Below are 288,358 nucleotides of genomic sequence, written 5' to 3' on the forward strand. Positions count from 1 at the left end.
TATAAACGATACGTAGCCTACACAAAAAAACAACATGCATACGCCAATTCAAACACATACACAACTGGTATTTATAAAAGAAGAATGTGCGGTGAGAATGGGCGCACCTCACACAGACTTCAGACCGGCGTACACTCAGTTTTCTAGAGACAGCAGCAGGTGATATGATAAGTTGGACATGAAAAGTAAGGTGAGAGATGTAACCTTTTTTGTTGAGGTGGTTTGCCAGTTTCACTGATTCTGTTATTATTTTTGCAGTCGACACAGCGTTCTGTAAAATGTCAATGAAAGGCGCATTTAGAAACGACATTTCAAATGATTTATGAGTGATGATTTTTAAATTTACATGAAAGTTGCATCCTGGCCGGTAAAGTATACCCCCGCAGCCCCCGTCTGTCTTCATAAAGCCCCACACCATATTACCAAGTGTGTGTGATGAAGCCACGGCTATCAGAACTATTTCTTACTTTACCTGTGACTGTCGCAAAACTGAAATTAATTAAAACATATCTGAGAAGCACCATGGCACAGGAGAGACTGTTGGGGCTATCCACCCTGAGTATTGAAAATAAACGCATTGCAGAGGAGAATTTAAAGAGGGTGGTATGGGATTTTGCTCATCGATACGCCAAAAGATGTGCGCATGTATACTCGCCTGTCAGAAAACAGATACTGTAGTCTTGTTGCTAAGATGAATGTGTATTCACAATTTATGGAATCTTTGTTGCACTGTTTGAGAAACCGATTTAAAATAAAATAATTTGGCCTTAAATCAAAAGCTTGTTCTATCTATCTTCACAGTACAGTTGTGTAACAATATGAGTTGAGTGGGCAGATGGGCATTTTCCAATAACTTTGATAATGGTCCTCCTGTGTTTGCCTTACGGTGCTGGCTGCATCAGAGAGGAGAGACAGAGAGGAGGAAAGACCCAGCCTGCAGATGAGAGCGGGAGAGGCTAGCTGCGCCGCAAAGGACATGGAGAGATATAATACACAAAACACACCTTTGTAATAAACATGCCTTTAGTCAGTAGATGTTCATTAAGAATGATGTTGCTGAGGTCTCAGCAACATCACAAGGCACAAAGTCTTTCTAAACTGTCAACGAAAAATGAGGGTGATACAACTCTTGACAACAGGCAAGGAATGAACTTGAACATGAACATGATACTTGTCAGGTTAAGTATTGGTCAATCCATGTTGAAGTTGCATGTGTTATAGTTTAGAGTATGTTTATCTATAATATATCAATTGGACTGGGGCCACATCTGTTAGGAACACAATGGGGGTCCAGGGTCTGGAATGGGTCAACAATGACACGATATGAGGTAACATAAAGGACAGGGCCCCAAATGAAAGAGTTTCCAGAAGTGTCTTGGGGGTCCAGGAAAGTAAGATAAACATGTTTTGATGGTAACCAAGAAGGGTGGCCCCAACTAAGGTTAAAGGTCAATGTCTAGAATGGTATATTTACACACATTAAACTTTTGTTGGTTCTTTGAGTGTTCTTGTAATGCTCCTCAGCTGATATTAAATCCTGCCTGATTGAAGATCGACTCGTGGTCTTGTGTATTTGTCTTGTTTTGTCATCTCTGGGCAAAGAATCTTACCCATCAGTATTGATGGTGCTTCTCGGTTAACGGAGAGAGAATCATATTTAAACTGATGGTAGTAAGATGATAGGTTAACAATGAAGGTGTGTTGCTGTGCTATTGGATGGATGAGACCAGCTGATGGAACTGGACTGATTTCCCGATTTGACAGCCCCGGATAATGACAGCAGGAAATATGAGTGAGCATGCGTGAGAGTGAATGGCAGGATGGTATGAGAATTAACTACAACCTAAGCATGCAGAAGTATAGTCTTCCTGATTGAACTTTCACTAGAGCTTCATTTGTCTGTCTACACTGCTTTGAGACAGTAGAAACGAGTCATGGGTTAAGCCTGGCCAGTTAGCCACTACATTTGGCTAACACCATTGGCGCATCAGGAATGATTTGGACACTGACAGAATGAAAGTGCTTTCTGTTTACAAATACAAATTGACCCTCCCAAGGTGCCCTTATTGCAACATGTGTGCAGTCAGTTGCTCCGATTATGTTTGGAAAACTGGACATTGGTGCAAATTGCATTTTGATCTGATTCTGATGTACCTCCAGCTTAGATTAATAACACAGTCCCACATGATGGGCATGACATGGCTTAATGTTGACTGAGATATTCCAGACATGTCCGCCAGCTCCCTCTTAAATGTCCCCGTTGTAAGGAACCCAAGAGTTGTCAAAACATGAAGATTGACAGGAACTGCATGGTTTCTGGGTCTGGCACTATAAAACTGGACCCAGTCAATGAGAACAGCCCCTGGAAGCCTAAAGCAGTGCATAAGCCAACTGCCATCATGAGTCAGAAAATCAGAACGATCTCTAAATACTCGTTCTCGTCTTATAGTCGCATCTGCAGTCATCAGACAACGCCAGAGCAGCCATCCTTATTGTGGGTGCTATTTATAGTCTCAATTCTCATCAGGTCTGAAAATATCAATTATTTTGTTAATAACACTAATATCACAGTTATATATATATATATATATATATATATATATATATATATATATATATATATATATATATATATATAACAGTTTACAGAATGTCTCATAATAGAGAATAAAAATAAAAACAAATGGGAAATTAAATGTAAAAAGCAAACAAAATAATAAGAGGCCTGATGAAATTTTGTATACAAACGCAGTTATTTACAATACAGTTTGTGAATGGTATGTTGTACATATTAAAGGTCCAGCGTGTAGGATTTAGTGGCATCTAGCGTTGAAATTGCAGTTTGCAACCATTTGAATACTGCTTGTCTCAACCTCCCGTTCCGAGCGCGTGGGAGAAACTACGGTGTCCGCGAAACACGCGAAAAACGCGAAAGGCCCTCGAGAGCCAGTGTTTGGTTTGCCCGTTCTGGGCTGCTGTACAAACATGGCGGTGCATCATGGTGACCTCCCTATGTAGATATAAACGGCTTATTCTAAGATGATGAAAACACAACAATTTTCAGGTGATTATACACTAATAGAAAACAACCTTATATATTATATTCCATTTCTGCCAGTAGCTCCTTCTAAATGTTACATGCTGAACCTTTAATATAGGTTGTGGGGGAGGGTATGGTTAGCTGTAGCTGCAGAGGGAGAGGAGGGAGAGTAGCTGAGGTGAGCAGCATCAGGGAGAAATAATTGGCACAGCCGTGCCTTGTTCACTAATTATGCTCTCCCCTTTATATGCAGTAGCATGCTGGACCTGACTCTCTCTCTGACACACACACACACACGGACACACGGACGGACGGACGGACGGACGGAGCGTTGGCACGGAGCAGAGACGGGAGACTGATCACCTCGAGCAACGCCGGCAAGTAAAACGGCATGCTGGAGCGCCCGGATGAACCTTGTAATTATTGTGTGTGTGAGCGATCGTGACAATAAAAAGTCGATACCTGGGGACTGTGTGTTGGCGTCTGCATTGTGCCAAGCAACTCACGGTAGCCGAATCGGCTACATAGGTGTATGTGTGTGTGTGTGTGTGTGTGTGTGTGTGTGTGTGTGTGTGTGTGTAAACAACAAAAATTATAATGATAATAAGAAATAACCACAATGGTCTGGGTTCAAATCCAGCTGGCGGCCCTTCGCTGCATGTCATCCTCTCCCCCTCCCTTTACCATGTCTCTCCAGTACAAATAAAGGCGAAAAAGCCCAAGAAAATAGTTCTGTGAAATTGGCTATTTTGTTTTATGTACAAATTCTGTCTGCCTTATTTTTCATTTCTACTTAACACTTTGCTTGCTCTTAAAAAAAGGCAGTCTGAGGTATGCATGAGATTTTCACTGCACATTCTTCCTTTATAAATACCAGTTTATGTGTGGGAAAAGGCTTACGTATGGTTTTTGTGCATGTATATCGTTTATACATCTGGCCCCTGGCTGATGTGGCTGATTACAATCAGTTTATATAGAGTAGTAGACAGTCAGTCCAGGGGCCTCATTTCTAAAATTGCATAGAATTCACATCAAAAGGTTGACGGAAAGTGCATACGGCCAAAAATATTCAGATTTTTGACCCCATGCCGATTTTCCTTTATAAATCCCAGTCAACTTGAAATTTGGTGCATGGGAGCGAGCTTCTTGCCCCACCCTCTTAATGCCTATAGTTGCCTATAAATAGTCAGTGAAACGCCCCTAATTAATATTGATCGATACTGAGTACACGCAGAGAATGATGGCAAATTCAGAGATAAAGGGAAGGGAAATTTCACCCAGTGTGAGATTGAAGTACTTGTTGGGGAGGAAGAGGCAAGGAAGAATATATTGTTTGGTGGACACAGTGTGGGCATTGCACATGTCAAAAAGTCTATAGAGTGGCAGCATGGGACAGAGGCAGTGACTGCTGCCAGCTCAGAAGGTTGGACCCTCTCTGACATAAAAGTCGACGCCAAAAGAGTGTTTGTGCCACGGGCGGGGGCAAGGGGACACCACAGCACAACCCCCTTGATGAGCAACTTGCTGCAATAATTGGAGAATCCCTCCTAAGTGGGTTCGTGATGGATGTGGCGGGGGACACGGATATGCAAGAAGCACTGGATGACCCAGGTACGTAACTTGTAGGCCCTCGTTTGAAAAGTGAGTAAACTCAATGCATTTATAATCAAGTTGTGTTAAAACATTTATTTGCACAAGAAACATATGAGACATTTTGTATTTTTGTAGTTGCTGCGTGTTCCAGCATTAAGGAGGTTGCCAAAGAATTCAATGAAATAAGTGAAGACCTGTTTTGTGTGAAATAAGCTGTACATTTATAAAGCTAGTTAATAAATAGCGTAGTGTAGAAGGCAGCCATCACACACAGCTAAGGCCTCAAGTCTGCGCCCAACAATGCTATTTCTCCATATGAATGAGTCGTGGGTTGATCCAGGCCACCAAGCCACTACATTTATTAATACCATGTTAACATCACATATAATTTGGACATTCATTGAATGAAAATACTTATGATTAACAAAAGAAAATTCATTCTCACTGGGTGCCCTTATTGCAACATGAGTGCAGTCAATAGCACCGATTACATTTGGGAAACCGGACATTGAAATCTATCAATTTCAAAAAGTTTCTCAAGTTTCATCCTTCTGCCACCGGAGTCGCAGTTTCTCATTTCTCCAGTTTATGTGCGTACACATCGGACAGAGTTACACTGGAGGTAGGCACATTCTTGATTACAATGTTCTGGTTGTGGGCAACATTTGACCTGCCATAGCACCACAGCGGAACTTCTCCTCAATCAGTGCTTTGGTCCAAGACAAGGTATTTCAACTATGGTCATATTAACATAAATGAAACAGAAACTTCTCTGCTAAAGGTTTCTTTTAAACATCTCTCATCTTCTTACCTCTTTTGACCCAGTGTACTCTTCATCCACTGTATTTGACATTTTTGAATAGTGCTTTGACACGTGGTTGATTGCTTTCCAGGGTTGGTGCCTCTAAGAAGGCATTAACAAACAAAGAAGCAGGTAAAAACACATTTATTTCACAGACTGATTTCCGTTCACAGATAGCTGGCTTTAATTTACTGAAATGCCAAAGCCCCAATACATTTCGACTGCTCTGAGTTGATTTTCAGTCCCTTCAACAAGGAAACAAAGATTTACTTTTAAAACTAATGCAGTATCGTAGAGGTCAGCGATGATATGTAGAATACTACAGAAAGAGGATCCATTGCCCAATCCATTGTCGTGGTGTTGCATCACACAGATGAGCCAATCTGATTTAGGTCTACAAAGACTGCACTGCATATTATATACACCTTTTTTAGTTTATTTATTCATCTTTAAAACTGTAATGTTTATGTTATATGTCAAATGTCTTCTTTATTGGTATTACACATTACTATGTCCACAAAGAGAGGTGACATTATAAATACGTTTTTCTGTATTATAGGCTCATAATTTAGAAAATAAATTAATGGATGCCCCTTACAACATAAGGACATGTTGTAGGGGCAGGGAAAATAGGCATTCTATAGGCATTAGGCGTTCACCCAGCCTTTTTGCACCTACGTGAGCCAAAATAGCGGTCTGTGCACCCAAAACCTAAAGCTTTGCACTGGCCATTGTGCTTAGTGTCCATGATAAATTCAATTGAATTCAATTTCAATAAAATTTTATTTATATAGCGCCAATTCATAACAGAAGTTATCTCATTGCACTTTTCATATAAAGCAGGTCTAGACCGTACTCTTTATAATATTATTTACAGAGACCCAACAATTCCTACCATGAGCAAGCACTAGGCAGCGAAGGCAAGGAAAACTTCCCTTTAACAGGCAGAAATCTCGAACACAACCTTTAGGCTCAAGGTGGGTGGCCATTTGATGTGACTCGGTCAGAGGCGGGCGGCAGGAGGAAAGAGAACATACAGTAGAACAATGCAAATTCCACATTAAGATTTAAAATAGTAGTAATGGTAGTGGTAGTAACATTAATATTAATAATAGCAATAATAATGATAGGAATAATAATGATAATAATAGTAATAAGACTAATAATAATAGGCCCAATTGTAGTAGGGGTGTCAAGCAGGAATCATAGATCCAGACTCTACAGCTCCGGAGGCAGAAGTACCTGCTGAAAGTAACAGAATGAGAGAGGAGAGAGATGAGAAAACTGTGGGAGAGAGAAGATGTTGAGTTGGTAATAGGCATTAATGGGATGAGAATGCGTACAGATGGAGAGGGAGAGGAGGAGAGAGGTACACCATAGGAAGTCTCCTGGCAGTCTAGGCCTGTAGCAGCATAACCATGGATGTATAAAGAGAACTGGATATGGCGCCGCCACTCAGCCTTGTATCCTCCGCCACCACTCGAAAACAAGGTCAATTATGACTCTTTCTTTTATGAATTTTTGATCCATGGAGGTTTTATATTTAAAACTTTCTCTAGAGCTGAGAAAAGCTATTTAGTAATCTTTAACGTCATCACAATGTAAAGTCTATGGGCCAGTGAGCGAAACACTACTGTGCATATTTAGTGGGCCGCATACCCCGGAAGTAAACCCGGAAGCTAGAAAACGTTTTTGGCATATGCGCCAGGTGAGCAATTCTCATTGGAATGAATAGGTGCCATTTTGGGGTTCGGTATCCAGTTCTAATAATACATCCATGAGCATAACTAAGGGATGGATTAGGACTCACCTAAACTAGCCCTAACTATAAGCTTTATCAAAGAGGAAAGTCTTAAGCCTACTCTTAAATGTGGAGATCAAGGACGTGCACAAGTGCGGGCTAAAGCAACAGCCCATTTGCCCTCTTTGGCTGAGCTGCTCCTCTGGAGGGAAAAAAAGCGTTTTATTTATGCTGTTGTGGCTGCATAAATAAGAGTAGCCCATAATTGCTAAAGTTAGACTAAATTAAACCGTCATCCAATTATTACTTTTTGATAGGCATGCCTCCACGGGACACCGAGATGGGGCGGCCCTGTGCGTCATGTGACACTGTAGCATCCAAACTTGATATTGTTGCCGTTGTGTGAGGGCTCCAGCAGCTCCGATGAGTCTTTTGAAGTTGTGGTAATGATTAACAATGAATGGTATAACCAAAGGGATGCCCTGTGAATAAAAATCTCCACATATGCTTCCAAACAATACGCAGCTCATTACGTTTGCATCACGTTGCGCAATGTTGCCTTATATTATGCTATCACATTAACCAATGTTAGCTAGCTGGCTGGCTAACATATAGGCAGTCTGCTGAGGAGCTAACTTTGCAGAGCTGGATTCAGTCCAGCAGGTGAAGCATTGTGATAGAAATGTCAAGTAACCATTTCCTACATAATTAATTTAATGTGAAGTAGGCCTATTTTCTCAAAAGCATTTTTTTAAAGTTGGAAGTAGGCTAATAACTAAACATGAATATTTCAGTCAATGATAAATACACAGTATATTATATCTGTGTATAGTATTGTGAATGATTTTTATCTTTAACATTATGTTAAAGAGAATGCTTTTCTAACCCCAAAAGCTCCAGTTTAGAGAGCATTGGAGAGCTTGGTGATCAAGTAAAATACTTCTAATAGCTATAGTGAAATATGTGATGGTAAGGCCAGAAAATATGTTCATGAAATCCTATATGACATTTTATAATTGTTCTATATTCTAGTACATATTTTTACATACAAAACTAGATATGGCCTACTCTAGTCTAATTCCTGGGCTTCACCAGGAAGCATTGAGTCATTGTCAGTCCATGAAAATTCAACTGGCTACATTAAAGTGTTCAGTTGTCTCAGTGCATTTTTTTGCAGTGAGAGATGAAAGCTGACGATTCAGTTGGATGCTATTTTAAATAGTTGTGGGATGAATGCCATCTCTTCTAATCAGACCAGGTCTTCCCCAAAAAGTCTGCCAATTATTTACAAAGCCCACATCATTAGCTGGACACCACATGGACAGCCAGCGGCAGGATGAAGACATGTCATCACTGGTCAGATTTGGCTGGGGCCCAGAGAAAACTATGGAGTCCAACATTGTCTTTGCATATGTACACACACAACATTAATTTTAGTGACCTCCGATTGGCGTAATCAGGTGTTGTTACCGCCGACGTGAATAACAATCTTAATACATATATGCTTATCCTTAGCCAGCAGTTTAAAATAGGATACATATTTCTCTGTCATCATTGTATTTATGACTTGTTAACGCACCCAACTTTATCTTAGTTTGAGTTCATATAGTATGTTCAACTTTGAGATTGTAAAAGCCCAGCAGCTCTGCAGTCTTGGTGATGCTCAAATCATCCTCCTGGCACACATGATCACAATGTCGTTTAGATCACGCTTTGAGCTCCATCTCTTTAATCTGTTCACATGCAAAGCAAGTGGAGTTGATACATGCACCTGTTTATGAAGTGACACACATTCAAATGAAAAGAGAGAGCTCACACCTGCAGGGGCAGAATTTCTTCTCTGGTCACTGAATCATCTTTTTACAAGTGAAACTTACATGCAAGTTTTCCTGTTCACTGTGTCATTTCTGCTTCCAAGGGCGAAGCTGCTGGCTGCTGTAGCTGAGTCACTGGATGATTCAGGCAAACATGTTTCAACAATAGTGGTGGTAATTCCTGGGCACCCAGATGTGTTCCTCTGATGAGTAGGTTGCATTTCATCTTCAGGACACAGAAACTCAGTGATTTCACTGTTATATATTGTATGTAAAAAATACCAAAGCACTGAAAAGAGAAGAACAAAGTCATCTAAGAACTTTGACAAACTATTAATAGTTTAGTAATAGTAGGGACCACATAATTATCAAATGCAAGTCATAACCACAATACTGTACAGCAACAAAAGCCTGATAACCTGTGCGCATGCGCCAATGTGCATGCTGCCTGTTGCCGTAACTCCGTCTCGTTGTCTTAGTAAAGTACTTTAAGAGTAGTAAAAAAAGTATTTCTGATTCTGAACACAAGTTCATTCCATATCTCATTTTTTTTAGCCACACTAGCAATGTGGCTCTAGGGATGGCAATGTCTGTCCACCACTTTGGTCCAAAATGAAATATCCCAATGTTAAATGGATTGCCATGACATTTTGTGCAGAAATGTATGATCCCCTGATGATGAATCCTGACTTTGGTGATCCCTTGACATTTTATTTAGGCGCCACTAGGAGGTTTAAATATTAATTGGTCCAATACTTTGGTTTATGACCAAATACCTAAAAAATTAATGTCATTCCCATCAGCCTTAGCTGTACTGTGTTACATATGTTTGGTGCCAATTAGCTAATGTTAGCATGCCAACATACTAAACTAAGATGGCAAACATGTTAAACATTAAACCTGCTAAACTTCAGCATGTTAGCATTGTTATTGTGAGCATGTTGAAGTGATCTGAAGCTGGCTGCATGCCACAGAGCCCTTTTGTTCTAATCAAAGTAATATAATTATTGGTAATACCATGTAAATATTTATGTTAAGAGTTAGGCTGCTCCTCACACCACCTGGTGCAATGAAGGTGAACTGCAGCCTGTATGTAAGGTGAATGAGAGGGGATCACATAGCACCAAGCAAGGAGAATACTAACACTATAGGACTTAAGTTTATAACTGAAGGGCAAAGAATATGTTTCAGATAAGATCAAGGTCAAGGCTATTTTAATTTTTTTTTATCTTGGTAGGATTGTTGATTTAAAAGGATTCATGAAAATGAAGGAGACAGCCAGTGCAATGTAAAGCAACTTTACTATAACTATATGTATATGTATGTACCAGGGTTGGTTAGCACTGAAATTGAAATGAGGTATATCAGACCACTCCCTGGGTAAAAGTTAAAAGAAATAAAAACTTATCAATAATCATGTTCCAGTAGTGCAGGGATCCGATCATTTGGAGCAGACACTGCAGCTGCGAGCCTGCTTCTGAGGGTGTTCCCTGCTCTTTGGCTTCGTTACAGTCATCCCCATCATCACCATCACCACCTTCGTCAGGCTCTAAAATGTCCCCATTCCCGATGCAGAGGTTGTGGAGGAAAAGGCAGTCAATAATGACCTCCAACACAAACTCCACCTTCACCTCTAGCACATTCAAAAAGATAGAGCGCCACCTGGTCTTCAGCAGCCCAAATGCAGCACCCCAAATTCTGCAGGTTCACTGAATGGGGTCATCATGCAAATGGTTTGAGCTAAGCAGGGATACCCTCTGTCACCTATGAGGCACCATCCTGGAAGTGGGTACAGCTAGTGCACATAGAAGGGGTCTGTAGGATGTCCCACTAGCCAACCAGTACACAAACACAAGAAAATCAAATGCCTTCCCCCATCCACAGTCTCTATTGTTGGCCTTGACAGACAGAAGTGCTTCCTAAGGTCACCTTCCCCAAAGTAGAGGCGCAACAGGAGAAGATGAGGATTTACCCTGCAGTATGGCCCTCTTGCACCAACCTGTAAAAGATATTTATGAAATTATGTAAATTGACTATTTAGTTATTTGTTTATTTATACATCTGTATTGATAACCAAATACATGTATCAATTTCTATGATCATGTAATGAGGCCTTTTTCACTTTTTAAAATGTTTGATGAAGATTATATGGTCACTTTAAATATTAATTTATTCATGAGTCTGTCAGGAGAGGGTGAAAACTGATTTTGTTTTGTGGTAGTGTTGTGATGCTATAAGAGATTGTAATATAAGAGGGTAAGATTCTCTGTCCGTCCTGGTGTGTGGGTGTGTCTGTGTTCTGGTCTGGCTTCCCGGTCTCCTGTCTGCTGCTGATCACCGGCACACCTGTCTCCAATCATCGCTGATCTACACGGTTTATATACCAGGCACCTCCACACTTCCGACGCCAGATTGTACTCCCCGTACATGTGTATGCAACCTTCGTAACGGCCGCAAGTAAAATAACATTAAAAGTGTTCTTTGTTTGCCAATCTAGTAATCTCGGTTTTCTCTGTCTTAGACACGCTCACTGACGGTGATCACCACCTCAGTCTGCTCTTCGGATCATCCGGACACCGGTACCACACTAACCACCAAGACGCCTCCGCCATCCGGCCAACCTTGCCCCCCTCTGAGACAGCCGTCTCTCCGAACTACACGCCCGGCCTCACCGGTTCCTCGCCTGATCAGCTCAGACCATCTGACCGCGCTCTCCAGCCCAGAACCAGCCCACCTCGTCCCCGACCCGGCCCCGGTCGAGTCCCCGAGGCGGCCACAAACTACGCCGAATACTTTGCTTCACTGCTACTATCTGCCCAATAAAGACTGTTTCCAACTTACCGTGCTCAGTCTTGTGTGTCCTGCATTTGGGTCCTAAAAGCGGTCACACGACATGTAAAAGGAGACAGGCAACTTGGACCTGGACTACCTCATGGTGAATAGTCTGAAGAGGAAGGTTCTCTGGTGTTCCCACGAAGCTTGAGGGAGTCAACAGCAGGAGGGGGGATTATGGTTCGTTTAGAACCATCAGCAAGGACTGCATGTCTTCAAGGTCTGTCTGTTATTCTGCAGAGTGACGATATCATTTTCACCATAACTGGTCAAGCAGTTTTTGACGATCCAGGAAGCAGGCATCTGGTGAACTGGTATGCACCATAAGGACTTTATGGGGATTGAGGCTTTCTTTGGGGCAATGTCATGAAAGACGTTGAGATGCAGCTGTTTGCAAGTATTGCAAGCCATCTTTATGTGCATGTATTGGAAGGATGACAGCGGGCACACTTGTAGCTTCAATTATTAGCCACAATACATTCCTTAAGTTGGGAAGTGGTGAATTTCTTTACTTGTGGACCGGTTCCCAAGAATTGTTCTCAGTTATTACAATAAGGAAAATATGGCTGGAAACTTGTCTTACTCTTAGCCTGTTTTTTCTTCATCTCTTGATGTTTGACATCTGATTGATTAGCAGGACAGCAAGTGAAATGCATGGCTGTAGAAGTTTCTCTTTTCCAAGGGTCCTTCCCCATAGCACCTTGCCCCAGCGGATGCAAGACCTGGTTGGAGATGCTTCTCGCTTGTGCTTTGATGTTCAGCCAGGAGAAGAAGTCCTACAAAGAGTAGGTCTTCCGAGTGTCATTCTGCAGAATATTATGTGTAAGATAGTATTCAATGAAGCTATATCGATAATTAGCAGGCAGCTTACCAAGAAACCTGTTCACATAGTAGCCACATTGAAGTTAGTTACCCTCAGGGCCCTCCACAGACTGAAGCATCCCTATTAGGGAATGAACAGACAAGGTGAACTCTTGGAATGGGAGGTTAATGCCCAGTCTAATAGGCAGGGCATTAAGTATACTGGCAGTTTCACTCTGAACTAATTGGTGAGGCTGGCCATACTTCGCCTTTAACACAGTCAAGGCAGAGGTATGTTACGTAGTCAAATGCAGGTTGGATTTATGCAGAATTCCATGCAGTAGTGATATTGCGATCGAAAATTTCCCTGTGCTCATCTTAAATCTCAGTCTAATTAACCTCTTGGCCGCCTTCTGCATTGTCTGCCATAGCAGCATCCTTGCCCATATGACCGAGTACCTTGGCCACTTTCCTGGTTCTGGTCTTATCTTGCTGATAATAATCAATTTGTTAAAATCGGGGAATCGGTTATTATTGCTATGCCAATGACACACAACTGTACCTTAAAGGTGCAATGTGTAAGAATATTAGTTTTCAAAAATGAACTAAAATTGCCAACAGATTGTGAAGAAACAACAGTTTTGACGTTATGTCAAAGACGTCTATTTACTGCTTAAGTTAGCATGCTAACCAGCCAGCCACGGCACGTCCTGTCTCATAATACTACTTTGTACCTCAAGAGGCGATAGTCCGATTGTATTGCTCAGGCCTCCCCTGTTGTAGTTTCAGCTGGGAGATGTGTGAGAGCAGCCAGTTCGCTACGTTACGCTTGACGCCTCCCCTGTCCCAGCCTGAACCCGCCATGTCTTTGTCGTCCCTGAAGTCAGACTTGTGGCCAGAGCCACTGTAAACCACCTCGTTACTGTCATCAAACTGGCCTCCGTCAGTCTGGGTGGCTGTGTCAGTCCCGGTCCGGCAGTGTTCACTGGAAGGCTGCTGAGCCCAGTTCCGTTGCCTGTTCGCCCGGCTCCAGTTCTGGTGCCCATTTTGGCGCAGCTCCCCGCTGGCATTCCCCGCTGGGTCCCCCCCCGCCCTGAGCCTGAAAACCTCCTCCCTGCGGTTCAAAGCTCCTGTGCTAAAGGTGTAAATACCAACACTCCCCCAGTGCGCTGAGCTCCCAGTCCAGGCAGAGTCAAGTAATAGGACCGCTACTAGCTGCACGGCAGCTACAGTTAGCAGCGGTTACTCTGGTGATGTGCTATGGCCAAAATCTTCCACCCACCTCCCTGCCTCCTCTCCCACTCATCAACTGGCTCCATGCCATAAAAAATCCTAGATGACATAAAACTCAACAACAGAACAGAATTGTTGCAATTTCTAAGACTTTGCTCCAGAGGGCTGGTATTGTCTACTGACGGCTGTTCCATGATCTGCCCAAGGGTCAGGTGGCCTTGGGTTACATGAAAGGCACTTCGAATCAAATTTGTAACTATTATTGTTATTATTATTATTATCATCATTACATTATATATCCAGAAATACCCAGAAGGACATTTAATAATTCTTACCACTGACTTTTGATGGTATCATCAGAACCCTCAAAGACTCTAGTTATCCTAATCAAAAATATTCATCTACCACACAATAAAACCATTGAAACCTTTTTTCTCAGAAGGTAGCAGAAAATGATATAGATTTCTTGTTTTGTACAACATAAGAAAAATATAGGTTTTTGTGTATGAAAATATTCAATAATGGAAAGTAACATTATTTAGACAAACATAGCTGAAAGAAAACTATTTCATTTTGATGCATGTTCTACAATTCAGGCAAGTGTTGGGACTCCACAAATGAATTAATTCATTTGGGTGATTGTTAACTGAATTTTTGTTAGGAGACTGCATTATCTTTTGTCCCACAATCCTGAGAGCCATTGAACAGTTGGCCAGTCTGACCACTATGTCACTAGGTCAATAAAGAGATCAGCGATCATTTGTTCTCTCTCTCTTACTCCTGGAATCTTTCACTGCGGCAGACTGACGTGGTCGGATCCCTCTCAGTGTGGCCTTGCTTTGTTTATTAAATAAATGCTTGTGTATAATTATGCTGGCTTCTTTAATGTTTCACAAGAGTGAGTAATTTGCCAACCTCTTCTATGTTGAACTCCAAATCCTTCAACCTACTAGCTATTGGTGGTAATTCTGGTTATAGTTATTGATTTAATTATTAATCTGAGTTCCAAATTGATAGTTTAGTGTATTTTATGAGACTCCCCCGAGGACTTAATTAATGAAAAGTTATGAAAGTTATTTATGATTATCTTGATATAATTCTGATTGCCTAATTCTGGGTGCCCCCCTTTAACCATTGTAAATCCCAACACAAGTTAATATGTAATTTTCAGCTACCTTCTTTGTTTGGTTTAGGGAATAGAATTTCAACTGAGGGAAGTGGGTTAAAAAATTTTTACAGTGTAGCAGACAATGGTTTTTCTTCCAGATGTTTAGAAGAGTCCTTCAGACTACTGTAAATAAATTCAAAACAGCACACACAAGTATTGTTAATCGACCCTCTGTTTTCAAAGATTGGCAACAACAAGTAGCCAGGATTTTAGAAATACTGTGCAAGTGCAAGAGACTAGAATCACCTTAAAATATTTGTAAGTTTTCCCATCGGAGTGCTTGTAACATACTGACTCACTGTCACAGCCTCTCATGTCCTCACCAGCCCATAATCACCCACACCTGCTCCTAATTACACTCCTGCCCTTAATCAGCCCCAATCACACCCAGGATAAATTCACTCCACTCTCCACCCTCAGTTTCCAACCTCGTTTGTAGATAGGACTCCATGCACTAGACTATTCCTGTGTCTCTCCAGTTCCCCGTGGTCTCTCCAGTTTCCCGAGTGTTCTCCAGTCCTCCGTGTCATCGCCAGTCCTCTGTGGTTTTTCCATTCCTCCTTGGTCTCTCCGGTTTCCTGTGGCTTCCCTCCGGTAAACTTCCCCAGATCCACTCTACACTCTCCATTGCTGGCCGTCATCTCTAATAAAGACATTCCAATCCATCTTGGTGTCCTCTGCCTGTTAGTGCGTGACACTCACAAACATGGACACAAATTGGATTTAATTATATCATGTGGTATGAACATAAATATATTTTCTGTCACTGATCAGGCTCTGTCTGACCACCACTGTATGTTTTTTAACAGTTTTGATCTTTCTCTGCCAAGTACCACATAACATATTGTCTTAGTAATCTGTCATTGTTCTTAGGTAGCGTTTCTGCTCTGTAGCCATTTTTGAATGCCGTGTAGCCTTGATCCAGAGTGTTTATTCCCTTTGTGGTGATTGACTGCCACAAGGGGAATAAACACTCTGGATCACAGCTACACGCTTGTTGGTGGAAGTTAGCATAACCTTCTTAAGGTTAGCCAGATTGAAGTCTCCAGCAACAATGAGTGCAGCATCAGGATTACTGGTCTGTCAGCAGTCTTTGCAAAGATCAAACAGGGCAGCTTCTGTACTTGCCTGTGGTGGTATGTAGACCACTGTGATAATGACCGATGTAAATTCCCTTGGTAGAAATTAAGTTTTATAACTAGATTCGGGAACAAAGACCACGCCTTGAACACATCCCATTTCCACGGCAAGTATTTAAGCACATCCTATCCGTTCACTTTCAACTCAGTTTTCACAACCATTCGTCTACTCCGTCCATTATCACATCCACTCCTACGCAGCCAGCCACCTAGCCATCGTGACCGCACTCCGTTATCCACGTCCCTCGGCCCCGCATCGCCGTTACTTTCCATCCAGCAGCTCCGGCCAGACACCACCGAACACAGAGGCCGTAGCCAACATCAGCAGTGGTCAGTGGCTGTGGGTCAGGGCTGGCAGACGACTTAACAGTGAAGACGGCTGAGTGGCGGTCAGGCGGAGCATCAGCAGGGACGGCCAACTAGAGTTCCATGGCGCTGGGCAGCTGAGACAGCCAATGGTTCGGGAGCCATGGAGACCATGCCTTTTTTCTGGGGACTCCATGATACCCCCTAAAAAATGGCCAGATGAGTCCCTTTGAAAGGTGACTGCTGGATGTCAGGATGGCTCAAAGAGCAGAAGGCAAGTGGCAGGCTAGCAGGTCAAGTTGCAGGCTGGTTACTAGCGGACCGAGGTGTAGGCCGAGCTGGAGGCTATCGGGCCGGAGGCTAGCAGGCCGAGGTGAAAGCTGGAGGTTAGCTGGCTGGATGCTAGCAGGCCGGAGGCTAGCCGGCCAAGATGAAGGCTGGAGGCTAGCAGGCCGGAGTCTAGCAGGCTGGATGCTAGCAGGCCATAGGCTAGCAGGCCTAGGTGACGGCTGGAAGCTAGCAGGCCAGAGGCTAGCAGGCTGCGGTGAAAGCTGGAGGCTAGCAGACTGGATGCTAGCAGGCCAAGGTGAAGGCTGGAGGCTAGCTGGCAGGGATGCAGGCTGGAGGCTAGCTGGCCAATGTGAAGGCTGGAGGCTAGCAGGTTGGAGGCTAGCAGGTGGAGGTGAAGGCTGGACGCTACCAGGGTGGAGGCTAGCTGACTGGGATGCAGAGACTGGAGTGACGGGCTTAAGAAAAACAGGATATGGAGTAGAGCTAGCGTGGAACTTCCACCTGTAGAAAGCAACCCACTGGGCCAACTCTGGGTCCCATTTCTAGAAGACTGTGAGGCACTCCAGGAAGCCTGGCTCTTCATTGAGAAAAATCTCCTGCGTCACTCCAAAGTCATGCCACGAAAAAAGGCAGGCAGGACTGGTTACTGTCTGCTGAGTCCATCTTTGGTCAGTTGGTTCTGTCACAACAGTGAGGGAGCGTGGCAACAGGGGAAGAACCCAAATGCAGACAGTCAAGAAGGCAGGATGATTTCAGTGTTTTCATGACAAAAATTAGCTTACAGGCAGGTACAGGTAGGCAGACAGGCACGCAAGTGGACAGGTAACAGGTAGATGGGTAACAGGTAGGCAGGTCCAGGTTAAGGTTTGGGTTCGGGTGACAGAAGCTCAAAAGCAAAAACACAAGGCAAGATAGCAACTAGGACGAATTGACAAGAGAACAAAAGAAGGGGACCGGAATATGCAGTGAGTGACTGATGAGGGAATGAGATGGGCGGGGAAGATGAGGGAAGTGGGAACAGGTGTGAAGATGGGTGGGTGAAGATGAAGGGGCCTGGGGAATTAGGAGTGTGGCTAGAAAGGAGAGACAAGACTGTGACAGTAGCCAGGCTGAACTAGTGGAGCAGAACCACACTCTGCTGACGTTTCACTCATCTGACCACCAGTACTGAACCTCCTGCCAACATTGGTCTGGATGAAACTGAGGAGCAGCAGCCAGCACCTCGCCCAGAGACAGACTGCTGTGGACCTCCTCTGACCCCTCCAACTATACCTGCAGTCACTGTTTTAGTTCTAATCTAATCTAATCTTTCAGGAGAAAAAGAGATGTCCTTCTCTGTTGTCTGTCTGGTGCAGAGTGAGGTGTGAATGAATTGGAAGAATGTGGGAGGGTAGGCGGAGCTTGCATCAACCAATGGGAGCGGGGTTAGGGTTAGCCAATGGGAAAATAGGTTAGGAGGAGCTTGCGTGAGGCAGTGATTTTGTGAAAATGTGAACTAAAAAATAAATGATTAAAGTTTTGAAGCTGAATAAATGTCCGGATATCCGTTGATGAATGTCTACGTGTGACATCTCTTACAGCTCCTGTGCAGACTGTGATCTGTGGCTAGCATTAGCCTGCATGAGCAGCATCTCTTGCAGCTCCTGTGCAGACTGTGTGAAGGCAGACTGAGGAATGAGGGTATCAGATTTCCCCCGTAATACCATCACCCTTAAAGGTCAGCCATCTGTGAAGGCAGTTTGAAATTGGCGGGTGAAACTCCTCACAAAGGGTAAATAAAACCATATGGGGTGCCCATGCTGTTTCTCAATCATTAGTACAGCCCGTGCCCTAAAAGGTCAAAGTTTGTTGCTCTTTATGAAGGCAGACTGTGTGAAGAGAGACAGTGTGAAGACAGTGAACACAGAATGTCTCTTTTATGGCTTTATGGTATGCTGAATGCATGTCAGCTGGACAACACTTTCATACACACTTAGTACAAAATAAGGGTAAGTTCTGGATTCTGGGGACCTTTACTCACTCTTATGTTATACTTTAAAGTTTCACAATATTATAAGGAGAAATTACAATTTCTGTCTTTAACACAGAGCCAGATGTCAAATGTACTTGAAGTTTCTGTGTGAAGCTCCGTGTGTGAGATCTGTATAATAAACATCACAAATGATGAGAAAAAGAAGTAAAAGAAAGAAGAAGCTAAATCTCAGATGTTAATCTCTGCACCGAATACACACACACATGCGCACACACACACACACACACACACACACACACACACAGAAGAGCCAGAGAAGGTCAAGAGGTTAACCCCTGTTTTCACACAGGAACCCTATAAAGACAGGGGGACACCCAGTGACGTAGGCAGATATCAAACTGACACAGAGCAGGAAGACATCTGACATCTGACAACAAGAAATGGCTCAAGCAACCGGTAAATTACTAATATCTTTAAAACTATATTTCATGTGTTTAAACCTTTAGGTAAAAACAGTTTTTCATTCTTTGCAGTGACTCTAAACAGAGGGCTGAACCTTCAAGCAGAAGAGTCTGGTAAGTACAGCTTTAAGTACAGACTTGTGTATGTGTTTCAGAGTCATCAACTGACACCTCAACATCTAAGACCTCATCAGATACAGACAGATACATACTCCTCATCTGTGCTTTCTAGGATGTGGTATTACCCAGTGAGTTGCTGCATTTTTAACCAGTTTTTACCTAAAACGTAGACAGAATATTTATGAAAAACTTTTTCTCATGCTGGACCTGTGGGGCGGTTTAGACCAATATTTCCAATAAAGGCTATCGCCATCATCTTAGCCACAGGATGACATGATTATGCTTGCCTCAGGCAATCAAAACATTAGTCGTTCTCTAGAGGCTGTCCAGTTGACCAGAGGAGATCCTGGGCATGTGATACCGCATCAATATTTTGAAGAACAATCGCCATCTCACCAGGAGCTTGCCTCAACCACTAATCAACCGCTCAGAGCTGTCGAGAGGTCTAGTGCTCAAGCAGCGGACAGCGATCCAGGATTCTCACCGGGTTGCAACCACAGGAGAACCAGTTCCAGTTCTGAGAATCCACATCTAATTACCCAGCTGGGAACACATGTACCCTTCCTTTTCTCTCCTTTTCTCTCATTTTACATCATAAGCAAACACGGAAGGTTCTGCGCATGTGAAACTGAAGGCTGTGTTGTAAAATGTCATTTTTGTATAAGGAATTTTTGACTCTCTGGTTGTTATGAGCTATTATTGCTGTTGGTCTGAGTTATTTCTCTTCAGTGTTTCTCATAAGTATTATCTTGATGTTTATATATATATATAGATAAGCTGTTATAAAGGTGAATTTCTAGGGTTTTTGCATTTCTTATTCTCGTCAGTCTCTCTTAAAGTAAAAACTGCTGTTTCCGGGTCCTTGCTGTCAGGGAGCCAACACAGACACCACCAGCTCCACCCACCACAGTCAGCAGGTCACAATCACCTGAATACTGATTACACACACCTGCCACCAATCAAGCCACTGCACTATAAAGCAACACTTCCCCGGTTCACTCATTGTCTGGTCTCAACTCTACCATGAGGTACTACCCGACTCACTTCTCTACTGAAGACCTCTGCGTATTCTGGCTTCCCCTCAACCTGTGTGTGTCCTCATCTCCTGGCTCTCCTGCTCCCCGTCACTATGAGTGAATGGCACGACATCTACGACAGATAAGACTCTCATAGACAATTCTAGTCTTGGCATATTTGGTTACTGCTTTGCTCCTCCTGTGTAACCTACTACTGTGGCAATAAACCTTCCTTGTATCTGCACTTACCTCCGTGTCCTGTGTTCGTCTGCTGACACTTACCCTTTGTCTTCACAACAAGTTGTGACACACTCAGTCACTCAATTTGTAAATGTGATTTGTAAATGTGTTTTGTAAACTGTTTCAGATGGTGATTTTTATCATGTGGATAAATTGCAATGATGTTGATTTAAGGTTTTTAATAATATTTGATTTTTATTAGGTCATGATAAAAGCACACTAGTAGTTACTGACTGTTAGAGTTTAGCAGATTCAGTAACACAATCTTCTGAATGAGTCAGGTTTTCAAAACGATTTAACTGAAAATGATCTGAATGAAAACAACACAGCCACTACATCTAACAGCTCCAAACAGCCTGTAGATCCTCTCCTTGTTTTAACTCAGCACCTGCAGCACCATCTCCGCCCTTGTCATAAGATCTGGAGAGAGACCCGAGCAGCACTGTGTCGATCGGGGGACTGGAACCGGCGGATCGCGGATCGGCGGAGGATTCCAGCCCCGATGTATGAGCCAGGTCAACAGGTCTGGTTATCTTCCAGAAACATTCCACTGCATACAGAATCCAGGAAGCTAGCCCCCCGTTACATCGGTCCGTTCACCATTGAGCGTATCATCAACCCCGCCGCTGTGAGGCTAAGGTTACCCCGGTCAATGAAAGTTCACCCCACTCCTCCCACTCTTCCTCCTGAAAGAAAAAGACACAATTTTACAGATGGTAAGTTTGTAAATTATTTTTTATACTTTTGATACTATAGATTTCACTTAAATGACTGAATTATTTAATCATATTATTTAATTTACATGTTTGTTTTCATTCCCACCCCTACTTCACTCCCATTGACTCCTGCTAGCCATGCCTGCTTCACGCTCATCGGTCCATGCATAGCGCCACAGGGAGGGAGGGTTAAGAGGTCAATAGGGTGGGGTTTAATTCATGTTTAATCAAAGGTCAAAGGTCACAATCTATCACCCAAAGTGACAAAGTGCTGCATATCACTTTCTAACATCCTGTCATCACCACAGTGCAGAATGACCCAAACCTCAGCCAGGGCAAAGTCAAAATGAAGGAGGGTATAATCTGGGGATTATTCTGTTGGCTGAGAAAAACCCTCTGCTGCTGCCTGCCTGACGACAGAGTGAGACTGATCCTCATTTTGATTATTCCTTTGTACATATTGTTCACATTACTGTTAAAAAAAAGTTTAATTGCAGACAGTCCACACCAGTAAGTTTAATTTTTTTTTTTTTATTGTGAATGTATGAAACTTAAACCAAATACATTGTCTAAGTATTCTCTGGGTTTTCAGTAACATCAACATTGATGTTCTGCTTGTCGCCCACAACTATGTGGCATTCTTTCCTTTAACTTCAATTAATACCTGTCGTCATCACACAGCAGCAAGAACAATATACAGTGGTGTGAAAAAGTGATTGCCCCCCCTGTTAAAACATAACTGTGGTTTATCACACCTGAGCTCAATTTCTCTAGCCACACCCAGGCCTGATTACTGCCAGGCCTGATTACTGCCACACCTGTTCTTAATCAAGAAATCCCTTAAATAGGACCTGCCTGACAAAGTGAAGTAGACCAAAAGATCTTCAAAAGCTAGACATCATGCCGAGATCCAAAGAAATTCAGGAACAAATGAGAAAGAAAGTAATTGAGATCTATCAGTCTGGAAAAGGTTATAAAGCAATTTCCAAAGCTTTGGGACTCCAGGGAACCACAGTGAGAGCCATTAGCCACAAATGGCGAAAACATGCAACAGTGGTGAACCTTCCCAGGTGTGGCTGGCCAACCAAAATTACCCCAAGAGCGCAGCAACGACTCATCCAAGAGGTCACAAAAGACCCCACAACAACATCCAAAGAACTGCAGGCCTCAGTTAAGGTCAGTGTTCATGGCTCCACCATAAGAAAGAGACTGGGCAAAAATGGCCTGAAAACCACTGCTGAGCAAAAAGAACATTAAGGCTCGTCTCATTTTTGCCAGAAAACATCTTGATGATCCCCAAGACTTTTGGGAAAATACTCTGTGGACTGATGAGACAAAAGTTGAACTTTTTGGAAGGTGTGTGTCCCATTACATCTGGCATAAAAGTAACACCGCTTTTCAGAAAAAGAACATCATACCAACAGTAAAATATGGTGGTGGTAGTGTGATGGTCTGGGGCTGTTTTGCTGCTTCAGGACCTGGAAGACTTGCTGTGTTAAATGGAACCATGAATTCTGCTGTCTACCAAAAACTCCTGAAGGAGAATGTCCGGCCATCTGTTCGTGACCTCAAGCTGAAGCAAACTTGGGTTCTGCAGCAGGACAATGATCCAAAACACACCAGCAAGTCCACCTCTGAATGGCTGAAGAACAAAATGACAAGTCCTGACCTGAATTCTATTGAGATGCTGTGGCATGACCTTTAAAAAGGCAGTTCATGCTCGAAAACCCTCCAATGTCGCTTAATTACAACAATTCTGCAAAGATGAGTGGGCCAAAATTCCTCCACAGTGCAGTAAAAGACTCATTGCAAGTTATCGCAAACACTTCATTGCAGTTGTTGCTGCTAAGGGTGGCCCAACCAGTTATTAGGGTTAGGGGGCAATCACTATTTCACACAGGACCATGTAGGTTTTGGATTTTTCCCTTAATAACAACCTTCATTTAAAAACTGTATTTTGCATTAACTTGTATTATCATTGACTAATATTTAAATTTGTTTGATGATCTGAAATATTTAAGTGTGACAAACATGCAAAAAAAATCAGGAAGGGGGCACACTTTTTCACACCACTGTATGCTTCCCCAGTTTGAGAGAAGTGCTGTGTGCATTTATGCATGGAAAGCACAACAGTGGTAATTTCATAAATTATTTTTAACTTTATTTAGATAAAGAAGCCCTGGATAATCCTGGCTCACTTCTTTTCAAATCCTACAAACACCTGTGGTCAGAAGACACTGGTAAAGAGATTTTAGTGAGGACATCAAACTCAAACTACCTTTTTAGAATGTGGGGAAAAAATGACAACTCAATGTGTAATAATCTGTCTGAGTTCAAAGTGCAACTGGCTGTGCGTTGTACTCTGGGCATTCAGAGGTACAAACTGGAGCTGGGTTCTAGTCTCAGTCTTAACCCAGTGCAGAACTCTATGATGAACCCTGCAGCTCTGCAGAGATCGTCCTCTAAGATTCAGGGTGCTTCTAAATTATTTTATGGAGCTCACTGTGATCCTGCTAACTTTTATCAAAACTTTATTATAAACCCTTCCCTGGTTGTATGTCTCATTACAATTCTATCTCTCTGCTTTTTGCTCTGACATGCAGTGTGAACTGTAGGCTCTTATTCAGAGCTCTCTAAATCAGTTAAACCCAGTCAACTGAATTTCCACAGTGCAGATTCGAATCAAATTCTACAGATATCTGAGGGATGGTAACAGAAAACAAGAGGCACACATACAGAGGGTAGACACAATGCAGTGAACACCAGTGGAGTCAAATCTAATACAATATCCATGCAACAAGTACTACCTTTGTAAAGTTGATCTGTTTTTTCTTTGACAATGTGTGAGGGGGTTGATTCAAGTTTGCTGAACTTACAGGAGTAATCTATTATAGGATTAAAACCCTGTTCCCCACTGGCAGCATTTTGAATAGACAACAATGCAAAGCAGCCACAAGGCTGGTTGTATTTGCTGTAATTGAACATTATAGTTCAGTTTCACCTAACATACAGGTGTTATATTTGTGAATTAATACAAACACTGTAAATACCATTAAATAGAAAATGTAAATATTCTTTGACAAAACAATCCCAACGTAAGGTCCACTTAGTAGCTTTGCTATTTGAGTCTGTATCACACAGTTTTTATCCACAGACGGTTTGCTCAGTTGTCATGTAGATGGATCTGTTGGACCTTACTGTAAGTTGTGATTGTTTTATCAAACAACTTCCAAGGTCAAGAATGCACTTTGATGCTTATAAATATGATTGTATTACCTGTAGCAGGTAATACATTAGTTTGCCAATTGTGCAGTGGTGGAAGGAAATATAATATAAAAATAATCTCAAGTAAAAGCATTCAAAATCTTATAGTAAAAATACATATATTTAGTACCTAAAGTATCAAAAGTAATACCTTTTATGCAGAATCAACCTTATCAGTGATATTTTGTATTTTATTTGATAATTCTTTTAAATGCCTTACTGTGTAAGCAGTACTTACATTGTAACTGAGCTAATGTTACCTATTTTATATACTGTAGGGTAGTTTAATCTACTGTATAACAATGCATCATATTTTATATGCTCATATGTTTTGTATGTAAAATCTTAATCTGCAAAGTAGCCATGCTGTCAGATAAATGTAGTAGGGTAGTTAGTACAATATTTCCCACTGAAAGGTAGTGAAATTTTAAGTATGAAGTAGTATTAAATTGAACCATTCATGTAAATTCCTCAGGTACACATCTTAGTTACATTCACCAGTACAATGGTGCTGTCAAATTACAAAATGTGTGTCAGACAGGACCACTTCCACAGTTCTTTCCAGTTTAGATGTCTTCTGAAATGGTTCTGTAACTTTTAATCATAGGAGATACATTTTTGGTGTAGGCATCACTGTTTTTCCACTTTGGCAGCTCAAATTCACAGAAAACAGCAATACTTGAGTCCTGTCTCAATTTTTTTTCTATTATCACAGACTAGTCTTGGTCTCAGCCACTAGTCTCGTTTATTAGTTATTGGTTTCAACCAAGTCCAGTTGGCTTCTTCTTTTAGCCATGCTAGCAGCATTGCTCTATGGATGGCAATGTTGGTTTGTCCACCACTTTGAAACACACTGAAATTTAATACAGACATTCACAGGATCATTCCTGACTTTTCCTCTAATGCCATCAAGTCAAAATCTTCACTTATCTCAACATCTACTGGATGGATTGGCACCCCAGACAGTATACAGATATTCATAGTTCTCAGATGATGAATAAACTGACCTTTCCTCTAGCACCACCATGGTTGACGTGTTTTTTATTTAAATATCTCAACTCTTGGATGGCTTGCCATGAAACTTGGTACATTCCTGTCCCCCTCAGGATCAGGTTTGTTTAACATTTTGGCTTGTGACTAAATACCGGCAAAACTAATGACATTCACATCAGCCTCAGCTGTACTTTGTCCTAATCAGCAAATGTTAGCATGCTACCATGCGAAACTGAGATGGTGAACATGGTAACATGCTGTGGTACTGCCTCACAGAGCTGCTAGCATGGCCTATGTTGTTTGATTTAGTCATGAATATTTGATGTTATAGAGAAATACTTTAAAATTAACAGTTGAATTTTAGAAGTTTAGGCATGTTTTGTGGGGTTGTCAAAAGGCATGCTGAAAATAAAATTCTTACTAAAATAGCAGAAAATGCAGATAAATACACCCAAAAAATGAATCCCAGTACTTTCATAAAAAAACAGAATGCACTGAAAATGTTCCTTCAACCTCTTGACCAACAATCAAAGTATTCACTGTCGCATTCCCTATTTAACGACACTGACAAGTCATCATTATTGCACCAAATTGTTTTCTAACTGAAATCTTTGCTCAGGTGTTCAGTGTCATTGTCTCTTCAGGACTTCCTCTCTCTCTTTCTCAATGAGGTGACAGGACTGATGTCCTGTTAAATGCAGAAAAAAAGCATTCGCACAATCAATCCATACTTTCAAGCTCCATTTAATGTCCTAGGAAAAGGAGTATGTGACTGTTCTAAGGAGTGAGTAAAATAGAAAGTGCATTTTTTGTTCACTGGAGTTCAACATAATAAAAAAGATCAAAGCAGTTTTTATGTCAGACGGAGCAGAATTATTAATTTTGTAGAAATAGCAAAGAAATCAGTAAAGGTACTGTGTTGGAGTATTTGGTGGTATGGTGTAGATCAAAGGCACATCACAGCTTTGTATCTCACTGGGGATTGTTGCACACGCACAGAAAACACACATACACATGCACAAGCCTTCAAAATACATTTCCCATGTTGCTCTGACACAGTCTTACGATCTACAGTCATGTCAATGGAAAACGGTCATGGAGAAGTTCTGAGAGGCAACAAATGTTTATCCAGAGCATGGTGCTTTTTTAATTTGAAGCCTGTAAAAGGGATAACATAACATTTAAGAATGTCCATCTCAGCCTTTATTGAAGTGGATATGATCCTAGAGAAATCAAATGAAGCAACGGATGACCAGAGGGGCTTTATCTCAGATTCTGTTATTTGTGTGTTTTCTTTTTCTCTCATTTTTTAAATAGTATCCTTAAAGAATTACCAATATATCCTTGGTTACAACTGTTTTCTCTTTAACAGTCCAAAAAAAAAAAAAAAAAAAACATTCAGTAAACATTTTTGTCTAAACGTAGTTTCCCTTATATAATCTGTAATTTTCCTCTGCCATTATGTATACATAAACAAGTTTAATAACATACCAATCAGTGGTTATTTCACAATTGGAAAAAAGCACAAAATGTTTACACTCTTTTACAGGTAAATAAAAGTTTTTGTCGACTGTTTTCAATAAGGGTGTAGCATAGTTCAGAGTTCATCTCATCGCATTCTGAATCCCCACGTCCCATTGTTCTCTGCTATTCTGCTATTAGATCTTTACATACAAATATTGACAAAGAGGAGGCTTGTGCTCTGAAGCCATTGAGTCTTTTCGAGAGTAATTATCATAAGGAGGAGGGGGGAGGGTTGGAGATGCTGGGACGGGAGGGGGGCAAGGGGCGGGGACTCATAGTTGTCCCTCACTGCAGTGGCTGTCCTGGCTGCCACCCGGCTTTTCTGCGTCCTGACTGGGCAGCTCTTTGAGGATGAGGGCGGCGCTCCTCTCTGAGAACTCGACGCCGTCAGGCTCCAGACCGTCGGGGCAGGGCAGCTTCAGAAGTTCCTCTCTGAGCTGAGCTGTATGTCTCTGCAGGGACACACACACACACACACACACGGTCAAAGATTAAAGGAATAGATCATGTTTTTAAAATATTAACGTGGCCAATTTAGCTGTTAAGTGATAAATCTTGTGTTAATCCATATTTTCAACGAATCCCATGAAAAGACCAAAACCAACACTGTGTTAGTCCGTCTCTAAATACTTTGAGTATTAACACACACATTTGGTGCTCTAGTGAATATTTCCAGCAGTCCCATGGTGTATGTGGGATGTAGTCAAAATAAACTACATTGTGTGTGTTCACCCAGTGTAAGGGTGTGGTCAAGGCTGGATTAACCAGTTATGGGGTCAAGGACCATGAATGGTCTGTGAGCCCCTATTTACCTATTGATTGACAGTCATGGTCCCCAGAGGATAAAGTCTACTGATTTTGGTGATCCCCTGACTTTTCATCTTGTGCCACCATGAGGTGAAAATGTTTATTTGTCCAATACTCTGCTGCCACACAGCATAGATTGAAGAAAACGAAGCATAATGGGGACAAAGAAACATTCTTTTAGAATCCAGAGTATTGTGTTCAGTGGCCTACAGCTGTGGGACAACATGGCTGTGCTCAGGCCTCTTATCATTGGAGCTGGATTATTTACAGTAGGGATTAATTGTGTTTATTTACTGCCAGAGAGACTGGAGACACTCACAGTTTGTAGGTGTTGGTTATTGTGTTTGAGTGTGTTATGAGGTCCTGTGTGTGGCAGAGGGAAGTCGCCTGGGGCCGCCTGTCCTCTGTTTATTAGCAGGACACGAGGGGTCAAACAAACTGTTTACATGCACTGAAGAAACCTGCTACGGTCAGCTTTCTGTATTAACCTCATTTCTTAAACGGCATGGAAACAGGAAACCTGGATGAATTTAGCAGAATAAAGTTTGATTTTACGTGTAATATATTCACACAAAAGCAGACAAGTGGAAATGCAGTCTAAGAGCCCATAATACTGACTGTTGTGCACTTTCAATACATTGAGCACATTTAACGACATTACCTTTAGTGCAGCAGCATGATGGGACATGGTGCGGCCGACTCTCTTGTCGCTGCTGTACTGCTGGATGTCAGCAATCCACTCCTCACACTGAGACATGATCTCTGTTCGCTTTAGGTAGAAGTGTTTGTGGATCACCTGCAAACACATGACACAACAGTGTTAAACCATACGTGAAATCCTTCTATCCTGTATATCATTCCTGCCAGTGTCCATCAAACCTTTTAACATCAGTGGACTGGGAGGCTGCTGAGGTCCTACTGGACTAACTGGACTTACAATTACATTCTCTGTAACTTCTGGCAAAGTGCAATACATCTGTTTAACTTATAATTACATCTATTCTGCACACTTTACAGCAATTTGCACACTGTATGCATGTACTTTTTACACCTATATTAGTACTTGTGTTTTGATATATATGTATATTTTTTGCAGTATTCTTGTGTGGTTTGTTCGTGTACTGCTGCTGCAACATGAGAATTTCCCCCTGGGGATAAATTAAGAGTCTCTCTCTCTAACGTATAGTTTATTTACTTACAGCTTATTTTATTCTCATTTTATTATTATCCATTATGGATGGAAGTTATAGCAAAAGACATAAGACAGAACCTGTGTATCAAGCTATGTGAGTGAATGTAAACAGAGCAAAAAAAGTTTCTTACAGAAATAGATGCAAATTTAGTTTCTGGTAAGTTTTGAGATTAGTCAGAGTCCGAGTTTTCACACTAACACACAATGTCGGTTCCGTCTGTACATTGGTTGTTTGTGGCAGAAGAACACAGACTGTAGACTGTGGTCACATTTGCATAGGTGACCATTCCCTTTGTGGTCAATCTGAATGCACCACAAGCTCAATTGTTGATAATTCTTCATATTATTAGCCAGGCTAGCAGTGTGGCTCCAGGGATGTCTGTCAGTTGGTCCACAACTTCTCTATCTCAACAACAATTAGATAGATTGCAATTAAATTTGGTACAGATATCCATGGCGCTCAGAGAATGAATTCTACTGACTTTGCTGATGCTCTGGCATTTCTTCTAGCACTACCAGCAGATCAAAATTTTCAGTAATTCATTGAAATATCTCAACATCTACTTGATGGATTGGCACAAAATTTGGTTCAGGTTTTCATGTTCCTAGACGATAAATGCTAATGACTTTGATGATCTCCTGACTATTGGATGGATTGTTATGAAATTTGGTTCAGACATTCATGGTTTCCTGATGAATTGTAATAACTTTTCATCTAGCGCCATCATCAGGCCAAAATCTGAAGTTGTTCAATATTTTGGCTTATGACCAAATATCTGCACAACTGATATTCCCATCAGCCTCAGCTGTGCTTTGTGTTAAGTGCTAATTAGCAAATGTTAGCATGCTAACAATATACCTGCATGCAAACAATATACCTGCTAAACATCAGCATATAAGCATTGGCTAGCTTGGATGAAGACTCTTAAGAGTCGTACACGTAAGACACGTCAGAACACCCGCATCCATTGTTTTCTTTCGAAGTCTGTACACACGGCAACTCACAGGATATGCCTGCCAACTCTTTCGAAAGCAGTAATTTTAGAATCTGCATATCTGGCTACTGTACCTTTACAACTTTTTCTGTCTGTATGATGTGTTTGATGTTAAGGGTGTCAAATGATGTAATGCCAAATGATGCAACGCCACTGCAGTCTTGTTCCTCCACGTGATGCACTTTCACCAATCTTGAGTTGTATGTAAGGGATATTGTAGGTTAAGGGTAATTCAGGGTGATGGGGGTCCTTCATCGGGATTCCTGCCTCTCGGTTAATTTTGCAATAATGACCGGCCCGCTGTACATTATCCTGCTTATTACACGGATACTTACTAAAGAAATCAATAATTTGACACCAAATATTGATTTAATTGATTTAAAAATGATTTAAAAAAGTTTTTTGCCACAGGTCTTCTTTCTGCGGATTGATATGAATGGACTCCAGAGTCTATGATCAGAACTGTGTCCATAGCAACGGTCTGTTATTCATAGCAGTAGTCTGCTCTTCAGAAATAACAGATCGTAGAACGCCGTAATTGACCAATCAGAATTAAGTTTTCAACAAAGCTGTGTAATAATATTGTATAAAATGGAACCCCACCAAACCTCCAAGTTATCAGTTATTTTAGTTTCAAAATGCTGACATTTTGGCAGTTGATAATGCAAATTTTTTCCATTTAACATAAATTTAAAAACAACTTGAGATCATTTTTCACGAGCTGTGTAGGAACCTTACTGTTTATTGGGCCAGCGTCTGACAGAAAAGACGTAAGGCCAACTGTTGTCTCTCTGATGAGTGTATTCACTCCCTATACTATGTGTCTAATGACGCACATGCCATACACAGCATACAATCAACAAGATCAACCTCTCTCTTCATCTCTCCATTACTGAGGAGCTGTTTATTATCATCTTATCTCTTAAGTCACTCTCTGACATCGTATGTACGACACTCTGTTCAATGACTGATGTCAATAATCTACACCCAAGTCCCCTGCTTTCCTGCCCCTCCAGCCGACTTCCTAGCAACAGTCGCCAGGGCTGAGCCATTAGTATGCAGTGAGTGCTGAAGTGGATGTGTCTGTGCTGCTCTGCTGGTAGAGGGAGTGGATTAGTTATCATGGTGGCTGCTGATTTGCGGTTTACCAGGAGAGAAGAGGCAAAGTGGCAGCGACAAGGGTTTGGGTACTTTATTCTCTCTTCTTTCTACATCTCCCTCTGCTCTCTTAGTCTTCATTCCATCTTTGTCTCTACCTCCCATCTCTTCCTCTTTTGTTCCTCCAACCCAACCCCCTCGGATGCTTAAGTTACACTCAGTGAGGTGGGCGACGGTCCCCAGCTGAGGGGGAATGTTTCAAGGTCACAGAAGTGTGGCAAACATGGGGAGATCAGCTGCTGCTCAGGCTTTCTTGAGAACGAGACAAGGTACAGGAATCGAGACACAGAGTCCGTATACAACTCATGATAATAAACATAAAGACAGAAGCATATGCATGGACATGTTCAGACATGTGGTGGGTTAAAGGGGGTGTTTTCCCTGGGGCTCCATGTGGCAAGGCTGGCAGCTCTTTTAACCTTTGGTATTTGGACATGGCCATTGATCACAGCATGGAAGGAAGCTCTCTACATGCAAACTATCTCTGATCATGAAGCAAACATTGGATTAGGGCATCTTGACAAATGACCTTTCAAGAAATACATGTCTTTACACACACACACACACACACACACACACACACGGGTACATGGAGAAATGTACACACGAGTACATTCAGCTCATATGTGCAGTCAGAGTACTCTGATGGAGAGCGCCGGCTGCCAGATAAACTCAGTGACCTGCTGTCCACTCATTATTCAGCAGGGCAATCAAGGTACGGCGAAGGAATGGATGAGTGAAAACGCTCGACACATGAAGGTCAAGGGTGAGAGAGAATCACACATCCATTAAAAATTTCCTTATTCTTTTTCTAGTTTTCTGTGTTCCATCAGTAGTGTGCTGAGGCCTCAGGTACCTGCTCTAGTATCCCTGACTACAGCCCTGACCCACTCTGATACTGGTGCATAAATATTTCCAACTCCAACGTCCACAGCACAAGCTCCCATGATCCAAAGCTGCAACACCAGCAAAGTAAAACAGGTTTATACCACAAATTCAAACATGGCTTATTATCAACAAACTGTCATCTACTTGGTACAATATTACATTCTCATTGATGATTCAGATGATTCAACTTTATTTTCATTACACATGTACAAGTACAAGGCAACGAAATGCAGTTTAGGTCTAACCAGAAGTGCAATAAGCAAGTGCAGGATATAAAGTGTGTGCATAAATGCAGGATAGATAGAGCAGTATTATGAAAATATTTTACAAGTGGTACTATGGACATTATATACAGATGGCATTACTATAAACAGAAGTATACTGATGGATATGTACAACAATGAATTGGACTGGGCAGAACAGTAGTGCAATGAATATAAAGTAGTGCAATTTATGGAAATAGTTAACAGTGCAGTAAATGAGTTATTGCAGTATTCAGTACGTAGTACTCAAGTGCAAATTATGCAATATATGTATAAATAAACAGTCCGGTAGTGCAAATGAACATGTGGTGCATGTGCGACCAAGATGGCAGCGCGTGTACATCGCGAGGCTCTGTGTCTCTCCAGTTTTTGCATCTTGCTACGCACCCTACACGGCCAGGTGGAAGTGCTTGCAGGTGGCGTCGAGATCGTAAACAAAGGCAGGGGAAGCACGGAGGGCTAAGAGTGCAAGAGTTGCTAATGCAACCTTACAAACATAATTCTTTAAACCTCTTTAGGAACATGGCGTCCATTCCAAACACATCTGAGGCTTTTGAGTTTTTAGATTTATTAATTAATTTTTTAAATAAAAAAGAGCCTACCATTTTCTGTACGGCTATTTAAGTGACATTTGTCAAATTAAGGACTGATTGCGTGGCATCCACTGATGTCGGGATTGTATCCTCAGCAGGAGCATTCTGGACAACAGATTTTACTGAATCAGAGATTGAGAGTACTCAATGGAACAATCCAATTCCCTGTCAGGACAGCTGCCACTTTGCGCTGTGTGTGACAGTGTTATTTTGTGATACTGTACACAATGAATGGGAAGGATTTTGTGTGAGACTCCAAGTGTTTCTGCACACATTTACTTGAGAGATAAACGTCAGCGTGTTAGGCAGCAATATCCTCTGTGCAGCCGTGGAAGGTTCATCGAGTGCAGCTCTCAAACCAAATAAGTATGGCCTCCAGATGTCAGCCAAAGAATATATGGAAGTGGATTCAACCTCCAATGCTACTTCCTCCAATTCCTTACAGCTATGAATCAGATGATCTAGTCCATGATATTGACCCTCACCCTATGGTAAAGAACCACAAGGGGGGACAGTGTTGGTGCTATTTGCCTAAGATGATGTGGAGCTAATTAAAGGTGCCACCAGTCAGTGGCTCCCATTGCCCTTTTACACTTCAGTGCAGATGTGAATATGACGACGCCCCCTTCGCTCTCAAATACACAGCTTGCTAACACCATATACACAGTGAGGTTCTTCTTACCACAAAAAGGCACATTTCCAAGTGTAGTCGTTCTTTCTTTCTCTCACAAACACACACAAAATGATCCATATTTCAACATGCGACCCATTGTCCTTAATTCCAATCTGCTGCTGCATAATTCAAGCCTGTAAACTATTCTCTAGCTCTCTCTCTATAAATAGCATGTGGTAACATTGGATTCTCTCTCTCACACACACACCAAAAATTAAATCTTGTCTATGCAATTGGATCCCACTAATCCTTACTGGAAGTTTGTCCTAAGGGTGGCACTAGAGGAAAAGCCATGGGTCACTGAAATATCAAGAGTTTATCATCTGGAGGGCATAATTGTACTAAGCAAATTTGGGTAACGCAAGGGGAGCAGGGGTGGTAAACAATGTGCCCTGGAGAGCCAACAGTCTGTAGGTTTTCATTCCAACCAAAGACTTCACCCACTGATCAGTACTTCTCTATGTAGAGGAGTATCAGTGAATTCATCTGCTGAGGTGATCAGATGTAATGACAGCGTGCAGACTATCGTCTCTTCACGGCACATGGTTGGCTATTTCTGTGCTAGAGGAGCTACACGACCCTTGCTGACTAGGGTCAGTGAAGACAACATCTTAAGGAATCATCCTCTGGGGAGCATTACCATCTTCACTGCATTTCATGGCAATCTAGCCAACAGTTGCTATGGCATCTTGTTCTGGACCAAAGTCACAGATGCACTAATGGAACAACAGACCAATAACTGACCAACTAACATTGCCACCCTATGGCCCTGTGCTAGTAGGGTCAAAATGGGAATGATTAACTTCAGAGCAAAGTGTGGTCTAGAACAGCAAAGACCATGATCGGCTCATAAAATTAATTTGATAAGGAAACAAAGTTGAACATTTCCCCATAATTAGTCCTGCTATGGCATGTATATTTTTTAGTTGTCATGACAAAGACATTTTGGTTTTGATTAACGTCAAGTTGTTATAACAAAGACATCTCAAACAATGTCAACTTTGCATTAAAAGTGACAATTGACCAAATGACACTTAATGACAACAGTGATAAACCTTCATAACGACTCCTTCATGTTCATGACAGGTGTCATGTCATGGTTATGACAGTGTCATATGAACCCACCTTCAAATAAAGTGTTACCAACATTTGTCACAAAAAAACTACACAACTTTGCTTTTTAAGGATTAGAAAAATGTGTGAACATAGGAACACAGGTACTACTTTTTCAATAACAAAACTTAATAAGAATGTGTGTTTGTGTGTGGGTGTGTGATTAAGAGTTCATATGTCAGTCCATGACAAACACAACATACTCAGTCCAATTGGGAAAAAAAGAAATACAACCAACAGTTATTCAGTCAGTTAATTTTCTTGCCAAACAGTTCGTTTCCTCAATTCAGTTGATTAGCAGTTAAAAACCCCCCAAAACAGTTCATCAGGTATATACGCTCATACTACCACTGAGCAAAAAAAATAACATTACTCACAGTGCCAAACCAATACCATGATGAACGTCAGGCAACACACACACAGTCAATGAGTCACGTCAGTCGGACCAACAGCAACCTGCCAGCTCTCTGGAAACTGTCCACTCCAGGATTTTAACGTTCTTTGTGGTCTCCATTTTTTCTTGGATTGAGTTGAGTTGTCTGAGGGATTAAGCTGCCTCGACTTAACGCACTCTACTGAGGACAAACTGTATCTTCTGACAGACTGTTTACAAGGAAGGACGCTCTCTTTTTGTCTTCGCATGACGTAATTTTAAAGGGGCAATATGTTAGAACTGAGACTACTCTCCAGCTGTTGAATTCATATTCCAAATCAATAGGGGGCAGCGTGTCACATATCAGGTCATAACTGCTGCAAGCTGCCATTAGCTAGTTAGCTCAGTTAGCCGTGCAGCTAACTTAGTTACGGTGCTATTAGCTGACTGATCACCAGAACAGGAGTCCGGAGAGCGGGCAACAGACAGCAGTCTCTCAGTGAACACGACCAGACTGGGACCGAACACAGCCTCAGAGACCGACGGAGGACAGTTTGATCACAGGGAATACAGTACCAAGGTGATTTACAGCGGCTCTGACCAGGACTCCGGGTATGATGAAGACATGACGCATTCAGGCGGGATCAGGAAAGCTGTCAAGCAAAGAGGAGCGAGAGGGAGGTCGGGCATCAGAGAGGCAGCGACAGCATGTAGACCCAGATTATGTTTCTCATCTAACGTGGTGGATTAAGGATTTATTTCGACCAAACCAGAGTTGGTGTTTGTTGGAACAGTTGAAAGACTCAACCAAGAAGTTTTTATTTTGTTTATTTATTAGATTAAAATGAGCTTGTGTAACATAGCGAACTCATCCCTTGCACACATCTCCCAGCTGGAACTATCTGAGCTATACTATCGAAATATCCCCTCTCGAGGCACAAGTAGTATTACAACATAGGATGGGCCAGAACGAGACCGAAGCCAGCTGGTTAGCACGCTAATTTCAGCAGATAGCTCTGCGACACAATACTTAGACGTCTTTGACATAACACAGAACTGTTACATCTCCACATTATATTGATAATGTTAATTCAAAGGTATGCTGAACTTCTGGCCAAATCTTACATATTGCCCCTTTAAAGCGACACAGTGGCTGACAGCAGCAGACAATGGACCAATTGAAAACAAGAGCAGGGTGAGCAGGGTGATTGTGGCCATTTACATGTACGTAAAGTTGGTTTGTCACAAACTGCTGGCTTTGGAATTGTATTATTGCTACACTGGAAATTTACAGCAGATTGGAGAAAACAGGCAATTTTCACAACAAACCAAATAAAGTGTTAGTAGAAGATGGACTCCAAGTTGAGTTTTTTGGAGGGAACCTGGCTCTAACATGAAGCCTGCACTACTACTGAATCATCATCAAGCGTGAGAGACCAGCTAGAACAGCAAAGGTTGATATGGAGGCTTCTGATGAAGCTGTACAGCAAAATCAGACAGCTATAAGAAGACAGAGGCCAACTGGTTCATTTGGAGGGCATCTACTAGGACAGGTTGTGCAACTCTTGATATTCAGTCATTTGGGAAGACAGACTCAAAAGACCTGGAGGGACAGTAGAAGGGAACCATGATGTACTGAGTTTTCAAACAGAAACAACGCAGTGAGCCTAAGAATCGAGACCTGCAGATGTGGTACATATCCGTGCTCAACCATTAAGACAGTTCATAGAGACGACTACCACTCATAAAACTGTCACATTTATCAGTCAAGACTCAAAGTGCTTAAGATGCTACCTCATGAAGAGTGACAGGATGTGCTTAGGCAAGTGAGAGACTTGTCAGACATTTCTGCATGTTCAGCACCAAGGACAGCAGATGTAAGCCAAAATACTGTATGTTCAATAAGCCATTCATGCTGTTTTCATGAACAGTCTACTGTCTACTTTGGAAAACACCCATCGCTGTGGGAGGACATGAGAGCAGTCTACGAGCAAAAAAAAGTTGACTTCACATTTCTGTGTTTCTGGTGAATGACTGACACACTGCTGGTATATTTTTGATTTGATATTTTCTGGCATAAAGTACGCTATTTGCAGTCTGTTTCTGACCTCTGAATCACAGCCCACATCTCTAAATGTTCAACAATGCAAATAGGTCTGGTGTAGTGCTCACTGATGGCTGTTTCTGCTGGTTGAAGAAACAAGCGTCAAGGCTACGCCCCCTTTGGGGGGAAAGAATCATGCTTTCACATAACGTGAAAAACTACTGAGTTGAGATTAGTCGCAGATTTTCTGATTAGCCAATTCAACAAGGTCGCAAAATAATTAGACATGTCTATAAAACAAAGGTTTGTTTAATACAAAAGGAATGCATACAAACTTGTCAAAATAGTAATCCAAACACCTCAATCTATTGACATCTATAGAATCTTCGGTTTTCTATCCAACAAAAAGAGGCGCGGCCATGACATTTTGTGAAGTACCTGTATGTGCCAATGTGGTCAAACCTATACATCACTCTCTACTGATTGGTTATGGCAAAACAACCTTGCGGTTTCATTCCTATAAACATCAAGCAAAAGCATTTGAGAAAATGTCCACAAACGTGGACTATATACTATATATTAAATAGCAGAATTGTGTATGTTTAAATGATTATCAGCAAGACGCCGATGACTACAAAATCCATTCTGTTCATGGCTGGTTGCTTTCCTCTCTGTGTCGATGTTTGTCTCAGCTAAGGACTTAAAGGTGCTAAAAGGCCAGTGGTGAGAAAAGCACATGGGAGTATCTCACCAAGCTTAATTGAATTTATGTGTGCGTATGTGTGAGATTGCTCAGCCGGGTGGCATTGCCAAGTCCTACTATGTCCCCTCAATATCTCTCGGTCCACCGGTCCACTTCACCGACTGGTTGGGTGATGTCATGGACCCAGTTTTTTTTTCTTTAATCCCAGCTTCGCCTGCTGTGCAATGGTCAGATGAATTTATAATATTTCACCTTCAAATAGGAATACAAGCAGCACTGGCTGTGGATACAAGGAGAGAATAATGTACTTCATACAAATAATCCAACTCAGAACATTTTACACATATCCTGAACAAAATCTTAGAAACTACAATGTATCTGAAAACCTGTGGTTCTGCTTAATTCCTTGACAAATGTGATTAATTCAACACAGTGAACATCACGTATTTGCTTTTATTTTTGTCAAAGTGACTTCATTGCTTTATGGTTATGCACTGCAGATTACTAAACTCAAACTGTACTAAGAAATGTATTACCAGCCATGATGTTCACACTGTGATGATCACCAAACTCAATCAAGTTTCAAGTCAAAATAAAAAAATATAGCATACTAAAGCATGCTTTAAACATGCTAAGAAGTAATAGAAATCACATGTAAATGGAATAAAACATAAAACAGTGGTATTTTTTGTAATTCACAAAAATAGGGCCCAGTAAGATTTTCACTCAATACAATATGCCCGTCTGTTCTCATATCTATGGTTGTACTAGCTGTAATCTATGTAATGCAATGTATCCAAGATTAGGGCTGAATGATTGTTTTCATGTTAAAATCGCAATTTTAAAGAGTGCACATCATAAGAGCCATGATTATCATTTTAATTTACATTATAATCAATGTCTTAATAAGCTGTAAAAAAGTTTGATGAAAGTTTAGTAGGCGCTGTCAACTTCGCTGGCTCAGTTGTAGCTGATTTAACATTAATTCAGTGAGCTGGCCAAATTACAAAATTAATACTCTTTGCTGTTGTCTGGTCATGCCCATGACTGTAATATTTGCTCTCAACCAATAATAGTTTTCTCAAGCAAGACAGAGCAATTTGTATCATTATATCAATAGTGTATGGACTGCGGTTTTGTTGTTCAAAAATACCAACTGAGTGGTGAGTCTGTCTCTACATTATTGATCTAACTGTTGCATCACAAGCTAGTTAGCTGTTAGCTTGATGGTTGTCCAGCATGACAGACTGCTCTCAGAATCTCCCATTTGAACTTCATATTATATGCACATCATATTGTTGTTTTGGGTGTATCCCCTTAAAGGCTATGAATCAGTACCTTCTGGATTCAACCCAGTGAAAAAGCTTGTCCAGTAATGGTTGTGAAGTTAACATTAGCTCAACCACCTAAAGTGCAGAGCTGTCAACAGTACCATTACACTTACAAGCAATTTATCACTATTACCATAGGTGGGCAACCATTCAGCTGTTATCAATAAATAAATCACCACTTTTGAATTTTATGATTTGTAAAGATAAATGAGTAATGTTCAATAGTTACACCATTGATGTTTTTTCCCCCTCAATGTTAACCTAATGGTCATTTCATATTTTTTTTTATAGAAAACTAAATTAGCTGAGGTAACTTAACTCCAGCTGACTGGTTTGAAGAAAAGCACCACTTTCCCTCAGGCAGGAGAGGTTGCTTTTCTTTTCTCTTTTAGTTTCTGGACTGAAATAGGTAGAAAAATGTCAAGAAGGGCAGAGGGATGCAGCTAATATATCATGGGCATGATTCTGTATTATATTGGAACTTTTTATTGAGTGTGGAAGTGAAAAGAAAAACCTTGTAAAAACAAAAATCAAAAAATATAAATGACTGCCTCTGCAAAGGACCAAAAGCAGTGAATTAAACAGAATTGTAGTTAGCTTGTAGTGAAGACAGGGGTTCATACTTGAGATCTGCAACTCAGCCCAAGCCCAAGAGGGTTATGGGTAATGACATATTCTGGCTGGGTCCAGGTTATTTTTGCACGTGTAATGCAGGTTCAGATAAGGTATGAGCCCTAAATTTTCATAGCATCATTAAGTGTTACTATTACTCCTTTTCACTATTAAAATTACAATGATACATTGTATCCATACTGATAATTTTGTCCTTGTCTTGCTTCATCTTAAACATATACACCACTCATTCCACCCTCCATCCTCCTCTAATCAACAAATACCACATTTATATTGTAAAAATGAGTATGATAAGTTTTTGGGTGCATTTTAAGAGGGGTGTCCAAAGATAGATAGCCTGCACTGAGTTTAATTTGTTCCAGAAATTACATGACAATGATGAGTATCAGCCACACTGGATTTCAAAGGTTATTAACATTCTTGATGAATGTGTGTTATTTATATATTATATATTTATGGTATGCTTTCAGTCCACAATACATAACAGTTCTGGTTAACCTCAGACTCAAGGATATGGATGTTGAAGACTGGCATGATGTGGTTTGTAATAACCCAGTATACAAAACACATCTGTCTAAATTTAGGTGCATTTGTCATAATCTGGGCTCATTGTGGAATAAAGAAAAGTATAAAGTATAACACATCCAGCAGAGGGACTTGCCAGCTACTTCTTGCTAACTGTTTTGGTTGTGTTTTGCTTGGTAATTCATGGTAAAAAGTTTTAAAAAATGGGATTTTTAAGTTTCCGGTTTCCTCATCAAGTTCTGGAGGTTCTTTAGCGAGTATATGTAGATTTGGAAAGAATTTGTGAACTTGCTTTTTGTATTAATGTTCTGATCACATCAAGGAGTGGTGGTGAGCCAGTTTTTGTGAAGACAGGTTAAAGCCCACAACTTTCGTTAGTTATTAGACCTGGGCTGGGCTTGTGCGTCAGTGAATCTGGCTGAATAGGTTTTGCATGCCAGTGCAGCACTTTAGTTCACACAAACAGCGTCATATGAAAGGTGCTGAGTATCAGAGCATCCTTTTAAACAATAGAAAACACTTTGTAATACAGTGGTTCCTACCTCTTTGAAGCATGGCGAGGGGTTGCGCATCTGTTCAAGCATAGCCCATTTGACAGAGGCCTGCCGTATGTTGCCATCGTATTCCCGTGAACTCTGGGTGCCACTGGGGGTCCCGCGGGAGCGTTCATACCCTGGCTCATTGAAGTAGGGCTCAGCCACCAGAATGAGGGACTGCACTGACACTAGCACCTACAGCAGATTGACAAATTAAAAAAGAGGCAGGGACTCCTCCCACTGTCCAAATTGAATTGCATTGTAAACTCTAAGCACTTAAATTATATAAAAGGTAACTTGGTCTGTTTTCCACAAGAGCTGGGATGAAAACCACATTTTAATACAATTAATGTGTGAAACTATTTAGGTATAATCCTGATCTATTGTTAAATTACCCCGACATCCCCTCTGAGTCCTCAACACCCAAAGCCTCTTAAATTATCTTGGCAGCGGTGGCCACTTAGAAGAGTCTGACAAAAGCAAGGAATATTTTGGCCTCATAAAGACATATCCTTCAATATATCTTTATTAACAGCTCGATTAATGCCTTGTCCTGTCTCAAGGAGACTAAGGACGTCCTCCTGTATCATTCTGTCCATTCCAAGCCACTATATTACCAACAATGACGATCTTGGGCTTGGAGGCCTGCCTGCTGGCCCCAGCTATACTACAGCTGGATGATGCGCACTTGAAAATGCTCCATCAAGTGGATACCAATGACCTTCAATTGATGAGATCTGTCTGTCCTAAACTGGGTTGCCAGATTTCAGAGCCGATATCCAACCCGGTTGATGACCACTTGATGCAAGCCCACTCCCCTGTCTCCTATTCACCAACCCCCTCATTTTCCATTATTGATCTGTAGCACACTAACTGGAATGATAATCAATGGAGACATCTCTATGCACTCTCCAACCCTGCAAATGAGGGAATTATAAAAAAAGGAGGAGGGATACATTTTTAAGGGCTCTGGCTCGCTTGTTATTATCAATATATATGGAAAATTAATGCAGGTGTGTGCATGGCAAACAACCAACATGTTGTGTTCAAGAACTTTTGTGTTTATCCAATAAGCCTGTGCACCACTTTGGATACTCAACAGTCCCTTAATACTATAAATTATATATTGCATACACTATAAGTCCAAACTTTTGAGGCTTTAGATGATGAAAACCTAGATAAACTACTCTCTTTACAAAAATCTTGATAAGCAAACATGTTTCCTTACTGATAAATAACATTTGAAACATTTGTAACATTTAAAATTAAAACTGTAGCTCTACAACAACTCAGCTTATACACAGCAGAAATGCAGCTGATGGAGTGGGCAGAAATATTTGCTTCTGATGTAAAAAAACAAAAACAATTCAGACTACCAGACAGCAAGTTCACAATGGTAAACAGGTTTTTCAGAACATACGGAGCATAAGTGTAATCGAGATTTACTGAAATGCCCCTTAAAATTTCCTCTTTCATTTTATTGGTTGATAGTTTAGCTACAATGGATCTCAGTGATCTCAGTGAGCATCTTTTTAACTGTGTATCCTAAGATAAGTTAAAATAAAATAAATGTTCAGTGTGTCAGGCTTGTCTTAAAAATGCACATTTCAAAGAAAAGGAATTAAAATAAACATAAATTAAGTTTACAGAAATTTTATCAGGGACAAGACTACAAACTGATGATTTTCAGAATAAAAAGTTCTAACAGTCTACTAAATCAAGGCTAAAAACAGATGGCATCTGGGCTAAATGTGCAATTGAAGCCAACTGATTCTGGATTCAAGATGAGTGATGTGTGTAAGCAGGCTTAACCTGGAGGTTCAAATGATACTGGTGTGTGTTTGGTTTGATTAACACCCACACACTGTCACCAAAGCAAAGTAATAACTTGACTTTAAAAAGGATCCTTCATGTCAGCTGTCAAAACACTAAGCCCATTAATACAGAGCCTCGGGCAGTGTAATGACAGTGATAAACTATAGCCTGTGACACAAAGACTCACAACAGCCCTGCTGATCCATTAAGATAGCTGACTCTGTCATAATGGATCTTCACCTCACCTGTAAAAAGCTTGAGGTCTGTGGGTTCCATTTCTCCTCTGGTCTACCATGCCATGTGTTGAGGATACTTAAACATACCTGATTAACACACACACACAAAAAAAAAAAACAAACAAAAAAAAAAACAATTAAGATATAAATTTCAGCAAAATGAGATTGAGCCTAACAAAGCCCTAGGACATATGTCTAGGACATCCAGGGCAAAACACCTTTGGGCATCTTATCTTCAGGTGTGGCCTATATAATCAGCTTTACTACATCCATAAACCCCTCTGTGTTAGCAAAGTGAAACATACCATATGTAGTTGCAATAGAAAGTCCACATTCATTTAACCCTTTAATGTATACACTCTGTTGCCAGTTTATTAGGACCACCTAGCTAAAACTAATGCAGTCTAATACAACAGTCCTGCAATAAATCCCTCCCTTCTAATGTTCAGTTTTTGTTAAAACTGTTTTAGAGAGGTGTTGATTCAACTGTATGATCATTCTGGAGGATGTAGTTTGTGGTGCTGTTGAATTGTACTACTACAATCTACTGCAACGTGTTTCTATTATTTGTACACCCAATTTATATCAATGAGGGTAGGATAAATAACAGAAACACCTCTCCGTATAATGCAATACAGTTCAACAGCACCACATTTGCCTACAAACACCTCTAAAGCTTACTTATTCTCATGTGTATTTATTGATGAATTTATCCATCTGGCCAGCACTTGATGCAGTGTCTTCACTGGTTGCCTGGCAACCTCACAGTGATGACAAGACTCTGGGAAATCACTGCGTCTAGCTGTTATTTGCAAAAGAAATACTTCCAGCATGTATCACAATGTAAAAAACACAAAATATGCTTTTTACATTTTGTTAAACAAACAAGATACGTGTTAATATAGTGAGCTTTGGAGGTGTTGGTACATGTATTTTTTTTAAACTTTGTTCTTTATGGTAAGCAAAGCTAATGGGCTCCTGGCTCCAGCTCCACTACTATCTAGTGTAGTGGCAATTCCTTCGGAATAAAGAAACACTCAAGGCAATCACTTGTATTTCTGTAGGTTTACTTCAAGCGTCTGCAGACGGACTCACAGCAACAAAAACATACATCAGTATAATCTGCTCTGAATGAGTACAGAGGAAAAAGAGCATCTGTTATTGATCCAGTCTTCAGGGTCAGACTCCTCAACCCAGGGAGAAGAGTGTCCCTGAAGTCTATAGGATAATTTGTAGTTCCATGTCATCATTATCAGTGTACTGTTCTCATCTCGCAGTCCAAACAATCATACACAAATGAAGTATTGACGCCAAACAATTATAATAATACCTGTATGTTATTATATCAGAGAGTCTGTCTGTTCTTGCCATTACACTAGTTAGTAGAAGTCTTCACCACAGAAGTGAGCAACTTGAGAAAAGTTGGCTACAACACAACGATTTGTAAAACATTATCACGCATCACCTAGCATGTACAAAATGAATGAGAAGTTGATTTTTTTTTTTTTTTTTAAGAGTTCAACAATGAGTATCTAAAAAATTAAGCTTGGGGAATGGCTTCATTGTGGACTCGATAGCAAGCTTTGAAGCAATTAAGCAATTTCTTTTTGCTTCTATTTAACTTCAATTAATACTCCTATGTTTGCTAATAAGAACTGTTCCAAGCACTGATTTGCTTGTTTAAAACTTTGCAGCTGCTTCAAATCACTGTACTAATGCAATTAGAACCCATTGCATGGCTCACGGCTGGGCAAGATAAGTCGACTTCAAGTTGAATTTTAACACCCCTCTGCAACAAGCTTGTTATGATGCATCTACCTTCTCTTTCCTCCATTTATCCATCCATTCATCACTCATTAGTGTGCTGAATGGTGGTTTGCTTCCCCCTAGCTATACCATTGATGTGGGAAGCCCCAGTTATTTCTTATAGCAGCTGTCTGGGCCCATTATGGAAATGCATGTGGACTGTCAGTGACACCCTAATGACTCTATGTGTATAACATAGGGTGAGCTTGGGCACCTTTACCCCAACTCCTCAATGGAAGGAAGCCAGGGCCACACTGGGAGAGCGATACATATTCTAACATGTCTGGAGAAAGGCTCGAGGGACTCCCACTTCCAAATGTAAAGTTTAAATAAAAACTGCAGATTTGACAGACCTGGGTTAATTTGACACTTCAACACCATATTGTTCTTGATGGACAACCAGGCAGGTTATTTTTCCTATCCTAATCACTATACAGTCACAGTGATGTTGATAGGTTTGTAGTGAGTCCCCGGGACCCACGGGTGGTCATTTGAGTGGGTCCCAGGGAAAATTTCAGTTTTTTGACAAATTGTAGTGTTAAACTCGTGCTTGATGTTATATTCACAGTTCGTTATGTACCTCGGTTTTAGGGTTTTAAATAAACTTTGTGTCATTTATTTTGAAAAAATGTAAACATTCAACAGTGACTCATTGGCCATAATTCTTACTGTAACAGATAAGGCACTCAAATAATGGCATATTGTTAATAAGAAAACATAAATAACACAAATAAATAATAAATAAGTCATGCTCCATCGTAAGACTCTGACCTGTTGATAATTCCTGAACTTGTGCTAGTTTATAAAGAGCTGCACAACGGATTAGTTATTACTTTGGCACAGTCTGAATCTGCAGTGAGAGGCTGCCTGAACGCTGTTGGGAGAAGGACTCGCCTTTTAGTCTGTTTTTGTCTCGTTGACACATTTGACATATTCGGGTGATGCGGTAAATTACGTGTTTGAAGTGTTTCCAAAGACAAACCTGACTTCAGTTGAACAATGTTGGCATACAGTTTGACACTAATCTGTGTCCATGTTCACTGTAACTAGCCAGGAAACCTTAATGCTCCCATACAATTGAGCAGCGATACTACATGAGCTTGACTAACCGGGCTAAGTTGTCTAGCATGCTACAGTTAACACACAACAACAGGTGCGCTGCCAAAACGTTCCGGGTAAAACTTGTATTCTAAAAGTGACGTTTCTTTTGTTTATTGCTATGATATCAACACAGATTTTTTGTTCACAATGCAGCATTATCAGGGGAAAAAATTGTTTGTGCCCTGGATGCGTCAATAGTGAGTTTACTGCGTCCTTCTGGAGTTTAATGCGTCAGAGATGCATGACGCGTACCTAGCAACATCTCATGGAGTCAGTGGAGATGTTTGAGTTGGACTGCAAGTCAACCCTCTCAACCCTAGGCTGTTTTAGTGTTCAAGATCGGTCTTGGTCTAGGCAACTTTTTGAAGGTCTTGTCTTGGAATTTACCGCATTTTTATTTCGTCTTGTCTCGGTCTCAGACAAAGAGAAACCGTCAAAGAAAGTGAGCGAAGTGTAAGTGACGCTAGCAAAACTAATTTTAGCAATCTGCCTCTGTACCCAAGCTCTTCATAAATCTCTTCACCCCTTACCTAAAGAGACTTCGCGAATCGATTAGATCCGCCACAATTTAATCGTTAATTTTACAAAAACCATGAGCACCAAAGTGTAATTCATTCAGATTTACCAGCATGGTAAACGAGAGATGGAAAAATAAGTGGTGACTCCATACCTTTGAAGCGTCATAAAGTCCAAATATATGTCCATTCCTCGATTATTTATATTCCTATTAGAATCAAAACGTTTTTTTTTTTTTATCCAAGTTGAAGTAACTACGGTAACCTTCGGCTTTCATACTTTCTAAGGTAGGCTACCGGTATTTTGATACTGGGCTCTCTCTCTCACTCTCTCTCTGTGGATTGGAGCTAGATTAAATGAATGATTCGTAATTGATATGTTATTCGATAGCCTAATTTATTAAACCATACTAGTTTAAATTAACAATTTTATAGTATTCCCCATCTTTGCTGAGCAAGAGTTTTGTGCAAAAGGAATTAAAGGCCAGTCCCATATAGACGCCTGTCCCAAATACAGGCAGGTTGAGATCAGTGATTGAAGCAAATAAAAGCCTGGGCTATTGAAGTTGTACATATGTATATACTGTATATTTCAGGTGCTAGTTTCAGTTGCTTGCCAGCTATTTGCCACCTAGCTAGGTGTACAAGCTACCTAATTTAGTTAACATACATTGAGGGATGCATTGCTAGCTAATGTAGTGTTAACTTTGTGAGAAATTGAAGGGACAGGGCACATGGTGACAAACTGTTGTTCCTAAGTTACGTTTTTGCTTGGTCTTGTCTTGGTGTCGCCATGCCTTGGTCTTGACTTGATCTCAATCCCTCAAAGTCTTGGTCTTGGTCATGACTTGGTATCAGATTAGGTGGTCTTGACTACAACACTGCTTTATAGTCACTACATGTCTTGGCTATGCATGCCATATTGTTATTTTTAGAATATGTTAGGCTACACAGAAATGCCATCAATTGGAATTATACAATACATGTTCTAAGACATTTTTGTATGATGCAATTTGAAATTGTTTGTGTTTTTTGTCTCTTGCTTCCACAGGTTTTCAACACACCACAAATCTTATATACAAATCTGTATATGAATGGACATAGGAGAGGGTTTGTGTCCAGGAATATGAGAACTATGTTGATGAGACATTGTGAGCCTCTGTACTTAAAAAAAATTTAGCAATTAAATAATTTAATCAAATTGAAATTCCATTTTCCATGATGTATGACAACATTAAAACTAAGCCCAAGTTTGCTAATACAAGCCAGACAGGGCAACCTTGGCCAGAAACCTCAGCAGCGGAATAGTGTCCTCTGATTGGTGTTTTTCAGCCATTCAGATCTCCTGCCCTGTGGTTTGACATTTAAGTTTGATATTGATCATTTAAAATTAATATTAAAGCAATATTAAAAAGTTGCCAAAAGGAAATCATTTTAATATTGGCAGCTGTAGACATACAGAGATACTGCTATCACTAGAAAGAGTAAGTGGCGCTGATGTACTGTATGCATATGCACAGTATGTATGCATTCTCCATGTATGCATTTTGTCGATGACAAAATGGTCAATAATAGTACCCCTTATTAACAGAATCATAATGTAGTTAAATACCAAGTTATGAGAAGAAGGGGTGTGATTTTTGACTCAAATTGTGTCAATCAGGTTTCAAGGGTTAAAAAAAGAAAAATCCTTCACTAAATTTATATTTACTTAATTGAAGACTAACATTAACAGACTTTGAGCCCTTTTCAACTTACTTTGCCATCATTGTAGAGGTTAGGGTTAAAGCGCACACTGTGTCCGCCAGTGGTCTCCAGGTTGACCAGTGGAGGCGAGTTGGGATAGTCCTGTGGAAAATACACATCAAACTCAAAGCAGCCATTGGCGTATGGGGTGTCGGCTGGACCTGTTATGAGAACCTGTAAACAAAAAGAGGGGAAAGGCCTTAATTCAAACAGCCCGAGAAAGGGTAGTTGTTAATCACACACTGAAAGAGGGTTAATTAAAGAAAGGTAGATGCACTGATAATAAGTAAATATGGATTAAACAAAGGGAAAATGGCAAAATGGTGCTGACTCTCTTTCAGGCTTTTCCACAGCCACAACAATGTAATTAAGGGGTTTGCCACGGTCATGCAACAGGTTCCTCTAAGCAGTAGATATTATATATGTTAATTGATCCACATAAACACAGCAACAGTGAAGTTGAACTAATCAGCTGGAATGTACAGGGGATGAATAGTCCACTGAAAAGAGGAAAAGTGTATGCACATCTATGTGTGCTCAAAGCTGATCGGTTTTCTCCAGGAAACACACATTAAGAAAACAGCAGCGAAATACTTTGCCCTTCATGGGCATCTCAGGTCCACCAGTCGAACTTTAGCACAAAAACAAGAGGTGTTGTAATCTTGATAAGGAAAAATATACCATTCATTTATCCACACTCAAACTATCTCTGACCAGAGGGGCAGATATTTAATAGTTAGTGGAACATTAAACTCCATACCAATAACATTAATGGATGTGGATATGCCCAACTTTGATGATAGCATCTTCTTTTAGAATCTTTTCAACACCATGCCAAATCTGTCAGATTCTAACATATTAACATGGGTGGAGATTTCAATTGCGCTTTAGATTCTGTCCTAGACAGGCAGCGCCTCCCAGGTAAGCACATTTAAGAACAGTGCAACACTCAATAATCTTATGCAATCTTATAATTTAGTGAATATTTGGAGGCTTCTCTACCCCCATGAAAAAGGATTTTTCTTATTTTTCCCACAGTACACAAATCCTTCTCGAGGACTGATTATTTCTTGCTAGACTCCAAGTTGTTAACGTCAGTAGTCGACTGCACTTACCATAATATACTTAAATCACATCACGCCCCTGTTTCTCTAAATCTTAAATTGAATCACAAAAGGGGTGAATACAGCTGCAGCTTAAATAATGCCTTGTTAAAGGATAAGGAATTTTGCTCCCATCTTTCAGGTAAAAAAGATCTATACCTAAACACCAATGATATGGGCGATGTTGATGATTCCACTCTTTGGGAGGCCATGAAGGGTGTTCTTAGAGGCCACATAATATATGAGGTAGCAGAAAAGAAAAGGTCCAAGAAAAGGCTAACGGAAACTGAAATTATCAAACTGATAATCAGTTAGCTAATCTGGAAGCTTCGTACAGTACAAAGCATAAACCATAATTACTTAATAAGATTATGGCTTTACGGTATAATTTTATAATGTCCAAAAATATTTTAAAATTACTTACAGGTCAGACAGAGATACTTTGAGCTTGTTAAACAAACAAGATACAATGTGTTAATATAGTGAGCTTTGGAGGTGTTGGTAGGTGTATTTCTTTTTTTTTTACTTTGGTCTTTATGTTAAGCCAAGCTAATGGGCTCCTGGCTCCAGCTCCATACTTAGCGCACATTCTGACTCTAATTAATCATTTTGGCGGTCTATCAGGATTTTCTATCAACTGGGACAAGAGTGAATTAATGCCAGTTTCTACAATGATTAATATGACTTATTTACAGTCCATTCCTTTCAAAAAAGCCTATAATGAGTTTTCATATCTTGCCGTGATTGTAACAAAAAATCCAGATGATCTCCTACGATTGAATTGGCAAAACAAAATTAAGCAAAGTAAATTTACTTTTGGAAAACCCTTCCAATCTCTCTGGTCAAGAAGATTAAAGTAATCAAGGCAGAACTGCTGCTTTCTCCATCTCTTCCAGTCAATTCCATGTTTTATCACTCAGGCTTACTTTAAGCAATTGGATTAAATTATTATACCCTTCATTTGTAACTATAAAGCCATCAGAACTTCTAAAAAACCCTTATTAAAACCAAAGGATGCAGGGGTTTTTACCCCATCAAATTTTACAAAGTATTATTGGGCTGCTCACTTATCAATTCTTGCATGGTGACAAAAAGGCCCCCTTTCTACCACAGACACCTCCCGCCCAGCATGGTTACTCATAGAACGATTGCTTGCAAGAAGACTTCCTTTCCCGCTCTCCTAAATAGTCCCACTACAGTTAATAAGTCATATTTTAGTAACAGCTTTGTAGTTGGCAGTACTATAACAATCTGGAAGCAGATAAAACTATACATTAAGGCTCTATGTGGACACTCCAATTTGTGAAAATCATTCATTTGTACCTGGCCTGAATGAGATATTTTTTTCCACTTGGAAACAGAGAGGTATCTGTAATATAGATGACCTATATATTAATGGGAATGTTGCCTCATTTGCACAAATGAGCTGTTTACAATATCCCTGCAACAAGATTCGATACTATGTCAGAAAGCATGTCTAACTTTGAAATCTTGGATGAGCATGACTCCCTGGAGGCAATAAATAAATTTGATCCTGTTACTCGCAGGGCAGTTTCCCTTTTTTATCAGATCCTACATAACAGAGGTCTGTTGAACACAGCAGGAGTTAAACAGGCATGGGCAGTCGAGCTGAATGTAGAGCTAAAAGATGAGGTCTGGGATGAATGTTTAAAGAGTATATGTAGGAGACAGAACATGGGTGCACTGTGTGCTTGCTGCATGTGGGTGTTGGTCTGGTGCTGAGGGGGGGAGCTCACGGGATCAGGTGCGTGTGCACATGTGTCTGTAAAGCTGCGCACTAACCTGAGGCCAGGTTGTTGAGAGTCAGGGACAGGTAGCCGTAATTTTTGTTGACCGTCTGATTTTCCTGTTTTTGTCCATCTACGTTACCTGTTTTTGCATCTGCCATGCATCTGGTTTTCATGTCCATCCTCTGTCTGCCGTGCTTTGATCGCTCATGTGCAATAAACCTCCAAAACGCATGTTGGATCTCAGCGTATTTGTAAAGTATAGACTTCAAGCGCGTCGCAATTGTTTGAACCCAGGACCCACCTCTGACCCTCACTGCGGCTGCAAGGTTTGTTAAGAAAGCCGCTACAGTATACATGATTGTTCAGTCAATGTCAGACATAGTCTTATACAGTTTAAAACGTTACGCAGATTATTACTCCAGGGAAAAGTTGCACAGCTTTTTTACTGATGTTTCACCTGTTTGTAATCGATGTAAGTCTATCATGAGTAATTTAACACATTCTTTCTGGTCATTCAGTAAACTTTACACATATTGAAAAAGCATCTTTCATTGTTTCGCGGAGGCTTTTGGGAACCGTTGGGAACCTGATCCGCTCATAGCTATTCTTAGAGCAACTGGCTACTTATCTTTTCCCAATAAGTATGAAAAAATGGCTGTTTTGTTTGGAATGATGACTGCAAAGAAGTTAATCTTGCGAGTGTGGCAAATGGACTCTGTGCCCACGTATGATTTGTAGTTGAGAGAAATGGCAAACACATTACATCTGGAGAGACTGTGATTTTACAATGAAGATAGAGGTGGTGTGTTCGATTAAGATCTGGGAACTTGTACTGAAATCTTTTCAGGGTAAGGACTAATGTGTTGTGTCCAATGTAAAGCACCTTGCTGGGTATATTCCTTTTATAATTTTTACTATGTATATATACACTTTTGTACTTTTTCAAGAAAAACTGCTTTGCATTTAATTTAATTACGACTGTGGTTATTATTACCTAGGATGTACTGTGTTTTTTCCCCTCTTCTTCTGTTTGTATTCCTGCTATCTCAAAAAATAATACACATTAAAAAAAACTGTTATAAGAACCTGAATATATATATATATACACACATACACAGTGGTGTGAAAAAGTGTTTGACCCCTTTTTGATTTCTTTGCATGTTTGTCACACTTAAATGTTTCAGATCATCAAACTAATTTAAATATTAGTCAAAGATAACACAAGTAAACACAAAATGCAGTTTTTAAATGAAGGTTGTTATTATTAAGGGAAAACAAAATCCAAACCTACATGGCCCTGTGTGAAACAGTGATTGCCTCCTAAACCTAATAACTGGTTGGGCCACCCTTAGCAGCAATAACTGGAATCAAGCGTTTGCGATAACTTGCAATGAGTCTTTTACAGCGCTGTGGAGGAATTTTGGCCCACTCATCTTTGCAGAATTGTTATAATTCAGCCACATTGGAGGGTTTTCGAGCATGAACTGCCTTTTTAAGGTCATGTCACAGCATCTCAATAGGATTCAGGTCAGGACTTTGACTAGGCCACTCCAAAGTCTTCATTTTGTTCTTCTTCAGCCATTCAAAGACCCCACAACAACATCCAAAGAACTGCAGGCCTCACTTGCCTCAGTTAAGGTCAGTGTTCATGCCTCCACCATAAGAAAGAGACTGGGCAAAAATGGCCTGCATGGCAGAGTTCCAAGACGAAAACCGCTGCTGAGCAAAAAGAACATTAAGGCTTGTCTCATTTTTGGCAGAAAACATCTTGATGATCCCCAAGACTTTTGGGAAAATACTCTGTGGACTGACGAGACAAAAGTTGAACTTTTTGGAAGGTGTGTGTCCCATTACATCTGGCGTAAAAGTAACAATGAATGAATGAATTACAACAATTCTGCAAAGATGAGTGGGCCAAAATTCCTCCACAGCGCTGTAAAAGACTCATTGCAAGTTATCGCAACCGCTTGATTGCAGTTGTTGCTGCTAAGGGTAGCCCAACCGGTTATTAGGTTTAGGGAGCAATCACTATTTCACACAGGGCCATGTAGGTTTGGATTTTGTTTACCCTTAATAATAACAACCTTCATTTAAAAACTGCATTTTGTGCTTACTTGTGTGTTATCTTTGACTAATATTTAAATTAGTCTGATGATCTGAAACATTTAAGTGTGTAACAGTAATATCTCTAATAGCAGGCAGTGTCAGCTTAAAACCATAATAGGAATAGGCTTCAAGGATTTAAGATTTAAGAATGGGCTGCAGAAAAGCATTTTATTCATGGGCTATGCTGTTGGGAAATAAAACCGCTCTTACTGAGAACAAACAGTAAGCAAACATGGATATTCTGTTTAATGCAAATTTGCTTTCATGCTTTGATAATGTATCTTTCAAAGATTCTGAAGCGGACTACATGCTAACTGTGGTTAATTACAAATCTCAAGCAGAGAGTCTGACAGAGCTCTGCTAACCTTGCCAGACTTATAAGACTTTAGGTAGTCAGGCAGGCTGAGCAACAATGAAAGAGAGAAGGTATTGAATATATAGTATGTAGGAAATACAAGGTTCCTTTAGAAGGCGGATTGTAAAATGGCTGCCTAATCCGTGAAGCAGCCCAGGCCAATTTGTGGCTGATCCTCACTGGGCCTGTGGCACTAGGGAGAATCAGCCAAGAATTGCCAACCAATGTGCACTTCTGTATTAGCTCTAGTCTGGTACATGAGCTTCCTTGATTATTTAGGTGAATGCAGTGCTGCCTCAAAATGCTAAGCCATCTGTAGTAAGCAGTTGCAATGTTTCATCTATTCATCAGAAGGAGCACTGCTTTTGGAAGCTGAAACAGTCTAAGTTGCAGCAGGCTCTCAACCATTTTTGCAATTGCATGTTTTCCCACAGCAAATAAACACTTTTATTAATGTCTAGTCATCTAAGTCAAAGGCAACTGGACTTGCTGTAGATTTCTTGAAGACGTTGTGTCTCTCATCCAATGAGCTTCTTAAGTTCTTTAGACAAAGCAACCACTGAACATGTGCAAGGCTGAAAACAGGTCAGCCAACACCATAGTTCAAGACTCAGCAAGAACCAACATCTAAAGAACATAGGACACCCTGAGGACAGCAATGTACACTACTGGACAGACAAGATCAGTGGTTTGAAAGAGAAATGAAGGAGGCCATCTATGTCAGAATGAAACAGCCATTATTCAAAATAAGAGAGGGGGCCTATAGACGCGTTTCAACCAAGCAGTCCAGTTCAGTTTGTTACACATTAGAATGGTTATTTTCACCTTTCCATTGGCAAAAGTTGTGGATGGTTACCCTCTGTTGAGGTTCCAAGCGAGCTGAACCAATACTAAAAGGTGGAGTAAAAACACTGCAGACCACAGATTGGTCAGAGAGGATCGGAGCAACCAGTCGTCTTGTCGTCTGTGCTCTGATGCAGGATTTCCCACACTGTTTTTTCCAGCAGTCTTGCTGCGTTCAGCCTTTTCTCAAACAAAGCTTGTCTCCTTGTTGTAGGCTAAAACAACCATATACGTGCGTAGCGAGTGTGTGGTTGAGCAAGTGAGAGAGAGCGAGGAGCAAGTAAGAGAAAGCGAGTGGCAGAAAACTGATGGTGAACGGAGCAGAGGAAAAGGTTAGCAGTTGCCATTCTGGCAGTAAATGTACAGTGTAGTTTACAGTGTGTCAGTTAATAAATGCTGCAGCTTCTCAAGACCAAGAAAAGTCTCGTCTGTTTCCCAGCAGCTGGAAAAGTGAAGGGGGTTAGCCCAGTAGCCCAAGTAACAACCCCGCCTACATGTTAAGAGTACTGTCTGCGGTGGAAACGCAAAACAGAAATAGGGTTTAGGTACGTGTAGGTACGAGTTAGGTACAGGTTTTAAGGGTACTATACCTAAAGTGTGGAAACTCTGGAAAGTTATCATGGCAGCAATTATTTTATCTTTCCTTGTGACGAACAAAGAAAGGTAAAGAATAGAAATACAACGCTAGTACTCTTCCTGGAATGTGGGTCCAGCAAAAGTTGAATCAGGTTCAACTGGACCACCCTGCATTTTTTGTCAGAGCCCCCTGCGTTTGCACCCCTGCTGCGCCGCCGGAATGGCCTCATTCAAAAGAATTAGGGGGCTCTGTGTGGAAGATTACCCTTTCCACACTTGAAGGTGGGCAAAACTATACTGGGGTGTACGTGAGGTCATTGGATTCCTTTACTTAGAATGATAAAGGTGTAATTTGTCCCACCCTTACAAGTGCAACAAAGCTAACAAGAGAATCAGGGAGATGTCAAACAGTCTGTACACACTCACACTGACCTGAAAAGATGTTTAATCTGCCATACTAAGTGAAATCACCTATGTGGGTCTACCTTAGGTGTGCAGGCCTCATGTGACTAACAACTCTCACATGCAAGTGTGGATGTGTTCTTCTTTCAGATAAATACAAACATCCTGACCCTTGTCTAAACTACCACTTTGGTCTGGAGTAGTGCTGTCAGGGTTTGTAACACTCGATGACTCGGCAACTATACTTGCAATATTTCTTGAGGGTGTTGAGCGCCGTTCATGCATTAAGTTTATTTTGACATGAACATTCAGACCCAACACTTTTATTGCACTTCTAAGCAAAGTCAGATAAATCTGGTGTGGAAGCATTTCAAGAGGGAAACCAACTGTGCCATTGTAAAGGGGTTGATTAAATGCAATGGGATGTTTTGGTACTAATGTAAGGATGCAGGGGTGAGGTACAAGGATGTACTGAACCCACACAGATCATGAGATTTCCACTTCACCAGCCACTGTCCCTTTCTGCTGATGCTCCTTAAGCCATGCTATTCTTGGGGAAAAAGTTAATTTTGGTAGGTTTGCATCAACATATCTGCTTAACGAAACAAAAGTGCAATGCTGTGACAGGACTGTTGGCTGTGGGCAAATATCTTTCCTTTTATACCCCACTTTGTGATCTTAGTCTAAAATATATTATGGTTGTTCTGCTTTGTGGTAAAATTATAACCTTTTTGATACTTCAAAATGCATGATTTGGTGACTTGGCCTGCACATTTTGTTTAAGGGTTTCTACATTTTATAGCCAATTAAACAGCAGAACAGCATTCCTTCAGCTGCTTTAATTTTTTGTCATATGTATTTCCTTTTTTTCCTACGTTAGTTACTTCCATTTTTTAATGCACCTTTTGTGCAACACTAGCTACATAATTAATACCAATAAAAAATTCTTTCATTACACTGATATTTGTATGCAGTGATGTGTTCATGTGTTTCCATTTTGCTTCTGACTTTGTATGCTGCTGCCTTTCTTTAGAGAATTCCTTTGCCGAAATCGAGCTAAAAAGATGAGGATTTTGACATTTAGCAAAGGAGACTTGGCCATTAATAAACTTGTGGGGCGAGAGCCATTAATTAAATGTCACTGGGGGAATGAGTAAGAGCTGTCAATGACAAGTCGTATGGTAGATACACCAGACGCAGTAACACAGTACACAACATCCTTTACGGAAGACACAAGTGTTCCATCAGTCTTACTCAGTTCTTAAACTAGTGGTTTCTATTAACCACAGAGTACAACCCCATACAAACCAAACAGTACTTTGACACTTTCATGATATCATAACACTGACACATTTTACTACAATGAACACAACAGTTATCAAAACTAATTATGAGTTGTATGGTTTTACACCATCTCAACCATTTGTACTTTAGTGCCAAGCCTAACATAGTTGATACAAGTTGAAGTAGTACTTCACCTTCATGATGTCCAGTCTCTCCTCATCACAGCAGACAAAGACACTGGAAGAGGATGACAGGGGCAAAGAGGTGGACAGGGTGACGGCCTCCTGGGCGAGGCGGCGGGATCGGGCTGCACTGTTTGTATCGCTAGCATTCTTCACCTGAGACATGTAGTGATAGTTGACCTTGAACATCACTTTTCCATCCTCATCCTCTGAGACCATTTCAAAGGTGTCTGGAAAGAGAGGAGACCAGAGTGAGGAAGCAGTCAGAGTGAGAGTATCACTGTCCTGTACAGGAAAGTACCCATTCTCATATCCAACTACACCAACCATATGGTCTGTAAACACTCAAAATAACAACTTAAAGTGTATTAATTTCTCTATGTTCAAATGGATACCAAATCCAATTACAATTCAATAAAGGTAATAATGCAAGAGAGAAAGGGCACATGAAACTATCAAGCACTGCCTGGGTGTTCATGTGGTCAAGTATTTTATTTTCAGATTTTAAGAAGGGTAAACAAATCCAACACAGACGAGACAGACAAGTGAACAAAAATTAAAATTAAAACCAAAAAACACATCATTACAGTTATACTTTCTATGAATGGACGCCATATTTTAGTAAACTTATTGGCTGACTTATACCTATGAAAGCGTATTCTCTCCATCTGTATTAAATTCAATTCAATTTTATTCAGTTTTTATTTATATAGCACCAATTCATAACAGAAGTTCTCATTATTACAATCATTTTCCTCGAGCCATTTCTGAAAGCATATTTTTTTTAATAGAAAACCTTTATTTGAAATCTAGTAGTATCTAGAAGTCAAGTTGAAAAGTGTTTTAATGTGTTTGTTAAAGTTAAGTGCAATGTTGCTTCTACTTAATTTAAGATCACACATTGGACATGTTCTTCAGTAACAATGATGGAAGAACATGTAGCATGATGGTGCTAGCTAGTCATCTAGCTACATCCAGTCAGGTGGCTAAAAACATTGTCATACTTCTGCAATATTGTTTAAGGCTAAAAAAGCATTTCGGCTTTTATTTAAGCAAAAAACACTTCAAGTGTACCATAAAACTTAAATTAATAGCCCAGGCTTTTATTTGCTTCAATCACTGAACTCAACTTGCCTGTAGGCCTTTATTTCCTTTCCTACAAAACTCTTGCTCAGCAAAGATGGGAAATACTATCAAATTGTTTATTTAAACTGGTATGAATATTACTTGTAAAAATTAGGCTATCGAATAACATATCAATTACAAATCGTTCATTGATCTAGCTCCGAGACACACACACACACACACACAGAGAGGGAGAGAAAGAGAGAAATGAAAGCCAAAGGTTACCGTAGTTATTTTAACTTGGATTAATTTCTATGAAAAACCGTTTTGATTCTTTTGATCGGTGGACCCTTATGGACTAAAGAAATATAAATATTCAAGGAATGGACATATATTCGGACCGCTTCAAAAGGTAGAGAGTCACCACTTTTTTCCACCTCTCTTGTTTATCGTGCCGGTAAATCTGAACGAATTATACTTTGGTGCACAAAATTAACTGAGTTGTGAAGAATCTAACTGATCTAATGATGTGTAGCATGTCCATATTGACAAAAGTTTTTGTCATTTACATTTACTTGTATTAACTCAAGCAGACGACCCGGTGAGCTTTAAGGGCGGGCTCATACATAAAGGTACGGTCCCTGAATCGAACCAATGCAATGCAGGATGACACATTGTTTACATTTTATAACTGGTCCGGTTTGTGTTCACAAAGGCAAAATTGTGAACAAAAGCCATGTGGTGGAAATGTCGTTCGATTATTTGTCATATAGTCTGCAGGTAAAAAGACAACCCCTCCAAATTTCTACCTGGATATCGTACATCATGGAGCACTGTAAGGTTCTGTTGGTGTTGATCTGGAGCCCATATCAGCAGATTTTAGAGGACTGTGCATATGAACGTCTTGTAAGTCAGCAGGTTTTAAATAATTTAATAATGCAGGCATTTTGAGGAAGATGCTCTGCCATCAGTTGGTCTTATCACAGAAGACGGTTCTGATGAGATCCTACCAAGACTTGTTTGCATTTGCCATGCAAAGTGGATGTTTGCAGTTGTGGCGGCGTAGCTCAGTGAGCTACGCCGGCCACAACTGCAAACATGCAAAAATCACAAAGTGTTGTCATTTTGGTAGCAAACACTACTAGTTCACCAGTCACCAAAACTGGAAGAGAAAACGTGTTTTTAACCAATAAAATTAGTTTACTTGATAACAGTCCCAGTCCACCCCTTTGAGGTGGACCAGAGAGCAGTTGTTTGGTCCACATCAGAGTTCGAGTCCGGCGTTCACACCGACCCAAACGAACCACAACAAGGGGGTCAATGCTCCAGGGTTCTGTTTGACTGAACTAAACAAGACTTGTGTGAACCCGGCCTATGAGGTTTTAGACATCTAAAGAACTTCTATAAAAACCAAACCCGGCGTCTAATTGAGACCTGCGTTTTTTTGTCAAAACGTGTAGCCACACCTGGCCGGTAAAAGGGATCGGCATCTAACTGGGACTCAGCTTTTAACTGAAGTTTTATGGTAATTTTATTGAGCTTTAAGCTAAAAAACAAAACAAAACTTTCTTAAAGCATTTTTTAAGCTAAAAGCAAAATCACACTGACAGTGTGAATACAACTTCAGTCAAAAAGTGAGGAACCAACTCATCAGTTAACATTCAACTGAGCATGCTGCCTCTAACATGCCCAACGACATCTTTATCATCTTCACAAAAAAAACAACACTCATATTCCCTGTACTGTAAAGGCAATGCTACAATACAATGTCTTGTTATAATCTAGCCCTCAATCTGTCTTGGGTTTTCTCTTTCTATTCTGTCTGCACACTAAAACAACAGTGTTTACAGTCAAGTCACTTGCAGTTACTTCAGACATCAAGTTGCTTACAAAACCAATTACAACACAGCAAAACCAGTGTAATTAATCATGACATGGCTGAATGGAGAGTGATGGACAAGACAAAAGGGATGAGCAGGATAGGAACATAGCCTGAGTCTGCTTCCCTTTCAGAGGCATCAGAGCATTATGGATCATATCAGACAGGATATGGAGAGAGAAGAGTTTGTGTATTTGGGAAAAGGAGGAAGTCTATAGAGGAATGGTGAATTATGGTGTAGCACATGTGTGCAAAACCAACAGGCATTGTCGCTCCAAAACATTAGCAGCAGCCATACGTAATATGTAAAGGAAAACAAGAAAAAGAAAATGTACATATATAAATGTGTACATGTACACTTCCCAGAGCAAACCTGGAAACTCACCGAACTGCAACTTCTTCATGGCAGCTACATATTTTTCCTCTAGAGAGCGTAGAATGGACAGGGGCTTGGGCCGACTTGACGCCTTCCTTGAAGACTCCACCAGCTTCCTCTCTGGTAAGGAGGTAGGGTTTGGGGTGGGAGCAAAAATCATGAAGATGAGAGTGAAAAAAGAGCAGGTGGAGGCATTCAGAGAGTAACCATGGCAGAGAAGCATCAGCTTCAAAATGTCTTCCCTTGTGTAAATCCTGCAAGGCCAGCCTGCCACAGGGCTATGATCTTTGTCAAAGACACACAGATACAGGCATGCACATGAAGAACCACTACAGAAAGGCTGGTGGAAACAACTATGACAAAACTTAACTCTTAACTACACCTGTGAAAGTGATGTAAAAAATTGCTTTTTCTCAAGAACATATCTGCATTAGGCTTTTTCAAAAGATAACTACAGTTTATTACACCTTGGGTTTTATTTTTGTAGCTCTGGTCATCGGTTCTATTAGTTACAATAACATTGTACTCACCGCAGTAACTGCTGAAATCTCAGAATGCATCGACAATAAGTCAGATGGAGCAACAAGATCAAGTGGTCAGATGATCAGACAGGTTGTACACAAGCTCCTGGATTAGCCAAATTTATTTGAATGAAAACATTGATGAACTACAAATTCAAAGCCAAACTACGCATTGTAAACATCCATCACATTTTACAGATTGACTTCTTGTCTTAACTTTACCGTAGTTGTGCTGCACGTGTCGGTGTGATCCCAGATATCAACAATTACTTTGGTGAATACAATGTTATAAGCTATAGAAATGATGGCCAAAGCTACGAAATTAAAGGTACTTTCAGACAGCAGGTGGTTACCGCTGCGTCTGCCACCTGACAACATTGGTGTTCTGTGTTTTGAGAGGGCAGCAGAAGGGAACTCTGCCAGCGCAGCTACCACCTTAATCTGAACCTACCTACAACCTGTACCATATGACATAGGCTGCTGCTATCCACCTACTCTACTCTCATCACATAGCCAAATACAGTGGGTTGTAACTTATAGTAGAGGAAATGGTTAGCAATTTGGCATGACTGATAGAGCAAATTCAGCAAAGCAATATAAATATTGTTTATTTCCTCCAACTGGATAATCAAACTGTGAAGCTGATATTGCTAGTTCTTTTAATCGATAGCTTCGATCCTGCTCCGCTCTGATCATGGCTTCTCACATTATCATTATACATCTGTCAAGGCCCTCGTGTTGCAAGCTCCACACCGCACAAGTGTGTGTGATGTGTGGTTCCCGAGGCCTTTATCATATGGATTTCTTTATGTGAAGTGACATGACATTGATCTTTACCCCCTACCCCACATGCACACTACCACCACATATAATGGCCTTCACCCACCTAAGTGATCAGTTAGACTGCTGTTTATATGGACCGAGAGTAAAAATTCCATGGAGGGAGTTGGAAGAAATGGGCAGGTGGGGGGTAATTAATATTGTGTACTGTGTAGCAACAAGGTAATGGGGGAGGTTATTGTGGAAAATAATCTATACATACAGTGGTGTGAAAAAGTGTTTGTCCCCTTCCTGATTTCTTATTTTTTTGCATGTTTGTCACACTTAAATGTTTCAGATCATCAAACAAATTTAAATATTAGTCAAAGATAACAAGTAAACACAAAATGCAGTTTTAAAATGCATCAAAATTAAAATTTACATTATATATATATATATATATATATTATATATACACATACATACATACATACATACATACATACATACATACATATACATATATATACATACATACATACATACATACATACATACATACATACATACATACACACATATATACATATACACCAGAGATTGGGTACGAAGCCCCAAGTTCACGCAGAACGAGGCAGCGACTGATACATATAAAGATAAGATCATGGCGAGGATGAATGCAAGGCAACCCCAACGCCAATTAGAACGGCTAAGTGAAGTACCATCAGAAAGTCACCTAGAAGATGTGAATGCAGCATTGAGGGCGATCCCTACCACAACCATCACTGAAACCAATGAGCTGATATACGCCTCAGCAGCAGTGATGCTTGGCTATAAGAGCAACCGTGGGAGCCATGAGAAACAATACCCACCATGGAAACGAAGGCAAAAATCAAGGAGGCCCGGAGAGAAGTGAGCCAACTGACAGAGGCCGAGAGAGGTGCAATGAGAAAGCAAGTACCCAAGAAGTACAACCAGATGCCCATACCTGAAGCACTAGAAACTGCCAAACAAAGGCCAAACAAAGGCTCCAAGCCTTGGCCCTTGTACACGAGAGATAATGAAGCCAGAAGAATAAACCGGCTGTTCGCAACTCAACCTGCGAAAGTGTACGCTCAATGGCAGGGTAATAACAGCAGAGCAGACCCACCAAGGCTGGAAACTGAACAATACTGGAAAAGTATATGGGAGAGGGAGGCATCACACAACAGCAATGCACAGTGGCTGGTGGCTCTGAGAAAATACCACAGCAACCTCCCCGAACAGCATCCAGTCACCATCACAGCTACAGACATCCAAGAGAGAATCTCAGGTATGAAGAACTGGACAGCACCGGGCCCTGACAGGATCCACACCTACTGGCTAAAGAAGCTCACTGCACTCCACGAGCGCCTAGCAGCACAAATGAACCAGCTGCTAAGAGATAGGACACACCCTGAATGGCTTACCGAAGGGCGCACAATCCTGATCCTGAAGGATCCCGCAAAGGATACAGTCCCATCCAACTATCGGCCAATAACCTGTCTCTCCACAACATGGAAGCTCATGTCAGGCATCATCGCGGCTAAGATAAGTGGACACATGGATCAATACATGAGCAATGCACAGAAGGGCATTGGCAGAGGAACCAGAGGAGCCAAACACCAACTCCTGGTTGACAGAACAGTCTCCCAAGACTGCAGAACCCAACACACCAACCTGTGCACTGCCTGGATTGATTACAAATAAGCATATGGCTCAATGCCATACACATGGATCACTGAATGCTTGGAGATGTACAACATCAATAGGACTTTAAGAGACTTCATTGCAAACTCGATGAGGCTGTGGAAAACCACCCTTGAGGCCAATGGCAAGCCACTTGCACAAGTATCCATCAAATGTGGCATATACCAAGGAGATGCTCTGTCCCCACTGCTGTTCTGCATAGGTCTGAACCCCCTCAGCCAAATAATCAACAAGACTGGCTATGGATACCGACTCAGGAACGGGGCCACCATCAGTCACCTCCTCTACATGGATGACATCAAGCTATACGCTAAGAGCGAGCGGGACATCGACTCACTGATCCACACCACCAGGATCTACAGCTCTGACATTGGGGCTTGAGAAGTGCAGTCGAATGGTGACAAAGAGAGGGAAGGTAGTCCACACAGAAGGGGTCTCACTCCCAGAAGGAACAATAGCAGACATTGAGGATGGTTACAAATACCTTGGAATACCACAGGCAAATGGCAACCTCGAAGAGGTAACAAGGAAGACAGCAACGGCCAAATACCTCCAACGAGTAAGGCAAGTCCTAAGAAGTCAGCTCAATGGCAAGAACAAGGCCCAGGCAATAAACAGCTACGCCCTGCCAGTGATCAGATACCCTGCGGGAATAATAAGGTGGCCAAAGGAAGAGATAGAGACCACAGACGTTAAGACGCGAAAGCTCCTCACCATGCATGGAGGGTTCCATCCCAAATCCAGCACCCTGAGACTGTACGCTAGCCGTAAGGAAGGCGGCCGTGGACTAGTGAGTGTGAGAGCCACTATCCAGGATGAAACATCCAAGATCCACAAGTACATCCAAGATAAGGCCCCAACAGATGACGTGCTCAGGGAATGTCTCAGGCAATGGGGAACAGAGGAAGACGTGCTGGAGGAGGGACCATCATGGGAGGACAAACCCCTACATGGGATGTACCACCGGAACGTAACTGAAGTGGCTGATATCAAGAAGTCCTACCAATGTCTAGAGCGGGCTGGATTGAAGGACAGCACAGAGGCACTCATCATGGCTGCACAGGAGCAGGCCCTGAGCACCAGAGCGATAGAGGCCCAGATCTACCACACCAGACAAGACCCAAGGTGTAGGCTGTGCAAAGAGGCCCCTGAGACAATCCAGCACATAACTGCAGGGTGTAAGATGCTGGCAGGAAAAGCATACATGGAGCGCCATAACCAAGTGGCTGGCATAGTGTACAGGAACATCTGCACTGAGTATGGACTGGAAACCTCAAGGTCAAAGTGGGAAACACCTCCAAAGGTGGTAGAGAATGACCGAGCCAAGATCCTGTGGGACTTCCAGATCCAGACTGACAGAAAGGTAATGGCGAACCAGCCTGACATCGTGGTGGTGGACAAACAGCAGAGGAAAGCCGTTGTGGTTGACGTGGCAATACCAAGTGATGGCAACATCAGGAAAAAGGAACATGAGAAACTAGAGAAGTACCAAGGGCTCAGAGAAGAGCTGGAGAAGGCCTGGAAGGTGAAGGCAACAGTGGTGCCCGTGGTCATCGGAGCACTCGGGGCAGTGACCCCCAAACTGGAGGAGTGGCTACAGCAGATCCCTGGAAGAACACCAGACATCTCGGTCCAGAAGTGTGCAGTACTAGGAACAGCAAAGATACTGCGCAGAACCCTCAAGCTCCCAGGCCTCTGGTAGAGGACCCGAGCTCGAAGGATGAGACCACTCGCGGAGGGTGAAGGACAAAAGTTATACATATATTATATATATATACACACACACACACACATACAAAAATCGCTGTTGCTACAGTGTTTGGCAATAAAGTATACATACCCTGGTTGGCCTGCCGTAGACTGGTAGTCGCAGCGTAGACTATCTCAGCTGTCCTCTGGATGTCAGGCACCAGCAGAGTCAAACCCTCAGGTTCTGGATCTGAGCTATCTGTCTTCACCACACCTTTACTCTTATCTTTTTTTGACCTGGAACACACACACAAATATACATTCAGCCATAATGTAATATTGGGTGCTGTTTAATAACTTTCAGATTTCACCTGAATTTAACTTGAATTATTTAAAAAGGTAAAACAAGCTATATCCCCTTTAAGTTTCCAAAGGACACTGTAGCATTCTTTGGCAATTATATTAAACATGTTTTCGCCCCTTCAGAAGGAGTGGAAATCACATGCTTCATGTACGTCATGATTTATTCGACAATCTGTTTCCATTGCATTTTGTTGCATTTCCTTTTCATTGTCACACCAAGAGTAAAAACTTTGAGATATTTTAGATTTTTTTTTTTATTTCTCGCATTTCCACTCAGGCTTTATGTGCAATAAACAAGTTGTTGGGAATTTAAATGGTTAAAGGGGCACCAAATTGTGTAGGTGCAATCAATTAAATTTGGCTATCTATTTGGTATCTGGCTATGTTTAAGGCCAATTCACGGTGTATGTGTGTGGCTAACGTGCCAAGTTAAAAGAGTTAGTTGCATGCAAAGACTCTGTGTGAATCATAACGTTAACTAACATCAACTTGGCATGTGGCTACCAAATAACCAAGCAGATAAAAACACATTACAACAATGAACCTCAGAAAAACAATTCAATACATGTACAATGACAAAAGTTAAGCAGTCCTGTGGTTAGCCATATTACGCTATGCTCTGCTATATAATGCCCAGGTACAATACCAGTCTGTAGAGAAAGAGAAGTTGCTTTGGCGTGCTGGAAGAATCGTGGATCCGATTCAGTCTTTACAGTGTAGTGTCTGCTTGTGCAGATCGGAGGAAGCCAGTCACTCCATTCTTTGTTCTCCTCAGAGTTAGCTCGCACTAACTTGTTTAGTTCCTGTTGCTTGTTAAAGTAAGCTAGCAGACTTTGTGTCGTAGCCGCTGGCTCAAACTAAACTTGGTTGCAGGAATCTTACTCAGGCTCTCGCGTCACTGCAGTAAGAGACAAGAGTTCGGTTTGGTGCTTCTACTCCAAGCAGATTACACAGCGGAGGCAGCTGCAACAACTACAGTGAAGAAGAGTCCAGGAGAAACAAAGGGCAGTTGATCCTTTTATTGACCTGATGACATCACAGGTCATAGGTCACACTGACCTATGGAAAGCTGGGTCCGTGGGCGGAGCTCACAACAAAAGTTCTATTAAATTCACACAGATGAACAAATTCATCTGTGAAGTCCCAGTGGTCCCAACAAGGTGGACGGAAACACACTTGGGGACTGCCCCTCAGCTGACCCCCCGCCCTCCTGCTACTGAATCTGTCCTGACTGTCTGTTTGCTGGACTGAAGTACAGCAGGTAATGCATTAACATATACAATATCGACTCAGTAGATGTGTTAACTAGTGATGCCCTGAGCAATGGGATCAAGGGTGATAAAGGTATTTTGAAATTGATACATTTTTTCTATATAAAACCTGTTCAAATTCTAATCTTCTGCTGAATAAATAGTGGCCAGCAGTCTCAAGGATTGAAATAAGGCTGTCCAAATCCTGTCAAAACCTTCTTGCCACAACAGGCCAACACAGACACTCCTCATTCCACAGACAGTGTATGGGGCACAAAGTACATAAAGTACATTAAAAGAAAGGAAATGCAGAGCTGTTCATCTGTCAAACACATCTAACTTTCTGTCTTCACAGATTATAATTTAGGCCTACATTAGTGTATGTGTACCCTGACCAGCTGTATCATGTAGGAAAATGTAAATTTTACATCAAGCCTCAATATCAGATAGAGCTGATAAATTACCAAAAAGTACAAGTAGAAATACAAGTCTGCAATGTTCCACTGAGAAGTTTTTAAGTGAGTTTTAAGTAAGCAAAAAGCAGGAAGACACCATGTCAGTCATGTTGGGTGTGCACACTTGGGTTTCAGTAAACACCACACTCTGAGGAAAATCTTGTGTACAAGTGTAATTTAAACGATAGTCTTATTTAATGTTACCGAGGTAAATTAAACAATTAATCATGAAATGGATTTCAGGTAGGCATGGAAGATATGATAATTTAGAGACACAATATCAATTTGTCAGAGATTTTGCCCTACCGTTTATACCGTGGTGTGGGCAATGATGCAAATCAATGAGCAGGACAACTTAATGGCAGTATTGGATTTTTATGAGTTTTGGATCAGTGCGATAAAGTACTGGAAGTCTGATTATTTCATCTATGAACAGTTTCTCAATTGATTTTCCAGAAAATGTACTATATTGTGATACATAAATATTGCCATATAAATGCACATACACCATGACGGACTATTTTATCCATTTTGCCCACTCTTAATTTCAAGTGATACTGCCTAGCCCTAATATCAGAGATCTGCTATTACTCCTGTAACATGTATCCTATCCCTTTAAAAGATTATTGCCTGTGGTCTACAAATCATTCACTAGTTGAGTTACACATTTCTCTAATTGTTCTTTGTTGTTAATGGAGCCGATTTAATTTAGCTAATTTCAATAAACTAAGATAATGCACTACTACTACTAATAATAATAATGAACTACTAGCTACAAACATAAAGAGCTAATCATACTCTAAGATTTAAGCTTTCAGTGGTCTAAAATGTTGCCTGGACCATGTGTGACAGCTTCAGTAATCCACTACTGTCTCATTGACTTATGAGGAACTATAAGGTTTAGAGCTGGGTATCGCCACTGACTTCCTGAATCAATTCCGATACACAAGGTCTCGATTTGATATCAATTTGGCTAGGGATATTTTAGTAGTAATACCAATTTTGCTTGGATATGAAAGCGATTCTCAGAGAACTAATGCTGTAAATTGTACAAGGAACCCTCTATCCTGGTGCATTATTAAAAATATTAATGTTTATATCAAGAATATACCCTTTAAATCACCTATAACAGAGCTGATATTTCCACTCAGATGCCCCAGTGTATCCCCAACCATTATATTAGGCCTATAAATAAATATATAGATATTAAGAAAAACAACTTGACATTTAAAGTTAAAATAATGTCCCTTAATCATCAAGTATTGCATTTCTAAATGTTGTGCGATAATTTCCCCGTTAAAAGAAAAAAGATAGCTTGTTAGAAAGATTTGACATAGATTGTTTGCTGACTGCTCACTCAGTCTGATGATCCCGGGAACCTGTACACCTGAATGGCAGATTTTCACTCGATTCCCAAACCTTCCAAAGAAAGAGTTTATCAAACTAGTGGCACAACAAAAGCAGACTAATACCTAATAAGGTTTTCTTCCTGTGGTACCTTAAATGAACCATGCTGCCACAGCATCGCTGCTGCAACATTCATGACAGGCATTCTCTTAAAATACCATCAGATACATCATTCATGATCAGGCACTTTGACATGTATGTGTGCAGTGTGTATATATGTAAACCTGAGTATAGCATTGTCAAGAAGCTAACAGGAGCTGTCAGTGAGGGAGATGAGCTCACTCATCTGTAGATGGTGGATTTTTCTGGTGAGAATGAAGCCTTTTCCTGTCATAATAAAATACACAACACATTTCTGGACATGTGTCCCTGGCCACCTCTGGAAGCAGCTGAGTGACTGAATCTCAATGTGTCCTCAATGGTACATTCACATCACACAAGCCATGGTGCATTTTAATGCCAAGTTTGAACAGGGCTATAGATGTAAAAATTCCCAGTTCAGAAGTATTGCAGAGAAGAGGAGAGTGAATGATACTGGTAGTGCATTTTTCTGGAGTGGTGAGGTCATGGCTGGATCAAAGTATTAAATTAAACATTACTCCTTATGTATGAAGTCGGTTTTAGCCCAAAAGATAATTATATGTATGTGTGACTATACACCTGTAAGTACTGTGTAATATTAGGGTTTTATATTTAAAATTTAAAAACCAGAGAAAATAAATTTAATTATTAAGTTATCTGGATTCTTTCCATCTCACCTGAGGCGATTGGTGTATGTGTCCACGCATGTCTTCATCTTGGCCAACAGCATCCCAACAGAGGTCTGTCCCTCAGAGTGTTCTTCATCCTCCTCCTCCTCCTCCTCGTCCTGCCCCGGGTCTCCGGAGAGAGGCAGCAGTAGAGGAACCAGGGCCGTGCAGGTGGAAATGGCCCTCAGTAGCTCCAATAGTGCCCGATATAGTGGCACATGGCGTGCCATATCCAGAACTGCAGAGTAACAAGAAGGATACAAAGTGTTAGATGCTCAAAGGACAGAGGAACAAAAGGAAGAAATGGTCTCTTTTTTTCTAAAACAGATCCCTACTGCATTCATCTGTTAATATTTATAAGTGTACGTTGATATAACAGATCCAGTATGTTCATAATTGCTATTTCTCAGAACTCCAACATTTCAGTCACAGAGTAGCTCAGAAAATTCTGAAAAGAATACTGTAAATATAAACTGGCTGGAGTGTAGGCAATATCCTTAGTGACCTATATGGACTACATGCAATGTAACAAAAAACTGATTTACTCTGAGCAAGAAAGGTCTTTTCATGCGCTCAATGCTGCCACTGGTGGCCAGAAGCTATGTTACAATTAAACAGCAGTCTCCTTTCTAAAACTTTTGGCCACCATTGGCAGCACTGAGCGCACAGCTGCTGAGCAGCATTCCAATTAGTCAGCGAGGAAGAAATCCTCAATCCAACATCTCCGATCAGGGGTTGGATGAGAATGGCTGCTGCCGAAGTAGGCCTACGCTGTACCGCTGCTGGTACGACTTTGCCCAGTCTCTCGCTGTCTTGATCGGGCTACTCCATTGCCTTCGACCGTCATTATAGGTGTCACACCTACGGCCTACGCTGCTCCTGCAGCTGCTATATCCAGCCCTTCGCCACTATCCCCGCTGCCAGCTGTGCCGTCCAGGGTTCGTCCACCAAGGGAAAACAGGCGGACTACCAATGTGCATCCCAGGACTGTGGTTCCCTCCGTGGTAAGAGGACCCAGAGGGGACGCCTGAACGAGTCCCCCTCCTGTCTTCTTGTATGCTCATCCATGGTCCAACAAGTCTACTGTCCTACCACAGAAACATTTTGTTATCCCAGTGCTCAGGTGCTCCACATTAACACCGTGCTCCATGAACTGCTGCAGGATAACCATTCCGCATCCTCAGTGGTCACACATGTTGGATCTAATGACATCAACTTTCAACAATCTGAAAAGTTGAAGGTTGACTTTAAAACTCTGATTGACACTGTCCTGGAGTGTGGCAGACAGTGTGTTATTTCCGGACCCCTGCCTTCTCCTCAGTTCGGAAATGTGAAATTCAGCCGTGTGCGCCAGCTGTATATCTGGCTGAAAGGACTGACCTGTGCAATGGGCATTCCTTTTGTGGATAACTTCCATTTTTTTGGAAGTGACCAAACCTATTTGCATGGGATGGACTTAATCTCAACAGAAAAGGTAAACGACTATTGGCCCACAATATAGATCTCACACTGAAGTCCGGTAAATCGTCAAAAGACATCCACGTCATGTAGGAACCAGTCGTAGTTCAGTCACTTTGCAAAGTCAATCCGTAACAATACCCTCCTGTTCCTACCACACTTCTACAGTTGTGAAATATTCTCCATTCCAGTTATAGTTAGCTGTCGGTTGTCTTGAACATTAATGTCACACTGATCATTCATTATAGCAGAAACATAAGCAACCTAGTGAAGATTGGTCTGTCAGTCAATCCCTGTGAGGCCCAGGCCAGTACCGATTAAGTTAGCACTTGTTAGGTCCCTCTCTAGCAAGACGTTTTATATTAATTATTTTATTTCTGAACACGGCCGTAGCTTTTTATTTTTAACTCTAGCCTGGCTTACTTCAACTACTTCAGCTACGCTGTTAGTCTTCTCCTCCTAATTTCACCCTTTAATACTCCATTTGACAAAATAAAATAGGGGTTGGGATTGTCACTGTTTTCTCTAGTACTTTTACCTGCACGCAATGCTCTTTCAGCAATTTTCTAACATTTGAATACTTAGCAATGGTTATCAAAGCACAATAGCCTGTACTCACATGGACTGGGTGTGGCTAGAGAAATTGAACTCAGGTGTGATAAACCACAGTTAAGTTATGTTTTGACAGGTGGGGCAATCACTATTTCAAACAGGGCCACGTAGGTTTGGATTTTTTTTCCTTTAATAATAACAACCTTCATTTTAAAACTGCATTTTGTGTTTACTTGTGTTATCTTTGACTAATATTTAAATTTGTTTGATGATCTGAAACATTTAAGTGTGACAAACATGCAAAAAAAAAAAAAAAAAAGAAATCAGAAAGGGGGCAAACACTTTTTCACACCACTGTATATAAACTCCTCTCTTAATTTAGGCATTTTCCCACAGCTTTCAAGACTTCAATGGTAAGACCTATCAAGAAATCCAATCTAGATTACTCTGAACTAAGCAATTACAGACCCATTTCTAATCTACCTTTCCTTGGTAAACTTTTAGAGAAAATTAATCTAACTTAACTACTTGTTCTTCTAAACAACAACAGCATTTTAGAAAGTAAAGTCTGGTTATCGAGCAAACCACAGCACAGAGACAGCACTACTGAAATGCAAACAATGTGGCTGTCCTTCTCTTAGACCTCAGTGCAGCATTTGACACAATCGACCACAAACTTTTAACTGACTCGAGAAATGGGTGGGTCTCTCTTATAGTGTTTTAGCTTGGATTCAGTCATATTTAACTGATAGATGTAATTGTTGTCAGCCTGGGTGCTCATGTATCAGAGACTCATAGTACTGATTATGGTATTCCTCAAGGTATTTTGTCTTCATTATATATGCTCCCACTTGAAAACATTAATAATCACCATGTCAACTACCTAAGTTAACTTCCTACTAACTAAGTTTTATGCTAATAATACACAATTGTACATCTCTGTCTCGCCAAATGACCCCAATGCCCTGCATGCTCTCATTGCCTGTCTCTCTGACCTTAATATATGGATAGGTAAACACTTTTTTAAGCTAAATGAGGAAAAAACTGAGTTTCTTTTAATAGGACCAAAAGCAGCAAGAGAAAAACTACACTCAATGCTTGGTGGTGTTAGCATACAGGTTAAATCTAACATCACAAACCTGGGAGTGATTTTAGATTCTGATTTACATTTTATTTCTCAATTTATCAAGGTCATTAAAAGATCCTTCTTTCATCTCCGAAATATAACCAAAGTCAGACCTTTTTTTTAACTCAGAAAGATGCTGAAAAACTCACTCATGCTTTTATTACTAGCCATTCAGACTAATGTAATTCACTTTTTACTGGAAAAGAAAATGGATCACAACACCCAAGAACTTAAGACACTGCACTGGCTACCTATATCTTTTAGAATTGATTTTAAAGTTCTTTTACTTGTTTATAAAGCTTTAAATGAGCTTGTTCCTCCCTAAATCAGAGACTGTCTCTCATTTTATGTTCCATAAAAGTGCCAGATCACTAAGGTCCTCCACCGCTTTTCTTTTAAATGTTATGTGTCCCATAAAAGTATCGGTGAAAGCGCCTTCTGTTCTTATGCCCCCAAAATGTGGAACTCACTGCCTCTGGATATTAAAACCTCTCTCTTTATTTTTTAAAAAGGAAATGAAAGACTTATCTTTTTAATCTGGCTTTTAATTTGGAGTAAAGTTGGTTTTTACATTACTTTTTATTTTATTAAATGTTTTAATTCTATTGAGTTTTATGTATTGACTTTTTACACTTGTTTTATTGTTGTAATTTTTAGTATTACAAAATGTTTATGGTGTGTTGGTTTATTTTGCTATCTAAAGCACTTTGGGCTACATGTTTGTATGAAAGGTGCTATATAAATAAAGCTTAGTTGAGTTGAGAATGCTGTGTTCTACCATTGCCAACAACAGCAACACAACTAAAAACCAACTCTGCATGCTGTATTAAGTATAAAGTACAAATCATTCCGTTTCCAAGCTCATGAGAAAACATTACAAAAGTGTTTACCTTGAGGCCTTTAAGTGATGCTGTGTGTGTTGTATGTATCTGCTCAGAGATCAAAGAAAAAGGAAAAAAAAACTGCAGTTTGCTTTGAGATTACAGTGATTATAGAGAAAGCCAGTGTCATTGAATCAAAATAGATGGTACTGAGGCAGCAACCACACTGAAAATGATCAGATTTCTAGCAATGGATAAAAAGACGAATGACATGCTAAGGGGCATCCCTCAAGCGCTGAAAAGCAGCTTCAGGGCGTAGGTTGGACTCTTCCCAAAATGGGACAGAGCAATAATCTGAAGTTATTGTACTTGGCCCCAAACACCTCTGAGACACTCTAGATGGCATTGCCCTGGTCTCCAGCACCACTGTAAGGAACCTCAGAGTTATCTTTGATCAGGATTTATGCTTTAACTCCCACATGAAACAAACTTCAAGGACTGCCTTCTTTCACCTACGCAACATTGCAAAAATCAGGCACATCCTGTCTCAAAATGATGCTGAAAAACTAGTGCATGCATTTGTTACTTCTAGGTTGGACTATTGCAATTCCTTATTATCAGGCTGCAAGAATAAGTCCCTTAAGACTCTCCAGTTGATCCAGAATGTTGCGGAATGTGTACTGACAAGAACTAGGAAAAGAGATCATATTTCTCCAATATTAGCTTCTCTGCACTGGCTCCCTGTAAAATCCAGAATAGAATTTAATATCCTTCTCCTCACCTACAAAGCTTTTAACGGTCAGGCACCATCGTATCTTAAAGATCTCATAATACCATATTAACTGACTAGAACACTACGCTCCCAGAATGCAGGGTTACTTGTGGTTCCTAGAGTCTCCAAAAGTAGATTGGGAGCCAGAGCCTTCAGTTATCAAGCTCCTCTCCTGTGGAATCAGATCCCAATTTGGGTTCAGGAGGTAGACACCATCTCCACATTTAAGAGTAGGCTTAAGACTTTCCTCTTTAAAAAAGCTTATAGTTAGGGCTGACTTGGGTGAGCCCTGAACCATCCCTTAGTTATGCTGCTATAGGCCTAGACTGCCGGGAGACTTACCATGATGCACATCTTTCTTCTCTCCTCCTCTCCGTCTGTATGCATTTTTATGCCATTACTGCATGTTACTAACTGGACATCTTCTCTCTCCTGTAGTTTTGTGCTTTCTCGTTTCTCTCCTCTCTCCTTCTGTCGCTTTTAGCAGGTATTTCTACCTCCAGAGCTGTAGAGACTGGATCTGTGGTTGTGGGCCAATTGCTGTCCCCGTGTTCCTGCTCGACATCTGCTGCTGCAGTTGTTGTTATTGGCTCTTTTGCTAGTACTGTCATTATTATTTCTATAGCTGTCATTCCTATTATTATTAATTTATTAATATTAACACTACAATTACATTTTTACTATTTAAAAATGTTTAATCTAACAGTAGCGGCAGATGGCCGCCCACCATTGAGTCTGGTTCTGTCCAAGGTTTCTGCCTCTTAAAGTTTGTTCTTGCCACTGCCATGCTTGGTCATGGTGGGCTTTGTTGGGTCTCTGTAAATAACATTATAAAGAGTATGGTCTAGACCTGCTCTATAGGAAAAGTGCAATGAAATAACTTCTGTTATGAACTGGCGCTATATAAATAAAATTGAACGTAACATCACATCCTATTACAGAGACTGGAACATTTAATTGGCATTAAAGGAATTGCGTTCCATGTTCCCCACAGGATAAATTTTCGCCAAGCTAAAATGTGCAGTTTTCTGATACATAGACACATCTGTTTTACATAACCCATTTCATGAATGTTGTTTTAGTGCCCACTTTTGACTAATTATTCAAGTTCAACATGGTGGTAGTACAGAAAACAAACATGATCCAATTCACCTACTTTAAAGCTCAAAACTGTGGTGCAGGAAGGAAGCTATTAAATGATGAAGCACTGCTTAAGGGTGGGAGGCCATGTATTTGATAAACCATTGGCTTTCTAAAGTGAACACACTTGGGATAAACAATCCAAGTTCATCAAATGAAGCATGTTGTACTCAAATAGTCATGTCATTAATTAAACAAGTTAAAATCCAAGAGTACATTTGCTGATTCAATTAAACTTTCATGAAATGCTTTTTAGCATTTAAAGAATCAAAAACCAAAATGCAGATACATTTGTTAAATCTTTATTTATAATGATTCAGATTTAAATGATCAACTGTTTCCCTGTACAGCTAATCATGTATCAAAGTGTTTTCTCTACTCTTATTTCCAGCCTGATAAAACAATGAACTGGTATCACAACCACAAAATATTAAAAAAAAAATCTTTTCCCTGACATTCAAGAAATGAGTAAGGAAAGAGTAAGAAAAATCAGAGCCTGTTCTACTCTAAGCCACAGGACAAGCTGCAGCCAAAAGAGGCTGGACATCCATCACAGTTATGACTATCTTGGTAGTGCTGTCATTGCATTGCTACGAATAGTGAGCTTCAGTCTGTGATTTAGGGCCTTCTGGGGGCCGTACAAAGCTGGGTGCTGTATGTAGCCATGTTGGATGCTCAGGCTGATTAATAGTTAACGGAGGCCCCTAGACCAGAATGGGAGCGCCTGCGATAAGTTAGCGTGGCATTTGTAAGGTCAGCTTGAAATGTTGGATTCTAATGTCTCCCTGTTCGCCACTGTAGCCTTAACTAGTTTCGAATCATTTGCTTCAACAAAATAGTGTATAAGGAAGTTGCATTTCAAATCAGGTTGTGAATCACACACACACACAGGCCTAAACGATATTACTTTAATTTTAAGGGCATTTGCATCGCATTCATTTGCATAAAGCATAAGGGTTGTGTCAGTTGCAGCAAGGGAGAGAGAGAGAAATCTTTAGCCAAATAATCACAAACTCACTACAGGGACATTGTATGAAGTAAAAAAGTTTTCAGAAATTTCAAAAATCTACAGAGGGAGGGAGAAGATCAAACAAACTATTTACAAGCTATAGGATCACTCTAATCCAGAGATCTGGAGAGCGAGAGAGAGAAGCTCAAACCTGCTGCCTCACACGCTGCACCTACTGACTGTCTGCACACGGCGCAAGAGGAGAGACGAGACCCGGCGCTGTTGGCAGAAGTGCCGAGGACAGCGATTACTCTGAGCAGCATGCATGGAAATGAATTACAATATATGAATATATTTCTCGCCTTTCCCCTGATGGTCTGAATAGGTCACCAAGTTTGTCGCTAGTCGCTTTTTAGAAATAAAGTCGCTAAGAGGGTCTGAAAATTCGCTAAATCAAGCAAGAAAGTCACCAAGTTGTTTGGAGAGAGGAGCAGCCTGAGCCCCGCCTACGGTAAAACTCCACATAGGGTAGACAACAAAAGGACAGAAGCAGCTCAAGAATAATTTGTCTCAGCATAGTTTTTTTTTGTTCATTTGGCTTAGGTGCTGTGAAAAAACACTGTGCCCCAAGTCTTATAATGGTAGGGAAAACCCTGCTGTTTATTGTGGCATCATGTTGGCAACATTCTTATGTAAACAAACACACATGTAAACACAACGGGCAATAGCGAAGCAAAAATAATCGAGGTCATGTCCATATATCGTACAATAAGTCGATAACGTAATTATCGCGACAGGCCTACACACACACACACACACACACACAGACAGATGTACAGTGGTGTGAAAAAGTGTTTGCCCACTTCCTGATTTCTTATTTTTGTCACAAAATTCAAACAAATTTAAATATTAGTCAAAGATAACACAAGCAAACACAAAATGCAGTTGTTAAATGAAGGTTGTTATTATTATTAAGGGAAAACAAAATCCAAACCTACATGGCCCTGTGTGAAATAGTGACTGCCCTCTAAACCTAATAACCGGTTGGGCCACCCTTAGCAGCACCAACTGCAATCAAGTGTTTGCGATAACTCGCAATGAATCTTTTACAGCGCTGTGGAGGAATTTTGGCCCACTCATCTTTGCAGAAGGGAAGGGAGGGTTTTCGAGCATGAACTGCCTTTTTAAGGTCATGCCACGGCATCTCAATAGGATTCAGGTCAGGACTTTGACTAGGCCACGTCAAAGTCTTCATTTTGTTCTTCTTCAGCCATTCAGAGGTGGACTTGCTGGTGTGTTTTGGGATCATTGTCCTGCTGCAGAACCCAAGTTCGCTTCAATTTGAGGTCACAAACAGATGGCCGGACATTCTCCTTTAGGAGTTTTTGGTAGACAGCAGAATCCATGGTTCCATTTATCACAGCAAGTCTTCCAGGTCCTGAAGCAGCAAAACAACCCCAGACCATCACACTACCACCACCATATTTTACTGTTGGTATGATGTTCTTTTTCTGAAATGTGGTGTTACTTCTACTTGGTGTTAATGGAACACACACCTTCCAAAAAATTAAACTTTTGTCTCATCAGTCCACAGAGTATTTTCCCAAAAGTCTTGGGGATCATCAAGATGTTTTCTGGCAAAAATGAGACAAGTCTTAATGTTCTTCTTGCTCAGCAATGGTTTTCGTCTTGGAACTCTGCCATGCAGGCCATTTTTGCCTAGTCTCTTTCTTATGGTGGAGTCATGAACACTGACCTTAACTGAGGCAAGTGAGGCCTACAGTTCTTTGGATGTTGTTGTGGGGTCTTTTGTGACCTCTTGGATGAGTCATCGCTGCGCTCTGGGGTAATTTTGGTCGGGCAGCCACTCCTGGGAAGGTTCACCACTGTTCCATGTTTTCGCCATTTGTGGATAATGGCTCTCACTGTGGTTCGCTGGAGTCCCAAAGCTTTAGAAACGGCTTTATAACCTTTTCCAGACTGATAGATCTCTGACTTCCTTTCTCATTTGTTCCTGAATTTCTTTGGATCTCGGCATAATGTCTGGCTGAAGATCTTTTGGTCTACTTCACTTTGTCAGGCAGGTCCTATTTAAGTGATTTCTTGATTGAGAACAGGTGTGGCAGTAATCAGGCCTGGGTGTGGCTAGAGAAATTGAACTCAGGTGTGATAAACCACAGTTAAGTTATGTTTTAAAATCCTTCTCCTCACCTACAAAGCTCTTAATGGTCTGGCACCATCGTATCTTAAAGATCTCATAATACCATATTTTCCGACTAGAACACTGCGCTCCCAGAATGCAGGGTTACTTGTGTTTCCTAGAGTCTCCAAAAGTAGATTGGGAGCCAGAGCCTTCAGTTATCAAACTCCTCTCCTGTGGAATCAGATCCCAATTTGGGTTTGAGAGGTAGACACCATCTCCACATTTAAGAGTAGGCTTAAGACTTTCCTCTTTAAAAAAGCTTATAGTTAGGGCTGGCTTGGATGAGTCCTGAACCATCCCTTAGTTATGCTGCTATAGGCCTAGACTGCCGGGAGACTTACCGTGATGCACATCTTTCTTCTCTCCTCCTCTCCGTCTGTATGCATTTTTATCCCATTACTGCATATTACTAACTCTACATCTCTCTCCGGTAGTTTTGTGCTTTCTCGTTTCTCTCCTCTCTCCTTCTGTCGCTTACAGCAGTTATTTTTACTTCCGGAGCTGCAGAGACTGGATCTGTGGTTGTGGGTCACCTGCTGCCCCCGTGTGCCTGCTTGACAACTGCTACTATAGTTGTCGTTATTGGCTCTGTTACTAATATTGACATTATTTTTCTTATAGCTGTCATTCCTATTATTAATAATTTATTAATATTAACTCTACAAATACTATTCTACTATAAAAAAATAAAAAACATTCTACGTGATCTTTGCATTGTGCCTCCTGTCTGGTTCTGACCAAGGTTTCTGCCTCTTAAAGGAAGTTTTTCCTTGCCACTGTCGCCAAATGCTTGCACTTGGTAAGATTTGTTGGGTCTATGTATGGGGCAATCACTTTTTCCACACAGGGCCATGTAGGTTTTTTTTTTTGTTTTCCCTTAATAATAACAACCTTCATTTAAAAACTGCATTTTGTGTTTACTTGTGTTATCTTTGACTAATATTTAAATTAGTTTGATGATCTGAAACATTTAAGTGTGACAAAAATACAAAAAAAATAAGAGATCAGGAAGGGGGCAAACACTTTTTCACACCACTGTATATATTAAAGGCAAAGTTCAAGATCAAGCTTTGGATTTCGTCTGTATGTCTACACATAAACTCTGAGTACTGACGTCACAGATGGATCAAAGTAATGGATACGTCAGCCCCCAGCTGGCTCAAACAATAGTACAATAGTGTGGTCAAGAGCTTGTTAGGCTGTTGGTAATGAAGTGATCTCACAAATTACATTTAGTGCTCACCAATACAGATAAAGCACAAATCAGATTACAGTACCAACATCGTCAGTTGGTACCCAAAATTCACGCCCACTGGAGAAAACCAATATTTATGCAGTATAACACTGCAGAAAGATAAATAAAATGTAAATGTCTTCTTTTGGATAGGAATATATTTCTCGCCTTTGACCAAATAAGTATATAAGTCAAAACAAACACCAATGATATGTATATTGATTTCTTGAAATGATTTTAATCTCAGTTGGACTGCCTGAAACGGTTCTTACTGCGTCACTCATAAAAACACACATTACCACCTCTAATACATCCCTGTCATTACTCTTACATCAAATAACATCATGTATTTGTGAGGTAAACATCTTAGTTTAATATTTTTGGTTGTATATGCAGAAAGGGTGATTGCTGGGCCTTCTCTATCCTGTCGACCTAAGTTTCCACTTCCTGTCCAGTCAGGTGGTGCTGCTTGGAGTCATGGGCAGAACCATCTGTTTATCCAGTTAATCGCCATCCAACATTTATCTAAACACACAGTGTTGTAAGCCTTACTCTGGCTGGAAGTATGAAAAGCAACAGATAGGACACAAATGGAAATTATATACACACAGACACCACCAGAAACAGTGGGAACCTGAGGTATTTTCTTATGTCTGTATATGGATGTGAACTTAGCGCAATACTGGATGGCTGGAATTATGAATGTTACATGAAGAAACAAGCGAGTCCTGCTGAACAGACAGTCATGACAACAAACCATCTGAGAAGTGATGTGAGGAAGCTTCTTAGATTTGAGAAATCTTAGATGAAGGTAAGGCTGTTTTCTGGTTTTTAAAAATGCAACTGCTTTACAGTAATTATGCCACAACAACAAATCTGAAGTCACCTGTTAACTTGTCTCTCATGTAAGACAGCCAAGGCAACGCGAATGAAGAGGAACAATGTCAATTCTACAATGTAGTTTAGAATTACATGTGTTGACACCCCAAACCAATACTAGAGTTTTTAAGGACCAATATTGATATTTGACAGTTGGAAAAAAAAAAAAAAAAAAAATCAATTTTAACACAAACAATTCTTTGTTATTTCTGTAATGCAATTTCTTGTTACTAATCAGCTGACATACATGCCAAAACCACTATATCTGTGATAAGGCTTATACATACCAGTATATCAGGCTCTAGTTTAAATACAGCAGCCTGGCAAGTAGTTTCTGACTTTGAAAATGCACACACAGCAAGGTGCAGACCAGCATGAGCAAAATTAAAACAAGTTCGTGACCCTGATGAAGGCACGATAGCCAAAAATGTTTGGTTAAGAAAGCACAATATGGAAAAGAGTTGTTTGATGATAGCCTAGTAACTGGTAACATCATCTAATATGGTATTACACACAACATTTTCACCATTTTCTGTTCAATATACTGTATATAAAAAAAGATGAGTGGACCCAGTAGTTTTGTAAACAAACCCATAAGTTAGTTTTACCACCTGTCAGGATATGGTTAAGAATCCTTTACATAAAATCCCTCTATCTGATTATTTTTTGTTGACAGTGATATGTAACATACACTGGGGAAAAACCTATTAGCTACCAAGAGAATAAATTAGGGAGAAAGTAACATTGGATATTTTATATATTTATATTTATATTTAAACTCCTGAAGTTTGCAGACGACACAACGGTCATGTGCCTCATCCAAGATGGTGGCAGGTCAGCATACAGGCGGAAGGTTGAACAGCTGGCCCTCTGGTGCGTTCAGAACAACCTGGAGCTGAACACACTCAAATCTGTGGAGATGACAGTGGACTTCAGGAGAAGCCCCCCATCACCATATTCAACAACAAAGTGTCTGCTGTGGAAGCCTACAGGTTTCTGGGATCCACAATCTCCCAGGACCTAAAGTACGAGTCCAACATTGATACCATCATCAAAAAGGCCCGGCAGAGGATGAACTTCCTGCGCCAGCTCAGGCGCCTCAGGAGCTGCTGATCCAGTTCTACTCTGCAATAATCCAGTCTGTTCTCTGCACATCCATCACTGTCTGGTTTGGAACGGCCACCAAACAGGACAGGAACAGACTACGACAGACAGTCTGGACGACCTGCCCTCCATTTAGGACTTACACACGTCCAGAGTCAGGAAATGGGCAGGAAACATGACTGCAGATTCATCACACCCTGGACACAACCTGTTCCAACTTCTCCCCTCTGGTAGGCGCTACAGAGCACTGTACGCCAAAAGGCAGACCAGAAACAAGAACAGTTTCTACCCGCAGGCCATCACTCTGATGAACACTAAACACCAGTCACATAGTGTCAGGAACAATCCCTGTGCAATAACCTCCACTGTACCTGTAGATTTATCGCATTATGTAAATATTAACACTTTTAATTCTACGCAAGCTGTACATATTGTATATACTGTCATATCCACCACCTCACGTATATAAAACAACCCGTTACATTAATCATATTTATTTCAGCACCATTTGCACTCTGCACCTTTGCACTAATTGTCTTACTGTTTCCAAATGTTACTGTTGTTGTTTATTATACTTAAATCTTTGCACATAGCAGCTTAATGTTTGTTTAACTTGCTGAGCTTGTTGTCCTTGTTTTTAGCTGTATTTATGTCTATTTCTGTGTATGTACATTGAGAGCAACGAAAAACCAGAGTCAAATTCCTTGTATGTGTACACATACCTGGCCAATAAAACTGATTCTGATTTGTGCATATAAAACATTTTAATCATCACAGCACAGATTAATACAAGATTTTATTGTGTTGTGGTATCGATGCTTAGATGGCCTGGTGGCTCAGTGACATTATGAGCAAATCATGTACTCACAACACTAACGTTCTTAATCTAGTCCACGGCTTTTCTAACACGATGTTATGTCTCTCTTTACTGTGTACTGTCTAAATAAAGAGATAGATGTAGTTTATATCCTTTTAGACTTCCTTGCTCACCCGTACAAGGACAACAATATCTCATCTTGGATACTGCATGGCCAAGTAGTTCAAACCTGGAAACAGCACTGATAATCAACCAAAGAAAAATCCTGCACTGCTAACAAATGTCAAACTGAGAAATTCTAATTAACCCCCAAACCCTATTGTCCACTCACAGCTCCTGCCTTACTTTTCATCCAATGTAGTGCCTATTCTGACCCTTAGTCCCTTGTGAAGATGGGAAGATTCCGGTAATTACACCTGACAGACTTACATTTGATATTTTACTGGGGGTATACGATGGGGGAGGGGGCATCCACATAGGGAACAGAGACGGGTGGAAAAACGATACTTGTTTAGAAATGGACACCTATGTGCTGTTAATTACTGAAGCTAGTGTCACAGCAGGGCTAATAAGTGAGGAAACTTGTGATGTGAAAACACTTAGTATATATATCCATATCTGAGAGACAATCACAGCCAGTTTTATATAGCAGAGTGTCAGTTTAGGGAGGCAGGACCCCTGCTGTCAAAAATGTTTCAAAACCCACACTACCTATAAAATTCCTTCAACTGGATGGATACAACGTAAAATACTTCTGCTCAGATAAATCTTTTCTTCCTCTAAGTGGAATAATACTAATCATTTCAGAGCAGTTCATGATTCAGCTACTGGAACCATCGCCCATTTCTAATGAGGCTAGCTGAGATGCACAGAGGCTCGCTAGTGTAGAAATGAGCACACTTGATAATTGCCCTTAATTGGCTGGTGCAGCTATTGTGCGTGGGTGTGTGATCATACAAAAAGGGTTCATAAAGCATCTCCATGTTTCCAAATACACTGCTGCAATCATTCAAAGAAGCTGAAGAAACTGCAAAATTTTAAATTTGCTAAATGTTACATGAGCTATTACATGCCAAATGAGGCTATGGTGTCGAACCAAAATAAATATATAAATAAATTCTTACCCTACTTGTAAGCTCTATGGAGCTTTTTAGCTTCTTTTATCTCATTGTTTTGGTTTTACAGCACATTTATTTAGCAATATTTTGGTTCAGTCTCAAGGAGGTGGGGGGTGGGATGGGGTGCAGTTGTCTCAATTTTGTCTTGGGGGGAGCCCCACAGTGTTCTTCGGTCCAGACTGAAGTATTGGATGGATTGTTGAATGATTGCCATGAAATTTTGTATAGACATTCATGGTTCTCAGAGGATAGATCCTAATGACTTTGTGATCCTCTGACTTTTCCTCTAGCACCACCATGAGGTTTATATTTTAGGTTCTGAGCGAAATGCCTCCACAACTGTTGAATGGATTGCCATGACATTTGGAGATACACATTAAGGTCCCCCTTAGGAAGAATTTCAAAAACTTTGGTGATCACCTGACTTTGGCACACACATCAGGTCAAAATTTTTGTCCAAAAGTTTGGTTTATGAACAAATACCTGCCTAGCTAATGTTAGCATACTAACACACTTAAAGGGACAAAGGCCAAAATCAAAAATATATATTTTTCCTCTTACCTGTAGTACTATTTATCCATCTAGAGTGTTTTGGTGTAAGGTGCCGAGTGTTGGAGATATTGGCCGTAGAGATGTCTGCCTTCTCTCGAATATATTGGAACTGGATGGCACTCAGCTTGTGGTGCTCAAAGAAAAAACTTTTTTGTAAAACTCAACAGCAATGTCTCTTTCCAGAAATCATGACCCGGTTACGCAAGATAATCCACAGACAGTTTTGTGAGCAATTTCATGTAGGAACTATTGGTAGAAAGAAAATAGTTCCTACATGAAACTGCTCACAGCAAATCTCGGCAACTTACACCAAAACAATCTAGATGGATAAATAGCACTACAAGTAAGAGGAAAAATATGTATTTTCGATTTTGGGGTGAAGTGTCCCTTTAACTAAGATGGCGAACATTCTCCAATGTGTGACTCTCCAATGTGTGACCGGTGCAAGGTGGCAGAGGATACAACTTCTCATGCTCTCTGGTTTTGCCCCTTATTGTCTGGATTTTGGTCAAGCATATTTGACTGGTATTCCAAGGCTTAGAATAGGCCTCTTCCACCTGTTGCAGAACTTGCAATTTTTGGTTTTTCACAGCGCACCTCCTGTCTCCCGGGGGCAATACAGCAATCTCTAACCCTGGGTATGATTGTGGCTAAGAAACTTGTGCTGAAGAACTGGAAGTCACCTTCACCCCCTTCCTTTCGGACTTGGATTACGGATATGATCTCTCTTATTCAAATGGAAAGACTCAGATTCTTGAGAACTAATTCCATTGAAAAATTTTCCGCTGTTTGGGGCTTATTCTTGGACCATTTGGACAAGTCAACTACTCAATCAGCCCCTAGTGGCTCCTCTCAGGCTAATGCTGGGGACCTAGACTGACTGTCTAGCAGGTTTTCACTGTAGTATTTCTGGCTGCTGAACTGAACACTTATTATTATGATTTTATTTACTTATTTATTTATTTTATTTTATTTTTTTATTATTTTTATTTTATCCATTTAATTTTTTACTTGTTTATTTATTTATTTATTTATTTTTTGTGTGTGTGGTCCGAGACAGTGCTGGTTGTCTGTTCTGTGTTTATCTCTGGAAAAACTCTAAAATAAAATATTCAAAAAAAAAAAAAAAAAAGATGGCGAACATGAGTAAATATTATACCTGCTAAACATTAGCATGTTAATATGCCAATGAGAGCATGTTAGCATGCTGATGTTAGCAATTATCTTAATGCATGCTGTGCCCAAGTACAGCCTCACAGAGCCACTAGTGCAAATCAAAAATGTTTCTTTATCTTATGTGTTTGTTAAAAAACAAATATTGGCCAGTAAATCATTATTTTGATTTTTTAAAACTTTAAAATATCGACATCAGTATTAGCATTAAAAATCCACTATCTGTCAGGATCTAGTTTTAAACAAACAAGCTCAGATAAACCCACTGCCCAGCACCAAAGGGCAGACAAAGTTAGCAACTAGACAGTGAAGAAAGCATTATATCTAGTAGCTAAAAAGCCAGATATTTTCTTAGCGGTTGGGAGAGACCAGAGCTAAAAGGAAAGTAAATATTGGACTTATATTCATTAGGTGGCCAAAAACATGACACCAAATGAATGCTAATGTTGCTCCATGTCTGCTAGATATGTAAATATGCGACTGTTTTGTAATGTTAGCAATAACAACTTTATAAGGCAATGTCAGGACTGTGGCTTTGTCAGCTTGTTCTTCTGCCTCCAAGTGGCCAAAATAAATAAATATGAAAAGTATTAATGCAGCTTTAAGACAGCAGCCTATTTAACAGCATCCATCCATATTCATTATTAAATTCACACTAGTGGATTTGTTGTGACCACTCAAGCAGTTTGTTAATGTCTTGGTAGTAACATATCCAACCCAGTACTGCCATAACAAATCCAGTGAGACAACAGTATATGACGGTCATTGGTCTCATTAAACCCATATGCTCCACACACCCACTTGTTTACTGTTATGTTCAATAAAACCAAAGCTAGAAAACATTAAATGGGTTACCACTGAGTCTCAACTCATGGGTGAACAGGAGAGCGGGTGCGTGGGCTGCTTGCTGCTACAAGGTATGGGTGTCTCTTGACTTCCCAAGGGGAAAAAGCTGTTGAGCATGCGGGTCACACCGAGTGGGTGGCTAATATTCTGACTCAAGCTCATGGCTGGACAGTGTCAGGTCTTCCTGACCCCTCTAGGGGAACGGAACACAGGAGAGAGCAGCTGAAATAGTAAGACTGTTGCACGTCTCCACCAACACACAGTCTGCCTCAGTGGACACTGTAGATAATGTGCAAAGCAAGACTATGTGGAACAACCAGAAAAAGTGTCCTGAAGCTCTGTGCCATTTCAAAAGGACAGAAGGAACAGTGGCTGCATTTTTGTGCACAAAGAATCCCTTTATAAACCAAACCACTCAAGTAGCTTAGTTTTGGGTTGACATACTCTGTGCGGACATCTTAAGTGGGTTAGAATCAGTGGGAAAACTCAAGCACTAAGAAACAAAAAATCACTCCTATTTGAAACAATTTACTGTGACCCAGAAAAATCAGACTCCTGTCATTTTAGTTTTTTAAATTATCTGCACAAAACGTTTATGTGTAAGACACTATGGGTTCTTGTTTAGATGAGAAACCTTTCCATTTTATCCGTCAACCTTGTCATTTAAGTTGAGTAGAAACATTTCAAAACGGGACATGTGTGATTCCATTTGGGGGTTCCCAGCGCCCACTGCACAGGGTGGTTGGGATATCTTCAACGAGGGTCCACAGAAGCTTTCTTTGACCCAAGCCCTCTGTGACACTGTGTCACAGTGGGCTGGAATCACCTAAGATAAATTTAGGTGAGTGGCCAAACATAACAAAAATTGTCATCTACGCTATCTTCCTCCCTCTCTCACCTTTTCCCAGCCAATGTATGGGGTCTAAGAAAACAAAGGGCATATTTATCTATCATTTTAAAGATTGTGAAGTTGGCTTAAACCGATCACTGTAAGCACTGGTAAAATTGTGTGAGTCTCACTGAACAGTAAAAAACAGTTAAATAGAAAGTATACTGGCCCTACAAGTAGAAAGCAGTACATCATATCGCCGATGAGAGCAAATCATCTACCAGTCATTCCGTTAGAATGCCGGGTTGGACTTACACACGTCCAGAGTTGTTTATTAAATGTGCGATGATAAGCACTGATAAAACCATGCTCATCACACTAATTGAGTGCCAAATAGCTAGGTAGTTAGTGAATAAGTACAAGATGATTGTCATTTAAGTACTATGCCTGATTTTACAGGGCTGACATTGCCAGAAGAATTAAAGGTTCAGACAAAGACTGTGATATGTGTAAATAATAAAATAATTATTTAACTATAGCAAGTTTTGTCTTTAAGCTTTTTGGGTGTTATCTATAGTAATAATAATAATGGTACTAAATGATGTGAAATTGCATAGTTTTAAGTCATGAACCTTCAAATTTTCTTGGCAGAGGACCCTAAACCCAGGTAGCAGGTAACCAAGAGGAATGGTCAGTGATGAGGGTAGTGAGGATGGGAGCGCAGAGGAAAGAAGATTGTTGCAGTATCGTTGTTTTACTGACCTCCTCCAATTCAGCTGCAGCGCTCGATTACCCCTGAGGTCAAGATAACTGCAACACTGAAACTATAAACTATTGATCTGCCTGGTGATATTCAAAGTGGGGTGGAGGCAGGGTTGATGGTGTTAGGCCGGCCACAGTATATCCTGGCCTCAATGATGAATTAGATTTTGCACCTTTTTGTATGTAGTGTATTAAGTTAGGTTGTCTTCATAGTGTTCACGTCTCTGTGTGTGTCACAGTTTGACCCTAAGGAAGAATGGTATACCGTTCATACACGTTGGTCTTGTTTTTAAAATCACACAGCCAGGATAATAAAGGCTTTTTAACTTTTTTACTTGAACGAAACAGTGTGCCTTAACCTTTTTGGGGAATCCATCTATTTCTTGTGGATAGCAGGAATTGTATTTAACTGGGGAACTTTGCTGGAGAAGGGTGGGTTGCAGATATACACGCTAGAGGCACAGGAGCACTGAGATAGATATGTATTTTACACCAAATTTGGCTCTGATCTGTGGTTGTTTCTCAGTGTACCTGTAAATCTTGGAGTAGTTCAATCCTGCTATGTTGTTTGTGAGTGATTCTGTTCTAAGAACATGGAGAAGTGATTAATTGCTGTGACATTAAGAACATGGAAATTGAGAAATAAAGGGCATTGAAGGCTACATAAAATCAAGCATGAACAGCTGGTTTTACTGTATCCGTTAATTAACTCTTAAAGCCTGTTTAAATCATTATAAATTTTGAGGTCTGTTTATTACGCTCTTATGAAGTCAACATCAAAATAATAATTGTGATACCTGTCCAGCAGGTGTCGCCCTGTTAACTTCTAAACAAAATGTGTCTTGTATGTACAATATATTATCCTGTGCTTTTGGCTGAAGGAGCACATTTGCAGCCCACCTGAAAAAAACCAACAGGATGATGTGCAGGAGGGAGAAGGAGAGGGAAGGAGTGAGAGTGAGTCATAATGCTAGGAGAAATGAGCTGACTGGATCAGAAGCCTGGTGACATACATTAAGAACTGCAGTCCAACTGCGCTGACCTATGCTCAAGTGCATAAACTGGAAGGGAATGCAGTTTTCCTCATCTATTAACCTCAACAATTCAGCATGGAGCTGGGAGAAACTAACCATAAGTAAACTAAACCTGGTGCTGATGTAAATAGTGATGTGGATTTCACAAAGCCGAGGGTATATCACAGAGAAGTATAACTAGGATATAAAAAGGCAGTGGTAGTGTGGGGGGAAGTACGATGACAAAAGAAGAGCATAGACAGCTCAGCAGGCATGGTGTCTTTATTTCAGAAGCTACCCTTAGGAGATAAATATCTAACTGCATACACAGACCCCCACATCTTTCCACTGCCTCCCTCTTTGTCCTCCACCCAGCCTCAACCCCCACTGCCTCCTATTGTTGCCCCTTCCTCCTCCACTCCTCCCCCTCTGCAGGTCTGCCAGAATAACAGCAGCTGATGATGGGCTCGACTGAACTCAGAGCAGAGCTTGGCACAGTGGGGCTGAATACAGTCTTTTTTGGCATTTTCTCTTTTTGCTTGTGTATGTTGTTTAGGTGGTAGCTGTATGGGTGTGTGCATGCTCAACCAGCCCCCACAGCAGTGAGAAAGGAGGAGACAACAGTAAGCGTGAGCAATGTCTTTTCCCCCTCCCAACTCCTTCGCTCTCTTTCTAATGCTCCTTCATTGCCACGGCCATCAGGATCCGTCCTCCCTCTCGCCATCATTCTGCTTGGTTATACAATCCTCAGTCCTCCCATGGTGACTACCTGGTGTTGGAGATCTATCGTAACACTGCTGTCACTGGCGGCAGATCCATAATGCCATAACAACTGTCTGGCACTCCGGCTGCCTCTGTCTCTCTACAGACGTCTGCTCCATGGGATTTTACAGCTTTTCCTCCTCTTCTGGAATATCACCTGCCAGACTAATTCAGGGACCTGCCTGTTCTTACATAGCTCAGCGGAGGCTGGGTGTCATTGAGACAATATCAGCTGATCCTACAGATATAATCATGCACAGTGTTGGCATGTGGGCTTCAGTGATGAGCAAGAGGCTTTTTTGAAAGGCACCTCTGTTCCCCAGAAGAGTCCGAAGCAAGCGGGAGGGACGCTACAGAACAAGGGGGTGTGTGGATTTACTGATAAGCTGGGGAGGCAGGTGGAGGAGTTGTGTGTAGGAGTTTAGGAAAAGAAGGGACAGGGAACTCAAGCGAGGGAGCAGACAGGGATGATGAGAGGAATGATGGGGAGTTGGGAGGGGGCAAATGGGGAGGGGGTTTCTCCTCGCCCCTTAAAAAGAGGGTGCTAGCGCTTTAGCAGCAGCAATGCAAACCTGCTGACAAAAACCTGACTGCAAAGATTTGTGAGGGTGAACTTAATCAACAGGGAAGTTGGGGGTGTGGGAGGTTGTTGAACCTGACAGGTGGCGCGATAAACTAGGGGAGTGGAGAAGTGACACAAGGGGGTTTTCACTGGAAGCGTCGCTGAGCACCGCAAAGCCGCCGTGGCACCGCTGCCTTCTCCTCCTCTCTCCATCACTTTGTCTGTCGCTCACAGGCACTGGGACTGTGGCTATATATCCATTCTCTCCCCCCTTCTCCCCCAGGTCTCCACATGTAGCATGCCCTCAAAGCCATGGTCCAAAAAGCATGCCGGATGATGATGATGATGTTTTACACCTTAGACGCCTTAGGGTAAGCCACTTTTTCTTTATACCATTGTTTTTTTTATTTGTCTGTAATTTCCTTATTTTTTGAATTTCAGTTATTTCAGTGAATTTAGTGACAACTATACTGCATGTTAACATGAGTTGCAGGGGTTGAAGATGATTGTAGTTCCACTCACATATGAGCCCAAGCCAAGAATGATCCTGTTTACCTTTTTGCTCACACATTTCTCTTAGAGACAACACCATCTCTGGGTCCTTGTCCTTACCTTCTAAGACTTCTCCATAGGGAAGGTGGGAATTATACTTAGAATAACTACTTACAAGGACCTGGGGGTGGTCATTAAACGCATAAGAAAAGAGGTGGGCGGGTGTGAAGGGGCCCTAAATGGCAGCATTAAATCATGCTTATTTTGACATGGGGCAACGCCACTGAAATCATCCAAGGATGACACTGAGCAAGTGCTGGATTCAAGCTGTGGCAGATCATAAACACTAGTGTTCACAGACTAATCTCCACTCCGCTCTGTGTGGCCATTGTTTTGTTTGAATCACAACTGATTTCCTTCTGGTGGGGGATTACATTGGTGGGGCAGCCCAAACCCAGAATAGTCCGGGCAGAGCTGCTTGGGACCGGTTTTTGTGCAAAAACTGGTAGATTAGCAGGAGAACAAAAAGCCTTGAAAGCAGCATGTTAATTCAGACCAAGTTCTGTTGGTTGCTTTCTATGCATGTGTGATGACAACTACTGACATGGTCTCCATAATTTCCTTTTATTCCAGATAAGTGGCCCCTTGCCAGGTTAGGAGAGCATCATGATCATGGGCACCACAGTTATCACCCTTGAGGACGTGCGGGCACTGGAGGTCAAGGAGGAGCAGGAGGAGTCCATCTTGGCCATGTTAGGCATCATTGGCACATTCCTTAACCTCTTTGTAATTGTTTTTGTTTACATCTACACTACACTCTGAAGTGCCAAAGTAAAAGATAAAGGATTTCCAAAAACCTGCCATCAGATAAGACTTCTACAAGAACGGTTGAAGTGAGCAGTAGGGAAAAACAGGTTAGTTAGAAAGTGATACGTGTTGGGTGAGAAGTCTGACATGAACATCTTCCCCAGAGAGTGGAGGAGGAAACTGGACAGACTGGCTAAGGATGAAGACGAGGAAGCCATATTGCCAAGTCACAGCCATGAGCCAGGGAGATAAAGGGTTGGAAGAGATGGCAGGAACAGGGCTATGCTAGGACCTCTGTGAACAGAGCCGGTCAGGACTGACCCCGCTGTGGCCTGGTAGGAAATACAAACTTCCCTTTGATCTAATTTTCTTGGACTGCTGGATTCACTGGAAACATGATCTACACAAGACAGCCTTGTGGACAACACTGATGCTTTTCCATTTTTTTTTAACTTAATTTTCAAATTGGTGTGACTAATTGCTATTTGCCTGGAGGGGATTTTAAGCAACATGATTAAAAGCAGAGAAAGAACTAAGAACTATGCTGGGAAGCTGCTCTGGAGACACTGTTGGCCACCATATTCAATCAGTCTTCAGGGCCAAAAATGTTATGGCTTCAGGGTCCCTGTCAAAGAGTACCCTTCCCCAGAAATGTGGCTCTGGACACTGTTGTACTGTCGTCTCCTAAGATACCTGCCATCGCAAAAATGCCTCCAACCCACAAAAAATAACCATCAACAATAAACACATTTCTATACTTCAAGAAATGTGAAAATCCAAATAAAAACATATTTTTTTAATAGCTAAAAGGTCTATTACATCTGAAAGAAATGAAAGAACGAGATCAACTTGTAATTAAACAATGTAGCTGATTTACATGCAAGATGAATCGGCCTATCTTCTACTTTCTTTTTCTGCACCTCTGTCCACCTTTTGACATAAAGCTTCACTAGATTTTTTTTGTTTGTGTTGATTTCAGGGTAGTGACAGCAATCCTTTTCCTGTATTAAAAAGGCTTTTTATAGATATTTGAATAAAGTCTAGATGTATTGTGCAATAGGGGACATTTGAACAATAAACACCAGAGCATATCAATAAGGATAGCCTCAAGCGTTATCTGTGAGAAACCCAAAGGACTGTGTGTGAAAGGATAACTGAGAGAAAGTGTGAAGATCATTACAGGGGTTATTTAATTACATATGCAGGTGTAAGGTATATGCCTTTATGTGACTGGGATAGACATAGTTAGGATTCAAAAGGCATCTTTATGGTTGCATGTTCGTAATCAAAACAAAATAGTTCCCCTCTGCTGGCTGACGCATGCTACATCCCAACTGAAAGCCACAGATAGTATGGAAGGAGTTCTTTTCTTGCCAGATTGAGCTTTACAGGCTATTTACTGCTCTTGTTGTCTAAAAACACGAGTGGAAAAGGAAGTGAGAGAGCAAACGTCTTCAATATGATCCAACAAGCATGTTTGACAGCATAAGCCTGGGAGAAGAAGCGCATGATGGCTCCTGTAATTAAAATGATGCTCACTGATGGTGGCACCGCACCTCCTATCCCTGCTCCCATCCACTTGAAAGTGCCTATCTACTCATTTCAACTGCGAGCAGAAAAGCCAGTGATAATAGAATCAACATTTCCACGGGGTGAGCGGAGATAAACTGCAACTCCACAAATACACAGGGAAGGAGAGGTGATGAATGAATGTGGTGCGGTGGCTTGTTTAGCTTTCACCTTGTACTGACTCCAACAATGTCATGTGATGGGGGAAACCCTTGAAGTACGTGTGTATGAGTTTGTATATAGAACTCCTTTTCTGTCATAAGTATTCTTTTCTTACCAGACTGTGGAAACCTCTGAAATTGCAAATGAAAAATTGGACACACACTCACACACCACTGTTCACATAAACACACACTTATTCAACGTGAGCGAAAGGTGTAATGTAATGCTAAATATAACACAAACTAAAAAATCCCACATCAGATCTAGAAACCATTTAGTGTCAAACAAAATGTAGCAGAAATCCATTCTTCAATTAAGATAAATTAGTATTGTGGTGACATTCAAAGGTATTACCTCTCACTAATGGCTTAGCTTCCTGTGATGGAGTGCCAGGCAACGGCGGGAAACTGTAATGTATCCCAAAAGGCTTTGCCAAGACACTGATGATTAATGTGGAGCAATGCGCTAGGCTTACGGGGCCGGTGGAGCTCTCGGGCAGGGGGAATAGCAGCTAGAAATAAAAGCCTGCGTGCTGGTAGGCAAGGTATGCCTAGGGGTCAAATAAAAGGTGTTTAGGGTAGTTAAGAGAAATGAGGATCCTTTAGGAGGGGATTTATTTCTCCAGGGAAGGGCGATTTTGATGTTGCAGTGAATTTAATCCAATCTAGAGAGCAGAAGTGTTTGATCCCCCCATACCTATGCCACTGTTAATTACAGTGCCAAGTACTTTTATTTGTCAAGCTCCTTGGTTCTCTTGTGTTTTAAATTGGGTCAGAGTAGTTGTGTGCAAAGAGCTCACTTCCTGTTACTCAATTTATGCATAGTAAGCAAGGAATGTGTTATGTCCTCACAGCAAAAAAAAAGTTTTTCATGTTTGGGAATGTAAACCTGGGATGAAAACCAGTTTAAACCAAGTATATTTTGGCAAAATGTGTATATATAAATATATATATATATATATATATATATATATATATATAAAAAATCCCAATAAGGCTTAGTAATATTTTATAGGTGGAATTGGAAGAATTGGGTTAGTCAGGGAGTGTCACCATGATCACAGTGGACACTTTTGAACATACCTAATTTATTCCAACTGTTTAGTCATGACAGGTTTTAATAATTTTTTCATTTCAAACCTTTATTTAAACTCGAAGAGTTTAAATAAGGTCGCACTCATTTGCGATGATGTCGAGTTACATACAAGTTAAAAATAAATAGGACAAAACACAGATGAGTTATGCATTGAAGCAGGGAGGTTTGTGATCAGGGTTTTAACTTGTCCATAGGTTGGTTGAGTAAAGATTTTTAGTGTGTGTTGAAAATGATTTGAAGAATTTGGGGCACTAAAATAAAAGGCTGACTTTCCAAATTCAGTCCGTGTTCAGAGGACCTTAAGCATAACCCAATCATTTGAGCGAGTTTGAGCATCACTGAGATGTAAGGTTGTAGCTTTCCAACAACGGCTCCATAGATATACAAATACCAATGATTATTACACCTCTCTGCCAGAGAAGGCCAACCCACTTTATCATACAGGATACAATAGTGAATACCGTAGCTATCACCAGTAATAAATCTGAGGGCAGAATGACAGATTGTGTCTAGGGGTTTAAAGGGATAGTTGGGTTTTTTGAAGTAAGGCTGTATGAAGTACTTGTCCATAGTCAGTGTGTACAGTAGTTTGGAGAAGCAGGGAGTTGTACCGTACGGAAGCAATGCATTCCTGTGGACAGGGTCGGCAACAGAAAGTATTTTAGCCACCTAAAAGAAGGCCCACCTAAAAAAATCAATATCTGTGTACGCTATATTTAGAATATTTTCAGCGCCTTACCTTGCTGTCAGACAGCCCTTTCCTTTGGCACTACATTTTCTCAACTGTAGAACTCCGGTGGCATTATATAGTGCGTGGCACAATTGCGCTTATGCGTAGGAATATGGTAGTTCTATGGTAAGGTAAGGCGCTGAAAATTTTACGGGTACCAAAACCTGACAAACTGGGAGGCTTGGACTTAATTGATATCAATCAGAGGGGGAATGATACACAGAATTATTAGGCACCGAGGTGACTGGCTCCCACTTGAGAGATTGTACAGCTAGATCAATATTCATAGAAAGCAGAGAAGACGCCTGTAATTTGGGTGAAGGCCAAGGTCAGAATATGTACTTTGTGTTTTAGACTGCCCTGGACCTAGAGCTGAATATTTCAAGCTGATTTAAGAGCTCCCCCACTCTTGATTATGTAGCTCACAGCTAAACTACTGAATGCCACTAAGGCCATAATCATACAGTATGTTTTACTTCCTTGTGCTCACATAGTCAACAGGGTGTATGGGTGAGTAAAGGAGGTTTAATCAGTGTTTCCTGCTCCTCAGGGACCTCAAGAGCCTCTTACACTCCCCACTGTTTTGAAGGAGGCAGTGTTAAGATATAAGACAAAGAATCAAGAGAGGAATGAAGAGGAATGGGCTGGTCATTAATGATCCTAGTAGAATATGACTAATGATGCTTGATTTAAATATATTGGTATAGTAATTGCCTCTCAAAGAGAAATGAGACAATTCAATATTAACTAATTGATTTTATTCCATTTCAAATTGTTAAAGCTGCATATATTGATTTTAAAACAAAGAGTTGCCTATTTAAACATCCAGCAAACATGTATGTCACACTTAAATATTAATCAAATTTAACACAAATAAACACAAAATGCAGTTTTTAAATGAAGGTTGTTATTATTAAGGGAAAACAAAATCCAAACCTACATGGCCCTGTGTGAAACAGTGATTGCCCCCTAAACCTAATAACTGGTTGGGCCACCCTTAGCAGCAATAACTGTAATCAAGCGTTTGCGATAACTTGCAATGAGTCTTTTACAGCGCTGTGGAGGAATTTTGGCCCACTCATCTTTGCAGAATTGTTGTAATTCAGCCACATTGGAGGGTTTTCGAGCATGAACTGATGATGAATTAATAATAACCATTTAAAAACTGCATTTTGTGTTTACTTGTGTTATCTTTGACTAATATTTAAATTAGTTTGATGACCTGAAACATTTAAGTGTGACAAACATGCAAAAAAAAAATAAATCAGGAAGGGGGCAAAAACTTTTTCACACCACTGTACAAGGAATGGGGTCCAGTCGGGAGAGGGTGGCAGGGGGTGCATTTGATTGTATGATGTCTGAGTCAGAGCGGGTGAAGGGTGTGAATGTTGGCTTATCAAACCTGCAGTAAAATACATTCAGGTTGTCGGCCAGATGATGGTTTTCTTCAGTGTGGGAGGATGGTTTCCTGTAGCTGGTGATGTCCTGCAGGCCTCTCCACACTGACGCAGGGTTGTTGGCTAAACACCTGTTCCTCCTTGGCCCAACAAAGCTGCCTGAGTTTAGCTGTAAACCAGGGTTTGCTGTTGTTGTATGTGCAGAAAGTTTTAGTTGGCACAAAAGCTGATTTAAGATGTCACAGTGTCAGTGAGCTCAGCTAGGTCTGCAGATGCAGCCTCAAAAACACTTCAGTCAATGCAGTCAAAGCAGGCCTGTAATTCCAGCTTTGCCTTGTTGGTCCATCTCCTCACAGTCTTGAGCACAGGCTTAGCAGATTTGAGTTTCTGCCTGTTAAGTCAGAGAAGACAAACCAGACAGTGATCAGAGAGTCCTAAAGGTGCACAGGGGACAGAGTGATAGGAGTCCTCTAGTATTGAAATGATTCAGTGTGTTTTTATCCCTGGTTGGACCCTTCTGTGGTCTGTATTTTGGCAGTTTGTGGCTAAGGTTTGATCTGTTCAAGTTCCCAATAACAGGGGAGGGAGTCTGGATGTTTGTGCTCCGAGGAAGTTATTTCTGGTCAACCAGGTGTTGTCACGCCTCACAAACACAGGCCTGAGGTGGTATGTTAACACTGACCACAATAAAAGGAGGAAAACTCCCACGGTGGTTTACGGTTATTGAAAATGGACTAAGTGAGGAGTGCATGTTTTCCTTAACACTGTGACATCTGCACACCAACCTTCGTTTATGCAGAAACAGATTCCACCTTCCCTCGTTTTCCCCGATTGCTCTGTTACATGGTCAGTTCAAAGGAGTTGGAAGCCCGGCAGATGTAGTGTACTATCCGGGATGATCTCACCGAGCCAGGTTTCGGTGAAGCACAGGGCAGCAGATCTGTGCTTGCTCTGTTGAGAAGCAGCAGTTCATCCATTTTGCTGGCCAGAGAGCGGCCATTTGGCAGATATATTGACGGGAGCGCAGATCAAAAAACCCCGCAAAAACACAGAGGCTGCCATCCATTGCACTTATCTTGCATCATATATCTGATAAGCTAATATCTGCATATAATATAGGCTGCTGATTCATTGGTCAAGCTCTACCGGAAATCTTAAATACAATTCGGAAAAAATAAACAAAAAATGTGGATGTGTGGGTCAGGGCTCGAGACTAATGGTGTCCCAGGGACAATAGAAAATGTGTTTGGGACGAACATAGATCTTCCCCACGAAAGGGATTTTTGTATGTGTGTATGTATGTATAACTATCGCTTAGCAAATGACAAACTAACCAAGTGCTGACTACAACGGAGCGTGTCTTCTCATGCTTTCACAATAGTTACTATCACTGGCTGGCTACTCAGAAATATTACTTTGAAATGTTCCTGCAGTACCGGTCCATCTAACCCCTCAGTCACAAAGGGCTTGCTGGCAGGACCTCGCAAATATGTTGTGCTAGTTACAGATGGAGCACATCATTTGATTGAAACAGTCTGCTGCAGACAGCTGCTTGCTACTAGTTAGCTTTAGCCAGGCACTACCCTTGCTGTGTGTGATTATATTATTTTTTCCCTGATAATGCTACATTGTGAACAACAACAAATCAGTGTTGACATCGGCAGGAGGAGAGCTTGTTAGCACTTAGCAGCCTTAGCAGAGTCCTAGCAGAGTATGTTTACAGCTAACAAAGCTAATAGAGCTCACAGCTAACAGAGCTAAACACTGGGTCTGCTCCATTTCAGTATACCACTTTAAGGCCCTTTCAGACACAACGCGATTTGCGCCGCACTCGTTGCTGGGTTCAGCGCACTCTATTCTATCTCCATTGGAAATAATGGGTTTCATCGCAGTGGTGCCGCTGTTGTGTTTCAAAGGGCTTTAACATGTAACAGAGGGCTGGTAAAATCTGTCAGCCAGCAGCAGTAACCACGTAATTGTCAGCTGACAAAACAAACAACAACGTCATGGTAGCTTTCCTAGTATTTCCTAAATAATTGCCAGCCTGGACAGTAATGTTCACAGTTTGATTTTATTTAAGTCTATGTCTTATGTATGTCATCAGTTCTCTGTCTTATCAATCTCCCCTGACTTGTTTTTATGGGTCATGTGGTCCGCCGCTACTGTGTTACTAAATTCTGTGTCCTATTTATTTTTTCTAAATTCTTTCTGACAGTTTACAGATAACTTTCAAATCTATTTCTTTGAATGGTGCAAAATAAATGTAATTATTTATTTCCTCAATATCTTAATGGTGTTTTTATTATGTCACTTACAACTATAGATGATACTAATCAAATAAAGAAAGAACATTTTGATTTTGGGACGGTTTATATTCACTTTGGGATGGTTAAAATTGTTTTTCAGGATGGTTCCGGGATGGTGGTGAAAAAAAATTAAGTCTGGAGCCCTGGTGTGGGTGCTAGGGATGGGCGGTATACTTGTTTCGTCACCATCACCTGTATCGTGTTCTTCCACGACATGGACTTTGCAATACCGTCTTTACCGTGAAAAATGTTTTAGCATATTTAAACTAATGTCTTTTACTGTGGCTGCAACAACATGCAGGTAGAGGGCTACACAGGCACTCATGAACTGACGTTACAACCAGTACGTTAACCTACTATTTTCCTCGCTAACGCCGACTCCAGTGTTGCACACATGAAGATGTGGAAGGTAGCATTACGAGCAAATCATGCCAATTTATCTGTTGTTGGCTGGAAAAACCAACACAAAAGTCTTTATCTACCCCCACCATCCGAGGAAGTAAAGACCCAGTGGATTAACTTTTCCCCCACAACAACTGGAAAACTCTTATGCGTGGGCTAAGTTTACGGTTTTACTTTGGACTGCTAAGCTGTAAGTTTAGCCATTTTTATGTTGCTTCACTGTTTATTTTGCAGGATAGCATGCGTTAGCATGGTGTGGGGCTAATGTGGCTAGCGTCTATCATCCCACAGGCTGGGATAATGTTGGACTAATGTTGTAATGTTGAGGGACAGTCATGAGAAATTGTGTGAATGTTACGCCTCATCTGAAGCCAATTAAATAACCAGAGTAGAAGGTTGGATGTGGGAAACGTTGCTTTTTGTGGAACTTCACAAGGCACCGCTAACATTAGCTCAGGTGGCTTTGTTGTCACCGATGTTTTCAAACTAATTACTGGTTCCTGTACGCGTCCATGTGTTGTGTTCACCTAACAGCACATTACATTTCTTTTTTGGTAGGTGGCTATGATGTAGTGCTCACTACAGGCAGGCTACTCCTCCCAAAACACATGTAGGCCTATACCTCATTTTCATTCCTATTTGGAGCCAATAAAACACATGTTTTAATAATTTTTCTTGTTCCCTTACATTGCCAATAAAGTCAAGAGGTAGAATCATGTTTTGAGTGGAATATACCTTTTATTTTTGTAATACCGTGATATAATACCGTCACCATAAAAAAAAAATAATACAATGATATAAATTTTAGGTCATATCGCCCACCCTTAGTCGGTCCTTACTGCCAGTCTTTCGACCAGACATACATACTGCAACAAATGCAGATGATCACATGTACACACACTCGAATAAGCTCAATCACAGTTACAAGAGTTCTTCCTTGATGCTATTATACTTTCATCTTGCTGGGCAATGAATAGAGCATAGACATCATCTATTTACTCACTACCAGTTCTTCTGACTTGAGAGAAGCAGGGGGGGCTCTCAGGTCTTCCAGTTTTTCATTACAGGCGGCTCTTGACATTTATTGACATCTCAGGGCTCCTGGGCAACTTGCTCTCATACAGAAGGTGGTCAGAGCCCCCAGCTTTCATTTGACTGGATGCACAATGACTTAAATTAGCTATGTGCAATGGCTAGTTAGCACAGTATAATGCCATCTGTTATTAAATTGAGTGGTAAATGCATAGATTTTAAAGGAAAATGTATCATCATTGAGGCTATACCTCAACAGAGTAGAACCAAGGGCTATAAACTTCATACTGCACACACACACACACACACACACACACACGTAAGCGTGTTTCAGAGGCATTTAGTAGATAATGAGGAGCAATTACAACACTCACAATGCTTTTTATCAGCTGTTATTTCATTATGAAACCAGGGGCGCATTAGCACACACCAGTATGCTCATAGAGACACTCCTGCAAACTGAAACACCCCAGCAGCATTAGGCACAAAGAGGTGGCACACGCTCAGCTCTAACTGGCTCTGGGCTGATAAGCAGCAGCACACAATGGTAACGGGAGGGCAGAAACACTGATGCTAAAATCGGCTCATGTTCTGTCCAAACTCAACACAAACGGGGCCTGATCAAACAAAATTTAAACAGCTGGGAATAAACTGTGTCTGGTTCTCTGGGTAATGACTGTACAACAGTACAGCTGTAGCTAGTTTATGGTAAAAGCAAAAATAACCATGTTCAAGGTTATTTTCTACTCGGTCTCTCTACTTTTCCAATAATTGCTTGAACACAACACAGACATAAAACAACTGAGGCAATTTGCACTTCACAATATGATGGAATCCAATACTATAACACCACAAACTACAATTTCAAAAATGATCTTTTAGTTCAACCAACTTCTCAAAAACACAACATTATAAGCGTTCCAGGACTACTGCAATAAGTTGGACATATACTACAGGACCTTTATGTTTTTGTGATATTTGATGAACTAGTACTGAGCAATAAAGTTAATATGTTTGTGAGGATCAGTATTACTAAATAAAAGGCAAATAACTACTGTAGCAAAGTAAACCAGAATCAACTGATGGAATAATAAGAATTAGTTAAGTACATTTTTTGTTATTTTATTGTTCACTTTTTATATTGGTGGGAGAAAATCCTACTGAAATTGTTAATTGCCTATAAGCTTGAAAAAACAAACCAACAAAAAACAGATTTTATTTATTTGGCCATATTGCACACCCTCTTGTGAATGGACTAAAATACTGTTTGCGGTTTGTTACTTTGCTCACTCTGTGGCTTAAGAGAGAGTAGTTTGAAGAGTGACTGCAGCCAGACTACAAAGGGTCAGCCCAGCACTAATAACCAGCAAGTCCCTCAGGAAACGAGACAGTATATAAGCAATGGACTGACCTGACCTTAACAGTGCTAAAGCCCACTGTGTACGGAGAGCTCTGATGGAAGCTCATTGCTAGGCAAGATGTCTGACTGAAAAGGCAAACTGAGGGAACAAGGGATTACCTGACCATGTGCAAAATAAATCTGGTTACAGCTGCACCACAACACTTAAACCTACACAGCATTTAACCCAGTGTTACACCATAACAGGACAAGATCTTATCAAATCCACAAGGGACCATGCTCCTATATCCCTCTGAAAAAACATTTTAATCCACGTTGATCCAATTTGCTGACATGAGACATGATTAGAACTTATCAAAGTGGAAGGACTAGTCTTTTCATTCTTGAGTATGAAAACAAAATTATGAGTGGATGGCTGACAAGCCTGAACTCATTAAACGTATGCTACAGGTACATTAGTGTGATTTAAAAGTAAGATATACACAACCTTGGCTTCAGTCTAAGATGCTGTAGCTCCATCTGCTGTTTAATTTAGCAAAAATCCACCATACACACAAATTTAAAAAAAAACACAGGAACATACACACAGACAGCTTCACCTATAATTCAGAACTAGATAGAGGTGCCACTGCAGTAACTCTAAACAGCAGTTATCACTGAGATCAAAGACCAAAGTCATCCAAACCCACTATCACAGCATCAAAGGCCACCAGCTGGCAGCGTTTCACATCATGAGCAGAAATCCACAGAAAATACGAAAATTCAGACAATTTCAGCAACAAACAAATATCAGTGGGGCGAATCATTTCATAGGATAGCAATACTTCTGAACAAAGAAAAACAGATGAACTGGGCAGGGGTTTCAAAGTCTGACAAAGTCTGTTTTTTGTGTGCGATTTCTTTCTGATTTTTAAGGTGCTATGATTACCTTTTTATACACTGATTTATAATCACAAATGTATTGCGACATTTTGCCGAAGTTACATATAAACAAAAGAGACCATTTCTCATAACCACATTTCCCATAAATAATTTTCTTGCCATGATGCAAAGCAAATCTTTGCTTCAGGATTTTTCTCTGGCTTGACAACAAAGAAAGTTATTTACTCTGGTGACCATTCACTTGTTTCATCTTTTGCCATTGCCAGATTCCATTGCAACACTTTAGCTCTGTTTGAGAGGGGAGACACTCCAGGGACAATATGATGAGGGTTACAAAACCAGAGAAACTAGCTAAAGGCATCACATATACCTTGAAATTCCAACTCTCTTCTTGTACTGTATGTTTCCTTTAAAAAGGCAAGTTGTGTTAGGGTTTTAGGTACTAAACAGGTCTACACTTTACAGAAAAGATCATTCTTGGTTTGTATAATTGATCAGTCAGTGAGTGTACAATACATACTGCGATTCAACTCCAATAACAACATAACATTACACCCAAAAATTATAGTCACTGGTTGTAATGTGGACTTAATTGACCTCTACTTGCTGAGATTTTGAGAGTCACGCATTGCAGCCTACATAATTCACTATATAAGGCTATTTTCAAAGAATTAGAGATGCACTTATGTGATTCCTTGGCTATAAAATCTATTACTTAAACAGAACCATTTCTTTAATAAAATAACAGGCCATCTATCCCACTATCAATGGTATTTTGTAGCATTGACAGATAGTAAATTACCCTGACAATTACTCAATATTCTAAGTCATTCATCTTATTATAACCTGTTAATAGCTGTTGACAAAACAGTCTCAATTCAAAGTCCACTCACCCGCGTCTTCCGGTGCTTTCGACCATATGACACAGACGTCATCGGCAGATTGAGTTTGCTCAGTTGTCATGGAAGTTAATTCTGAGTACTTCTAGGACTTCTCGTCAATATTGACTTACATTTAGAAGTTGACAGTGAATCCTTGACCTTGTTTATGACCAACAGCAGTTGACAATACAATCTCAGATTGATATTCTGCTGATGAAGACTGCGCGATATGGTCGAAAGCTCCAGAACAAGCAAGTGAGTGGAACTTAAGCTGAGATTGTTCTGTCAACTGCTGTTTCCAAGGTCAAGAATGTCTCAGTATGTTTCAAGTGAAATGGATCGTACAATGCGTCGTCCAACCATGTCTTAAGGCTCTCTGTAAGAGTTTTGTGTCTTTTGCGTCTTCGTAGACTCAATGCCAAGAATTATACAAATAGGGGTAACAACACACACTTTCCAACTGTCTCTCCACAGAGGCATTCATGATGTTGCAGTTGTTCACACAAAAACTGACAGAGGTATTATTGTTAAGAATGAAAAAAGCATGAGAGAGAAGTTTGGAGCTTGGCACACCCAGCCAACTGCTGCGTGAAGTGGGTGTAGACTGTTGGATTGTTGGTCACCGTGTAAAGTCACAATGATTGTTGGTTTTGTGAACCATTTTACATCTGTCACTGGAGTGTCTCCTGTTCCTGTTTGACATGGACAATCAAAGTCCTTTTCCTGTTTTATGCTGGTTAAGCCCCATTCAGGCAGAGAAATGCAAGCTGTAAGTTGAAATACATCGAATTTTAAAGCATTTCCTAAGCCAAACAGTCGCACCCAATGTAAAATGCATGGTACAGACTGGTAGCGTTTACTAGTGTTCTTGCTAGATGGCGCAATGCTACCTCTTTTACTTTGTGTGTCATAACCTTCATTTGTAAAAACAGGGAGCCTACCTGAGTCATTGCGTAGGTAGGAGGACATGGCAGGGATGAGGCAGGACTGGCTCAGCAGCTCCTGCAGCACTGCTGGCAGTGCTGAGCTGTTGTGGGCTCTGCTGTCTGCTGAGGAGGCATCAGCACTGTGGCAGCTGCTGGAGCCTGCTGGGTTGATGTAACTTGCCAAGACCTAGTGAACAAAACAATGTAGACATACTATGAGACAAATTACTAATAAAACTGGTCCACCTTGCTTAAACTGACACACATTTCATGTTCTGGAGCAGGGCCAAACTGAGACAATCTCTGTCTCTGACCATGCTATGTCACCATGGTACACTTGGCTATAAACCAACTACTAACTCCCTGTTCGAGAAAAATGTACCTTTATCTTAATGAAGACATTTTAGGTATTTTTAAGGAGGAGAATCAACATGATCCTATTGAAATGGTTAGAGCAATCAAAGGCACATCCAGCAGTTTGGGTGCACCTCAAACCACACATCATCACTGTTCCTGTGCCCATATCAAGGGCTCTGTTCATGGTTTCTCACATTATGGCATGCCACAGGTATACAAGCTGTTAGGAAATGCAGCATAAGGCAGCACATTTTCTGAGGCGCCTATCACCTGCAACATTCTCAAAGCCTGGGAGTAAGCACTGCCTGAGAGGCATATTTCAGGGCATCAAAGTCTCTTGTAGATATGTACTATGGTAGCCAGAAAGCCCCAAAAAGCAGGACAGCTGCTGAGAAAGATAAAGGGAAAGGGAAAAATAGACACAAAAATCTAACATAATATTCTTTTTCTTTTGATGTGTTGACATGTTAACTTTGACAAATACTTTCTGAAGCCACCACATTTCTAAAATCTCGGTTTAAAAATAATGTGACATGGATAGACTTACCTGCAGTAGACACGTGACGTGTTCCTCTTCAAGCCGTTGTTTGGTGAGGGCCTGCTCCACATCCCAGCCTGAGGCTGTGGATCCAGTACCAAAACCAGTTCCTTTAGCCCAGTACAGCTGCTGCTCCTCACTGGTCCCCCCACCGTGACAACTGGATATCTGTGGCTGTCAACAAAGACATAGAAATGAGATAATGTACAGGGTTAGAAGGATGGGTTTGGGATGGGGATTTTTTTTTTATTACTTCAATACATGTGAAAGTACACATATTAATGATATTTTCATTCAAACTGACCACTTTCTTTTATTTTTTACATTTCCCTTTTATGTTTTTAAGGAAAGTGGTTGCCAGTGTATTAAAATAATGGTTGTGTAATTTGCAAAGGTTGCATTTGACTGATCAGTGAAATTCAGCACTGCCAATTATTGTAGTAGAAAAGAGAGGTATATGTTCTCAGTTCTTGAATAACAGTCATCAGCAAATTGAGTCTAAAAAATATCAATATTGTCCCTCAAAATAAAAAAAAAAGGTCAAAACCTGCTCTGCTTCATGCCAAAAAATAAGCAAATGAAGCAGTGGAATTGTTTTGATGGTCATCAAAAACCTGGATTAAAGTACTGTGTAATCTATAGGAGCCAACATGGATGAAAACCAGCAAGATCATTTAAGTAAAGAGTTGATGTTTTCTGAAACGTGCATGCCTTTGTCTCATATTTAAAACAGTAGGTGTCGAAGTCTTCTCACGTCTGTGTTCCCAATGCAGCACATGGATTGGGGGGCTCAAGGACAGCCACCACCACAGTGACAAGTCTTTGGCTCACATTCAAGTCACTGGCCCCATGATCCGTCCTCAGCTTTGACAACTCCATAAATCCACACACCAGTGATACGCAGATCACAGTTATCGCCGCAGTGCCCGCGGATAATCCGCGGATCAGGCGGACCCACTGCGGGTGGGTGAAAGATGGTGAAGCGTCTCCCCATTAAGAGAGACGCTGTGCACATTTACACATGAGGCACAGGAGCGTAACTACATTGATTACAAAAATCTCCCGACACACCAAAAGGATTGGTTAAGATCTAATGTTAATCTTCTGTGTTCTTCTACACATCCAAAAGGTCACGCACTCAGTCCAGGTTCATACAGTGAAATTGTTTGGAGTAAAGCAGCAGTCTTGCTGATAAATTCTGAGCTCCATCAGAACTGTCTAAAAAATTTATTTCAGAAGCTAAAAGTTTAATTCTGTTTCCTCTGGAGAGTTCCCTCTGTCCTGTCAAGTTTCTAACTACAGTTTTTAGCTTTGCTGCTTAAATGTCCCACGATATTTTCTGTGAAATTATTGCGCACAAGGAAACGTTTAAAATTAAAGCAGCCTCTCTAGTCATTAAGGTAAATAATTAAAGAAAACACTCTTACATCAATACAACACACAAAGAAATCACCTGGAAAGTTTGCGCAGCTCAACGATTTAAATGGCAATATAGCCTAGCCAAAATGGGCTACTGGAACAAGACGAATGGTGACAAAGAGAGGGAAGGTAGTCCACATAAAAGGGGTCTCACTCCCAGAAGGAACAATAGCAGACATTGAGGATGGTTACAAGTACCTTGGAATACCACAGGCAAATGGCAACCTCGAAGAGGTAACAAGGAAAACAGCAACTGCCAAATACCTCCAACAAGGTAATACCTCAATACCTCAGCTCAATGGCAAGAACAAGTCCCAGCCAATAAACAGCTACGCCCTGACAGTGATCAGATACTCTGCGGGAATAATAAGGCGGCCAAAGGAAGAGATACAGACCACAAACGTTAAGACGCGAAAGCTCCTCACCATGCATGGAGGGTTCCATCCCAAAACCAGCACCCTGAGACTGTACGCTAGCCGTAAGGAAGGCGGCCGTGAACTAGTGAGTCTGAGAGCCACTATCCAGGATGAAACATCCAAGATCCACAAGTACATCAAAGATAAGGCCCCAACAGATGACGTGCTCAGTGAATGTCTCAGGCAATGGGGAACAGAGGAAGAGGTGCTGGAGGAGGGACCGTCATGGGAGGACAAACCCCTACATGGGATGTACCACCGGAACATAACTGAAGTGGCTGATATCAAGAAATCCTACCAATGGCTAGAGCGGGCCGGACTGAAGGACAGCACAGAGGCACTCATCATGGATGCACAGAAGCAGGCCCTGAGCACCAGAGCAACAGAGGCCCAGATCTACCACACCAGACAAGACCCAAGGTGTAGGCTGTGCAAAGAGGCCCCTGAGACAATCCAGCACATAACTGCAGGGTGTAAGATGCTGGCAGGAAAAGCATACATGGAGCGCCATAACCAAGTGGCTGGCATAGTGTACAGGAACATCTGCACTGAGTATGGACTGGAAACCCCGAGGTCAAAGTGGGAAACACCTCCAAAGGTGGTAGAGAATGACCGAGCCAAGATCCTGTGGGACTTCCAGATCCAGACTGACAGAATGGTAATGGCGAACCAACCAGACATCGTGGTCGTGGACAAACAGCAGAGGAAAGCCGTTGTGGTTGACGTGGCAATACCAAGTGATGGCAACATCAGGAAAAAGGAACATGAGAAACTAGAGAAGTACCAAGGGCTCAGAGAAGAGCTGGAGAAGGCCTGGAAGGTGAAGGCAACAGTGGTGCCCGTGGTCATCGGAGTACTCGGGGCAGTGACCCCCAAACTGGAGGAGTGGCTACAGCAGATCCCTGGAAGAACACCAGACATCTCAGTCCAGAAAAGTGCAGTACTAGGAACAGCAAAGATACTGCGCAGAACCCTCAAGCTCCCAGGCCTCTGGTAGAGGACCCAAGCTCGAAGGATGAGACTAATAATAACTATATATATATATATTATATATATATATACCTAACCAGTTATTAGGTTTAGGGGGCAATCACTTTTTCACATAGGGCCATGTAGGTTTGGATTTTGTTTTCCCTTAATAATAACAACAACCTTCATTTAAAAACTGCATTTTGTGTTTACTTGTGTTATCTTTGACTAATATTTAAATTTGTTTGATGATCTGAAACATTAAGTGTGACAAACATGCAAAAAAAATAAGAAAATAGGAAGGGGCAAACACTTTTGCACACCACTGTATATCTTAATAGATGAATATCATTACTAATGTTGTAATGGGGATTTCAAATTGTTGTTGCAGATGGTTCCAATTTAAAGGCAGAATAAGTATGATTTTTCGATTGCTGTTTGCAAACACACGATTCAAAGTTGGCCCCTCCGTCCTGTCTCAACGGGTGAGAGAGAGAGCTCGCTAGAGAATGAATGAGGAGAGGGAGCGACGTTGGCAAGAACAAAGCAGTGAATCAGATAAATAAAACGTTATTTTTGGATTTTTTTAACGGCGGTTATGTTCTAAAGCACAAATAAAATCGGCCACAACTCCGCACAACCCTACGGGAAGGAGCCACAATGAATGCAGCTGAAGCCAGGCTTCATCTTGTCCGCTCTGTGGCCTCTATGGACTGTGTTTGAGTGTAGCTCAGCCCCGCCCTCGGTCAAACAGACCCAGAGCCCTGCACACACGGCTAGGGGTTACACGCCACTACCAGACGCTGATGCTCAGAAACAGCAAACTAATAAAAAACTAAGAAAATACAGGTAGAGGACAGCGTCTCTGCAGATACAAACACCACCACACACTTCTAGTGGGTCATAAGTGACTAAGAGGGGCTATTTTTGCATGAGTCTGTGAATAGTTTAAGAAAATCTTACTTCAAGTCTACACCTTTAAGTGAAGAAATCATAAAGGTGTCCCACAACGATCAATATTAGTTTTAATTACGCTATGCATAAATAATATTTATTTTCCAATTCAGTACTGCAATGCCCATTTCTATACCGACAATACTATGCTGTATGCCATCTACTATACGGCAAAAAACTTTCTCCAGGTTATAGTCTGCTTTTGATTACCCTCAGAGTTTATTGGTATTTATTGATATTTTTTGTGGCTTCTTTAATACCTAAAGTAAAACTCTTCTTTGGAATAATACTGATATACTGGAAAAATACTACATTTTGGTAGCAACAACTGGCACTTCCTCCTGCCACAGTCACAGAGTTCCATATCCTTTGCATTTTCTTCAGCCAGGTGCTCTTGAGGCCCTGCAGATGGCTCAATAGAAATCTTCAGTCAGTTTAATGGGCAGGACAGTCCAGGGGCGTTTGAGAGTCAATCTCTATTCATGATGATCCCCTTCCCATGCTTCTCACCCTCAGGGTGTCAATAATACAAAGGACATGTCTCTGACACTCTGACATTTCTCTCCAAAACTAAATTTGCACCTTATCATTCGGGCTGAACAATTAAGCTATTTGTCAGGGGCTCACTGGGAGATATGCAAAAGAGACCTTGAGTAAAGGCCAGCAAGGTAGAGAGGAATGATTTCTTCCCTTGTTTCTCTATTAGCGTGAACAACAAAACAATCACTTAGGCAAAGTGACAGAGTGTGTGGAGCCTGTGGTGTGGAGCCAGACCGCATTTTGTCCTCTTTTTCTTGGTCTTGTTCTCAGGCTGACTAAAAAGTTCAAGGAATAAGACATGATCCAAAACACAGGACAAGCACCTGCCTTCATTCCCAGAGTGAAAGGTATTTTACATAGATAAATATATTGTGTGTATACATGTTAAAGTAATACAAACAATTCGTCTTGCTTTAAGAAATGAAAGAATACAAAACCAAGTACACCCCTTGTTTGACCAGATCTTAATTTTTTTACATACAGTTTGTATTTTTGGATTCAGGTCCAAACCATGACATTATAGTGCAAAGTATTTGAATTCTACATATTGTGTTATGAATATGCATAGCGACTGCCCTCTACAGGTTGAAACCCGGCTATTGCAATTGAATTCTGCTATTGGCTGATTGGGTGGCAGCTTTCGTCACCATATGAGAAAGTTTGTGACCAGGCCGCCATTTTTTTCCTGCTTGAAAACGGACCAAGCACGTAACATCACTCTGATTGGTTGTAGGTCTATAAAATAGCGCCCCCTCCCAGCGCTGCCCATTTTGATACTTTTTTCACGTTCTAGAGGCATCTTTTGAATTTCCAGGGTAGAGGCACTTCAGCCAACTTCGGGCTGTGTCCGACCATTTCTCTAACTTTCTAAAAACAATTAAGTTAAATGTTGGTTGAAGTGTAAGAGGTAAAAAGAGCTACAAGTGTCACTCCTTTGGGGGACTTCACTTAAAAGTTGAAACATTCTGTCCGTTCATGTTTATGGGAAAAACGGTTTAAAAAAATCTTTAATAGTATAACAGATATGACAAATCTGGATAGACCCACACATCACCTGAAGAAGTTGAACATTTTTAAGTTTAAATGAAGTTTCTACAGTTCTGAAAAAATGTCCAGAAGAATATTAATAAAGATATACGTAAGAGTGAAACACTGTGCTTCACTGAAGAATAATTATTATTTAAAATATTTTAACATGTAGAAAAATAAGATGAGTAAGTATCTGGTGAATTCTAGGGTCCAGTTGTGTAGGCTCCAGATTCTCAAGTTTAGAAAAACATACATATATACACTAACATACACACATACTATACATTATACATACACATACATACATAAACACTTTATAATTAAAACACTGGAGCTAAGCTTTCTCAAGAAGATTAAGATTGAAAAAAAGTGTGCAAGTGTGTGTTTCTGTACTTTTGTCTTTTTTTTTTTTTTTTTTTTTTTTTTTATTAAATCAAGTTGTAGTTAAAGACCAAATCAAACACTTAGGACATTTCTGAGGCCAGTCTGGCAAGTCTTTATTTCTTCAAAGGGACAGCTGAAGGTCAGGGAACAACTGTGGTCAACTGAAAGTCTTTATGAATATCATTATAACTGTGTGTGTGTGTGCGCGTGTGTTGTGGGCCATACCTCAGATACACTGGTGCTGGCGTTGGGGTTACGGGGGGCGTGGTGGCTGAGAGCCGACAGACAGGCCAGGATGAGGTGGATGGCACCGATCTCCAGAGCCATGCGGCGTAGCAGCACGCCGTCGTCAGTGGTCAGAGGAGTGCTGCTGAACAACGCTCGCAGGACGTGGAACGGCAGCGTGGGCAACACGTTGGCTGACGGAGACTGCAGGATATGACCTAAGAGGATGCCACAGCAGACAATTCAATCAGAGGACTAAGAGCATTTTGTTCAGGTTTGGGTTTAAGAGGGATTTATTGGTTTCTCAATATCAGTGTTAGTGAATTTCAACACTGGTGCACTATCAAGAGATTTTCCACTATGACAATTAAAATTCTGGGTGAGCAAAACAAATACCTTCTAAGTTTATGAATTTTTCAGCAATGAATATGCCAAAAATTCAGATGCTAAATATGGGCAGAAAAAGTTGTCATAATGCTATTGGAAGCATTAAGTTAAACATGTGTTTTGGTTTGGATTTAATAAAAAATTTAGTAACTTCTTTGATCTATTGAAAACGAGTTGATATTTGTGTTAAAATTTGTTGAAAAATGTTCAGGCTATAAATACGTATTATATAGCATTAGGTGGAATGTATATATCATCATCTTATGACAATGTGAGTCTGCAATGAATCATTTTGCTATTTGTCGTGACCCATGCCTTGACACAAGAAGTTATTAAGTGTATATGACTGCTTAATTGAATTTCCTTAATTGATAAAACACAGTTTCCTTATATATATATATATATATATATATATATATATATATATATATATATATATATATATATATATATATATATTTGTAATACAAGATAAATTTATTGATCATTTTACAACACAGGGTTGTACAACAAGATTTTGATTGTAGTTCCCTTTATGCTACTCATAAAAACAAATGTTATGTACAAACATTATATACAGTATATTAGTGACTATATAATAAGTCATAGAAATAAAAAACTATTCTACATGGTGGAGTGCTGAGGATGAATTTAGTAGTCTCTCAGCCCGAGGGAAGAAGCTGCTCTGTAGTCTGGTGGTACGACAGCGGATACTTCTGTATCTCTTGCCTGACGGCAGCAGGGTCACTGTCTTTTAGTATCCTTTGGGCTCTGCGCAGACACCTCACCTCAGCGTTATCACTGATGCTCGGGTAGATGGGTAGCTTCTGAGCGGAGGATCTTTTGAGCGGTTTTAATCACCTGCTGCAGAGCCCTCCTGCCCTGGGCCGTACACATCCCATGCCAGTTTGTGATGTTTCCAGTCAGGATGCTTTCTATTTAATTCAGCACATGTACGGCAAGGAAACACGTGTTGTGAATAATGACAATTTGTATTCCAAATGGCGCGGCTGTGACTTAGAGGTAAGACAGGTCGTCCACTAATCTGAAGATCTGCGGTTCGATCCCCGGCTCCCCCCCAGCCCACATGTCGAAGTGTCCTTGGGCAAGATAATGAACTCCAATTCTATATAAATGCAGTCCATGTGCCTCTCCAGCAGCGGTCTGATGTGCTGCGTGACCTGTATCACTAAACAAGATGGCAAAGATACTCTGACATCAATCACTAACAAAGCCTCTCAAGTCAAGGAACTGGAAAACAAACTCAGTATCAGCAAGATATGTTCACTAAGTAGTTCAAATAATATGAATAGAAGAAGGGGCTGCAACAAAGTTAATAAATTATTAATATTCAAGAAAAAGAGTCAGACGCAAAAAATACAAGAACAGAGGAGTGCTGAAACTTAAATTTTTTTTGTGACACACACACACACACACACACACACAGTAACCTCAATCAATGTCAGTGTTGGCAGCTGTGTAGTGCTTTCAGACTTACTGCCCTCTCCATCGTCTGTGACACCCAGCACCAGGCGCAATAGACACTGGGCGTGCTTCCTCTCCTTCAGCAGCACCTCTGCGTACCCTGGCAGGCGCAGGAACAGGCCGAAAGCAGCCAGTGAGTGGGCAGGGATGGGTGACATGGTCTGCACTGAGGACGATGAAGACGAGGACGACTGGGACTGCTGCTTGTTGATGGGCGGTGGCTCGGCGGCAATTGACTCTGGCGCCTCATACACCAGCTCACCCGACTGCTCGATGGTTACCCACTCGAACTGGTCGTTGTCCTTGGGCTTCTCCTGTGTGGCGGAGGGCACCACTGGGGCACTGACCTGTGAACGACCATCCAGGAGAATACGGGGCAAACTTTAGCAAAGGTGAGAGGAATGAATATGAGAAAATGGACAGGTGAATTTATGAGAGCAGGAATTCTGCAGTGTCATGATGAGGCAAATTCAAGCCTGAGGGAGAGGAGAGACTGCTGGCTTCTCTGCTGCGAATGTAAAACGATAAACTATTTCACTTTATCTGCAAACAAAGACTGACACTGACCAACATTTCATATTCTGGATCAAAGTAAAAGCACCAGTTTCATCCTCATTTAAATCCAGGAGAAAGCCATTTGTCACTTTATAGCCTTTTAAGCTTACAAAGTGAAGCATCAAAGTTCCTTGGAATGACTAGTTTGACAATATAATCCTAACTCAAGGTCCGCTTTACTGGAGCTTTCAACCATATTACACGGTCTTCCTCAATGGATGAAGCCTGCTCAGCTGTTCAGAAAGTGGATCTGTTGACATGCCAGCTCAGTAGCTGTTATGATTTCATCTTCAGGGCTGCAACCAACGATTACTGTCATTATCGATTAATCTGCCAGTTATATTCATGATTAAAAGATGGTAAATGAACCTAGAGTTGGGACTGTTTTGTCAAAATAAAAGAGTTTTAATATCATCGTAAAAAGTCAATTAAGCATATTTGGAAAATGAGGTGCAAAAACTGCGCCATATTTAACATGTTCCCTTCACTAATATATCTGTGACGTGCGTATTTATAACAAATACAACAAAAGATTCTAATAATGTCATAAAAATATATTGGTAGAGCCAAACAAAAGAAATAGAGCAGATAAAGGCCAAAATAAAACAAGCAATTCTTAACTATCAAAATAAGTATCAATTTAAAAATGCTCTCTATAATTCAGTTGATAAGATTTTGCTGTGTGCGCAGGATATTGGACAAACCTAATGTTGTTTTTTTTGTCCTTGAACTGACAGGCTTGAGGGCCCCTCTGTTTGTAAAATTGACTTCTGTTTTTTCCGGTAAAAAAAAAAAAAAAAAAAAAGATTCCAAGGTATATCAATTGACAACACAACATACAATATATTTTAGTCTAAAACAGTAACTACTGTAGGTCCATACAGTTTAATGGACAATAAATGGCAGTGCACTTTATTGTCCATTAATTTCTTAAAAAAACAAAAAAAAACAAATGCTTTTTACAATGTACATCAACATGCTTTAGATTTCAGCCATTCTTGACCCCAGTACTTTGATCGTCCATGCATATGCCTGTGTCTGTGGCAGGCTTTGAGTCTCACCTGCTGAATGACATCAGGGTAGAGCATGGGCAGCCTCTCTGCGATAAGGGCAAGGCCACCCATGCCTGCAAAGACCTGCAGCGGTGACTGGATGGGGTTGGTCTCCAACAGGGACTCATCAGTGGCAGCGTCCAGACATTCCTCACTAGCGGTCCTTGGTTCGTCCTCTGGACAGCTGTTCAGCAAGTCACAGTGATCCACTGCAAGGAGAGCAAAGAAAGGACCTGTTGTATGTTCATGCACTGTCTGGCATCTGGGACACTTGTTAGAACTGCATTTGTTTGTAACCTGAACTCTATTGTGAGGAGAATCCCATCACTGAAATGAGAATTCTGCATTCTTCATTCACTGTTTGGTTTAATGTAGAACTGTCATGTATGCATTGCACGGTATAGTATCTTGGGATATGGAACAGATGAAACAAGAGAAAAGGTGTTGCCGATTTGCTCACACAGAGGCCCTACATAACTGAACAAAACTTTCATGTTGATACTGTCAAAATGTAGTTAGTGTTTATTTTAAAGTTTAGAACCAGGGGCTGTTTTTTCTCAGTTTGTACTCCCTATTTACAGGTTTATTGCATAGTCATTACATGCCTTAGCTATGCATGCCATATAAAAAAAATGTATGAGTAAGTTCAACTACTCAGAAATTCCATCATTTGGTATGTGAGTGATACTACTACTAGGACACTTTTTAAAAATTCATCAAATTATATTGAATCTATCATTTTATTTACAAACTTTGAATTTGTATTAGGTTTAGGGGGCAATCACTATTTCACACAGGGCCATGTAGGTTTGGATTTTGTTTTCCCTTAATAACAACCTTCATTTAAAAACTGCATTTTGTGCTTACTTGTGTTATCTTTGACTAATTTTTAAATTTGTTTGATGATGTGAAACATTTACGTGTGACAAACATGCAAAAAAAAAAATGTATGTATGTATGTAAGTAAAATATATACACACACACACAGTTTTTAGAACTATTATTATAGTTATTTTTTGAGAATAAACTAAGGATACTTTGAAGGATGATATACAAAGAGTATCTACAGATGGGAGCTTTAACAGGCCTAAGAAAACAACTCCAAAGCACTGATTCTTTAAGGCACTTCCATATAGACGTCAGTGTTCCGCTAACAAATAAACAACCAAACAGAGCAGGAGGAGGAGACAAGAACCACCCAACAACAGCTTCCAATCACCACAGACAATCTCCATCACCGGCTCTTCATTCATCAACAGGCCTTAATGTTTGCAGTTGAGGGTGCCCTTGGATGTGCTATGCGCTGCTCAAAAAGGAGAAAATGAAACACTGTCCTAATGCCCTTGTTTACACTATAACATGGCACTGAAGACAAAGTCAGATAGTCAAAATGAAACAAAGGGTCAAAGGTAAAACACACACCCCACCCCCACCAGCGCTAACCCACCACCATTTTATTGTGATGGCACGGCCTCATAGTTTTATGATTATATAAAGCGCTGGTCGATTAATACGTCATCTTCCAAAAAGCCACTCACCATCTCATACAGAGGAGAAAATCAGGCGGATGATTTCATTGCTCGTCCCAGGGGATTTTTTTTCCTACCCCACACACTCTCTCGATGAATTAAAAAGTCACTGGGATTGTGAATAAAAGGGTTTCTAACAAAGATTAACTTGCCTGAACTTCCAAAACAGGTTTAGAGAATGCTCATGTTTTCAGGAGTGCGAGGACGAGAGGGTCATTTGGCAGCTTGCTTGAGGAATAATTAAACATTACTTCTACCATATGATTTTGCTCTTTCAAATACAAGCAAAACCATATAGGCAAATGACTAAATAGTCTGTCAGTCTGTTTGCATGGAAAGAAATTAAGGTTCTGCAGAAACAACAAAGACTTCTCTCTGAAAGCTGTTGGCCTATTTAAAAGAGTACTCCACCAATTTAGCATTGCACTCCTATAACTTTGTCAGACTTGCGATTGACCAAAAAAAAAAAAGGATCAAAACTGATGCAGCAGAGCCAGAAATATCGTCTTTTTTATTCCACGCATTCTTCCTTATTGTCGTTTGATTGGAGAATTTGGGTGTGTTATGCTAGTAGCGGCTAATGTAGCCTCAAGCCACTAGCCTCATGCAGAGATGAGGAGCGATTATAGAGGTATGGTAAGCTCACTTCTATCTAACTTCACACCCCTAGATTTTTCTCATTTTCAAACTTGTAGTCTTTAGCCCCAACCTACACTGACTCAATTGACATCACTTGAGGCAATTTATCAGACTTCACACAGCTCCTTCTGGAGCCACAAAAGGCTTTATACAACCTTATCACATATGCAGTAGTACTCCCAAACAACTGGAAACAGTTCCCCTTTATGTATGCTTCAAGTGTCGTCCGACCACGACAAAAAGCAGAAGTGTTTGTCAGGCTAGACATGATGTGAGTGCGTTTAGGCAGACACCAGTCAGGGTCATTTATTTTAGAGGCAAAACAATGAATAGAACAATAGAACATCAGCATGATCTGCCTCCTCACTCCATGCAGCCTCATTCACCATAGGAAGTTGAGTCTCTCCTGCAGTCTCTTGACTGTGTTTTCCAGTGAAGAAGGTTGTCTATGTGGACACCTAAGTCTTTGTACGAAAACACCTGAATGATTGTCCGGTTTTTGATGATCTCTGGCTCATGGCCAGTCACTTGCCTCGGGTCAAGGACCATCTCCGGTGTTTTGGTGACATTTAGAATGAGATGTTAGGGTCACACCACTTGATGAAGGTGATCTCATCGTGGTACACAGAAGGGTCCATGTGTTATGAAAAAGGCTCAAAATCACAGCATCATCAGCGAATTTTATAATTATTGAGGTGTACTTTCTTGCAGTCATTAGTGTACAATGTCAAGAGTAAAGGTGATAACACACAAACTTGTGGGACCCTGTATTGCTGTGTTTGGTCTCTGACAGCATCCCATTGACCTTCACTTGCTGTGTCCTATTGGTTAAAAAAAAGAATAAAACCACCTAATCAGGGTAGTGTTAACATTAGTCCTTCAGCTTCTTTAAAAGCAGGTAGGGTTGCACAGTATTAGACGCTGAGCTAAAATCAATATATAAAATTCGAGCGTATGCTTTTGTGTTCTCAAGGTGCTTGGAGATACAGGATGTGATACAGAAGTGCGAAATACTGAGGACGCAGTCTTCAACATATTGTCATATTGAATCAAACCTCAAGTAAAAGTCGTTCAGCTCGTTTGATTTTTGGTGTTCTTCCACGGTGATAAGTTTTTTTCTTTGCAGGGTTCACAATAGTAACTGATTTAATTGTGTCCCAAGGTTTTTTAGTATTTGAAGTCTGAAAGTTCTGTTCCTTCGTTTGCCTGTGTCGTTCCCTTGCATTTGTAAGGAGTTGTTTAAGTTATTTTTGAACTACTTACATATCCTGCCCTGTCTTTAAAGGCTTGCTTTTTCCTATTTATGCAGTCTTTAATTTCATTGGTAATATAGAGTTTGTTGTTAGAATAGACGACATCGTTCTTGGCTACCACAATGTCGACGCAGAATTTTATGTAATCTGTTATGGTAACAGTAGCCTCATCAAGCTCTAGTGCAAGGAATATGGACCAATCTGTACACATAAAACACCCCCTTAGTGTCTCTTAGTGTTGCTTCTTGCAGCCTGTAAAACGGGAAACTATATAACTGAATCTAAACATCATCTTCTTTCATTGAGGGCTGTAAGCACTGTGGGTGAAGTGAACAAGTGTCTACATCCTCTCAGTGTTAATTTCATTAATGAAAACTATGACAAAAAATGTTCGTCAAGGACCTTTTTTCCATGACGAAGATGAGACGTTGACGAGCTAAAAATAGATAATAAAAACTATGATGACGAAATGTATGTTTTGTTTCTGTTGACAAGATGAGACTAAAATGTTAGTCATGGGCTATCGGACATTCACAAAATCCATGATATTTTCCCCAATTGTGCCTCTAGTCTGTCTGTCTAAATATAAACAATGCATCCCTATCATTGATTGACATGTGGTGCAGATTGATGTGACGTGTACAGACGCTGTCCCAAACAGTGAGTTACTGACAACATCGGAATAAAAGAATAGATCAATGGACACACTTTATTTATAATTTAGCAGAAAGGAAAACACAATGCACTGTAGTAACGGGAGACAGAGAGATGTCCTGTGGCAACAAATTAGGTGAGAAGAATACAACCAACCTGAAGAGACACTTGAAGTCGCTAACTGTAAATCTGTAAAAAAATAAAGTTTTTCTCACAAAAAAAGCTTTCAGTTTGCGGTAATAAATGAATGAATGAACCTGTCTTCCAGGCTAGCGTTGGCTGGGTTAATGTGTTAGCTAACATCAGTTCGCTAGCTTCGAAGCTTGTGAGTGAAACGTGCAGGGCTCGACAATTTATGTTAAAACTTGTCCGGGACAAGGGAACTTTTTGGTCGGAAGTGAAATGCTTTATCATATATTGTCTTTCGAGTGAAACATATGGGGAACAACCGTGTTGGCTTTTCAGACCTGTTAACGTGTCAGTCTGCATCACGTGTTGCTGGTGTAATGTTTATAGCCTGCGAGTGGGTTTATTTATATATTTGGACAAGCAACTTGCATGTATGTATGTTGCTTGTATGTATATACTGTATGTTTCAGGCACTAGTTTCAATTGCTTGCCAGCTATTTGCCACCTTGCTAGGTGCACAAGCTAACTAATTTAGTTAACACATATTGAGGGATGTATTGCTATCTAATGCAGTGTTAACTTTGTGAGAAATTGAGGGGACAGGGCAAATGGTGACAAACTGTTCCTAAATTACGTTTTTGCTTAGTCTTGACTCAGTCTCGCCCTGCCTTATTCTTGGTCTTGACTCGGTCTCAACCCCTCAAACCCTTGGTCTTTTCTTGATACACTCTGGTCTTGGTCACAACTTGGTCTCGGTTTAGGTGGTCTTGACTACAACACTGCTACGATGTATAAAATCGCTGGAGTTCTCCTTTAAAGTGTCCTAGCAACAGACAAGGTATAGATTATATTGATATGAAATGTCAAATGGTTGAATAGTCAGACGACACACACTGTTAACTGTTAATAACTTAACTATAATACTGTTAGGCTGGTCCAGTCACAGAGAGGTTCAGGCCCATATCTTTAAAATAAGTCTTGGATACTCGTGATGATATGATCAGACAAAAAACAGAAATGGAAATGCAAGGGGTTTCCCTTGGTTGCTGGCTCACTGTTATGGCTTCATGGGACACTAAAATGAAGTACAGTAGAGCCATCATTAATGTTATTACTTCCACCTGTGCCTTTCCTGCTATTACAATTCAAAATGTGTTCTTTGTAAAAGGTCTATTGATAAACTTCAAAATGTTGGACACAATGGGGGGAAAAAACACGCTGACGATACATTCAATTTTGTACATCAAAATAAGACGTTTATGATACTGAATTACCCAACCGTCCGTCATAAGGACAGGACGTCCACAATCCACAGTTTACAATTTAAAACTGTGGCCAAAAGGTATCTGAACAGTTCTGCAGATTCGTGCTGAGATCATCAGAACATGACACTGACGTTAAAAATGAATCTGACCTAGTGCTGACCCTCAAGCCAGCAATAATAGATAGCTAAATATAACCAGTCCTAGAGTCACCACCTCTATGCACCAGCAGTGTTGCTGTCTGGCTAAAGGAGGGTCAGCAGTTTGATCACAGCAACAACCTGTCCTGACAAAATGTCCTTCAGCAACAATGCAACATTTTATTATTTGTTTCACTGGATAAGAAAGTCAGAGTAAATTGCTACAAATTACACTATAAACATACTTCCTTGAGCCAAAATATTCAGCACATCATCCCTGGTATAACACAATCTTTCTATATGCCATTGTAGATACATGAATGCAACATTAACATCTAAAAGTCCCATAAATATTGTACGAAAGCAACACCTTAGGATCAAAAAGCTTTAAATCCCTGAGGGCTGCAAAGGTAAGTAGAGGAGTGACTATGATTGAACAGTATGTGCTCAAACCACTCCATGAGCTCTTAGACTTCAAAGCTTTTCTTTCAAAGCAACCCAAGAAATATCCCAGGTGATGTGAGCTGAGCCTTGACCAAAGTACAACTCCACTAAATCTTGACACAGGAGGAGAGTCAAAGCCACTGGACTGGATTTTTATTGCAGCATGACCCATTTAGAATGCACCTGCATTAAAATTTCGGAATTTATTTTTAATTTTTGGGTACGGAAAGTATTCAGACCCCTTTTTTTCACTCTGTTTCATTGCAGCCATTTGCTAAAATCAAAAAAGTTAATTTTATTTCTCATACTCACTCATATTTAACTCACATGCTGTCCATTTCTTCTGATCCTCCTTGAGATGGATCTACTCCTTCATTGGAGTCCAGCTGTGTTTAATTAAACTGATTGGACTTGATTAGGAAAGGCACACACCTGTCTATATCAGACCTTACAGCTCACAGTGCATGTCAGAGCAAATGAGAATCATGAGGTCGAAAGAACTGCCCAAGGAGCTCAGAGACAGAATTGTAACAAGGCACGCATCTGGCCAAGGTTACAAAAGACTTTCTGCAGCACTCAAGGTTCCTAAGAGCACAGTGGCCTCCATAATCCTTAAATGGAAGAAGTTTGGGACGACCAGAACTCTTCCTAGACCTGGCCGTCCAGCCAAACTGAGCAATCGTGGGAGAAGAGCCTTGGTGAAAGAGGTAAAGCAGAACCCAAAGATCACTGTGGCTGAGCTCCAGAGATGCAGTAGGGAGATGGGAGAAAGTTCCAGAAAGTCAACTATCACCGCAGCCCTCCACCAGTCGGGGCTTTATGTCAGAGTGGCCCGACAGAAGCCTCTCCTCAGTGCAAGACATATGAAAGCCCGCATAGAGTTTGCCAAAAAACACCTGAAGGACTCCCAGACTATGAGAAATATGATCCTCTGGTCTGATGAGACCAAGATTGAACTTTTTGGCGTTACTTCTAAGGGGTATGTGTGGAGAAAACCAGGCACTGCTCATCACCTGCCCAATACAATCCCAACAGTGAAACATGGCGGTGGCAGCATCATGCTGTGGGGGTGTTTTTCAGCTGCAGGGACAGGGCGACTGGTTGCAATTGAAGGAAAGATGACTGTGGCCAAGTACAGAGATATCCTGGAAGAAAACCTCTTCCAGAGTGCTCAGGACCTCAGATTGGGCCGAAGGTTCACCTTCCAACAAGACAATGACCCTAAGCACACAGCTAAGATAACAAAGGAGTGGCTTCGGAACAACTCTGACCATTCTTGACTGGCCCAGCCAGAGCCCTGACCTAAACCCAATTGAGCATCTCTGGAGAGACCTGAAAATGGCTGTCCACCAACGCTCACCATCCAACCTGACGGAACTGGAAAGGATCTGCAAGGAAGAATGGCAGAGGATCCCCAAATCCAGGTGTGAGCTGTACTAGCTCAAAAGGGTGCTTCTACTCAATACTGAGCAAAGGGTCTGAATACTTATGACCATGTAATATTTCAGTTTCTTTTTTAATACATTTGCATACATTTCTACATTTCTGTTTTTATCTGTCAAGATGGGGTGCTGAGTGTACATTAATGAGAAATAAAATGAACTTTTTTGATTTTAGCAAATGGCTGCAATGAAACAGAGTGAAAAATTTAAAGGGCTCTGAATACTTTCCGTACCCACTGTACATATACACACACACACACATATTTTTTTTTAAATCAAAACAACTGCTACTATTACCAACATTCCAAAGGAGAAACTGCACTAAAGAAGCCAATAGAAGAATTACTTTATAAAGAGGAGAAGAGAAAGTAAAGTATCCTTGTTGGTAACATTAATATATCTGGTAAACTGCCCATAGTTCAGTTTGCAAGCTTTTCTAGCCTACAATGCAATACAACTTTTAGCCTAGCTCCCCTTTGAGTAAACAAGTTGTAGCCATGGAAACCGATCGGAAGGCAGCACAGCACAGCTCTCAGAGCAGAGAGCAATGAGATTCAGTGCCCTGCTAAATGTAGTGTAAAAGTGTGAGCTACAGAGAAACACAACGAGAAGACCCAGTGAAAACCCAGAGGTCCTCTTCACTGACTACGCCCAACAAAAAGAAGTGACTGATTCAATCTACATCTGAAAAGATACTCTTTGCAGCAATTATGCATACAGTGGTGTGAAAAAGTGTTTGCCCTCTTCCTGATTTCTTATTTTTTTGCATGTTTGTCACACTTAAATGTTTCAGATCATCAAACAAATTTAAATATTAGTCAAAGATAACACAAGTAAACATAAAATGCAGTTTTTAAATGAAGGTTGTTATTATTAAGGGAAAACAAAATCCAAACCTACATGGCCCTGTGTGAAATAGTACGTTTTTGTTTATCAGGCTAGTTTGTGACATTGTTACCTAGGTTACAGCCCCCGTCCTTTGCACGACTGTCGGCCACACCGAACTTCTGCACCGGACTGTTCAGATTTTGAGTTTAAAAAAGATGCAAACACTTAAACTACATCAGCCAAGGAGGTTATGTTTTCGGTGCCGTTTGTTTGTTTGTCTGTCTAGCAGCAGGATTACGGAAAAACTACTGGCCCGATTTTCATGAAACTTGGTGCAAGGGTGTAGCATTGGCCAAGGAAGAAGCCATTAAATTTTGGAATGGATCCATGGCAAAATTAACTGAATAAATATTTTATGATCGCACTAGCTTCTCTGTCCACTCCTCTACATGTTTGAGGGCGGGGCTCAGCTCCTACACATGCATGCGCACACACGCACACACACACACACACAGCGAACAGCAGAGCGGAGAGGCCGCGGTGGAGACAGTGAACCAGGTGAACTGAACGTTTTACTCGAGTAAAAAGTGGAAGAAGTAGAAAAGCAATATTTCCACCTGCTTTGTCCGCAGTTGTTGTTACAACCACAGCACGCTTGTTAAGCTAATATAGAATTGTTACGAACAAACTTAAACTGTCATTTGAAATGTTATGATATATTTTATTGCCATTTCTGTCGTAGCATAATGTTGCTGTATTATGTCATTATTTTATGCCCTTATTGGTTTAGCCTGCTGCCTACATGTATTTATGCAGATGAAACTGATTTGTTATTCATTAAAAAAAGTTGATTTAATAAAAAAAAAAGCACTAACTCATTTAATCTGACTTTATTCAAATTGAGGATCCCCCCCACCCAACAGTCAAAGCTTTATTTGAAAACCTCAATAGAAGCTTCGAAAGTAAAAAAAAAAAAAAAAAAAAAAACCTTCGGTGCAGCCCTATAACCTTTCATAAATCTCCTGGTAAATATCAGTGGAGCAGGAGACCTTTGATAGATGATTTTCAAGATCTGAGCTGTGAGTAAGACTCCTGAAAAAAGGTTATAGTTAGACTACTGTTCAAAAGTATTAGAATTAAAGAACATGCCAAAGGACATGGGAACCACCAAGGGCTCACCAAGCTGCTGTGAAAACGGACTTTGGGGTGAAAAGTCCAGACTTCATAAAACATACTGCTGAGGAAGAAAGTCAACACATACAGGGAGAAAGAGAAACAGAAAGAGGCAGGGCAAGCGTGTGTGTGTGTGGGGAAAAGAGAAACGAAAAGTAAGGTGAACAGAATAAAGTGGTTTGTGTGTAAACACTACAATAAGGTGGAGGATTAAGTAGAATTCAAATGGTGAAATAAGAAATAATTTACTAGAAATAGGGTAATGCATTCTTTCAAATATATATATTAATATTTTTCAGGATTGTCATATCGTCAAGAATATTGTTATTGCATAAATACCCTGAAATATCGTGATATTATTTTGGGGCCATATCGCCCACCCTGATGTTTTAATTTATTAAGGAGAGCATATTGTGAAGGCACATTTTGGAAAATTGGTAAACAGCGACTGTTTAAGTCAAAGAATAATAAAACTTTTGCTGACTGGAATATTATTTAAACATAAGAGAATTTCTCCTCATGTACTGCAGAGCTGCAATTTTTTGGTACCTTTCTCAGTGCGTAGCCTCTTGAAGGAGTCTGTCTTGGAAAGGCCTGGGTCAGAGATGACCTTGGAGCCCAGTTTGACTGTCAGGTTGATGGACTGGTAGCCCTGTGGCAGCTTGCGGTCATACAGTAGTGTCAGTAGCTGGGCCAGGGTCATCTCAGGTGGGAGGGGCTGACCTGGAGGGGAGGACAGGGCGAACGCAAAAATTCACTTCATTAATACACATACTGCACATGCTGCTTAATTTGAGTGTTTGACTCAAACATCTTGATGTCTTGCTGCCAGATGTGAGTTGGCATGTTGCCCTTGCACTTGTGTATGTAGTACCTGGAAGAAGCTTGTGGTAGAGGTGGAAGACAGGCACACTGATGGTTTTGGCTGAAGGGTCCACACCAGACGAAGCTGTCAACTTGTCGCTCATCACGCGACCCCTTCTTGACGGAGGTCGGGGAGGGGTTGAAAGAGCTCGCTTGGACTGGGACTTCAAGCCTGATGGCAGAGACAGACAACATGGAAACATCAAAGGCCTGTTAGTCGTGTTCTCATAGGCAGAATATACAGGTTAATATTTGTTTTTGATCAAAATACAGACTTTTGTACTGAAAGCTACCAACAGCTTATATATTGTGCCAGTATTACATATTGATACATCTGATTATTGTAATACCAAAACAGTGCCATCTGCTTGTCAGGTCTCTGAAACAGATCATAGGACAGATACTCATTTAAACATATGCACTACGTCTATTATATCATAAAAACAATCACACAATTTAGTGTAAAGTCCAATCACAACGTCACATGAAACTTTAATAGGAATGCCAAAGTCAGTGCTGTAATTCTCAGTAAGTCAAAGTTACATTTGACATTTTCAAAAGGTGTGCTTCAGGTACACCATGGAGATGCATATATTAAGAATGAATTGTTCAAGCACTCTTTTAGCTTAAAACAAAAATTATTATTCTCACTTGCAACACTTTAACATACCATTTTAGACATAATGGGCTACACGACTGATCAAAACTAAAAAATGTCAACTCAATTGAAGAAGATCCCTTTATGTGGTACCAACATGACATTCTGATTAACTGGGCTGGGAAAACGTTTTCACTGTTAGTAGTGTTTGATTAACCATTTGGAATGTGGCTGAAGTTAATATTTGTGTTTGAAATCACTCATTCACTCATCATGCATCATCAATGACAGGTGAAGAGCTGTAATTTCTGTATGCATCAAATGCGACACATCACATGGGAGTGTTTGCAGAAAGCAGTGTACATGTCATGGACACTACTTCTTTTTTGTTCCATTGTGGAAATTTTTGAGGGCACAACACAGTGCAAACATTTCACACTTTTTGGCCCATGTTATAGATATACTGATGTTAAGCTAATGTTAGCTTCTCCTTGAAGGGTCCTTACATACTGTGCAAGATTGGTCTGAAAACCTCTTAGTCACAATCTGTGCCCGATGGCCCAATATCAACTTGTATGCATTTAAGATTTGTGTGGAGGCACATCATGAACTTGCGTCATCCATCTATGCAGCTCTTATCTTTTGACAATGCAGAAAATCAAAGAACAAGCTCGGGCCATAGCGCTGGCGTGTTTAAGAGGGCATCCTGTACTAAAAAGACAGCTTTGGTTTGACTAACTCAGATTGCTAAAGCGTCACATTAACTTCAGCTAAGCTTTGGAATGTATTTTTGCACAAAACTGTGGATTTTGTCACTTACATTGGAAGCACATTAGGAAGTGATCTTGTAAAGGCCAGTGTGGACGGGAGGAACAATTACAGCAAGCAAAACCTGTTTCAATGTTAATATGGGTACCTGTCTATTGTTTTAAGACAGACTTGAATAATTGTGAACCTATCCTATAATCTGTTGCTTCATGTTCTACTGACATCTAGAGACACAATCTCACTGTTAAAAGCCATTAACTGGGCACTTTGTTTTATGTCCAGGTTGTCTGAATGTTGGATCTGTCATTCATTATTCTACTTGAGAAACAAATTAGAGATTGCAATTTTAACATGGTTAATTGTACAGCCTTAGTACATGTATGTCAACTTTAGACCTTGCTTTGAAATACTTATCACTTATCAAATACTTTGAATACATATCCAAGGATACTAGATCCAAGTACCTGAGGCCACAACAACACTGTAGTTGTCCTGGAAGCCGCTGTCTGCTTTCATCTTCTCCTTCTCCTCATGATTCTTCTTCTCCTTGTCCTCCTTCTGCTCATTGATCAGCTTGGCTGTAATACTGGGCGTGTCTGTTTGCATGAATAGAAGAGAGCATGAAATCAAATGAGTAATAAAATATATTAATTTTGTGATTATTTATTGTAAAATTAAGTATTGGAAAACTTAAAACAGTAGATATTTTCGATGAAAATCTGTGCAATAAAAGAAGTACAGGCAGTAGATGATATGTCCCACACACATACACATAACAGCAGTAGTGTATCAGGCCTTCTATCAGCTATTCAAGGACCCAAGTGCTGAGCCATTCATCATGTACATAGCCGGCTAAAAGCTAACACGTAATACTGCAGCTCACAGCATCACTGCTGACCTTGATGGCCAAAGAACGTCAAAGGAATTAAAGCACAAGGGCACATGGCTGAACCACAGAGTTGACATCTGGAATGCATTGTTAATAATTTAGGCTATAATTAGAATTGCAGCTGTTATGGTTTAAAAAACAATAGATTAGAGGAATGTCTGAAAAACTAAATTAAATTGTTTAAGAAATGTTTTTATTTATTTATTTTTTTCTTTCTTATCCTGGTAATTGTCTCGGGACGCCTCAGATGTGTATTTTGCGACCCTTTGAGGCAGCTGACAATCCAAGGTTAGGAACCGCTGGCCTAGGATACAGGTTCACCAATCCATGATCTGAGTTGACAGTGTGTTCTGTGTGAAAATGTGCTGCTTTTCCGTATCTCTTTATTTTAAACTATTTGAAGTTATTTGAATTTTGTGCCTGTATGTCTGCAGGTTTACAACACACTGTAATTATCTATATATTAATGGATAGCAGAAACAGTCAGTGTTCCAGGGATATAAGAACCATGAAATCTGAGCCTTAGTCACAGTGCATCCGGAAAGTATTCACAGCGCTTCACTTTTCCCACATTTTGTTATGTTACAGCCTTATTCCAAAATGGATTCAATTCATTATTTTCTCATTATTATCTCAAAATTCTACAAACAATACCCCATAATGACAATGTGAAAGAAGTTTGTTTGAAATCTTTGCAAATTTATTAAAAATAAAAAATTTGTGCCTTTGCCATGACACTCAAAACTGAGCTCAGGTGAGATGTTTCTACAACTTGACTGGAGTCCACCTGTGGTAAATTCAGTTGATTGGACATGATTTGGAAAGGCACACACTTGTCTACGTCTTGTCTCAGAGCACAAACCAAGCCATCAAGTCCAAGGAATTGTCTGTAGACCTCTGAGACAGGACTGTATCGAGGCACAGATCTGGGGAAGGGTACAGAAACATTTCTGCAGCATTGAAGGTCCCAATGAGCACAGTGGCCTCCATCATCCGTAATGGAAGAAGTTTGGAACCACCAGGACTCTTCCTAGAGCTGTCCGCCCGGCCAAACAGAGCGATCGGGGGAGAAGGGCCTTAGTCAGGGAGGTGACCAAGAACCCGATGCTCACTCTGACAGAGCTCCAGCGTTTCTCTGTGGAGAGAAGAGAACCTTCCAGAAGAACCACCATCTCTGCAGCACTCCACCAATCAGGCTCGTATGGTAGAGTGGCCAGATGGAAGCCACTCCTCAGTAAAAGGTACATGACAGCCCGCCTGGAGTTTGGCAAAAAGCACCTGAAGGACTCTCAGATCATGAGAAACAAAATTCTCTGGCCTGATGAAACAAAGATTGAACTATTTGGCCTGAATGGCAAGCGTCATGTCTGGAGGACACCAGGCACTGCTCCTCACCTGGCCAATACCATCCCTACAGTGAAGCATGGCGGTGGCAGCATCATGCTGTGGGATGTTTTTCAGCGGCAGGAACTGGGAGACCAGTCAGGCTCGAGGGAAAGATGAATGCAGCAATGTACAGAGACATCCTTGATGAAAACCTGCTCCAGAGCGCTCTGGACCTCAGACTGGGGCGAAGGTTCATCTTCCAACAGGACAACAACCCTAAGCACACAGCCAAGATAACAAAGGAGTGGCTACAGGACAGCTCTGTGAATGTCCCTGAGTGGCCCAGCCAGAGCCCAGACCTGAACCCGATTGAACATCTCTGGAGAGATCTGTGTGTGCTGTGCACCGATGCTCCCCATCCAACTTGATGGAGCTTGAGAAGTCCTGCAAAGAAGAATGGGAGAAACTGCCCAAAAATAGGTGTGCCAAGCTTGTAGCATCATACTCAAAAAGACGTGAGGCTGTAATCTGTGCCAAAAGGTGATTCAACAAAGTATTGAGCAAAGGCTGGGAATACTTTCCGGATGCATTGTAAGTCAAAAAATGTACTCTAAGTGTAAAACCAGAAAAAGCTCATTTTCATGAATTTTATTACTCCCAATTAGTTTTTTTCTTATGGGGTGAATATATTTTGAGATTTTCTCAACAGGGTTACCATCTTGCTGTGGGTAAACAAGAAGTACAATGTTGCCATGGAGACAGTGAGGACAGTTAGCTCTTAGCCCTTTTTTTTTTTTTTTTTTGCATGTGTATGTTTCTTACCATTTTGGTGAATCTGCACCATGGATAGAAAATCACCGGATTACTAGTAGTATAAACCCTGCTAAGAATATGGTCTTAACACTATATCCTACCACTGTTATCGTAAGTGATAGTGTTATGTGCTTTATGAGGCACATTCACTGTATATGGAATTCAAAAACAGAAGATCTCATTCATTACTGCACACTGAGAACCACACTCGTAACACCAGTATCTTCACAGCAATCAAAACATGGAAAAGTAGAAGAGATAAAAATAATCAGTGAACAACAACCATTTTTCTGTTACAACAGAGAGGTGAGTAAGACATGACTCTGTTGCTAATAGAATATACGTGCCTTCTCACAAGGAGTGTTGTACTTGTTCACGCACTAGTAGCTGATTTTTCTATTAGCTGTAAGGCTTACATATCCACACTGCTCAGTGCACTTATCCAAACTCTTGTTTTGTGTTTGGCAGCTCAGTATTTACCCGACACCCGATCCAGAACTTCAGCCAGCGTAGTGGAGATGGGCAGATGGAGGGTTCGGTACTTGTGGCCTGCTCCATACATGGGATGCTGGATCATGTGGCTGGTGGCATTGATGCGTCCTTTGTATAACTGAGAAGAAAAAGGACAAAATGGTTTTGTGTTAGCATGTTATAAAAAAATACATAACAATCGGCTTAGCTACAGGAAATTTCAGTAACTAAAATGTATTGAGGGTATTACGACTCTAGCAATATATGGGACCGATATTTATCTTTTTAAGCAGATATGGACCAGTCAATTATTTCTGAAAGGTTTTAAGAGAGGTCTGTGCTAGTACATGTCCAGACTAAGACTCAGAAGAGATCGCGTTGTTTTACTCCCGTCCTCCTCTTCCCATTCCTTTTCTTTCTCCCTTTACTTCAGTTGACAATTATTCTCAGCCAACGTGAATGTTAAATGTGTGCAACACTGCCAGAGGCATATACTGCTATCTGTTGCCTTCAGACACAGTGCTGCCAATGTTAGAGTAAGCAAAACAAATACATACCACTGAAGATACACAAACAACGCTAAACAACTGACAGGCCAGTCACATTTCACATTTGCTTGTTCATGGAAATGTTGTTAGTTTTGCAGGTATTTGGTCATAAACCAAAGTACTGGACAAATTGAAATTTTGACCTGATGATGGCGCTAGACGAAAAGTCAGGGGATCACCAAAGTTATTGCAAATTATCCTGAGCGGGAAATGAATGTCTGAACCACATTTCATGGCAATTCATGCAATAGTTGTTGAAATATTTCAATTTGGACCAAAGTGGTCGACAGACCACTAGACCAAGAAAACAACCAACTGACTACAGACTGTCAGAATGACATTGCCATCCCTAGAGCCACGGCGCTTAATTTATACTGGTCCAATTTCAGTCTTTTCTTCTCACCATCAATGCACATGGGAAGTCAAAACACACTTGAGTATTGCAAAAACCATACACCAGCATTCTTTATCTATAGGATTAAGACAAAAAAAGAAGAAAAAAAAAAAAAGATTTGCTGTGTAATCTGGATTTTTCAGCACCCTCTAACTACTGTTCTAACTACTGTTCTACTGTACAAATAGTTGAGTTTGGGTCTGGAGAGTCTAAAATATACTGTAAATGTTTGTCCTCTTGGGAGCATGAATGTACTCAGTGAATTTCATGTCAATGTGATCAGATTTTGATATTTCTTGTGTACAAGTGAACACAAGACCTGATGGTGGTGCTGAAGGAAACAGCATGGGGGTCAGAATCAGAATCAGAAATACTTTATTGATCCCTGAGGGGAAACTCTTTTGTTACAGCTGCTCACTATCACGTGATCATTTTTTCCAAAATGAAAAAAAGTCATCCTCTCAGCACAATATATAATAGAAAATATCATGACAATCTTGGCAACTGTTGCTAAAATACCTTGTCTAGTACAAACCAACTTCACAGCCTTGCCAACCACAGTCCCCTCTTGTAGCAGGCAACAAGAAACAATAGCCTATAATACTGAGAACAAGGAGACAGCTAGAATTGCTTGCTTGGGGCAAATAAAACCAATTTTTCTATACCCTGTCCCCAGACACACACACACACACTACTAAAAGAGCTTTTCTGACAACCAATCATTGAGCTGTGTAAAATATGGATCATTAAGGTGTCACCGAGGACACATTATACCAGGCATCATACCTCAGTCTGAGGGGATCACTGTGATAAATAGGAAAGGAGGCTTCTGCTTCATATTGCTGCGCTGTCCCCTTGTGGTCACAACTGATTACTACATCAATCATGTATGCTTGGTGCCACACCTTCAGTTTGTACTGTTTTAATAACATGGACTCGTGTTTTGTAATGAATATTGTCATGTCAGTCATGAACCATACAAGTTAGTAACAATGCACAGAAAAGAATAGAGTCCTTCCTCATTAATTGATGTCATGACAAAACCGTTAGAAAGGCGGGAGAGACTAACAATAGAGCAAGAGGAAATTTTTGTTCTATATTTTCATTGGGAGCGCTATTCATAACAGACAACATCCCTTTACATTTTTGTTGACACTGAGGCAGGAATTATGGTTCTCTGAAGATACATGTAAACGTCTCTGCATAGAATCTGCGTCAACAACACGTGTTGATCTGAGCATCAAGCAAACTGATTGGTTGATGTAACTCTTGTAAGGAAATGGGTTTGCAAAGGAAAACAAAACAAGCAGTATGTATTGATTTGGCCAAAATGTAGCATGTAGTATACGGTATGCAAACAAAAGCAAAATCTGCAGTATGCCAAAAAATACCGAGATGCCATAGTCCAGTATGCATCGGACCAGTCTACCTCACCTACTGTGACGACGATGAAGAATATACATGAAACTGGGCCTCTGTGTCCCACAGTGCAAAGAGCTGGAACGGTCACAACAACCAGTAATTTAAAAAAAATTTAATCTTTATTTAATCAGGCAGTCTCAACAACCGGTCATTGCTGAAATGGTGGACAGCAACACCCCCGCGTCGGTGGTGGACAACGAGGAATATACATGAAACTGGGCCTCTGTGTCCTGCTCTGTCCCTAGTAACAAAAAATATAATTTAACGTTAGATTTAAGTTATGCATGTGGTGTTGTTTTCTTATTGACAGCTCGCTAAGGTTAACGTTGCTGTCTTTATATCAAATGTTAGCTTAGCAGGCTTAACTTAAACCTCCTATTGTTTACTTTCGCTTTCCAAAACCGGAAAGCAGCTAAACCTGACCTAGCATACTGCAAAATAAAAATGATTGAACAGTTTCATACTGCATACTACTATGAAAAGCATATGTAGAACATAGTGCGTTAGTCGGAAGTATGTAGTATGCAGTTCCGAATACAGCCTCCACAGCTAAGCTAGGCACTGTAAGGCTGTACATAGCCAGAATTGATTTCATGGACATTTTTCTCTCCCATCTGGAAAGAAGAGGGAGAAGATATTCAGCAACAGAGAAAGTTACCCACCGGACAGGGAGACTGTAGGAAGACTGTGACCTTCTCATCCTCCAGCATGAGCTGCAGGAAAAGCCTACGAATGAAGCCTGAGATGTTTCCAGAGATCGGCACGTTGCCTCGCTGGGGTGCAGACTGGAAGAGCTCACAGAGAACCTGCAGCAAGAAAATAAAGTCTTAAAATCAATACAGAAACTGATTAATATATCCAAATGAAGAGTTTGTCATTGATACCACCAAGGCTTTAACAGGGTTCCTACTTCTTTAAGAAATTATCTTTTCATTATCACATTTTCAAAATATGACTAATAGTATAATCGCACTAATAGTATAGTTATAGTCTATGGCTTTGTTGGGTTGAAAAAGTGTTCCTCTACAGATGAATTTGTGACTTACTGAACTTATTAGGAGACTGCATGCTCTTTTGTTCTCTCTCTGATCTAAAACAGCGCTGCGAGAGCCTGCGTAAAATTTCTGCAACAAAGCTTAATTGGCACCAACGGCTACTAAACAAAGTATGCCAGCTAACTTTAAGAATCAACTAAGGAAGTTAGCACCAGGGTAACTGTAAGGAGAAAAATAACGGAGCAACTGGCTTCCTCCGATCTGGCCAAGGACTTTTCCTGGAACCACAATTCTTTGCAGCTTGGCCAGTTTACAACAGACGGACCGCCAGCTAACAAGCAGTAGGCCTACTTCAAAGCAACCTTCTTTCCCTCCATGGACTGGGCATTACATAGCTTCACATAGCTTAACAGTGTACTTGGCTAAGCACAAGACTGTGTTAGTTTTGTGAATTTATGTGTATTGATTTGGTTCAATGAGTTTTATTGTTGTGATGTGGTTTCATCTGTTAGGTCATTTGGTAGCCAACTTTATGCTTCACACAGACAGAGTCTTCGCATGCTAACTGTCTTTTAACTGGGCACTATTATCCTACACCGATCACACACATACACTCCAATTTAGCTTCTAACATAGCCACCCTCTTTATCAAACATGGCCTCAGCCGCCATTTTGAGTTAGTTCCCCTTGTCTACGCTGTGCGGTCTCAGCAATAGCCGCCCTTTTTGATCCAAGCAGTCATTTTGGATCACCCACCCACACCCACACACACCTGTATATGTGCATTTAAAGTTAGACTTCATATTTGTGTTTTTGCTTTGTTTATCTTTTAATAAATGCTTGTGTATAATTATGCTGGTTTCTTTAATGTTGCACAAGAGTCAATAATTTGCCAACCTCTTCTATGTTGAACTCCAAATCCTTTAACCTACTAGCTATTAGGTGAGGGCTATGAGGGCTATGGTGATTTTGGTTATAGTTATTAATTTAATTATTAATCAGTTCCAAATTGATCATTTAGTTTTAGATAGTTTGAGACTTAATAAATTGACTGAATTAATCATTTCTCTTCTTTAAGGAGAGTGGTGCCCCAAGAAACTTTATTCATTAAAATTATTTATGATTATCTTTTATAATTCTGATTGCCATAATTCATTGATTGCACTTTACACAATTTGGTGCACCTTTAGTCATTGTAAATCCCAACATAAGTCTCTAAAATTCCGACAAATTACACCAGCGAGTCTATGTCTGAGATGTCAAAACTCAATTCCTGGTGTCTCAGAGAAAGTGAAAGCTTTAGTCTTTGCCCTTCTCCTAGCAGAGTGGAATGTAAGAGCAAACCTGTGCCATGAGCCGCTGGTTGTTAGGGTGGCAGGAGATACACTGGAGAAAGAAGGCCACAGTGGCATTCTCCAGAGCTGTCCTCTGCTGGGTGGTGAGTCCTCCTGCCTGCCCAGAAGACACTAGGGAGAAGCGTGACCCTGAAGGCTGAGGCTGGGATGGAGAGGGACTTGCAGCAGATCCAGAGCCCAGAGGCTGACAGCCTGCATTGGCACTGGCACTTGCACTGGCACTGGAATGGCACAGCAGAAAAAGCAATGCTGTCCACAGCGGGTTGACCTCTGGTCCTCCTAACCAATCTTTCATGGCATGACTGTTGCCTACTTCAGTCAGGAAGCGCAGCACCGGAGCGGCCAGCTCTGCAGCCAGAGGCGGCCGACTGTGCGAGGATGAGGACGATGAGTGGTAGTGGTGATGGTGATGTCGTCTTTCTGACTGGGCAGCGGGCAGAGGCAGGTCGGCAATGGCCAGGAGGCCGACACAGAACTGGGCCAGGCTGCGAACCAGCAGGGAGGGTAAGCCTGAGTCCAGCAGCTGCTCTATGGCTCCTGGAGACTGGGAGGCAGCTGCCAGCGTGGTTAACTGGGACTCCGACAGATAAATGTGGGGTCTTGCATGCTTGGAATCGTCAGTAAGTCCCGCAGCGCTGGTGTTGGCGTCGTGCTGCTTTTTGCCGTCATCAGTCATAGCGAGGCGGTGGTGCTGGGCTTGAGAGTGACTGGCACTGGGCACTGAGACGATCCCCATCCAGGACATGAGCAGGGAGAAGTAGCTGGGGTGAATGTGACACATGGAGCACAGCAGGCTGTCTACGGCCTTCTTCAGCACAATGTTGCACGGCAACGACATGGACCAGTTATACAGCAGCCTGGAGGGAAGGAAGATTAATGGAATCAATCATATCAATCATGAATCTATGTTGTTCATCCTCAAAGGGCTGCAACATCGATGATGTCATGTATGAATATTCAGACATCTTCATGGTAAGTAAGAAGGGTAAATAAGTAAGCATCTGTGCAATATTAATTTATATTCATTATTCAACAAATCATAGTTATTTAAAAACAACTGTCATAAATATTATTTTATTACAGAAATATTACTAGGACCACAGTAGTAAGGTTGTTGTCATGACTTATGTAAATTACGCTTATTCAGACATGAGACCAACATGTAAAATTGCCATCACATTTACGTAACGAGGTGCATGTCTGAAAAGGGCGACTTTCACTTCTTTTTCGACTGACAATTCAAACAATTACTGTCAAAATAGTTTATGTCTACTACTCGCATGCAGAACAGAAATTCTAGAGTGCCAATTTTACCCGGAAGGTTTTGGCAGAGCACCAGTTTCTGTCTATCAGTCGGCTAGTCGACTTAGCCCGGTTAGCCAGGTTAGTCAAGCTCATGTAGTGTCGCTGCCATCCGAATGGCAAACACAAATGAGAGACCAGAGATTGAGGATCCTCCTGTGACATTTAGATCCACTGTATGGAAGCATTAGTTAAGGTTACCCGGTTAGTTACAGCAAAAATGGGCAACGATTAGTGTCAAGCTGTATTCTGACATTGTTCAAATGAAGTTGGGCATGTCTGGGGAAACAAGACAAAATATCATTTACGATGGCATAACCCGAATGTTTTGATTAGCAGAACGAGGCAAAAACAGACTGAAAGGCAAGGCCTTCTCCCCACAGCGTTCAGGCAGCCTCTCACAGCTGATTCAGACCGCGCCAAAGTAATAACTGATGCTATAGGAGTGTTTATCTCTGCGACCATACTCGGTCGGAAAGAATACAGAATTTAAGCAGTCAGCTTCACGTGTGCCTTTTCAGTCAGTCTGTTGTGCCTGCCCTGTGTGAACAAGCACGAGCTGCAGTTGTTTAGGAATTAACAGGTCAGAGTCTTACGATAGAGCATTACTGACATTTGTGTTATTTATTTGTATTGACAATATGCCAGTATTTGAGTGCCTTAACTGTTACATTAAGATTTATGGCCAATGAGCCACTGTTGAGTGTTTAGATTTTTCAAAATAAATAAAGATTTTGTTTTCTACATTTTTTTGTTTTCCCTGCTGTACCGATTACGTACCAAACTCTGACCCTAAAACCAAGGTACATACCAAACCATGACTTTTGTGTGCCGTTTCACCCCTAGTATATATGGTATGTATTTATGTATGGTCTTAACAATATGGAAAAAGACTATGACTGACTCAAAGAGCTCTCTGTTGAGCAGTGCAGGCAGGTCGTAGTCAACAGGCAGCTCATAGCTGTGCCACAGGATGGCTGCCACACAGTGGAGGTGGGAGGGTGAAGGCATAAGGAGGCCGTATTCCCTCAACGAAGCTGAGGAAGACCCAGCGCCGGCGCCAGTGTATCCCATGGGGCCGCTCATCTTTTGGGCCGCCACCCGCGATGAGTCATGGACCCACTGGAGAAGAGCCTGGATCCTGAGGGGTTCAGAACAAGCTTTAATATATAACTCATCACGTGGTTTGGAAAACACAGCATTGTCTCCGCAGTCCCTTGGTGTAAGGTGCGTCACAGTGGAATTTATATGCAACAAACACAACCATATGGCAGTAAAAGATGACAAGGAGAGTGTAAGGACACTTTTTACAACCAGCTTATGAGTCTGTCTGGAAAATCACCTTGACAGAAAACTGTTAAACATTGGTTGTTATTCTTATTGAGGGGAGCTTATGGACAGTTTGAGTCAAGGTAAAAACAGGATGTTGATATACCTGTCTTTGGTTCCAGAGTCCTGTGTGGTGCCCAGCTGGTACAGAATGTCGATGGTGGAGTCTGAAGAGAGGCCGTTAAGTCGCCCAAACAGCAGAGGACTGTTCAAATCTACAAAGACAGAAGCAAAGACTAAAATAAGGTGCAGTATTCTCTGAAAAACACCAGAAGCATGCAAACAAGACATTCTGTGAAGAAGCAAGAAGTCAACGAGTGTTACCATGGACATACTTTATCGCCGTTATATATTCCCTGTAAAGAGTGAAGTCAAGTATTTGGAACAACAAATGTATTCTAATGAAACAAAGGCATTTCCTGTAAACAATTTGATTCTGCTGGCAAAATATTATTTACTCAAATGTAGATTTTTAGGATCTCCTCCAGTTTTGTAAGCATTAAAAAACAAATTGGCTGGCTTATTAAAATCCTTGAGACATTAATAGTAAAAATTCATTCATTACTTTACTTCTTCATTTCAAGTTATTTTCTTTTATCAGTATTTGTGGCAGTCATGTTCTCAGTTGTATTTTAATTAACTAATATGTTCTACAGATGCCTGTTTGAACTTTTGTATTCATCTCATCTTGAAATGAAAAGCCCCACGCACAGTCTCAAAAATTGGAAGGTGCACGACAACGAGCTGCAGCGACCTGACGTCACTTTTGGCCCTCGCTCCCTGGTGCCGGGGACACTACGTGAAGCATAAACAAAGCTTTACAGCGAGTTTTTCTGTAGATGTGCAGAGTTCTGCTACCCAAGCCATTGCATTACATTACGCTTTGCCAAAGTACAAGAGCTTTAAGCTTTACGCAACAAAACTGCCTGAACCGAAACCCAGGTTCAGGTTTGGCTATTTAATGTAATTTATTAGGACATTTCTCTCTCTCGCTTTATGACTGTGCCGGTCATCTGGACACTCTTTTCTCCATGTATGTAAAACTGCCTTTCACATTCGTGCATGTTCAGCTGACATGCTGTGCACTGACTTAGACTCTCTAGTTTATGCTGTCAATTAAATAGATATAATATATATTAATATATTTACCATATATTTAGTACCAGATTACATTGACCTGAGAAATTAAAAGGTAATTACAGACCTGTAAAATAAAGTGTTAGCAAATATTCAAATTGTGAGGCCTTGCAGTACAAAAACACTTTTACTACCTGTTGTATTCAGATGTAACATCTGAAATATGCCCTTGTCTAAGTCTTTCAAACTCCAACAACCTTAAATTAGGACCTCTTAAAAAGGAACACATTTCGATATTTGAATAGTTTTTTCATGTTTTTAAGGTCCTGAGGATCTGCTACCTATGAGTAACACTCAGCAGCAATGCAGCTGTGTGTGTGTGACTCACTGGCAGGATCGGTGCCAGAAGCAGCACAGTTCCTCAGCAGAATGTCAGTGAGTTTGAGTCCAATGCGAGTGGACTGCAGGCCGATCTTGACCAGCACAGCCTCAATGTTGGGCGAGTGCATGCCGCAGTAAGGTGACATGAGCAGCGCGGCGCAGGTCTGCAGCAGGTTTGCGGTGGGTGCTGCAGCACTGGCCATCATGGTCTCCAGGTCACTAACGTGGGTGAGGCAATGGTGGAGAAGACGCAGCCACCCGATGCTGTACAGGGAGAAGGAATAGGTTACAAAACCCCAACAGCTAATACAAATGGACATAGTCTCAATCCATAATAAGTTTTCGGTACCTGGTTTTAGAGACCTGGTCCTCAGAAGGCAGGAAGGGATTGTTGACAGTTGCAGAGGAGGTGTTACCGAAAGCAGTCAACCCCAAGAGTTTGATCTGAGACAGACCCAGGGTGCTGGCATCACGAGGCCGGTGCAGCCTCAGGCAGACAGCCGATGCAACCTCCGCCTTCACCAACTGGATCTTTATGTATGTCAGGCCGCTGGTGATGACTGGTGTAGAGAGTGGCAACATGTTGACCCCGTCAGCGCTGATTTCCACCGAAACCGAGGATGGGCATGCTGGTTGGTAGGAGGAAGGGGACACAGCAAAACAAAGTAATGACAGCTGAGTTTTCATTCAAGTGAGATGTAAAAGCTTTTGTTGGTTGTGAAAATACACTGTCAAACATTCCAAACTATATTATTTTTAATTTACTTTGATTATTAAATTGGGTGCAACTCACTGGCTAGAGAGGCGAGGTGTGGCTGGATGTGGAGCTCCTTCAGCAGCACAGCAGCAGGAAGGTGGATGGTGAGGTCACACCAGGCTTCCTCCGGCAGGAAGATGTAGGACCAGGCTGCAGAGCGGGCCCGGCGGTGGGGCGGCGTGGCTTGGAGGAGGACCTCTGCTGGCTGCGCTGTGGGACTACTGGATGTGATGGTGCCTGTGAATGGACAAATAAATTATTTATAATTAGATAAGATTTGATGTAAGGTTGTAAGTTCTATTACTGTAAAAAAAAATATTGTCCTATAAGATGTAACAGACTGAGTCGAAAGTAACTGAAAGCACCTAAAGGAGCAAAGTTGTGGAGTCCCTCTGCGTTGTCTGGCTCTGAGGTCATCACTCTGGTTTTCAGGTTGCCATCTGCTGCCTTTCCAGGACCTGAATCTAAGAACTTCATGATGGTGGACACCATGCTGCGTGCTGTGTTCACAATGGCCCGGGTACTGGTCACCATGTTGTTACAGATCAATTGCACACCACCTGGTAAAACACAAAGTTATGGTTTCTTACAGAATCAAATTTTCCAAGAATTGCTGGAATCCCTGTTTGTGTACTGGAGCTTCAATTTCTATAAAAACCAAAGCTCTGGAAAATCTATAACAACTGTGCAACATTTTGCAAGTCCTTCTACTTCTGCAATCGGGGTTTTGACCAAAGACAGCCAAGCAGCAAAAGTCATAAATTTAGGAGCAAAATCACACAATGTAACTGCTGCTACGACACACGTCAACAAACCAGCCAATCAGAATAGGGCATGAAATGACACAGAATACACTGGCCGGCACGACATTACGGAAGCGCCAAAGTGTCAGCTTTACTGCCAAAGTCTGATTACTGTTTTGCTGTATTTACAAAACATAAGAGCAACGCTGGTGGATGACATGAGTTGATGATGTACCTCTGCGCTCATATACATTTTTCTGTTTTCTTTGCAACGCTCTGATGCACCATGCATTCATAGCACAATCTGACATGCCTTAAACTGATATCCTACAGTCTCACACAGATTGAGACCAGGATTTCAATAGACCCATCTCACACAATGTGACATGCAATAAACAAAACACCATCACTGTTGTCGCACAGTCAAAGGCGCATTTAGTCTGAAGGCTGGGTTAATTTAAGTTGGGTAAGGAAGCAAAATCAAGTGTTGTGTATAGACCCACCCATGTCATGGAAGGCCTTGAGAGCCTCGCTGGTGTCCAATACTCGGAGGATGAACCACAGAAGAGGCTCAGACAGCTGACAGGTGGAAAGAGACCCCTACAACATGTAAAATAAAAAACACATATTTAAGTTTTGGTATTGTACTGTATTTGTTCAAGATGTTTTTTAATATCAAATCATCAAAGCCTATACACCACAGTGTGATGCTCACCTGTCTGCCCATATAACCACAGGCCATGTATGTGAGGATGGGCTGTAACATGACCTGGACTGAGGTGGCCCTCTTGCTGAGGGTTGTGAGGATGGTGAAGAGGCCGTCACCCACTGAGATGGCATCCAGACCGCCATGGAAGTTCTCATGTTTGGTCAAGTGGAGACCGCTAGCTCCTGAGAGATGAGAGAGAGAAGTGTCAGCTTGCAGCAGTAGAGATTTATCCTCCTGATATTTGAATCGTTGTGTTCTCTGGAACAATTTGTCTTTATGACTTTATGACTCGTCTCTTCTTGTGCTCCAGTTACACTACAATTTAAAATGTATCATTATCGCATAAATGTCACTTGTGGCCATAGTGGCTGCTGTTTAGCAAACATAGGCTAAATTTATCTTCTCATTTAGAAAAGTATTTTAAAAATTAACATGTGTGGGCACTTTAACTTCCTACGGCCCCGTATTCAAAGCAGCAGTTTCTGATTTATAGATTTGAAGTAGCTCTGGCGAACAGGTCTACTTTGACTATATGAATGTAAATACAATATTCACTCTCATTTAACTGTTTTTGGTCTCCACCAACTCCTGAGAAAAATATATGGCTCTTTAGCTGCTAAATGCTCCACTATTTTCACCAGCTAGTCACTAACTGACAGGTAGTGTACAGTGGCTTTTTCTCTGAAAACAGCTGCCTCCTGCTGCTGGAAACAAGGTTGATGAGAGCAAAAAGCATAAAGTTGTGGGCGGTAAAACGAAAACTAAAACTAAGCTGAAAGACGCTAAGACTCTTGGTAGAGCTGATGGGAACTACAGTGTTAATTCATAATTCTCTGTGGATTTGTCTTACCTATGATCATGGCCATGGCACTGCTGTTGCACTGTCCCAGTGCTGACAAGATTTGGCTCATAATCTGTTGATTAGCTAACACCAGGTCTGCAACACCTGCAGGAGGACCCTGACTGGACGCGGATCCACCAGCCACGCTTTCTTTGCTGCCACAGACCTTCTCCTCGTCCGACACACTGCTATCAGCTGCCCCGCTGCCAGCCGGTGGCAGCCGTCCACTGAACTCTCTGTCCCCGGATAGAGGCAGCTGCACCAGCACATTGACCAGCTTGAGGAGGTCAAACATCAGCTGGTCGCGCGTTGTCTCTCCACAGACAGCCTTTGCATCTCCTGGCCGAATGATATTGGCAAACAGGCCACCAAAACAAGCCCGAGCACCTACAGAGCTGTCTGAGCCACTGCGGGACACCAGTTTGTCTGAACAGGTGATGTAATGGTGAACTAAGAATGTGATGGACTCGATGACGGAGGAGATGGTGGCCACCGACACCACCTCGAAGTTTTGCTCTAGAGTACACTCCAGCAGTTTCACCTGGGCGTCCAGTGGACCCTGGCCTGACTGGAACGGACCCCTGAAGGGTCAGGATGAACCATTAGTTCCCAAAGACCACTCATAGTACATCTACTGAAATTTCTCATTTTGTGATTATTGTCAAAATGACTGATTATGCTGTAACATGCAAACATCATTGATAGAAAATACATTTTCCATGAAGCGATTGCATACCTCTCAGTAGACAGGATGTGCATGAGTTTGAGCAGGAACTCGCTGAACATCTGTGGACAGGTGGAGGACAGGTGGACCTGCAGGCGGCTCAAAAACTCATGCATGGCCTGGGTGGCGGTGGGTCCCACCTGAGAGCTGTGCTGGCTCGTCCCGTTGGTGCTGCTGCCAGACAGGAAGCGCACCAGGACATGAACCAGAGTGGGATCAGACACCAACTGTTGTGCTGTGCTTTCCTGAGAGCTCATCCCGTTGCTGGAGGCTGGAAGTTCAAACATAGGTTTTATATAAATCACTTAACATCAGACAGTTGACAACTATAGAATTATGAGGGCAAAAAAACAAAACATACTATACAAAAATCTAAGTCAGTAAAGACAGCACTGAAGTATATCCCTGTATAGAGATGTTGTATTCAGATCCTTTGACCTTCCACATTTTGTTGTGTTATAGACTGCTGACTATTTTCAAAGGCAAGTTGTAAGTTTGTAGATTGAATTCCTATCTTCTAAACAGCCATTGGTTTCGAGTTTTTTCAGTACACAATGAAAATCACCTTGCAGAGACTAAAAACTTATCTGACATATCCATTAAAGTTGTTCTTTTTTGGCCACAGTTACTGTATGTTATTGTCCTGTGGCAATGAATTTCTGAGGGCATTTTGCTCATCAATTCATCCTGATGATTCACCCAAGGACGGTCTGACATCTAAAATGTATGAGTTGAATGCCAAAAAACATTGCATTCATGAGTTATGCTGTAGGAAAATCAAATCATTAAACAACCAATAAGCAAAAATGCATGTTTCGAAAGGAATAAATCTAGGGCGTGTTCATGAGACATCTTAATGCTAAACGTAGTTCCTAAGTTTGGAAAAATTCCTAACAATAATGGATGTGACGGTTTTTGGTGTAGCATAATTCACGAAGCATTTACAGTGGTGTGAAAAAGTGTTTGCCCCCTTCCTGATTTCTTATTTTTTTGCATGTTTGTCACACTTAAATGTTTCACATCAAACAAATTTAAAATCAGTCAAAGATAACACAAGTAAACTGCAGTTTTTAAATGAAGGTTGTTATTATTAAGGGAAAACAAAATCCAAACCTACATGGCCCTGTGTGAAAAAGTGATTAAAACATTAAACATAACTTAACTGTGGTTTATCACACCTGAGTTCAATTTCTCTAGCCACACCCAGGCCTGATTACTGCCACACCTGTTCTCAATCAAGAAATCACTTGCCTGACAACGTGAAGTAGACCAAAAGATCTTCAAAAGCTAGACATAATGTTGAGATCCAAAGAAATTCAGGAACAAATGAGAAAGAAAGTAATTGAGATCTATCAGTCTGGAAAAGGTTATAAAGCCATTTCTAAAGCTTTGGGACTCCAGTGAACCACAGTGAGAGCCATTATCCACAAATGGCGAAAACATGGGACAGTGGTGAACCTTCCCAGGAGTGGCCGGCCGACCAAAATTACCCCAAGAGCGCAGCAACGACTCATCCAAGAGGTCACAAAAGACCCCACAACAACATCCAAAGAACTGCAGGCCTCAGTTAAGGTCAGTGTTCATGGCTCCACCATAAGAAAGAGACTGGGCAAAAATGGCCTGAAAACCACTGCTGAGCAAAAAGAGCATTAAGGCTCGTCTCATTTTTGCCAGAAAACATCTTGATGATCCCCAAGACTTTTGGGAAAATACTCTGTGGACTGATGAGACAAAAGTTTAACTTTTTGGAAGGTGTGTGTCCCATTACATCTGGCATAAAAGTAACACCGCTTTTCAGAAAAAGAACATCATACCAACAGTAAAATATGGTGGTGGTAGTGTGATGGTCTGGGGCTAATTTGCTGCTTCAGGACCTGGAAGACTTGTTGTGATAAATGGAACCATGAATTCTGATGTCTACCAAAAACTCCTGAAGGAGAATGTCTGGCCATCTGTTCATGACCTCAAGCTGAAGCGAACTTGGGTTCTGCAGCAGGACAATGATCCAAAACACACCAGCAAGTCCACCTCTGAATGGCTGAAGAAGAACAAAATGAAGACTTTGGAGTGGCCTAGTCAAAGTCCTGACCTGAATCCTATTGAGATGCTGTGGCATGACCTTAAAAAGGCAGTTCATGCTCAAAAAACCCTCCAATGTGGCTGAATTACAACAATTCTGCAAAGATGAGTGGGCCAAAATTCCTCCACAGCGCTGTAAAAGACTCATTGCAAGTTATCACAAACGCTTGATTGCAGTCGTTGCTGCAAAGGGTGGCCCAACCAGTTATTAAGGTTTAGGGGGCAATCACTATTTCACACAGGGCCATGTAGGTTTAGATTTTGTTTCCCTTTAATAATAACAACCTTCATTTAAAAACTGCATTTTGTGTTTACTTGAGTTATCTTTGACTAATATTTAAATTTGTTTGATGATCTGAAACATTTAAGTGTGACAAACATGCAAAAAAAAAAAAAAAAGAAATCAGGAAGGGGGCAAACACTTTTTCACACCACTGTAGCTCTAAAATCATCAATCAACATGCAGATGGTGTTTGATTCCAGCTACAATTTACTTTAGAAGTAAACATTTCACCATGTTTTATGAATTAAATCAGCGACGGTTTCATAAACACATAAAAAGTATTTCTATTTCTAAAATATTTCTTTATATCCATCTAATCTGTACCTGCCGCTCCTGTAGACTATTGATGAACATTTTATTTCACATTCACTGGCAGACCAATCCACTGTCTGATCAACCATCACTGTGGACATAATTAAGCTCTTTCGTGAAACACTCACACACACACACACACAAAAGAGAAACTGTCTCCTCGAGAGGAAGACTGTGTGACTATCTAATTGAGTTGTAAGACTTTTCATAGGTGTTGATGATACACAGAAGGAAACCAGTGAGAGTAGAGTACTGACCACAGGCTGGCATGTTAGTCATCAGGGTGAGAGAGTGCAGCACCAGACACCACGTTCTCAGCGAGGTGTTGGGGTACCACGACAGCACTGTTAGGAAACTGCTGATGGATGCTGGACACACACACATATATACACACAGAATATCATACATATATAATAAGAATACAATGAGAAAGTGTTGAGAAGGAGAGACAGTGTGGTGGAGTCCTGACCTTGGTTGAGTGGGATGGTGGGCACTCGGCTGGCGTTGAACAGGAAGATGTCTGATCCGCTCTCTTCACTGCCACCAGAACATGTGTTGAGACTCAGTGTTAACCACAGTTGCAGCAGGGACTCCAGCTAAGAGAGAAGAGAAAGTCTCTCAATTCACTTTGTTTTCTGTTATACTTAAAATGGCACTGAGTTGAGTTTACAAGGAATCTTAAGTAAATACGGAAGTCTCAAAACTAGTCTAGTATGAAATTGGTTATGACCCAGACTTTGGGACCACATAACATTAATGTACCACTTTTGTACGATCTCCACAGGTGATTTTTTTTTGCATGATGAATTCATTCAAATCATTTAATGAAAATCTGAAACACATGTAATTGCATAAGTGAAATTTCATCCAGGAAACATATACAGAGAGTTTGGTTTTAGACAAAACGAGAGTATTTGATGAAGACATAATAAAGGGAAATTGATTTTAATGGCTTGTGGATTTTGCTTTCCATTATCTTCCATAGTTGAGGATGATTGTTGGAGCAGCTAATAACAGCGTGATATAGTTTTGTTGATTTGCAGGTGAAAAGATGTCCTGTCGTCTAATGAAATTGGTAAAATTTTGTTGAAAATTTTAAGTTTATAAGATTATGACCTGTATTTCAATGGCATTTCGATTACTAAATTTTCAACGTGTAACAGGTTCTGCAGGGAAATACTTAGGGAAAGTCATTCAGCCTTTAAGAGGAAAAGGGTATTGTTAGCCTTGAAGAAGGAAAATGTTGATATTGCGCTTTTATAAGAAACACGATAAAGATCACTTAAAATTGCAAGTGTGGTTTTGAGCATCTGTATTTTTCCTCTTTCACTACTAAGAGCAGAGTGGCAGCTATCTTAGTCAGGAAGTGCTTTCAACTGATAGCTTGCATTAAAGGACAATTATGGGCAATTTGTTTTTATTAAATCTGCTATCCATGAACAAGAATTTGGTATCCTAATGTCTAAGTCAGCTGATTTGCTGATGAAGAATACTATGGGAGGCGATTTCAATTGCCTTATGAACCCACTGATTGATAGGTTTCCCAATGGTTCCTTGTCTGCCTATCCATAGACAAAATTTATTGCTGGTCTTTGTGAAGAATTGGGTTATGTTGATGTGTTGAGTTTAAATTCACTATTAACACAAACTGCCACAGACAAATTAAGATTTTCCAGGCAAAAGCTGTTTGAATATTGAGATAAACCAGGCAAATATTTAGCATACTTAACAAAAAAGCGAACAGCTTCTCACTCTATTGCCTCAGGTATGGATGGAACAGGGACTCGTTCCACTAACCCTGAAGTGATTAATAATGCTTTCCGTGATTTTTATATTAATCTGTACCAATCTGAGCAAAGCGAAGATGCACAAACAATAATGGAACATTTATTTTCCAAGTTTCATCTTCCTAATCTATCCACTGATGAGAAGTCCCTCCTTAATGCTCAAATTTCTAAACATGAGGTACAAGAAGCCATCAGGTCACTTCAGTGTGGAATAGGGCCAGGCCCTAACAGGCTCACTAGCAAATTTTATGAAGAATTCAGAGACTTGTTAACAGAACCCTTTTTAGACATGCCAAATCATTTGTTTGATACTGACCTCCTACCCCATCACTAAGAGAGGCCAGCATTTCTTTAATTCTCAAAAAAGGGAAGTGACCAGTAAATTGCACCTCACTGCATGTCACTGCTTAATGTTGACCTCAAAATCCTTTTCAAAGTTTTGCAAACCTGTTTGGAACACCTTCTGTCCCACATAATTAAAGAAGACCAAACAGGCTTTATTAGTGTCTGTAACTCATGTAATAACATCAGAAGATTACTAAATGTGATTCAGATATGTCAACAGTGACAAGTACATATGGTTTTGTGGTCTCTTTAGATGTGGAAAAGGCCTTTCACAGTGTCGAATGGCCTTATCTATTCTTTATCTGAGATTTGTTGGGTCTCTGTAAATAAAATAAAGAGTATGGTCTAGACCTGCCCTATAGGAAAAGTGCAATGAGATAACTTCTGTTATGAATTGGCGCTATAAAAATAAAAATCAGCCATTAGCTGAGGCTATTCGGTGTGACTCTGCAATATCTAGATTTGTTATTGGCCAGAAAAATTATAAAATTGCTTTATATGCTGATGATGTTTAATTATTTATGTCTAACCCTGCTGAACCAGTTCACTGCTTAATACAAAATATCACTCAATTTAGTGCTTTTTCTGGATAAGATACATTTTTCCAAATCTGAAGCCATGCCTCTTGGCAATGGGTGTCAGGTGCCCTTTCCTTTTAGATGGCCCCGCACATTATTAGTGTATTTGGGAATATTCATTACACCCGAGTTCCACCATCTTTTATTTGGCGTAAACGAGACCTCTCAAAGATGTCCACCTTACAACTCCCAAGTGACATTGGATGTCTTGATCTTAAGGACCTAAAAAAATATCAATTAAGTGCCCTTTTCAATATGTAACTGACAACACTTCCTCAATTTAATTTTCAAAAACAAGTTTACAAAGTACTTCACAGAAATAAAAACAGAAAATACATGATGCAATCACAAATTAAAATAAGTTCATGCAGTCAAGAAAACAGATAAAACACTGAATACAATTTCAATAAATGAATAAGAGCCTAGAGCAAACAAAGAAGTCTAATTAAAAGCCATTTTATAAAAATTTGTTTTTAAAAGAGTTTTAAAAAGAGGACACTGAGGTAGCTTGACGGATTCCCAGTGGAAGGTTATTTCACAATTGTGGAGCCCTTACAGCAAATGCCCCACTACCCTCTGTCTCAAGCCTTGCCCTGGGGACAGAGAGCAACAGCTGGTCTGCAGATCTGAGAGTTCGAGCAGGGGTTAAGGGGTGGGAAGGTCAATAACATAGGAAGGGGCAAGGCCGCTCAGTTATTTAAAAACATGTCATACAATTTTGAAATCAATTCTAAACACCACAGGTAACCAGTGAAATGAGGCAAGAATAGGGGAAATGTGCTTGTATTTTCAAGTTCTTAATTAGAACCCTGGCTGTGGTATTTTGCACAAGCTGGAGGTGGTTGATTGATTTCTGGGGAAGTCAGGCAAATAATGAGTTACAGTAATCCAGATGGCTAGAGACAAAAGCATGAATTTGTGAATCAATGAATCAAAGAAATGATTTAATCTTGGCAATATTCCTTATTTGACCGATAGCTGATTTGGTGATATTGCATGTTTATAATAGTTTAGATCTGAATCAAAGGCTACTCCCAGATTTCTGGCCTCATGGGTGAACTTCAAATCTCTCGAAACCTAACGCCTGGCTTACACAATCCCTGTGTGCTTTGGGTCCAAACACCATCACTTCAATTTTATCGTTGTTCAGCATTAGGACTTTGACATCCAGGACCTTATGGCTGTAAGACAGGTTGTGAGTGAGGTAACGGAGGCGAGGTCTGATCGATTTATGGACAAATAGATTTGTGTATCATCAGCATAAAAATGGAAAGAAATATTGGAGTTGCGTATAACTTGACCCAGTGGTAACATGTAGATACAAAACAGTAAAGGGCCAAGAATAGAGCCTTGAGGAACGTCACAGGTGATACTTGCAAAGCAAGGGGAGACATTCCCAATTGAAACAGAGAAGGTTCGGTCACTCAGGTACGACTTAAACCAGTCTAGAGCAGTCCCAGTAATGCCTATCCAGTTTCAATTAATATGTTATGATCAACTGTATCAAAACGCAGCAGAGAGGTCTAGCAGCACCAAAACAGTACAACAGCCGGCATCAGAATTCATCCTAATATCATTTAAAACTTTTAAAAGTGTAGTATCTGTACTATGATGAATTTGAAAACCGGACTGTAACTTTGAGTGAGTGGTCATTCATAAAGAATATGCGCTGATAATAAGCCACTTTCTCCAGTACTTTGGCCAGAAAGTGTAATTTAGATAGATAGTTGGTCAAAAATTATTAAGATTGTCGGTGTCAAGGTTAGATTTTTTCAGTAGGGGTTGAACAATGGCCAATTTAAAAATTGGAGGAAAAACTCCTGAAGATAGACTGGTTAAATATTGCTAAAATATCTGAGGATAAAAAGGAAGAAGCCTCTTTTAAAAGTCTAGTGGGTAAAACAACTAAAGAAGAGGAGGAAGATTTCACGCCATTCATAATCTACAGTAGGCCAGACTGGGATACCAGATATACTGAATTAAAAGTATGATACATCTCTCTGCATGGTAGAATAACTGGAGATGGCATGATTTGGGCTCTAATGCTGGAAACTTTATCAACAGATACGGACCGAAATTTCTCGCATCTCTCAATAGAAGAGAGGGGAGGGCGGTCCTCAATTCCTAAATTGCAATTTGGGGTTGTGAGGATTTGCAGTAATAAGATGTGAGAAGTATTTTGATCTTTCTTCTTTGACAGTGTTGTTAAATTCTTTTAATAGCTCTTTCACGGCATTGAAATTGCACCTCAATTTGGAAATTTTCCATTTCCGTTCAGCACGTCTATACTCCCTTCTAATACTCCTGACGCGGTCATTAATCCACGGTGGTGGTTGCGTTAAAGCAGATCAGGCTTTAGACATTTTAAAGGGAGCTACGGTGTCCAGAGTAGAAGCACATCGTTGCAGGAATCTAGTAGCCAGCTCCTCCACAGAACATGATAAATCTAGCGGGTCAAGGTGCTGAGAAGCCTGATAAGTGTTACAGAATTTCTCAGTGATCAAGGGCCTCTCAGGTTAGAGTCAGCAGGTACTAGAGGAACACTGAAAAGGACAGCATCATGGTCAGAAACATGCATGTTGATAGTCTGGAGATTTACCGGATTAAAGGCATAAGTAATAATTAGTTCAAGAGTATGTGAGACGGTGTTGATGGGTAGGGCCAGAGGCATGCTGAGTAGAGTCAAAAGTATGGATAAGATCAAGGAATTCAGATGCCAGTTTGTCATTCTGGTTGTCGATGTGGATATTTAGATCTCCTAAAAGTAAAACTTTCTCATAGTTAGTTGTATGTGACCAAATTCTGTCAAAAAGTCACCTTTTGATTTGGGAGGGCGATATAACAAGCCAAAATAGTCAGTGGGGTGGGAGGTGGTGAATGAGAGTAGCTTACAAGAGATAAAAATTGCCAACAGCAATAGGTGTACATTTTTGGTCGGCAATATAAATAACAGCAAGTCTATGTATGGATCCCCGTATGGATAACCTAGGGCAGTTCCAGAATGTATATCCTTGGGGACATGACTCAATGAGGGGAACATCAGTATCTGACCAAATCTAAATCACGAGAATAAAATCACTGACAAAAAAAGACTTATTGGTAATAGACCTTAAATTCCATAGGCAACAATTTAAAAATGAATAAAACGACAAGCAGACTCCGTCTTTATAGTGATTAGGTCAGATGGAACCCTCCTGTGCCTACAGATACTAGACCGTTTTTTGGACAGCCTTTCTGTATAACGTGCCGAAATAACTGACACCTGCGTAGAAAAATCAGAAACTCAATCATCATTCTGATGATTACCAGGTTCGGAGTTCACATATAGATGAATGGAAAGAGGGGAAATACAAGGTGGATCCATATTAGCAGGACCATGCCTGTTATTTGCAGTGGTTAAATAAGCCGAACTGATATGGCAGTGGCTCAGACCTGGTTGACATCAAACACTAGGGGACCGGTTACCTGGAGAGAGCAAGGTGCTTGACGGGAAATGGGCAGAATAACTAGCGGGCGGTGGAGCATAGTGCTCTACCACGTGCTGTAAACAGTATGATAAGTTTGCCGTTAGCATATGAGAGCTGTCTCTATTTGGCTTGATATTGAAGGCCTCACTGTCTAAATGTCCCCTCTCAAATCTACTCTTTCTAAAAAACCTGAAATCAGTCAGATTGTTGCAATGATCCAATAACAATTTATACAGTTAAGGCTTGGAGTGCAGTACAACATACTGGAGGAACGTGTGGAATAACATCCACTCTTACTCCAAACATTAATAACCCTGATTTTCTACCAGGTGTCCTAGATCGAGGTTTCAAACATTGGAACAAGGGTATTTCTTCCTTCTTTCTGTATCCAGAAACAACCTTTTTCATTTCTTTCAGTTAAGAGAAAAATAGAAAATAACATCTGTAACTGAACCAGGGCATTACAACTTAAAATACTACACAGAGTGCATTTATCACCTGATAGTATCTCCAAATTTAAGCCTGCCATCTCCCCATTGCGCCTTAAATGTAAAACAAATACTGGCAGCCTTACACAATGTCTTTGGTACTGTCCCAAATTACAAAAATACTGGGAAACTTTCCTTTACAAAATTTAAGAGCATGTTGGCATGTGTTTTGTTGTTCTTTTTTTCTTTATTGTCCATGCAGAGCTGAACAGTGTTATGTTTTAAATTGTTGTTATGCCTTTTGGTCTTTCTTTTGTTAAATGGAAAACTTAAAATTCAATAAACACATTTGGAAAAAATAAAGAAATGGGAAAAGATCTATGCACATAGAGTCAAAGCATTAGTATGTGCCTACACTGAAGACCCCAATCAGTCACCAGGTATTTTGTGTTTGACATTTGTGTGTGTGCTGACCTGTACGTGGTGGACCTGCAGCATGGAGAAGAGCTTGTTGAAGCAGGCACTCAACATGGGGATGGACGAGGGCTGGACCATCAAGCTGCTACCAGGAGGAGAGCCTCCTCCATGGAGTGCCCTCAGCAGGGAGTCATCAGTTCCGTTGGAGGCCTGGCTCACTAAAAGCCAGACAATAAGTAAATCTTACCACCATGATACATATAGACTGCTAATACAAACTCCAACAGGGACTGAGACACTGAAATGAAGAATATTTTGTCTCCAGATTGTTGAGCACTTAAGGTCAATTACTGACGAGCAGTTACTATTTAAATGTCCTGCTTTCTTTGGTGTGGTTACCTGTGGATGAGCTTGAAGTGAGGGCCTGTAGAATGGAGTCAGCCTGTAGAGTTGCCATCATTTTGAGCATCAGTTCAGCCTGCTGCTCCAAGCCCACTTCTAGCCGGGCATCCAGTGCTGTGAAACACAGAGGTATAAAGGTTAACGGTTAGACAGAAAGACATCAAAAAGTTTATTTAGAGAGGTCAAGACTAGCCACAAAATCCAGCCTCTACTCACCCTGTGACACGGAGACTGACAGACCCTGTGACCCAGGCTTTTCAGCAGCAACTGGAGGTTTGGACACTGGGATACCAACCCCTCCAATGTACGGGTTGTACCCATACGTGCCATAGTCAGCACCCCAGTAGTCATACCAGGTGCTGCTTATAGGCTGAGAACGGACACGAGAAGGAGGGGATGTGAAACATGAGGGCAAAAAGCATTACAGTCACTCTACAGTCAACAGATCAATTTCTACGTTTGCTTTCAAATCCCAAAATTCTGATTTTGTTGCACAAGGTAAAAAGTGTTAAGAGAACGTTGCACTTAAAGGGACAGTTCACCCCACAATCAAAAATACACATTTTTCCTCTTACCCGTACTACTATTTATCCATCTAGATTGGTTTGATGTGAGTTGCAGAGTTTTGGAGATATCGGCCATTGAGATGTCTGCCTTCTCTGGAATATAATGGGACTATATGGCACTCGGGCTGTGGTGCTCAAAGCGCCAAAAAAAATACATTTGAAAAACTCAACAGCATATCTCTTTCCAGAAATGATGGCCCAGTTACTCAAGATAATCCACAGACCTTGTTGTGAGCAGTTTCACATAGGAACTATTTTTTTTCTACCGAACTACACCGACCAACCGTATCACTGCGCAGAAGGAAGTGTGCAACAATAACAAATAGCAACAATATTCTAACTAATAGTTCGATACTGCTAACGTTAGAGCTCAGCCGATGAGGACGCCATTAATGTTTACTTCCTGCGCTGTCATGAGCATGAGCCTCTCGTCCATGAGTAGATGCACGCTTCCTTCTGTACGGCGACACTGTTGGAGAGTGTAGTTCGGCAGAAAACATTTTCTACACGAAACTGCTCACAACAAGGTCACCACAAGCCGAGTACCATCTAGTTCCATTATACTCCAGAGAAGGCAGACATCTCTGCGGCCGTTACCTCCCAAAACTCGGCAACTCACACCAAAACAATCTAGATGGATAAATAGCACTACAGGTAAGAGGAATTGATTTTGGGGTGAACTGTCCCTTTAAGCAAGAGGAAAAAAAAACTGTTCTCTTTAATCAGAGCCTAACATTAAAAAACATTGTGAAAAAGCAGCCTCTTTCAGGGTTCAAGTGAATGATCGCATTTAAAAACCGAAACTGATTTGTAATTCTAACAGTTAAGGTGACGTAGTTTAAAGAAACTGTGGGAAGCTGTGCTGTAGGGCAGGTTTCAGGGAAACATTTTGTTGAAATATCAGAAGCTTAGTTATGAAAATGAAAAAGTGAAAGATGAAAGTATCTACTTCATCTACAACAAGAGCCCAGTATCACCAATTATATGAATCAGGGACTACACCGTCTTAAGAAGTGTAATGTTATGTGATAAAGCTGTAATTTTGCAAGTTATAATCTTATCAAAAGAAAAAGGGTAATATTTCACGAATAATGACATACTTTCACATACATAACTTGGGGACATCCACATCCTTCATTTAACACACAACACACCTCCTTTCTGGCTCCTGTTTACTGTTTACTTTATGAAAATAAGCATTTCATAATATATATAAAAACTATATAACTTTTTCTTACTTTAAATTCTTAGTTTATCTCATAATATTAAGACCTATTCTCGTAAAAATTCAACTTAATCTTCAACTACTACAACTCTGAAATTACTACATTATTCTTTAAATATTATGACTTTTCTTGTAAAATGATGCGTTTATGTGATATTAAATTTTTTCTGATAAATTTACAAGTTTTTTCCTGTAAACCCACGACTATCTTGCAATATTTTGACTTTCTGACTGTTTATTCTATGCTATTATATTGACCAATGACTTTACTCTAAAAATCTGATTACCCCCCCTCTTGGTTGCTCTAATACCCCATCTAATACTACATCATGGGTGTAACTACATGGCTGTTTATTTCAGTCAGCAAGTACTGATGCTGCACTTGTTAACTCAACAGTTCACTTTAAAGTCATTACATCAATACACGAGCCAGTACCAAGTAATGGACAAGTAAATAGTAAGGATAAAAGAGAAGAATAGGATGTCATAATCAACATACCTTAAACACTTTGGCAGCAAGTGGATCTTTTTCCAAATCAATATCTAAAGGATCAATATCAACATCCATCAGGTCTTGTAGCAAGTCAAAGTCTATGTCTTTATCTTTTTCCAAAGATGACAGAGGTGGTGGAGCACCTTTGGATAATGAAAACAGCTTTAATATTGCCAAGGAAGCACACTAGAAAACATACAAGCAAGAGAAACTCTTCTTAAGCACGTTACTGGGCAATTTTAATGCCAATCAAGCTATTAGCTCCTATGCTCCTAGACTGGAGGGAGAGTCCAGACACAAATTGGGGAAAAAAAAAAAAAAAAAAAACTCCAATGGAATGTTAACGATACACTAAAATAATTTTAAAAAAGCCATAATTACACTACTAATTGAAATCACAAATTGTCCAAAATGGCTGAATCTACATGTTTGAACTCCCACTCCAAAAGGCAGAACTAATACAACAACAACAATAATAATAACAATAATAATAATAATAATAATAATACACATAAAACCATATTGTGGCGTAACAGTAAACATGCAGCTATGAAAAAGAGGAGAACATTTTACACACAAATACTTTATACTGTGATAAAAAAAAAGTGTGGGTTCGTATCAACATCTGTGTGGTGTTGTGGGAAGTGTGGAGAATGGACAGGACTACCCACGCACTTTGGAATACTGAAGAGTTCCCGGTAGTACCTGCGATGATATCAGGCACCAGGGCTTCATCGATGCTCTCTACCAGGGGAATGGGTGCCGGATGGGGCAGAGAGTCGTCCGAATCGGCACCCGCTGAGGAGGACGACGCCCCAGCCTCCTCACCCACCGCCACCTCATCCATGACATCCAGAGAGCCCGGAGAAAGCAGTTCACCTGGGAGGACAAAAAGTTTATACTTAATTACACGTAGTTTTTTTGTTATAATATATATATATATATATATATATATATATATATATATATATATATATATATATATATATATATATATATATATATATATATATATACACATATATATATATATATATATATATATACGGATCTACAAAAATGCACAAATTTAGGGGATAACATGTTAGAGTGAGAACAGTCAGATCAAACATGGTCCCAAGATGTTAAGCAACACAAGCAGGTATAATGTTTACCATGTTCACCATCTTAGCGTGTTAGCATGCTAACATTTGCTAATTGGCACTAAACAAGTACAGCTGATGCTAATGGGAATGTCACTTTTACAGGTATTTGATCATAAACCAAAGTATTGGAAAATTATCATTTTGACCTGATGATGGCTCTAGATGAAAAGTCAGGGGGTCAAAGCTATTAATTAATTCTCAGGGGGACCAGGAACATCTGTTCAACAGTTTTTCAATAAAAATTAAAAATGTGAACCTCACGGTGGCGCTAGACGAAAGTCAGGGGATCACCAAAGTCATTAGAATTCATCCTCCGGGGACAGTGAAAGTTGGTGCCAATCCATCCATCAGTTGTTGATATACTTTACTAAGTGAAAGATAATGACCTGCTGGTGGTGCTAAAGGAAGAATTTATCCTCAAGGGGCCTTGAATATCTGTGTAAAATTTCATGGCAATCCATCTGGTAATTGTTGAGAAATATCTGGAAAGTGGTGGACCACTCGGCAGACAGACCGATATTGCTATCTCTACGCTAGCATGGCTAATAAAAAACAACAGTACATCAGTACATCAGTACAAACTAAACCAAAAATATCCACATCAAAACATCTAAATACAACAAAAACAATTTGATGGCTCAGGTAAAATTTCACTGGTAACCTGTCACCTTACCACATAAATGAGCCCTAATCTGAACTCTAAAAGTCCCTCTTGTTTTTGTCAACTTTTAGAATGTGCAAGAGAGTAAGATCAATGTCACGGATATCTTTCCCAGATATCAGTGATGCAGAATCATCAGCATAAAACAGAAGCTAAATCGAGATATGTGAAATTAATTGAGAATTCCTGTGAAATAAGAGGTTAACCATTTTACAGCAGTGTGTCAATGACTTATACACCACAACTCTGACAACAGTATAGAATGGTCGACTGTGTCAAAAGCTCTCTGCAACTCACGCAAGAATAGACCAATGCAATTTCCTCTATCATGCTTTGGTCTAACATTCAAAAAGATTAATAATACAAGTTTCAGTAGAACATGCTGCTCTAAAGCCAGACTAAAAAACTATTTGTGTCAGACAAAATATTTCAACCTGATCAAACACCAGTCATTAAAAACCTCAGACATACAAACTAACTGTTTATCAAGTCAAAACAGATGTGACACTAAACCGCAAGCAAACTAAACACACCTGCCAGGATGTCCTGTAGCATACACGTGAGGGAATACTGTGCCCAGGCTCCCCCCCAGGAGATATCCCCCCGGTTAAAGTCGGTCCCCACAAGCAGGAGCAGCAGACGCTCCAGCTGCTGCTCAGATACCACCTCACACAGGTGGATTGTGGGTCTCGTGGCGTTGGCTATCCTAGCAAGGACCTGAGTGAGTAACAAAAGTATTTATTTGTGGGTATATACAGATTACCAAATTTAGGAAGTCCATAATCAAGTGTCAGATGAATACTTTGCAAACAAAGAGCAGCAGGTCAGCGTGGCAGGTGAAGTCCATGGAAAGGAGGAAGAGGGCCAGCTTCTGCACCACAGAGATGCAGCGTTCATGGGACAGCGTAAAGGGCAGAGTTTCTACTTCTGGGGCTTCTTTGGCTGTTGTGGATTCCGTGTCCAACGTGGAGCGAGGCCATTCGGCTGTCCGCCGCAGACGGATCAGGTCTTTAAAGTGCTGGAAGAGGGAGGTAGGGTAAACGTGGAATTATGAGACATTATACTGTATTAGGGGGAGCAATGCAGATTTTTCTCATGTCTCTGCTTTTACTGTGGAGTTATAGCTGGAAGTAGATTAATTTAGCTTAGCATAAGGACTGGAGGACTCCCAGCTGTAGCTCCATAGTTAACGCAGACATGACAGTGGTATTGATCTTTTCATCTCACTCTTGGAAGAAAGGGAATATGTTTATTTCCCAAAATGTTGAAATGTTCCTTTAACATATCCAAAATATCAGTTGTAGCTGTCCATTGCACTGTACACATTGTACCTTACTTTAGTATTGTAGATCAAAATTAAACTATCAAGTAGTTCTTGATAGAACTATCAAGTAGTTCTGTAAAATATAATGGAAGTCTACCACAGACAGTAATAGATTTAAAGCTGAATTAATCATTAAAGCTGAATTAATCATTATTTTGGCCACATGGGGGCAATGCAGTAGAGTTCATATAGAGTTGTGTTTGTGTCCACCTGTAAGTCCAATATTCACTCTCCTTTTAGCTCTGTTTTGGTCTCCAACAACTCCTGAGAGAAATATCTTGTTTTTTAGCTGCTAAATGCTCCACTATGTTTACCAGCTAATCGCTAACTGTGGGTATATCTTAATTCTCTTAATTGCATCCATGTTTCCCTCACTTGCGAAACCATGCAAGGAGTGAAGACATGAGGGAATATGTTTTTAAAGAAATGAGACGCCCTTTCCTCTAAAGCATCACACAAAGTGACGTCTGTTTCTGATGACGGCGGCAGCTGACAGTCTGCTTTAACAGCTCTAGAGACTTTTGATGGAGTTTGTGTCTGCACTGTGCTAATACTAATAAAAAGGCACACAATTTTCACTGCCAGAGCAGCAGTGTTTTCAATTCAATGGGCTTTATTGGCATGGGAAACAGGCGTTAACATTGCCAAAGCAAGTGTGAAATAAAAACATTTCTATTAAAATATATACAGATAAAGACTTCCGGCATGTATCCAGCATGGAAGGAGCATAGAAAGGGAGCTCCCCAACATAGAGCTATAAAACCCCTGTATAATCAATACTTTAAAAAGTATGGGACATTGTAAAATCATATTAGAAAGGGTGTTGATTATGACTAGAGGAAGACAAAGGAAACTGGTTAAAAAAAAGTGAAGTTTTATAACGAGGAAGACAGTGAGCAAACTAAGCAAGCGGCAGAGCTAGCTGAACCAGCGACAGAGCCAACTGAGCTAAAGAGAGACCCGGGAAAGCTAGCGGGAGTGACCAGCCCAAGTAGCTGATACAAAGAGGAAATAGAACAGGTCACCCACAGCATGGCAAACTTGGAAACAATTTTACAAAGGACTTTCAGCGCGAAAATTCAGAAAGTCTTAAAGAAATTAAGGACAACATCAGTAAGGCAAACAGCAGAATAGATGATGCCAAAAGAAAGATTGTGGAATCGGAGGAACGTATTCAAAACAGACGCTACGTTGGAGCTCTTGGAACTACAAAAGCTGTTTGAAACCAGACAGACGGACCAGGAGGGACGTTCGAGAAGGGAAAATATTAGGATTTACAGGGAGAAGGAAGGAGCGGACGAGAGCGCTCAGTCGATGATGGTTTTCGTTGAGACCCTCCACAGGGAGAAACTGGAACTACCCCCGTCCTTCGAACTCAAGATTGAAAGAGCTCATCGTGCTCTGGTTTCACGACCACCCAAAGATTTCCCACCAAGGTCCATTGTATTGAGACTATTCAGTTTCAGAAATAAAGAAGAACTTATCAAGATAGCATGGCTGTAAAAAGGCTGCATGTACGAGGGGAAGACAGTGTTTTTAGATCAAGACTATGCACCGGAGGTATTGAGAAAACGGAAGGAATACATAGGCAAAAAAAGTACTGAAAGAGAAGAAAATACACTTCCAGACGCCATTTCCAGTAAAACTTCTGGTGTTTCACAAGGGTAACATGTGCACCTACAACACAGCGAAGGAGGCAACTAAGGATATGGCGGCGAGAGGACTTCAAGTGATGGTCATCAAACCAGCGGAACTGGATGGACAGGATTAAACGCCTGACCTGGGAAACGACCCAAGCAAAGAAGGGACATGGTCCACCGCAAGCAAGATTGGGATATAAACAGAAAATGCAAGCCTTCAGGAGAACTCAGGACAGTGTAAAGTTATAACTGAGATGGGACACAGGACTTTAAAGTGAAGAGCTGACTGTTTGTAGAGCAATTCTGCTCAAGAAGAACTGAGGTGAGGTACAGACGGCTCACTTTATGTTAAAACTTCAGTGTTTCACACAGGTTTTAAGTTGATAGTGTTATATCCTCAAAGCAAGTTAAACCAAAAAAGTCAGGCCTACAGACTACAGAGCTGTTGGGGACATATGGATCTAGCTAACATTAGCAGCGAGGGCCACCTGCCCCCAGCAGTTAGAGGTCATCCCTCTGAGCAGACTAGTCAACAGGGCTCAGATAAGGTCAAAAAGCACACCTCACTAAAGGAAGTTCCTATATTTTACTGTATTTACTCCAAACTTTTGTTATACTTTGTTAACTGTTTTTACTGTTTCTGTAGCATAAGGGGTATCTATGGAAACAAGGGTAGGAGAAAGATAGGTGATAGAGGGTATGGAAAAAATGGCAACAAAAAATTTTGATTAAAGTAGCCTCTTACAATGTAAATGGTGTGCTCAATCCAATTAAAAGGTGTAAGATACTAAACAATATGAAGGAGGACAGGGTAGGGGTAGTATTTTTACAAGAGACTCACCTAGGAGAATGAACATGAAAAGCTTAAGAGAAATGGTTTCAACCAAATATATTGCTCATCATAAAATCTATAATATAATCTTGGTTAAGGGGAGACTAGAAGGAGAGTTGGTCAGCCTTCTTAATATCTATGCCCCCCCAGAGATTAGTTGTAGTTTTCTTCATATTTCCTGCCAGGGCCCAGTTCTGACAGTACCTTCCTACTGTGTCCAGCTGTAGCTGTAGTCCTTGTTCAGTAGGAGACAGTAGAACAAGGTCATCAGCGCAAAACAGAGACTACACCTCTCTATCTAGGAGGGAGAGGCCAGGAGCAGTACACTGATCCAACAGTACAGCAAGTTCATTTATATACACATTAAATTAAGTCGGGCTTAAATTGCAGCCCTGGCAAACACCTCTTCTCTGGGTGAAGAATTCAGTTTTGTTTGTTTTCTCTCTGTAGCCTGTTAACACCTGCACATGAACAACAAGTTGCATTCTGTATTCATACTTTGTACTGCGTCCTGCTCAGAGGCACAGGAATCATACTGGCAGAATGCGTCTATATAATTTATTCATTATTTGCATCTGTATTTATTGATATTCTGATTGTGAATTCATTATTGAAAAACCCAGAATATGATTATGGTGTCTTTTGAACATTGGAAATTATTTATTAGGCTAAATGTTTCTGGGACAATTGAAATTATGTAAAAGATGGGTGAGTACTTGCTATTTATGTTTGTACTTTTTAAAACAGAAAACATGCTTTATATTGTGATATTTAGAGGTTTCTTTACTGGAAATGACATTTCAATATAGCCAAAAGCAAGTAGGTTGTTAGGTGGCCGTTTACCTTGAGCTCCTTAGTGATCTCCCTCCAGCCAGCTGTCACCTTCTTTAAGTTTTTGGAGTGAAGATGCGTCGCTCGCAGCCAGTTAGGACACTCCAATTGATAACTATGCAATCAAACTGATTTTGTCACTGGCGCTCGCATCGCATACAATTAGGACACGGTGTAACTCATATCAAACCCGACGCTCAGGAATTATCAGCCTCACATGCGACTGAATGGAAATGACGATCAATGATGTAAAAAGTGTTTCTTGCTGACAGACAGACTCCTACTCTCTCCGACTTTAACTGTATGCATAGTAAAAGTTAATGGGGGAAATAAATAACAGATCATGAAAAGAAAAATCTTTCTAATAAATGAAGAAAGTTGTTTGTGGTCCTTCTAATGTTCAGACCTACAATTAACACAGATTTTTAACTAGATGGTGAATCAGAAAACAAATAAAATATAAAACTTGGGAGTGATACACTTGAGTTTAATCTGTTATCTGTTTCACTGCAGTATGAAACTCCAGTGATATTGTGATGTATCAGATCAGGCCGATAAGTTGCAGCGTCCAATCAATAAGTGATATCCAATAAGGGGGCGTGTCGGCCAGTAAAAGACTTCCACGAAGGCTGCTCTCGTGTATCCTCGCTCATTGCTCCTCAGAGCAGAAATAAGAGCTTTGGGACGGCCTGCAAGATGGCGGACCAGATCGACAGAACAAGAAGCAACGATCGAGGAGCAAGGAAATGACAAATAATAGACTGCACCCTGCGTCTGTGTGCTGTTCGGTGCTGGGCAGGTAGTGTACAGTGGGTTATAACAGCTGCCTAAAGCTGTTGGAAATGAGGTGGATGAGAGCGGTGAGAATAAACCACAACAGTAATGTTGGAGGTTGTAAAAACAAAACAAAATGCGGAAATGTTCTATAGAGTTGACTGATAATTCTCTGTAGGTTCATCACTACAAGTGACACCTTTGAGATTATACCAAGTGATTACTGTAGATCCATCGTTAATATAAAAATATTGATAAGTGAAGCTTTAATATTCCATTTTATTTACACTTCAAATAAGTGATTCTGATATTGTGATGTGTCTCACTGCTCTTGTTCTCTACCCTCATGGACGGCAATGGAAAGTTGTATCAACAGGACTTGCCTAATTTCACATATCACATCTCTACAGCCTGGTAGGTAAAATTGCATCGTAATAGACAAACAAAATGATGGCCAAAACTACAAAACAACAATCTTTAAGAAATCAAATTTAAATCATTGTCTTCATACTTTTAAAATTGTGTTAGCATGCAAATCACAAAATATAGAAGCAATACATTACAAAACATACGCTGGCCCTTCTTTAAGTAGTCATTTCTGAGCTCAGAATGTGACGGTGCTGCATACTGTATGTACAGCAGTGAATTATGAACTGCTCACCTTGGATGTGGCTTGTTTGAGCTTGGCCTGTTCCACCAGCAATTTGTAAGAGGAGCCCTTGTTGCTCTGGATCTTCTCCTTCTCGATCTGCTCCACCAAAGCTTTCTGTTTTGCTTTCAATAGATTTAACTGCTACAATAAAAAGGGCATGATAAATAGAAGCACTGCAAAAGCATTCCCTCCAGGCTACCCATTCATACAGCAGCTTCATGAGATGGGCAAATGAGTCGGACTTGTACCAGACTTGTGTGCGCATTTTCTTATATTATGCTGTATCTGACTATTTAAAGAACACATTTGTGAGTCTGGGTTTGAAGGTGTGTTGCTGTTGGAATGAGACACATTTACCTGCTTGTGGTGGACGAGCTGCTTGCGGATCTTGCGGGAGTAGAGTCGATCCAGACTGCTGCTGCCTTTGGCTGACCTGCTGGAGTTCTGAGACTGAAGGCTGTTATTGATAAAGCTCCACTGAATACCTGAAGGACAGACCAACAACAACACATCAGTTCACTGATGCACGAACAGAATTAAATCACAAACAGTTGCTGGAAGCAGCTGAGGAACTGTGAACTACATGAAGAGTATGTGTTATGAGTGCTTTGAAAAAAAGAAAAGGGTAGATGGATGAAAGAAATGAAAAAAAAACATTACAATGAGTTGAAGTGTAAGCACTGAAATGAGATGAAGTGTGTTGTATCAAAGTTTTACAATAGGTTTTCAACAGGCCTACTCTCCTGTAAGAAAAAAATATTCATTATTCAGTTATCAAAGATAACTTCTCTGCCCTCAAAAGCTCATAATGTGTGTGGTCAATTTGTAAAATGTACCATTTTCAAAGGCAATTAACATTCAGAACACGTACCTACAACCTGAATGAGAATTGAGCAGCATAAGATATAAAATGGTGATGGATAATTTGTGAATGACATAATCAAGTCCTGATGAAACATTTTACTACTTCAAAAAGTCCTGTAGTGGAATAAAAAACTGTAAATCATATGGCTCAGATGAAAGGTGAAATCATCAGATTTGAACGACAATTGTGCAGTTCATATACCTGTAAAAGTTCTCTCCCGCTCTTTCCCTCCAAGCTGCTTTTTCCCACCTGAGGCCTCATCTTCTATACTGGCTACATAGTCCAACAGCCTGGAAACCAACATCACTACCCAACTGATCATGGGGATATCCAAAACACCTGGAAAACACACACACACAAACTCTTGTACCTCATTTGTCATATAACTAATCAGCCGAAAGAATAAACGTAAGTTTACACATTCACAAAGACATACCACTCTATGTGTAATTTCTCCTCTGGAAAATATCATCAACTTGACAAAGTTTAGGTGCCTTACATGTCTGGAAAGCTTTGCTATGCATTTGTAACCGTGGCACAGTGATGGTTGCTTTACCTTCAGTCCTGCGCTGGGCAGCAGCTTGTGGCTGCTGCAATGGAGACAGCAGGCTGTCCAGGAGGTTCAGGAGGCCCTCCAACACACCACTGTTACTCAAGGATCTTTGGCCAATGCAGGACAGGAGCATGAACACCCTGGGATGAAACAAGATGGAAAATACTAGTTATTACCCGCAGCATCCACCACTGCCTGGACATAAACTTAGATGAGCAGTAAACTAGAGATGTTTGTAGGAGAACAAGTTCTGTCAAAAGAAGAGCACTGGGTTACAGAAACTGAGCTGATCTAGATCCCATCTGAGCCTCTACCATCGTAACATTGTGATTTAAAAGCTAATAAGAGTAGTTTATCACTAGGACTAGTATTTCAAATATTTTTTTATTATCATAGGATCTGCTGCTTAATGCGGTAACTTAAGCATAGTGTTAACCGTTCCTGCTGCAGCTTTCAGACCGCGGTCGGGAAGCACAGGGTTTTCCTCCAGTGCTGAAGTGGATGCTAACCTCGAGGCTAACAAGCTTCACTTTTACCCAGCAGCTGGGAAGCAAGACACGGGAACATCTTGGGTAGTAATGTAGAGTTGCTCTTACATTAACGTTTTTCACTTAGGCTCTTCGTATGACTCAACTAACAGTCTCAGTTTCATTTAAATAGTTTGGGATTTTTAGCACTGAGGAGTGACTGATAGAAATGTGCAGAAATTGTGCCATCTGGTAATGTTTTGCTTAATTTTATTAATGTAATGTTCTTTTACCCGACTTTGAAGAACTTGATTTTATCAATTAATTAATGTATTTAGTTATTAATAATTTGTTTAACAGGCCAATACTAGGCAGCACTGAATAAACCCTCATAACTTTAAAATTATAATCCTTTTTTGGTCATTAAAGTTTTTATTCACTTATGTATACATAAACACACAGTATCCTTACGTTTGGTTACAAGATGTACAAAGGCCTGTGATAAATGAACATATTTAGAAGAACCAAAATAGACATCTACCAGTTATAACCGTACAACCAAATCATTACCGTGTCCCAGAAGTGCTACAAGCAAAAAAACTGTCCCATGCCCTCTTAAAATTCCCATCATCATTATTGACCCTAGCTAACATGTGTTCATATGATACTCTTTCTAACATAAATTCCATCCATTTTTTAATATCTGGAGAGGATGTAGTTTTCAATAATCTGAGAATCATTCAGGAAGCAAGTCATACTTTGATATATTGGGCACTTCTGTTTGGTACCCCAATAAACATTTTTATCTTGGTGATAAAAAGGTACCTTCGAACCTAACCACTTCCCTATGTATTCTAGTACTTTTTCCCAAAATGGGGAGACAAATTTACATACCCAACTTGCATGTTAAAAAAAAAAGTTCCTGTTTCAGTTTGACATTTCCAGCATAAATTATTGGTCAGTATGCCCATCCTGTGGAGTTTAGAAGGAGTAAAATAAAACTTAAATACATTTTCCCCTAGCCTCCCTTACATATTTGATCATATTTTTTAATCATTCCACATCACTGAAATCACATCCTAGGTCCTTCTGCCAAATGATCCTCAGATTTTTACAGATATCGTCTTGTAACCTGTTAAACGCTTTATTGAACATGGCTGCCCTGTGTGCTATACAAGGTAACTCCAAAAACTCCATAGTGATACAGTCTCTCTCAAGTACTTCTACAAATACCTTAACTTTCCAAATTATATTTTTGCACGAGGTAAGAAAAGGATATAAACACTTCATCCAAGTACAAGTCACTTATCGTGTATATCCCTTTTATAATTCATTCATTCCAGTAAACAGACTTCATCCCAATGTGTATGGCCAGGTTGTGCCATAGAGAGGCATATGATTGTCTTATGTGCGACACACCCCACATCCTGCGCACTTCTCTCCAAACTTCCTTAGAATGAGCCAGTACTGGGTTTGAAGAGTGATCACGTCTATTAGTAGTTGAACCATGTGAGAGAACATCCAAAAGTTTGAAAGGGCTTACTAGCTCCTGTTCGATTTAGATCCAGCTAAGCTTCCAGTGTTTAGCCAGTCTAGACATTTCAAACGTTAGATTATATAACCTTACATTGGGGAGACGCATGCCTACTATATCCCTCAGTGATCACTTTATATTAATCCTTGGTCTCTTCTTGTTCCACAGAAAGTCTTTGATAATTCTATCAAATTGCTTAAACAGCTGTGGCGATATATTAACAGGCAAAATCATGGAAACATAATTAAACTGTGGGGCAACCACCATTTTAATCACATTAATTTCCCCCCATAGGGTAAGCTTAAATTTTACGCATTTATCCAGGTTCATTTTTATCTTCTGGAGGAGTGGCTTCATATTTGAGAGCATTATTTCATCCAAATTCAGACTGAATTGAATACCTAGATATTTCATACCTGAAGGCATCCATTTGAAGTTACATAATGTAACATCCCCGGGTGACACGTATTCGATATAGGCATACTCTCTGATTTGTGCCAGTTTTTCTTATAACCGGATAATTCAGAATATGACTCGGTATATTCAAGTAACCCCGGCTGAGAGTACACAGGATCAGCTATCCCTGCTAAGATTTCGTCTGCATACATAAATAGCTTATGCTCCCTACCCACTGCCTGTACACCTTTAATTCTTACCTCAGCTCTGATTGCTACAGTCAGTGGTTCTAAAACCATAGTGAAGAGCAATGGAGAGAGAGCACAACCCTGTCTCGTCCCCTAGAGAGGCAGAAAAAAAAAAAAATTCTTATCAGCCGATTTGTGATAACAGATGCTCTCGGGTTGGAATAGAGTACCTTCACCCAATTACAAAAGCCAGGACTAAATCAGAATTTTGAAAGAGACAACATAAGGAACCCCCACTCCACCCGGTCAAAAACCTTCTCAGCATCGAGTGAAAAGGCTACAATCGGTACCGGACTAGAGCATAAACACAAGATGCATAAGCCTTCGCATCAACTGAAGATCTGTTTTTAATGAAACCTACTTGATCACCATTTAAAATGTCTAGTAGTATTTTATCTAAACGTGACGACAGTGCCTTTGCCAAGATCTTGCAATCTACCCCAAGGAGACTTTCAGGTCTGAAATTAGATGGGTCTCAAGTATCTCTGTCCTTTTCAGGGATAAGAGAATTTAAAGCATCATTAAATGTACCAGGTAAAGTAGGTCAAATGCCTCTGCGTACACCTCATGTAAAATGGGAGCCAGTATATCAACATATTTCTTGTAATATTCAACCGGGAAGTCATCCAAACCTGGTGACTTCCCGGTTTTCATGGATGAGATAGTAGCCTTAATCTCTTCTTCTGTTATTGGGGCATAAAGCATTCCTTTTTGCTCATCCGAGACAGTTGGAAGCTGTCACTACCGAGTCTATTAACCTGTTAGATATCAGGGGGAAAAAAATCAATCCTTGAATGAGACTCGAGGCAGTGAGAGTAAAAAGTGTCTTCTCTCTCATGTGGATTCACTAATCTCCATATATCCACTAAACTCAAGTCCTCTGCCAACATCTGGACTGTAGCTCTATCCTGGGTGAAGATTTACCACTGGGTGCGTATATATTGCATAACAGTCCTAATTCAGTTGATCATGGCTTTGATACAAATAAGTCTAACTTCCCTGTCATTGTGTTGTTTTAGCATGACAAAACTTACATTTTGAGAATCATCACCCCATTTCGTTTGCTTGAGTAGGAACCGTGAAAAACTTTTCCTACCCAGCCTTTTTTAATTTTCACTGCCTCTTCATCCCCCATTATATGAGATTCCTGGATAAATGCTATACCTGCATTTTTGGATTTCAAATATGCCAGAATCCTCCTCGTTTTAATTTGGTCCCCACTTCCAGTTATGTTCCATGATATTATATTAATGTACCTTTTAGCCACCATCTGTAAACCTGTAAATACCCTGGGACCGTAACTGCAATGTGCACATCACGTCAGTAATAGTAACAAAACAACTGTTAAAATGGTTGTCCAAAACATTATTAGGCCTCCTCAAATATATTGTCTTAGTGCAAAGATCCAATATGAACAAAAAGACCATAACCAGGAGAAAAGCAACCGAGAAAATGGTGTTGCTAAACTGTCCCCTACCAACTAAACTGAACTGACCTAACTCGATCTGTGAGGCGCGTTAACGGTTAACTAGCAACAACACAACCACTTTGGCCCCTAACAGAACCATCATAGAAAGTTACCTTACTTCCATAGATTCTCACACACACACACACACACACACACACACACACACAGTCATGTTTTCAATGTCAAATCCCACGGTCCTCTATTTCACATCTTGCATAAACATCTCCGCCTCCTCGATGTCCCAGAACGTTTTCTTTTGTCCTTTCCATGTAAAGATAAGCGTTGCAAAGTACACCAGCCTGTGCCTCACATTAAGCTCATGCACACCCTGCCTGTTAGCTCGCTCTGGGCCTTTTCCAGGTCAGAATACATGTGCACTCCAAATTTAGGGGCAGCTGGTTTGACCATGGACATGCGAATGACGGCTCACTGGACCGCAGTCTCTTCACCGGATTGAACGCCTTCCCTTTCTCCGCTAGCTCTCTGGTCAGATCCTCATAGAAAGACAGCTTACAGTCCTCCCATTCGATTCCACGTCTCTCCTTAGCCACCTGCAGCACACTGTCTCGGGCCGATGAACGTAGGAAGCGCATCACTATGCTCCGAAGTAGCTCTTTCTTGTCAGGCATGGGAGTGGCGGAGCGGTGGGCGCAGTTCGATTTCAAACTTGTTGCCAGAAAGTCCGAGACCTTAATAGAGAATCTTCTCCACATACTGAAGCACTTTGGCGGCCTCCTCCTTGCTTTCTTTCAGTCCCACCATTCTGACATTATTCCTCCAGCGTTGCTTTTCGAGGTCCTCCACGCGTGTCCACAGTGTTTTGAATTTCTTGCCGCACTTCTCCACGCTTTTCTCCGTTCACGCATGTCCGAAATCCGCTGTTCTGCCTCTCCGAGCCTTACTTGTACATTTTCCACCAAGTCTTTGAGCTCTTTCGTTGTCTTCTTAATTGAAACCACATCCGCCGCCACCACCACCTGTAGAGTAGCGCTCATTTTCCGTATTTCCTCAATCATATCATCACGCACCTTTAAAAAAGATTGCTTTGCTATTGCTTGATATTCCACCTGTAAATTATTGGTCACTTACTTACACTAACACCTCACTGTAGCAAATGACACTAGTATTCTGGCTAATAGCGATGTGTATCTTTCGAAATTTACATAATTAGGTGATGGTAGTTCGGAACTCTCCTTGTGTGCTGCCATCTTCCTCGGCGGTCCCATGTGACTCCTAAAATTATAATCCTTAAGATTTCAGTCCTGGTTGATTTGGCAACACCTGTGGTTATTGGAGATAACATCAAGTGGATTTTAATAATTCAGGTATGAAATGACCACTGAATCACTGGAGGCAATAAACACTTTGAGCAGTCAGAAGAATAACAGGAGCAGTGAAACCGGTGTATCAGTTTACAGTGCACCCAAACAAACCATGGTCTGAAAGGATACATCCATTCACATTGTTTTAATACAGAAGAGTAAAGACGACATCGCTGTCTCATCACGCCGAGTTTGTGCATGCATTGTTTCCTGTGAATCTCTTATGCATGGGTACACAATTAAAATCCCACACAGATGGACTCTGTAATTATAGAATGTAAATACACTGAATGGCTATGGCTAAAAAAAATGCCAATCATAAATAATATCAAAAATGTGGCTTGATGGATTAAGACGCCATAAACTGCAACGTCCCTGGTTCAAATCTGGCCAGCGACCTTTGTTGCTTCTCTCTCTCCCCCTTTTTCCTGTCATCTTTACCATCGCTGGGGCAGCGCGATATATGGCCCCCCCAAAAAAAGTACATTTTTTTCAAGCTTGGGGACAATTCATAATTTTAATCAATTCTTGTTAAAAATGTGTACACGCTGTAATAACTCATTTTTCATGATGTAGATGTGGCTTAGTGGTAGATCGGGTCGTCTACCAATCGGAAGGTCGGCGGCTCAATCACGGCTTCCCCAGCCCACATGTCCTTGGGCAAGACAATGAACCCCAAATTGCACCTGAGGGCTGTGCCTTCGGTGTGTGAGTGTGTGTGAATGGGGTAAATATGGGGATATGTCGTGTGAAGCACTCTGAGTAGTCGGAAAGACTAGAAAGGCGCTATGCAAGTACATTTTAGACATTTTTCACACCAAATACAAAAATTCTATTTCATCAAATTAATTCAATATACCGCCCAGCCCCAATTATCGCTATCTAATTAAGGCATAAAATGCCCCCCAATTTTTATGATAGAAAATCATAAGGATTATAACGTCAAAAGCAATGAAAATTACATTTTTTTCAATTCATTATCATCAATGTGTTTAAAAGCACTGGGCAAAATTTGAATAGAACATGTGGTAACTGTATGGAATCTGATGGCCCCTACCTGTCCTGAGGGAAGATAAGCAGTTGTTCAGAGTTGTAGAGCTCCTGCAGTACATTGGAGAGGAATTGGCCCCACCAGCGCTCGCCTCCACAGAGCTGCACCAATAGCAGGCCGGCATGAAGACGGATCTTAGGTGTTCCACTGATGCAAAGGTGTTTGAAGAGCTCCTCGCAGGCCTGGGCATGGAAGGTACTCTGGAGCACCGAGGGCACAGAGTGGCCTGAAAATATACAGACACAGAATGAATGAAGTGTGAATCAATAATGTTAATCAGGATGCTGTCCATCTTTCACTGCTTAAATTCAGGGGGGGAAATCCAAGCATCTACAACCCTGTCATCTCCAAAATATAACACTTCATGGACCGGCAGACCAAGCTGTGTCCAGTTCCCTGCTCACCGTTGTTGGAGTGCAGCAGGCTGAGCAGTGTGTCCAGCAGGTAGCGGATGATCGTCCTCAGCTGCTCTGTAGAGGAGTTGTGGACCAGCTCCTGGGCCTCTGGAGCCGTGGCTGTGGGGAGCGACTTGCGGCTGGCGCCCAGTGACACACACAGCCGCTGGACGGCATGGTGAGCCAGGTTGAGCTGCAGCTGCAGCTGAATGCAGTCCTGGTAGGCTGAGAAAACACGCTGGTCCTCCTCCACCACCTTGTCTGGTTTTCGTAAGAAGTACTGGGCATTGTTAGCGCTGTTGAGAGGCGGCAGGTCGATGTTCTGCAGAAGGGTCTCCAGCCGATGGCAAGCTAGATTGTACCTGGTAAACAAGAACAGGAGAGCACCAAATGTGAATTAATACACCACTGAAAATAGTCAGTGAGTTGAGTAACGTTTGCTAAAAATTACAGTGGCCAGCTGTACTGAGCCTTTTAAAAAAAATTAAAAAAAATTATTTGTGAGCTGTTTTTAAAGATTTACATCTTCAGTAGGAACCAACAATGGCCTTGGAGCCAAGACTCACAGGCTTTGGTCTTTACATAGAATTTGTTTTGAGAGAGAGAGAGAGAGAGAGAGAGAGAGAGAGAGAGAGAGAGAGAGAGAGAGAGAGAGAGAGAGAGAGAGAGAGAGAGAGAGAGAGAGAGAGGGGCATGCAGCTTTTGAACAATTTCAAGACAAAGATGTCTCCCGTGATGACATTTATTCTCTCACCAACGCTTGAGATAATGACTAATCTAGTCAACAGATGGTCAGTCAAACCCAACAAACGGACAATGCAGTTGGAATATTCAAGTGCTGATATTGATTTACTTCCAGTCTTACCTGCACTGGATGTCCTCCTGCAGTGCCACCATCATGGTCAAGTGCTGATCCACATCCGGCTGACTGGCCGCTTCACTCTCTCCCCGCAGAGGATCATGCATCAACTTAAGCTCGCTTTCCCACGGCAGGATGTAAGTGTGGCCATAGTAGAAGCCCAGTGGGATCTTTGCCCGAGCATTGGTGCTGCCATAGCGCCCAATCACAGTGATCTGAGAGTTGTAGGAAGCGAACAAGGTGAATACATCATTGTAACAAAAGCACGTAAACCAGCAGGCTGGCCATCCTAAAACTATCCAAAACAAAACACAGACAGACCTTCATGAACCTGCAGACAGGTGGTGGCAGCAGGTCGTGCAGAATCAGGGAGTGGGTGCTGATGTCGGTGGCCACCACCAGCCTGCGGCCATCCACCTCCTCACCCAGTGTCCAGATGTCTATGGACAGAGAGGCCAGGTCGCCACAGGTAGGGATCAGAGCATCAGTCAGCAGGACAGGACGGCCAAAGTCCAGCGTTACAAAGCGACGAGCTCCTGGGAGGAAAGGATAGGGGAAACAGGAAGTTCAGTTTGGAAAAAATGTTCTTTGTTTTTCAAGATTGTTAAATTAAGTTGTCATACTGCATATTTATAAACTTAACTTGTAACAAATGTAAAAACATGATTTGAAAGTACAATTACAGTACATTTTCGTTATGCTCAAACATTTATTACATTAAGTCTAAATAAAAAATGCTTTTCAAGCACCAGTTATGTGTTAAATATGGAATATTGCTATATATGACATACCAGAGTGCATCCGCTCTATGATGATGGATTGGTGTGGAGGAGGCTGCAGGAAGTGAGACGCCTGGGAAATGGCTAAAGCCAGACCACTGCCCATGGGGCTCTGCGGCAAAAAAACTCATTATTCCACAATTAAAATAGGAATATATTCTTCATTTTAGTGGAAAGGAAAAACTTTAATCATTAGCTTGAACTGGTGTACAGAGCAATTACACTGACTTAGTTTGGAAGTAATTTTAAGTATCTTTCACACTGTTTGTTACATATAATGCTGATACAATACCACCTTTGAGAAATATAAACATGTTTTTGTATAATATAGCTTCCCGTCTTTCTATCTGGCTTTTGATACCAAAACAATAGCATGTGGTGCGTTTAGCTAACTCAACCAACCCTGCTTGCCTGTTTTGGAAAATGGGCTGAAATACCTTTGTTTCTATTAGTACAATGTCAAGCAAAGAATCCTAGAAATGTTTCTGTTGCAGTAGGGGTTTAAATTTATATCGCCATGCCCTAAATACATCGCTTTTTCCATTTAATAACAGAAGCCAAAGTTCTTAAATAAAATGTTATATAACCAATATAAACATAAAAAGTCCTAGAACTGCTAAAATAAAATAGTCTTAAATTGGCAAACTTTTGATATAAATCTGAAAGGGAAGAAGACTATCAATCTGACATTTGATGCCAGCTTTTGGTACTTGACAGTTTTTGGTCGCTACCAAAAAAATACTGACGTTCAATACCCAGCCCTGTATGAGAGAAGAGCCGGCTGTCATTTTCTAACCAAGCATCAAGCTGCATGTACTGTAACTAACCGGCTTGGGTTTCTGTGTGTTCTTGTGTGCGGCCAGGTTGACAGGCCCAGGGTCCATCATGGAGCCGGGGAACAGGTGAGCCAGCTCAGCGCTAAAGGCCACCGACACCGCCTCGTTGGGCGGCGTAAGAGGAGGGGTCATGAAGAGGGGCGTGGTTTTAGGTGTCGGGGGGATGACGTCAGAGGGGTGAATGAAGAAGCCCGGAGCGGAGGAGGGGTTGGAAGGCACAGAGTTGTGGATGGGCCCCACACCGGAGGCAGCGGCGGCTGCAGAGGTGGTCTGATGCAGCTTAGCCTCCAGCTTGGCCTTCTGTTCTCAGCAGAGACAAGAGGTATTACTAACCACAAGAAAAAACACTTGCCCGGTTTTGTAACAGCACAATAACTTACAGACAAAAACTCTACACCTGGATACTGCTGTAGTCATTCATTTTTTATATATATATATATATATATATATATATATATATATATATATATATATATATATATATATATACACACACACACACACACACACACACACACAGAAGTTTGTGATGAAATGTTTCAGTTTGACTCAATTTCAGTTGGGAATTTTCTAAATTTTCCAGAATGCCTCATAAATCCAGATGACAAGAACATGAGTGACAGCCATTTCGTAGTCTGAGCCTTACACTTCCGAAGATATTTTTTTCAATCAAATTAACACTACTTTTATATTATACATTTATTTACTGAGGCTCAGGAAGAGCTTCTACCCTCAGGCCAGTAGGATCCTAAATGAAGAGTGCAACCCGGATTTACATACGATACAGCAGAGACTCCTCCTGCAACATAGCATCTTTTGTGGCAGAGAACAGAATGAGAACTTTGTTTATATCCCCAGAGAGATCACGTGGCTTTTTTAAAGGGGAAAAGAGGAAATAAGGCTGGGATGTGACAGAAACTAAGACGAAGGCTGTAACTAAAGGGTTAAAGGAGGTACTAAATGAGAAGGAGAGACTATTGCTATGGAAAGTCGGCAAGGCAGTAAGTAGGAGCAGAGGAAAGTCAACAGGGGGATCTACAGGGCGAAATTCATATACAGGGACAAGGTACAGCTGACCCTGACTGATGGAAATGCCCTGGCTGCATGGGCCAGTATCAGGAACATGGCTAATGCTCCCTTTAAGGGATGGACTAGACTGGACCCCTGCCTGGATGTGAGGGTTTGTCTCTCTACAGCTAACGAGCTGAATGAGTTTTTCACCCACTTCGAGGTGGGTTCAGCAGCTATTCAGCAGCATCTATTTTCTTTCTACCGATAGTTCCTACATGAAACTGCTCACAACAAGGTCTGTGGATTATCTTGAGGAACCCGGTCATGATTTCTGGAGTTGTGGAACCAAATGTGTGTATAGTGGCTTTTCTTGTTTCTGAAATACAAGTATATACTACTATATATGTAAAAAGACACGTAATGCTTATGCTTGTGTTACCATATTCTAATATTTATATAACGCTCTGAGGAAGCAGTGGCTCTCAGTTTCACCATTATACACCGGTAAGCTCAGTATTTAAAACAGGTGAGAGTGCATAGGTTAAAATGAGCAAAGGTCCTTATGCTGAATTGCAGGTGATGTGTTTAATAAGTTAAAACAATAGTTATGCAGCAGTGTGATGGGTGATGTGTGCAATTTGTCTAATCTTCCCGGGTCTTTAGACTGCGGTGGAAACGCACACAACAACTTGTGTGTGAACTTTTTAGTTCCTTAAAAAGTAGTTCCTGGGGACAAAAGTTCCGAGTACTTGGGGTGGAAACGTGGCTTACCATGTAACATAGCACTTCACTGGGTCTAAAAAAAAATTGTGTCCTTGAATTTGACTTTCTATTTGACCACTTTAACTGTAGCACTAATGCTTCTCCAAACACTGTGAAATCCTGTGTGTTTGTGTCTTGGTCTTTCACCTGCTGCTGCAGCTTCAGCAGCTGCTGTTGTTTCTCCTGCAGGACCTGCAGCTGCTGCTCCGCAGACACCATGGCGTGGGACAGTGATTGGAGCGCCACTTGGGCAGCAGAGCTTAGAGCTGTAGAAGCTTCACCAACCGTTCCTGTCGACAGGCCGCCCACAGCAGGCGTCACGCCAAATGTACTCACTGGGGTTAAAGAGTAGAAGTTCAGGCAATGACCAGTTCATGAGCCAAAGACAAGTCAAATGAAAGAAAAGTAATGTTTACCAGTGAACATGCTGGCGTCATCTCGCTCCACCCGTGTGCCATCACTAGTGGAGATACAAGTAAAGTGCAAAGGCTCCACCTCCAGGAGTCCTGTTAATGCTGTGAAGCTGCCTTCTGCTGCTGCACAGCTGCTCACTTTTCCATTCCCTGCAGGAAACACAACACCCAAAACAAACAAAAAAAAAACATCAAAGAAAACAACTGAGCTTCAGGAGTCTCCTTTAAAACAAATGTTCAACTCTCTCCAGATTTTCACTATTTCACAATTACATAGTAGAGAAATAAAAATGTACTATTTGGAGTGCTAAATTATGTCCAGCAAACTGTGACATTTTTACATACATATATCACTGAAATGGTAGACTTTGGTTGAAATTTAGCTTAAATTATATGGTATGCTTGCACCTAAACCAAATTAGATTAAGCTGCCCTAGTAATTAAACCGAAATTAAAAGTGCTGACTCTCAAGGGTCAATTCAAGGGTGTTTACATCCATATCAGGTCAACAGTGAAGGAACTGGAATCATTTTTATACATGGGCCCCTGATATTAAATGACCAAAATATATTGGACAAGTTCAAATAAAGTAATCTTATTTCATATTTAGTGTCACGTCGCTGGCACGATGACTGATGTATCTTAATCTTCAGTCCACAATGAGCGGGTTAAAAAAGTCAGCAGAGTAACAGGGCTGTAACATGATGTGGATCAGTGCATTGCTAATACCTGAGAGAATGTCAGAGAGGTCGATCTCATCTGACTGGACTCCGATGCTGCTGTTGAAGGCATTCTTACAGGAGGAACCACTGACCTCAAGGTCAAAGAGCACCGGGTCAAACGGAGAGCTGTACAGGCCGTACCTGGAAGGAAGTGGACAGGAGGTGGGAGAGGAGAAGCTTGTGTTTAGGTAGAAACATCAAGGAAGTAAGGACGCTCCTAATGAGACAATACCAAGCAGTATAAATGAGCGTTACTTCAGCATCTACTAAGTATAAGTTAAGTAATAGAATAAAATGGTATTTGTGCATCACTAGTCTGCAGAGGCTGTAAGCCACTCTTTAACGGAGTAGTTGGAGAAGTACCTGGTCTGCAGCAGTGCCTCCAGCGGGGTGAGGCGGTCCTGCAGCTGTCGAGAGATGGCGGTGAGCAGCGAGGCGCAGGCTGTGCTGCAGCCTGCCAGGTCCTCTTCCTTCACATAGTTCAGCAACACAAAGAACCAGAACACCGAGCCTGAAACCAGACAGGAGAGCGAGAGGTGAGGAAATTAATACTGGGGCGTCATGAAAGAGAAACAAGGGAAAGGTGCTGTGTGTTGTTCTGCATTGTTGTTCAGTTACTTACCACCTGTTGTTGCTGCAGGCAAGTAAGGCATATTGTCTAGCAGAGCCTTCAGAAGATTTACGCCAAAACCCTGTTGACTTGGGTCCCCTTTCCCATTGCTACAGTGACAAATAAAACATTATGTTCATTATTATCTCCAAATAAACCCAAAATGCACAAGCGATCAAAAAAGAACAACTACTTCCATTACAGGAAGTTAACGAGTAACGTAAGGTATAGCCATAATTTGGGCACTGCTCAGGAGGTGGCACTAAATCCAAGTTCAGGTACTCTCGGGGGAAGGAATGCAACAGCTGGTTCGCAACACGGCAAACACCACAATTAATAACACAGGACATTTGTTTAGCACTGCAAGAAAGTTTGCTTCAATATACGGGTGGTATTCTGATTCAGAATATCCAACGTGTGATTTGCAGCAATGTTATGCATTTGTCCGTGTAAAACAGACACACAGTGTTGGGTAGTAAGAAGGCCTGCTGCGATAATTCCGTTATCTACTTATTGTACAATATATGGACATGACCTCAATTATTTTTGCTGATATTGCCCGTGTTTACATGTGTGTTTGTTTACATAAGAATGTCACCAACATTTTAGCCAACATGATGCCACAATAAACAGCAGGGTTTACTATTACTACTATTATAAGACGAATGAACAGAAAAAACTATGCTGAGACACGTGTTTCTGTCATTTCTGGTCCCAACGCGTCGGTCCTCTCGTTGGCGGCCTTCTGAGTGGAGTTTCACTGTAGGCGGAGCTCTCTGGATTACAGTGATCCTATAGCTTGTAAATAGTTCGTTTGATCTTCTCCCTCCTTCTGTCAATTTTGTAAAAAAAAAAAAATGTTTTACTTCAAATATACAATGTTTCTGTAGTGAGTTTGTGATTATTTGGCTAAAGATTTCTCTCTCTCTCTCCCTTGCTGCAACTGCAATGGAATGCAATGCAAATGCCCTTAAAATGACAGTAATATCGTTTATCGCAATTATTGCTGGGACAATATATCTTCCAACAAAAGTAATTATCGTGAGCCAATCCTAGTAGTAAGCACTTTTTAAATTGCATTTCCCAGTAATGTTTGGGTAGCGGAGGTATTTTCAACAACCTGTAACATTAGGTATTGTAACATTGGAATGATTGTAACATTGGAATAATTGATCCAAATGTGGTATTTTTTCCCACCAAGAAGCTGGAGTGCGTGAGCAAAACATTACATTTTTATATTGCCTTTTCTTGAACAAAAAAAAAAAAACAAAGCTCAGAAAAGCAGTGTGTTCTCCACCAGATTCTTCAGCACTTCTCCGTGTTTGGATTCAGAAGCGGATAGAGCAGCAGTTTTTTTTTTTTTTTTGGGACAATATAAAGCAGAGAAAGAGCAGGAGCCGACCGGTCCCGACCTAGAGAGCTGGTCAGCGGTGTGGGAGCCGGTCTGGTGCCGGTCTCGTGTGCATTCTTTTTGCTCCATTCTGTCAGCTTCCTACTGTGGTTGGGCTCTTCTGTTAATTTAACAATATAATTTAATTTTATAATTTAAATAATTTAAAAACAAATATGATAACGTAAAAGAAAATCTATATGACCGTCACATTTTCCATTGTTGTCGATCACCACACTAGCCTACCAAGCGGTGCATAAAAATGACAACTTTTGTACCCGTGTCAGCATACGTTGTTGCCTTTTCAATGACATACTGTATATCCAAAACATTCTGCAACACAGTGGAAAACAAGCCAGGTTATGGGAAGTTCCTATAGTGGAAAAGAGCTAAAAGCATCATCATCACTGAAATCAACCATGTTTCTTACCTAATACAAAGTGCAAGAAAGCGAGCACATTTGTGTGCTATGCTCCGGCCGGCTTCGAAGAAACACATGCGCACAATATCGGTTAGCCGTGTCCGGGTTTTCACCAGCAGGCCCTCCTTTCCTTCTCTTACGCTAAAAAGAAGCCACAGGATATATTACTCGTCTTTGTAAAATGTCAAAGTGGAAGTATGTGCAACCTAGATGATACGGTCTTATTTGCTGTGCTGGCGCTTTAGTCCTACCAGCAGGGTCCGCTGGAGAAAACCCCGGCCAGCCAACACAAGATGTCTAGAATTAGACTTTGGGCGTGCTCAGTGGCCGGGCTGCCCTCTGTCCGCTGACACAGCGCGTCCAGCAGCTTCTCGTGGAAGTCTAGGAACTGCAGCATAGCACACCGTTGAACCCTAAAAGCACAGAAAAACAGAACCGGTTTAAAGTTAACCTCTGCAATATGTACAGTAGAGACAAAAACAATCCAAGGAGACACAGTCATCTTAGTTTGGTTTAGTGTTCATATGACAAAATTTTGACAACAGTGCAAACAGAACCTGATGCCAGTGATCTGACCTTTCTTTGGGTATTGACGTCCTCTTAAACCTTCTGATTGTGACTGAAACTTCCTGCAGCAGGTCACAGCCTCGCAGGTTTTCTACTTTCTTCGAGGGTGCTGGGCTCTCCATTTTCACTGCAGAGACCTTCTCCTAAACACACACACACACACACACACACACACACACACACACAGAGATGCCATGTGTGTAATGGACATAGTTTACATTACACAACACTCATCCTATCTTTACCCTAGAAGACCAGAAGCTGTGAATTTGTACCTTGGAGGCCTGAGCCCGTTGCAGCAGGGTAGACAGTGAGTGGGCTTTGGTGCCTTGGGGCTTGGCACTGGGCATTCTCAACACAGGCCGGGGGCTCTCCTCCATGCCCCTGTCACTCACTGCTTTGATGTGAACCAGGAAGGAGCGGTACTTCCCTCCTGCCATGCCTGCAGTGGAGGGAGGAACAGGACAACTGAGAAACACTGGCACACTCACAACTTCATGATGATTCTTAATATCATCTTCCTGAGCACAAAAACCACTGTCAGGGATCAGTGAGGGACTTCACAGAAGCAGGTAGATATGACTGTTGTCACCTTTGACCAGCTTGGGGCTGGTAAGGCTGAGCATGCCCGCGTGACCAGATAGGTCCAGCCCACTGGCCAGCCACACTGGACCACACAGGATGTCCTCCTTGTGGTCTTCTAGGAATGGACACAGCATGGAGCCTACAGCAAACACATGAACCACTATTTTACTCTGGGTAGATAATACACAGATTTCAAAGTTTCAGAATGTGGAACAACCTTCTGCCCTAAAAGATTAGTAGGAGTAAGACATTTAAGAAATCAGTGCTACTTATTACACTATTTCAATGACAAGCTGGCAGTCCTTGCCTGTTTCTAATTCAACACAGCTAATGAAAAACCTGAGACTATAAATAAGAAAGGACAACATTAAGTTCAACTGCGTCCACTAAAGCAGAGAAGATGTACTGTTAACATTATTCTGTATCAATATAACATTTGATATGAGACACCAAAAAAGTAACAGCTTATTTCAAAGACTTTATTTATACTTTGGGCCAGAATTTTAGATATGTGACCCACTCAACACTAGGCTGTTGAGTGGGTCACATATCTAAAAAAAAAAGCAACATCATCCACCAAAAAAGTTGGACCAGGCTTAACTTTTGCTTCAGTCTGTATCTTGTTCATCCACAAACTGCAACTTATCACATTTACAAGTGCAGAAACACAATAAATACACAAAGACAATTTTCGTGAACTCTGGTAATTTTGATTAAGTTCCTTAGACGTTTGATTTTCCTGGTTTAAACAATGATAAAGAGAAATATCATTTTGGTGGCAGTGATGCACTCACTGAGGAATATGTTTACTTTTGAAGTGAGTTAAATGCTTTGAGTGAGCAACAGCTGTTTGCAGGAGAAATTACGTGTTTGAGATTTGTTAGGGTCAGAAAAACTCTAAGACTTCAAATAATAAGCAAAACTAATCTCAAACTAAAATGGCTGTATTCTTTACCTGATGTCTCCTCTATGTCCATAAACTGGATGTCCTCTGTGAAGTCTTGGAGCAGAGGCTGGCCGTTCCTCTCCCCATTGGCATGGACGACGTTGGAGAGGGGGAAGGAGATCTGTCTGTCCACCGCTGTCTCTGTTTAAGACATGAGAAAAAGATTCAGACACATATGGGTTCCATATTCAAAATGTCCCAATTTCATCTGATATTGGAAAGATAAAAAGAACATCTTGCAACACCAAAGTTACAAAAAAATCTGGTATTCCTGATTAAAACAATGTAGTTGCAAAGAACAATCTACCAATCTGGATGTATGAGTACAGTACTGTACAGTAGTTAAAAGCCTCCCCAAAGAATAAATCTCAGTGTCCTCACCGCTGACTTTGCCCAGCCCAGGTGCTTTGTTCTTCAGTAAAGTGACCTGGATCTGAGGAATGTTGACGATGTTGGCATTCAGGACAAACTTGAAGTCTACATGGCCCACCATGCAGGCCTTGGGCAGCACCAACTCAAACACATGCTCATCCCAGCTGGAGCTGCAGAGAGAACACTGGTCACCAACTGCTTAGACATTCAACTAAAGCCATCCAAATCTTTGTTTTTAAAGCTTCCTATTCAAATGTTGACTTGCAAAGGGGATTTGACTTCAAATGGGACACCTCTACTAAATATTTAAGAGTTCGGATCGCAAAAAACATTTCCAAAATTGATCAAAGTAACTATGGTGCTATAGTTAAGACAATTAACGCAGATCTTGACAGGTGGCGTTTATTGCCACTAGACTTGTCAAACTGAAACTGCAACAATAAAAATGAATGTAATCCCACAGATACTGTACCTATTCCAGTCACTTTCTGTTGCAGTTCCCTCTAACGAATTTAGTGAATGGAATAGGATGATCTCAAGATTTGTGTGGAACAGTAAGAGTCTCTGGATAAAATATAAGACCCTACAACTACCTCAAGATAGGGGCAGCTAAGTGGAAAGGTTTTGAAGGAATGCAATTTGATTTACCTGCACAGTCTATATTGGGGAACTACCAACAGCAGGATTATAATCTGAATAAACCAAAGCAATGGACCAAGGTAGCCCTTTGGGTATGGTTTAACATCTGTAAAAGGTTTCACCTTGAGAAACATGCAAGAATACTGAAATGGGTGGCATATAATGCAGAGTTTAAGGCCTCTTGTCTTGACATTTAGTTTAGGCATTGGGCATATAAAGGTACAAGAGGTGATATTGACTTAGAGTCTTTTAAACACCTTTCAAATATATATAACCTTTAAAAAAATAAAAAATAAAATCAAAAATCTCCAGGTCAAAGATTACTTTTGTAAAGAAATTAAACAAATGGAGGATAGTGAACCTAATGTGGTCAATATATTTATTGATGCATATAAGATTAAAAGATAAACATCTAACATCACTAATATACAACAGAATACAGAACTCTAAAAACTAAACTTTCTATGTCAAACAGAAATGGGAAAGGGAATCAGGTCTGGAGATATCTGAGGATGATTGGAATGGATTTATGAGAAAGCCACGCTAAGACTACCAAGACTGACTATCTTCATATTTTTTGGGCTTGCCCTTGAATTTTTTAGATTACTCAAGAAATATTGAAAATTTTGGAATAGAAGTTAACTGCTCTTTTGTCATATTATATATGGGCTAGGGTTGCAACGGTATGAGATTTTCACAGTACGATAACCATCTAAGAAAACATCACTGTATATGGTATTACACAATCATTAATATTATATAGAAGGTTTTTTTTGGTTGAACCAACACTGTATTATAATTTCACAAAATATTATGTCCTGACATACATGAGACTTGAAATATATATTTTTTTATATAACACTGGTACGGTAGAATTCAATACCATATGGTATGATAACAGTCCATTTTCTGGTTTACCGCTGCAACCCCAACCCAGGCAAAGTCCAGGATAAACTCATGGCACAGGATGAGGATCTCTTTAAAATACTTTTTGCTGGTAGCAAGAAAGCCATCATGTGGAAATGGCTGCAGGCAAACCCTCCAACAAAAGACAACAATATGATTACAATATGCTCACTATGTAAATACTGAAAAAACTACACTACATGTGTGCCTGTAACATGAAACCCATTACATATGACATTGAAAGACCCTGTAACAAGTACTATGTTGCCCATGTCAACCTGTTCTTTTTGCCTGAAAATATCAATAAAGTTACAAAAAAATAGCTACCTATCACTTTGAAGCTTCCAGGTGCGGGTGTGTTGGGCTGCATCTCCATGGTGCTGCTGGTGAAGGTGCTGTGGGTGGCGTCGCTGCTGCTGCTCCTGCTGCACCTCCACCCAGCACGGTGGCACTGTGGCCGAGAAGCGGGGTGTCAACGTCTCGAAGCGTGTCAGCTCCACCAGCGACATCAGGCTCTCTGTGGTCAGTGGTTGGTCCACAAGGAGGTCCACTCCTGCACAAAGGCAAATTGGGGAACAACTGTGGGATTAACAGTATCACAGAGAGGCCAAAGAACTGACCACTGAAATGTATCTGGTTTACCATCAGACCATGTGGTCTGACGTGGAGAACTAATGACTGAGGGTGTCGTGTGTCAGTTCTACCTGTGATCCCAGGGCTAGAGGGGTTGGAGGAGGGCTTGGCCCCCTCAAGCAGCAGGTCAGCCCCTTTAAAAAGGGGGCCATCAATAAACATGTCTCCATCATCTATTTCGTCACACACACCTCCAATTTGAAGGAAATGAAGTTCTCCACCTTCAGAGGAGAGCAGAAACAAAATGAATACCTAAAGATTCTTTCACTTTTACTTCACCGCTAACTGTAGTTTATTTATTTATACAGTATATTAACTCGTCTACCTGCAGGTGTTGAACCACTACAATGTATGGATACAGTTAATTACAGTAACTCAATCAGCAGAGTTGAGAAAACAAGTATTCTACAGCAGGGCTTGACATCAAAACTTTCTGATGGAAGTAAAAGGATCTTTTTTTTTTTCAAAAGTATAAATCACTTGTTAATCCAAATTACCAACTTGCATTACAGTACATGCTGAATGAGTAAAAACAAGATCAGTTTGATATCATATCAACTTCATTTAAAAAGTATATGCCAGTAAATATAGTAATTGACATTTAGTTATTTGATGGTTTATTTGTGCATCCAAAAAAATGCACTTACTGACATTTTTGAAGATTTTCCTAAGGTGATGTTTGGTAAATTGATAATGCTTCAAATGTTTTGACCTTTTTGCCTTACTCTGCATCCAACATTTTGCCTGGATCGTCTTGGAAACTGTTTTTAAGCCACACAAAAGGTTTAAATTTTACTGCAGATACTGTAACCATGGTTATTTAGTTTAACAGCCCGACTGAGAAAGGATTTTTGAGGCAGATACCGATATTTTAAAAATGATATATCGGCCAAAATAAATTTTCTTTACACAACCCATAACAAAAATAAAAAATATTTTAAAAAGGTTTTCGCCACATTTGTTGTTTTTTTTAATTAGTGACTAAGAAATGTACCAGGCAGAGCATTTTACAGCTGAACAATAAACTTGTCACTACTCTCTGGTGGACAACTTAAAGAATAATGACACTGTTCTGAAACATATCTTTGGCATTTCTGTACTTCAATTTCTTTATCAGCTGACACATGTGCCGATACGATATATCTGTATTAAGCTAATATCAGCCAATATATCGGCCTGGCTGAATTTATCGGTTGGACTCTATTAGTGTTTGTCCATTCGAGAGATTTCATAACCCAAAAAAAACCAAACACACTTATTATTTTGAAGACCGATAACACTGGTGATATTTTAGATTTTTCTATTGTCAACAAAACCCATAAAAAGTACTAACAAGTATGGTGTATCTATCAAAGCCTGATATATCTTCTTCCTCTGTGCCATAGAGCTCTATTGTTGTCCAAAAACTATTAAAAACACATCAATGAGCCACACTGTTGCACTGGGTGATATGTTCCTTTATTACCATGAACAAACACACTGTGGTTTATTTTGACTCAAATCCCACATACACCGTCATCAGTGTTCGAACTACATTGTGGGATTTGCGGGTGAGCCCTATTTTTCGGGGGTGGGGGGTAGGAGGGTACTGTGCTCATGAACGCGCATGCATGAATGCACCCGACTACGTGCAAAAATATACTATCAATACATGTTGATTCATACAGAGAATATTTAGCCTGGGGCAACAAAGAAACTAAAATTATTCATTGCATTCATGCAATGTTTTCTCTCCGCCGAGAAACAATAAAAATGCCAACGCACAGCGGACAGGCAATGGTTTGCGTTACTTTGTTAAACAGACCAGATCTAGGTTGCATCCCATGACAATTATGAACATGCCCACAGCCTCAAATGTTGGTCTTACGGAAAACATAGCTAGATTATTTTTCCAACAGCTTCTCTAAGCAAAACACCCAATGCTCACTGCACACACAGTAAAACATTCATGGAGGTAACGTCGCAATGCAAATACAACATCATATAGTAGGCTATGCATCAAACTGTGTCAACACCCTACAAATATTCACTTAAAAGACACAAATTATGGCAAATTGTTATGTGTGAATAAAGTGCTTTACTATTAGAAATATAATATAATTTTATACAGAAAAAAACAAACAGCTCCCCTTACATTTCTTAAATGAGGCTTTCTGGGGAGCTCATGTCTCTTACAGGGGAGCCGAGCTCCCCGTAGTTCCCCCGTATTTCGAACCCTGACCGCCATGCTGCCAGAAATAAGCCTTTTTAAAATGATTTACCTCTTCAATATGAACGAATGGACTTGGGGCTAAGTGCCACAAAAAGGCTAGGGAAGTCAGAAAGTACTGAGAGACGGTCTAACACATCGTTAGTTTTGGTCTTTTCAGGATATTACTGACAATAAGAAAAATAGAATAACACCAGACCCAACCTTTAAATACATTTTTAAAATAGAAAACACCCAGGAGTTTGTCAAAGAAAAGGCCTTACTATTACTGAACACCTGTAAGTTAAACACAATACGTTAAATACAATCAAGTTAAAGATTTAATAAAAATGCATAATACCTGTCTGCAGGGAAACAGGTTCAGGAAGGAAACACTCACCTTTGGTACAGGCACAAAGGCGGTCTGTCCCAGTGCAATAGGTAACTGAGACAAAGGGGTCCATCTCCTCTGCTGACCCCTCCTTCTTAGGCGGCTCCACCTTGGCCAGGACCTCCAACGTGGACAGGTCCAGTATCATAATGTACCCGGCCCGTGTGGTCACCACCAGGTGACCCAGGCCTGCCACCTCTAACCGCTTGCACTCTTTGTGGATCGAGGCAGAGGTGAAGGGACTGGAGACCGTAGCGCTGCTGCTGGTTGTGGCTGCTCCACATGCAGTCCCAGTTACAGAGCCAGCACGGCCTGCTGGGCCCATTCCAAACCCAGATGAGCCATTTTTGGACCCGGAGGGGAGAGCCTCCTCAGGAGCCTCTTCACTGTCATCCTCCCTGCTATCAAGCACATCTGGAGGAAGCAATATAAGAGAGGTGATAGCATCACAAGGGTCCCAGATGTGCTGCACCTTAACAGGTTCCTCATCCAAGGTGACAATACGGGTGGAGTAGTTGAGCTTGTAGAGTGCAAGATAGCCTCCACTCCCACCACTCGGGGACCTCTGCTGCAGCTGCTGCTGGTCTCCTGGAGGCAGGATGAGGGGTGTCTGAGGTGGTGAATCGCCTGGGTGGTGGCCTTCCACCCCATTGGCCACTGGGTGTAGGGGGTCTCCTTTGCGCTGGCTGCAGAGGGCAGAGTGCAGACGGTTGAGATTGTTGAGGGCCTCCACTTGGTTTGTAGCGCTCAGAGATTCAGCGCCGGATGGTTGCAGGCCAACCAGAAGGTGCACACCGTCCCAGCAGGGCGTGATAGAGTCCACATAAAGATTCTCTTCTTCCAGCTGTTTGGGTAGCCTCAAGCACTGCACCAGTGCTCCAGGTCGTGGCGGGGTAGAGACAGTTGCTGTACCCAGTGTGCTCCATTTGTCTACATGGCCGTCTAACCCTGTCAGATTAGTCGCTGCATCTGCAAACTGCTGAATGTACGTGATGGGAGGATCCTGAAGAAGAAGTTGCTCGTGTGTGTCGAACTCCATTTCTATAATCTGTGGCACAGTGAAGCCCTCCTCGTGGAGCCCCTTGCTCATTAAGTTGTTCATTTGAGCAAACACCTGCCCTGAGGACTTGTCATCCACCTCCCTGATACTGTATAGCAGCAGCACAGGTATAGTCCTGCGCATAGCCGTCAGAGAAGAGGGGCTTGGAGGTTGGGAGCCTGTGTGGTTAGAGAAGCCCTGCTCCTGGGCTGCAGTCTGGGGGTTGCAGGTCTCTATCTCCATGGGGCCCTGGTCCTGCAGAGGCCCAGGGTGGAAGGGCTCAGGGCCTTGAGTCCTAAGGGGACCATCTGTGGTCCTGCGTGTTGTAGCTGGGGCTGTGGGTGGGGGTCCAGCCATGGGGGTGCTGGATGCTGAGCGGTAGCTGAGCAGGCCTCCGGCCAGAAGGCAGGGGAAAGGAATGTTGTGGTGGTCAGGGACCTTGTCCTTTGCTTTGGCCTGGCTGTGGGCCTTGGCTTGGTTTAGTGAGGGATTGGAGCCGAGCTCCTCCAGGTCCTTGACCGTGTCCTCGAGCACACTGGCCACCACCTCCCACTGGAGCTTCTCTGGCTGCTGGAGCACACTCAGCGCCGTCAGCCCTAGGCTCACATCCATGCTCTCCCACTGTGACTGCTGGCCTGGAACAGAAGCAAAAGAAGAGGTCTGAGGTTTTTCCCGTCCAATGATTTAAAACGCTATTTTAATGAGGCTGGAAGCCTAACATGAAGAGAAGAGATGTGTTTTCAAGTGTATCCACATGGCTTCAGACATGGTTCACCCAAATCTTAACAACAAGGGCACCACCCCCACCCCTCAGAAATGACAAACAGTGAAAATTCAAGTCTTCTTACCTGTTACTGACTCTGATCGGGAATGCTCATCACTGTCTGAATCCTCCAACTGGTCATCACTGGAAGAGAAGAAGTGGTTTAAATACTTGACTAGCATAATAAAACACAAACAGAACTGTGACTCACTGACTGACACACATAAGAGTCCTACAGATCAAGAAGGACTAAGTGGCTGTGTCACAGTATGTTGACACTCTCTTTCCACGTTGTTGAAGTACTTAGTTTTTGTTGTTTTGTCATAGAAAAGGTTTCAGTCGTAGTCATCTGGACACTGTTTTCAGAATCAAGACGTTTCGGCTCCCATCCGGAAGTCATTCTCGACTTCCATCTTGATTCTGAAAACAGTGTCCAGACGACTACGACTGAAAGCTTTTCTACGATAGAACACTCCTGGACGAATGAGGGACTACACCGTCTTATGTTGCTGTTTTGTGTTAAAAGATCATTCGGGGGCAACTGATAACTGAAAAGGTGATAAATGTATTTTTGTAGAAATGTTAGCAGTACCTATAATTTTTTCACTGCTGTTTATTTACTTTCATTTTATTGTTTTTGTTATTGTTTTTAGTACTAACGTGTTAATTAGAGAGCTTTAGAAGTGCCGGTTGGTGGATTTTGTTTTTTCAGAGTTGGGTAGCTTTTAAACTTGGTTCTGCTCCGTTCATTTGCTGCTTTGAGCTCATTTTGATGCATTAAGTTACTGCTGATACTTATCACTTCTTGAACGTGCTTCACAATAAATGCATTTTAATGTAAATAGAAGTGGTAGGTGAAACCACAAGTGTTGACAATGACATTCACAATTAATGATACCAAAAGTGACTAAGTATAGGTTTTCTAAAAATACAGGCCCTGCATAAAACACTGCATGCACGAAGTAATGATTTTATTACATGTTTGAGTCTTATAAAAGGAGCACAGCTCAAAGTCCCTGTGAGTTTAGGTATCGCTATAGGGAGAGAAAAACTCATATTTGTTCATTAGGGTTCATTAGGTATTTGTTCATTGCCGATACCAGTACCCAACGGTACCTTTTTTCGGTACTGTACTCTCTCTGTAATAACAAAAATGGAATTTCAGTTGTAAAAATAAGTCCAAACTTCTCAATTTCAACATTATTTATTCAGAACAATTTACCTCACTGCCTCACTTAAAGTCATCTATGGAGGCTAAGTTAACTTCTTCCCGCTGGTTGCAGGCCAACGCTTTGAGCTCGCCATTGCCCTGACTCAGTAGCCCTTTTTACACAGAGTTCCTGCAACACTGCCGTAAAGAAGGGCCGTCATTACACCTGCTTTGCTTTTTTACACTGAACCAAACAATAGCGGCATAATGCTGCCACAGTGTGTGATAGATGGCGGAAAGTACCCCCTCAGCGTAGGTGGAGCTAATCGTCATAGCGACACTATTCCAGCAGTTAGGAAACAACACAGCCTTTATTCACTGACAAACTATAACCTACACTGTACATTTACTGCCAGATTGACAGCTTCACTGCTCACCTTTTCCTCTGCACCGCTGCAATCACCATCAATTTCTGTCGCTCTCTCTCTCTCTTGTTCAACCACACACTCACTACACACACACGTGTCCCTGTGACTTCAACAAGCAGCAGGGGTGACGTAGTCTCACTCTCTCTCTTTCTATACTCTCTCACCCAGATGCGCTCTCAGGTACCAAAATTTGGTACAGATTGATTTAACGTGAATTGGTACTCTGTACTACCGACGTTATTTGGTTGGTACCCTTAAAAGTACCGAGTTCCGCACCCAACCCTATTGTTCATCCCTTACAGGTTTGACTCGTAAGCCGGTCTCATTTCAGGAGTACTGATATTTGTAGGGTTGACATGGCCCGGCTACTCGTCTGCATTTTCGGTTTACATTGTTAAAGCTCACGTGGCTAACGCATTACAGCTCATGCCTCCAAGTTTCTCTTTGTTGCCTTCTCTGCTGTACACCATGGTTCACATGTTACCATGGTTCGCATGTTGCCATAGCAACCTCAGCCTCAAGGACTTGTTGTCGTGTGGCACCTTGAGGTTGTTTGCGTCATTAATGTGTTCTTCTGGATTTCAAATGGAGATATATACCAGTTATAAACAAGAGGTGAATCAGTGGATAACACTGCAGATGGAGGCCAATTATTCACGTATAACTCTGATATTAAAACATACACTGGCTGTGGTTCAGACGCATACGGTGAGAAACTTCTTTTGCGCTGTGTATATGCTTGTGAGGATTGAAGTGAGTGTATATATACTTTATGTGAATGTGTGTGTGTGTGCGTGCGTGTGTTTCACCTGTCTCCCTCTAGCTTTGGCAGGTCAGAGCAGGAGGATGACTCCTCGAGCCAGGCCAGAGTTGGTCTCCGTGACTCGGTCAGTGTCTGCTGGCTCTGCTCACCACCACACAGGATCAGCTGCCTCAGGATGGCCGGGTCATACGGATTGATGTCAAACTTCAAGTGCACCTACACACAATCACACACTCTTTAATCTGGGGTCAATACTAACATTAACTGTCTGACACCAATATCTTTGGAAGTGAAACACAAGACAGATAATACTGTCTCATCCATTCACAGTGCGACGCTGACCTTCATCATTTTGGAGACATCCCAGATGCAGATTTTGCCCCTCTTGGTGGCAGCAGCCAGGAACTGCGGGCAGCTGCCAAAGCCGTAGCAGACGATCTTGTCTGAACTGTCGGGACTGTTGGGAAACTGGGCGGGGCTGGTTGCCAGTGTCACTGACAGCGGCACATTCTGTGTATGCTCACCCTTCACAAATGGACAATTGGGAGAATGTCGCTCGTGTTCGGACCTGGGGGACAGCGGAGAAATGTTGGACATCATTGATATGTCATAGGAGCTAAATAAATGCATAGTTAATGATCTCCACTCACCACGGCTCATCTGTAGGTTCCCAACAGACCAGACACACGCTGCAGGTGAAACACATGGCTCTGTCATCCCCTGTTGAGGCAGGCTGTGGAAAGACAGGGGGAGTCAATAGAGCTTACAAACACTAACACAGCTACATTCCCCACTGTCCATTTTTATTCTGGAGAATCCTGACATGCTCTACCGTGCAGGCAAACAGCCCCTTGACTGCATGCAGATATTGTGTATGTGCATGACTGTAAACAGAGATGTAAACTAAGTATGTGCCTACAGACTAATGTGCTCCCCGGCGTTCTCTCAGAACCTACCTGGTGGTAAAACCCTGCTTGAGCCATTGGATCAGGCTGAGCCCACCTGTACCCAGCATGTGGCCACGATGTAAATGTCTCCCTCCTGTTGGCCTCACTGTACATCAAAGATCTGCAGAGAACACCACATTTCAGTAACAGCCCAGTATTCAGTATGCTGGTGTGGAATGTATCACTGTACCTGTTTTGTAGTGGACTATGTGTGAAATACTTGTCACACGCATGTTGTGTATCATAGATCACACATCCATATACACCTCAAGAATCATAATCCATGACAAAATGCTATTTAAATGCTATTTGTAAAGGGAACACTAAATGTTAGTACCTGATTGGCATGGCTGGACTAACCAAAGGGCAAAAAATTGCTGTTAGCTCATTATTGTTGGTGTCATGGAGAATAAATAATAATAATTTGTGTGCAAAAATTAATAATAATAAATCCTGCTTTCAATTTTTTTATTTGCGCACACAAATGGCTAAATTGTTCTCTTGAAATACTTAAATTGTGCGCATGAATAAATAGATCATAATGGTTAAACAATGTTTAAAACAAGTAACAATATTACAAAGTAAGAACATTGTTTAACAGGCAAATGTGCTAAATCCTAAATAAAATTGCATTCAATTCAAATGGCTCATCTAGATTAGACTGTTCATGGCCTGACAATTTTCACGGTTTATTTTGCCCCGCATAGTGTCGGTTACAAAATTATTACATTGAGAGTAAAATTTATTTGTGTGCACACTTTTTTTAATGACACCTGCTTGGTCATGTAGATATTGTACTTTAGTGGTGCAAATTCCCTTTGGATGTATAATTAATCAAATTACCAAAAGCTAAGTGACAAGCAGTGAATCTGGGCTCTTTGGGGCTGTTGCCCATTTGTCTAGTTAGTAATCCAGCTGATTGGAGCTTTTTATGGGCTCCATGCAGCGGTTTTGCATTATCAGTTAACACCATATTCATTTTGACACATTACTATAATTCCTGTGAAACAATACCAGAGCTGTAATCTCTTCCAACATGTTTCTCCACTTCATGAAAACCAATGATGGTAGAAAGAGAGAAGAGTGACAAGTGGCAACAAGAAAAGGGGGTCTTAAATACTGAAAACCAAACCAATTACACTGCTGGTGTAAAAGTGAGTACATCCATGTTCTCACAGGTAAATCTAAATATAACATTTTCATAGTGACACAGTGATGCTCGGAAATGCTGCATGATGTGTTTAACTATTCAGTTGTTTGATTCTTCAAAAACAAATGATCATTTGTTTCCCTGCTTGCTCACCTATCTACAGAGCGCCCGGGGCCCACCCCGAGCTCAGGCCTGGCGCTTGACAAGAGGTAGGAGAGCCTGTCCATGATGGATGAGGCCACAGACAAGGCAGCTATGTTCTGGTTGATCTTCTTCAGCTCATTGACGATGGCGCTGGCCACCAGCTTCAGTACGTGGTGGGGAAGATGGAAGGTCACTGTCGCCCACTAAGAGAAGGAAGGTGAAGAAAAAGGTCACAGAGAGAAGACAGATGGATTTAAGGATAGTGAAGGAAAAAGTAAACCAGAAAGAGATAGGCCCACACATCAAACTGTCTGAACTTTCTGAAGCAGACACTGGTACACGCTAATTTCAGTACATGATGACAAGTTAGTGTTATCATTACACAGTAACGCAGCTGCAAGAAGGAAACATGTTCAAAACTCTTCTTGTTGACACATTCACACAAGCACTGACATCTGAGAACTGCTGTCTGCTGTCAGCACTGCCTTTTTGTATTGATAGAAAATCAAGTCCAAAATTGTTTTTCCTGAATATTCAATGGTCTCAGGTAAGAAAAGTAATATGGAGAAACAGAAATAATAGCAGTAGGGAAACATAACACAGGACTTACCATGTTCATTTAAGTGGGGAAACAGTATTAAATATTTAATGTGTAATAAGTGACAATAAACACACAGAAAATTGTATTTTATTTCTCAATAATATGAAATCTGACTTAATTAAATGGATTAATCTTCCCATAAACTTTACAGGAAGAATCACGCTAATTAAAATGCCGTGGCTACACTTAACTTGACAGTACTCATATTGCACTATTACTTATAACTTATATTATTACATTGTATTACACCGTACATACTTAACCTCTAAATCCACTTGGTACTTACACTTATTTTAGCTTTTGTAATTATATCCACTTTGCACTTAATTTATCTTACCTGTATTATAGTTTATTATATTTTGATTTGCTTAGAACTTTTATTCCTTCTATTCTCAAGTGTGCATTGACTTGATAGTGAGCAGCTGTAACGAAAGAGTTTCCCCTTGGGGATCAAAGTATTTCTGATTCCCTCACGTGACATCCCTCATGCTGAAACATTGGTCGTGGCTGTCAGGTGTCACTAATAAATTAAATCTAATTAAAAATCCCTAATATGTCACTATTGCACAGCTGATATGAGCACAAACAGAAGGCCTCTATTCATATAGGATGTAACAAGAAAACAAGAGCACCTTTTAAAAGGCTGTCATACTAACCTTAGCCACTTTGTGATTGGCTGCTGTCTCGTGTGAGGTATTCTTCAGGCCTTCTTTGAGCTGGGTGATAAAGAGTTCATAGCCTTCTGTGTTGCACACATCAATCTTTTCCTGACAAGCTGACAGCATCTGCTGGGCCTGAAAAGACACACAAACACACACACATTATAGTTATAACTGCCTGAGTCAGGCATTGGTATTGTCTTCTGGCTTCATAAAAAAATGGTTTCATGGGTTGTTAAGCCATTTGATGCATGACAATGTGACTTTAGTCACACATCACAGTCTGTAGATGCAGTCAGAAACAATTAACCTAAGTAGAGACTCACTAAATAAAGTGTGTTTAAAATTCTTTGCTTTTACTTACTTCCCCAACACTTCCACTGAACAAGCATTAGGAAGGAGTTTATTAATGGCCGGTATGAACAAGAGGAATAATCACAGCAAGCAAAACCTGTTTCAATGTTCATATGGGCATGCGAGTATGGTTTTGAAAATTGTGACCCTATCCTTCAAATGCATTTTCTTCCTCATTAAACATTTGAAAAGCCAATTTGGAAAGTCCTTTTAAACCTAAATTGTTTACTAGCTAGCTGCCTTTTCCCTTGCATTTTGTTGGCAAATTGCTACGTTTCATGGCATGTTACTGCCACCAACTATAGAAAATAGCTAGAAACTGGCAGCAGCCAAGTGTATCGTGTTGCTTTGCTCTCGTATGCACATGCAGCCTTGTGTGTCTGCACGAAACACTAACAAATCAGGGACATGCTCACAAAAACAGTGGCTAAGTGCTGCCAGTGGTCAAAAACACCACAGGGTACCTTAAATATCACGTGTTGACTCCACCTACACTGGGGAGTTTTAGTGTACACTAATTAAAGTTGGACCCACTGCTAATTTGCATATCAAAAGCTGATTGGCTTAAGGAAATGTGGCTGTAAAAGAAGTGACAATAAAAAGATGGGTTGAAAAAGTCACATTACCGGGTGATAGACATTTCCATTAACAATAAAGCTAGGATCATATTTCATTTGTAGTTTAATGAATTGGAAGTGTTTTTTGTTGACTTATTGTTTCTAAACAATACTGTTGGACCATCATGTCTGCAGTCCTGTAAACCATCATGTCATGATAAAAAAAAGACAAGTACACATACACAGTGCTGATTAGTGACATGTCTTACAGAGAAAAATATTCTTGCCCACTCCTTCCAAGTTTAGTTAATGCTTCCTTTTTTATGGTTCCCAAATTCATCTCCATTTAAATGTCACAGCGCTATGCATTGTGGGTAATTCCCTTAGGAAAAGTCCACAGAGTAGCTGTGACTTTTGGAACGTTTGTATAAAAGGGCTCAAAAAGTCCACAGAGAGCCCACGAACACTTGTAGATTTCACGGTGGGAAATCCCTGATCCCTCGTGGACTTATCGGGCGAAAATGTCAAAGTCTGTGAGAATGTTTGGTCTAGTTCCAATATCTGCCCTAACTGACCAGTGAAAGTGCAGGGCGAACGAGAAAATGTTACTTTAAGTTGATCTGATGTTATAAACGAAATACAGTAAGGTCAAACTGTCAGACAAACATATTGCTCCAAACTGATTATTGGTACCAACAAAGCATTGTTTTTAAATAATCAATCACTGACAGGATGATTAATAAGTCTCCTCCTACTGACCCTGACTTTGCTGCTTACTTCAGAGACAAGATAAGCACTTTTAGGATGAATATATGTCAAACCTGAACAATAACCATACTATAACTCTCCCATTCTACCCAACAATGTGCTCTCTAAACCACTTCTCTATCATCTGGAAGTATATGTTGACTTTTGTGATGCCGGGAGCCGATCCTCGGAATCAGTATCAGGACCGATTCGGGCATATTTTAATGGATCCGTATCGGCCAAAATAAAACCGATCCAAATCTGATCCTTTCTTTACTGTAGTTCTACTGTATTTTGCCCTCCTCAGCCTGATAGCGTTGCGGCGCTGTTCTCCTTAATGACAGCCGGGTTCTACACTGCGAGCATTTCACTGCATAGGAGAGTGAAAATAAGACTTTGTGAAAAATTATTTGATTGCACCGGTGATTGTTCTGACACCAGGTTGGCATAATTTCTGAGCTCTGACTGTAACAAATCTGTTAACACTCCTCTCTCTCATTAGCAAAGAGCAGTGTACAAACCATTCAGGTCGCAGCTTCTTACTTTTAGTGGGCGCAGACCATCGCTTTAACCGGTTAAAATGACAAACGGTGCCAGCGGTTGATCATATCAGCTGTCACTAATTTAACATTAATTCCTTGAGTATGTCGATTGCCAGCCAAAATAACACTTGGCTGTTGTCGAGTTTGTGTGCTCTCTGCAGCCGGTGTACTCTGCCAAAGATTGTTTATGAGGTAAAAGAACCTCCTCCTGTGAGTGTTTTTGTAGTCCCAACAAGAGTGAGACGTCTTCTCACTAGCTGATCGCTTCATGTCAATTTCAGGAGTCGCATTCTTTGAGTTCAACGTTCCTTAATATCATATCAATAATTTAAGCTTATCAATTGAATAGTTTTAAACCAGGACCTTCAATATTTGGATAAAGTAGCTCGTGAATTTTTTATTTTTTTTTAAGATAATTTGTTTCTGCATTTCTGCCTTCTTTGATAGTCACAGTAGAGAGAGACAGGAAAGGCAGGGGAGAGAGAGAGGGGGCATGACATGCAGCAAAGGGCCCAGGCCGGGTATGAATCCGGGCCGCTGCCGTTAGGACTCAGCCTTGGATACATGGTACGCGCTAGTCATGCGCCAGTCGGCCCATAACACTCGGGTCCCGCAGGTGGGTTTGGGTAAGCTTTCTAGAAAATATCACAGGTTGGGACGGGTGGGTCGAAAAGTGGCAAAGCAGCGTTCTGAGTAGGCTAAGTTATTAATAACTTACAGAAACATTACGTGCATTCCACCTTCTCTTCCCTTCTCTCTCGAACACACATACACAGTGCTGGATTCCATCAACAAGCGCATCCAGTGAGCGCGCTTTCAGTTTCCATTCTTTTTCTACACAGTGCAGCCAAAGGCTAGGCTAAAAAAAAGACAGTATAGACCTATCCACATAGGCTACTTATGGGAGAATTTGGGTGTAACTAAGGGATTTTTGGGGGTAATAGAATTTATGATACTTTGACTACTATGGTTTCATAAAGGAGGCCTCAGGCCCTGTGACTATGTTGTTTTGGGTTATGGAGCACTAGATGTTCCTAACATAAGATAGAAGTGTCCCAGAAGTCTCTGTTCTTCTTATACTGATAACTTGGGATGGAGACAGACTCTCTCTTTGTCTCATCTTTAGATGATGTAACCTGTAAACAACCACACACCGTTCTGCTGTAAGAAGTGTACCTTTTGGATGCAAAGTTAAGTATTGTGTTGGCTGTGCCCGTGTGTACATGCTGCCCCAATGCTTCTCTGTTGACAGATCTCTTGAGTTATTCTTTTATTCAATTGAGGACATCTCTTCAGTACAAGTTTTTCTTCAACAAATTCCAACACAGACAGACACTGGGTAAGTAAAAAACCCTGTGTACCTCTTGACGGAATTATAAAGGAACTATGTATTTTCTGCATTGGGCTATAAGGCATCCAAGATCAAAATAAGGTTTCTTTAGACCAGAATAAGGTTAGGGATCAGTATCGGGGGACAAAAGCCCTGGCTCATCTCTGAGCATTGCTCGGAACAAATGTGTCATACAAACCTCCTGGTGGATGACAGAAAATTCTATGAGCAGAAAATAAAAAACGAATGAAAATGTTTGTCTATAGAAAAGGAGTTTATTGTTATTACTGAGATGCAAGGTTGTTTCACCAGGGTATATGTTAATATGTTGGACTTTATTTCATAGCCTAAATGTGTTCTTTAAATTCATATTATCATACAACATTATCATAATCAATAGGTGCTTCCCTTTTAAAAATTGTAATGCAGTAACATTTACTCAGATTACTTCTTTTTTTTTTTTTTAATAAATCAACCCACTCCTTCCTTTTTCTGAGTGCAGTTTTAAACTGGTAATATTTAAACTAAGAGTAAAATAGTCCAGTACTCTGTCCAGGATGGACACTGGTAAAAGTCAAAAGCATGATGAAGCTTGGTGTTCAGAAACTGAGAAAAAGATACTAACGTTAGTGCCTAAACTCGCAAATGCACTGTTGACTAAACATTCCAAAATAGAATGGCTGATAAGAGATAAACTATCCTGGCCAGAAGAAGAACAAGCCTCTGTGATGGAACATTCTGAGGTGGTTCACAGCCTCATCCAAGCTTATCCTTACAGAAAAAGAGAAAAACAGGCTAAACTTTTCATGCTGCAGCCGTATTTATTGAATGTGTGTGTTTGATGTTTTTATGTGCATGCTGTAAATATGGGTAATAATCACTCCACAACAGAACCTAAAAATGAATCTGTAGTTAATTCACCAAAAGAAAAGATTAATAGTAAAAATTCATCACAGGATGATAAGAGTAAAGACGTAGACACAGGACTGCAAAATCAGAATGTCCCTGATATCATGCCGCAATACAACGCATGTTATCAGAGTTGTGGTGTAGATGAGGATAACAAACGCCGTGCTTGGGTGTCTGATCAGTTAATGGATGTCATAGAACAAAGCGCTAAACATGTCATTGTATGTCATATGCCCATGATGGAGGCTGAATTGCAAACCAGAGCAGCAGAGATGGTGAAAATAAAACAACATGCTACTGATAATAGGCAGACAGCTGATTTTAGTGTTGTCACTGCGTGTTTCCAAAGACCAGAAGAATCTGTAACACACTTTATCAAAAGATCCCAGAAAGTGTGGATGTCAAATGCAGGCATAAAAATAGAACAATGTGAACAACTACCAGTACAAGCGCTTATGAATTGCTTATTGCCTAGTATAGCAACTATCCTTGAAATCAATGTTTTCGCTTTGCAGACAAAGACATTTTCAAATACAGACTTGAAGTCTTAGACACAAGTGGTGTGTTTCGGACGAGAGTGTCACAGATGCCTAAGAATTGGACATTGGAAAAGAGACTGTAGGGTCAGGAATTATTTTTACACACAGAGGTACATATGTAAAGCAAATGGTCTGAAATGTTGCAGACAACTGTACCACAATAACCAGCTTCTCTCACACCAGGCCTGACCCATACAGAAATCATAACAATATATAGTGATGTCAAGCAGAAGTCAGTATTACTTCTGTGTTGGTAGCAAATGTAATATTGTCTAATTCACCTGACCTACAATGTTGGTTGGCAGTATAGTGGAGTATTTAGTATAGTATATAGTATTGGAGTTCCATTGTTAGGAGATGTATCAAAGACTGTATCAAGCAGAAAGCAAAACCTATAATTTTGTTTTTAAATTCTTAAATGAACCTTTAGTAGAGATGGTTTGTGTAATTTGATTGCTGTGAGTTAGTCTATTTCTGATGGTATATTTGGAGCTTCCTGATGGTATATTTGGAGCTTCCTGATAGACATTGTTTAGACCGTACTCTCCGACTAGTTTGATCTGATCTGTAGTCATTTTTGTTCACTTTGGGTGATGTTTACTTTGGCTAAAACAGACTGCATCTGACACTGCTCCGTTGCTAGAGCATTATAGTTTTTCACATTTTAACCTTGTGAACTGGAACCCATGTTGGAGGCTGTCTGATAACACACAGGCTCCTTTTGGATGTTTACATCTCAGACACAGAGTGACTGCTAGTTTGCCACACAGTGAGCGTGTAATCACTTCTTTTGAAAGATTTTCACCAGTTCCTAAACTGAACTTAAGGCTTGCCCTAGAGTTAGCAGATGTCCCTCTTTGCATAAAAAAAAAGTTCACACAATAACTCTGAAACCAAATATAGTTTTGTCGCACTTAGCACAAATAAAAATAAATAGACATAAAATAAAAAATAGAAACAGGCTTTGAATCGGTTATTGATCCTCTTCTAGAACAAGGTGTTAAGATACCTGCCTCTAGCCAGTAATACATTTAAATCTCTAAAGCTAACACACCTGGAGAATGGTGCTTTGTTCAAGATCTGGAAGCTGTGAACGTGATTGCTCTAGCTGCAATCTCCAATTTTGACTGATGTTAATTCTAATTTGGCCTCACAGCCTTATGACTCTAAATTGTATACAGTGGTGTGGCTGCGTTCAGCCTTATCTATCTGATAGTTGGATTTATTCTACAAAATAAGCCTCAGAGGTAAAATAGAGTCTTGTTGACCTTGTTGACCTGATGGAGGCATGTTCATTCTGAGAAGGCATGTGAATAGACTCCATTCCCCTCCCAAAATATTTCAAGCTGTCAGTCTTAGGTCACCTAAATGGAGAAGTTTTAGAAAAATAGTCGTCTCTTCCTCTCACCAGACAGAGTTAGTGCCTCCTCCATATACCAAAGCAGAGATGTGCTCCCTCTTCAGGCTGTGGATTCAACGCTCCACTGAAATGGACTTTTTCATTTATGCCGCCACTCTGAACTCTGCATCTGAACCCCTTCAATGAACTGAACCCATGACATCTGCATTCAGAGACTTGAAGGCTGCTCTCACATCAGCACAGGAGACATCGGCTTCGTCAGAGGCATCTTGGTTCGGGAAAAGGGCTCTCTGATAGCTTTCTATTCTTCTAAACTGCCGACTTGCAGGGGATGCCAGTCTGTTTGCAAGCAATCACAGCTATGGCTATTATAATAAAAATAATAATTAGAATGTGAAGTCTTTGCTGTATCGAATTTGTGTAGCACATTCTGAACACTTACGTCACCCAACGCACGTCAGCTGCTCCAGATTAACTACTTCATGTACTGCTGGGCAGTTTCCTGAGAATCAATAAAGTTTTATCTTTAAATTTAAATAATACATCATCATTGATTTGCTGACTATATCTTGTATCAATAATCTGCAAGTACCTAAAGCTGTTTAATAAAATGTAGTGGAGGCGCATGCTCCTAAAACATCTGCTTAACGAGCTAAGTTGTAGGCACTATGACATGCCTGTATTTTAACTGTGAGCCAAACTGGCACCATTTTTCACTGATTCGAGATATGCATTTTAGTTATATGGCATCATGTAGTAAAACTATCCAACATTCAGCTCTTGTTACCACTAGTTGAAAGGCATTCTCTTGCCGACTGGATATTGTAAAGTGTGCTGCACATACACGGGTGATACTGATTCGGCTAATTAATAGATACATTTTCTGAAAGCAATGTGTTAGCTTGCAACGCCGCTTAACTCATTTCAAGTCCTACCTCCAAGTGTTAGTCAAGATTGCACGTGGTTTCACACATGTAGGAAAAGGGGGGGATAAATGGGATAAATAAAATAAATAAGTTAATGGGATATCATGTGAACAAACCAGAAAAAAGCCAGCCTTATGAAGCATGACCAGTTGAAACTGCCATACGGTCCCATTTTAAATAAGGTCCAGAACAATAACAACAACAACAACAGGTCTAAAATAGTCATTTTAAACTGATGCTATTTAATCAGAGGCTCTGAAAAATGAAGTGTGACAGTACTATAAAGAGATCCTGATCACGTTCCTCTTTGTCAGAGTGGTATTGCAAATCGCACTGACAATCTGAGTTTGTTTCTATGATCCTAAATCATACTGTCCTTCATCCACCTTCTACACAAGTGAATCTGTGCGCAGCTGGGGAGGGTTAAACCCCCCCCCACAAAAATCCAGAAAGTCTACCTACCTGAGGATGGCTTGTAATCGACTCCTGGGGTGAGAAGAGACTGCTTGTGGGATCATGGGGGGAGACGGTGTGATACAGCATTCCCATCAAAAGAGAATAAAATATTGTAGACCATGGGAATTTTAACAAATTGTTGAATTAAATAATGAACCGTATCAATGAATGACCATGTCTAAGGGACTAGAGAGTCTCAAAGTGACACAGGAAATGTTATATCTATGTCCAAAGGTGCAAGTCCGCCGCTGACATCTCACAGAGCTACTCTGATGGACAGAGAAATTAATGAATGACTATGTGCTAACCCTAACCAACATTCTGTCTTTCACTTACAGATTTTGCAGATATGCCAGAGCCTAGAAAAAGGGGATATCCATCCATTTGAGCCAACAGATGTTGTGTTTGGGTTTGTTGTGGTAGTGTCAATTCTTCTCTTAGATGGAGAGGTCCATGCCAAGTGTTGCTAAACCACGAGAACCATCCTAAGGGGGGAAGGAATGCCAGAATCTATGGATCTATGCCACATAGTGCAGGAGAGATCCAATCAAGGGAAGAGAGTGCACAGATGGTGCCAACAAGCGGTTGTGGCCTGAGGGAAACATCCCCTACCTAGTGAATGACCATGTGAGAGGCTCACCTGAGTTCAAGGACTCAGGTGGATAGGATGCAGACTACGATGACGTAAGAAGCTCACCAATGAGTGGAGGCTCAAACCGCGAGTATGACTCGTATCAATGCTCAGAGTGCTTTGATCGAAGCACCACTGGGAAATACAATCAGATCGCACAGGAAAAAACACTGCTTTCTACTGACCATCAGAACATGGCCGCCAGCGAGAGAAACATAGATTCCATGACACTTCTAAATCTGGCTATGCGCATGATGATGGGCTATGCAAACACCAGAAATCTGACTGACTGTTGGGTGTGTCAACTACCAACTTCAACTCACCCGCCAATGTTAACTCCAATTCCTTTCACTGCAGTGGACTGGAAAATGTATGACTGGTATGATTTGCTTGGCGAGTTTAATGTAACTAACTAAAGATTACTTTCGAGGACATCACTCCCCTCCCCACCAAGAGAAATAGTTGATTTCGGGATATCGCAGGTTAATCAGTATTACTGACATCCAGGTGTCACTATCTCTAGTGTACATAAGGTAATGGGTTTCCACATACGCCATAAAAACTACAAGTGCCTGGAATATCCAATAGGACACCCAAGGAACTTATAAATATATTTGAGGTGTTTCAAGTAATCTTTCCATAGGATGAGGTTCCTGGAAGAACCCCCGACAACTTATAAGCTCCTGCAGGAACCTCTGACCACCACAGTGGGTTCCAGCAAGCACTTTTCTTCAGCTCACAGCTTCTGGAGGAACCCTTTAATTTTTACCCAAGAAAGTGCCTGGAAGAACTGAGGTTTCTGTGACCAATATTCATGACGCAATGGTCTACTGCAGTGTTTTCCTTTGATTTGAAAGGAAATTGCAACAAAATATAATAATAATAATATAAAATTAATTAATTGAAAGAGTGGTTAGTGATTTCAGTGATCTCAGGATGGGGGAAGCTTCTTGCTTTCTGTCATGTATTCATTTATGTGTGCCCAAGCAGGCACACACATACACACATACAGACAGTGTCCGATATTAACTTTTTGACTCACCGGGCAATGGAACTGGTAGATGAAAAAAATCCACATGTCAAGCACATTTTCTAAAGGCCAAAAAAATAACTTGCCTTTTTATGTCACATATACATTTGTTTCAGTATTTCATTGAGATAATTAGGTATTATGTTGAATACAAACTTAAAGAAGAGGCCAGAGCAAAATCCATAGCAAAATCATTTTAATATATTGATCAAAGTTTAATCAATTCAAGCCTGAATGCAACTTAAGAAGTCTTCATCTCAAAATTCTACTAAAGTACTTGCTATTAAATGTACTTAAAGACCAAACATAAAGGTAATGGGTCAAACACAGGACTTTCACACAGGAGACCGGGTTCCGTTTCCTGTGTGAAACCAATAGTCAACGTTGATTGTTTTAAGAAAGTAGTTATTTTAACCCAAACCATGATCCCATGTAGCTTTGGGGCCTAAACCTAACCTAACTGCGACCATCACCTAAAATGTTTCTCAGCAAGCTTTATTTTGAAAGACTACCCGGTCAATGCATATTAATTCTTGCTAACTTGACCGTAGAATCACAACGAGTTGAAAATGTGACACTGCCATGGTTGACCGGCATGTGTATGGATATATAGCTTGAGTCCACGGTTACACTCAGACGGCATACTCTTATCACTATAACATGTATCCAACACACCCTTTTGATAATGGCAGTGTACTTAAGCAGTCAGTGCTTTGCACTCCCTTTTTCTTCTCTCTGGTTCACACTCTGAAGAAGAAGACCCAACCCCTCTATCCTCTGTTCTGCTCCATTATGGCTTGCTGTTGGTTTCCAAGCCATCTCAATCATATGCTGAACTTTGAGAAAACACTTTGAGAGAAAGAAAATCGTTTCATTCAAACTCTGTGCTTCTGAACTATTCCTGTTGCTTTCACTGAAACAAACCTTGACAAAACTGACAAAACATTTTTTTATTTTACCTTGAGAACTTATATCTACAATTTTTGCGTAAGCATACTTTGAGACAATGAATTCTACCTTTTCAAGAAAGTCTTCAAAGTTGTATTTTTCTTCCTATTGAGGTCTTCTGGAACTTTTGAGGTTCCCAAACATGGATTTTGATGAGTAATCTGTTTGTTGATGAAACGATTCATAATTTTATCTATAAAATGTAAAAAAAAAAACCCCAAAAGGTTTAATTTTATAGCGCTATAAATCCAAGAAAAGCATGGAATTTGCTCAACCTACCAGCCACGATGGTGGGTAAATAAAAATAGGGTAAGAGATTTTTGACATTCCACAACGCAGATTGAATTGTGAGTCTGCTTGTTATAGTAGGAGACAACGTGGAGTTTCATCACAGGGTTTCACATTTAAGGTATGTTGACTGATTAACAACGTCAACTCATGCATTGAGTAACATGCAAAAAAAATTCCACCTTAAAAGTTGCCGGTAGATGCCGGTAGCCTAAGAGCGGCATTCTGTAGCTAGCTAATGTTAACTAGTAGAGATGAAAAGGAAGCAATCCTTCCATTCATGATTCACTCTTCTGACATTCTTTATTTGTGATGTATTTGCAAATAAACATTACAAAGCCAGCCTGTTAACTTGGCCAACTTGTGCTGCATCCACAATGCCTGCAGAAAATGAAAGCTTGCTTACCGGTAACTCCATTTTCATAGCCTAGCCTATAAGATGAGCTTGACCTCTGCTTGCACTGCAACGTTTCCTCAGAATGGATGTTTCCAATGCGGCTTCAATTGCTTGCACAAGTAAGTAAATTAAATGATTCAAAACACAAACTACTGTTCATTTGCCTATATTGCTTAATGCCACTAATTACAACCTACTACATCCATGGTATCGCCGAATACTGCTAGATGTTAGAATGACAGCCGCATAATATTTTCAACATAATGAAACTATTCATAAAGTCAGTCGTGTGGTCAGTTATGGTTGACTAATGTATGTAAACTTGGCACCGTAGGAACAGCGGTTACATAACCTTCGAAACAAGCCACAACTTAATCTCACAGTATTATGACGTCTTTATGTTTTTGATTACAGAGGTAAGTGTTCTCTAAGAATATGGAAAGCATATTTTGATACTCTATTATAATATCTTATATAATTCTCCCACTACAGAATCATTTTATATTACACCACTGCTCACTCCATGTATACTTTAAGAATATGGGGAGAGCATGTTGAAATACTACATTATAATATCTCTATTTAAGATTTCAGGGAGACTGTGTGCAGCACATAGACAGAACACCGGTTAAGAAAGTGGCTGGTAAAAAAAAGTGATTTTGGAATCCACCAGCCACAGTGCCAGGTGGAAAAAAAGTTTATTTCCAACACTGTTAAATAACCTTAGAGATTTTTCAATACCCTTTCAATGCTAGAATGTTCACGAATTATTGTTAGAATAGTTCTGCTTTTGCATTAATTCTAACCCCATGAATCATGCACAGTCCAATATTGATACATTTAGGAACTAATAATTGTTTCGCAGTCAGCAAAATGAATGTAACTTCCTAATCACACATCTATAAATGTGATTAAACGATACACTGTAGCTGATTTAATCCAGGAAGAGGTACAAAGTTTAGCTAAATTGCATGAAGTACATGGATTTGATCCACTGGGTTACCTAATGGGATTATTAGGGCCTCAGGGATCCTCTATTGTGCGTTTTGGTTTTGTGACAATAAAATAGTAGAAATAAAATAGTAGAAATGGCTAAGCCAATCTTAAACCCAGAAATCATAGACGTTTCCCCAGATGAGAATCAAACGCTACCTACCTCTCATCTCGAAAGGCACAATTGTTCACATGATTCAGATTCTGCTAATAAAGGTTATCACCTAGTTGAGCTGTTCACCATTAGATAGTAGTTTGATCAAATAAATCTAAAATAGAAGGTTTGATCTATAGAAAACCCTTAATTACTGGTAAATTCATTGGGAGCCGAGGGGGGATGCAGTTACACGACCAAATTAGTAATCACAATAAGTGTGGTACCTATACTTAATTTATTACATTTAATACGTAGTTTGATTCATTTGTTCTGATTTATTTGGGTGTGAGAAATTAAAGTGTTGAATGGTAATCACCTGAAGTTGATTGTAGGTCACGGTTAATCATCAGGATTTGATATTGTGTTTGGATTAATCTTCAGTGTTGAGAGTTAACCCATTTAAGAATTAGTGTTTTGATTAATGTAAACGAAAGAAATAATCTTTGATAAGAATGTGAAAATCACAAGCTGGAAAGATTTCTTTCTAAAACTGGATTCTTCCAGACTTAGGATGAATGTTGAGTGAACTAATGATTTGTTTGTTTATTTTATCTTTCATTCTTTTCTTTTATTTTTCCTCTGGGTGAGAGGGCTAAAAGTTCCGGATCACAGTGGCTGATCTGTACAGTTGAGTAATAAGATTGTCTTTGCATGGGCATAATGCTGTAACGAAAAAGTTCCCCTCGGGGATCAATAAAGTATTTCTGATTCTGATAAGAGGACCCCTTACTTTCATTGTTTTATTGTTTTTTAAGTATTTTATGTATTTCTATTATTTTGTGTGAAAAATAACTAATCAAGTTTAAGTCAGAATGTCAAATCTAAATTTGAATTGAGTTGAACTCTCATATCTTTACAATTCTAGTTAATTAACAAGTGTAGGTAATAATAATATAACATAAAATAAAATTTTTACAACATAAATACAATTTATACGTAGGGTTAAAGTTTACATTTAAAAATTGTAAAAAATGTAATTCGTGCCAGAGCACCTGAGAGGCCACATAGGTTTGTATGCTGTAAGTAGGCCTGTCACGATAACTACTTTTGTTGGATGATATATTGTCCCAGAAAAAAATTGCGAGACATGCTATTATTGTTATTTTAAGACCATTTTATGCCACTGATATAATAAGCATAATAATGTACTACATCCTTTAAATTAACTTAAAACTCCTAGGAATATTCAGAAATTGTATTGTGAAAAAAATCCTTAATATAAACAAATAAAATCAAACAACCAAAACAATAAATAAAATGGACTCTGACTCTTAACAAAAATTGCACTTAAATAAATATTAAACATTTGGCACAGGTGTAAGCTATAGAGTCATACATTCCTTAACAGGTAATATAGTAATGGAGAAAGGGAAAACCATGCTGTTTATTCTGGCATCATATTGGCTAAAATGTAAAAGAAATATGCATGTAAATACAATGAGCAATATCGAGGTCAGCAAAAATGATCAAGGTCATGTCCATATACGATAAGTCGATCATGACAGGCGATAATTACATATCGTACTATAAGTCAATAACGTATTTATGTGACAGGCCTAGTTGTGAGCATGTGAGACCGATATGCCCATGCCAGACCGTGACATGCTTTAAAAATGAGTAAAATCATTTTCTAAAATCAATACAGAAACTAACAGGGAACCAATGTAAGGACTTTAAAACAGGTGAAATGTGCTCTCTCCTTCTGGTCTTGGTCAGCACTCAGGTGGCAGGGTTCTGAATCACCTGTAGCTGATCAATAATTTTTTTGGGTAGACCAGATAGGAGAGCATTACAGTAGTCCAGCATGCTCAATATATCAGAATCAGAAATACTTTATTGAGCCCCGAGGGGAAACTCTTTCGTTACAGCTGCTCACTGTCACGTCAGTGCACACTTGAGAATAGAAGGAATAGAAATACTAAGCAAATCAAAATATAATACACTATAATACAGGTAAGATTAAGTACAAAGTGGATAAGTATAAAAGCTAAAATAAGTGTAAGTGGATTTAGAGGTTGATAAGTATGTACGGTGTAATACAATGTAATAATATAAGTAATAAGTAATAGTGCAATTTGAGTACTGTTAAGTTAAGTGTAGCTTATTAAGATGATTATGAGACGGTTGATATTGCACAGCAGTAATAGAAGTATGAATATATGTCAATAAATAGGGAATTTTAAACTCAGAGTATATTGCACAGGAGTATTAAACAGAGAATATTGCACAATTATTATTTCAATTATTGCAGTGATGGTAATGATCCAATGTCCAGTTTAGTGACCTAGGGTCATATAGACTGAGACTTAGAGGGAGGAGTTAGAAGGCCACAGGCAGGAATTACTTCCTGTGGCGCTCTGTGATGCATTTTGGGGAGATGAGTCTTTCACTGAAGGTACTCCTTTGTTTGACCAGCTGGAGTGGGTGGGAGACAATGTCCAAGATGGCATCAGAATAAGAATCAGAATCTGAAATACTTTATTGATCCCTGAGGGGAAACTCTTTTGTTACAGCAGCTCGCCTTTACATCAGTGCAAGCAGGAATAGAAGTACTAGCAAAAAATATAATACACTATAATACAGGTCAGAAAATAAATTAAGTACCAAATGGGTATAAGTATAAATAAAATAAGTGTTTAGTACCAAGTGGGTTTACCGGTTGATGATAATAATACGGTATACGGTAATAGTGCATGAACTGTCAAGTGTAGCTTATTTAAGGTTATAATGAGACGGAGGATATTGCACAGCAGTAATAGAGGGATGAGTAATATCAATATCAATAAATAGGGAATTTTAAACTAAAATATTGCACAGGAGTATTACACCGAATATTGCACAATTATGTCAAGTATTGCAGAGATGTAATGATCAATGTCCAGTTTAATGACTTAGGGTCATATAGACTAACACTTAGAGGGAGGAGTTGAAAAGTTTGATGGCCACAGGAAGGAATGACTTCCTGTGGCGCTCTGTGGTACTTTTTTTGGGGGGATGAGTCTTGCACTGGGGTCTGACCATGGGCCGCAGCTGTTGCAACACCAGTCTCTCCAGGGTCTTCATTATGTGGGAGGTCAGTGCCACCGGTCTGTAGTCCTTGGAGCCACTGAGACGCGGCGTCTTCGGCACAGGAACAAGGCAAGATGTCTTCCACAAAACAGGGACCCTTTGAAGACTCAGGCTCAGGTTGAAGACATGTTGAAGGACTCCACATAGCTGGGGAACACAGGCTTTTAGCACCCCGGGGCTAACTCCATCGAGGCCTGCAGCCTTGTTTGAGTGGAGTTTCATCAGCTGTCCTCTCACCTGGTCAGCAGTCAGGCACACAGCAGAGGTTACGGGGGGAGGGGGGGTCGTCAGTGTGAAGAGGGCCGTTAGCCTGATAGCCAGTTGAGGGGGAGTAGGACTCCCAGGAAAATGGGGAGGGGGAGCAGTGAACACAGAGGAGTCTGAGGGCCGACAGCAGCTGAGTTTGAGGGGGGATGAGCAGGTGCCAGTGTGTCGAATCTGTTAAAGAACAGATTAAGTTCGTTGGCCCTGTCCAAACTGCCTTCAACTCCTCTGCTGCCAGTCATTCTGAAGCCAGTGATGCTCTTCATGCCGCTCCAGACCTCTGTCATGTTGTTCTGCTGGAGTTTCCACTCCAGCTTCCTCCTGTACTTCTCCTTGGCCTCCCTGGTCTTCACCTTCAGGTCAGCCTGGATTGCTCTCACCTCCTCCCTTTTATCGTCAGTAAAGGCCCTCATCTAAAAAATATTATATATTTATTTACAAACATTGCTGTCCATTCTTTATATTTGTTATTTGTTTTCTTTAAATGTCGTTTATATTTGGTTTACAATCAGCAGACATTTAACCGGGAATTAGTCTGAACTGAAACAGCAGACTACATTGGAAGCTCAACAAGTGACTTAGTGGTGGTGTGGATGGTGTTATACCGCCGTTCTTGCTCAGTCCTCGGAGCGATTATCTGTGTCATCAGCCAGGTTTTCAGTGGTAGACACTGTCGCTGAGGAGCAGCTGGTTCATTCTTCCAGCCTCGAAGTCCTGGTATAACACACACTCCCGGAGAATGTGTGCGTCGTGGGTAGAAACGGCCTAGATTTTGACTTTACGCCTGCCCTGACTAGGCGTAAGAATTGCGCCTGGTCTAAGCGAGAAGAAGGCGTAAGCCCTGTTGGTGCAACTAGCCCCAGGACACCAGCCGACCAGAGCCGGCGGTGGAATGCAATTAGTGGCACAGCACCATCCCTTTTACAGATGCACCCAAAGTTTAAATGTGCTTTGTCTGGGCAGCTGCAATAGTAGAATCTTAAGGTAGGTTCATCCTTTTTTCTTCTTTTATTTTCTAAATGTTGAACGTTCTGTTGTAGCTGTGTGTAGTCAATGCACATAGCGCCATTGACAGGTAGGCCTAGATGAAAAGTCTGAGCAGGTCACCGTCACAGCCAAGGCAGGTGGCAGATCAGGTTAAAAATCAATAAAAAGCTAAATAATAAATTAAAAGCTGATAATCCAGAGACATCAACTTTAAAAAAAATTGCATAAAACGATCAAACAACAACCTGCAGCACAGTGTCCCACAGCGATGAAGTTCTCTCCGGGTTTACTTGGAAGAGGGACGTCTTCTCATTATCAAGTAAATATTGATTGCACAGTGTAATGTCTATAGAATAATGACACCAGCCACGTTAAGATTAGTTCCCTATAAGCCTCGCTTTCACTATGCTATTCTGTCTGCCACCGGGCACCATTTTTCCCAGAAAAATGAAGGCTCAATTTAGGTACAAACCTTTTTCTATTGTCTTATTGCTATATGATAAATGTGGAATATTGCAAAGGCAAATCTGATGACACGGTACTTACAAGTGTGTCCTCCCCTTTTCTCTCCAGGTTCCGCTTCTCTCTCATTACCTGTCGATCGCACCTGAGTCCATTCATAATCACGAGAGGGAGCTTAAAAGCCTGGGGAGACTTGCTGATAGTGGGCCAGATGGCAGCGTACACACTGTGTTGGTTAACCAGACTCAAGACTGTTGGTAATCTGCGATGGTAAGTACTTCCTTCTAAGAAGGAAGGATGGCAAACTTTTAATTGTGTTCAGATCTTGTTTTGATTTAACGTTATCTGTTGCTTCTGTTATAGGTGGACCGGTATCTTGACGTATCTAAACGTTGTTTTATTTATATTGTAAATAAATTAGTGTTTTTCCTTCTCCTTTTAAAACCGGGTTCTGAATTAATTTGTTACTTCCCTCATCCCCTGGCCTTTTCAGGGACATAGCAGCTTTTCTCAACACATACTAAAGAATTTCTGTTTCCACTTTAAAGTAAATTTAAGTTAATATAAGTATTCAAATCAGACTCCATATCAGAGATATCCAATATTAAAAAAGGACTCTGACTCAGAACATCCCTAGTTCACTTAAATGGTGAATGAGCCTTTAGTCCTCAACGTGACCCTACATGCTACCATATTCAACAAAGGCTGCTATTTTCTGTCTGTGGGGAGTGTCAGTACGTAGCCATAGTCCTGCTATTTACCATGGGATCATCAAGGGAAAGCATGCAGTCCGGTGGTGTTTCTACAGCCATCAAAAGTAAAAGTAAATGGTAAATGGACTGTACTTGCATAGCGCCTTGCTAGTCTTCCGACCACTCAAAGTGTTTCACACTACATATCACATTCACGCCATTCGCACACACTCACACACCGAAGGCACAGCCCTCTGGAGCAATTTGGGGTTCAGTATCTTTGTCAACTCTGTCAGCGTAGGCCTTGCAAGGTTCAGGGTGATTTAAAACAGTAGCTGGCGTGTTGAGCCATTTTCAAGCTATGAAATGCAGATTTTCATATATTTGGTAAGTGTCAATATTAAACACCAGTATGATGTGTTTCATCACAGTACAGTCATATAATTTAATTTGCAGCTCAAAAAACAAGTTTAAATGTACAGTACTTCTTTAATGTGTGTTGAATGTTGATCACTGCAATGATCTGAAGTTCCAGGTTAAGTGAAAGCACTAAAATCAGTTTAACTGTTTGTTGAAGTGTAATCACTGAAGGTAAATGAACACTCATTTAATATATGAAATGAAAAGCAGTTGAGTAAGTGTAAGCAATAAAAGCACTTGATCTGTCATTTTTAAGAGTAAGTAATCGAAGCACTGGAGATGTTTTAGTTGATACGCAAATATGGATAGCAGTTGATATGTCACTAGAAGTATAAGAGCTGAAAGTACTTAGTACTTTCAGAGTAACGGCCCGTTCTCCCATTCACCTGGCTGCTAATTAAATATTGCTAATATCAACTGGGGGTGGGCGGTATAATGGTTTTGTCACCGTCACAGGTGTCAAGTTCTTCCACGACATGCATTTTGCAATACCGTCATTACCGTGATAAATGTTACATATTAAAACTGATGTACTTTACTGTGACTTTGATAACATGCAGGTAGAGGGCTATGCACATACTCATGAAGTGGAGTTACATCCAGTAACTTACTATTGTCCTCGCTAACGCCGACTCCGGTGTTGTGCACATGAAGATGTGGAAGGTAACTTTGCGAGCAAAGCACGCCAGTTTCAACACTAAAGTCTTTATCTACCCCCACCATCCGAGGAAGTCAAGACCCAGTGGATTAATTATATTTTTGATGGAAATGTCCCCACAACACCTGGAAAACTCTTATGTGTGCGCTAAGTTTGCCTTTTTTTTGTTGTTGTTGTTGTGTTCACCTAACAGCACATTACACTTCTTTTTTGGTAGGTGGTCTGTTGCTGGCGGATGTAAATGTACTTGATAGACATGTCCCATGGTACACTGACTATTGTACTGTAATATAATATACTTTGGGTTTTCTGCCAAATAAATGCTGTCAAGATGCCTAATCCTACCCCTTGTCTAACTGAGAATGAATCACATTACATTTCCTAATTAACCTACATAATGCGGCAGGCTACTCTACTATGAGGCCTATACCTCATTTTCATTCCTATTTGGAGCCAATAAACATATAACGTTTGAATATTTTTTCTTTCTTAAGATATGTTCCCTTACATTGCCAATAGAGTGAAAAGAGGTTGAATCATGTTTTGAGTGGAGTATCCTTTTTATTTTTGTAATACCGTGATATAATACTGTCATTTGCGCTGAAAAGTTTCCTAAGCCAGGACATAGGCAAAAAATGGTTATGCAGCGACACGTTTCTAGCAGTGCATCTATGTGTGATTGCCCCTTAAGACATGAGTAAGATATGAAAGCAGAGAAAGCTGTTAAATTTTCAGTTGTTGTTAAAGCAATTAAATAGTTGTGTAACATAACATGTAACTTAAGAATAAGCTGCGTTGTGTGCTTCACACCATTACTGATTTAATGCTGGGCTTTATACTTTTCTAAACTTTTATATTACTCCTGCAGTTATTAAAGTGAAGAGGGTGAGTGTGAGGAAGGCTAGTGAGATTCTAAAGTAATCTGAGGGATTATGATGCAAACAGACTCAATAAACTGATCAGGAAGGCGGGCTCTGTTGTAGGAGTGCACCTTGACAGCCTGGAGGAGGTGGCTGAGGGGAGGATGAGGTCCAAAATAAGGAACATACTGGAGAACCCATTTCATCTCCTTCATGAGGAGATGAATAGCCTAAAAAGCAACTTCAGTGACCATCTCATCCTACCAAGGTGTGCGAAGGAGCGCTTTAAGCACTCCTTTGTACGAACAGCCATTCGACTACACATCGACACCTGTTGTAATAACTTCAGTCTCAGCCAACTAAGTGGTTTCTGAGGTGTTGCGTGATGGTCATCCCTCTTGGACTGTACTATTCCGTACTGACTATACATGCACTGTTATTTATGTTTACATATACATATTTTTATTCTTTTTTTTTTTTTTTTTTTTAATTGTATTCCTTATCTACTCATTATATATTGTTTATTTTCTATTCCTTACATATCTCTGCTGTTTGCTGTTGTCTGTGAGACTGAAATTTCCCCTCAAGGATAAATAAAGAGCTACCCTATTTACACAGCAGATTTACACCTGCTGAATGACTGCTGTCAAAGGTTTTAACAGCCTTTCATATATTCAGAATGAGCATCTTATTTCCTTAGTGTAAACATCTATCTGGGCCAAAAACAATTACTGGTGTCAAAATATCAGGTGACAACAACAACTATCTCTGTAAGGCGCTTCCTGGTGTCTCTCTTAGGAGTAAAATATGCACTCTGCTCTTACCTCTGTGACCGGCAGTTCCAGCTGAACCATATCCTCAGGCTTGGCCACTGGAGGCTGGAGAGCTGTGTCCAGGAGCAGGATGCCATTCAGGTCCTTCCTGCATCCAACTGCATAGTCATCCACAAAAAGTACCTTGTCCACTGCAGCGAAGTACTGACACCTGACACGACCACCAGGTTTAGCTGTGACAGCAACAGAGGACAGCACACAAAGTCAGGAGGATTGAAGAAAAGAAAGGCAAGTTCCAAAGTTACTACCCGTAAAACACAACATGTCAGTTACATTTACCTTTGGTGGAGTGTCATTTTGAGATAATAATACAGGGAAACCTCAGTTCACCATGTCTTTCTACCATCTTGACAAACAAATCAAAGCCAAACATCTGTTCTGACAAACAAATGTGACTGGCCACCTTTTACACTGATAGCATCAGTTTCTCTAGTGTCCAGATAACTCAGTGGGGGGCTGAACATTTTTCCAGCTTCTGAAGGGGGCATGACAGAAAACGTTGGAGAACCACTGGGATAACTGGACAGACTATTTTAAATAGGTTGTCTTAACTAATCACTTCTTGATGAATACAAACGTCAATCAAATTCAATCCATTTACAAGTTAGTCCAATTCTGCTCTTTTCTACTGTAGAATTTAAAATAGACATTTACCAGCAGTTTTTGCTAAAAAAAAACAGAAATCAGAGTTAAACACCCACTACTGTCTCATCTGTGCTCTTGTGGTGTGAGCATAAACCAGCATTGATATTAAACAATGAACAGAGCATCTATCAAAATGTAAAAGTTTATTATCTCTTATAACTGCTGTATTGAAACATAAGATATGACTGTAAGCTTCTTACTTGCAATGGTTGAATCAGGGCTCTCCCTAAAGAATGTATAAGCTGAACCAGTGTGTAACAATCGAAGCAGACAGTTATGGTATAATTGGTAAAGTGCACCTTGAGGTATTGTAATGAAACAAAAAATGCTGGTACCTGTATAGGCTGAAATGACCTTGGAAATGATCAGTTTTCCAGTATGGGCATAAAATTGTAATAATGTGCTTTTTTTGTCTTCTCTTCACCAGATCTGACAGCAGACCACTCAGGTAATCATCAGGGCCACAGCTACGATTTTAGAAAAACTGAGGTCATGAGTCCAACTGCCCATAATCTACAGTGCATCCAGAAAGTATTCACAGCGCTGCACTTTTTCCACATTTTGTTATGTTACAGCCTTATTCCAAAATGGATTAAATTCATTATTTTCCTCAAAATTCTACAAACAATACCCCATAATGACAACGTGAAAGACGTTTGTTTGAAATCTTTGTAAATGTATTAAAAATAAAAAATGAAAAAAATCACATGTACATAAGTATTCATAGCCTTTGCTCAATACTTTGTTGAAGCACCTTTTGGCACAGATTACAGCCTCACGTCTTTTTGAGTATGATGCTACAAGCTTGGCACGCCTATTTTTGGGCAGTTTCTCCCATTCTTCTTTGCAGGACTTCTCAAGCTCCATCAGGTTGGATGGGGAGCGTTGGTGCACGGCCATTTTCAGATCTCTCCAGAGATGTTCAATCGGGTTCAGGTCTGGGCCACTCAGGGACATTCACAGAGCTGTCCTGTAGCCACTCCTTTGTTATCTTGGCTGTGTGCTTAGGGTCTTTGTCCTGTTGGAAGATGAACCTTCCAGTTCCTGCCGCTGAAAAACATCCCCACAGCATGATGCTGCCACCGCCATGCTTCACTGTAGGGATGGTATTGGCCAGGTGATGAGCGGTGCCTGCTTTCCAAATCATGTCCACGTATTACGTTGGAGCTCTGTCAGAGTGACCATCGGGTTCTTGGTCACCTCCCTGACAAAGGCCCTTCTCCCCCGATCGCTCTGTTTGGCCGGGCGGCCAGCTCTAGGAAGAGTCCTGGTGGTTCCAAACTTCTTCCATTACGGATGATGGAGGCCACTGTGCTCATTGGGACCTCAATGCTTCAGAAATGTTTTCCCAGATCTGTGCCTCTATACAATCCTGTCTCAGAGGTCTACAGACAATTCCTTGGACTTGATGGCTTGGTTTGTGCTCTGACATGCACTGTTAACTGTGGGACCTTATATAGACAGGTGTGTGCCTTTCCAAATCATGTCCAATCAACTGAATTTACCACAGGTGGACTCCAGTCAAGTTGTAGAAACATCTCACCTGAGCTCAGTTTTGAGTGTCATGGCAAAGGCTATGAATACTTATGTACATGTGATTTTTTCCCCCGTTTTTTATTTTTAATAAATTTGCAGATTTCAAACAAACTTCTTTCATGTTGTCATTATGATGTATTGTTTGTAGAATTTTGAGGAAAATAATGAATTTAGTCCATTTTGGAATAAGGCTGTAACATAACAATATGTGGAAAGAGTGAAGCGCTGTGAATACTTTCTGAATGCACTGTAGATTTCTTTATTAATTTGTAGTTTTCCTGTTTTTTCTTGGCCTAAACATAGTCGGTTTTCTATTTTACTTATTTATTTTTTATAGTTATATGTCAGTGTGTTGTATAAATAAATTTTGTGCCAATCTTTGAGTGGTGTGAAAGCTAATAAAAAGCTACTTCCCCCAAAACACAAATTAAAGAACTTTGAGGACCTAATGTGTCATAAAATGCAACTGTCAGTTACCAAAGGTAAACTGCCCTTCGGGGGACTCAAAACCCCATGTCAGCCAAAAATACATACTGAAGACATGACTTCAGTATACGCAGCGGTAGCTGTGGCACTGGTAACCACAGGGACCGTCACACTGCCATTATCATGAATCATTTTCAGCAAACAGTGAGCTTGTCAGAGAAAAACAATCTCCAATCATGCATGCAAATGCTGTCAAGATTATCATTACAAAAATAAATACAAAACATCCAAATCTAAACTCAATCTGGACCTGTCTTTAAATTCCAGTTGTTTCTTCAAAAACACTGAGCTGGACTGAGATCTGTGCTAGAGGACGTGTATACTAGCAGTTATCTTTATATTATACTGTGTATGAGACCCAAATTAGTCAGCATCTTAAGATCAATATCCAGTCCTTGGCCAAATTCACAGAACACAAAGTACAACAAAATGAAAGCAAGACAAGATTTCTGGCTTTCATAATCCTAAAACTAGCATAGAAAGCCGTTACAAGTACATAAATTGTTAACGAGATAATAACAGTGCTTCTTTTCTCTAACACAGCAATATTCAATTACTCTTTCCCGACACTTGAGTGTTGTTGGACTGAGTGGAATACTGATTTACTGTATTAGCTGCTCTGCTTTGTGTACATAGTTAGTAGAGGAGCTGCAGCAGTTTCATTCTCCTGACAGAAAACTTTCATTGTTTGACAGATTTCCATCTGTTGGGTTATTTTGGAGCATGATCTTGATGGACGGAGCAGAAATGCAATGAGAAGTAAATATGCCAAGAGGGCTTTGATCATAATGTTGGTTTTTCCACAGGAAAAAAGTATACAATGTAAATTCAACAAAAAAAATGTCAACCTTTCAACCATCCAAATATTATGTCAGCCTGTTTCCATTCTATCTTTGGTTTTGTCATCCTCAATTAATGAGTCTCACAACACTGGACAGTATGGACAGCGATGTGCCACCACTACCACTATTTTTTCCAAAACAAGGTATGAAACGGATCTGGATATGACAACCACCCATCCAGAGAAGGTTGAACTGGGCTGAACCCTCTATTTATCATAAACGACATCTGATGGTGACAGACACAACATCAGCCCTGACTTGAAAACAGGGAGCCTCTGCTGAAAATGAACTGAAATTAAAGTAAACTGAAAGTAAAGTAAACTGAAGATCCAACAGCTCAGTGAGGCTGCAAGTCTATTTGTTTAATATCTCCCTTTCGCTTTCAGAACGTGTAGTGTTACTTTTATGTACACTATGAACATACACAGTGTCCATGGGAGCAATATTCTATTAATATTAGCTATTTGCTGCATAAACCTCTAAAAACGTAAAAGGATGGTGAAGGTGATTGTTTGTAAGACTTGTGGGTATTTCATCAAACAAAGATGTATCTCCAAAAAGTCCTACTTCCCAAAAAAGGCTTTATCTTAAGGTCAGCTGAAACAAACCTCAAATGGGCTGCAGCCTATCAAACACAATGGCCAGTGCAAAATAAGAGGAGTTCCACAATCGTACAGTATTTATGTGACCGACTGTGTGTGCAGTAATACTGTTTACAGTCAACAGGCACATTAACAAAAACTAGAGTACTGGCTATGGAGGATGCCTCCCTCCAGGTCGCATTCCCCTTCCAAGAATTACTCTAAATCATAGTAAATGCTTTGTATGGAAACAGTTGCTAATAAACATATGGTTTGCCTTACTTTATGTTGAAATATATTACTTTTGTTGAATGATAAAGTCTCAATGAAAGCTCATCCAGAAATACTGACATCCATTAGCAGATTTCTCTTTCATAAGTTTAAAAACATTGACACATGCTGTGGTGTGTAAACCAAGCAGAAGACAATGATCGACGTTGCAGCAACCAGGTGAGCGTGGGGCACAGCTTGAGAAAACTCGTGCGGAACCTTAGTATGCAATCTAACTTAAGTTACTGTCAGTACATTGTGACAGGACATTGCGTGCTGACATGTAACATCAACAAAAAAGTAGTAGGCTGCTTATTCGACTGAATTAGCCAAGTTAGCCCAGAAAGCAAACATGGTCCCTTTATACCAACAAGTCCGTTTACTTTCAGCATCACACGAATACCTTTATTGTCCTCCACCAATGCTTCCAAATGACTTGCAGTGCACACGATAAGCTGTAAAGTTAATAAGCTAAAGAGCCGCTAGCTAGCTTAGTGGCTGGCTATCACAGTAATTCACATTAACACATTGTACTACCTTTAACTAGGTAATATTAGGTGTGCTACTTCAGGTGTCCAAGACAGGAATCGTACGTCTAACGGAATATCGTGACTGACCACAAGAATGACAGAATAGGTTGCCCGGCTAACTAGCGTTGTGCTATGTTAACTAGCTAGCTATTAGCTTGCCTGGTAGATATGTCATATTGCAAATGTGATAAACTGTAGCAAACACTGGCGTTCAAGAAGCACTAGTTTAAATGTGACCACAAACAGATCAATGTCCAAAGATTGTTTCTTGCAGAGGCAGAACAGGCTAAACGAATACTGTTTGCCAAATAATCTAACTAGGCCCGAAGATAACTGCTAGAAACAGCTAACGTTAGCTAGCTGAGGTTACAACTCAGCCTGTGTCGTGTTTAATGACTGTTGACAATCAGTGGTTGGTTTGTCAAAATTGAAACTGTTGGTGTCAGGGCTTGACAGAGGGCTCCGGTGCTTACCGTGCAACGCTGAAGCCTGGAGAATGGCCCCCGAAGTGCCATCAATTACTTTGATACTGCCGCGGCTGGTAACGGCCAAGATAGCGTTGAGGGCCGGGTGGTAGGAGAGGCTTCGCAGGCCCACCTCGTCGCAACGCAGGCAACCGTCTCTCAGTACAATCCAGTCTGAGGAGGTGGACGAGCCGGAGCCCGGCGAGGCCGCGGCCGCCATCTTTACTTATTTTCCCCTTCCTTTCCCTTCTGGGGTTTGTAAGGATCCGATGATACACGTAATACTGCTAAATCTATAAGACAAACTCCGAACTATCGCTCCCCTGCCACTGCTGACTCCTTCTGCGGCTTCTTCTCCTCCGCCCGTTACGGCAGCAGTGGCTATTCACCATCAGCGTTGAGGAACTCCAGGCTGGGCTTTCTGTCAGCTACACGATAGGTAAACGGAGCTAGCGTATCTGTGTCACCTCCCGCGATAACACCAAATGCAAACGAGAACAACGAATGGACAAGGTACCAAAATAATAGGCTTGTTTGTGATGAACTGCGCCTCGCGCTGGAAAGTCGACGACATTAGGCGGCGGCGGCAGCAGGGGGCGGTGACAAAAAGCTGCAGTTAAGTCCGACAGTTTCCAACAGCCTTCACAGAAATATGTGCATCTTGTTATATCCATCTGTAGGTTACCTGTAGTTTGCAGACCAAGTTCGGATAATTATGGCTGAAGAAATCGCGAATTGTGTATGTGTTCTTGATGGCTGATGAAATTGAAGTCGAAGAGATCCCCCTACTTTTTCATCAAGCTGGACAATAAACAATAATAATTCATCCAGTTTTCACAGTGGTCTTAGTTTCTCAACGTTTTATTTATTTAACGATGCCACTGTTATAACTGAGGAGGGAATCAGACAAAAACTGGGCAGATTTTGGTCATCTTTATTGAATAATTACAACCTACATAGAACATGTATGTAAAGACACTGCCATTTAAAAATCATACGATCCGAAATTTAAGAAATTGAACTACTGAAACAGTCCAAACATTCTCACCGCTACATCCAAAGGCTGCACACAGGGAGGAAGAGCAACAAGGATTACAAGACATAGGAATCCTTCAGTGACGAACTTAATTAGACCCAGTTCCAAACAATTGTGTTATTCTTTTAAGATGTTTTCTGTCGCTTCACAACCTAGACATATTCCACTTCTCTGGCTGACAAATTTGTTTATTTATATATATATATATATATATATATATATATATATATATATATATATATATATATATATATATTTATATTTTTAATATATATTTATATATATATATTTATATATATTTATATTTTTAATATATATATATTTATATTTATATATATATATTTATATTTTTTAATATATATATATATATATATTTATATATATTTATATTTTTAATATATATTTATATATATATATATATTTATATATATATATATTTATATTTTTAAATATATATATATATTTATATTTATATATTTATATTTTTAAATATATATATATATTTATATTTTTAATATATATTTTCATATATATATATTTATATATATTTATATATATATATAAATATATTTATATATTTTAATATATATTTATATATATATATTTATATATATTTATATATATATATTTATATTTTTAATATATATTTATATATATATATAAATATATATATATTTAAATTTATATATTTATATTTATATAAATATATATATATTTAAATTTATATATTTATATTTTTAATATATATTATATATATATATAAATATATATTTAAAAAATATATATATATAAATATATATATATATATTTATATATATATTTATATTTTTAATATATATTTATATATATATAAAACTTCATCCTTCGAGCTCGGGTCCTCTACCAGAGGCCTGGGAGCTTGAGGGTTCTGCGCAGTATCTTTGCTGGTCCTAGTCCTGCACTCTTCTGGACCGGGATGTCTGGTGTTCTTCCAGGGATCTGCTGTAGCCGCTCCTCCAGTTCGGGGGTCACTGCCCCGAGTGCTCCGATGACCACGGGCACCGCTGTCGCCTTCATAACATTTTCCACTACAGCAGCATTTGTTTGTGGGACTCTGATAGAGATACAGGTCATTTATCAATATTAAAGTTCGTCCTCAGAAGAAATTCCAATCCTCCAATTTGTTTGAACAAGTGCTTTGGAATACGGAACCAAAATGAGCTGCTGTGTTTGATCCAGGACTTTATCCAATTTATTTTGAAGGTTCCATTAAGGCAGTCAAAGTCAATACCTTTAAGTCCTCCATCCGTTATGTCTTTAACCGTACTGCTTTTTCATGTAATGTGGTCTGTTTCTCCAGATGCAAGTGATTTGGTTAATGGATGTTATCGGTTTGTATGGAAAGGCGCTGCAGTCGGCTGGGTAAATCCATCCAAAGGTCTCTTTGAAGCCATGAAATATTAATTATATTCTTTCCTTTTATTTTCCACATTTAGACATTGGCTTTGTTTTTGGTCCTTTGAAAGGTATTTGATTTCTGCTTTAATAGGAATATTACAGATGTCTTTCAATCAAGTGTCATGTACAGCAAACAATTCACATTTCTTTAAATTTAATCTTAAACCTGAAGCTTCTGAGAATTTTGACATTTTTGCGACAGTTATTGGGATTTGATATCTGGCTTTTAAAAATAGCGTTGTGTTGTTTTAAAGATAATGTCTGTGCCAAGTACATTAAGTTTTAATATCATCACAGTTTTTAAGAGATTGCTAGCATTTCTGTTGCTAAAATGAAGCGATATGGTGAAACGGGGGGTACACACGTTAATCTTACGCTTTATCGAAATCCATCATCCTCAATTTGGTTTCCATAATCAACGATGCCCATTATCAATCTTATATTATTGTGGATTGATCTTCTTTGTAGGAAACCAGATTGTGTTACTGCAATAAAATCCAAAATTCCCGTTTGAAGGCGAGCAGTGAAGATCAGGGTCAGAAGTTTGTAAGTTCTGTTTTCTCTGAATCTGGGATCTTTCGCGGGTTTTGGAAGTGAGAAGAGAATCCCGTGTCTCGTTGTGGCTGGAAGTACACACGTCCTGGCTCCCTTGCTCGCTCAGCTCTACAAAGTGGATGTTGAGATCCTGGCAGACGAGGTGAAGTTTGGCGAGCCGCCACAATTCATCCCGGAAGTGCCGCCCGGTGAACGGCATGATCACCCGACCGGTGCACCGGGTCCAGGGTTAAATCCATCTTCTCCCTCTAGTGCGGAGCGATCTGATCTGATGTCAGATCTGATCTGATGACAGATCTGATCTGATGTCAGATCTGATCTGATGACAGATCTGATCTGATGTCAGATCTGATCTGATGACAGATCTGATCTGATGTCAGATCTGATCTGATGACAGATCTGATCTGATGACAGATCTGATCTGATGACAGATCTGATCTGATGTCAGATCTGATCTGTCGTGTTTTCTACCCCGCTAATCTTATTCTGTACCGCTCCGACTCTGCTGCTCTGCTACAGTCCTGTCTTCTTCTCTCTAAGTGGTTTCACTTCTTCACGCGGGTTCTTCTTCTTTACATTCTTCTTTACACAGCGAATCACCTTCTGCCATCGTGTAGCCCCTCCCGGCTCAGACAGAACTAGTTAGTTAGTTGTTTGTTTTCTTTTCTTCTTCTTCTTCTTCTTCTTCTTCTTCTTCTTCTTCTTCTTCTTCTTCGATTTTACTGGCGGGCAACAAACCAACGTTAAAGGTGCAGGCCGCCACCTACTGTATCGAGCTGTGTAACATCATGACTTTAACCAAAATCTAACAACTATAAAGAATTTATATTCTAGATATTAAACCTGTTTCTTTTGCATATTTGAATAGCAGCATTGAGTCCTGTATGTCCTTTTCTTTCCTCCATTCACCTTGAGGTCTGAATGACAGATTTTTGGATTTTATAGTATTCTCTACCCTTAATGTCGTTATTCCAAATTTCCTGCCAAGATGTCATTATTCCCTGATGAGTTAGAGATTTTGCTTCAGAACTCCCAAAAACAAATTTCCAAAATGTCGTTATCATTTAACATTTTTGTTCAATGCATTTTTAGCAAGTTTATCAGCAATCTCATTTCCCTCTATTCGAACAATAAGACCATATAAACCTCAACCAAAAGATCCTCTTGGACTGTTTCTCCTGCCTGTATACTTTGTATTGCAGCAGCAGAATCTGAACATATCACTACTTTAATTGGTTTAACCTCCTCTACCCACTGAAGACTGATGCTTATTGCTGTCAGTCCTGCTGTGTATACTGATAACCTGTTTCTCTTAACAATTCCTTTGTCAAATTCTGAAATGTATGTACCCAACCCTACATGTTTGTTATTTGAGTGTTTTGATCGATCTGTAAAAATATTAAGATGATTATAGTAACTTTTCTTCAAATATTCTTGAACCATTATCATTCTTCTCTGTCCACTCTCTCCTCTTTTCTAATATTTGAAGATTTGGGTTGCGGAAATATCCATGGGGATATACAGCTATAAATCACTGCTGGACTGTGTTGTATAGTATCTAATTTGTACTGTTTCACTTTCTTGTTAATGTCCCATCTAAAACCTTTACCAATTCAATTCAATTTTATTTATATAGCACCAATTCATAACAGAAGTTATCTCATTGCACTTTTCCTATAGAGCAGGTCTAGACCGTACTCTTATTTACAGAGACCCAACAAATCCCACCATGAGCAAGCACTTGGCAACAGTGTCAAGGAAAAACTTCCTTTAAGTGGCAGAAACCTCGAGCAGAACCAGACTCAATGGTGGGCGGACATCTGCCGCTGACATGTTGGGTTGAGTTGAGAGAGAGAGCGAGAGGGGGGCAAAGCACAATGCAAATTCTACCTAGAATTTTAAAATAGTAATAATGTAATGGTAGTGGTAATATTAATATTAATAAAGTAGTAATAATAAGAAGAATGATAGTCTTAAGAATAATAATGACAATAATAGTAACAGAGCCAATAACAATAACTGTAGTAGCAGTTGGCGAGCAGGAACACGGGGGCAGCAGGTGGCCCACAACCACAGATCCAGACTCTGCAGCTCTGGAGGCAGAAATACCTGCTGAAAGCAACAGGAGAGAGGAGAGAAACGAGAAAACACAGAACTACGAGAGAGAGAAGATGAAGAGTTAGTAAAATGCAGTAATGGGATAAAAATGCATACAGATGGAGAGGGGGAGGAGGAGAGAGGAGTTCAGTGCATCATGGGAAGTATCTCAGCAGTCTAGGCCTATAGCAGCACTACTATTCTGGATTTTGCTTCTTTGTCAGCTCCCCATTCAGTTCTGACCACACACCTCATTAAATTTAACATCTTTTTACATTTGGTCTCAATATTTTCAATATGATTCTTCCATGTGTATTTTTCAACAATCCATAGACCAAGATATTTAAACACTAACTCTTTCCACGGGGTTGCGTTACAGTGTTAACCCCTGCTCGTCACCTGTTCTCTCTTCACTGAGCAGCATATAGCCTGATGATTTTGCTACTGAAATTTTGAATCCCCAATCATAAGACCATCTCTCTGCACTGACTGTTGCTTTCTGTATACTTTTCAACACGTGAGCAATTTTTCCCTCTTTTCCAGATTGCTCCATCGTCTGCGTACAATGCTGACTGTATACCTGTCCCTGTATTTTCAAAGATATCATTAATCATGATATTAAATAGAATTGGACTGATGACGCTACCTTGGGGTATCCCGTTTTTAATAACCAAACTTACTGAGATTTCTGATCCTACTTTAACTTGAAATGTTCTGTTTGATAGAAAATCCTTGATCCAGTTATACAACCTTCCACCCATGCTTAGCTTGTTCAGGTTAATTAACAGACCTTCTCTCCACATGGAATCCTAAGCTTTCTCACTGTCAAAGAAAACTACAGCCATAATTTCCTTCATATGAAGGGTCTTTTTAATTTCATTACTTACTTTAATTAGAGCATCTGCTGTGGATCTTCCTTTCATAAAGTCGCTCTGATACTTGTTTAACAATCTTCCTTTCTCTAAAAAATATAACCTGTAGACAATCATTTTTTCAATCCATTTACGTAAATGTGAGGTTAGTGCTATTGGTGTGTAGTTTTCAGCATTTGACGTATCTTTTCCTGGTTTAGCAAATGGTAAAATGAATGCCATCTTCCACCTAACAGGTAGTCTTCCTTCTGTTCACATCTTATTGAAAAGTTTCAACACTATTTCTAACGCTCTCTCTGGCAACTGACTGAACATAGCAGAACTCAGCTGATCTTGTCCCGGAGCAGAACATCTGCTGCCCTTTAATGCCCTTCACATTTCCCTCAAGGTGAAGTCCATATCCAAAGCTGAGCTGATTTCTACCTTTTTACCAAGCACCTTTTCGTGATCTTTTAGGACGTCTTTCCTTTGTTTATGCCCATCAGTAAGGTGAACTAGTGGCCTCAGGAAGAGAAACTGCAGTTGGACCCTTCTCCGCCCACCAGGCATGATCCTGGGAAAATGGAGGCTCGCTAGCTAATGCTGGAAGCCAGAAACAAACATCTACGATCCATTGTCCCTTTGATAATCTAAACAAAGAACAAGTTTTCTTACGATGGCCTCTCTAAAATGAGCAGTGGTAATAGTTACTATATTCTGTTATGATCAAGGAGTTGATAAGCCATAAGCAGACAGTGTTAGCTAGTGCTAGCTAGTTGAAAAGTTGTCCATACAAAACAAGTGATGAAAGAGTTGTTTGTGTACCTCCCCCCTTTATAATACTGTGAAGTGATTCGCTGAATTAAAACGTGATTGACAACTGGTTCAGGCGGCGTATTGGTGAAATTAGTTTTTGACTGACAGTGGATCGTAAGAATCTGATTGGCCAAATTAAAAAATGATTGACAGTTATCGTGCCCTCTCAAAGTCTCTGGTCTGCAGAGCTACAAACTTGGACTTGATCCCGACCTGCTCTGACGTCATGCACATGTGGGCAACGATAACCTCGCGAGATGGAGGCCGCCGTAGTTACGCCGGGGGACACAGGCGGCAGAAGCGGTCCGAAGCCTGCCCGCTTCCTTTTGGCGCCCATGTTAACCAATTGGACAGAGCGCGACACGGCTCGTGCTCAGCAGCGATAGTTTCAGCGTCTGGTCTATTTTTTCCGTGTGCCGCGAGCGAATCTGGCAAGAAAACACACTGATCATCTATTATAAACTATATAAATTCATATTATATATATGATATAAATGATCTGATTCTAATAAATAATATCCCATGCTTGCCAAGAGACACAGAGAGAAGAGCAGACACCCACAGGCTCATCTGTGTGTGTGTGTGTGTGCGCGCGCCACTCCTCGCAAACCATCACACAAAGCAATCCTTTTAACTTGTTTTTTTTATTTTATTTTAATTAATATTTATTTCAAAAACCATACAGGCTTATTAAACATTCAATATTTCAAGAAGAGCAGGTCGAACAATTGAACAAAAATGAAACCAAGAACAAAGAAAGCCGTAATTACAGAGTTACAGGGTTCAAAGAAAGAGCTTCTAGATTATTACATAGCCAAAGTGCATTCCTAGAGTTACAGACATTCAAAGACTCTTTTAAAGATGACATATCATGAATAAAAACATTAAATAAAGGCTTAATATTGCCAAATTTACATTTGTGAATGAAAAAAATTGCCATAACATGCTATTAATTGTTAAATCTTTTGATTTGTCCTCCAGTACAACGCCAAATTTAACATCATTGTAACTGGAAGAACGGACACCTAAGTTGTTTTGATAAACCCAAATACAGAAACTATCCCAAAATATCTTTGAATAAACACACGAGAAAAAGAGATGCTCATCTGTTTCAATGTTAGCTAAACAAAAAGTACAAACAACAAACATTGTCTTCAATATTAAATTTTGAATGTAAAAATTCTTTGCATGGATAAACATTATTTAACAATTTGAAACGTACCTCTTTAGCTTTGGGTGGGACAGGAAGTTTTAAATAGTTACATCTGAACTTTTTTATATTTTGGCTGGTGAAACCTGTCATAATATTTCAATCCTTTTAACTCCATTGTTGCAGAAGAAGCGACGCCCCGCAGAAACGCTGTGTGGGCGTTATCGTACCGGCTGCTCGATCCGATCTCCACGTGGGCAAAATAGGTCCTGTGTGTCAAATAAGGCAACTGCAAATGTGCCTGTTCCAAATACTAAAACTAAATCTTTCAAATCAAGATAACAAAAACGTTTTTAATCATTGGAAATTTAGTTCATCATTATGTAATAGGGAATTTACTGAAATATTTTTATATACTCTGATGTACATTTTCAACGACTTTCATGATGACATACTATCTGGAACATGTATTTTTCACATATTGAATGATTTGTATTGAATGAATACAGAATTAAAACAAAACAGATTTTTTCTTTCGTTTTTAATTACAAATTAAGTACGGATTATCCAATGAATGACTGAACTATCACATTTCCAATGAATAAAAACCATTTTGTTATCTTGAGTGTGAGTAGGATTGTTTATGATCAGTCATTCACATCATGAGTAATTCTGAACAGGCACATTTGCAGTAACCTTCTTTGACTGACAGGAACACCTTTGCGCATGTGCAGAACGGAACAGGAAGCCGGTACGGATCGGGCACTGACATGGCTCACTTAGAGAGCCATTTCACAAATCAAAAGATTTAACAATTAATAGTATGATTGTTATGGCAATTTTTTTCATTCACAAATGTAAATTTGGCAATATTAAGCCTTTATTTAATGTTTTTATTCATGATATGTCATCTTTAAAAGAGTCTTTGAATTTTTGTAAATCTAAGAACGCACTTTGGTTATGTAATAATTTGGATGCTCTTTCTTTGAACCCTGTAACTCTGTAATTATGTCTTTCTTTGTTCTTGGTTTAATTTTTTCAATTGTTCGACCTGCTCTACTTGAAATATTGAATGTTTAATAAGCCTGTATGGTTTTGAAATAAATATTAAAGGGAAAATAAATAAATAAATAAAAAAACTTGAGAGCCATTTCCTGTGTCTGTGTCACATGGGTTTCACCACTGCCCCACCCCTTTAGGAGACTAGTGGCAGGTCCTGAGTCTATTCATTCCAATGGGAGAAGTGAACGTGAACACAGATTATGACAGATTCTTTTTTTCACAAGCCACGTATCTTCCAAACATTCTGACACCGACATGGCATTTTTCAGACAGACAAATCAGGAGAAAATTAACTTTGATCAAGACTCGTTTCTGTCAACCACACACTCTCGCGAGATCTGGCAACATCTGTTCTCTAACCCTCGGTCTGGTTTCACTGCAGTGCTGCCGAGTTGCCATCATGACACACGTCACACCTTCACCATGAATGACTGCTTGCAACAGATATATTGTCAGTTTTGCTAAACTGTACCCAGATTCTAAGGGAATTTGCAAGTGTTGGATTATTTTTATATGGAAAGAAGTAAGTAAGTAAGAGGCATGTGAGGAGAGCAGGTTGTGAAGATATTTCAGGCTTCAGTTTTTTTTTGATCTGACATAGTCTTCCAATATAACATGCTGCGAATATTGGCTGCCCAATAATAATATCCAAAGTTAGACAAAGCCATTCCTCCTGAAGGCTTTGGTCTTTACAAAAAAGCCATGCGAATTCTTAGGGGCTTATTCCAAATAAATGACAGCAGAATTCATGTTTCCATTTATCACAGCAAGTCTTCCAGGTCTTCTCACCAGTCTTTCCCAGATCGTCTGTTAACTCAAGTGGTACTATGGCTCGGCCTCTGACTTTGCCTTGTAGAAAGTTTATCCTGCATGTTTCCTGAATTCCCGACTAACCCTCTGACTCCTTGTGTTCAGGTTCAGTCATCTAACCGACACCTGCCTCCAAACTACTCACCGGCTCTCCAGAAACATCTCACCACCGCTGCTCTACATCAGCCTGCTGTCCTCGCTCCGCCTGCCTGCTCCCATCAGCGACACTCCAGCTAACTGTCCTTGCCCAGTCTACCTGTTCACGGAGATTCCCTCCACACACCTGGTTACCCTATCAACTTGTTTATACAATAAACCGAGACTACCCACTTCCACTTTAGTGAGCTGCTGTAACAAAAGAGTTGTCGTAATGTACGATTTTAGTTTGAACCCAGAGATGCAGAACACATGAGAAATAGTGGAAGTAAGTCACTCTTTATTAAGGTGCAATGGTATAGAGGGACTGGAGGAAGATCTTCGGAGCGGAGCCTTCCGCGTTGTCTTGGTATACTCAGGGAAGGCAGAGGTAATCAGGAGTGGAGACTGAAGTAGGGTTAGGGGCGGCGTGGATCTGATCAGGCAGACTGGTCCGTGAGACGAGGAACAGGTGGTGCAGTGCGGACCGGGGTTGACCACGAAGTGGAGTTTGGTGGTGGAGTGTGGAGACTGACCGTCAGCGTGATCACGAGCACAGAGCAGATCGGATCACAAGGGTCTGGCACCGTGGAGAGGTTGGTGGGGATAAGCAAGGTTGAGTAACCAGAGAAGCAGGCAGGCAGACTGACAGGGATCCAGACAGAGGCAGAGGAAACTGCGATCACCGGCACAGGATAATCCTGTGGCAGAGCAAAAACCAGGATTACAACGAGGTAACAAAACACACTTAGCAATAGTACTTAGCTAGAAAGTTTCAGGAGCCTTGACATAGTGGTCGTACAAGTGTATGTGGGCGATCTGGCATTGGTGTTGTGGGAGAACCTAAGACAGGTGTGCCGGTGATCAGCAGCAGGTAGGGAACCACGGAGCCAGACCAGGTGACATACACACACTTACACACACACACATCCAAAGACAAGTCGGGGACATACCAGGAAAGGGGAAAACAAACAGAGACACAGGGCTGGAGAGGATAAGGTGGCAGACTACCACAAGAGTTTCCCCTCGGGGATCAATAAAGTATTTCTGATTCTGAACTCTCTCTGTTGTCAAGTCGTGCTTTTGGGTCCAGAATCTGTGTACCATAACACATTGTTTAAAAAAGCAAAAAATTCATGCTTTTTTTAAATTATTTGGATGGCCAGAATAACTTATCTAATAGTTTTTAACAACAATTTACAACAATTGAAGAACGTTTTACACTACAGCAGACAGCAAACTTGAACACAACATACTGTATGTCAAAGCACCCACATCAACTACACAGTCAACAACACAGAACTAAATGCATGAGAACTGCAAGGAGATGAAGAGGGAGAGACAGCGCCTGGACGTGGGCGAGAGATGGTACCAACGACCAGTTCATCATAGTTCATAATAATGCAGCGCAGTGAGGATACAGACATTTCATAGAGGAGACGAGCGGATATGACGCGGATCTATCTGTCTGTTTACTGTTAACAGAGACCCTCATACACTTATTAACATTAGGCTTCAAGGTAAAAGATTTCTGTCCATATTCACACGCTCCCTCTCTCTCTGCTTTCAGTCTGCTTTATGTGAAGGGCCGAATGATGCGTCGCTTTAAATGTTGCCGCTCCATGGAATTGTGGGATGCCATTATGTCCTTTCCTTTCGTAAAGGATGGTCCAGTGTATCCTATGCTAAAGGAGATAAGAATTGAAGCATTGAAGAACCTTTCCTTAGCATTTAGAGAATTCGAACAGCTCTTATCATGGTTCCACTTAGATACTTCCAGGTCATTTCACTCAGTTAGGAACCTTCCTAAGCAAAAAAGCCTATACCACCGCAAGCCAGGCAGAGGTAAGTTTGTGCATGACTCACACAGATTTTAATTTACTATGACAATTAGCTTAGCATGAGTCTTACATTATACTCCTCAATTAACAAATATTTTTATTGAGTCATAAATCAATGCACATTACTGGCTCGTTCACAGGTGAGCGACGAGGTGGAACAGCCCAGCGTCCCCACTGTGAAGCACCAGACTCAAGCGAACTGCAATACACAATCAATCAATCAATGAGTATATTTGTTAAAATACCACCTGTGTTTATTTAACCTGTGCACATCTGTGCATAAATTATCCATGTTCGTCTAGTAATACTATTTAGGCTACTATTAACTAGAGATCTAGTAACGGCGACCCGTCGTTACACCAATACAGCTTTAATGTGTGGTTAGGGTTAGAAACGTGATTTCACTTTAGTTCACGGTACAGTTCTGTTGTGTCGCATATTAGCCTCTATGTCTAATAAGATCTGACAGTAGGAAATAAAGATGCAATGTCCTGGCAGCTTCCATAATGTTACTGATAGTGACAGGGCATTAACTGGTCTGATGTCTTAACTGGTATGGGAGTAGAGCATCCGTTGAGGAAGCTTGCATCACTACCTACAAACTCCACGGGACTCCGGAGAACATCCAGGCTACGAGGGACGCGTGAAGTAGCGACCAGATGACCCGATGTGGTTTGACTTTAGTTTATCGTGCAGTTTTCTTCTAATGAGCAACAAATGACCCTGTAGGAAAGTGAAACTGTGTTAAATACAGGCAAAATAAATGTATTGTCCTTTCAGCTCTCGCAGTTTTGTCTGACTATTATAAAGGCTATCTCCGAAATAATATGGCATTAGAGTTGTCTCATTAAATTGGCCCATGTTGGCAGCTTTAAAGGTGGTGTTTAATATAGCATATTTTGGCAGTAAGGGTGTTGGTGTGGCGTATTTTGGATCTGATATGGTATTTGATTTAATTAGACTATGATGGACTGTTTAAAAAAAGAGCCTGAATCAGAGCATGGAAAAGTGTCAATAAGTTAACAAAATAAAGTTTTATTCAGTGTTGTCCTTTAATTCATCATTTACCAGACTTACATTTCCTTTAATGGATGATGAAGTTGTGGCATCTGACTGTGTAACCTACTTTACATTTTAAATATATTTGTTCAGCTTTAATCTGACAGAACACAGGGGCCAGATACTGAAGAGGAAAAATATAGCTGAAAATTAAAAAAAATATATTGATGAAAGACATAGAGAGTGATGCGACTGCCGTCTTTGTTCAACTCAGCTATTACTTTCCATTCATCATTTTTGTCTTGTGCTGTTTCTTGACACTACATTAATTGTAGGCCTATTGCTTGAGGCCTTGTCTGAGATTTTAGCCCCTTTGACAGTGTCATCAGAATCCTCACTTGAACCACTGGATCTTTCAAAGTTAGGCTTTTTCCTCCTTTTCTGGTAGTGGACCTGTTGCCAGTCCATTCCACTGTAATCCCAGTCGTCATCTAAATTCTCTGCCATGATTTCTACATTCACGACACGTTGTTGCAAATCTACCAAACCTTTCAAAATTGCTTATCCTCTGTCAACCGCACCAATCCATCACACCCGCCCTTTGATCTACTTCTTCTTGTTTTATGGCGGATTGCACAACTTTGAAGGTCGTACCGCGCGATCTCGACAAATCACCCCAGTACCAAGAGCACAAGTGCCATCTACTGGCCGTTAATAATTACTGCAGATAAACTGAAAACTGGGCTATTGTTATCAAATAACTCTTTTTAATTATTCTGTAGTATATCAGTCTATATATATTCATAATTAATTTAGGCAGTCAATGACCTAATCTAATCCACTTCTTCACGTGACACCCCCAGCCAGAGAGAGAGAGAGATAGGTGGCACACACCAAAAAGGCTATAGACTGCACTTTAGCTGAAAATCTTTCAGCCTTCCTTATAGTCATAACCAACAATACATAACAATTCATAACCTAGTAAGCCAAAACCAGTAGTGGCTGGTAGTCCTGTAGGCTTACTGTAGCCTAGCCTAGGTTATTGTGGACACCAATGGTTTGATATATGAAGATCATTTTAAGAGGTTTGGATATGCCACATAAATCTGTGGTATCTTGATATGTCCCAACGAAATATTTCTCTGTTTGCACTGCAGTCAAGTAGGCCAACAATTTTAAGCAGATGCTGGTATGTTTCCGTGGAATAATCTGATATGCAACAGAACACAGAAATAAGCTATGTCATAGAACGTATTTCATATTTACAGTAAGCACACCATCAGCACCTAATGACCATTATTAATAACTGCTCGCTGGACAACTCTGGACTGTAATAAGTAAGTGGCCACTTTATCATGACCACCACTGTGACAATGGGAAGGACCTGATTTGGTACATCACTGAGTGGTTTCAAAAAGATGCTGAAGACATTCTGGGACATGTAGACATGACAGTATTACGTAATCGCTGCAGATTTGTCAGCCAAACATTAATGTGGTGAATCTCTGATTCCACTGTATCCCATAGATTTCATGCTGATATCAATATAACCAAGATTTGTTTGCTAATCTATGTGTGGTTTAATGTAGTGGCACAGTTGGGCTTATGGTGACTACAACAATGATGGTCTTTCATCAGTATCTTAAATGATGTCTCTGTCATAGAGTTGGAAGAGATATCATCTCATGTCTCAAAATATTCCATGCTACCTCTGTAAGATCCGACTGTTTTCAAAGGCTTGAACATATTCCATGAAAGCATTCTACTGCATTCCTGATGGTAGAAATATCCCAAGGTTCAGATGTATTACCACTATCCCACAGTTTAAGGACAGAGAGACACTTGAGCCCACTACAGATTTTAGTTTGAGGCTGGACATCTTTGGGGCCAGAGCTGGATTAACAGGTGTAACAGGTTACGCTGCTGCTGGTGCTCCTGGGACAGAGGAGCTGGGATTGCTGGTAGACTGGCCAGAGAGGTTTACTGTGCCTGACATCCAGTACACTTTGGCGTGAACTTGCTCCATTACATACAGCTGTAATGGAGCAAGTTCAAACACGGTTCGCCCCACTCTGTGGCCCCAGAGGGAGTCATGGCATACAGTTTATCCGTGACCTTGTATCCTTTCTGTACTCTGCAACTCATTGACACCATCCTAAAAGTATTTATATGATGACTGGACCCTGGTGTTGATGGGGAAGGTACTTGTAGAAACTGTATATATGCAATGTAAATTGTTCATTATATCTGTTTTTTCATCTCATCTTTTGGTCATTTTTGCAGTGTACCAAAATGCAAACAAGCATATAATCTCAATACTACTACTACTGCTCATCACAGACAAAATATACTTCTTGTAATAGTAACAGCAAGTTAGAATATCAACTCCATCCTTTCTAATGATTGAATTATGAATGGTCCAGTGGTACATTAAAAATTGCAAGGCCACTAGGGAACTGAGTAATTACAGTTTGGCATTACTGAAGTTTAGGCGCCCCGTAGAGGTTTAGGAAAGGCATACCTAAACCAATAAAAAGGAAATGAAGCACATCCTTTCTCCTTAGATCATTATACAAACTTTGTATAATTTAAACATCCAAATAAGACCATAATTAAATAAATCTACTCTGAGGCATTTTCATTGTATTCATTGTCCACACATCTTCAGTCATTTCTAAATAAACAAAAGCACAAGGCTAATTATGCACGAGGATGTCACTAAACGGCCCGGTGCAACTGAGGAAACTTTCGGAAGTGGCGGTCGGATGTTCGATCTGATCCCTTTCACTACTTGAAGTTACGGAGCGCAGCCCTAATATTGCGATGGTAATGAGGCGTAAGAACAAGCTATTCAGATTTTCTTCATGGACGCACTTGGATGGTTACCGAGCATCAGTTCCCATGGCTTTATAGCCTACTGTACGCAGATACTCCCAATCAGCTGGCAAAAGGGCTTGGAAAGCAGCTGGGAGGCAGGCCCCGCTAATTACAGTTCATACATTTTTCCCAACAGTAATTGAAGCAAAATAATCCTACACAGCCCATCAAAGATTTAAATAAATAAATGAATCCTTTAGGCTATTTATAAGAAGGAGAATGCAGTGGGCCTACAGAGCAAAAGATGGGCTAGACTAGTTACGTAAAGTATTACAGCTTTTTGTAAATTACAAAGGGCTATCATTTGGATTCTGTTTTGGACTATCTAAACCTTTTCTAAGTAATGGAGTGCCATCTAGTGTTCATAAGAGTGTGGTGTGTGTTTTGATCATCATTAATGTGATTGTGAATGCTGAATGGCATTCAGGGAGAATGTCCAAAAGAAGGTTCTTTGTTGTCACATAATACTCTGAATCTGAGTAGGCTACTGTATTTTTTTTAAAGTTCTTTATTATAGAAAATCCTCTCGCACTTTATTTTTATGGTACACTAAGACGTAATAAGCCGTAATTAGACCCGAAACGAGAAATAATATGTTATTTATTAGACAGTAAATTACACCCTAATCAGACATATAACTAAATTATGCTGTAATTAGAAACCACATATAATGGCATATTAGACCCAAAATATACTATACTTAGACACTATTATACGAAATTAAACTTTAGACAAATTTAATGCCATAATATATCGGATATAGCCTTTCTAATAGTCGCACACCCATTATATGCTTACTGACTACAGAGGGCAAGGCAGAGTGCATGTACTCTCATCGGTTTTACCAACAGACGGTTAGCCAAAACATCAGTACAGGGGGTTAATTTTACCTGAGTTAGCTGCAGCAAAACTTTGCCCAACTAATAGGTGCTGAGCGGGAACGTGAACCCGCGACCTGCTTTGCAAAACTAAAGTTCTAACCAAGTACCTTGACCACTACACAACCTCACTCTATATTACCATATTAGTCCAACAATGACTATTCTTGTATCATCATCTTACCCCTGCTCATACCCATTCTCCTTTGTTCTTATTATCTATTATCATATCTCCATCATTTTAATCATACTCTCTAATTGTTATGATTTGAGGCTTGTAGTGTAGTTCCTGTTTTATTTTGAAATGCCCTTTTCCCCCTCATGTGTTTGGTAGTTTTCACTTCTTGTCTTTGTCTGCTTTGTTTGCAGTTTTGATTGTTTGCTCCGCCCTCCGGTTTCACCTGTGTCTTGTTGTCTCCGCTCACCAGAGTGTATTTAAGTTATTTTTTTATGTTTGCTTCCTTTGTTCTGTGTTAGTTCATCATTGCCTACTTGCCAAGCATCCTGGCCTTTGCTTCTCAGTGTGTTGGAGTTGCTTCTGTTTCTCTTGGACCTTGCATGGACTTTGGACTTTGCCTGCTCCCTGTCAGAATTGTTTGCCTTTGTTGGACTGCCTCCTTGATTTTGACCACTGCCTGCCTGAGAAATCCATGTAAGCTCTAGTATTTTCATTAAATCGTTGAACTGCACCTGCTCTGTCTTGGTGTCTGCATTTTGGGTCTGATTCCCTGTTTTCCCTGCTTGGCGAATTGCAACACTAATGGTGTATTTATACCTAATGAATCAACATATTTCATCCAATAGCCTACTGTACAATGGCATGCACTTTCTATCAACACTTTGGTCTGGCTTTACCTTTCAGTGATTGGTTACAGAAACTTTGATCTTATTGGCTATGCAATAGCTTTTTTTTTTTTGTAGTACAGCATTTTCTTAACAAAAGTTTGAAAAGTGACAGATTTTGGCAGCTTAGGCTTGCCATATATAGAGGAAACATGTTGTTCAACCTGGAAACTGTAGCAAAATGGTGCAGACCATTTTCAGATTAAACGTGCCCCTGGTTTAAACCCCTGGTGGCGTTTCAAGCGCCTGGGAAACTGAGATGAATTGTGAGCCCTGTGGCTTTAATAGTAGTCAGCTATACAGTGACATTGTAAAGTTTGCTGTCACATATCAGGCTATAACAACACTAGGTTTTGGTCATCTTATACTGGTAGGAGTATTGATACTTAACAGGCCTGGTTCTAGACTGCTTTGAATGGGGGGGGCATTAAGATGTTTGGTCACGGATGTTTTTTGTAGGCCAACCAGGACGTTAGCATCGCTGTGGTTCTGATGCAGAAACCAAACTCTGTGGCCAATAAAGGCTTCATAACACTAACAGGTAATGTTCAACAAGATAATCTTTACAAATTATCACCATCCATTAAAAAAATTCCATTGAGTTTGAGACGATAGAACCCTGTGGTTAAATACTAACCTATTTCCGGAGCTTAGGACTTGTTACAGGGGCACTTTGAGTGTTCTTTAGGACTGCAAACTATAACGTACACTGTTATATAAAACTAAAGCCATAGAATCTAGTACATAAACCCATAATGTATGTAATTTTAAACCCACCTCCACCCATAGGAGGACAACTGAGCCCACTACGTGGCCATACCCAGAACCAGGCCCGAACATTACCCATAATGACTAATATTAGCTTTTTATCAGTTGTATCTCGCACTGTGTTACGGACAGAACAGACCGGAGACACAGGGAAGATAATGATATTGTTTATTGCAACACGAGGAGAGTGAAATAGATAATAGAGGGAAGAATACTGTCCTTTAACTGGAGATCGTGGAGCTCTGGAGTAGTGTGGCTGAACTCAGGTGAGTAGGTTCACACGGGGCTGGGAACCGGAGTGACACACACAGGAGATGAGAGACACACGGGAACCGGAGCTGGAGTGGCACACACGGGAGACTGAAGACACACGGGAGACTGAAGACACACGGAGGACTGGAGTAACAGGAGCCGGGATCAAGGTACTGGGTGCTGGTAAGAGTTTCGTTCTGAAGTGGATTAGTCCGAGGCGTTGTGGAGTCAGGGAAACACGAGTTCTATCCTTTGTCTAAACGAGACCGGACACTGACTGTGGTGAGGAGCTGGGATTTATAGGGGAGTGGAGTGCTGATTGGATGCAGGTGTGTACTAGGTAACAGGTGAAGGGAATCAGTACTCAGGTGAGGGAGTGCGGAGTGAAGGGGAGCCTGGCGTGTCTGTGACACACTGCATATTAGAACTCCACACTACGTATTACGGTGCTCTAACGTTACCACAGGGGAGCGAGAGAGAGAATCTCTTCTCTACAATTATAATAAAACCCTTGTGGACCAAGGTAAAAGTAGATACTGATGAGTGTTCAGCAGGTATCTAAACCCAGACATCAATGCTTTAAAATTACATACTTGATCTTTTATATGGAAAGTTGCCTTTTACCAATTTGAACTTACTCTATGTACTCTATGTAGATAAATAGTAAATTGTAGACATTAAAACTGAATCTGAATAATTTTCTTTTCTCTATTACAAGTTGTCCATATTTACATCACCACTACTTATATCACACTGATGTAATGAGATTATCAGGTTTAACTGTAGATAGTGTCCTTATCCCAGGCAGTACTGCTATACATCTTACAGGCAGATTGTCCACTGGGCCTAAGGCATTCTGGGTAAGCACATTAGGAAGCCCTTACCCTCATGTGTTGTGTTCAGAAGAAGGGGTATTTACAAAGCTTTATATGGCGTCATTTGGGTGACACTAAAATTAATCACAAAGTGTCATACTGTCTAACATTTTATGCAGTTAAGATCATATTGAAGAGATACTGCATTAATTGTTAGGCCTGCATGCTGCAGCAGCAAGACCAATAAACATGTTCTACGATAAATTATTAATGTATTCTTATATTCATGAATTGCAGTTACGACAATATAGCACATTCAATACAAACATAAAATAAGAGTTAAACTAACACCAAAACACAAGCTTGGACTTTTTTATGTTTCAAAATATGTATGTGGATGTACCAAACGTATATGGTCCAAAGGAAAAAAATACCAGCTGTCCTATTTAAAACTAGAAAACATACTTCCAACTAAAGCTGTAAAATCAATATTTTATTAATAGAAAATATAATTAGCATCTGGCAAAGTGAACAGTGAAAATGTTCAAAATGCTCTCAAAATTGAGAACTTTAAAAAAGAAAACAAGAAACTCGTCACTTGATCCTTGGCCCGTGGCCTAATTGTTTACCAGATTTCATCAAAATCTCTCTTACCAGGTTTTTGAGATCTCACAAATAAACACGTGAGTGAGTGTCTTTGGCCGAGGATAATATGAATATGAATTGCAGGACTGATCTGACTTTGATTTATAATAATCTCAACCTGAGAACCAAAAACATCAGTGCTGGTTTCACATTAATGTCCTGTGTTGTACTGTGAAGGCCGTGCGGGATACAGGCTGACTGCCTCATCCTTGGTGATCTTCTGGCAGGATCTAGAAAGGGGGACAAGTGCAGTGGAGGACAAGACAGCACTTCTCTCTATCTAGACCTCGCCATGGTCGACCAAAGAATTTGAGTGCATGTGCTCCGCGTCATATCCAGAGGTTGTGTTTGGGGAAATAGACGTATGAGTGCTGCCAGCATTGCTGCAGAGGTTAAAGGGGTGGGGCGGGGTCAGCCTGTCAGGGCTCAGACCAGACGCCACACATTGCATCAAATTGGTCTGCATGGCTGTCGTTCCAGAAGGAAGCCTCTTCTAAAGATGATGCACAAGAAAGCCCGCAAACAGTTTGCTGAAGACAAGCAGACTAAGGACATGGATTACTGGAACCATGTCCTGTGGTCTGATGAGACCAAGAAACTTATTTGGTTCAGATGTTGTCAAGCGTGTGTGGCGGCAACCAGGTGAGGAGCACAAAGACAAGTGTGTCTTGCCTTCAGTCAAGCATGGTGGTGGGAGTGTCATGGTCTGGGGCTGCACGAGCGCTGCCGGCACTGGGGAGCTGCAGTTCACTGAGGGAACCATGAATGCCAACATGTACTGTGACATACTGAAGCAGCGCATTCCAGCATTCCAACATAACCACCCCAAACACACCTTCAAGACGACCACTGCCTTGCTAAAGAAGCTGAGGGTAAAGGTGATGGACTGGCCAAGCATGTCTCCAGACCTAATAATAGTAGTGTAAACATGAAAAACTGAGCCACCCTTTATAGTTAACTTTATATTTCTCATTACCTGAAGAATTTATTACACTCCTCTCATAATCACAGTGTGGATCATTATGAGAGAGACCTTGGGAAGCAAGCTCAGCGTGCTGGACGTCTGTGTCTCTTGGTTTGGCTGGGGTGGACTGCGGTGGAAAGGCCTTCTCCCCTTCTTTTCCCAGTGTCTGTGAGGAAGAGCAGCACCAGATGTCCTCATCATCCTCTGTGGCGGCAACAACATGGGTAGGTCAGCAGCATCATGATGGTCAACATGATGGAGGAGGACCTGCACCAGCTTCACCTCCAGCACCCTGGCATGAAGATCATGCTTTTGTCTGTGACCCAAAAGTTGCAGATGGAAGGCTGGTACCAATCCGGTGAAGCTTGACAAGGCCAGGAAATGTGTCAACAGTGTTATAGCTACATTTGTTCATAGCTTAAATGGTGTTATGATTGAACACCCTCACATTAGACATTGCCTTAAAGACCGTCCACACCAAGTGCCACTACCCAGAACAGCGTACCCACCTCAACTCTCTCCCTTTCAACACTTGGTACTCTGTCCCTCCAGTCCTCATAAGGCGCAGGTGTAGCCCCTTATTCTAATCAGTGTCCACAGCAGCTCCCCTCCCTGACCACAGTTACAGCGCTTAGCCAATTCTAGCATCAACGTTACATTGCCCTTCACGTTAGCTAACTTACGAGGTGGATCTTTATTTTACAACCTCACACAGGCGCCATTTGTTCAAAAGTATTACCACCCTAAATTCTTATCTTATCTATTACGTTTTGACTTCTTCTGTTGAGTTTTATGGCGGTTGGCATCCATAAATGTGCATTACTGCCAACTGCTGGATTGTAACAGCTTCACAGTGTAAACTATTTACAGTGTCCACCCAAAGTGATCCCATGACATAGTCCATTCTATAACCCAGACCCAATCGTCTGAGTTGGTGCTTCTCCTTCCCTCAGTGTAACATCTAGATCTTCTCCAGATGTGTCCACAACATTCAAGAACCTTCTTGCATCGTCCAGCTCCATCTTATTCCTTTCTGACTTCCCCTTCATTTCAGCAGCACAATTTATAACCATGGCAATAAATGCCAGAAATTGTTTCTTGTCCATACTGATGCTCTGATCATCTCCATTCCCTTTCTGCTCTGCCACCATTTCACCGTTTCTCTCCATTCTCTTAGCAGCTTCAGCGTATGACATTTCCTTTTCTGCTCTGATTTTATTCACTGTATTTTATGTACTTTATTGCTTTATATTTCGTCATTCACTGTGATATTTTATTTCTCTTGTTGTGAAGCACTTTGTACTTTGTTTTGATAAGTGCTCTATAAATAAAGTTTTATTATTATTACTTTTACTTCCCTAATTCTTTTTGGGCACTGTGCTGATCCCGTATGGTGGTTTCCCTCGCAGTGCAGACACTTTGCTTGCTCTTTCTCCACTTTGCGCTCCTCCACATTACAGTTGTCCTTCCCACATCTCCTGCCTCCTCTACATCCTGCAGCAACATGTCCATATTCCTGACAGCAGAAACACCTGAGAGGAGCTCTCTCGTATGGCCTCGCCCTGTAGCACACATAATCTAGATCCACTCTTTCCGGCAATTCCCCCTCAAACGTCAAACACACCGAATTACTGTCCTCCTTCTCCCCTCCCACACACCTTCAACCTCCCGAAAGGACTCGCCTCTACTGTCAGTGGCACGCCGCTTACTACTCTCTTCTTCTTCACTTCTCATCCAAGTGGGAAGCAGTTCACACTGCTGTGATCTCTAAATGCATGAATCTTCAGGGCTCTGACGCTTTGATACACAGTCAATGATAACCATCCCACTTCCTGTTATCCTGACCGATCTTACATCTCCAAGCTTTCCTCCTACAAACTTTCCGACTTCACGTGGATCCTTGAAAATCCCTGAAAATCTGTTTGTCACAGCTACCATCCCGACAAGACACTTCTCCTTTCTTCATTGTCTGACTGGAATCACTTGAATTACTCTTCTTACTTTTTATTTTTATTTTCAAATCCTCTCGAGTCCTCGTTTCCAATTTCACGCTCCGATTCCTACTGACTCCATTTCCTCTTCTACGTTTTGACTTTGGTGCATGCTGGTTTAATAACTGTGGCTCCCGTTAAGATAGCATCGCACAGCTGGGCCTGTCCGTGCCCAATCCGTACTGGCTGCCCGAGCTATTCTGCACATGCGCAAAATAGGTCAAAATAGGTCGTGTCAGTCAAAGAAGGTTACTGTAAATGTGCCAGTTCAAAATACTAAAACTAAATCTTTCAATTCAAGATAACAAAATCCTTTTTTTTTTTTTTTTAATCATTGGAAATGTAAAAGTTCACTATTATGTAATAGGGGATTTACTGAAGTTATAAGAAACCTGACACTTGTCAGTGCCCGATCCGTGCAGGTTCCGTGAGGTTTTTTTTTATTAACACAATAACTTTATTAACAACACATTAGTCTAAACATAGATAGCTCTACAGAGGATTACTGTCATGGTCCATCTAGTTTCCCCTTATTTTCTCCATTTCCCTGTGCCTTGTGAGTCCCCTGTTTGTCTCTCCCGTGTGTGTGTGTGTGTGTGTGTGCTGGGGCGTGGCGTTTCTCTCTCAACTGCCACTCAACACCCAAATGGTCCTCTCTCGCTACCTGCCACACACCTGAGGCTCATCCACCAATCAAGACTCTGCAGTACTTATACCCCAGTTCCTCACTCCAGACTTCGCCAGTTACTCTACGGTGGTGAAAGACTCAAGTTTTGAGCTCTTGTTCGTATGTGTTTTTGGATTTATGCCTAACTCGTAAATCCTTGTGTTCAAACTGTGTGAACCTTCTAACCTCTCTGAGTGGTCCTGCTTCTCATTACTCCATAACAATTACACTGTGAATTCAAAATAATTTTATATAAGAACTGTTAAAATGACATACTATCCAAACATGTATTTTTCATAAATTGTCATATATTGAATCAATTGTATTGAATGAGCATAGAATTAAAACAAAACAAATGTTGTTTTCATTTTTAAGTACAAATGAAGAACGGATCAGATGATTCAAGGACCAAACTATCACGTTTCCAATGATTCAAAAACATTTCGGTATCTTGAGTGTGAGTAGGATTTTATGATCAGTCATTCACATCACGAGCAATTCAAAAGACGCCTTTGCGGTAACCTTTGACTGACAGGACCACTTTTGCGCACATGCAGAACGGATTGGGCCCTGACAGGGCGTCTTGCTCGAAAGCTAACCCAAGGCTAATTCATTAGCTGGCTAATTAGCTAACAAGCTAATCAGCTCATCAAACAAATTTAAATATTAGTCAAAGATAACACAAGTAAACACAAAATGCAGTTTTTAAATGAAGGTTGTCATTATTAAGGGAAAACAAAATCCAAACCTACATGGCCCTGTGTGAAAAAGTGATTGCTCCACCTGTTAAAACATAACTTAACTGTGGTTTATCACACCTGAGTTCAATTTCTCTAGCCACACCCAGGCCTGATTACTGCCACACCTTTGACTAATATTTAAATTTGTTTGATTGTTTGTTTGACATTTAAGTGTGACAAACATGCAGAAATCAGGAAGGGGGCAAATACTTTTTCCCACACCACTGTATGACTGATTTGTTATGAATTTTCAAAGTTTTTAGACGGTTGCTGTAGCGCCACCATCAGGACTATTGGCCCACAATTCCTGTTGAGGATGTTTGGCATAGGACTGGACCCATGTGCAAAATTTTGTAGGCAGATTTTCCAGGAATAATAGTAATAATAATAATGATAACATTGGCAATTCCAAGAGGGACTGGCAGCAGAGAAGAGTATATTGCACGAAATCTTGGTGTCCTGTTTGATAGCAATTTATGCTTTGAGCAACATATCACTAAGCTTGTCCAATCATGTTTCTATCACCTCAGAAATATTGCAAAAATACGATCTATTTTAAATCTTAGTGATGCAGAAACTGTTGTGCATGCTTTTATCTCCTCACGCCTTGATTATTTTAACAGCCTGTTCACTTGTCTTAATCAAAAAACTCTGACACGACTGCAGACTGTACAGAACTCAGCTGACACGACTGCAGACACAACTGTACTCAGCTGACACGACTGCAGCTGAGTACAAAACTCAGCTGCTCGGCTGTAAACCAGGACCAAGAAGTACAACCACATCACACCTGTTTTAGCCTCTTTACATTGGCTCCCTGTTTGTTTTAGGATTGATTTTAAGATCTTGTTGATTACTTTTAAGGCTCTTCATGGCCTGGCCCCAGATTATATTTTAGACCTTGTAATCCCTTATGAACCTTCACGTAGCTTGAGATCTTCGGGCAGGGGTCTCCTGTCTGTTCCTGAGTCCAGGATGAAAACTAAGGGGGACAGAGCTTTTGCTATCAGGGCCCCGAGGCTCTGGAACAACTTGCCCGAAGACATCAGGCTGTCTGAGTCAGAGTCTTCGTTTAAGTCTCTTCTCAAAACACATTTTTATCTGAAAGCAGATCCTGATTTTACCTGAACTGGCTGTTTATTTTACTGTTTATTTTATTGCTTTTCTGTATTTCATGTGTTTTATTTCTTTATATTTCGTCATTCACTGTGTTATTTTATTTTTCTTGTTGTGAAGCACTTTGTACTTTGTTTTGATAAGTGCTCTATAAATAAAGTTTTATTTTATTATTATTATTATTATTATTATTATATTTGGCTCAACAGTGAGGTTCCGGAAGTGAAAATCCCATTCATATTTTGAATAGAGGATTTTGATTATTAGCCATAATGTCATAACCATCCAAGGTAGACTTACTACGAGCAATGAGATTGTGAAAAGATGGTATATGCTCCTGTAGCAGCCACAAGTCTGTATGAAATCAACTTTGTTTTAAGAAAAACATGTTTTATTTGCGATCTCATAGAGAAGTACTACACTACCCACAATCCCAAAGTGTTACAGCGATGTCTTTGGTTTATGACCAAATAACTGCAAAACTAATGACATTCCCATTATCCTCAACTGTACTTTGTGCTTAGTGCTAATTAGCAAACGTTATACCTGCGCAACATCAGCAGTTAGCATTGTCATTGTGAGCATGTTAGCATGCCAATGTTAGCATTTAGCTCAAAGCACAGCCTACAGAGTCGCTGGCAGGGCTGTAGTCGTGTTCACTTTGTGTTGTTTTTCTAAAAGTTATGTAGCTTGTGATGCAGCCTAGCAAGTCTTAGTTGTGGCAGTAAATCAGACTGGTAGTGTTGGACAATGCTGGCATTAACTGCATTGTAGCTCTTTCACTTTCCCGGTGTGTACATGTTGTCACTCGACTTGGTAATCATTTTGAACACACAGAGCTGTTGATTTCATCACTGCATGTGGCTAACAACTAGAACTGATCTTTTTTTAAAGTGACCAACTGTCGTCACATCACAGCAGCTGCCTGGATCCGAAAGGTACTGGATCAATGAAATCAGAAGAGAAACTCGCATACACAAAGGCTCGTGCTGTTTTTGTTGTTACTTTCACAAGAATGTCATTAGAAGCAACAATTGCTCCTGAATCACTAGCCAGCAACTGCAGCGGTATTAAGCGGACAAGATGTGAGCTCAACTTTGGGGCTGCAACTATTTCCGTTTTTGATTGATTATTGTTGATCATTTTTCCAATAAATCATTGAATCATTCAGTCCATCAAAAAGCACAAAATAGTGAAAAATGCCCGCCACACTGTCCCAGAGTTCAAGGTGACATTTTCAAATTGTGTTGTCCGAACAACATAAAAAAAAACACAACCCAAATTAACTAAACGGTGCATCAATTATTAAAATTGTTGTTGAATTTTCTGTTGATCAACCAACCGATTGAATTTATCGTTTCGTCTCTTCTTAACTTTGCTCCTCGTTAAAAAAAAAATCTGACTTGTACTGTGACTTTTGTCGTGTAAAATGCTCAATTTAGTGCTTATCTGTAATAGATTGGACCTTGTTCTGTTTCTTGATACAGACTTAGGTCACTTTTTTACAATTAAAGTTGTTTACAGATTTTATAACATAAGACATATAACAGGATAAATAGCATACAATACAATCAAATGTAGTGCTAAAATGATTAGTTAATCAATTAACCAACACAAAAATGATTACAGTTTTGATAATAATCAGTTGCTAAAGTTGGTAACTTGCTGGTTAGAGCTTATGAAATGTTAAGATATGCTTGTAAATAGCTACTTTTGGGTATTTGGCTGCTGTTCCAACAAAATAATCTAATGGACGATACCTCTTCAGACTTTAGAAACGTGACAGACATTTGTCAGTGATTTGCAGCTTTAACACAGCACTTACAAAATTACATGAATCAAACATCTGATGTGGTTCTGCAATGAAGCCGAGGTATGTGAATGGCATACGGCAGAGAAATTGTCTTTGGATTTTCCTCTTTATAATCTATTAATTTGTTTTTATACTGTTATTTCTTCTTGTTTTTGTATTGATATTGCTTTTACTGTCTCTGTTATTGTCTTGTAAAGTGCCTTTGAGTATCTTTTAAAGCGCTATTCAAATAAAATGTATTATTATTATTAGAAGCCTATTAACTTTGGCTATGAAATGTTGCAGAGCCATTCACGGTCCCCACAAGATGAATCCTTAACTTTGGTGATCACTCAACTTTTCACCCAGCACCATTATCAGGTCAGAATTTTTTTATTTGTCCAATACTTTGGTTTATGACTAAATACTTGCAAAACTACTGACATTCCCATCAGCCTCTTTGCCTCTTTGCTGCACAGTGCAGGATGTAAACATGGCGTCCTCCTCGGCTGAGCTCTGACGTTACCTAGCTCAGTGGTCCTAGGTGAGCTAGCAGTATCGCTGTATCACTGCTAAATGTTGTTACTTTTCCAGTGTGACAACATTGCATACTGAAAACATATAGAATTAGTATGTATTATGGAATTGGGACTAATGTTTGAAGCACTGTTAAATATATTAGTGTAACCAGCTGTGTTTACTGTAAATAATGCAGTAATCAAACAGGACATACCACATGTTTAAGTGACAAATAACTATTGATTTACTGTAATTATTGATTAAATGACTATATTTCTGTATTAAATGGTTGACAAACAGGACCCGGGGGGGGGGGGGCAAGGCACCACATTTAGTAGACAATGGTTTATATCACTCAACCTGCTTCTGCTGCTGAAATCCATAAATTAAGTCTGTGAAAACTGAAAAGTATAAATGGACACTTCTCATAGTACATTACAGTGCATAACAATGAAGAACATTATGCTCAACAATCTCTTTCTTTCGGTGTGGTGCTGTCTTTTTTCTCAAATTCTTCCTTCAGCATATACACACAAAGATTTGGCACCATATTCTTCAGTGGGATAAAGAGTAAAAATAAATCATTAAATTAATGTACAACCCTGTGACTATTTCCTGCTTAATTACAAGTAAATGCAGGACTGTGGGGCCTGTATTGCACTGGTCAACGAGAAGTCTGCATACCGAAGTTTAAGCTGTAAAAGCATATGCATTTTATTGACCAAAGACATAAGGGACAAAACTATATACACTGATATATATTCCCAACATCCCCACCGTCTAGAATTTAACAGAGTTAAAAAAGAAATAAACACCTTAAAAAAAAAAAAAATCCTGGTTCCATAGTTTTTCTCCCCCCATGCTCCAGGATCACTGTCCATGAAAAGGTCCACAGTTTGAATTAATCCGGTCACACACCAGTATATAGTGATAGGAAGTAGATATACAAAAGGAAAATGGGATATATGAGGAGGGGCTTCTTCGTTTTAAATTCATCTCCGACAAGCAGTGAAGCAGCACTGTAAGCAGCCCAGAACACGCCGAACAGCTGAAAGATCAGAACAGACAATAAAGTGTCATTACATTTATTCATCAATATTTCTGACTGAGAAGTATCACATACCTCAGATCATGTCAAGTGGCATGAAGGAGGTTATTGCTTCAAATCATTTTACCAACATTATTCATCAGGTTCAGGGATGCAAACTCATCAGGGGTGAAAAAGGTGACAAAGATGCAAATCCCCCAGCAGAAAAGCGCCCAATGTCATTTGCGTCCCCCCCCTCCCATTGTCCAATCGGATCAGATTTGTGAATTTACTTCATAGTAAAATCACAGTTAGGCTAAGGACAGGTGATTCGGTGGTTGCCTAGCAACAACAACAACAACAACAACAACAAAAAAATTCATAGGCTTCAACAAAAAAGCCAGTGCAACCTGCAGAAAGTGCTCTGTCTGATCTGGGCCTTAGGCTACTACAACAAGCATTCTGTGTAACTGCATCATTAGTGATGTAGGTCCATGTTAGCTAGATTAAATGTCTACACTGTTGTTTCATGAATTAGTCTCATGTTCCAAAACAAATCCAAAAGAAAACTGTTTAATTACGTCGTGGTTATGACAGTATTAGCCTTACTAATGTTACTTAGCATAAAGAAAATGCAACCATCAGGGGCTAATGTTCAGTTGGCTGAGGAGCTCAACTTATGTTGTAATCGTCAGCAAAACGGTGATGTTAGTTACATTAAACAAGTAGCCCCAGAGCCCTAACGTCAGTAACGTTATACAAGTGCAATCTGGAATAACAAGTACGCTTGCTAACGTTAGACTCCATGGAAATAACGTTAACACCTAACATTACATCCAAATCGTGATGGCTAGCGTTCACTAAATCAAAACGAGTAACAGTCCCGAGCTTGACATATGGTCATATAAACCAATTAAGGTTATCATAATGCTACTGTAAGAGATTCTTAAGGCATGCGGGCAGTCAAAACCTGACCTCCCAGAGACAGCCCTCTCCGGACTTCACTCTTCTCAGGTGTGCTGCACGTGCCAAGCACAGAAGCCAGGAGGTTTTTGACAACTCAGAAGGTTTTCATTTCATTCCGCGTGACTCTGCCCTCGAAGACCCGTTTAAGTTTGCATCCCTGCAGGTGGCATTTTTCCTCACATACGTACTAACTTACTTACTAACTAACTAACCTATTCCTGGTAGTTCTTGTGTTTAAGATTGTACAATTATGACAGAAAATCCAACATGCCACTGGTTTTCCAAGCCGATTGCTTGTTAAAGGTTCAGGATTAGGCTTTGGGTTTGAACAGATAGACTTTAGGTGTATGTTTTTGATTATGGCAAAGGTTATATGTATTAATCATAATGTTACAAGACAGCAGGTGATGTGTACTGGGTTTTATGTAGACTAGTGTACAGGCTCATCCAAGCTTTTTACCAGTGTGTAACAGTGGTTCTCTGACCCCGGCAAGTGTACCATGTGCTGTGCACCCAGGCCTGCAAACTCAAGTGGGGTGAAAATGGTGACAGTTCTGAAACGTCCCCCAACTGTCCATAATAAATTCATCTTTTCAAGTATTTATTCAGCAAAAATGGCAAACATTTTTCGTTTCTTGCTCTTTAAATGTGAGGATTTGCTGCTTTACCTTTATATTATATTCCTGTAAATTAAATATATTTGGGTTGTTTTAGACAAAACAAGTTATTTGAATCCACAATACAAAAATAAGATATTCGCAGCCCTAATAATTTTCTCTGCCTTTCAACCTGTATCAAGATTTCAAGGGCTTATTGTTGCTGCTTAGCCATGTGCCTCTTTCTCTTCTTTAACCACTTTTCTCCTTCACTCTGCTTCACTTGAGGATGGCTGACAGCGAAACTCCACTGACCACGTTGTGCAGCTTTGCGACATTAACTGATGCCAGTAAGATCCCATCAGACACACCATACAGACAGGAGTAGCAGTCATGTCAATCCTGGCAGTGAACGTGATCAAACTGGTGCTTTTCGGGATAGGTAATGTAATGCCACAGGTGTGTAGGATTTTACACAGAAAACAATAGGTACGGATGTTTTGACGCACATCACACATTGTTGGCTACAATGCCTTTACAAGCGAATCACTTTACTAACAGTGAGATTAGATTCTCCCTCCTAGCAACTGTTATCACACACATTATCTGTCCATTTAAAGTTGTATTTTTACACAACATGGAAAAAGAAAAGACTGTTGGTTAATGTGTTGTCTTAGACTCACTTTGATTAGTGTCGAAACCACCTCAAACCCTCCGATCACTAAGAGCAGAGGGGCTATAACGATGAGAGGAAGAAGGGAATATCCAATCACTCCAAGAACCTGGCCGAAGGAAACCTGCTCAAAAGAACAACAGGAGTCCATAAGCAAATGTTTCTTATATTTTACAGGAACAAGTTTGAGTCATGTATGCAGCCAGTCATGTATGACGAGGTGTTAGCTGCACTTACCTCACCACCAAGAACACGAGCCAGCAGGAAGATTGTTAGTGATCCAAATATCCAGATGGTGATGATCCAAGACACAACCTGCGAAATAAAAGCAGTGTAGTGTCAATACTGAAAACTGTGAGAAGTTACCACGATAATTTTGTGAAATCCATAACATACCATCCATATATTTAATCATATATACTAAAGAACAGCTCCACAAATATGTCTTTAAATGAAGTTGGATTTTTAATTTCTGTAAGTTTTACTAAAGTTTCGTAAACAGGCAGCATTCATTGGTTTCCCCTGAATTATATCCTAGACTGTGAGTGATGCAAAGGTATATAATGTGTATCCATTATCAAAGATTCTGCCTTTGTTTCTACTGTTCTCCAAATGGTTTGGGGAAGTTCCTAGAAGTAAATGTGGGCACTGTTCAGGAGGTGATACTATTCGAAATGCAAGTTCCAGGTACTTTCAGGGGTTAGGGGCAGAACTGTCGGTTGTAACCGGTCAAGCAGATTTTCTGTTGAATCACAACAAGGACGACTACAAAAAACACAACAATGGTTACCACCATTGTACTACTGCATCTGTATTGACCAGCAAACCAAACACAACCGATTTGTGCCAGCCCTACAGTGCCCTGGATTCATCATGAAACAACATGAAAGAAAAATCAATGACAATATCATCACTTCTTCTTCTTCTTCTGTTGTCTGTCCCACAGCCATTTTCTTCAATTGCCTCCCAAACAGCACACAAATGGCCATTTACAGTTGGTCTCTCTGGAGGCTTTTTTTAATGATGTAAATCCAAAACGTACCAGCTGGTAAAATACAGTGGCAATGTGAGGAAGAGCCCAGAGCCTCACTGGGTTCTTAAAGGTTCAGGGGATGGGAAGCCCCAGGTTACAGGTAGTTAAGTTCCTTCAGTGGAAAAGGGCTAAAAGACAATATTGAAACAGCGTGGGAAACATGACTGAATTCATGAATGCAGATGAAACAGTCATCATTGTGTCCTGCTCACCCTGAACTGTCCATAGATCGAGATCATGGAGAAGAGCAGCACCACGGCTAGGGGACCCCAGAAGTCCGGGTTGTCTCTGACCACCTGCCGGTTATAACCCAGCGATGGCATTGGCATCAGCACACATCGAATCTTGTAATAGATGTCCTTCAGGTCAATGTCCAGCTCCTCCCTGCTCACACAGACAAGACGACATCAGAATGACGGCTAGAGAAGACGATACATTAAACCGGTTTACAAAAGAAAAATATTAAATAGCAACAAGTAGGACTAGATCAACTGGGCTGATGTTGATCTTTTGTACTAAGACCTTTGCCACTAAGACCAGAGTGGCACACCATCAGCCACTTTTTGACATATTCAGCAGTGAAAGAGCCACTAACAGCAGTAACAGAATCTCGATTCATCATCGTGAGCCAGGTGCAGTGCGCTGGACAGACCTGCAGACTGGACACAGGCCCAGACCTACAACCAATCAGAGCACCAGAGAACTGCCTCCAGATCAGCCAATAGCATTAATTGCAATAGCCGGATAGAGGGTAGTCATTATGCATATTTATAACACAATATCAAGAATTCAAATACTTTGCACTAAAATGTTCAAGGTCATGGTTTTCAGACGAAAAAAGTGGTTTGGGGGTTTAGTTACTCTTTAAGAACACTTAAACAGGAATATCAAAATAAAATCGGTTCAGTTTAAAATCTTGTGACTATCAAAATAAGTAATATTCTAAATAGATATGAATAAACTTTTAAGGTGTATGTCATCTCATTATTCCATCAGCAGGACGTTTTGACATTATTTTAACAACCGTTTGTGTCATACACTGCTGTGAATGTTGGTTTTGATAACTTTTTGATTAATTGCCCAGCCCTACACCTTTTAACACATCTATTCAACAGAAATTCCCATAATATTCCAAAACTGTGTGGTCATGATGTGTGACAAAGTGGACTTGAGTAATGTTATCACAACACTGTGTTCGCTCGTGATTAAAGCTACTCAGCTGGTAGGCATGTCCTCAGTATACCAGCGCGCACTGTGATTGTACCTTAGAGATGCACGATCAATTTGAGTGTGCGAGCTTCGCATGCACCAAAGCCGTTCCTGTTGCTAGACATTCTGTAGCAGCCACTAAAAGGATTGTGCGAGCTGTCATAAGTGGATGCAGGCAGGGAACAGATGACATTAAACAAAAGTCGCGCTTTTGTTGAAAAAAAGATAAAGACCAGATAAAATAAAGGCATGAGTTAAAAAAGACTCTGCATGTACTCACAGAAGAGGTTTGCTCTCTTCACTGTCATCCTCCTCTACCTCCAGCAGCCAGCCATAGCCTCGCTGCCTCAGGAAGGTGGTGGCATATGGGTCTTTGTTGCTCTCACTGCCCATGTTTAGTTTAATGTCCGGGGCACTGATGGTGCCGCTGAGCTCTGTGGAGAACATGTTTGTTTGCAGAGTTAGGTGTTTGATCATAGACTGGTGTGGCATAGGAAATACATACAGTAACAGGACGTACGACAAAATACTACAACCACAATATGAATGTTTAACAGTTGTACTGACATACTGCATCAAAAACCTGATGGACTACCATACTGTACATATCTTACTCTTGATGTAGCCTAACGCCGGGATTCCACCGGGCACGGCTCTATAACGTTGCGTCTACCAGCCGGTTTTGTTCTGTCCTCCAAGTGGCTTCATAACCCACCAAGTGCTTCTACCATGGGTTATAGGTTATGTAGTTAAATGGTTTCTATTTTTGTCTGTCTTAGTTGTGTTTTTTGTTTATATATGAACAGGAGTCTGCACAGGGTGGTTTATTTTAAAAATTGACCAGATTCTCTATGCCGTTTCTGACTCCCTCCCAGGTTCATCTGCTCTGCGCAGCTTGATGTGGGTTCTGTCAAAAATAGACTCTTCAAATAGACTATTCACCGCGGAGCAGAGCAGAGCAGAGCAGAGCAGAGAGCCGCTTCTGGGAAACGCTGCAGCGCGTCTGGTGGGATCAGAAGCACTGTCTAGAATGGCCGCGTCGCAGCCGTAACGCGTCGCAGCCGTAACGCGTCGCAGCCGTAACGCGACGCAGCCGTAACGCGACGCAGCCGTAGCGCGTCGCAGCCGTAGCGCGACGCAGCCGTAGCGCGACGCAGCCGTGCCCAGTGGAATCCCGGGGTAATTTCCCCGTTGTGGTTAAAAGGCACCAAATTTAAAAGGGGCATTACACCAATTTACACATGAAGGTCCGTTTTTTAAATCCATCTCTTGCAAACCCCCAACTTTATGAAGGCACAATATCAGTTCACTGGGGTACCCCTTATATATTCCTTTTTGAGGAAATAACCACCTCACTCAGTACCTTGTAAACGAAAACTAAAATCTATCTAAACTAGAGCTGAAACGATTTAGTCAGTCAACAGAAAAGTAATCATCAAGTATTTGGATAATTGTTTATGTCAATTTTCAAGTGAAAAATACTAAGCATTTCATGGTTCCAGCTTTTCCAATGTGAGTATTTGCTGCCTTTTCCTGTAAACTGAATATCTCCAGGTTTGGACTGTTGGACTGACAAACAAAAAAAACTGAATTGACATCTTCTTGGACTCTGGGAAATTAAGGTGGGCAGTTTTCAGTATTTTCTGATGTTTTATAGACTAAACGAGTAATCAACTTATTGAGGAAATAATCGGCATAACATTAGTTGCAGCTGTACTCTCAACACGTGCGCTACAGTCCTTGCAGACGCAGGAACACAGGTTCCTGCCAGCTGCCGTCACCCTTTTTAACAAGCCTCCTCTGTGTTGGGACAGGGGAGTCCTCTGGCACTGAAGCCTTACCACACTTCCTCATAGAACAGACTGCTCACCTGAAGTCATACAGTTATTTAACATATTTTAGATTACTGATTCATTTGCTGTTTATCTGTCCAATCCTGTCTGTTTTTCTTTTGCATTTCAAACCCCCGAGATAACCATCTGTATATGTATAGTGTACATAATTCATATAGTATACATGTATCCAATGTACAGTTAATTCTGTTTGATATTCAAGGACAATTCTGCACCTTTGTACAGCTTTTAGTAACATCTACTTGACTTGCACTAATGTACATCATATTACTATCACTGTACAGCGTATGTTCAATACACATTAAATGTTATAGTCCTAATCTTTAGTCTCTATTCTCATTATTTTTACATGATTCTATTTTATACTTTAATGAGTCTGTTTTAGTTATTGCATATAAATTGGCCTTTTAATTGTACTCTTTGTTTCTCACATATCTCAATTAATTAATTACTCTTTGTTGAACAAAATACATAGCTATTAAGACGTTTACAGAATACAACGTATTTCTACTTTAATTAAAGCACCTAGTCATGTTGTTATGGCATCTGTTTATTACCTTATATAAGGTATATTATCGTGTGTAATGAATTCTGCTTACATGCATTACTTAATTAAAAAAGCTTAACGATGATTATAAGAATCAGTTCCAGTGAATCATTCCCACATCCACCACAATCTGCTGCCACACGATGTGGGGGAAAGCTGGTGAGAGACCAGCGTAACGAGAGTATTAGTTATGTTTTGGTCGAGATAGCTTACTATCGTGCTTCGTCATAGAGCTCAATAACTTCTACAGTAGCTCTTTAAAGGTCTTATTTGAATGGCCTCGGAACTTGGACAATAAGTAGGATCAAATAAAGCCTCCAGTTTTTCAACGGTGTCTGTTAGTTACGTTCGTTAACGATACGTATGAAATTAGTTGGTAAAACTAGCTTACACATTTAATAATAACAATAAGTAACGATACAGAAGCTATTTCGAATAGCACAGTGTCGGCCCACACGTTAACTTGGCCTAAACTTAGCCTAACGTTACTATATTTTAGAATGAATGCACTTGTACCTGGGTGACTGCGCTACTTTATGACAACTAAAATAAAGCACGTAAACAGATATGTTAGCTCAAATAAGGCCTGCTAGCTGTGCAGCTCTGCTGGCATTAGCTTACCTTCAGCCTCTGTCGAAGAGACGAACGTGAAATCTCCGTTGGTGGGAGTGAACTGCATGGTTGATTTTATATTATTACCACACGCCTCAGGTACAAAGAAATTACATTTAAATAAGTGTTCAGTGAAGTATTCCGGGAAGCGTTAATAACGCTGTCACTGATCACAGCTCATCAGTGAAGTTTAACTATCGCATTTTGTTTTCGTTCCCACTGTCACTTCTTTGGTGGAAAGCAGGAAGTGCAGAGGAAGCTGGGAAATGAGACACGTCTTATGATGCATTCAAGTCATGTCATGGAGCTGGGACATGGGAACAGCTTACTAGATAATACAGTTCAACTAAGAGATATACACATTTATTGGCCAATGTATGTAAAATGAAACATATACATTCTTGTCTAATTAGTAATTTTTCATAACATGACAACATTGTCTTAATTTTGGCAGGTAATTGTTCTTGGGAAATTGTTAAAGTGGTCATATTATGCTAATTTTCAGGTTCCTAATTTTATTTTGGGGTTGTACCAGAATAGGTTGACATTGTTTAATTTTCAAAAAACATCATATTTTTGCTCATACTGCACATTGCTGCACCACCTCTTTTCACCCTGTGTCTTGAACGCTCCGTTTTCGCTACCTAGAGCAAGTTTGTATCTCTGCAGAAAGAGGGCGTGGTAACTGTCAATATTTTTTTTTATTTGGCCAATGGAGGGCTTGACTGTCAGTCAAAACTAATTTCACCAATACGCTGCCTGAACCAGTTGTCAACTGAATGCGACTATCATGTTGCATCGCGTAACATCAGACGCTCTCTGTCCACACTGAATCCCTTAAATATGCACGTATGTTGTCATGTAAACAAACCATGAACCATGTACACGTTTTATATTGTGATATTTAGATGTTTCTTTACTGCAAGCTAGCAAGCTCTGCCACCTTATCTAGGTTAAACTTCATGAATCATCCGTTCCTTGTCCACGTTGCAGCGCTTTCAACGTGAGCAACAGGAATAAATAGAAACAGGGCGTCCGACAAAAGTTCAGCTCAAAGCAGCGTGCCACATTGCACTGCGCAGTGCTGTGTCGCTCGTGGCCAGTTAAGACATTCCAATAGAAAACAATGCAATTTAACTGATTTTGCATCAAAGTATCAACAGACAGCAACGTTTTTAATCAACATTGTAAAGAGGAAGTAGACAACTTTTGATCATAACAGAATATAGAAACTTTCAGCACTGAATCGAGCTGTTTTCAGACAGTTCAGGAGCAGTGTTTTCTGTGGGACAGGGTTACTTTATACAATAAAGGAAAGCCAAAAAGCATAATATAACCACTTTAATGAAACTATAGTAGGAAGTGAACATTGTTACTATGATACGGGACGGATACAGGAGAAGGCTGCCGCACGGGGACTGGAGACCTCCGCGGTGCAGGAACTGGAGGCTGTCAGGCTGCCGACTGGGGACCAGGCAGGACCGATGATAGCTCTGAGGTGCTGGGCAGCTGAGTCTCCAGGGCGCTGGACAGCTGAGACTCTGGGGCCCTGGACAGCTGAGACTCTGGGGCGCTGGGCAGCTGTGAGGACGAGCAGCTGGGCAGCGGTGAGTCACGATGTCGGCGGAAGCCACGCTTCCTTCTGGGGGGGTTTTCCAGAAGGTGTCTCCAAGACAGGAACGGGCTGAGGTGCAAGCTGGTTAGCAGGCTGAGGCGTAGACTGGATGCTAGCACCCAGGAGGTAGGCATGCAGGGATATCAGCTGGGAACTAGCAGGCCGGATTCAGGCTGATGACCAGCAGACCAAGGTGCAGGCAGATCAGTAGCAGGCTGGCTGCTAGCAGACTGGTGCCCCGAGGGCAGGGAAAACAATCAAAACTGGAGGGAAAAGCAAACAAAGACTGGAAGTAAAACAACAAGACACACGAGGAGAGGAGCTTCAAAACTTTACTCATTTATTTTTTAGTTCACATTTTCACAAAATCACTGCCTCACGCAAGCTCCTCCTAACCTGTTTTCCCATTGGCTAACCCTAACCCCGCCTGCTGCGCTCCAATTGGTTCATGCAAGCTCTGCTTACCCTCCCACATTCTTCCAATTCATTCACACCTCATTCTGCACCAGACAGACAAGAGAGAAGGACGTGTCTTTTTCTCTTGAAAGATTAGATTATACAGATGGTAAATTTGTAAATCATTTTTTATACTATTAATCCTATTGATTTCACTGAAATGATTGAATTATTTAATCATATTATTTAATTTACTGGGTTTTTTTCATTCCCACGCCAACTTCGCTCCCATGCGCTTCTGCTCACCACGCCTGCTTCACTCCCATTGGCTCCTACTAACCACGCCTGCTTCACTCCCATTGGCTCCTGCTAACCACGCCTGCTTCACGCTCATTCGTCCACATATAGCGCCACCCACTTGCGGAGGGAGGAAGGGGTCAAGAGGTCAAGGGGGTGGGGTTTAATTCATGTTTAATCAAAGGTCAAAGGTCACCATCCATCACCTGTTGATTAAAAAGTGACAGAAAGTGTTGCATATCACTTTCTACTATACAAAAAAAAAACTTTCTCCCCCTCATTGCACTATTCTCATGCATACACGCTGGATACACAGCCTGCCCTGCACTCCCTGTTCCCCACCCACATGCCCCCAGACACACCTGGCGGAGATCTGCACTCTTCTAGTTCTATTTGTGAAGCATTTTAGTTCTCTTCCAAAGAAGAGAGGTACACTTAAAAAGAACATTGTACCACGGTGGACAAAAGAGTGTGAAAATGCAATAAAGTCTCGAAATGAAGCCTTTAAACTAAGTATTCAAAAGAACTCATAATTTCCAGGTTACAGGCAAATGTAAGGAAAACAATAAAAAATGCAAAGGGGGTTTTGGAGGAAATTTTGTAATTTGGTGGGAAGCTACGATGCTGAGTATGAAGAAAGATTATTGCAAAATGAAGACACAAATTACTTATTAAATATTCGTTTCATGAAGGCAGTTCTTAACCCTGCTCTTAGAAAAACAAGGATGTCTTCACCAGGCAAAGACCAAATTTGTTACGTGATGATAAAATGGGACAATTTAAAAAACAAAGTATGTCCATGTGATTTTGAAATTATATTTGTTTTAATCATGCAAGTTAATAAACACAGAATATATGAAAGTGGCCTAATTGCCTCCATCCCTGAGGACACACCAGGGCCAAGTACAGCAGTAGGTAAACAGGAGGAGCAGGAGGAAAGCCAGCCAGAACCAAGAAAGAGAGAGAAAGACGATGAACTTCTTCAGCTAATTAAGGAAGACAAGGCAGAAGAAAGGAGAGCAGAGAGAGGATGGATAGGCTCTTCTCTCTACTCAAAAGATTAGTTGAAAAATAAATAAATATCAAATGAATTAATTAAACTAAAGTCATGTTAAATACATTGTTTATTTCATGTACAGGTATTTACAACTATTTACAACATAAAGTACATACATAAGAAGTGGAAGATATAGGGTGTCTGCAGGTCCTTAAAAAGTCTTAAATTCGATTTCATAAATATTAGGCCTTAGAAAATGTGTATGTATACTTTTGTTGAGCTGAGCAGCGAGTCCCTGCTGATCATTTGTTCTGTCCCTCTTTCTCCTGGAATCCTTCACTGTGGCAGACAGCCGTGGCTGTCTCCCACTCAGTGTGGCCTGTTCACCAGCAGACACCCGGATTAACTCTTCCCTCCTGGCTTCTGTTGTCTGCTATCACCGTAGTGTAATCTGCTCGGAGCAGAAACATGCAGCAGAACCGAAGTCTTTGATCTTACTGCAGCGACATGAGAGCCTGCTAGATCTCTGCAACAGAGTTTAGCGCCAACGGCTGCCACACACAAAGCCTGCCAGCTAACTTCACATGCTAACAGGAGCACGAAGCAAGTTGACGCCGAGCTGTGAACTCTGTAAGGACAACCACAGGTGGAGCGACTGGCTTTGCTTATCTTTTAAATAAATGCTTGTGTATAATTATGCTGGCTTCTTTAATGTTGCACAAGAGAGTAATTTGCCAACCTCTTCTATGTTGAACTCCAAATCCTTTAACCTACTAGCTGTCATAGTTTTGGGTTTTTGTCCTGTTTCTTGTTTTATTTTGAAGTGTTCTCCTCTCCCCATGTGTCTTATGTTACTTCCTGTCTTTGTTTACTTTTCCCTCCAGTTTTGATTGTTTACCCCGCCCTAATTAATTGCACCTGTGTCTCGTTGTCTCCCCTATCTAAGTGTATTAAGTTAGAGTTTTTCCTTTGTTCAGTGTCAGTTTGTCATTTGCATTAGTACATTGCACGTGGTTACCCATATGTTGGATTTGTTTGCCTGTCTTGGACTGCCTTCCCGATTTGGACCTCTGCCTGCCTGACTTTCTGTGTAACCCTTTCCTTTATAATAAATTACTAAACTGCATCTGCACTGCCTTGAAGTCTGCGTTTGGGTACTAATGCCTTGTGCTCCCTGTTTCCCTGCGTGACACCCTTACAACACTAGCTATTAGTTAATTCTAGTTATAGTCATTTATTTAATTATTAATCTGAGTTCCAAATTGATAATGTAGTGTATTTTATGAGACTCAATCAATTAATTAATCATCTTTCATGAAGAAAAGTGGTGCCCCCAAGGACTTTATTCATTAGTTATTTATGATTCAATTTGATAATTGATAGCCATAATTAACTGATTGCACCTATAGTGGGTGCCGCCCTTTAACCATTTTAAATCCAAACAGAACTAACAACACCTTGCAGTCAGTTCTTGTCCTTGTGACAAAGGGATACAAACCAGCAAATTAAAAAGTTCTTCTTTCAGTAAAAGAATAAAACATTGTCAATATTCTTTGCTCTACTCCAAAGGAGTTTAGTTTATGCCGACAGTAAAGACGCTGCTGAGTCTCTTTCACAATATGTGTGTTTTCACTAAATCTCCGTCTGCCATTAAACACAGTTCCCAAGTATTTGTAGTTTCGTACAGTCATGGCACCTGTGTCCCTTCCCTGTCTCCTCCTCCCCCCATGTGTGAGCATGTGGGCATGGCTACCACCTCTTCTGGCACCTGGTTTGGCCCCACACCTGACTCCAATCAACTCTCAGATTAAATACTCCAGCTCTGCAACCACACGTCGCCAGATTGTTCTGTTCTACTCAATGGTAGTGTACTATTGGCCAAATCTCTCGGATAATTCTCTACTGCGCTTTTTTGTCTGTTTGTTGATTGGATCTTCTGTTTTGTGCCTCAGGACTCCGGTGCCAGCGTTGTTGCCCAGCCATCTCAGCTCATCTCCAGCTGTTCTCATTACACCTGTCTCCTGCCACCTTCAGCCCAACAATACCCCTCCATCTTATCATTGTTTCATTAAAACCTTTTACTTATTACAACCTCTGTCTGCTTCTGAGTCCACCAAAAACAAAACGCTTGTACGCATACTGCAGGGGGTTGAGAACTGGTCCTGTTATATCCACAATTTCTGATTCAACTTTTTTCTTTTTTTCCCCCCAGAGTTTTCATTACTAGTCATTGAGGATTTTAGGTCTGCGGATCTTTGGAATTGGAATGATAGGGGAATTCCTCCATAAATCAGGAGCAACTCCAGAATCTAAGGAGAGCTGGAATAGTCTTTGCAATTCACTTTTATTTATATAGCGCCAATTCATAACAGTTATCTCATTGCACTTTTCCTATAGAGCAGGTCTAGACTGTACTCTCTATAATATTATTTACAGACACCCAACAAATCAGAAAACAGAAATACATTACTCAGTTCTTCAGCACAGTATATTAATGTCCTTCCACATATTTCATCTAGCCCTTTAGCTTTGTTGACTTTTGAAGAACTTATTTAATTCGTGTGGCAGTGTCTCAACTCTGATATTCTCTATATGGATGGTTTTAGGGCTTGTATTGGTGTTTGTCCCAGACATTGTTTTGATTCCGCTCCAGGGCTGAATGCATGTCACCCTGGTTAAATTTATGTGCAATTTTATTCTTACAGCCTAATCTTGCCTGTCTCACTGCTTGCTTGACCTCTTTATTAACCTCTCTTCTTTTTTTCAGCTGTCTTGCAAAAATATACCCTTTTCATTTTTTTAGGACACTTTTTTTTAACTCCTTTGTTACCTGCGGTTTATTATTAGAGAAAATTGTAATTGTTTTAGAGGATATCTCTTTATCTACACAGAAATTAGTATATGATGATGTAACATCTACTTGCTGATTAATTTCTGAGCCTGACTCAGTGAGGGCATCCCACACGGTACACTCAAAACAATCTCAGGGCCTCAGTACTATTATCTGACCAGACCTTAAATGTTTTAGTAGCAGGTTTCTTTCTTTGATTAACTGGTTGGTATGGAGCTGCAAGTAAAACAGAGTTGTGATCAGTATTACCAAGGCTGGGCAGGGGGAAAGATCTGTATGCTCTGGGAATACAACCAAAACATTTATCCAGTACCTTATTAAGTCAGGTGGGACAGTCAATGTACTGATGATATGCACGTGAAACACCTTCCAATGGACAGTGGTTAAAGTCGCCTAATAGAATCGTAGGCGCATCTGTAGATATCTTGTTCATCTTGTTAACCATGTCCAATATAACCTCGGATGCATTGTTTATATTTGCACGGGGGTGGATGTACGCATATACAAGTTGGGGGAATTCTCTTGGTAGATAATGCAGGCGAAGAGACACAGTCAGCATTTCAATGTCAGCCTTACATACTTCCTCCCTTAGCCCACAACTACAGTCTTACACCACGTGTGGTTTATGTATAAGCAGACACCACCCCCTTTCTGCTTACCAGTGATGGTCTTGTCTCTGTCGAGTCGAATCGGTGTACTAAAGCCTTCAATATACAGTGGTGTGCAAAAGTGTTTGCCCCCTTCCTGATCTTTGCAGAATTGTTGTAATTCAGCCACATTGGAGGGTTTTCGAGCACTCCAAAGTGTTCATTTCAATTCTGAGTGGGCCAAAATTCCTCCACAGCACTGTAAAAGATTTGCAAGTTATCGCAAACGTTTGATTGCAGTTGTTGCTGCTAAGGGTGGCCCAACCAGTTATTAGGTTTAGGGGGCAATCACTTTTTTCACACAGGGCCATGTAGGTTTGGATTTTGTTTTCCCTTAATAATAACAACCTTCATTTAAAAACTGCATTTTGTGTTTACTTGTGTTATCTTTGACTAATATTTAAATTTGTTTGATGATCTGAAACATTTAAGTGTGACAAACATGCAAAAAAATAAGAAATCAGGAAGGGGGCAAACACTTTTGCACACCACTGTACATCCGAGTCAGGAACCCGACTGTCGAGCCATGTCTCCGCGAAGGCCATGATACACGCGTTCCTGTAGCCCTGCAGATGGTAGACCTTTACCAGTTTACTATGCAATGAGTGTACATTTCCAAGGATAACCGGTGGCAGGGGTTTCCTTCTTGTGTTGTTTTTCAGCTGCTCTCTCAGACCACTTTTCTTTCCCCTCTTCCTCTTAGTTTGCTTGTTTGTGTTTACTGTGCTCAGCTTATTTCCACGGAGTATCTCTGCCGGAATATTCCAGTCTATATTGATATCTCCAGTTTAATATTTAATGTTTAATATCGGTGTCCTTGTTCCATGGTGTTGGTCATTTTCCCATCCAAGCAGTGGGTGAAGACAGGTACAAACAATCTTAATGCGACTGTGGACCCATTAAAATAAACATATAACGTTAGTCACTCTCACAGTGTCACAGAAGACGTTAAAAACTACATAAAAACAACATAAAACAATGGTTTGTTTGCTACTGCACACCACAGTTCGCCACATGAGCAGCGCCCCACTCCCCAAAGGACTGTGCACGTGTTCATTTGGAGCCCTGTCCTTTATGTTACCTCATGTCATTCCTGACCCTGGAGCCACATTATGTTCCAAACAGATGTGGTCCCATTCCAGTTGATATATTATAGCTAAACATACTCTAAACTTCTGTATAACACATGCAACTTCAATATGCCAAGTGCGCATGCGCCAACGTGCATGCTGCCTGTTGCCGTTGCTTAAAGAGTTTCCCTTCGGGGATCAATAAAGTATTTCTGATTCTGAACATGGATTGACTGATATTTAACTTAACAGTTTGTCAATTGTCAAGATAACTCTGCATATCAAGAAAATCGCAGTTTGTCGTAAAACTGTTGTATAAGACTGTGACAATCTGTAATTAGAAAGACTACACACCCAAAGGTCGCGCAAGTGGTGTCATGAATTTCTCTCTCTACAAGTTCCCTAGAGCTGCTGACGCTAGGATGACTGTGTTTCGTACATGGTTGTATAAAGTACCGGATTTAGTCACACGAGCAATGGGTCTTGCTCGTTCTTTTTCTTCCTGGCTGATAAAAGGACCAGGAGTCGCTGGATAAAACACATCAGGTAAGCTAACGTTAGAAGGGACGACCATGTTGTGTTGGTGACGTATATTGTGCGAGCCAGAGATGTAGTTCACTGAGTGGTTTCGCACAAAAGTAAATGGTACTACGACAAACTGAATTTCTTGAAAAATTATATTTAAATTGACAAACATCATATGTGTAGTTCATGGCACAATTCAAACTGGATCTAAAAATTAAATAAGGTCCCATGGGGGGCACCGTAAGGGGGCGGGACTGCGCCTCTCTGTAGATCTCAACAGTGAGGTTCCAGAAATGAAAATCCCATTCATATTCTGAATATCAGAATCAGAATCAGAATCAGAAATACTTTATTGATCCCCGTAGGGAAACTCTTTGTTACAGCAGCTCGCCTTTAAGTCAGTGCACACAGGAGAAAGTACTAGAAAACGATATGATACACTATAAACACTATAAACAGGTCAGAAATAAATTAAGTATCATGTCAGTATAAGTATAAGATAAACTAAGTGTCGAGTACCAAGTGGGTTTACTGGTTGATGGTGAAGTACAGTATAAAATACAATGTCACTAATTATGTAATAAATAATATTAATAAGCGGAGGTGCATGTACTGTCAAGAGTAATTGAGGTATATAGTATCAGTAGCAATAAATAAGAAAAAAACTAACAAGGGAAAACTAATATTGCACGGAAGTAGTACTCAGAATATTGCACAATTATTATTAATTATGGCGGAGATGTAATGCTCAATGTCCAGTTTAGTGACCTAGGGTCATACAGACTAACCCTTAGAGGGAGGAGTTAAATAGTTTGATGGCCACAGGCAGGAATGACTTCCTGTGGCGCTCTGTGGTGCTTTTTGGTGGGATGAGTCTTCCGCTGAAGGTACTCCTTTGTTTGACCAGCACGTCATGGAGCGGGTGGGAGACACTGTCCAAGATGGCGTGTAGTTTGGCCAGCATCCTCCTCTCTGACACCACCGCCACAGAGTCCAGCTCCACCCCCACAATGTCACTGGCCTTGCAGATCAGTTTATTGAGTCTGTTGGCGTCTGCTACCTTTAGCCTGCTGCCCCAGCATGCAACAGCATACAGGATAGCACTGGCCACCACAGACTCATAAAACATCCTCAGCATGGTCCGGCAGATGTTGAAGGACCTCAGCCTCTTCAGAAAATAGAGGCGGCTCTGGCCCTTCCTGTAAACAGCCTGGGTGTTCTTGGTCCAGTCCAGTTTGTTATCTAAGTGTACTCCCAGGTACTTGTAGTTCTCCACAATGTCCACACTGACCCCCTGGATGGAAACCGGGGTCACTGGTGCCTTGGCCCTTCGTAGATCCACAACCAGCTCCTTAGACTTTGTTGCATTGAGCTGCAGATGGTTCTGCTCGCACCATGAAACAAAGTTACCCACCACAGCCCTGTACTCCGTCTCATCACCACCGCTGATACATCCCACCACAGCAGAGTCAACAGAAAACTTCTGAAGGTGGCAGGACTCTGTGTGGTAGCTGAAGTCCGTGGTGTAGATGGTGAAGAGGAAGGGAGAGAGGACAGTCCCCTGAGGGGCCCCAGTGTTGCTGACCACGCTGTCCGACACACAGTGCTGCAGGCGCACGTGCTGTGGTCTGCCAGTCAGGTAGTCCACAATCCAGGACACAAGGGGGGCATCCACCTGCATCGCTGCCAGCTTCTCCCCCAGCAGGGCAGGGGGAGAAGCAGATGGTGTTGAAAGCACTGGAGAAGTCAAAAAACATGATCCTCACCGTGCTTGCCGGCCTGTCCAGGTGGGTGTGGATGCGGTTAAGCAGGTAGATGATGGCGTCCTCAACTCTCAGCTGGGGCTGGTAGGCGAACTGAAGGGGGTCCAGGAGGGGTCTGACCATGGGCCGCAGCTGTTCCAGCACTAGTCTCTCCAGGGTCTTCATTATGTGGGAGGTCAGTGCCACCGGTCTGTAGTCCTTGGAGCCACTGGGGCGTGGCGTCTTCGGCACAGGAACGAGGCAAGATGTCTTCCACATAACAGGGACCCTTTGAAGACTCAGGCTCAGGTTGAAGACATGCTGAAGGATTCCACATAGCTGGGGGGCACAGGCTTTTAGCACCCCGGGGCTAACGCCATCGGGGCCTGCAGCCTTGTTTGAGTGGAGCCTCATCAGCTGTCCTCTCACCTGGTCAGCAGTATAAAGGGTTTTGATTATTAGCCATAATGTCATAACCATCCAAGGTAGACTTACTACAAGCTATGAGATTATACAATGGTATATGCTTCTGTGGAAGCCACAAGTCTGTACGAAATCAACTTTGTTTTAGGAAAAACACATTTTATTCGCGATCTCGTGGACAAGTACTACACTACCCACAATCCTAAAGTGTTACAGCAACGTCTCTGATTGGTGGAGCTAGCTGTTACCATAGAAATGTTTACTGCGAATGGCTAGTGAACGTTTTTAAAAACTTTATTTACACACTTACAACTTACAACACGTTTAGCAACTTAGTTAGTTCCTACCACCGAACTCTACGTTCATTTACGCTACGTAGACCAGATCATCTCATTTAACAACGCTCAGTTTGGCCTTCGCTGTCTACAAAGGCCATGTCTTCATAGACCGGGTGCTTCGAAGGATGCGGCCCCTGAATAGAGACACAGCTAGTGAGTCATCTAAAGACATCTTACTTGAACTGTGTAAAAGTGTAGGAAAAGGGAAAGTTGGCATAAAACTGGAAAGAGCCTACCAATCTGCAAACCACAGAAAGACTGTAGTAATCCAGGAAATTACTGACCAATTGCTTTAACATTCCATGTCTGTAAATGAAATGAATGGGGAAAATGGTAAATGAGCAGTTGACATATTATGGAAATGAAAGGACATGAATCAATACAATGGACCCAACTTTATGTTTAGAATAAGAAGAAATACTCAGTTCCCTCTTGCAAAGGAGATCTCAGTAAGATTACCAGATTAAATAAAGGTTATATAAGAAGAAGAAATACAAATAAATAGGGAAAGTGTGGTACCTATCTTTTTTGATAGAGAAGGCCTATGACATGATGTAGACAGAGGGTTTATTAATTAAGGTCAGTAAATTAGAGGTCAAAGGTCATTTGTTTAGGTGGATCAAGAACTTTTTAATTGAGAGATCAAATCAAGTAAGAATTGGGAAGAGTTATTCGGGGAAACTTTGTAGTTGGAAGGATGTATAGTGAGCCCTTTATTATTTTCTTTTATGATAAATAATGTATTTATAAATATAGAGAGAGCAGACGATGGTTCAATTAAGAAAAGAGGAAGAAATTTGGACTCTATCGTAAAGACGTTACAAGAGGCTGTTGGAAAAGCAGAGGAGTGGTCATTTAAATGGGGTTTTAGATTGTCAGTGGATTAAACAAAACAATATTCCTAACAAGAAAGAGAATTAGTAGTCATTTAAAACAAAAAATATATAATCAATGAGAGAGTGAAATATTTTAAATGTTTAGCTTTGTGGTTTGAGAATTACTTGGGCTGTACATATCCACAAAGTTATTCACAGATGTAAGAAATTGTTAAATTAAGTGAATGGGGGGCAGAAAGGACTATTTATATTGGATTAATTAAATCCGTTTATTGGTGTATGGTGTTTGGGTCTGCAGCAAATAATTTTCTTAAAATACAAGACCACAATCATTATCAGGCTTTGAGATTATGTTCAGGTGCCTTTAAAACAAATTCAGCACAAGCACAAGCATTACAAGTTGAAAATGCTGCTAGAAATAAGAATACAGCATTCACAAAATTACTGGGACATAATCAAGATCATCCAACACAAGACACATTAAAGCCTTGCTGGGAAAAGGAGAGGAAGAAAAAGCTTTGGATGGTCAGTTACACTGAAAGCAACAGAACTGGGAATGTCTCAAATAAACATCAGTCCAACTGAAATTTTGAAGGTAATTTATTTCGTTCATACCGAACACACTACAAGAAAGAATATTTAGACAGTTTTTTACCTAAAAACATTACATGAAACGCTAACGTTACTTAAAATCTTGAGTAGAGAAACTCTGTGAATGTTTTCAAATCTGGTTAAATAAAAAAAAAAAGAAAGAAGAATCAATAGCCACTAACAGATGTATATCGCAACTCCTGCCTGGGAACCCTACTTTCTTCCCATTGGCTCGCATACCTGGGCTCCCCAGATGTGAAGTTGGACCCTCTTGGATTATCCACGAGCCCCGCAGTACCCCATTAGTCACTCAGTATATGCACCAACCCTCCAGCATTAGTAAGGTCCCTGACAGATTGCCTATTGTGCCTCTGCCCCACAGTGTTCCAGCATTTGTTCCTTCCTTCCTGCCTTTGGCCTTCGGACTTGTTTGCCTCTGCCTGTTTCTGAACCCTACTTCTCCTACTTTGACAAGTCAAAATGTCTGCCGTGAACAGGGTCTATTGTTGCACTTACATTATAAAACACACCTGTGCTTGTGCCTTGAGTGTGTTGATTCATTATTACAGCCACACATGCCACATGGCTCCTAACTGTATGTGCAGCTGGGTATGATCTGTATACATCTGACAGCATAGAAACTGCCAATCTGAAGTCCCTCTCAGCAAGCGTGCCCTTTAATTAAGACTTCACTGCTGAGCCTGCAGCCAGATTGAGTTCCTTCTGCTTTAGAACCATACTCCCTGATGTTGTGGATGAACTCAAGACAGGCAGATTGCAGTAATTACTTGCATTTCTTTGAAGCAATAAGGCTGATTAAAATGTCTGGATTGCTCGTCTCTGGTCTTTCTCTGAGGTGTTTCACTTCAACGGGCCCCAACACAACGATTTTGATCCTCCAAACAATTTGACTGTGATTGCAACAGCCATGGCATCCACTTTTATTTCAGCCAAGGTGATTGTTACATGTATGAAATTCACACTGTCAAGTCGAAGCAGCCACACGTATGTGGTGGTATTTTGGGCTGCTTAAGCTTGACAGAGTGAATTTCACACGCGTAACACAAACAGTGGTTGACGTAATGTGGGGATGCACTTCTGAGCAGTTGCATGTCGCAGCCAAATAGTTTGGAGGATAAAAAAACAATCTCAAATGTTTGAGACTTGTTGTCTTTGGAGAATACTTATATTCTATTCTAAGTGCTTTCATAATGCTTTCTATTTTGATTTGGAAACAAAAATCACTTTTCTCCCTTTTTTTCTTTCTTTTGTTTAGTATCTCACTGCCTGGTCAACACAAACCCTCAGGTGAGATAATGGATAATTGATTGTAGACAAGTTCTTGGACTAACTGTCTTCATTATGGATCATTTTAATGACTGCAGGAAACACTGCAGACCAGCAAGAGACAGTGAAAATGCATTAATTATATATATATATATATATATATATATATATATATATATATATATATATATATATATATATATATATTATTTCAGACTAATCATCGCCTGAGAAATCATTAAAATACCAGATTGTTTTTGCATTGGCTAGGCGAACTCCCGAAATCGGCATGCCCTTCTGTGCAGGCTAACAGAACTTGGAATATACACCAGCGTGCCGCATTTCACAAGAGGCGAGGGCGGGGAAACTAGCTGGCACATGAGGCATCAGGGGTATGTAGTTAAATCTCCATCAGCTGATGATCAGACAGCGGCAGCTGGTGGGGGGAGATGCTGGATAAGTTATTGTTGAGACTGAGTTGTACCAAAGTAAACAAGAAACAGGTCTTTAGCACAGAAACAATGTAAACGTGTCAACTTGCTCTAACGGTCAAGTTTTGGAGCGCACCCTCTTTTCCGTTAATCCCTCCCTTTCGGTGCATCTGGCCAATAGCAGAAGCTCATACTGAACCACTTCTTTTGCCGCTAAAACTAAACTCGCTCCATCTTCTGTCCTGTCAGGCTGCCTGTATGTGTGGCTAAAAGTAACAGAAAATAAGTAAGTTTTAATTCGGAATTCATTCAGTTTGACATTATATTGCTTTTGTGTGTTGTCTTGGTCAGTGTATGTTATCTTTGATAGTCTACACGGTCGCAGCCACCGTTAGTTAACGTTATGTGAGTGAAGAAACGGTCCTAAGTTAACTTTAGTTACTTCGTAAGATAAAATATGCCTTTCAAATTCTGTTTCAACTATTAGCTATATATGTGAGATCAAGAAACTGTGTACTGCACCCAGTAGAATGTCACCTGTGTAACACTCGATACGGGGTCTTTCTCCTTAGGTCATATGCGACGTTCCTGTACGTAACGTTAGAGATTACTGTATTAAAAACTTACAATTTAATGTTTACTTGCTTATTAACAGATATACACAGGTCTTATAACATAACTCGACAGCATTATCATTTTTTGAGGTTTTGTGCTAAATTCGGCGCACAGACGCAATAGACTGACGAGGTTTTTCCGTTTCACGACAAGTAACGTTAACGTTGTATAAAACGTTAATTCGGTTCAAAGTATGACCGGATTCCATCTTCATTTGTACAGTAATGTTAGTTCTAAGCATTCACTGCCATTAAGCAGAAACAAAGGATCAAGTAGTTATTTGTAAAACCTGTGACATGGAATCTGTTTGTCATGATATATAATATATTCACATATGCAAATGGAGAGTTTACTATACTAGGGGTTTATGGTGACCATGCACCACAACGTCTCTGGTTTGAATCCGGCCGGGGACCTTAGTTGTATGTCATTCTTAATCTCTCCCCCCCTTATTTCCTGTCATCTCTCCGCTGTGTCAATCGAATGAAAGCATAAATTGCCCCAAGAAATATTGAAGAAAAGAGACAGCCATAAGGGAACATTGCTTTTGCCTACCTGAGATTCCCTGGCAGAGAGTTACACAACTGAGGGGCCAGACAGCAAAGGCTCAGTCACTCCAGGGCCTAGACGGCAAGCATTCAAAAGCCCAGCAAATCTGCAGTCTTGGATGCTTCAATGCTCCTTGCCACGATCCGGCCTGTCAGTCACATTATAAGCCCATTATCAGTAAAATGTCAACATTCATAGCATGTGTGGAAGTGGAGCTCCTGTATGCAGCTGATTTGTGTTGTGACATATGCAAATGTGAAGGGAGAGAGCCTATTTCATCTGAAGTGACAGGGTTTCTGTATTCTGATTTGAAAGCAGTAACTTGACCATGTCCCCTCTTAAATTAGTGTAGGATGATGTCAACCATGCCTTAGAATAGAATAATGCCAGAATGCCTTATTTGCTTGTGAAGATGTGTGGTTTCCAAATATTTTGTCAGATTTTTGTGGTTCTTTGGCCCTAGTCTTTGAAAAGGTGAGATGCTGGAACCTTGCCTGTCAAAGTATTTTCCACTTGCTGCATGTAGTCAAAGTTAAGTTAATTAAAGATTCAGTTGGTTAAGATATAATTACAGTTCTTAACGTTAGCTCAGTATTCTGAGGAATGGTCTTAAAGGTTCTGTATATGAGATTTTGAACATTAATAAAGCAGCAATCAGCTATCTGCTGTGTAAATATATAGTGTAGTAACGGCTTCCTGAGCAGAGAATGACATCACAATCCCTCTGTGTGTGTTGTCACCCGAGCGTCTCTGTTCTTTGTTTTGGTAGCCGGTCCGGCTGTGCTTGGGAAGATCTCTGTTCGTCCCAAACACATTTTCTATCGTCCCTGGGACGCCGGGACGCCGTTAGTCTCGAGCCCTGTTCTGTTGAGATCCTTTCCATAATGTTGTCAGACACTTAGAATAACAATCTGAGGCAAAAACAAGCACTTGTAGTGGATGTAATGTTACTTCGATGGGCACCTTTGTCCCCAGGGATTACGTTGCAGCCATTGCAGGCCGTTACGCGGCTGCCTTTTCACATCTAACTCTGTGAATTAAGGTTTTATTTCGATCAAACCGGAGTTGGTGATTGTTGGATCAGTGGAAAGACTAACAAAGACAGTTTTGGTGAGTTTTATTTTGTTTCAGGTTTCTGTCTGTGTGTTTTACGATGATCAGCGAGGTAAAATTACTGAGCTGTAGCGCTCATTTGTTTGGGTCTGAGATGCTGCTGCTCAAGTGTGACATTTAGTGGCAGTGAATGTTGCATACAGCTCCTTTTAAGGTTAAATGTTATTAGCAATGAGGTTTCTGGGTGGTGGATATACCTTTCCTCATTGAAGGTTGAGCGGCTGTTTTTAGCAGTATTTTCCTGATTCTTTTACAGTTTCAGAATCAGTGTGGCTCAAATCAGCAGCTGAAAATGGGAATCTCTGGACTGCTGCAGTTCATCAAAGATGCAGCAGAGCCCATGAATGTGAAGAAATACAAAGGCCAGACTGTGGCTGTGGACACGTACTGTTGGCTGCATAAAGGAGCATTTTCATGTGCTGAGAAGCTCGCTAAAGGAGAACCAACTGATCAGTAAGCATTTCTATCATTCTAGCTGAATGAAAGAAAATGTGTTCAAAAGCATGTTAATATTTACTTTGTAATCTTCTTGTGATCAGGATTGAATGTCCAGAACTGATATTGGCATTTTAATTTGTCCAATCCTAGGTATGTGTGGTACTGCATGAAATTTGTGGACATGCTGTTGAGTTTCAGTGTCGCACCAATTCTGGTGTTTGATGGACGCAATCTGCCTTCAAAACGAGAGGTGGAAAAGGCTCGCAAAGAGTGAGTATTTACCTTGATTGTGTATGAGTGTATGGATGCACGACACATACACATCCTGGACAGCCTATCATCTACGACCTTTACAAGTCCTAGAATACATTTTTTAAAGAGAAATCTACACTAAAATAGAATGTATATGGTTATTTTGGCAGGTTTTGTTATTTGTGCATAAGTTTGTCCGTAAGACATTTTCCATCCAAAAGCCATCATCCTGCACGTCTATCAGCAAGTCAGAGACTGAAAGTGTAAACGCACGTCCAAGTGATCACCCAGGCATTGATCACAGAGCCTGACAAATGTTTTCATTTAACAGTCATGCACCATATACTGTAAAATCCATGGCTCTGACCAGATAGCTGGAGCTGGCAGCTAATTATCCTCTGTCTGTCTGTCTGTCTGTCTGTCTGTCTGTCTGTCTGACTATATTATCCTTAACATGGAAGCAGAACTGTATCTGTGACTGTCATACTTTTGTCTTTGCTGCTAACACTGCTGCCAGAGATCACTACCTCCAACTGAACCTTAAACACCTTCAACAAAAAATCACTTACTAAGACAGTTGTCTTTTTGTGGGTTTATAGCTCTCATTTTGTTTCAAAATCTGACTTAGATTTCATTCTAACTGCCATTAGAAGTGTTCCATGATTAATTCAGTTTCATTCATGTATCTTTCAGGCGCAGGGAAGCCAACCTTCAGAAAGGCAGACAGCTACTGCGTGAAGGTAAAGTGTCTGCGGCCAGAGACTGTTTTACCCGCTGTGTTAACATCACCCCAGCCATGGCCCACAACCTTATCAAGGTAATGATTTCCCCTCTCTTGCCAGGCTGAAATAAATTATGAGTGCCTAATCTCTGGGCTGCCCCCTAATAGTCATAATTTGAGCTATCTATCGAGAAGACAGAGTCGAATCACTGCACTTTTTTTCCCTTTAGCTGCGTCATTATTTATTGATAAGAAAAAGCATGAATCACAAGCACATGACAAATTAATAGACTTTGTTTATCAAAATTACACATTTCATGCAATTAGTATAATGTTTGATGACAGAACTTCAGATTTGCTTTATGATGTGAACATTTAAAGAAAAGTGAGGGGGCAAAGCAAGGAAATAGGGGAAACCAGCAAGTTTGAATCTAGCTCCATAGAGAAGCAGACGGGACCTTCACCATCAAATAGCATAGTTACCAGAATGAAAATTTCTGTCCAGTAATGATTTAAAACATCAGGTAAGGCTAAACTGCCCGACCTGAAGTCTCCGAATACATAAGCAGATTACTTTGAATGTGTTCACACAACAAAACCCAGCAGAAACCCTCCACAGTTTCTCTTCCAAGTTGCATGTCATCTATGTCAACATTTAAAATATGCTATAGAAATATTTAATTGGGCCATTTGAACCCCACAAATACGTTCACTTTGTTTTTCCTGTCTTACTTAATTTCATTCTTTGCTTATATGGGAAATGTTTTTTGTGATTTTTAAACCAGACTGCAAGGGCGAGAGGGGTGGACTGTGTTGTGGCTCCATATGAAGCTGATGCTCAGTTAGCTTATCTCACTAAATCTGGTTTGGCCCAGGCTGTCATCACAGAAGACTCTGATCTGCTGGCATTCGGCTGCAAAAAGGTATCAAGTACTAGACCCAGGGGCTGCATTTCCAGCTTCATACGTATGTAAATACATAGAGGAAACCTGATGGTTGTATAGAGACGGGTGATGTTATTAGCTGTTGTCGTCATTCAAACCACACAACTTTTTGCATGGGCAGAGAAGGGTACTTGTGCTTACTTTATGTGCTATGGTAAGAACAACAATGAAGTTGGCTAACCAGTGAGAGAAACAACAGACAAACAAGCCCTTAGTCAGTGCTAAAAGAAACGTAATCAAACGCTTCAGTGTTAGTCGTGTTTGCAGCAAACCATTCGTTAGACAAAAGCAAACATAGCCTTTAAGATATTACCTCATGAACCACTGCTCGTACATTGCCACCAACTCATAAATCAATCATCTGTCACAATCATGCAGGTGATCCTCAAAATGGACAAGGAGGGCAACGGCCTAGAGATAGACCAAAGTAACCTGGGCCGCTGTCGCTCTCTGGGGAACGTTTTCACAGAGGAGAAGTTTCGCTACATGTGCATCCTCTCTGGCTGCGATTATCTGGCCTCCCTGCATGGCATCGGCCTGGGCAAGGCTTGCAAGCTGCTGCGGCTGGCCAAAGACCCTGATATACTCAAGGTGAGACCAGATGGTGTGACAGTGAAGTTGGATTATACATTGAGAAAGGTAACTACTATTAGAAGTTGGGATTCCAAAGGTACATCGTTTTTAAGAAGGATGGATCAACATGGCTACTTAGGGTGCACACTAGGGCTGCAACTAACGACTATTTTCATTATCAGTTAATATGTCGATAGTTTTCTCAATTTATCGATTAGTTGTTTGGTCCATAAAATGTCAGAAAATGGTGAAAAATGTCGATGACTGTTTCCCAAAGCCCAAGGTGACGTCTTCAAATGTCTTGTTTTGTCCACAACCCAAAGATAGTCGATTTATCGACTATTCACTGCAGCTCTACTGCACACCAAACCTGCTTCTTTGAAAAGTATGTTTAAGTCATCAGACTAAAATCTAGAAAAAACCTCCAGAATGTCACCAATCAGCTCATAGAAAAAATGGCATCACCATTCCGAGAGGGTCCAACAGATTTAAAGCGAGACTATGTAACTTTTGAATAAAGAAATAACAAATAAATTCTTCCTCTGGGAAATGAAAAGTTGAATTCATACACAACTTTACTTGGAAATAGTAGTTTCAGAAAATAATCTTAACTCAAGGTCCTTGCCCAACTTTTCCCAGAGCTTTGAACCTCATCCCACTTTCCTCAGTTGTCATGGATATAGCTCAGTTATCAGTTATGGTTGAAACAAGCCTGCACAAGTTTGTGTGAATACAAATGTTTTAGTACAAACATTTCACTTCCAAACCCAGTTATGAACAGAACATTGAATGAATCACATATGTCCAATAAAAAAGTAACTACAGTGGAATACAATTTGACTCAACAAATGAGAAAGTGTTTAAGCACTTTGCTTACCCTGTCTATTTATACCACTAATTCAATACATGTTTTATAATATTATGATACAACTAATTAGAGACTATTGAATGACATCTATGATTACATATTAAGGGATAACTATTCCAATAAAGGTTCTAATTTTAGAAAATACAAAATAAGCACAAAGTGTAACATATAGTGTAGGTGAGCAATTAACATCACACAATTTTGAATAATGGTAAAAAGTTCTCTACACAATTAAAAAAATAAAATAAATAATACACACACACATATATATATATATATATATATATATATATATATACACACAGACTGTCAGTCAGTCAGTCAGTAATCGCACTGATTCCAACACTAGCATAAAAATGATTGTGTTAGTAAAACCTTTTAGCAGTGCTTATTGTAAGCTCTCGTTTCCAATGTCAGGTGATCAGAAAGATGGGCCAATACCTGAAGATGAACCTAGTCGTCCCTGAACAGTACATCGAGGGATTCACCAGAGCCAATAACACCTTCCTCTACCAGCTGGTGTTTGATCCTGTCAGGAGGAAGGTTGTACCCCTCAACCCGTACCCAGCGCACATCGACCCGGCCACCCTCAGCTACGCTGGACTGTATCCTCCTAATGAAGTAATGTAATCAAACCTAACAAAGTGTCACCTTTGTAAATAATAAAAATGATTTAGTGTCACCCTTGGTTATATTTGATTTTAGAAATGACAAATTGTAAGTTCCTCTCCATTACTTGCACAGTATTCTATCCTTGATGATATTGAATTCAGTAATCTAGGAGATGACAAAGGCTTGCAGATGGCCTTGGGAAACCTTGACATCAACACCATGGAGAGGATAGATGACTTCAGCCCAGATAAACCGTTTCCACGGGTACCAGATTACAATCAGTTAAAGGAGTCCTGATGATCAAAATGAAGTGTCACATTTAATTTAGAATAACTTTGCAAATGTCTTTTCAGCCTTCTAAGCCCCGTAGTCACAGCTGGAATGACTCACCAGCCCAGACTGGGCCCAGTATCTGGAGCAAAGTCTTCAGGCCAGCATCTGCTGCCCCGCCCTTGTCTGCTGCCTCCCCAGACAGGCCTCCCTCCACCAGGGGGAAGGAGAGAGTCATCAGCCTGGACGGCTTGAGGCTGCCCTGCAGAAAACTGCAGGTGAAGAGACCACGAGAAGGTCAGCTGTTTACATGCAGTGTTTAGATTTCTGCATGTCTTTTTAATACAGATACACCCATTTTACCCTCTCAGTAAACAGATCCACTCCAACACAAAAATCTGATTGGTTGATAACTGCTGATGATCATGGCAAGTTAGGCTGTGGAACAAATTACTGGCAACTGTCCATAGATTTAGAGATTTCCTAGTGTTTTAGAGTTTTTCCCAGTTGCTCATCTGAGCAGGATGTGAATAGGTTTCTGGTGACTTGATGTAAAAAAGAGGTATTTTTTTAAAACCAAACATGAACTGCAGTTCATTTTTGGTATGTTTGTCAATAACTGAATAAAATTATTTATCATTTTTATTTTACAGAATGTGTACACATAGAAATTCTACTTTCCATAGTTATGTCCATAGGAGTTTGCAAAAAGAAACTTTCAAATGTAGTTTGCAAGGATAAAACAGTGCAATGAGATAACTTCTGTTATGAATTGGCGCTATATAAATAAAATTGAATTAATAAAACAAAAACAGGTACACACAAAAGCAGAGAAAATGGAAAAGTTAAAAAGAAATGAATAAAATAGAAATACTAAGAGGTGTGGATTCACAATAGAATAGAGTTGCATTATGACTTAACATACACATTCATTTCTCAGTTTAATTTCATTGGCCTAAAAAGTATGTGTAATAAGTGGGTGGCATTTCTTTTCGAATGTTTTTGTCTGGAATTTCAGTCTCGATTCATACACTGCCTTTAATCTGCCTGTGTGTTCTCATGGGAAAGGTATAACCTCATTAAGCCCATTGGCTCAACCTCCAAAACATTCACGAAAAGAAAAACTTTTGTCTAAAAGTTCATCAGCTTGGGGCATCATCCACATTTGGGAAGATTTGATCACAGAAATGAACAAGACTTGATATAAACTGAGCTGCAGCTTTAGTTTGTGCTGATAAAGGATTAGTGATTAAATGTTACTCATTACAGATTCACCCAGCTCAGGAATTCTTTCCAACACTGTCCTCTTTTGTAGATGAAATATAATTATCTGCAGGTATCTTTAAGGAAACTGAATCACTGTCGCAGCAAAATACTAGATACGATATTCTATTTTGCTTATATACTTAGCAAAATGGAAGTAATCGAAAATATAATAAAAAAATAAAAGCAGCAGTGTATAGCCTGTTATGACATGTGGACTGTACTTGTCTTTATCTTCCCATAGACGCTGCTATATCAGACCAGGACGTGCTGCAGCAGTACACACCCTCCAGTCAGAAGAGATCCAGGTCAGACCAGCAGCCAGGCAAACCAACATTAACCAGTCAGCCCCGGCCACGCAACTGCTTTGCCACCCTGCTGCAGAGGAGGAATCAGGAAGCTGAGGAGGATGGCCAGGCCACGTGCAGCAGGTGACATCACAGGGATTCAACCATATCTAGTCATCATCTTCTTGTTAGACTCATTATTGACTATTCTAGTGACATAGGTTTACCATGGAGTACTTTGGGGCAAGCAACACAAGCAGTGAGGCAGTTTACACATACTATGCATAAAGAACGCAGAAGTATGCTGTCTCTGAAATGTTTACTTGATTATTTAAATGAGCTCAAAATGTATTTGATTTATTTAATTATTTAGTCAGTTGGAGACAAAGTGGTAAATAATGCATCACAGTGATTACTTGTTGGACTTGAGAAGGAAAATATACTGGTCCGACGTTGAATTGGGAAATTCCAAAAAGTGAATTGTTGTCTGACATTTGGAGATTCTGTGATTTAAAACTTTTTCTTGTTTTAAATTATGATAAAATTGTTCTTTGTAGTGATTTTTAATATTCATGTTGATGACTCTTCCAATGCCCTTGCTACTGGTTTTTTTAAATATCACTAACTCTTTTAACTTTCAACAACATGTGTCTGGTTATGAGAATCCGTGTCAGTGGGGGTCCCGGGCCTTGTTGATGAGGCCGGCTGTAGAAGGAAAGAAACTGTTTTTGTGGTGCACAAGTCGTTAATGGAGGGGGGGGGCTTTTGGTTTGTAGTTGGTGATCTGTCTGAGCCCCTTCAAGGACACGGGCACATGTGTATGAATTAAACATACCAGATATAAAGTGTTAATTAGCCAGATTTAGATGTGGTGTTAGGCATAATTTTGAACTTTAGACAGAGCCAGGCTAATCCCCCCCCCTGCTTCCAGTCTTTATGCTAAGCTAATCACAACCAGCTCCTTTCTTAACACAGACATGAGATTGATATCCATCTTTTCGTTTCACTCTTTGAAACAAAGCAAATAAGTATATTTCCCAAAATGTTAACCTATTCCTTTTAAACCAAGGGCTATAAGTGGGAGCAGACTTTTTGCCAGAATAATTATGATTATCATTTTTTGCCATGATCATGCAGCCTTAGCATGCAGCGGGGTTAACACTGTAATGTATATTATCCTGATGTGGTTGTGTCTGTTCCCACATGTAGATTCTTCAGCAGTTCCAGTTCAGCAGCCAGTATGAGCACTAAGGAGTCTGCTCAGCAAGATACACTTCGCACTATGGAGCTCAGAGTAGTGAGTCACACCGAGGACAACTCTCCCAGCACGCAGACCAATGACAGCGATGGTCCCGACGTTCCATCTGTGGACACTCCCAGCCCGCCTCCATCACCAAGCACCACATCTCCCACTTCAGCCAGTCAGGGCCTCAAGCTGTTTCACTGGTCAGACAACTCGACCTCGACCAAACAATCGAGAACGTCTAATTCCACTTCAGGCCTGGCTGCCCTGCAGCAGTTTCAGTATAAGAAGGAGGGTTTTTTCTCGTTAACAAATACCCACAGACCCCCTGGAGACACATCACCCCCACGACATTCCTCCACTGACGGAAACCCAGATGACAAGGATGACCTCCCAGACTCCCCTCCGTCTCAGGACAGTGCCTACTTCTCCCAGTCCCAGCCTTACCTCACTTCCTGCCACAAAGAAGAAATCCTCACCTACAGCTTCCCGTCCTCCTACCAGGAGGATGCTGCATCTGTACGTTCATACAAATCTCCACTGCCTTTATAAATGTCTATACATCCCTTGTGGTTTGGTCAGCCTTCACACATATATCATCATCATCAGTTTCATGGCTCATGAGTGGGTGTGCAGAAAGCTATTTTGGTAGCATGGCTTTGTGTTCATACATATGACTTTCATGTGCTTCCTCAGGAAATGAATTCAAGCAAAGATGCTAAGCCAGAACAGAGTCCCACCCAGTCAACAGAAGCAGATACGAAACCTGGCATGCTTCAAAGCATGAGATCAAAGGTGGGTTTGTGCCTGAGTTACTTCCAACATTTTGCAGATTTTTGGTTGAATCTTAGTTTTAATTTTTCTTTTAAAGGCACCAAGTATTCCCAGAGTATCTTAACCATTAGACAGTGGAGGGTTGTGTCAGTCTGCCTTAAAGAGCTGCAAACCCCTAACAAATTTCATTGGCGTGGGGTTTAGTGTTCCTTGACATCATGGGAAATGTGCTGGTAATAAGTAGGGGTGTAAGAAAATATTGATACACTTGAGTCACACTTGCAATATGTTTTGTGATACTGTATCGATTCTCAAAAACAGTATAGATTGTTAATTAATAGTTCACATGCAAAGATTTGTGGCAGTGTTGTAATCTCTTTAGCCACGTGACTCTAAACTGAGACTGGAAGAAGTAAGCACATATCTTTCCTTTGCACAGAAAGTAGTGCTATGATGTCGGATGTTACAAATAGAAATGCAGATCCCACTGTTCTGATTGCATAATAAAGAAATAAATGAGAGCAAGGAAGTGAGACAGTCTCAGGTAGTTAAACCTCTATTCAGTCCTCTTACTGTCTGTCATCACAAGTAGTATTTTAATGCAGCTGAATTTACGATTTAGTTCTTATTTACACTACAGGAAGTGGCTAAATAAAGTTGTAATCAGTGAGCTTTAGAGGTGTTGGTATGTGTATTTTTGAACTTTGGACAGTGCCAGGCTAGCTATTTCCCTCTGCTTCCAGTGTGTATGCTAAGCTAGGCTAACCACGTCCCAACTCCAGCTCTGTGCTTAACGCACAGACATGAGATTGGTATTCATTTTCTCATCTCACTCTTGGATTTTTCTATTCAATTCACCATTTAGAAATAATGAAGTTCAAGACATTTTTCATAGCAGTAAAATACTGTGCGCTTTTTCCTCTGTTTTAATCTTGTCTCCTATACATGGTCCTCCTCCAGGTTTCAGGTCTGTCGAAGCCGAAGTCCAGCAGCCAAGGTCAAGCAGCAATAATGCGAACGTTGGGCCCAGCCCGGGCCAGTGGTCTGAGGAAAAAGTGTGTGGGTTCTGGGAAGAAAACCTCCTCCCCCAATAACGAGAACAACCCTGGTGTCCAGGCCACCATCAGCAGTCTCTGGAAGAACTTCAGCTTCAAAACGTAAAAGAGGAATACTCAAGTTATATAATAATAATCACATTCTTTACATGATTCCTTTAAAACCAGATTTTCACAAAGTTGCCTAGTAAACATGGAACATTATGGAAGTGGACATTTCTAACTAAAATTCAAAACAGATTAATCTGCTTGCATAACATAGACGTATTAATCAGTGGTTGAGGAATCCAAACGAGCTGGATGCCTCATCCTACATCCACATTAATGCCTCTCTCTTCCTGGCCAGCTGCCTGCACACATTAATGACCTGAAAATAATGTCTCGATAAGACCATTCTTGGTGGCCTTTATACTGTATATGTAAAAGCCACCAGGAAAGGTTCTTATCAAGACATGATTGGATTTGACTAACTTTACTAACTACACAAGTTACTACATTACTGAATAACAGCTTTGTTGTGACTGATATCAGTAGTCATGAAATCACTGCTGTGACAAAGCTTTGTTTGTTTTTAAGATGCAACCAAGTTCAATTTAATCTGAGTAAGTTTTCTGTTAACATGTCAGTGTGGCCCAAACATCGACTAGAACAGCTGATTTCAATAGTACTGAGTAGTCCCCCTATTAATGAGAACACATTTTGGGTTGCCAGGTTGAGAAAACTTCCCCTGGCAGCATGACTGTTCCAATGGACTGTTTGACCTCTGACCTTCTGGAAAAGAGCTGCAGAGCATCTGGACTAAAATCCATTTATTAAAAACTTAACATTTCTAATTAAAAATGACTTCCTGACTTTTTCTGTTGACCTATTAGAAAGTAAGAAACTTGTGTGTGTGTGTGTGATCAATGACTTGTTAACATTTGTAACTGCAGCTGCTTTGGCTTATTAAAAGGTGAGACCCTTGTTACCCTTTATTAATGACTTGACTGTTAGTGACTCACCGTCCAAGATTTTTCACATCCTGGCAACTCGAAAGTTGTTCTAATTAATGGCTTAAGCCATAAACTTTATAACTGATTTATGAAATACTGGTACATTATTTATAAACACTTATAAAACCATTATTTACAGCGTATTAACCATTTTAGTACCAAGTATAAACAATAAATCTCAATTTAATTTCTGTTCTCCTTCAATATGTCACCTTTGTGTTCTGATCTGAGCAACGTGGGCTTTTTGCTCGTCACACACATACTGAGTTCAATATATTCTCTTGGAAAAATCCAATATCGAGGAATTTCATTTCATGGGTCAGTTTATAAGATGATAGCCACATTTATTTTGCACCTTGTTCTACCTATCCATCACAGTGGAATATCTTCGAGCCCAGCTGCAGCAGAAACCAGATTGTTTCCATTGTTAAAAAAACATTGTCAAAGTAGGAAAGAGGAACAGTTTTTAGGCCAAGTTATGTAAACAAACTGGCATTGTTACACCATGGCTGTGATGCCAGTATCTTTAATCTGTGACCTAGTTTCTAATCGAACAGCTCTAAAACCACCCCTCTTGTTTTCCAGAGATACCCAGAAGATGACTCCGTGTAAGAAAGGAGAGCCCATGTCTCCAGTCAAAGACAACTTGCTGGCCAGCTCGCCTCAGCGGACATGAACTTAATCACCAGCCTCTGATGGATGCTTTGAATGTTTCACACACTGCTGAGTGCTCTGTGTGGGAGTGAAGCTTTTAAACATACCATGTATGATGATGATTTCTCATCAACCTGTATTTCTTAATATAGAATTTTAAATAAAGCTACTGTCTTCTGATCCGTGAATCCTGTGTGTGGTGTTGAGTTTCCTAACTATACACAAGTTGTATGGAGTGAGGTTGCATCACATCTTCTTGCTCTTGTCTGTTGCTTCAACACAGCAGTCAAAGAATGTTTCACCTGGTAAAGTGGCTGTAAAAATGCACAATGCATACTTGAGTGTTTACTGAAAATGCCCTACCTGCATATAAGCTGAGGAATGTGGTGATAAGACTGCTGGCCTCCTGTGTCTTCAAAACAGTGTTAAGAAGCTTCCCATTTCTTTCTAAGATCCTTGAGAAAGCAGTCGCCCATCAGTTGGGTGACTTTCTAAATAACAATAGCTTATTTGAGGATTTTCAGTCAGGATTTAGAGTGCATCATAGCACAGAGACAGCACTGGTGAAAATTACAAATGACCTTTTTAATTGCATCACACAATGGACTTGTCTCTGTACTTGTCTTGTTAGATCTTAGTGCTGCGTTCGACACCATTGACCATCACATCCTATTACAGACTGGAACATGTAATTGGCATTACAGGAGCACTAAGCTGGTTTAAATCCTATCTATCAGATCGATCTCAGTTTGCACATGTTAACGCTGAGTCCTCCGTGTACGCCAAAGTTTGATTTCTGACTGAAATTTCAGAGATTTATTTTATCGAGCATTTGCAGTAGCTGTTTACCGTACTCTTCTTCTTCTTTTCCTTTCGGCTGTTCCCTTTCAGGGGTCGCCACAGCGAATCATGTGCCTCCATCTAACCCTGTCCTCTGCATCCTCTTCACTCACACCAATTAACTTCATGTCCTCCCTCACTACATCCAGAAATCTCCTCTTTGGTCTTCCTCTAGACCTCCTGCCTGGCAGCTCCAACCTCAGCATCCTTCTACCAATATATTCACAGTCTCTCCTCTGAACACGTCCAAACCACCTCAGTCTGGCCTCTCTGACTTTATCAGCTGTTTACCGTACTGTTTACAGTAAAACATTTTTGATGAAGTGTGGGCTCAATTTCTGATATTTTAAATAAATCTGGCTTGATTGTTTGTGGAGGACAGTCTGAAGATGCAGTGTGGCAAGTTTGGTGTCGAATGAGTAAAAAAATGTGGGAGGAGATAGATACATTTTGTTTGTTTTCATGCATGGAAAGGCAGAAATCCTAGGAAGAACAACATTAGTTATTTCAAGAGGGACCCCTAATAACATTGGCAATTCGGCAGCCTGGCCCCTAACTAGAAATAGTTACTGTCATTCTGTGGGAAACACTGTACTGTAGATTTGTTAAGCTCTAAGCTGCTCCCAATTGTGTAGGTTACTATGGTTAAAATTGTCTCTAAGAGACAGTGGAATATGTTGCACGTTTCCTGCCAATAAACAAACAGTTGTCAATTTGTGATACTCTTTCATCTATTCATTTCAATACTTAATATACAAAGCTGTTAAGAATAATTTTTTAATGCTACAAAATAAATAGAAAGATTCAAATAGACCCAGTGATCTGTATCGGCCGATACCGCTTCCAGCGATCGGCCCCAAAAATCTTGATCAGAGCACCCTCAGTGCAGGCGGTGGTCCTGTATGAAGCGCTGTGATATGACTACACTTGATCGTTGCCTTGCAGTTTGTTGCTAAGTGGAAAGAGGTAGAGCAGCGTCTGAAGCAAATACATACCTTTGAGGAAAGCCTTGCACTCCTCGAGGTTTCTAAATCCTCTGCAACGTTTGAGCAGATGCAGCTTCTTATGGAGTGGGCATTGTTTGTCAGCGTTGCTTGTCTTGTTTTAGTAGTCTGCCTTACTTGTCATGTGGTGAGACTTCTGTCTTGTAAGCTGAAACTGAGCCTTTATTTCGTTTATTAGATAGATGCTCAATTCTCTGTGTATCTGTCTGTCCTGGGTCCTTCCACGTCCGGGCCACTTGGTGTGTTTGTTTGTAGATGGAGCTTCGTGTCATCCACTTCTCTTGGAGGTTGTAGGGCAACTTCTCCATGATGGGTGCAACGCCTCGGGCAGTGTCGAGGTAAGTAACCTTCGCTCTTGGCCGACTCCAATTCTTGTAAAAGATCTCCCAAGCCTTCTGTAAGCCTTATGTACAATGCACGAATCCTCCTCACATGGTGTGCGGACTGATTCCCTAACCTTTTTGACAGGAGATCCGATCTGACTCTTCGCTGGCAGCCAGGTGCAGCCCCTCGATGGCATTTCAAAACAAACTTAATGAGCCCTGACGTTTACATGCTCTCTGCATGCTAAGTACTTAGCAACATCACTCATGTTGGCACACAGACACACACACGCTACCACATGTGTTTTTACAGTGCCGTGAAACTGACCGTCTAGAGCGCTCCTGGTTTTGCGGCACTGTTTACTGTACGGGACGTCAGATACTCCGCTAAACCACCTCTTGCCACCGGTGTGCTGCTGCAACCCGGTATCATGCAAAGCGTGTAATACATTGGCCGGTCCACCGTGGCAGTGTCACGTTTTCAACACGTTCTCATTCGGTTTTCAAATTGGCAATAATAAATATGCAACGTCTGCTTAGCCTTTCAAAATAAAGCTTGCTGAGAAACATTTCAGGTGATGGTCGCAGTTACATGGGATCATGGTTTGGGTTAAAATAACTACTTCCTTAAAACAAACAACGTTGACTATTGGTTTCACACAGGAAACGGAACCCGGTCTCCTGTGTGAAAGTCCCGTGTTTGACCCATTACTTTAGTTTGATCCTTAAGTACATTTAATAGAAAATACTTTAGTAGAGTTTTAAGATCATCCACTTCTTGAATTGATTAACTGTTGATCAATAGATTAAAATCATTTTGCTTCAAATTTTGCTCTGGCCTCTTTAAGTTTGTATTCAACATAATACCTCATTATCTCTGTACTGAAATGTACTGAAACAAATATGTGACACAAAAAGGCAAAGTATTATTTAGGCTGGTAAAAAATATACTTGGCTCTACCAGTCCCCTTGGCCGGTGAGTGGAAAAAGTTAATGTTAGTTAATGGGAATGGTACTGAGCGACTGGATTTTATCTTTTCTGTTGATTCCCTTCATGTCCCGTATGTGCCGATGTTGTCATTGAATGAGAGGACGTTGCTGATGAGCTGGTGTTGCAGGTCTCAGTTCATGGACAATAGGCTCTCAGGGCGGGGAGTGGGCTTAGAGTCTGGAGGAGGCTTTACATCTAGTTGCAACTGATGTTCACTGTACTCACAAACATGTTTGGAAACGCTGCCTGTGATAGTCTTTCTCCCCACATTCACTCCATGCTGCTGCGGCCTCCAAAACCTCAGCCTCAGCAATGGCCGCAGCTACTTCCTTTTCATGCTTCAGAGCTTCTAGCTGTGCTTCCATACGTGCCTGACACTTTAAGTTGAGCTTTCATAACTTAGGATTTCCTTTTTGGCAAAATCATTATACTTTAGGCATACTTCCCAAAGTATGCCTAAAGTAATTTAAATGTGATGTACCGCTAATTGGAAAAAGTACAATATTTATTTCATAATTTCTAAAAATTGTTTGTCCTTAATTAACTCCTGTGTAACTTAAATTTATAAGACATGCTACAATAACCAGTTGAAACATAACATTTTTTTGATTACAACTCATATTTCCTCCCTGCCCCACTATTCATTTTAAAATCTGAACTATAAGAACTTTCTATATACCAAGATTGAACTGGGAGGAAGTTTGAGGATTTGGAGGTGCTAACAGGAAGAGAGGTTACACTTCAGGCTCACTTTCAATGAGTAACTCTACAAAAAAAAGCAGTCTGTCCCAGTATACAAGAACAGTGTGTATGAGCTTTATCTTTATGTCAGTAATGTTTGCTGTAGTGTAGAAGTGTTGTCAAAGAAGATGGATGTGTTAAAAAAAAGTGAATTTTATCACTCATTCCACAGTGTCTGTGGGGCAGAATACCTGAGCTAACTGAGATACCAGGCATGCTTCAGTTGCTTTTCAACCAGCTTGACTTATTGCACAAGGGCCAGTGGCCTCACTGACTGCTTTAACCTTGTCTCATGCGTTACCTAGTTAGGACACAATCTACAACATTATACTGGGACAGGAGAAAAGACAATGGCAGCATATTTTATAGGTGATTTTGTCTTTAATCCCAGTTATCTACTTCGCCATTTTCTTTCAAGTACATCATGCTGCCTGAACTTTGTTTATGGGTGTATTAATGTGACCTCAACAATCATTCCAACAATCCTCCACAAGTCATTTTGTGAAAAACATTTATATTACAAAACAGGATGCCACAAGTATGAAAAATGGTAATCGTGGGGATATTAAACACTTAGTGAAGACTGAGTTAAACAATGCATAGCTCCTAGAACACTTAAAATACTGAAATTGATTACTTTAAGATACAACTATTCAGTTATTTTGGCAAGATAGTACTTGCTGAGCTCCACCTAAAATTGTTTGGCTGCATGTAGAGTGATTACGTTACTAGTAATTAGTTCCAGGGTTAGTGCACTTAACATTTCCTGCTTAATGCAGATGTGATGAAGATAGATTTGAGTATCCAGTTTTTGTTTTCTTATGAAAGTAAACCCTCTGTGCTGTGTAACAGCTGCACAATATTTGGAATGCCTATTGTACTGAATTACATTGAGCAGAGTAGATGTAATTGTTCCTTCATCACATAAAACTATACACTGTACAGTAGAGGTTATGTGTATCCAACAGTGAAGGTTTAGACAGTAAGAAGTCTGGGTTTGTGTCTCTACTCTGCACAACAGTGTTGTAAGAATGCAGTTTCACAGCATTCCCTTTCGAACACATTGCATGAGCAGAGACTGTATCAAGACTTGTCTCTCTGATACCTTGTTGTTACAACACTATCTAAGTCAAACAATCCTAAATCCATCAAACACCACTAAGTGTATCATTATATTACATTTACTGGCTAAACTAGACAACAGGCTGTACATACATTTCCCTGAGACAGAATATTTTAATCATACGATCATTGTGAAGTTTGAATTGTTTGAACACTGACATGACTCAATTCAGGAAGCACAGAACTGTTGGAATCTGAGTAGTTTCTTTCCGGCTGCTCGTAAAGGAACTGGTTCTTTTGTTACATATATTGTCAGTTTCATTACTATGATCAAGAACTGATATCATGTAATATCATGTCAGGTTCATGGCACCTTTTACACCTGCTGCTCTTCACACCTACAGTTTGATCACTATCATGCAAATCTGAGGCCCACATGTTGGTAATGGCAGGCTCTAATAATAATGCAGACCTGTCTAAACCATACTTTAATGCTCCTTTTAGCTGTATAAAACAAACTCTTCCTTTCACATGTGATCATTTTGAAATATGAAACATCTAAATCTTAAATGTGCTGAAATATCCAGGTTTATTGGTGCTACTCACATAACAGCTTTACCAAATATTCAAATGCATCCAGCTGGTGTTATACAGGCCTCTGCATCTGCTAAACACACACCTACCATATTTGTGTTGAGCAAAGTCTCATACCAGAGCCTTAGTGTCAACAGAGTCTCTCTTGGACCAGAGTTGCTCTTGGTTCTTAAAACTAACAATGAGTTTATCAATGTAGTTTTGAAGGTCACAGGTGGAGTTAGTTTTATTGCCATTTCTACAACTGGCCGTGCATGGTCAATAGGAATTAATTGCACATAATAAAAATATGTAACATTCTTTACATCTTCTAATGACACCTTGTTTGGAAGGAAGTTTTCTTACCACCTATTTACCACATCCTCACAGTCAGAGAGGGGGAAGGGGAGGCACAAACGTGTTACTGGGTAACGCTATATTAAAAAAATGTAATATAGGATAAAAGTCAAGATAGAAGATAAGACAGACTCAACCTCTTTGAGTCAGGATTTTACAATTACTGAGGTCATGAGTCCCCCAAAAACATCACTCACCACTCTCAGAAACATTTGACCAGAAGTTAGACAGTAGTAGTCTCTAAATGGTTTAATTACTTGAATTTTTCAAGT

The 288,358-nt window shown here is 40.7% G+C and overlaps 3 protein-coding genes and 4 long non-coding RNA genes across 13 annotated transcripts; 5 read left to right on the plus strand and 2 right to left on the minus strand.

Moving 5' to 3' along the window:
• The first annotated feature begins 2,905 nt into the window (after positions 1 to 2,905).
• LOC122884495 lies at positions 2,906 to 3,780 on the plus strand. The gene is made up of 2 exons (XR_006379899.1): positions 2,906 to 3,064; positions 3,294 to 3,780. It is a non-coding gene; the product is annotated as an uncharacterized LOC122884495 (long non-coding RNA).
• A 15,347-nt stretch (positions 3,781 to 19,127) lies between these two features.
• Positions 19,128 to 20,556, plus strand: LOC122884574. The gene is made up of 3 exons (XR_006379924.1): positions 19,128 to 19,188; positions 19,266 to 19,307; positions 20,186 to 20,556. It is a non-coding gene; the product is annotated as an uncharacterized LOC122884574 (long non-coding RNA).
• Positions 20,557 to 26,270: 5,714 nt separating this feature from the next.
• On the minus strand, positions 26,271 to 219,323 carry birc6 (baculoviral IAP repeat containing 6). 7 transcript variants are annotated; one of them, XM_044215397.1, is made up of 73 exons: positions 218,764 to 219,323; positions 213,392 to 213,573; positions 192,989 to 193,126; positions 191,741 to 191,934; positions 190,447 to 190,558; positions 190,141 to 190,223; positions 189,833 to 190,058; positions 189,537 to 189,706; positions 187,235 to 187,293; positions 185,357 to 187,021; positions 182,840 to 182,989; positions 182,463 to 182,688; positions 180,600 to 180,760; positions 180,228 to 180,359; positions 179,280 to 179,411; positions 178,963 to 179,129; positions 178,697 to 178,830; positions 178,372 to 178,533; positions 178,130 to 178,261; positions 176,322 to 176,419; positions 176,063 to 176,210; positions 175,707 to 175,840; positions 174,981 to 175,127; positions 174,712 to 174,899; positions 172,783 to 173,091; positions 171,968 to 172,067; positions 171,498 to 171,712; positions 171,183 to 171,391; positions 170,327 to 170,679; positions 169,929 to 170,148; positions 163,440 to 163,576; positions 163,085 to 163,222; positions 162,376 to 162,503; positions 162,028 to 162,156; positions 156,768 to 156,983; positions 156,499 to 156,682; positions 154,835 to 155,038; positions 154,166 to 154,302; positions 152,092 to 152,245; positions 151,873 to 151,989; positions 151,531 to 151,691; positions 144,921 to 145,047; positions 144,709 to 144,819; positions 141,790 to 142,048; positions 141,063 to 141,634; positions 140,219 to 140,394; positions 140,007 to 140,103; positions 139,126 to 139,320; positions 138,797 to 138,997; positions 138,353 to 138,632; positions 138,011 to 138,267; positions 136,652 to 136,760; positions 136,121 to 136,357; positions 133,904 to 134,771; positions 132,227 to 132,370; positions 129,210 to 129,339; positions 126,166 to 126,297; positions 124,346 to 124,507; positions 124,021 to 124,194; positions 113,988 to 114,211; positions 112,385 to 112,718; positions 110,500 to 110,717; positions 104,573 to 104,737; positions 103,684 to 103,855; positions 68,965 to 69,193; positions 64,883 to 65,028; positions 60,044 to 60,154; positions 56,727 to 56,944; positions 48,125 to 48,286; positions 42,954 to 43,031; positions 40,900 to 41,088; positions 28,535 to 28,669; positions 26,271 to 27,518 (listed from the first exon to the last, which is right to left on the minus strand). In XM_044215397.1, the coding sequence occupies exons 1-73, from the start codon at positions 218,972 to 218,974 to the stop codon at positions 27,339 to 27,341; spliced, it is 15,054 nt and encodes a 5,017-aa protein (XP_044071332.1). In that variant the 5' UTR covers positions 218,975 to 219,323; the 3' UTR covers positions 26,271 to 27,338. The 7 variants fall into 7 exon arrangements, with proteins under 7 accessions (XP_044071332.1, XP_044071337.1, XP_044071335.1 ...); XM_044215402.1 differs by having other exon boundaries at positions 154,166 to 154,209; positions 154,865 to 155,038; positions 162,028 to 162,159; XM_044215400.1 differs by having other exon boundaries at positions 113,988 to 114,187; positions 154,865 to 155,038; positions 162,028 to 162,159.
• On the plus strand, positions 78,952 to 82,153 carry LOC122884908. The gene is made up of 2 exons (XR_006379999.1): positions 78,952 to 80,021; positions 80,877 to 82,153. It is a non-coding gene; the product is annotated as an uncharacterized LOC122884908 (long non-coding RNA).
• Positions 84,931 to 92,024, plus strand: LOC122884907. Its single transcript, XR_006379998.1, has 2 exons — positions 84,931 to 89,998; positions 90,753 to 92,024. It is a non-coding gene; the product is annotated as an uncharacterized LOC122884907 (long non-coding RNA).
• A 27,307-nt stretch (positions 219,324 to 246,630) lies between the features above and the next one.
• yipf4 (Yip1 domain family, member 4) lies at positions 246,631 to 255,192 on the minus strand. The gene is made up of 6 exons (XM_044214775.1): positions 254,936 to 255,192; positions 252,195 to 252,348; positions 250,918 to 251,089; positions 249,910 to 249,987; positions 249,683 to 249,796; positions 246,631 to 247,458 (listed from the first exon to the last, which is right to left on the minus strand). Exons 1-6 carry the CDS (start codon positions 254,991 to 254,993, stop codon positions 247,321 to 247,323), a joined length of 714 nt encoding a protein of 237 aa, XP_044070710.1. The 5' UTR covers positions 254,994 to 255,192; the 3' UTR covers positions 246,631 to 247,320.
• Positions 255,193 to 269,101: 13,909 nt separating this feature from the next.
• exo1 (exonuclease 1) lies at positions 269,102 to 282,383 on the plus strand. The gene is made up of 14 exons (XM_044215026.1): positions 269,102 to 269,258; positions 271,506 to 271,702; positions 271,838 to 271,957; positions 272,633 to 272,756; positions 273,446 to 273,583; positions 273,983 to 274,195; positions 275,463 to 275,650; positions 275,819 to 275,921; positions 276,011 to 276,224; positions 277,435 to 277,621; positions 278,687 to 279,239; positions 279,417 to 279,515; positions 280,455 to 280,651; positions 282,127 to 282,383. Exons 2-14 carry the CDS (start codon positions 271,542 to 271,544, stop codon positions 282,215 to 282,217), a joined length of 2,388 nt encoding a protein of 795 aa, XP_044070961.1. The 5' UTR covers positions 269,102 to 269,258; positions 271,506 to 271,541; the 3' UTR covers positions 282,218 to 282,383.
• The last annotated feature ends 5,975 nt before the right edge of the window (positions 282,384 to 288,358 follow it).

Source organism: Siniperca chuatsi, linkage group LG11 (genome assembly GCF_020085105.1).
Source record: "Siniperca chuatsi isolate FFG_IHB_CAS linkage group LG11, ASM2008510v1, whole genome shotgun sequence".
Lineage (NCBI taxonomy): Eukaryota > Metazoa > Chordata > Actinopteri > Centrarchiformes > Sinipercidae > Siniperca > Siniperca chuatsi.

Excerpts from the sequence above, each read along its gene's own strand:
- birc6 (XM_044215396.1), bottom strand. The coding sequence starts at position 218,974 with ATGGCGGCCGCGGCCTCGCCGGGCTCCGGCTCGTCCACCTCCTCAGAC. Across the intron at positions 145,048-151,530 it reads TGCAGGTCCACCACGTACAG|CTGGAGTCCCTGCTGCAACT; the intron begins GTCAGCACACAC and ends CTTCTCTCTTAG. Across the intron at positions 110,718-112,384 it reads CACAGACGATGGAGAGGGCA|GTCATATCCTGCAGTCTCCG; the intron begins GTAAGTCTGAAA and ends GCATCCTCTTAG.
- yipf4 (XM_044214775.1), bottom strand. The coding sequence starts at position 254,993 with ATGCAGTTCACTCCCACCAACGGAGATTTCACGTTCGTCTCTTCGACA. Across the intron at positions 249,797-249,909 it reads CTCGTGTTCTTGGTGGTGAG|GTTTCCTTCGGCCAGGTTCT; the intron begins GTAAGTGCAGCT and ends TCTTTTGAGCAG. Across the intron at positions 247,459-249,682 it reads TGGTTTCGACACTAATCAAA|CTGTTCGGCGTGTTCTGGGC; the intron begins GTGAGTCTAAGA and ends CTGATCTTTCAG.
- exo1 (XM_044215026.1), top strand. The coding sequence starts at position 271,542 with ATGGGAATCTCTGGACTGCTGCAGTTCATCAAAGATGCAGCAGAGCCC. Across the intron at positions 275,651-275,818 it reads ACCCTCAGCTACGCTGGACT|TAATCTAGGAGATGACAAAG; the intron begins GTATCCTCCTAA and ends TATTGAATTCAG. Across the intron at positions 276,225-277,434 it reads GGTGAAGAGACCACGAGAAG|ACGCTGCTATATCAGACCAG; the intron begins GTCAGCTGTTTA and ends ATCTTCCCATAG.